The sequence below is a fragment of the Ovis canadensis genome, chromosome 2 (assembly GCF_042477335.2).
Source record: "Ovis canadensis isolate MfBH-ARS-UI-01 breed Bighorn chromosome 2, ARS-UI_OviCan_v2, whole genome shotgun sequence".
Classification (NCBI taxonomy): Eukaryota; Metazoa; Chordata; class Mammalia; order Artiodactyla; family Bovidae; genus Ovis; species Ovis canadensis.
Window position 1 is genome coordinate 137,944,451 of NC_091246.1, and position 258,241 is coordinate 138,202,691.

Genomic DNA, 258,241 nt, shown 5'->3' on the forward strand with positions numbered 1-258,241 from the left:
TATAACTAACTTATAAGGGCTATAATCTTGAAATGTATCAAGACCGGGTTTAACAGGTTCAATCCCTAGTTATTTCAGAGTCCACACAGCTCCAACCTTCCCTCCAGTGTGGGAACCACAGGCAGGGACAAATCAGCATCTGTTCACTGGTCATTCACTACTGGAGAGACTACTTACAGGAACAGCCTGTGTCATTCTGGGAGGATAGCATGAAGCTGTCAACAAAGATCAAATGAAATCAACAAGAACAAAGCAACAATTTCTGTAACAATGAGTGGTTTGGGTATTGTTTTATTATTTTTTCCCCAGCACATCTTAAAAATCACACATGGGCATTTACTTATAGAACAGTACAGTCTAGGAAAAGCAGTAAAAGGAGAATCCAAACATACACTGAAAGCACAGTAAACAGACTGTGTCGAGCCCTTTGAAAACAGTATGGCTCAGTATGAACTGACAAAGCTACACTGGAGTCCCTTAGCAATTTTCCTTCCCACTACATATCCACTTTGCAGACTATTAGTGTAAAGAGAAGAACTGTTTGTACGCATTAGTTACAGCAGTATAATGGCTTACATACAAGTGCTTACCCACGTGTAGTTCCCAAAAGGTGACTACAGTACTGGCAGGAAAGATGCACTGCCTTGGAGGAAGACTCGGGATAAGACATTATTCAAGTCAAGTTGTATCAGAGCCAAAGTATTTCACAGGCTTAGCAAGAAAAGGACAAAAATTAGGAAACACAACCTACACATATTTCTCATAAGATTTATCATTGTTCAGAAACAGAAATATTTATTACTCTGAAGGCACCATCACACAAAAAAGGACTGACACACAACGGAAGGAATGGGAACCCCAACCCCCCTCCCCCACTCCAGGCTCTGCTCCTCAGGGAGCTGTGCGAGCAAACAGCTAAAATGTGTAGTGGGCGTCTCCACGACACAGTGAGTATGCCACGTCCACCGAGCCACATCTTAGGGCGACTAAGTTGGGACAGTAGGAATGAAAATGCAAGAAAGTACATGTCAATCCCACTGACTGACTAGGTGTACTTAAGAGTACAGGTCTACCACACAATTAGTTAAATATGCAAGAATAGGTGATTGAAACCAACACTGTGGAAGGGGTCTTCCATGTTTCTACATACAACTACTTAATTCCTGATGTGTTTTCGAAGAGGAATAGCTTTGAACTGCTACACAAGCTCTGTCTTTAAAGACTAATCCTCTCCCACTCATTTTAAATAATGGCTATTTCATGGGAGGGGAAAAAAAAATCCCAACAAGGCACTGTACGCTTTGGGGGAATATTCTTTAAATAGCTCAAAAAATAATTATTTATAGAAACTGTATACCAGCACACGTATGCTTCATGTCTTTTTTGGATATGTGAACAGGACTGCTTTAGTGGTTAAACAACAGGTTTCATCATAGGGTGCTCACAAAAAACACTATCAACAATAAGATGCCTTAAAAACATGTACATATGCTACTCAGAAACCCACACTAAAACATTTGTTTCTTCTCTCTCTCTCTCTCTCATTTGGAAGTTCAGAGTATTTGAAAAATGTTTTTAATGATGCTTAATGTATTATCTTGTTCCTTGTGGGGAAAAAATGTATAAAGTAAACTCCTTAGGGAAGCAAAAAGAAATCTTTTCATGCTCACAGAATTAAAGTTACTTAATTCTATGATGGTTCTTTGGCTTCAGTGGTCCTTACTCACGTTTCTTAAGGAATTGTTGTGGTTAGAAGAGCACAAAAGTGCTCATTCTTTGAGGATCTTCCAAAGTTCAAATGGGAATGCTTCAGGTTCACAGGAAACTAAACACCTCCTAGGAATATAACATTGATTTAAAATAATTAGAAAGTAATAAAACCTAGCTAACAATATACTCAGCTATAAATCCAAAAGGATTTAGTTATATTTAGGTTGTACTTGATTATGCTTCATTAATAAAATTATAAAAATTTTCTTTCCAAATTAGTGGAAATATGAAGATGAAGAACTAAAATTGAAAGACAAACCCAGTTGCAAACAGAAGAACAAACACCTTCATACTCCCCTTGAAGAAAAAAATCTCTTAGACCCAGGTCCATTTTATTAATAATATAAGTTTCTATAATCTGGTGACATTACAGGTAGCTTTTATAGTTATATTTCATACTAAAGACAAACAGTTGGCTTAGGGAGAAGAAAGCTGAGTAACTTACATACTTTATGTCACACACTGTATTTCAATAGTTTAAAACAATCTTTTATACTTCCTGGATTTCAGCATCAATGCATATGAAATTAGTAGGGATTAAACACATATATTGACAGGTGGCTCATTTGGGAATGTGAAGACTTTAAGCTTCCAGAACTCGTTAAGCCAAAGGTGGTTCTGGATTCTTCAGAGCTAACCTGGCACTTCTTATTTTTGGCTTTTCACACACCATGAGCTAAACCCTAATTAAAACTAAAGTTGCTAAAGATTAAGTGGTAACAAAAAGTTATTAAAGCTGTCTTTAACTCCTGTCTTAGTGCTTCTGAAAATGTAGATATGCTTTCCACAGAATTCCACCTTGGTTGCTTCAAGCACCCACATATGTAGTTTATGCATCGATGCATAATAAATATTTGTGTCCTATGTTTACATAGAATAAATGCTCAACCAAACTCAGCCCATTGGAGCAGCTGAGGTTACAGGCTTCAGCCTGGGACCACAGGGCTTTGCTGATCAACTATAGTTAGGAAGTAGAAAATATAAAAGAATATGACAGCAGAAAATCACTGGAGCCAACATGCAAAAGTCATTTTAAAAAATGCAAGCTAGGACTTACTTAGCAGTTACTAAAGGGATATTCTGAAAGAGGTTTTCTTGTAACCATCTGTATCTGGTTTAATACACACACTGACAGAAGCTCATCCTTCACTGTATTTTTGTTTTCCGAAATACATCAACATAGCTATGTATACCAGAAGGCTTCCGCTTCATAATTAGCTTTTAGGTAAGATTACTATTTAAGAAGAAACTCCCAATTCCTCAACACAGGAAAGAAGTTAATCCTCTTTCTTTGTGGTAAAATGCTGGGCAAAATAAACATGTGGCTTTTGCAATTCTAACTAAAACTAAAAAAGCTCATGTTACTTAGTATAATAATCTCACTTATACATGGTAAAGTGCACCAAACATTAAGGCAACCATTTCTCTAAGGGTCAATAAAGCTTGTTCATACTGAGTCCTTAGTATTCAATGCCATTTCTTACTAGCAGCAATTCCTATTCCCACTAAAACGCCAACTCAAATGTGACATCATCAAATAAAATATTAGAAATAAGACTAGTTTTAGAAAGACAAATCAATGTTATACAATCCTGAAAACCAAACAGGCTACATAAATAAACTTATTCAAGCCTCACATAAGCAACATCCCCTGGCTTTAACTTTTATGAAGCCATTTTCAGATATTTCAGAAACAGGAGGCAAGGTTTTAAGTGCTTCTGTGTGTATGCAAGAACTCAGCTCTCTGCAGACACTAAGTATACGCTCAGGCGCCTCTCAGCAGCAGGAGTGTGGAAGCAGGGAAAGGCTTTCTGATTTACTAAATCAGAATGAAACAGTACTGACAAGTGTTCATATGTTCCAAACTCATCCCTGTAGAAATGATTCAAGCTACAAAATGCAGTCATCACTACAAAATCAAGGTTGGGGAGTCAGGCATGCATGGGAGAAGAAAAACAAAAGCATAAATCACTAATTTCCATACGGTTCATGTAGAATAGTGAACCAACAATTTCAGGTGTTACATTTCCTAATTCTGAGGTTGCTGAAACCTGACCTCCCTGGGAAAGAATGTTATAACAACCACGTGCAAAGGAATGGATCTGCTTATGAATCTATGTTTTATTGTAAAAATATTACTCAGAAACATGTATACACGTCAGTGAGATATTAGTACTGCATTAAATTTTACATTTTGATCACCAATTAGAGAAATTAGTTTCATGAATAGATGCATTTTCTAAAGCTGAGATTCTTATAACCCTAGAAGCAAGTGTTAATTTCTTCATCAGGTATCCAACTATTTCAAACATCAAGGGCTTGAAGTAAAGATCTGCTGGGAATTTTATAATTAAAAATAAATCACCAATGAAGAGAGGCAGCATTTAATAAATAAATATTTTGTTTTTGTTAAACTAATAGTTCAATTTTATTTGCTTACAGATTTTAAGTTTATTAGTTTGAGGCCAATTTTGTTAAAAATTATTTATCATCTTGAAGTCTTAAAAATATCACTTTGTCAATTTTAGATTTTCACTTTTCTGGTTAAGGCTACTTCAGATATAAAAGGTATCAAACTGCCCAAAAATACTTTGGAGCTGTTGCTACATAAACAGACAGCGTGTCCTTTTAAAGGACTGTCTGCATTTTGACTTACATTAGCTGATCAAATATTAATTTTAAAAAAATTATCAAAAGTTAGGTATCGCATTAATAAAAGAATCCATCCCAAAATGTGAATCATGAACCTTAACAGTGATTCAAAGTAACTATTTATTTTAATATGTAGGTTTGAATGTAAAAATGTTTGCTATATGTGGTTAATGTTCTATTATTTAAGAAATATGATATTTCAAACATTTTATTATGGCACATGTATTAATAACTACTGTTTTAAAAATTTAGGTTAAACCAGTAATTCAAAAAAGGCATTAAACCATTATTAAAAACTAAATTGAAACTTTACTTTTATATGGAAATTTTTCATGTTGTTTGGGCTAATGTTTTTACAAAAAGTTTTTTCTCATTGAAACTATTGAGGTTTTCGTATTTCAGTAGCTGAATGATGACTGCGTTTCTTTAGCCAAACAATTCTTTGAACTGGAGACACTCAGTGTACGGAGTCTTCCTCTTCTGCTCCTGTTGCAGCTTCTTCTGCATCTCAGCAACAAGAATGCGAAATGAGAAACATCAGTACTCTAAACTGAATAGAGGCATTCCTTTCATGGTAAACCTTTTCTTCACATACAATGAATGAGACATCGGCCTTCCTTATAAAACATATAAAGAATGGATTAGGATATAACCATGCGTTATCTCAGTGATACAAATTCAACTCATACCTCAGCAGAAACAGAAATATGGAGAACAAAAGATGTCCCCTGACAGAATAGATCATCCTAATGATTTAAGGTTTCATAACTGGATACTAATTTCAAATAAAAATGTAGGCCAAGCATGTTACAGAACTAGAGGCATCCTAAGTAAGAGGGTGCCTATACTCTTCCATGGGTATTCTCCCTTAATGGCCTACTCACACTAGTAACGCTCTCTTAAAAAAACATACATGTATATAACTGCTCAGTGGAATCCTTCCCTACATAGCTGCTTCCCAGAAAAATTCTTTTAAAAAGGGGGCTAGAGAAACAATAGATGACACCAAAATCTGCCTTTGTTCCCCAAGAAGAAACATCAATACATAACAGCTGGCAGCATCCTCCTCTGAAATAACAACTGGGAGCCAGCCTTGTGCTGCCTGACTGAAATTTGAAATGACAACCAGTTGGCTGTAAACTAATGCACCTACAATGAGAGAGATTTAGGAATACCATCTGTCAATCCATAGATGCAGAAACAAAACAAACCACAGAATGAAACAAACTTATTTTAAACCAACAAACAAATGCAGCTGAAATAAAGTCCATGATATATTTGATTACTGGTATAACCATAGTTAAAGACTTAAAATAAAAGTGACATTTTTCTTAGCAATAGTAATGGATTTATAAAAGGTTTCTGTTTCCAAAGATGTTATTGGGGTCCACATATTCCTTGACAGACTTCAGCATCCCAAAGCCGACATCAGAGATACTTTCCTTTAGCCACTGCTTCCGTAACTTGCCCACTGAAAAAACAAAATCAAAAATGCTTCAATATACACTATGAGGCTGGAAACCAATCAATCTTGCGACCATGAATGAACAAACACTGTGTGATAAATGCTTTTATTCAAAAATGAGAAATGTTTTGCTTTATTTGATTTATTGAGCCCACCAGACTATCAAGCTCATTAAGCCCAATGTATTCCCAGGGGAAGCCTGTGCTCCACAGTATCTCCTTTCTCTGCAGACTATAAAATGGAGATGGAGGAAGCTTGGACTGAGATTATGGCCCATTTTACAAATAACAAAATGAGAAAAACATGCGTTTCAAAAGAACCCACCTCTGGTCTTTACCAAAACATGCCAAAGTCTCAGAGAAAATAAAATTAACTAAAGAAAACACATCCAGATGATTTTGGGGGGGGGTATACTAGAGCAAAAATGACAAGATATATATATCCATAAAATATTCTGAGAAGGACAAAATCGTTTAAAAAATTGAAAAAATCTGAACTTTGGGCTTAAGAAAAAAAATCTGGTTATGAAGCTTTCCATTTGCATTTTCTTTCCATGTGACTTTATAATAAATTTGCATGTTCAAATAATGGTTATTTTTCTTCCTGTTGTTTTTCCAGAATTAGAGTTTTTTTAGTCACTGAATAAATCAAATACACTGAATAAATCAAAAATCATCTTAAATATAATTATCAGATTTTACATACTATATGTTTCCCTTCTTGTTTTCTAAGTCCTGCTAATTTATTCTGAGACTAACGAATATAACAGCAGCATAAATTATACTTTAGAAGGCATTCAATGAAAAACATAATCTTTTCTAAGTAGAACTTTTGTAAGAAAGGATATGTACTTAATCTATAAAAGAATTCTGAAACATCAACTTGCTGTGGCATTAAAAGGCAAAGCAAGATGTTGACTTATCCGTGGAAAAATGGATAAACCTTATTTATGGCTAGAATTATTTGTGGTCAGTACTTGTCAAATGTATTATTGCAATAATTGAATTCAAATGGTCATTTTCCACAAATGTTCATTAATGATCTAAGTCATCAACAATGATTTAATTGGCAAACTAAAATGGGAAAGCTTCTTTCATTAAAACATTCAGCCTGTCATTCTAAAATGCACTCCCATTTATCAGGCTGCAGTGATACAACATAGTATCTGCCTTTTGGAAATCTTAAATACCATTTTAAGCTCAAATCAAACCATCTTTTCTGTCTAGTTTCCCAGGAAACAATCAATTGTCATTAAAATAATAAATACCATGACATTCTCAGAAAGCAAAATATTCTGCTTGGCTTCTGGAAATAAAAAAGTACTGCTGGTATTAAGATGAGGGAAAATGCTCTACAGCAGGAGAAAAAAATCTTAAATTCAAAAGAAAAATTCTGTTTAAAAGAGTTTTAAAATCAGAAGCTGAACATACAAATTTCTACTCATGCAATCTCTGCCACCTGAAAGATGTCCTACCAGGTCCCCCTACTGTCTCCCTGAGAACTCATCACAATGCCTCAGCCTGAGTTTGCTCATCTGCAAAGGGATTAGAATCTACAAGATCTTTTCACCTCAAATATCCGATGATTTTAACACTTAAAGTTACAAATCAGTTATTTCTAGATTTGCTCCAGGGTATTAAAAAGAAAATAAACCTACTCTGTGAGTGGTAAAAGTGTCATTATTTTAAGCCACCGACACTGAAGCAACTCAGGAGAGTGGGGTGAAAAGCAGTCAATGCCAGTCTCCACTGTTATCTGTAATATAGTTTCACTGAATGTGTCCTGTGGTTATGGATGTAATTGTCCTGAAAAGACTGCAAACAACTGCTCCAACAAGATGGAGCACATTAGAACCTCAGCAGGATGCCCAACAGCTAGCTTGTCTGCCTGGCTTTACACCTCTAGTAATAATGCAATTCCACAAGGAACTGAACCATCGTCTGAGAAGCCACCCAACAGCCATTGCATATTTAATGAAGTCACTCACCAAGCGCTGGAAAACAGAAGGTGCTTGGAGTGCATCATTAGTTCTGTCAGAAGGATAATTTACACATCTATCTTGTCAAATTTTCTATGGTTTATACTTTTACAATAATCAATCTAACATACATTTGATTAGTGAACTAGAAAGTAAAAAAAAAAAAAAAAGAAAGAAAGAAAGAAAGAAAGAAAGGCAGTACAGGCAGCATGGCTGTGGCCCCTCATAAACATATCTGATAAAAGAATTTAACCCCCTGATGATCTGATGGCAGAGGTCTGTGAACTTCTTCTGTTAGTGGTAAGAAAATTTATACTGAAGTCAGAAATCACAATTTATGCAATTTAAGGGATGAGAAATCTTTTTGGTTTTGCTTAACAATTTAAGTCAACTACACTACAGGATAAATGTACAAATGGAAAATAGAGCTTAAGCAGAAATTATTAATGAGCATTTATGGTAAAGAGATTATTGGAAATAGTCTTCATAAAATTCTAGAGAACCTTCTTCTCTGGCTGCCTCAGATGAATTAATAAATTAAAACACAACAATGAAACATCAAAGGCCCTAATCCCAAAGGGGAGATCACACTTGAAAGTAGAAGACTTTTATTTTTTTAGAGCTAAACAACAGCAATAATAATGCCATTTTATTTTCATTGCTAGGAATTTTAGAAATTAGCTAGTTAGACTGATCTGGACATATGTAACACATTGTGTGTGCATAACTATACAGTAGCTACTTAAACATTTACAGACTCATTTTCAGAAAAGGTAGAAACAACACTCTGTCCTTTATGCAACATGCCATACCTAAAGGGGAGAATGGATGAATGAAAACAGCAAATAACAGACAGTCAAGACTATTTCAACATTTCCTGTATGAATAGCTATCCATGAAAAGGCCTGTGTATATTCATACTACATGAAGTTTATTCCTCTTTCTAGACCAAGATTATCTGATGTGTGGGGGTATTCATGACTACTGACTCAGATACATCCCTTTGACTTCTGATTCTCTAGAAGTATAAACCTAGCTTGAGAGCCAACAGCAGAGCTAGAAAAAGCCACGCCCACCATTTCTCAACATAAGAAAAAGACCCTGCATGCCACAATTCACATTTTTTCAACGTTCAGAATGCTCAAGTCAGGTATTGAAGAGTCTTAAATATATTTTTAAAGACACAAAAATCATAAGCCAGCCAAATAATAAACATTACAGAAAAATAACGGGAGGAAATTTGCTTAAGAGTGGAGTTCATTGTTTTAGAATTTCTCATACAGACAGAATAAAATAAATATTTTGTGTTTTTTCCACAATATACAGTACATATTAAAAATTATACTTTTGGAACAGAGAAAATAGAAGCTTTGGGGGATGATCTTTGAAATCATAGGCTCAACAGTCCCCTCTGGATGCTAATAGCTCCAAGAAGGAATACACTTTATGTGGAAATCAACAGAAAAGAATGAACTGACCTGTATACAAGGGAGACAGGTAATGGGAGTCCTGTGTGGAATATGTGGACACTGTGGCCAGTCTAGCCACCAAAAATTATTTGGAAGGGACTAAAGAATTAGCAGAAACTACCAAATAATCTCATCTTAAAAGGGACACATCTAGTGTCTGCTAGCCAGAATTCTTTTCAGCCAAATTAAAAACTTTTGAATTATGGAGTTGATTATAAGGTTGAAAAGATCTATTATACACTTATGTTTTAAATTATGAAACGGGCTGGACTTTTAGAAGATTACTGAAGCCAAAGCCTAGAATCAGAATTTAGCCAAAGTTAAAAGTACCTAACCATTATTTTAACAACTGTATTTTGAAAGCTCTGGTTTAAGCATCTTTTTAACACTATTCTATAGGTCATTTAAAGAAGAACCTCTAGATTTAGCTGCTTGTATGAGTGATCTAAGCACTGACTTTGTATAAGATTTCATTAATTCAACTAATCTACTAGTGGATTATGTAAGAAACTAGTGCTAAAGGGACACCGATCCCTTGTCAGATGAGGTTCTGGCCCCAAGAAACTTCCGGCTCTTTGGAGAATCTGGTGATTTGATGATGAGGATATTTCTTTGGGAGGCAGTGATGTGGGGTAGAAAAGAGGACTTAGCTGTCCATTTGCTTGTACTATAAGGCATTCCTGTGTGTGTGTGTGTGTGTGTTGGATTTTGGTACATGTTGAAAGTAAGTAACAGATCTCCAACTGAGGGATACTAACATCCAGCTTTTAAAGACACATGAGATAAGACTATGACTATCCACAATTCTAATTTAATGCTATGCTCAGTCATGTCTGACTCTTTGTAACCCCATGGACTGTAGCCTACCAAGTTCCTCTGGACTGTAGCCCACCAGGATCCTCTGTCCATGGGATTTTTCAGGCAAGAAAAATGATGAAATGGGCTCTTCAGTTAGAAATGGGTTACCATTTCCTCCTCCAGGGAGATTCCCAACCCAAAGACAGAACCTGCATCTCCTGCAATGGCAGGTGGATTCTCTACCACTGAGCTACCTGGGAAGCCCTGATTTAATGTTTCAGTTCAGTTCAGTTCAGTTGCTCAGTTGTGTCCGACTCTTTGCGACCCATGAATCGCAGCACGCCAGGCCTCCCTGTCCATCACCAACTTCCGGAGTTCACTCAGACTCGCGTCCATCGAGTCAGTGATGCCATCCAGCCATCTCATCCTTGGTCGTCCCCTTCTCCTCCTGCCCCCAATCCCTCCCAGCATCAGAGTCTTTTCCAATGAGTCAACTCTTCGCATCAGGTGGCCAGAGTACTGGAGTTTTAGCTTTAGCATCATTCCTTCCAAAGAAACCCCAGGGCTGATCTCCTTCAGAATGGACTGGTTGGAACTCCTTGCAGTCCAAGGGACTCTCAAGAGTCTTCTCCAACACCACAGTTCAAAAGCATCGATTCTTTGGCGCTCAGCTTTCTTCACAGTCCAGCTCTCACATCCATACATGACCACAGGAAAAACCATAGCCTTGACTAGACGGACCTTTGTTGGCAAACTAATGTCTCTGATTTAATGTTTAGTGGATACTTAAAGTCATGTTTGGTTTCTTTATTAAAGTCATCTGATTTATTTTCTACTACTAATGACACTTCTAATATTAAGATGAAAAATTCATAGATACCATGGACTTTTAACAAAGCAATTAAAAAATCTGGTATAAGATTCTTTTCTTGTTAAATATTTTTAAATGTCATTTTTCTCTATGCTAAGGTTTTATCTGTGCAGTTTCTAGAGCAGCTCTAAGATCTTACAGATCCTTGAATAGGTCTTTAGAGATTATGAAACAAGAAAATCTGAATGACTAAGATGATAGCAGAATACAAGAGCTGGATTCAATCTGTCTTCAGAACACAATCAAGTGTTAATTCTGCTGTGTCCCCAGAAGATGGATTGACAAGCTCAAAATTTAAACCAAGTGGCAATTAATGCCTATACAACCGAGCTGAAAGCAAGTAAGCAGACCAAATAACATGATAAGGGCAGAAAAGGACAGAAAACATCACATATTCCTTGAAGGGTCATGTTTTATTCATTTTTGTAGTCCTGTTCCGTAATACAGGGCTTCTCTGGTGGCTGAGACAGTGAAGAATCTGCTTGCAATGTGGAAGGCCCAGCTTCGATCCCTGAGTCAGAAAGATCCCCTGGAGAAGGGACTCCAGTACTTTTACCTGGAGAATTCCATGGATAGAGGAGCCTGGTGGGCTACAGTCCATGGGGTGGCAGAGTCAGACACAACTGAAGGTCTAACACTTTCACTTTCCATAATACAACGTATCCACACAGTAAGAATTTAAAAAAAAAAAAGTTAAACTATATTGAACCACAGTTACCTATAAGCCATTTTAGATAAAGAGTAGGGATGCAAATATCCAATCTGGATTTCTTTACTTTCCTTTGATTTTATCTGCCTTGCATTCTCTACATTCTGACATTATTTCTTAGATATACTCAGGAGTTCCTCTATGTTAGCTAAGACAGGAGAAGGAATGTCACAGAACCTCACTCTCTTCCTTCAAATCTCTAGGAGCCTTTGGACTATATCAACAGTTCTCAACAGAAACAATTTTGCAACCCAAGGGACATTTAGCAATGTCTATAGACATTTTTCAGAGAAGGCAATGGCACCCCACTCCAGCACTTTTGCCTGGAAAATCCCATGGACGGAGGAGCCTGGTGGGCTGCAGTCCATGGGGTCACTAAGAGTCGGACACGACTGAGCAACTTCTCTTTCACTTTTCACTTTCATGCATTGGAGAGGGAAATGGCAACCCACTCCAATGTTCTTGCCTAGAGAATCCCAGGGATGGGGAGCCTAGTGGGCTGCCATCTTTGGGGTCGCACAGAGTCGGACACAACTGAAGCGACTTAGCAGCAGCAGCAAAGTCACTTTTAACAGATCTTACATTTGAAAATACCTATTAGGATTCATTGCTAATCACCTGAAAAAATAGCTACGAAAAGCTAATGAGTCTATAACAATATAATAATATAGTAGAGGTATTCTGAGACTAGCTAACATCTAGTACTTAAAAGAGTACTATGCTCTGTGCTGTATTTAGTCGCTCAGTCGTGTCCGACTCTTAGCGATCCCACGGACTATAGCCCGCCAGGTTCCTCTGTCCATGGGAATTCTCCAGGCAAGAATACTGGACTGGGTTGCCACGGCCTCCTCCAGGGGATCTTCCCAACCCAGGGATTGAACCCAGGTCTCCTGCATTGCAGGCAGATTCTTTACCTTCTGAACCACCAGGGAAGCCCACTGAAGAGAATCTTGGTCATAAAAGTGCAAGGGACAGAGTGTTCTCTTTAGAGGTCCAAAGAGAATTGGTTATTATCCAAGCTACCTATTCCTTCCTAGTGGCTGAAAAAATACATCTGAAGCTGGAAGCTACTACAGGTATATATACAGCACAAGGTAAGAGGTGGCAAACACGATGTTGTCCCTGCCCTCTATCTGCGACTGAGCCTCTGTAGCTTGCATGGGGAGGAAGATGTAAGGATCAATACATTCTTACAATAGACTTTGTCAGCTCTCAAATCTGTCTGTACTGTGACATAGTTGAAATAGTTAAGTAGTTAAATGTTCAACTACATCATGAATTAAATTGGCTTTTAATCTAAGTCTGGTCTTAGAATCTCACTATTTACAACACTGCTTCAGTGGAAAAATATTATATTCAACTTTCAAGTTTTGTGAGAAAAAGCAAATCACAAGAAAGAAAGAGCAAAACAAACTTATGCTATCTTATGGTAATCTGATAAAGATTTGATACTGGAAAGGCTATATTCATCCAATAGCTATCAAAAGACCAAAATCACAATCAGCATATTGACACTGATATAGTCGAGATCCAGAACATTTCCATCCCCACAAGGAGCCCTGTGTTGCCTATTTATAGTCACCCCTGTCCTACAGCAACTCATGGAAACCACTGATGTGTTCTGTATTTCTCTAATTTCACTATTTCAAAAATGTTTTAGAAATACTATCACACAGTATCCAATTTGGGGGGACTGGCTTTTTTCAGTTAGGGTAAGTTCCTGGAGAGTCATCCAAGTTGCTGCATGTGTTTATGGTTCATTTTCTCTTACTGCTGAGTAGTATTCCATGGTACACACGTACCATAGTTTGATTAGCCATTTAATCGTGAAGGACATCTGAGCTGATTCGAGTTTGGGACTACCATGAGTAAATCTGCTGTAAATGTACATGTACAGGTTTATGCATGAACCTAAGTTTTCAATTCTGTGGTATAAGCATCCAAGAGCATAACTGTTGGGTTGAATGGTCGTTACAAGTTTGATTTGTATAAGAAACTGCAAACTGTTTTTATGTAATGATGTTACTACCCTACATTCCAAACAGTAATGCATGATTTATCTAGTTTCTTTACATCCTTGCCAGCATTTGACACTGCCACTATTTTCTAATTTTAGCTTTCTGATCCGTGTATAGTGGTTTCTCTTGTGGTTTTAATTTGCATTTCCATAATAGTTATTGTTTCCCTGGTGGCTCAGTGGTAAAGAATTCGTCTGCCAATGCAGGAGATGGGTTTGGTCCTTGGGTCAGAAGATTCCCTGAAGAAGGAAATGGCAACCCATTGTAGTATTCTTGCCTGGAAAATTCCACAGACAGGAGAAGCCTGTCAGGCTCTATTCCATGGGGTTGCAAAGAGTTGGACATGATTTAGCAACTAAACAACAACAATGGTTACTGATATTGAACATCTATTCATGTAATTATCTGTCATCTGTGCATCCTCTTCAGGGAAATGATTCTTCATGTCTTCTGCCCATTTTCTAATTGAACTGTTTGCATTTTACTATTGAGTTTTGAGAGTTCTTTATATTTTATAGACATAGATCTTTTGTTGGCTATATGGTTTGCACATATGAAAAGCCTAACTTTTCATCCACTTAACAGAGTCCTTCACAGAGCAATCATTTTTAATTTTGACAATATCCAATTTATCAAATTTTCCTTTAATGGACTGTACTTTTCGTGAACAGTCTAAGAACTCTCTGCCGAACTTTAGATCTTGAATATTTTCTCTTGCTTTTTGTTTCTTCTAGAAGTTTTGTTATTTTATGTTTTACATTTAAGTCTATTATCTATGTTGAGTCAATTTTAGTATAAAGTGTGAGGTTCAGGTCAAGGCTTTTTTTTTTAACCTATGAATTTCCATCCAATTGTTCCAGCACTATTTGTTGAAAAAGCTATATAGTTCCTTCACTGGTTGCTTTATATCTTTGTCAAAACTGGTTGGACACATTCATGTGGGTCTATTTCTCAGTTCTCTATTTTGTTCTATGGATCAATACTCCTCCAATACCACAGTCTTGATGACTATATTATTATAAGTCTTGAAATCTGATAAATTGATTCCCATGACCTTGCTGTTCTTTTTTCAGCTACTTATTTCCTTTATCTTAACATATAAATTTTAGAATAATCTCTTCCATATTTACTAAAAATATTTCCAAACTTTTGATAGGAATTGTATTAAATAGGTAGATCACTCTAGGGAGAACTGACATGCTTATACCATGTCCAGTGTTGTACCAGTCCATGAACATATCTCTCCATTTGTTTAGGCCTTTAATTTTTTCATCAGCATTCTGTAATTTTCAGAACATAGACCAGTATATATATTATTAGATTTATGCATAAGCATGTACATATTTTATTAGATTTAAATGCCTTCTTTGGAGCAAATATAAATGATACTACATTCTAAATCGCAGTTTCTATATGCCTGTTGTTAATATACAAAAATGGAACTGATCTTGGTGTGGGCTCTTATATTCTGCAATCTTGCTGATCTTGTTTCTGTATATATTTTTTTGCATTTTCTACAAAGACAATCATGTCATCTATAAATAGTGATAATCACCTTGTTAATCTGCATGTCTTTTATTTCACAGTATAGGTTTTTAACAAAGCTGATCTTTTGCTCATTACTTTGAGTAGTCTCCTTACTTTTAAAGTTTCTGACACTACTGGATTATGTCAAGACCACAAAAACTGCTATGAGCAGCTACCCCATAATTACTGTCTGAATAATAGGAAGTAAGTTTGGTTAGGTAAAGACATCAATATTTAAACTAAGACTAGTTATATTTAATCAAGATTTTTTTTTGTTTCCTGATAAGGACTTAGGTATAATTTTAGCAAATGAACAACTTAAAAACTTAAGTCATAAATTGAAATTAAATATATGGCTGACATAACCGCTGTTGTTTAAACTGACCAGCTCGTCAGTTAGAAAAACAAGCGCTATGAAGATTAAGTTAAGCAGGCTTTGTATTTCCTATAGCCTCCAGTTCCAGACTACATCTGTTTTCTTTGATACACAAAACCAGAGTTAAAATAGCTCCATTTATCACAGCATGATTGTAGGCAGACAAACCAGCCTGTCTGTTTCCAGATAGTGAAAGCGACTGTTATTAATCACAATTACAGGCCAAACTCTCTAAGAGAAATTGCATCAATATTCTCCCAACCCCCGGCCCTTCTACTCTTGAACTCAAAAATGCTACTAAGAATGTCAAGACACTGCCTGAAGGTCAGTAACTAAAGATGCTACTATGAGGCTGCCTTGAGTTTTAAGTTCAAGATACATATTAAGGAAAACCTTTTCCACATATGTAAAAGGCGATCTTTTAAGAACTCTATTATTGATTAACTTTAGAAGGATAATTAAACCCACTCTAAAATTTATATGGAAAGATTTCTGCTTGAAATGAAACTAGGAAACTACACTGAATAGCATGGGATATTTGAAATGTACAAATTAGATGATTAACTTTAAGCACAGAAGCATTTATGAAAATAGACATTTTTATAGCAAATTTTGCAGTCAACAGTGTGAAGAAAATTTATTGCTTTCATACAGATGGTAACAGAACCTCCTATAGAGTAAGACTAATCACAGGTTATAGATGAAAATGTTAAAATAACTGTTCAATCTTATTCCTTGATAAGGGTCTTTTTCAAACTGTGATCCTTTTTTCAATGGTTACAGTAGAGGTTTAAGTATACAAACCAGAGTTTGACTTGGTGCTGTCTACTTCTTTTATGTTTTTAAAAGGCTTATTGTTTTTTAAGCACCTACTATATATGCAAGACACTTTGATGTTTACATACATTATCACACTTAAGTCTTATAATAATCTGACGTAGGTACTATCCGATTTTGCAGATGAGAAAACTGCAGTTCAGAAAATTTATTTCTCTGAGGTGATACAGCTAGCTAAGTACAGAGCCAAAAGTCAAATACAGATTTGATTCTGAAGTCTATGTTCTTTCTCCTCTGTCTGTAAGCCTTTCAAACTTATGTTTGCTTTAAGACGAAGTTTAAATGGAATCTTACATACATAATGCATCTAAGAAAGGAAACTAAAATGGCTGGTTGGGCAGTTATACAGCAATGCATATTATTTTACCCTACTTTTCCACTAAATAACTGACTCTGCTAATATACATTCTCAGAAATAATGTTACAGAATAAACTGAGCCTTTCCGTGATTAAGCATGACCCTATATTCAAATAAGGCCTGCTTATTAAGCATTTGAAGCTAAATTAGCAAGGAGATTAATGCCATTCATGTTAATGAAAAATTCAGATGTTTGAGAATCTGCAAAACTGCCCAAAATTCTCTGAGTGCTTGACACTTAACTGGTCACATAACATATTCATTGATTACCTACTTCTATGTAGAATAGTCAGGCACTTTTCTAGGGGCTGGGGAACACAGTGACAGACAAGATACAGTCAGTAACCCCATTGAACTTACTCAAATGGGAAATGCATAAACTATACAAGAGAATAGGGAAGATGCCTCTAAGAAAGTGACATTTTTATCAGAGATCTAAATGATGGGGAAAGTGAACCATGCAAATATCTGGGGGAGGGGGCACAAGAGAAAGACCATCAGAAAGAGATGGAACAAATCGCAAAAGACTTTTAAGAGGAAGCGGGTTGACAGGTCTGAGAAACAGCAAGAAAGCCACTACTGCTATAGGGGAAAAGGAAGAGATGAAGAGACAGAGATAAACACACAATGTATACCCTTGAAGAACCCAATACAGACACTGGGTTTTATTTTGAATATGAGAAGACGACACTGAGTTTTAAAAAGATTAGCCGGACAGCAAGAGAAATATCAGCAGAGCAACAGGCATAGAGGTAGACAGACCAGTAAAGAGCCTACTGCAGCTGTCCCAGAAGGAAAAAAATAGTGATTTAATGAGGGTGGTTTTGGTGACGCCTTTCTGGTATTGGGAGTCATCAGCATAAGGACAGTGTTTTCAGTCCTGGGACTAAAGTAATCACTGAGGGAATGAGGGGCACACGGAGGAAGAAACTGGCTCTGGGCTGAACTCTGGAGCAAGCCTGTGTTTAAATAGTATAGAAAAAGGCAAGCTAGCAAAGGAAAAGCATCTTTTCACCTGGACACGCGAAAGATATTCTGTGTTCAGGCTTACTTAGTTTCTTTTTCTAAGCCACAGAGGAATCAAAGTGGTTTAGCATTTGTTCCACACATTCATATTTCTGACTGTATGGAAAAAAAAAAGAGAAATGAGACAGAAATAAAAGATTCCTTATTTAAATTAAGCAGAACCTCTCGATAAATTAATATGCAATCAAACCTTGCTACATTCAAGTTCAAGATAATAATTTCTATAATTAAACTATTTCATTGACCTTGGAGTCTTCAACAAATAAAGGCTTATAAACCTAGAACCTGAAAATACATATAAATTATACGGGAGCTTTATTGTAACATGATCTGACCTGCATTTGTTTTATTACCTGCTACTGACAACGCTAGAAACCTATAGTCAGGAATTACAAAAACAACCAGAAAGTCAAACTGACTTATGTGCAAGAACTTAGAAAACAATGAAATATTTATGATAAGGAAATTAAAATATTAATTCATCTCTGTTTTAACATCTAAAGCAGGACAAGCAACTCAACTTAGGGTCAAAATTAAACAGAGCTATTATTTTATTTTAAAAGAGAAACAGTGATGTTTCGTATTTCTTCTCACATACTTTTAAAATCATGTGCCTCTTTTCAAAGGCGTTCGATTTAAATTTTTTTAGCTTTTGATCTATTTTCACTATTTTGGGTTCTTAAGTCAGAGGACAAGGACACTGACATAGGAGGCCCTGAGTTCAAATTCAAATTCTAACAACTATTGCTCATACTTTGGTGTAAGCTACTGTACATTCAGAGCCTTAATATTTCTTCATCTGAAAGACAAGAACAGTATCTGTTCTACAGCATTCTGATCAGGATTAAAGGAGACTGTCAAGCAGAGAGCCTAGCAAATGCCTTATAAACGTTAATTCCTTTCCCTATTTTGTCTCCCTCCTCTTTGACGTTTTAACATCTACAGCATTCACATGTTTGTTAAAGTCATCTTCTAAGTGCTTTTCAAAGAAGAGGGGGACTCTTATCTTGGTTAAAATATGATGATATCATAATCCTACTAGTTTTGATCAGTGGCCTTTTGAAATGCTATCATATTTTACTTTATGGAACTGTAAGATCCTTCAAGAGAAGGACTACCATTCTTTGAAATCCTACTGTCTCGTGGACAAGTAATATTTATAATGTGGAAAGCATATTATACAACAATGTTAAAAAGCATTAGGCATATCTGGTATCAAAAATATGCCAGGAGCTATTTATATTTTTTGCTCTGGAATCAAGAATTGAATGATCATGATCTTTTGGTTAGTTAACATTTACATCTTTCCAACTATTTTTAAATTAATTTCTATTTGTGTTCATTGACTAAATAATAGATTATCAATAATAAATTAACAATAAATATAATAAATTAATAATAAAACAATTATTAACCATAGCTTTAGACAAATAATAAAGTCTGTCTCAAATAAATTTGTACTAGAATTATTGAACTCTTTACTATTTTAAATTTGTGTGTATTTTCTTTTTCTGTAATGACACCTTTGCACATACATTATTTGAAGTATGTTTACATAGGTTCTGTTAAAGCCTACTAAGAAACTCTCAGCGTCTAGGGGGTATCTGGGTAAGCACTGACAGCCATTCCACCATATTAGGCTTTCAGCATTTCAGACAGAGACACCACTGGCTGGACCTGAATATCCTCACAGATCCTAAAGGCATAAAGTGTCACTGGCGAGAGAGAAAAACCATTGGTTTGGTTTTCCTCTACAATGTTGCAGCTCATTTGGTCACTTCTAACTTCTGTAGAATTTATCACACTGTAAAACTTGAGTAAACAGAGACCATCCTCTCACAATGAAGGAAATTAGTTCATCTAACCTGATTATCTAACAATTAAGCCTCTATTTCTTTCTATTCAGTATAAGATTTGGCTATTTTTACCCTCTTGTAGAATTACACCTCTCTCATATTTACTATCACAAACAAGGATCCTACAGTTTCTTATCCCAAAGGAAAAAGCACACTTGTTGACTGCTGACATCTACCAAAAGGCAAAATTGGCTCTGGAAAGGAAAAAAAAGTTTTTCTTTACATAAGTAATTATAGTTAAATTATTTTACTTCCTCTCTCTATCCAATCAATTTAGAATTAAGAACATATTACTTCATGATACTATGTAAAATTACTATGTAATCTCCTTACATAGTAGTAATATAGAGGCATCCTAAAATAAAATATTTAAAAAATTTAGGTACTGTATATACTTTCTGAACATTTTGAAAAAAGGCACAAAAAAAAATCTAAGCACCTTTATGAAATACCTCATGTTTACATTTCCAAAATTAGGTTTAGACCTTTAGATTAGTCAAAAGCTTTTAATTCCATTTAAGAGGTTTCTAATATCCAGTTTCTTCCCTTCTTCATTTTCATCATTCTAATATTCATTAGAATCTCCATCAAAAGGTAATAAATAGGAAGAGAAGGGAAAGAACAATTCATTCACTTTAATGCTTATCAGTCAGCTAAGTTAGAAATTTATTTGTGAAGAGTAAGAAAAAGTAGGGGGAATATAATAGAGTAAATCGATACAGTGATGCTGGGAACTATTTTTCTACTTCATTCATCCACAGTAGCAATCTTCTGCAGGCCTGGCTGAATACAGATTTTCCACAGCTCACTGTTTTCTACCAAAATTCTTTCAATCTTCTTACACACATGTATGGAGAGCTGGCTGGGGCCAATACTATTCTGGTGCTGGGAGGAATGAAACAGAAGTCCCTACTGAGGATCCTACTTTCCAGTAGAAGGAGATAGCTAACTATAATGTTAGATAATGCTAAATGCATGATGGACATTTCAAACAGGAAAAGAGGGATATGGAGAACCCAGAGTAGGAGTTGAATTTTTCAAATCAGTGGTCATTTACCTTCATGCACTTCCCTAAAAAACTACACATACCTATTTTTCTAGGCACCAACTTATATATTAGAAACACTGCTAGTAACATAGACATATCATAATTTTTATTGGTGATATGATCAACTCTCCAGTAACTTCATATTATAATGATCAAAGAGGAATACTATAACAGCATTAAAATATTGAAAAAAGATTTTTTTCATATCCTGTCTTGATTAATCTGAATTTTGAGTGGCAGAACAGCTCTTCAATATATGGTACAACTGACTTTCAGCTACATTCCAACAGTGGCTGAGAAACAGTTATGTAGGTTTCTTTCCCCTTTAAGAACTTTGGCTATAATGGTCAGATACATTCCAGGCTGGCTGGGCTATCTTGGGCAACATGAAGTTCCTAAGAACTCAGAAGAATGACCAGGTTCTGTTACACAGACAGGCTTGTCAAATCAAGCTTCAGCTGGTTACTACCATAACACAGGTGACCTCAGTGATAGACACAAAAACTTCCAAGATGAGATCTCTAGTGCTATCAAATTCCTCATAGTCCCAGCATTTTATCAAACCAAATATTTTAAGCAGTAGGAATATTAGAAATTCTACCCCCAAAAAAGAATACCTCCATGGTGATGTGACAGGCTCCCTCCATTAGCGAGGATTTCTTCTCTAGCAGCTGCCTGTATTTGGAAACAAAACAACAAATAGATCATTTTGAAGTGAAAGAGTAAGACTCAACTCTCAAAGGAAGCACAAACGTTCTGGGTTAAATAATAAACGGGAAGTCTAATTTTCTTTTCTATTCAGTTCAGTTCAGTCGCTCAGTTGTGTCTGACTGTTTGTGACCCCATGAATTGCAGCACGCCAGGCCTCCCTGTCCATCACCAACTTCCTGAGTTCACCCAAACTCATGTGGATCAAGTCGGTGATGCCATCCAGCCATCTCATCCTCTGTCGTCCCCTCTTCCTCCTGCCCCCAATCCCTCCCAGCATCAGGGTCTTTTCCAATGAGTCAGCTCTTCACAAGAGGTGGCCAAAGTATTGGAGTTTCAGCTTTAGCATCAGTCCTTCCAATGAACACCCAGGACTGATCTCCTTTAGAATGGACTGGTTGGATCTCCTTGCAGTCCAAGAGGCTCCCAAGAGTCTTTTCTATTAGGCTAACTGTATTTTAAAAAGCAACTAAAATATGCAGCCTAGCTTTATAAGTTTTTTTCTAGTGAACAGTCACAAATTCTACAATTGTTACTTTAAGATTCTAGAAAAGAAAAAGGGGCAAAATGATGAATTCAGCAGCACTAAATGATTAAAAACAATTTTAAGAAGTTTTGTAAGGAGTCGGGTCCTACTCTGAAGTAAACATCTCATGATACCAACAAACATTTATTGACTGCTTATGGTATGTCCAGAAAAGTAAAAAGCAATTTACCTGCAATAATTCATTTATTTTCACTAAAGCCATATGGAATAATTACTTTTATTCCTATTTCACAGATAAAGAAAACAAAGCTTAGGTGGTTAAATTACTCACCTAATATCATACAGTGTACACAGACTCAAGATTACTTACAAAACTATCAGGGATTAATGATAAACTCTGATGGAGAACATCTGTTAGGTCAGTGTGTGCTCTGGCTCAGCTGCCTCCGGCTCTTTGAGACCCATGGACTGTAGCCACCAGGCTCCTCTGTCCATAGGCTTCTCTACGCAAGAACACTGGAGTGGGCTGCCATGTCCTCCTCCAGGGGATCTTCCCGACCCAGGGATGGAACTCATACCTCCGTGTCTCCTGCACTGGTAGGTGGATTTTTTACCACTAGCACCACCTGGGAAGTCCTTGCTTTGGGACAAATAACTTGTCAGGCTTCTGGATATCTAAATGTGTGTGTGGGGAGGTGGGGGGGGGGGGCAGCAGCGCACGGGCCCTTGTTTTATCCTCCTAACATGTTAGGCTCTAACTGGTCTCCTTATAAAGCAGGAAGGTTAGAAAGATAAAGACTTAAAGCAAAATACAGAATGGCTGAAGTACAGGGTGAAAAAAGGGTTACAGTAACTGGAATTACACTCAATTACTCATGAATGTGTAGCAGATATGAGGTTAAAATCCCTACAGTGAGTGCCTTGTACCTCTCAGAATCACCTGGATGTGTATAAGCCCTCAGAGTCAGGCCACAGTAGAGGCGGCCCTCCCTTCAGGACGGACATCTCATTGCGAAGCAACATATAAGAACCCTCATCACTTAGGATTTAGGGGTTTTCAAATGAATCATACCTACGCTCGCCCTACTCTAAGAGACTGTATCTTCTAACAAGTTATTTTAAGTAAAGCAATAATTACTTGAAACCAGGAGCACTTAGAGAATGACTGTTTGGCTTGGGAAAGAAGGAATACTTTCACTTCTATAGTATTAACACTATGGGGAAGTGGACTCTGAGTAGCCAGAGGGCAACACGAAGACACAAAAAGGCTAAAGGGATAGGAGAGGATTCGAACTTTTGAGGATGCTGGATATGCTCATTATTTTGATTGGGGTGATTTCATAGGTGCATACATATGTCAAAACCCGTGGAATTGTACACTTCACAGGCTGTTTACTATATTTCAATTATACCTCAGAAAAGCTGTTTTTTGTTTCGGTTTTTAAAAATGAGGCCTCAGAGGGAGCCAACCAAACCCTGCCTGTGGTTTGGGTCTAAAAGTGTGCCACTGAAAATCATCTTGTGGTACTGTCTTTGGCAGGCAGGATACAGTTAACGTGGCGACACCTGAGGTTTAACAAGCCCAGTCTCCTCCCACTTCCTCCATACTCTAGTCTGCTTCTTCCACTCTAGGCTTTCTTGTCATGAGAAACCTTGATTTTCAAACAGAAGGCTTGAAAACAATTAGAAGCTTGAGGCTTCTACATTTTAGAAATGTAATAGAAACTGCTAGCAAATGAACCTCAAAGCCCAACATATAACTTTAATTTTTAAATTAAAATCAATTAAAATATAAACTGAAATTATAGCAACATCGACCAAGAGTTTTAGGGCTGCTGACCTCTAAAACTGCTCAGTTTTAGAGCAGTCACCATCTAGAGCTGGGTGGGCTGCCAGAGTGATATCAATGATCCCTATAGTCTTCATTGGACTTCCCTGGTAGCTCAGACAGTACAATGCAGGAAATCTGGGTTCAGTCCCTGGATTGGGAAGATCTCCTGGAGAAGGAAATGGCAACCCGCTCCAGTATTCTTGCCTGGAAAATCCCAGACAGAGAAGCCTGGTAAGCTGCAGTCCACGGAGTCCCAAAGAGTCGGACACAACTGAGTGACTTCACTTTCACAGTCTTTATCATTTAATTTAATCAGGTATTATATAAGTAATAATGAAAGAATCACAGACCACAGAATGTTAATTTTAGAATACTGATTACAGTATGTGTAGGGAATATACACTTTAGACTTCTAATTCAGCATTCAATCCAGTGCAAAAATTATGTTTTTCATTTCTATGTGCTATCACCAAGGTAAACCACAAGTTATTAAAGAGAGTCAAACTAAAATCCATAAGTTGACAGTAAAGTTTATTTAAATTAATAAAAGAATATAAGAGCTATATTCATGTACACAAAATTACCTCGGTTTGTTCAAACACAGTCAGTGGGTCACTGATTCCCCTGTAGTTAAAGGCAAAGTAGAAATAGATACATGCGCCTGCATCGTAAGTCTGCGTCACCCTAAAAAACAAACAGACAGAAATCCCCAAAGGCTTTGAGTGAGATCAGATTCAGTATCTACAAACTTAAAGGCAGTATCGTCTGAATGATTTGCTTAATCCACAACCTCATTCTCAACCTACCCTCCTACTCCATGGAAGGAAAACAGACTTGCTAGATAAAGGATACCGATGAACTATTTGTACTATTTTCATAACTTTTTTGGTAAGTCTGTACTATCATCCCAAAAAGTTTTAAAATTTTAAGATGATGTAAATATTTCTCCAATTGGCCTGAAATAAACAAAAATTCCACTTCCTCAGAAAGGATTTTTTTTTTTTTTTACAAAGTATATTGCAGTTAAAGACAGCTCCAAAACAGACATCATGGAACTTGGTGATCCCTTAAAAGCCTTCTGAACTTCCTCAAAGTTAAGAGAAATAAATATGCGAACTTAAAACTAGAAAACAAGAAAAATGTTCAAATACCAAAAATGACTGGGTAAAATACAGCATCTTCACCAAGTTCACATTAATAAATTAGCATTGACTTTGAAAACAAACTGAATGACACAAAGCCTTAAGACAGTGCCTGTGAAGGGTTTATCCTCTAGGTCCCATATGTGAGGATGCTGTATGTGTGTTTGCAAAAGATATCAAGAATTTAGATTAATAAATCATATACATGATATATATTTGGGCTTTGCAAATGCAATTAGGTGAAGCATTTAAAAGGGAGCTAAGGTAATCACAGTCAGATCTCTGAAAGCAATTTACAGAGGTTCCCACAAAGAACTTAATTCAACAGAAGGAGCAAATATAGAGGAAATACTCTTTTTTACTACACAATACAAATAGAATCTAATCTAAAATTTTAATGGCCTTTTAGGCCAAATGTTAGGTGCCTGAGAACAGAAGAAATGTACTGTTTAACAATGCTACTGTCAATTTGCCATCTGTGTTTTTCTTCTAGTGTTAATTCACACCCATAAAAAAGATCTTTGAATGTTTACATTTTGAGTACCAGATTTACAAAGTTTAAGACAAACTGGAGAACTATGCTAACTACAAGGGCACCACCACTACAGATGACCATGTTTAAAGACTATAGAAGGAAATGAGTTTGCAGCAGTTAGAAAATATGTATCACTCACATGAGAATCATCAACATCAATACACAGAAAATATAATTGATATTAGAACACTGCCACCTTCCCACAAACCCAACATCTATATTACATAATTCAGTTTTCACTAGAGAGGTAGGCTTCTAAAATTATAGTAAAGCTTGATTGATCTGTATCTCAAACAAAGTAGAAATGACAACATTTTTTGAAAAACCTTAATTTGGGACCATTTCAGAAAATGACTTAGAACTAAAACCTATTAACAGCTCACTTCTATCACTTAAGACACTTAAATACTAATGTCTTCCAAAATCATCTGAAGAGAGATAGTGTTGTTGCCAAAGTTGTTACATTATTCTTTAATTTCTAAAAAAAAAAGTGTGCTATGTACTTTTCAAAGTACTATACTTATGTTAGACTCACTGGCTAGTAATTTCTTCCCACAAAATTTGTTCAGAAAATTTAGGGTTAGAATTCCAATACACAAAATAATTTTTAAAAGACATAAATGAAGTAAAATCAGTAAATGCATGCTACAGCTGAATTCTTTTCCTCAGAATCTTTGATTTCAATGAAATCTATAACTATTTTAAATTAATTTCAGAATAGCTTTTAAAAAAATGATTTAAAAAGTTCATCTCACACATTTAAGCATTTACACTCAACACAGAATAATCTCCTTAGCCACTGTTAATCAGCCCAAATCAAACTCAAGTAAAATTAAACTCTACTTAAATGTTAATCAAGTATGTGCTATTAAAACTATATCTAAAACTGCTATTTAGCAAAATACTCAATTAACTTAGACTTTGCACATTCTAAACTTTGGTTTTGTAAGATAATCATAGAGGCTAAAGCATTAGGCTTTCATCAGAAAATCCTTAAAAAAAAACAGCCACATAATAAATGCTGCTGCTGCTGCTAAGTCGCTTCAGTCATGTCTGACTCTGTGTGACCCCACAGACGGCAGCCCACCAGGCTCCCACCATCCCTGGGATTCTCCAGGCAAGAACACTGGAGTGGGTTGCCATTTCCTTCTCCAATGCATGAAAGTGAAAAGTGAAAGTGAAGTTGCTCAGTCGTGTCCGACTCTTAGCAACCCCATGGACTGCAGCCCACCAGGCTCCTCTGTCCATGGGATTTTCCAGGCAAGAGTACTGGAGTGGGAAGCCACTGCCTTCTCCACATAATAAATGACATATGATCAATTCAGAATATATATAACAATTATATCCACCTGCAGTACAATACATAATGAAGATCCTTAGGCCTTATGAGTACCATTTAAAGAACCTAGATTTAAGTGTTGTTACAGAAGGTGTCCTAAAGACAGAATATGTTACTTCCTAGTCACTTTCAGTAAGTAGTAGTTTATCACAATGGTAGTCTCATAATGGAAGGGGAGATCTCAAGAGATGCTGAACAGGGAAGAAGGGCAGAAGAAGGAAGAAAGGATATCTGTTAAGCTGAGGCTTGACATAACAAAAGAATAAAAAATCCTCAATTTGACAAGAATACACCCTATTATTTTAAATGCTTTAAGCTTTACTATTAATAAATGAGTTTTGGATTAGTGGGTCCGATTTGTTCTTGGTTTTATAAATATGTGGCTTGACAGACTAGACAGTCAGGCCTCTTATTCTGTGAGTTCACAGAGAAAATTAGTATTAAAAGACTGGACACAAAGTGCCCCTTATCAAGAAAACATCCTTTGGGTCTGCTGCTATTTAACTAAGAGGACAAGATTATTAGTTAACTGTGATCCAATATGGATCATAACTGTCCCATGTGGAAGACATTAGCCATATGTGGTACTGTAAATTTAAATTATTTGAATTAATGAAGTTTAAAATTCAGGTCCACAGTCATATCAGCCACACTGCAACAGCACAACAGCCACACGAGGCTTGTGGCTACCATACTGGATAGGACAGATACAGAACATTTCCCTTATCACAGAAAGATCCATTAGAAAGCAACGAGTTAATCTTCATTTGGATCTTCTGGCTCCTCTCATTCCTATATTCCATACCCAGTGATTTAATCAACAACTGACAAAGCGGTTAAAATGCTTTTTCTCTACTAAAGAAAGAGCTATATTGAATATGTTTGTAATTTACAGTTTCTTGACTACCTATGAAATTTATAGTTTCAGTGAATGAAGAGGTCCAGGAGTTCAGACATTTGACTCTCTATCATGGTGCTGTCCAGACAGGGCAGAAGGCTCACTTGTGGAAGGGTGTTCTACTTTTGTTGGGCTTAGAACCACTGTAAAAATCCTAGTTTAGCTGCACAGTCCTAATAAGTCACTAACATGGCAAGTGAAGTTTAGGAAAGCCTGCTAAGTGGAACAGACCGAAGCTTCTCCTCAGCTCACAAATTACACTTTTCCATTAATTTTAAAAAGTTTTTCAGAATAAGAAGTATAAGAACAACAAAAAAACTCACCTGCATGTAGAAAGAGGAGCAAACTGAACACCTTTCTCTTTGCATTCCCTTGTTATTCTTTCTTTTACATTTCTACAGAGATCTACAACCCTAGAAAACAAGAATGGAGTTCAATATTAAGTTTTCACATGTTTCAAAAATTCTAATAATTACTGGTTTATCAGCATACTTCAAGTCAGAAATTCTCTTAAACTTTTACGTTTATTCCTTCAAGAATGAACAAGAGTCATGAGTATTCAAACTGAGCCTTCCATTCAAAAATTTAAGGGAGCAAAGCCCTTGCCCTTTTTGTCACAGGAAAGACAGAAGTCAGAGGGGTATACTCAGGTCTCCTGAAGATAACTTTCCTACGCTAAGGAAAGTCCAATTTTGAAATAAATTTAACTGTAAGGTTTTAAAAACTTTTTAAAAAGTTCTAAGAAAATATTAATGATAATTCAATTCTGGGTTATAGGAATACCCCAATTGGTGCTAGTGGTAAAGAATCCGCCTGCCAATGCAAGAGACATGGGTTCGATCCCTCGGCTGGGAAAATCCCCTAGAGGAGGAAATGGCAACCCACTCCAGTATTCTTGCCTGGAAAATTCCATGGACATAGGAGCTGATGGGCTACAGTACGTGAGGTCACAAAGGGTCTAATATGACTGACCATGTGCGTGCACACGCACGTGCACACACCCCCCTCACACACTCACAATCCATACCCATGTCTAAGAAGTCTTCCTCAATTTAAAAAGAATTTCATTAGTAATCACACTACTATACCAAATGTTCAACAGATTATTTTCAAGCACTAGGCTAAAATCCAGCTCAACAAAGACTGACTGGATACAAACTATGTGTACAGTTATGCCAGATTATTTAATATTAGAAGTCAGTGAAAACAGAAAAGCAAGACAAATTCTTAAAGGGGAGGGAAGACTGGCAATATTTAACAATATTACTCTATTTTCTAATGTGAGTTGTAACATATTTTTATAACCATATATTTTGTTTCATCTGGAAAATAAGACTCAAAGTATACATAAGGCATTTTACTCTCCAATAAATATCGTGGCTACATATTGATGATGATTCTGTGTTTTAGACCTTGGTCCTTAGAATAGAAAAGATGACCAAACGTTACCTATACTTCCAATATGAATGAAGAATAAATAAAATAAATGTGAAAAAGGTTGTAGTGTTTTATTAGCATGTCAGTTTTATAAATATAGTGTCTAAAAATTCTATAAATTCTGACTTTTACAAAACAACATTGAAGTTAAATTCTGCTTTATTCTGCTTAAGGCAGATAAATAAAATCTGCTTAATCTTAGTATCTGTAGGAGTTAATGTGCATTACAAATTTATAAAGGTAATAAATTCTTTATTATGACTCTAGAAAATGGAATTTATGTACTACTTGAATAAAATACTTTCTAGAAATTATTTGTATAATTCTCACAAAGCTCATGCAAAGGTCAATACAGTCTATTTGGACCAATCACTATATATGAGGTAAACATAACTGTGTATACTTTTAAATTCTTACCTGACCTTATTAGCTAATTTAACACTACTGACCATTTCTTCATTGAAAAAAATTTCCCTTGGCTCCTCTCACAGCACTGACTTTCCTCCACATCGTCTAGACTGTATTCCTTCATTTCCTTTGTTAACTCTTATTTGGATGACTAAATGAATCCTTTGTTTGTATCCCTTCAATGTTGGGGTTCCCTGGAGTTCTTTCTCAGGCCTTCTTTCTTCCTTCATTCATTTACCTGAAAGTGTATCTGCTCCTGTGGTTTTAATCGCAAATCTCAAGCTGGTATCTCTAAAATCTTCTAATCTCCAACCTGGATCTCTTAAGCAGCTATTTTTATAGACTACATTCTTACTCTATTCCAGAGTTCATTCACAGGACTTGATACAGAATACACACTGAGCACCTAACAGGTGCAGTCACTGTGCTAAGGCCACGAGGAACACATAAAAACTAGTAAGACCAATAATCTCTTAAGAGATTTATGAACGAAAAGGCCAATCTAATGATGTGTGAGGGCTGAAGACTCCGATCCCATGGTCTGCTGCTAAATATGGTCTTTACCTAGCTAAAGGTTTAAGAGAAAGCAAGTTACTAAATGGTAACAAGTAAATCTTAAGTCAGGAATATAGCTGCTTTCCCTTAGTTTTATTTATTAATACTTTAGCTGAAGATATTGTTTTAAATGAAAACTAATCAAGTATGTAGCCCTGTATAAAACAGGTAATAGTGAGTTGAAAAAAATATGTCAGAATATACAAGGAAAGGATAAAGAAAAATGAAGAGAGAGTGCATGATCAGTTTCCACAGTTGGAAGAGTTTAAAGACAAAAGGGAAATCATCAGTTAGCAGGAATTGATGACAGGGAAATTCATAATACTGAAGAAGTAATACTACACTAACCCATTTTCCCCAGTAAGGCAAACTGTTAAAGACTAAAGTGGTCTCTGAGACAACTATGAACAGCTCCCAAACTATATCTGCTGTTCAAAAGTGTCAGATGTGGATGAGGTGATAATTCTTTTTATTTATGATTTATTCCCCCATTAAAATTTAGCATCCAAAACTGAATGCTATGAATTTAACAGACTGATACTCTAAATTTGATTACTATCTTATGGTGCATGGAGTATTAGCATCAATACACTGAAGTCAAAACTCACAGTAGATGAAGACAATGTGGAAAAGTAAAAAGTTTTCTGGGGGAGGGAAAAAAATGAGGTTAAGGTCGAACAAAGATGTTAAGGTAGGTAACACCTAACAGGTGCGTTCAGTGGGATCTGTTGGATCTTATATGCTTTATTACAGATTTAAAATAGTAAATTTTATAAAGAAAAAGTAAAATGTACCTAGAATAAAAATGTACTAACAATTTCAAGAATTTCCTATTACTGAATGAGTTAACTCACAGGTCTATTTTTAATAAAACCATTTCACATTTCCTAATCAGCTTTTACTATATTTCCCTAACCAATATTTGTATGTATACATGTATGTAATTTTAAAACAAATTATACAGTTTCTTAAAATTGGATTTCTTTCAGAAATCACTTAAATTTAAGCTAAGATCTTGCTTAATAGTACACATACAAATATCAAAAGCTAAATGATACAGTACAATAGGAGGTTGTATTTTGGGGAGACTTTCTAGAGAACATTTAAGCACATTAACCATTTAAGAATTTAAATCGAAGCTAAGTCAAACCACACAATGACATTTAGTGTTCAATAAAATTCTTTAAAATGTAAGTTTCAGTAATACCATCCTTTTATGGGGCATGGGCAAATCTAAAATTTTTTAAATGGCTTGCAAATGTGACATTCTGATGAAGACACTAATTTAAATAAAAGTGATTACCTTCTTTCAATGCTTCTTTACAAAATTTTAGAAGTTTACATATTCACACACAAAGATAAATTAGTTCAGCAACTTGTGTAGCATATTTTAATAATATCAGGCATTTTGTTTCATTTTACCTGTCCCAAGGAGCAGAAGTCTCAAAAGATTCTCCTAATACATAGTATTCCAAACCCAAATCCTGTTAAGACATATACACAAAAATCAAGGAATTATAACAGATGCAGAAGTCCAAAATATTAGTAGTATTTCTTGTTCACTAGTTAGTACTTCGTGTTTCTAATTTAACCTTCTGGACTCTTTACAATCTACCTCAAAAAAGTATGGGAAAGTGGTCCCAAGTCCGGGATACAACCTCCAGGAGGACAGAAACTTTGTCTTGTTTTCCTCTGTGCCCTTGGCACCAGGTGGAGTGCCTGCAACATGGTAGGCACTCAAATCTTTCTCTAATGAATGCAGTCTCTACCCAGGAACTGCCTGTGTGCACGCAGAGAACACTAGCAGGATAGATTTTAGTGGCCTAAATAAATAGTGAACTGACCAATACCAAAAAGTGATCATTAGGAACAAAGGAGCAGGGAGACAGGGAAGTCACAGGCAGAGGGGATTAGAGAAAGGAAAAGATATCTTCTTCAAATCAACTTTTCTTAAAAAATAAACTCAAGAATAGAGTGTTTCTCTTTGTAGTGACTAAACTGATAAAACATCTGGACCCATCTCAGCTAGGAAAATATGTTTTATAGCATATAAAATATATTGCTTATATAATAAGTAACTTATAATACTAAATTTTTTACCCAGAGTATAATTCTGTTCTAATATCAAAACTGGAAAGAGTCTAAGCTACCGCAGAAGGGCAAAGGTATGAAAGAAAACTTTATTAAGTAGAAAAATCATAGACTCATGTTAAATTACAATAGGTTAAAATTTAAGAAAATAAAGAAAATTTTATTCACTTAAGAAAATGTATTGTTTGCAACATAAAATGACAAGGGAAATATGAGATAACTTACTCGAATGTATGCAATGACATAGGTCAACAAATAACCTCTCTGTCCATTATCTTCCCCAGCTGCCAATCCCCTGGAATTAAAGAACAAACTGAATATATTTCAGATGAACTATTAAAAATAGATAATACTAACCAAACTGATCAATACCTCAAGATAACTGCTTATAAGATTAACACAGATTACATCTCACTTTAATTTCAATCTCATTTATCATAAAGGTATAAATGTGCTATCAAGAGAACAGGCTTGGACAAAAGAATTTTTAATGTTTAGTTTGGTAATTAATTTTAAACTTTTATAGCCACCAAACTAGTAAACCTGAGTGATACAAACTCAACCAATTCTATTCAGACTATAAAAAGAACAGAGACTCAGCCATGAGAAATAAGCTTAAATAATCTTCACAAGGACAAGATACTTAAAATACTCCTATTTTACTCATATTCTAATCTGTATATTCATGTATCATAGTCTTATTCATATATAAAGACTCACGATGGACTACTATCTTCTAACACCAAGAAGTTTCTTGAATACTTGAGCATATAGCATCTGGAATACTAGACATGGTGTTTACTTTATGGGACTTATCATTTAAAAGACAGACAAAACATACTTATACAGATATATTAAAATTTATGAAGCATCATACAGATAGGTATAAGACCAAATGTATGAACGTATCCATTTCAACTGGAAAGTAATTTTATACATAGAGGATGTATTTGGTGATCTAGTTAGAATTAATCCCATATAATGTATATTTCAGTCCAAGCATTCTATTTTTTAAAAGTCATTCTAATTTTAAAAGACTAGGAATGACTGATTTCCACTACCTTCAATACAGAGTCTTTGATTTTGCTTTTTTCCACCACTAGGCAGAAATTAAAATTTAAGTAGTTTTAGTCAATTAAATAAAACTTACCCCAAATTCTCAAAGCACCCACTAAAAATCCCTCATTAAAAATGAATGGAAAAATATCTTTTCTTGTGGCCTTCTTGGGCCATGACGGAGGGTTAACTTTCATGTCTCTCTTCTTAATACACTAGAAGATTCCCTGATGACTCAGATGATCAAGAATCCACCTGCAATGCAGGAGACCTGGGTTCGATCCCTGGGTTGGGAAGATCCCCTGGAGAAGGAATGGCTACCCATTCCAGTATTCTTGCCTGGAGAATTCCATGGACAGAGGAGCCTGGCGGGCTACACAGTCCATGGGGTCGCCAAGAATCAGATGCGACTGAAGCGACTTCCACTCTCAATACACTAACTGCACCTTCTTGGTCTCAGGATGCTGAGCCCTTAACTGAGGTATTGCTTAAGACTCAGGTTTTGAGCCTCTTCTCATTTCTCTTATGAATTCAATTCACACCTTACAGTTAAATCCTTTCTCCCCTTTAATGTTTTGCCTGACATCGGCAGTAGGCAGTAAGTAAATAATACAATGCATATATGTACCTTTGTTCTATACAAATGCGCAGGCGTGCATGCATGCTAAGTGGCTTCAGTCAAGTCTGACTTTTGTGAACCTATGGATTGTAGCCTGCCTGGCTCATCTGTCTATGGGAGTCTCCAGGCAAAAGCGCCAGTGTAGTAGCTCAGATGGTAAAGAATCTGCCTGCAATGTAGGAGACCTGGGTTCGACCCCTGGGTCAGGAAGATCCCCTGGAGAAGGAAATGGCAACCCACTCCAGCATGCCTGCCTGGAGAATCCCATGGACAGAGGAACCTGGAGGGCTACAGTCCATGAGTTCATAAAGAGTCCGACATGACTGAGCAATTAAGCACATATGCCTCCAGGAGATCTTCCCAACCTAGGGATCAAACCCACTTCTCCTGAGGAAATACTGTAAGGCAATTTTAAGCTAGGACATATTGGCTAGATCAGATATGCCAGTATTATAGCTGAATACACATAAATTAGTATCATCCAGAAGGAGCAGTAAAGACTTAATAGGAACACCTCTAGTCTAGAACTACATGGGAACAGGGTATAATGAAATGAAGGGGAGGTGTTTGTTAATAGAATGTTAAGGAGCAAGGAAAACAATTTACATCAGGCAGCTGAGACTGAAAAGTAAGGAGAAACAGAAGACAGTTCTGGGTTAGATGCGTATGGATACGAGGTTGGGGTAGGGAGTCAAATAAAGTTCCAAAACAAAAACGAAACTAGTCAGAAAATTGCTGTGGCAAGTGCTTGGAAAAAAACAGATGAACCCAAAGAAGGAAAAGGCAACCAACTCCAGTACTCTTGGCTGGGAAACCCCATGGATGGAGGAGCCTGGCAGGCTACAGTCCATGGAGTTGCAAAGAGTTGGACATGACTGAGCAACTAACACTTGAACAGTGCAGCCTATGTAACCAGGATCAAAAGAAATACAGAAGTAGATACCAATACATCTGTAAACTTACTACATGATAAGTTTCAACAACAAAAATCACTGGCAAAGAGAAAGATTAAGTGCTCCTTGGAAACTCACTCATTGAAATGATAATGATGGTGACCGTTAAAGAGCAGATTTTTAAGTGATTACTACTTTTTCTCTGCAATCTTCTCTGTTCATTTTTTAAACAATAAGCATATTTAAAATATCATGAAGTTATCAAAATTGTGGGGAAAATAACAGGATAAACAATATTCAAAATGTATACACATTTAATAAAATCATGACAAATTAAAAAAAAAAAGAAAACAGACGAACCCATACCTCAGGTAGATATGAACTGGAGTCAGACACTGACTCCAAGAGAGGAAAAACCCTATTGATAGAAGAAACAGACACAGTTCATGTAAAGGAGAGTGAAGACTAGGAAAGGGTACAAGAGACTACTGCTCGGAATCTTTGAGAAGCTGCATTCTGAGTACTTGGTGAGAAGTAACAGGTATAAACATTTAGCAGACCTGTCTATCATTTTAATACCCGGCCTACTGATATAAAATATAGCATCCATATATATCAAGATGAGAAAGAGTTCAACTTTGCAGCCCCAGGTCAAAGCTATTTTTCTTTAGATCCTCTTCTAAATCTGACAAAGGGAAAAAAGAATCTGTTTCACTTGGAATCTAGTACAACAAACTACAGAAATATGCTTTTTTAAAAAAAAAAATCTAAAACAGGAAAAAACTAGATGTCCATTCTAAATTCATAAACCCTTGCAAAGAAAAGCTGCTCTGGCTTTGCTTTTCTGAATCACAGGTTTCCCTACAAATTTAGCTTTTTGGAAGCTCTATTTTTTTTTTTAAAGGCTTTCAGAATTACTATAAGATAGAGTATCTTACCAGCCAGAATTACTTTAAGATACAATATGTAAACCATAGTAGGGCTTAGATTAAATGTTTGTAACTTGCCACTTTTGCAGCCATTTCAAAAAACTATACTTAATTTTACTGCCTTATGTTATCCATCCCCTACTTCTTACACCTCTACCACAAATTTTAAATATCAATTAACAAGGTTCTTAAATTTAAAGCTGTTTCATGAAGAAGGACTAGGAAGACTATTGAAATAGGAGTGAGACAATTTTTTTACATAAAAGAGCCATCTGGTGAACCTAATCACTCACGTTAAATTACATTAAACAACTTAAACACTTTAAAAGTAACACTTAAAGTATAACCCTTTAAAAATAGTAATATATTACCTTAAGACCTATGCTAAATGTCAACACATCTGTCACAGTTGGTGACAGGCAGTGTTTATTCTGCTTAGTTCTTAGAGAATTTAAAATATGTTACCAGCAAACATGGATAAACAACCAAGAGTACGATTATTCAACATTTGCTATTATATTCTGTTGGATCATATGTGTTCAAAAGTATTTAACAGTGTTTGGGTGGGAGTGGAAGACAAAAAGGTAAACTGCTAAGATAATATACAAAAACGTTCTAGACTGTGGTGGAAACAGAGGATAAAACAAAAGAACAGAAAACAAAGTACAGATTAACAATGCCCTAATTCAAACAGTGTCAGACTTTATTTTTGGGGGCTCCAGAATCACTGCAGATGGTGACTGCAGCCATGAAATTAAAAGATGCTTACTCCTTGGAAGGAAAGTTATAACCAACCTAGACAGCATATTCAAAAGCAGAGACATTACTTTGCCAACAAAGGTCCATCTAGTCAAGGCTATGGTTTTTCCAGTGGTCATGTATGGATGTGAGAGTTGGGACTGTGAAGAAAGCTGAGTGCCGAAGAATTGATGCTTTTGAACTGTGGTGTTGGAGAAGACTCTTGAGAGTCCCTTGGACTGCAAAGAGATCCAACCAGTCCATTCTAAAGGAGATCAGTCCTGGGTGTTCTTTGGAAGGACTGATGTTAAAGGAGAAACTCCAATACTTTGGCCACCTCATGCGAAGAGTTGACTCATTGGAAAAGACTCTGATGCTGGGACGGATTGTGGGCAGGAGGAGAAGGGGACGACAGAGGAGGAGATGGCTGGATAACATCACCGACTTGATGGACGTGAGTTTGAGTGAACTCCGGGAGGTGGTGATGGACAGGGAGGCCTGGTGTGCTGCGATTCATGGGGTCGCTAAGAGTCAGACGCGACTGAGCGACTGAACTGAATTCAAAATAAAATACATAAGCTAAACTAACTTATGAAAACTTCATTAGAGAGAAACTTAGTGATGCTTTCCTTCAGCTAATCATGTAGGAGAAATGATTGAGAAATAAGAGTTGGCAGGGTAGCATCTTACATAAAAATATCCTTGAATCTTCAGTGGCTGAAACAAAGAACTAGTGCCTAGAGAAAACTAGGGAAAAACCAGGACTTCTTCTAGAAAACCACATGAAGATAAAAGTATCAAAAAATCAGAAGAGCCCTAAGTCATCTGCCTAGAGATAGCAGAGAGTTGTTCAATACAGACTTCTTCATCCACATGAAGGGCACCAGATGAAAGGGTACTACAAAACTAATCATAAAAGATAATTAAGAAGTCACAAATGATAGTAACGAAAAAACCACACTGCCTTTACCATTGCTTTAAATAGATATCTCATTTACTATAATCTATTCTTAATGGATGAATTTGATACAAATTTTTTTTCAGTATAAACAAATTGCTGGAATTAAATCAATAGTTCTGGGTCTCACTATCAGTATCTAAAGAGAGCTGAATCATCTTAAGAGTCACTCTTACTTTTAACTTGTAAATGGCTGATGTTATATGAGAAAAACAGTACTGGCATTACATGGAAAGCCAGTTCACCACAGCTGGTAGTTCAAATTAAATAAAACTGACAAAACGGTTTAGATAAATACTTAACGATTAAAACACACTGTTTTAAGGGCAACATAGTAATCAGGCATAAATAAAGCAGTATAAAAGATGGCAGGGGAAAATAAAGTATTCTGGTTTCATTAATCCTTCCAGCAAATATTTAATCAAGCATTTAGTATATACCAGACATCAATGGTGATGCCCCAAGAGGCAGGTCATGCCCTATAAAAATTATGTGTGCATGAGGACAAAAAGGTCTTTTGTCACCATCCTATACCTAGTCTAACAGGAAATGTGCCATGTAACTAGTAAGGATTTGCTGGCTACTCTGAACTGAGACTAGAATTATAGATTCTACAAAGTGCAGTTTGTGTGTGTGTGCACAGAGGTGGGGGTGGGAAGTAGCAAGGTGAACGTAAGCAAATTTAACCTTACAAACAGTGAGTAAAACATTACGGCATCCATTTCCCTACAAATGACTCTGGAAATTTTTTGAAATCCCAAATAAATATTTAAACATATAAAGAAATAATTTTTTTAAGTTTCAATGTCTAATATCTAAGGCTAAGTAGATATATAATATTTGATTTAGATATAAAAGGTTTTCATTTGACTCTTAATTGTTTTTCACTAATATCATGAGTTTTAAGAAAAAAAGTTTTCAAATCAAATTGCATACGTACTCAACATAACTTGAAAACTAAAAAATATGTACATGTACATCTCAAAAAAAATTTCAGAATTAGCCTGATATCCAAGCCACCCAATCATTAAATGAGTCTTTATAGTACTCTTAACTAATTTGGTTAAAACATCAATAGTTCCCAAAAAGTACTAAGGAGAAGAAAAAGTGAAAGATTAATGAATTTCAGCTTTTACTAAAAAAAGTATAATTCCACTAGCCAATTTTAGAAGAGGGCAAAAATAAAACTAAAAGATAATTTTGCAATAATCAAGCACAATTCAAAGGTACACTAAAAATTAAGCCCGAGATCTTTTTCTCTTAAGAATGCTACACTTTAATACTAAGTTCAGAAAACCTTAAAGACAAAGGACTAAATATTATATATGAGGAAAGCACATTAAAGCGGAGCATTCTGAGATACATGGCTCCAAATTAAGTGTTCATTTGTTCTCATAAAGAACAGCAAAAACAAAAAAGGGGGGGGATAAAAGTAAATATTTACATAGAACCCAGATTAAAGATAATGTATATGATATATTTCAACCTCTGAAATTAGGAAGAACAAAAAAAGGACTGGTTTCCAGAAAACTGTCAGTTTATTATGTACTTAAAAATGAAAGGAAGGAAATGTAATCCTGATAAATGGCGTTTTCACTATAGTTCTCATCCATCAATCTTATAATCCATCAAACAGACAGACAGAAACCACCCAATCATTATTCAGTTGGTTATAAATGTGAAATGTTTTCTATTTCTTTATACTAGCACAAAACAGTAAGTGACAGGGGGTGGAGTACAGATAATTTATCAGTTTTGATTAAACACAATTTCCTTTTAAAAACATAGCATGTTTTATACATATACTATTACCACTAAATAGCAACATGACTGAGCTTTTTTCTACTTCACTTAGCACAACAAACAGCTATAAAATTATCATTACTGAGAAAATACAATAAAAGATTCACTATGTCATGTATAAGATTAGAATGGTCAGAGCAACATACCAATTTAGCTTCCTATAAACCAACACAATATTTGCAGTTGACTGTCATTTATGAACACAAATTTAATATTTAAAAGAGTACATTAACAACTGCTTGGAGATACCAGAATTTCAGTTTGACTTTCTCTTGGCATTATGAACTTAAAGCCATACCCAAATTTTGCAGCGATGTCATACACTTGTTTTTCATGCTGAAGAACCTTCTCACGGTCCCCCTCAAACAGTAATGTAGCGACACTTAGCTGATTTGGATCAAATCCTTTAAACTACAAAAGAATGTTATTATTAGTGATAAGTTTCAGCCTACAAAACAATAAATCAAAATACATTTTGCTCTTTTTTTCTTCTGATCTCAGCTCAAACATACCAGCTCTTCAAAATCTGAGCTTTGGAATTTTAAAAGTCAATCAAAAAGAACGCTTAATGTACCTATTTAGGTTATCACAATAGAATAGTATTATGGAAAACCGCTTCATTTCAAAGTATGCCGAGGTGTCAATTACAATGATATTTTGGTAAGGAAATACAAGAAATAACTTGCAAGAATTATAACTGTCCCAAAGAATCAAATAAAACTATCAAAATAATAGAACATAATAAAGTATTATTATATTGAGGACATTTGGTGGCAGGGAAGTAAAAAACCAACAGCATCCTTAAATACCACCAATAACTTCTAAGTAATATTTTCAAAGGAGATCTTATATCTTCAATTAAAAATACAAAATATCTAAGAATAATCTTAACAGGAAACAAATAACTTTGTTAGGAAAACACGTCTAAAAAGGTGAGAGAAGCATACATTCTCAGGCACATAAACTAAGTATTATAAATCAGTCAGTTCTTGCATAAATATATAAACTGCTGCTGCTGCAATTTTAATAAAAAATATCAATAAGCTTTCTAAAATTATGAAGAGTTTCTAAAATTTTTCTAGGATTATGAACAGGTAGATAATGGTGATAACAAGGAAAATTCTGAAAAATAAGAGGGAAAATTAGATCTACAAAATTAAATTCCCTTAATTTTTCAAGAACAAAAACTCATTAAAAAGAATCTAATACATTAGAATGTCATTTTCTTAGATAAGCATGTAATAAAATGTCTTAGACATGGCAAACCAACATAAGAAAACCAGGGATAGGTTAGTTAATGGTGTTATAACAACTAGTTAACAATCAAGGGAGTAGGAGATGATGGTTAATTTAGTTATCTCACACCATAAAATTGAAGTAAGTTCAAACACTAATAAAGATAATATTTCTTAAAATTCCTAATATAAAAATGTGAGAGAAGGAAATGGCCTTTATCATAATTCTGAAGGAAGGCAGGCTTTTTCTAAGCTTAAGAGTCATGAAACAATCACAAGAAAGATAAAAATTAGAAAATTTTGCACCAAAAAATAAAAAGAAACCTTATTAAAAAGAAGTCATCTGACTGGAAAAACTAATTATAACATTTATGAAAAAGGCATCTAATAATTTCATTATTCAAAAGACACACAGCAAAGCATTAAGCCATCTTCCCCTTAAACAAACAAAAACTCCAAAAATCTGCTACCCCTAGCAAAATAACCATATTCAACTAATTCACAAAAGAAATTATGTCTAGGAAATACAGGGATATGGTCAGTTTCACTGGAGTTTCAAGAAACAGCAACTAAAATAAAGTACTATCTTCCCTCTGGATTTACTAAATTTAAAACAAGAGAAAAAAATTCCACATGTGCAAGGATGCAACCAAAAAATGGCACATGTGCGCTGCCACTGGTCAGAAGTTTAAAAGAACTGCTCCTTTTAGTTCACTTCTAGATATATACTGTGAAGGAAAAAATTCAAACTGTAAAAAACACTGTATGCATAAAATATTCAATGCAATGTTATTTTCAGGAAGTTCAAATCTGAGAAAGATTTTATATTTCCTGAAATTGAACGTGTAATTGAGTTGCTTGATTAAATATTTATTACAACATAAAAAAGAACAATTATGAAATGCACACAGCAACATGGAAAAGCATAACAGGTGTGTGCAAGGAAGAGAATGTAAGAAACAAAATTAATCAATACCCTAAGCATTAAAAAATACCCTTACCTTTGTAATATAAAACTTTTTTAATCCATCCAAAAATGATGTAAAAATAGAGGAAACCTGAGGTTTAAGTGCATGACCTAATAAGAAAAAAGTTCATATTTTAAATTAATAGCAAATTAATTTATCTGTTTTTCATAACAGCAAGAGGCTACTTTAACTTAGCATCCTAAAAGAAAGTGAACGTTTTCATGACTTGAGGTTTTAAAATTTCCCTATGATATATATACAACATTGATATTGAGATCTACATCTTTTATCTGTGTCATTTCCTTCAGAAGTCACAAAGAACTTTTTGTTTACCAAACTCCTTCTTGGGTTTTTTAGAACTCAAATACTACATGTACTTAATACTACACATAGTTTATCTTTCAATGGTATAGTTTATACATAGTAAAATCACTTCATTAATTTTTATTTCATTAGGAACACCCAATAGTGGCTAGTGCTACTTTTGTTTTTTTTCAATCATGCAGAAACCATTCAGAACTATAACCAAATATGGAGTCGGTGCCAAGTTTAAGGTTGTTTCCTAATTAATTCTTAATTCATCCAGAATTCTTGCATATAACTAGTAGTTGTTTCCTTAATTACACCCAGAGAGCTAAAATTCCCCCAAAAACATAAATGGTGTCTCAGAGTCTGTTAAATGAACATCGTTGCCTCCGGAATAAGCTTAATCGAGTGAAAGTCTTTTACTGTTTTCTCACTGTTTTCAAAGTAGCAACTTCTTAACTCCCGTGACAGTTACATTTAAGAGTCACGCATCTGGCCTTGGCACTATGAGCTCAATTCAGAAAAATTTGGCATACCATTCACATAAAATTTTTATAAAGAATTTTAAAGCCTCTAGTAAATCTAAAATTATTTCCAATTTAAAAGTTTACTTTTAAAAAAAGGCTTTAAGATTCTGGGATTTTGTTTATTTTTAAAATGTGGATACCTTCTTTTAAAATAAGTGTAAACAACAAACTATCTTTTTTGAAGGAAAAAAAGGGAGAGGTGGAGAGAGATTTCTGAAGGAAAAGCTATCACTTGCTATCTTTGTTTTCCCATTCATCTAATTTTTTTAAAGTGAGAGTCTGAACCTGTAATACTTCTTACATTCTTATACATTATAATAAGAATTTATATTACATAAGAGACCAAGTAACATAAGTCTTAACCAGAAGCTAAGAATTATATATTAATGCTGTAATTGAACAAAGCAAAAAACAAAAAATGAAGGGCAGATTAGATACAGATCAACCTAGCAATCTTTTTGAGATACTGGATCACAAGAGGTTTGTTTGGGGATTTTTCTTTTATTGTAACCTACCAGAGATATTCTCTAGTATAATCAGCACTTTTAATAGATACCATTTCTAGCATGTATAAAGTTAAATGATATCAACAAAATGTGTCCCAAGTGAAATTTATCCTACTTTAACAGCAACTGGAAATGAATATATAAATGTGTGAGCATGTGTATCTCCTCCTAATACAAGACTTCTGGTCCACATACCTTTACATAATGTATGAAGATTCCAAACATTACTACTCTGGTATAGAATAATCCTTAAGGGTATATGCTCATCTTATCACACTGCAACTTAAATGCGTAACTTCTATTCATTAACACTAATATGAATTAGTCCCATATATCTCTAACAATGAATTGACATGATAGCTTTGAAGCATAATTATTATAAAAGTGATACTAACTTTTAAGTGGGCCAAGTATTACTATTAATTAAGAGGATATTATCTTTCACTTAAATTAATTTTGCCTATCAAATTAATTATATCCTAAATATATTCCAGCTATTTTATGTAAATAAATGAACTAGTTGCTAAATTTACTAGCTGGACAATTTTGATTAGTGAATTTTGTTATTGTTACAGTGTTAGTTAAATAGTTTTAAAGGATTCAATAAATCCCTGTTTCAAAGAAGTGCTCTGAAGCATCAGAAAAAGTCACGGGCTTTGGAGTCAGACAGATTTGGGTTCAATCCTAGCTCTACCACATGTAACTTGTGGACTATACTCAAAATATTTAGCTTTTGAATTGTTTATAAATTGGAAATACAGCTTTGAGGGATGGTTGTGTGCTACGGATAATGTGCTTAGTGAAAGTGAAAGTGTTAAGTCACTCAGTCATGTCTAACTCTTTATGACCCCACGGACTGCAGCCCACCAGGCTCCTCTGTCCATGGAATTCTCCAGGCAAGAATACTGAAATGGGTTGCCATTCCCTTCTCTAGGGATCTTCCTGACTCAAGATTGACCCAGGGAAAGAACCAGGGGTCTCCTGCATTGAGGGCTGATTCTTTACCATCTGAGCCACCAGAGAAGTCCTTGATAATGTGCTTTCGTGTGTGTGTGTATGTGCAAAGACACTTCAACCATGTCCGACTCTGTGTGACCCTGTAGACTGCAGCCTGCCAGGCTCCTATCCATGAGATTCTCTAGGCAAGAATACTGGAGGGGGTTGCCATTTCCTCCTCCAGGGATCTTCCTAAACCAGGGATGGAACCTGCGTCTCTTACGCCTCCTACAATGGCTGGCAGGTTCTTTACCAGCGAGCCACCAGGGAAGCCCCAATAATGCGCTTAGCACTACACTATATGCTAGTCAAGATTTGTTTACCTTCTTTGGCTAATTTGATGATTAAGTCAATCAACATGTAAGTGCCTGTTATGTGATAGATACAGGACACATATAAACGAACAAGAAACAGCTCCTAAATGTGACAAATGTTAGTTCACAGGGAAAATTTGTAGATAATTTCAGGGTACTCGATATGTATCATTTCAATATACTGAAAACATCATTTCAATATATTGAGTCATGTCAGGAGAACGGGTGATAATAAAAATATTAACAATTAATAGTAAGGTTTGTGCTCTGTTAACAACCTCAGATATGCAGATGACACCACCCTTATGGCAGAAAGTGAAGAGGAACTAAGAAGCCTCTTGATGAAAGTGAAAGAGGAGAGTGAAAAAGTTGGCTTAAAGCTCAACATTCAGAAAATGAAGATCATGGCATCTGGTCCCATCATTTCATGGGAAATAGATGGGGAAACAGTGGAAACAGTGTCAGACTTTATTTTTTGGGCTCCAAAATCACTGCAGATGGTGACTACAGCCATGAAATTAAAAGACGCTTACTCCTTGGAAGGAAAGTTATGACCAACCTAGATAGCATTTTCAAAAGCCAGACATTACTTTGTCAACAAAGGGCCATCTAGTCAAGGCTATGGTTTTTCCAGTGGTCATGTATGGTTGTGAGAGCTGGACTGTGAAGAAAGCTGAGCGCCAAAGAATTGATGCTTTTGAACTGTGGTGTTGGAGAAGACTCTTGAGAGTCCCTTGGACTGCAAGGAGATCCAACCAGTCCATTCTGAAGGAGATCACCCTTGGGTGTTCTTTGGAAGGAATGATGCTAAAGCTGAAACTCCAGTACTTTGGCCACCTTATGTGAAGAGCTGACTCATTGGAAAAGACTCTGATGCTGGGAGGGATTGGGGACAGGAGGAAAATGGGATGACAGAGGATGAGATGGCTGGATGGCATCACTGACTCGATGGACGTGAGTTTGAGTGAACTCCGGGAGTAGGTGATGGACAGGGAGGCCTAGCATGCTGCGATTCATGGGGTCGCAAATAGTCGAACACGGCTGAGCGACTGAACTGAACTGAACTGATAGGTCTCAGTTTATAAATAAAATCTGGCCACATAATTAATTTTACTACAGTCAATGTTCAAAACAGTTTACTACAATACTAGCATATAAATGGATAATACAGTCTTATCAATCAGACAGACACATGGTTCTCTTAATACCTAGGTCTCTGAATGCAAGCCAGACACACAGGTGGCTTAGTTTTCATTTAATTATTATACTAAATTTCATCATGTATAGGACACAGTTATCTTAAACTTTTATCAGTAGTACAGTTATTCTGAAAGAAATTTACTTAAAGAATTGAAAGTTGTGACTTAGGAAAGCGGATATACGTATACCTATGGCTGACTCATGCTGCTACATGGCAGAACCAATACAATATTGTAAAGCAATTATCCTCCAATTTATAGAAAAAAGAATGAAAGCTGTGACTTGTGATTTTAAAACAAATATTTTATATGTTATCAATCTGAATTCCTTAGTTCAATTTCTATATAATTACAATAATCATTCTTCCCTAAATAAAACTTTAAGCTACTCTTAGACCAAACAAAAACCTGCCTAACAGCCTCTAGTAATTATTATTGAGCAATCATTCTGGGACTATTTTGAGGGTAGTTAAATTCTATACACTTAAATCCCAAACTAAATTTCATAAATAAATAAATTGTATAAATAAACTATATTAGATTAAAAAAATAAATTTCAGCATACAGAAAGACTCAAAAGCAATAAAACTAAAATTGGTAAGATAAGTTAGAAAGTTTAAGACTTCAAGCAAAATAGGAAGAAAGAGAAACATGGTTAACTGTTACTGAATTCTCCACCCAAATATCCCATGGGCACCTTAAACACAACCCATTGTAATGTCTTTCCCCCATCATCATTTCTTCTTCTAGACTATTATTCAATGCATCCAATTAATCAATCAGTCAGACATCAGGAGTTGCCCTAAATGCTTCCCTTTATTTAACGTTCCACATCCAGTTGGCAAACTGTTCCTTGGAAAATCTGTCCCTTACTTTCCATCTCCATTGCTACCGCCTTAAACTAGGCTCAGCCCTCAATATTTGCCTCTTTAAACCTGTAAACTCCTCCTCCACGCTTGTACCATTCTAATCCATTCTGCATAATGCTAACAGAATGAGCTTTCTAAGATGTAAAGCTGATTTATTCTAATCCCTCTATAAAGATTTCCCTCTGTGGACAAAAGAAAACCCAAATCTATCCTGCAAAGCCCTGGTCTACCCATTCAGCTTTATCTCCTGTAGCCACGCTCACATTAGCCTCTTTGTGAGTCACACAGAATGATCTGAAGTTCAAACACAGCACTGAGGTTTATGATATCATATTTTTAGCTGACAAGTGAACAAAAATTTAGTAAGAAAGAAGAGATGGTCTCAGGCAAACTTCTATTCACCTTTTAAGATTTAAGCATGACTCCTTCAAGAAGATTTTCCCCACTCTCTGCCCCAATCTTATGCAAAATCAAGTAGCATCAGCCTACTTCATCTGCACCCCAAGGTATTCAGTGCAGCCTTCTTTCATATCATCTAATACTTCTGCACTAATTCATTTATATAATTATCTGTCCTCATTAGACTGAGAGCTTCCTGAAGACTAGGAGCTATGACACTTATTTTTCCAGCTCCGCACTCAGTCTTCCTTCTGGCACATAACTGGTGTTTCATAAATTTTTGTGGCTTAGTGAGCAGATTTTAAAAGCACCACTTCTTACTCACCAAACTGAAACTGCTGGTTGTCCATTAGGCGAATAGATGCAGGAGCACATCTCTGTTTTAAAAAGAAAAAAATGTGATACGAAGTTAATATGACAAAGAACCTAAACAGTTAGAAAATGAAAGTCACCTTTTTGTATTTGAGATCAAGAGCTTAATTCCTAAGGATACATATGGGGAAAAAAATCTTAACTTTTTCTATAATTTTATGACAACAAATAAAACATTAAATGCTTCCATAAAACATGTGGAGAGGAGAAATCTATGTATATAGTGCATACATACATACATACGTTGCCAGATCTTTATTTGCAACAACATCTGCTAAATGCTGAGCAAAGACCTGCGGAAACAGCTATACCTAACAGAAGAATTAGGCTTCCGAGTAGATTATTTTAAAACAAAGTAGAAAATTTATAAGACTAAAATCAAGCCTAGAGTATTACGCCATTTATGAACTATAATGTGTCATTAGACTCATATACTCTGTTAAAATGAGGAAGATGGCGGTGTTTATGTGAGGCAAACTACTTTAAAAATTTAACTGTGATGTCTTCATAGATAACTCTAGGACTTGTTCCTATTCATTTTAAATAGAAAAACTATCAATGTCCAGAATTCTTACAAAGTTACCTGGATGAAAACAGCAACAAAATCTGAAGCATAATATTATGTATCTAAGATATCTACACCAGTGTTATGTTAATCTAGACACACAGTGAAAGCTGCAGGAAAGAGAAATGACAAAGGAAATATTCATATAAATTCTGTGATGCTACGTTACCATACAAACATTAACAAGGTTTAAATTAGCTAGTTTTCCCACAGAATTAAAGTGAGCTTCACTCTAAACTTGATTTTTATATTCTATGCAACTTTTTAACATAGTTAAACTTCCACCAAGAAGCTGCCTTCAGGGACTTCCCTGGTAGTCCACTGGCTAAGACTCCATGCTCCCAGTGCCTGGGGCCTGGGTTTGATCCCTGGTCAGGGAACTAGGTCCTGCATGCCACATCTAAGACCCAGTGCAGACAAACAAATAGATACATGTTTTAAAAAATTATTTAAATGAAGCTGCTCTCAGACCACAGAATTTTGACTGACAGAGTTTTTAAACATTTATCTCCTGAATAACATTTATCAATAAATTTGTATTAACACAATGTTAAAATTTATGAGAATCACTCGAAAGAACAAAATATTTATACATTAACTGTGCTATGACATTTTTGCTATTATGTGCTTTTACCTGAACAAATACTTAATGTTATAAAACCATTCATAATATATATTTTATTTTACCCAACAAAATGGTTAGATTCTTATTTTGGACATTGTATAATTTATTTGGACTTCCCCGGTGGGTCAGATGGTGAAGAATCTGCCTACCAACGCATGAGACTTCCCCTACGGCTCAAGCAGTAAAGAATTTGCCAGCAATGCAGGAGAAACAGGAGATGCAGGTTTGATCCCTGGGTTGGGAAGATCTCCTGGAGGAGGAAATGGCAACCAAGTCCAGTATTCTTGCCTGGAAAATCCAATGGACTGAGGAGCCTGGTAATCTACAGTCCATGGGTCGCAAAGAGTTGGACACGATTGAGAATGCACGCACACATAATTTATTTACTCACCCTTGGTAATAAAGGGATAATACAATCTATATTTTTAAAAAGTCACTGCCAAATCTAACGAACAATACCAGGTACTTTTATATACTTAGCAGAACAATAACCTATTGCCTTACATTTTATAGAATCCTATTGTGTACAAGCCACTTTCATCTTTATTTGATATAAGAAACAAGAAATAACCTTGTCAAAGTAGCAGAACTTGTATTACCCCCATTTTACAGATGAGAACACAAGAACCACAGGGATTAAAGACTTGCCTGAGGTTAGATTATTGTAAAAGAGTAAGGCAGAACTAGGACCAAGATATTCTGACTGCTAGATGAATAATATTTCAAATAAACCACACAGCCTCAAAAAATAAAAAATCACGGGTACACACACTTTCACACACAGAGCTTTAAAGTCATATTTGAAACAAAAATTACATGAAAACCCATTTATTTGCTATTTTGTAGTGTTGTTAAAAGTATAATATTTATAAAATAAAAATCTACAATCTGAGTACTTTCAAATCTTGGTATAAAGGTATCTTTGTAGTTGAGTTAACGCTTCCGAAAACATTACCAGTTTAACTACTGAAGGAAAATCAATTTTCCTGAAATGTTTTTTTATTAAAACAGGCACATCAACTTTGAATAAAACATACAAAGCCTGAGAGACAAAATTTCTTTTCTTCATAAAAGAAACAGAATATTATTTAACATACATATTTATATGTTTGGGCTTAAGCACACCAGTAAAATGTAAAATGAACTCAGTTTTATTAGAAAAAAAAAAAAACTTTTAAATTCCTACCAATGACCTGTTAAGTTCTACCTCTTACTGCCACCCAGATTCTATTCCACCTGTATCTATAGCAGGTATTATTAATGAAAACACCCCACACAGGCACACATGTATCAGAAAATGAAAAAAGGATTAATATATTACATTTATAGTAAACTTCTAGTGGAATTCAATCTCAAACAACTAAACTATGATATGCAGGCCTTGATGAAATCTTAGTTTGAAAAGACTAACCACAAAATACACTTTGGGGACAACTGGAATAATTGACTATTGAATTAATACTAGATGGGATTAAGAAATTACTGCTGGATTCATAATAGAGAACAAATTAGTGGTTATCAGCTGGGAGGAGGTGAAACAGAGGTGGAGAAGTGGGAGGCACAAGCTACTGGGTAAGATACGTTCAAGGCTGCACAGTACAACATGGGAAATATAGTCAATGCTTTGTAATAGCTATAATTTAAAAATTATATAGAAATTAAAAAATTATATAGAAATTAAAAAATAAAAAATACAAGGAAAAAATTACTGCTGATTTTCTTAGACATGACAAAAGAACACCTTTATTTTCAGAAGACATGCTAAAGTATTTAGAAGCCAAATGTCATAATGCAACTTAATTTCAAATGGTCAGGGAAAAATACACAAGTATATAAAACAGAGCAAAAAGTTAGTAATTTTTGCATATATTAGATGAATATACAAGCGATCACTGCACTACTCTTTCAAAGTTTCTGTATGCTTAAAATTTTCAAATTAAAAAGTTGGAAAAAATAGTACGAAACTTGCTTCAGGGTACTCGCTACATACAGCAATGGTATTCAATTATACTAAACGTGATTTTCACTTGACAGCTGAGTCATATAAACTAGTCAGTAATCCACTGTTCCTATTCATACTGAAGCAAAGTGAATGGTTACAGACTGCTGCTGCTGCTGCTGCTGCGTCGCTTCAGTCATGTCCGACTCTGTATGAGCCCATAGACGGCAGCCCACCAGGCTCTCCCGTCCCTGGGATTCTCCAGGCAAGAACACTGGAGTGGGCTGCCATTTCCTTCTCCAATGCAGACTAATACTATCCAAAAGAATACAAAGCTAAAGAAAGCTTTTTGAATACAGATAATAAATACTAAATTCAAGTTTTTTTTTTAATTATCAAAATCAAACCAATAGCTTTATTAAATCTCATGTTTTAACAGTGGTAAATTTTTTAAAAGTCAGTAAATAGAGTTTTTCAGTTATTGTCACAAGTAAATTCTCAAAAGCAGAGACACTCAGATTAAAACAGCAAGACTACTTTAGATTCTCTGGCAATTGATAATTTGTAAATCACTATTCTAAAACTACAAAGGAAGAAAAGTTTCTTAGAATTTTAAATGAAAACATTTTAAACCATGATATCCTAATTAAATAGAAGTCCCTGTAATCAAAAGAGCAAAACAGTATTACTATTCTTAAAGAACAACATGCAAGTTGAGTTACTATATCTGTAGTTAAGACTGGTTTGTTTCAATCGCTATACAGCTACTTTGGTAAGTTGAGAAAAACTCAAAATATCTCCTTTAAAAGTTAAAGACATCATAAATTCTGAGAATTTGAGCTCTAAGTTCATACTCATGCTGTTCAATTACACTCTGCTAGAATATTCCATAGACAGGAAAGAAGAAAAGGGGTCCTTGAGTTAAAGTGACCCCTGGTGGTAGGTGATCAGAACTAACCTGAGAGGGAATATTTTCACCAAGTAACTTTAATGATGGGCAGCCCTGGGATTTCTTTGGAAGGAATGATGCTAAAGCTGAAACTCCAGGAGTTTGGCCACCTCATGCAAAGAGTTGACTCATTGGAAAAGATTCTGATGCTGGTAGGGATTAGGGGCAGGAGGAGAAGGGGACGACAGAGAGTGAGATGGCTGGATGGCATCACTGACCTGATGGATGTGAGTCTGAGTGAACGCCGGGAGTTGGTGATGGACAGGGAGGCTTGGCATGCTGCGATTCATGGGGTCGCAAAGAGTCGGACACGACTGAGCGACTGAACTGAACTGAATGATACATTCAGGGCATTTAAGGAACACTCAAACAAAAACTGATTACTTTGAGTGGAGTTAATGAAATAGCTGATTTTGTTTTCATTATGATAAATGCGCTCTGACTAAAATCTCTCATGACACCTGTTGTTGTTTTGTTCAGTCGCTAAGTTGTGTCCAGCTCTTTGTGACCCCCTAGACTGCATGCAGCATGCCAGGCTTCCCTGTCCTTCACTATCTCCTGGAGTTTGCTCAAACTCACGTCTATGACACCTGATCTGTATTTTATACTTAGTAAACAGTCTAAAAATATACAGGAAACCCAGTATGGACTAACAAAGAAATATCAATATCTTTGTTGTATATAAGCAAAGAAGAAATAAATTACCTGACTTCAAAGCATGGGTATAAGACTGACTAAGTCCAGGTGCTGGCAACTTCTTCCCTTTAATGATGCTACAACCAGGAATTTACTTAAATATATAACTTGAAAAACAAAAAAAACAACCACTCTCATCTTATTTAACAGAATTCCCAACAACTTAAAAAGCAAACTCTTTCTCAATCTTTGGAGAAGGAAATGGCAACGCACTCCAGTACTTTTGCCTGGAGAATTCCGTGGACTGAGAAGCCTGGTAGGCTACAACCCATGGGGTCGTGAAGAGTCAGACACGACTGAGCGACTACACTTTCTTTCTTCTCAATCTAACCATTTTTTCTGAAAAATAGTCCCTATAAGAAATACATCAAAAGTTTTCTGCAGATTTTGTTTTCAAGGAACTACGTCACATTTCTTCCTTGTCACAGGGAAAAACAGAACTTGCAGTTCAGATGAGACATTCTGTTAGAAGAGGTATCTTAGTTTACTAGTTACCAGCTAAAGATATTCAGTATTAACAAGCTTCATTTGTCTACATGATTTCTTCTAACTTCATAAACTATAAAATAAAGCACTGGTATCTAGGTTAAAAAATGAATCCTTTGAACTGAAAAGGTTTTTTCCTCCAAGGAGTAAATCAAACGTTCAGTATAGGCTCTGAAAGTGAAAATAAAGACGCTCAGTCATGTCTGACTCTTTGTGACCCCGTGGACTGTAGCCCTCCAGGCTCCTCCGTCCATGGGATTCTCCAGGCAAGAATAAGGGAGTGGGTTGCCGTTTCTTTCTCAAGGGGATCTTCCCAACCCAGGGACTGAACCCAGGTCTCCTGCATTGCAGGCAGACGCTTTAACCTCTGAGACACCAGGGAAGCCCAGTATAGACTCTAGAATGGCCCAAGTTCCTGAGCCTTAAAACTATTCTGGAGATAGTCTACTAATCCACGCTATATCAGAAGTTAATGCTTCAATACCAAACCCCTTGAACACAGTTACAGAAAAATTAAAGCACAGAAAATTTTATCAAATACAGAAAATTTTACCTTTGGTGACTATTACAAGACAGGAACTATGTGTGTTTAATTTACATAATGTCAACTGTACTGTGTCAGAAACTCTCTCAGAGAAAAACTCACAATAAAATAATTAATATCAACTTAAATAATATATTGGGAAGATTCCCTGGAAAAGGAAACGGCAATCCACTCCAGTATTCTTGCCTGAAGAATCCCATGGACAGAGGAAGCCGGTGGGCTACAGTCCATGGGTCACAAAGTCGGATATGACTGAACTGACTTCACATCAACATAATCTATACAGTAATTTTTGTAAGTTCAAACAAGGATATATAAAGAAGAGAATTCTCTTAAATACAAATTCCTAGGCATAAAAGCTTAAAATGTAGACAAAATTATCTCTTCCTCTGACTAATGTATCAGAATTGACACTACAGATGAAACCAAACAATATTTAAGGCTACTGGTAAACTGGTTAGTCCTGTCAGAAATGATATACAGGCTTACAGATAGGAGTCTACATTGTAAACAAGAACTCTTTTAACAGAATTATCTCCTGGTTTTAAAGAATGAAACAAATACATAATAGATAGATATTTCTGCAAGATAGATATTTCCTTCCACTTAATTAAGGGAAAGGCCAAAAGTTAATGCCAAACAGTCTCCTCAGTTCAGTTCAGTTGCTCAGCCATGTCCGACTCTTTGCGACCCCATGAACTGCAGCACACCAGGCCTCCCTGTCCATCACCAACTCCCAGAGTTCACTCAGACTCACGTCCATCGAGTCGGTGATGCCATCCAGCCATCTCATCCTCTGTCGTCCCCTTCTCCTACTGCACCCAATCCCTCCCAGCATCAGAGTCTTTTCCAATGAGTCAACTCTTCGCATGAGGTGGCCAAAGCACTGGAGTTTCAGCTTTAGCATTGGACTGGTTGGTTCTCCTTGCAGTCGAAGGGACTCTCAAGAGTCTTCTCCAACACCACAGTTCAAAAACATCAATTCTTTGGTGCTCAGCCTTCTTCACAGTCCAACTCTCACATCCATACATGACCACTGGAAAAACCATAGCCTTGACTCGACGGACCTTAGTCGGCAAAGTAATGTCTGCTTTTGAATATGCTATCTAGGTTGGTAATAACTTTTCTTCCAAGGAGTAAGCATCTTTTAATTTCATGGCTGCAGTCACCATCTGCAGTGATTTTGGAGCCCCAAAAAATAAAGTCTGACACTGTTTCCACTGTTTCCCCATCTATTTCCCATGAAGTGATGGGACTGGATGCCATGATCTTCGTTTTCTGAATCTTGAGCTTTAAGCCAACTTTTTCACTCTCCTCTTTCACTTTCATCAAGAGGCTTTTCAGTTCCTCTTCACTTTCTGCCATAAGGGTGGTGTCATCTGCATATCTGAGGTTATTGATATTTCTCCCAGCAATCCTGATTCTAACTTGTGTTTCTTCCAGTCCAGCATTTCTCATGATGTACTCTGCATCTAAGTTAAATAAGCAGGGTGACAATATACAGCCCTGACGCACTCCTTTTCCTATTTGGAACCTGTCTGTTGTTCCATGTCCAGTTCTAACTGTTGCTTCCTGACCTGCATACAGATTTTGGTAACTTTACATTTGCAGTTTAGCAACAGTGTAGTGATTACAGCATGTCTCATAACTATCCTCAAGTTTGATACATTTTGCTGGATCACACAGCAAAGACTCCAGTTAACCAAGCATTTTGCTAGGTTATTCGCTCTGCTTCAGAAGGACAAAAACATGACATCAAAAAAACGATTTAAAGTAACAATCTCATTTTCTATATGTAACTATCTTCCAAGAATTATCACTGAATATAAATAAGCTTTAAATGTTTTACAGTGTTAAGTGCTGAACCTAACACCTTTCAATTTATTTGAACTCCTACAGGATAAATCAAGTTGAAAACGGAACAATTCAGAATTTAACAGTCTGAAGTGTTAGAAAAGAAGGATGCATATCTTATGAAATTACAGTATAAATTCATTATAAAAAATACTATCAGTTTAAAATTGTTTAAAATAAAAGTGATGGTAGGTAGAAAATGCCACTCATCCTCAAAAGGAAAAAAAAAAAAAAGCTGCCTTTTAATCTGTAATTCTAAAAACCTAGTTCTGATACTGAGAAATACAGTTTTCAGACGAATTCGTACTAATCAATGCACACATACACAATGTTTCCTCATAATGAAACGAATTGGTCCTCTCTCAATACCATGAGGTATGCTTAAGATTTTACTGGCAGGGGATGGAGGCGAAGACCCCAAACTTTAAAAACTGCTTTTGAACTTGTTTCAACACTCAGTGTTCCCTTCACATCTTGTAAAAAAAAAAAAAAAAAAAAAAAACCCTGTCATTTTAAAACAATATTACATGACACTAATATTCTGATTAAAAAACACAACTTTCCCCCCTTGAGAGGCTACTGTAGAAATCTACTCTCTGAGAAAATCGTAAAAGCCACTTACCCATCTACTGAGTAAAGCTGGAGATTCTACTGGGCTGCCACTTATGAGGCAGAATCACATTAATCTTACACTAACTCTTCCTTTCTAGCTTCTCACAAGGCACTCAAGTACTGCAAGAGGGCAATTCCTCCCATGGACAAAGATCAGATGAGCCGACCTTAATAGAATCCTTCTGCTGCCAGTATAAAGTTGCTTAATTCATGTGATAAAAAATATACACAGAGCCCACTTTGCTATTTGTGAACAATCATGTCCACTCCTTCCCAAAAGAATTTCATCCAAAATAGTTTCCCATTTCAAATGCAACTTGCGTCTGCAAACAGTGCAGAAATGGAAATGCTATGAAATGACAGTGAGGAATTACAAGCAGCCAAGTCATTATTCAATCAAGAATTTGGCACAATCGTAAACCATGTACCATCTATTTTAATGGATCTTAGTTCTCTTGCTATCAACTGAACTTTCCAATCACAAACTGAACAACGACTAGTGCCAAAAGCTGATAATTTTCTCACTTTTTCTGTGTGAAAATACTGCTACAAGGCAGGACAGCATACAGTACTATTCTTGACACATGCAGTTCGCATACTCTATAAACTAATATAAAATGTGTGTAAACCATAATACATTTACTTATTTCCAGGAAAGGCAGATAGATATCAATGTCCCTCTATATGTGCAGTATAACAAGAGTAAAAATGCAGGTTCCCCAAACAGTGGAGTATCTCCAAATCCCATTGACTACTTTCAGCCAATGTTTCATTCATAAGAGCAATATTTGAGAATGAAATATCTATCTAGGCTTTTCAATCAGTTTCAAGTAAGGCAAGCTATCCAGTTACATAGTATTTTTGTCTCTAAAAATTGCTATTACTAATTATACAGAACAAAATTATTAAAACTTTAGAGTGGAAAGAACATTTCAATCAACCATCACCTTTATTTATCCCGAGATAGATATATATACATATATCCAATATAGTTTTCTGTAGTGAATTTAGATTATGGTCATATTGTGAATATCCAAGCAATTTTTTTTTAAGAGCAATTTTTATTGACTTACTCAGTTCAGTTCAGTCGCTCAGTCATGTCCTACTCTTTGCGATCCCAAAAATCGCAGCACGCCAGGCCTCCCTGTCCATCACCATCTCCCGGAGTTCACTCAGACTCACGTCCATCGAGTCAGTGATGCCATCCAGCCATCTCATCCTCTGTTGTTCCCTTCTCCTCCTGCCCCTAATCCCTCCCAGCATCAGAGTCTTTTCCAATGAGTCAACTCTTTGCATGAGGTGGCTGAAGTACTGGAGTTTCAGCTTTAGCATCATTTCTTCCAAAGAAATCCCAGGGCTGATCTCCTTCAGAATGGATTGGTTGGATCTCCTTGCAGTCCAAGGGACTCTCAAGAGTCTTCTCCAACACCACAGTTCAAAAGCGTCAATTCTTTGGCATTCAGCCTTCTTCACAGTCCAACTCTCACATCCATACATGACCACAGGATAAACCATAGCCTTGACTAGACAGACCTTAGTTGGCAAAGTAGTGTCTCTGCTTTTGATGAAGAAAAACCTCACCACCTGCCTTTTATTAGCCCAAATGGCTCTTATCTGTTACTTTCTATCAGGAGCATATTAAATTATAACAAAAACTGCATCAAGTGGCACCAACTATTTATGTTTAATTAACTTCCAATTTTAGTGAAATTAAAAGTTCAGGAATTTGACAAATTTGTACACCATTTCTCATTAATGAAACCTAAGACAGAATTACATTTGAGTATTTGTAATATGGAAAAGCAATAGAGCATTCAAGCATAAAATATATCTACTTGTATTCCAAAGATCATACAAGAACACTTCAAGTCTATTAAATCTGTGTTCTGCAGAGTGGAGACATTGTGAGGGGTGGAGCTGGCCAACATAGATGGAGTGTAACCTCATTAAAATCTTTTATTGAAAACACAAACAAATTTGACTAATTTCATAAATTCTATAATTATTTTAAAAAATCTAATTTGGCATTCATAGTTACTTTACTAAAAAAAATGGAGGCAACAGGCAACAATGGTCAGTTAAAAACGTATCACTGAAAATCTGAATGAGAGAGACAATATAAACTGTATCTTTAATAATAAAGCTCTTCTTGGAGAGTCAAGCTTGACTAAGATGAAAAGTAAATATAAATAAAAGTACTTAACACAAAGAATAAACTACCGTACAAAGTAAAAAATTAGAATCAAAAAAATCTCACTAAGGAAGATTTGAAATTAATCAGAAAATATAATCTATTTATGGAAAACATTTTATTTTATTTTGATTTTAAATGGTGAATTTATGGTTCTTTTCTTAAAAATAAAGAAAAAAAAAAAACCTCCTAGATTCCTATTCTTCTAGGTATGAATTCACAAGCAAAAAAACCATAAGGCTCTTTAAGTACTTCTTTTGCTTCTTAATACCTGCTGCTGCTGAGTCGCTTCAGTCATGTCCGACTCTGTGCGACCCCACAGATGGCAGCCCACCAGGCTCCCCCGTCCCTGCGATTCTCCAGGCAAGAACAGTGGAGTGGGTTGCCATTTCCTTCTCCAATGCATGAAAGTGAAAACTGAAAGTGAAGTCGCTCATTCATGTCCGACTCCTAGCGACCCCATGGACTGCAGCCTACCAGGCTCCTCTGTCCATGGGATTTTCCAGGCAAGAGTACTGGAGGGGGGTGCCATTGCCTTCTCCATCTTAATACCTGGGGTATCTTAAATTTAGATGGCCTTGGCCTTTAAGTGATGGAAGGTTTTAGTGACAAGTTATCACAACATAGAACTTTACTGCTCAGTGCTCAAATATTTATTCTTAAACTTGTTTCCACTCCTCTACTCGATAATTTCACTTATAATAAATATTATTGCCATCTCATTATTTTAGTAAACATAGCATAATATTTACATATTTTAGCTCTCTGACCACAACATAATATCCTTGAAGTCTGAATGAATTAGGAGCTCTTATGTAAGCATTTCAACAACATTCACCTCTGCGTTAACATCACCAAAGTAACCCACTACAAGTTCAAGAATGTTCACCCCAAGAGTACACACTTTTAAAACTCTCCTTTCACCTAAGGGTAAGACAACCAACATCAAGCGGCCTATGGCTAAATCTTGATGAGAGAAGAAGAAATCCAACGACAAGCAACTGAAGCTACCTGGGATTATAAAAATTACCCATGTCAACTGTTAGATTAGGTGATCACACTGTTGGACTTTTTAAAGTGGGAAATTCCAAGAATGACTGTCTTAGAAGGCATGATTGAGTGAATGGAAAAAGAACAGTGGCAATGGCAAATATGTGGGGAAATATAACATTTCTTAACTTATTTTACTTCTTTTAAACATTAATAGTGGTTTGGTTCTCTTGGGATGATAGGAAGGTAAGGCCCAGTACCATATGAAGTCCACAATGAATATGGAGCACTTGCTAGATACCACCCCTTGTCCTCATCAGATCCTCCCTCCAACCTATGTTGGATACCAGGAAGCTGACCTATATATATATCTCTCTCTCTCTCTCACATGAGAGCTCCCTTGCACTCAAAATTCAAGTGGGTATAGCTGATGGGAAGTATTAAAGAATTCTATGAGTTCAGAGAAAGCAAGAAGAGGCTGGACCTTCTCCCTGCTAGGAAATGTTGAAATAAAATTTTTTCACAAATCATTATAGCTCAAACCATTAACCAAATATCTAAAGAAATGCAAGAATTTCCAAAATAATACACACAACTAAACACAGAAATAAAATTACTTGGCATCATTTACTCTTTTTAAAACAATATATTCCTTGACAATATATTCCTTTTTTCAAAAAAGGAGAAAGTGGGAATTATTCTTAGTTTATATCTAAATATGTTATATTCCTATATACTATACTATGTTACTTAAGATACAGCTTAGGTAATATTATAAACAAGTAAGGCCTAGCAGCAGTACATTCTAAGAACTGATGCAGTTTAATTACTTATATTTAATTACTATATTTTGGGACCATTGATATTCAGCCATTTATTTTAATTTCAATAAATATCTTAATTTAAGAAAAATGCAACATTACTTCAATTAATCACAAAATATCTTACCCAAAAATACCCTGAGAAAATATTCAATAAAAGGCAGAATCATTTGAAGCTGTCAACCCAGGTACATACCTTACCTTGGCTTAAAATCAAATAGCATTCTTTACATAAAGAAATAGGTGTATAATTACTGAAAGAAATAGCAACTGAACTGAAAGGAATGATTTTACAACATCACCTTTCCATACAGAACTGGGTAAAAAACCACAAATATAACACCACTAAACATGAAGACTATATGTGACATATCAAAGTCAATTATGTAATAGAATTTATAAAATATAAATGTATATGAGTGGGGTTTTGTTTTTGTTTTTACCTGTTTTGCAATTTCTCTTAAACAGGCTACTCCTTGTTCAAAATTAGGGAAAGCTACTGAGCCATACTTTTGGTATTCAGGAATTGGTCTGATTTTTATTGTAGCTTCTGTTATCACACCAAGAGTTCCTGAAAAAGAAGGGGGAATATCCAATATATCACATGCCAATTTTCTAAATCATATTTAAAATTATTTTATCTATTTATTCTAATAATTTATTCTATTACTCATATTTAAATCTATTTAATCTATTCTATGTGGGGAATAATGGCTACTCAAGTCTTCCTAGAAAAACAACTAAGCAAACTTTATAATTTCTTAAAAGAGGTCTTGGAATACATTTTTCTTAGTTATGTATAAATATTTTAAAACATTTTAAGGCACCCTTTCTCCAAGAAGGTTAATTTTAAATAGTTTTTAAAGTATAACAACCTGTTAAATTTTTTTTTTTAATGTTAAAAGCAACAGGTCTGCATACCTCATATGCATTCAAACGAAGGTATATTTTGATATTTGAGCCTATTTTTATTATGACAATTTACTGGGGCAAAAAGAACCTAATTTGAGAATTTAAGATGACATTTTCTATGTCATTTAAGATAACAGAAGAAATTAGACTATCACACTTTGCCTTTTTTTCCTAAGAATTCATAAAAAGAAAAGACAAACACAGTATTCAGATGTCCTAAGAAGAAACAAACAAAAACCCAAATATTTCAGAGACAAAAGAGTTATCAGTTATCATAAATAGCTAGCACAAGAGGACCATTAATGAAACAGATGTCCTTTTCTCTATCACACAGAGGAGTGGAGGTCAAATCAGAGAGGAAAAAAACAAGTTAAATGGAACTATATGACTTAAACATCTATGCTAAAATATTTGAAGAACCATGGTTAAAAATAATGTATTCAAAAAGCCAAGCTTTTCAAATCAGTGCTTTCCAATGTACAAATGATATAAATTATTCCTAATAATATTAAGTAAATTCTCTGAGAATCATTAAACAAACAAAAGGGAAATCTGAAATTGTAGAACTTAATTATAACACTAGAAATGTTAAAAATATCACAAAAACAATGATTCCAATAAATTTATAATATACCTAAAATATCAATACGTAATACAAGATTAAAAACTACTATGAATCCACAGAAAGTAAACTATATTATACCACATTATGCTTGTCACACATACAAATGATTTCCTACTCAGACAGCAAATACAAACCTATTTTGATTTGTAAATCACAACAGCTCTGCAAGATTGGCCTGTTTAATACCTGAATTAAAAATAGATATGAGCTCACTTTTATGTGGAATCTAATAAAAATAAACAATAAACATACAGCAAACTTATAGAAAAAGATGTGAGATTTATGGTTACCAAGGGCAGAGGAAGGAAGAATTGAAGTGGTCAAAAGATACAAAGTTCCAGTTATAAGATAAATAAGTATCAGGGATGTAATGTACAACATAAGGACCACAGCTAACACTGCTGGAAAGTTGTTAAGAAAGTAGATCCTCAGAGTTATCACCAGGACAAGGTTTTTTTCCCCCTTTTCTTTTTATTGTATCTATATGGGATGATGGATGTTAACTAAACCTACTATGGTAATCATTTCACAGTACATGTAAATCAAACCATCATGCTGTGCACTTTAAACTTATACAGTGATACATGTCAATTACTGTTCAGTGAAACCAGGGGGAACAGTGGGAAGAACCTCTCCTAAGCTCAGAGAAAATCTCAAACACTAACCCTAGGAACTATCCCTTCTAAGGGATACATTTTAAATGGGTAAATTTTGTAAAATTTAAACGGGTAAAGTGTGTAAATTCTATCTCAATAAAACAAAGGAAACTTCAGAATTACTTTTTTAATCAAGGAGCTATGTACATGTAATTTCTTACTCAAAAAGTTTACACACACACATATAAAACATTAGCAAACTTTCTTTAAAATTCTAATTTTACATCAAAATTCTAAGGTATTAGGTAAGGAGTGACCATGCCCTAAATTTCTGTACAGCCGTATTGCCTAGTATGTATAGTAGGTACTCTAAAGCAGTAAAACCCACTGTAACACTAAGTAAGGCTAAAAAATAAAAATTAGTAAAATGAGACTTTGCACTGTTGCAAGATTAATGAAATGACCAAGGCACGTCTGTGCAACTATTTAGCTATGAGTTCTGCAGCAGGAGGTGGGGGTTGAGGGGGTCCCCACTTTAAAAGAAAACTCCATCCAAGTCCCAAATGCACTCTGACTCAGGGCAGTTCTTCCACACAGATCTATATTCAAATTAATCCAATCATAAAAGTTTATATATAAGTTCACTTCATCAAAAGGCTCATTTCTGTTAGGCTTATTGATTATTTTATTGAGCTTTATTATTTATTGATTCTTTTGCTCTGGGAATTTTATGTCAGTGGAGTGATATAAAACTATTTAAGATTATCTATCACTTGATTATTTGCACATTATACTAATATTTTATACCCACTTTATATAATTGTAAACAACTCCATAGCAAAGTGACATCATAGACGTCATTCACTTTTTTTTTCAATAAAAATATGCTACTGTAAATTTTAAGAATTTCCTGCTTTACTGTTTCAAATATAATGTTCTTAAGAAAACTGAAAGCTTCAACTACTATCTAATAAAAATGCAAGTATTTGCTTGAAGTAAATAAAATCTTTCATAATTTGAAAATATACCTTCAGATGACTTCAGGACTGAGAAAAATGGTAGTCATTTGATTCTGAATCTACTCCTCCCCACCATCAACATGAAAATCAATAAGGAAAACAAAGAAAACCACACAGGACAGACACTTTAGGATTAAAAGGAGACAAAATATACTATGACCTTCAAATTATTCATAAGTATAGATAAAAAGTAAAAATTCCAATAGACCTTTTACAATCTTCCAGCTGCTACAAGTAGAAAGTAAGGGGTAAGTAGTGGTAGTTGAGGAGGGCTAGAAGACTCAAGAAAGACTCCTTAAGAAAGACTCTTTAAGACTCCTTGAGAAACAATAAAAGCAGCAGAGGACTTAAAGGAGGCAGACACAAAATCAACCCCAGGAAGAAAAAGTGCAACAATAAACCCGAAATACTATATATATCTTGGTAATCTAATCCATAACCCCGGCTCTCCATAACCCTGGAGGGGTTTGAAGATGGAATCAGAACTGATACCCTTGGAGAAGTAGGGGAAGTATTTTCAATGAAGCATCAACCTAGAGTAGTGTAGTACTCCTTGGAGACAAGGTAGTGAAGAGAAAGACTAAAATTAGGAGAAAAATTAAAGATCTGAAAGAAATAAAAAACACAAGACATATCATGGCTCCCCCCACCAAAAACGCCACCATTCATGAAGCAAACAGCACAAAAGAGAGTATAAGTGACAGGACAGAACACTCTCAAACTAGGAACCCTTTCCAAGCAGTAAACAGAAACAGAAAAAAAGGAAACCAAATCCAAATAAAACTACTACAGAAGGTCAGAAAATGCAAATAAAAGCTTTTCCACTGATGAAAAGCACCCCCCCACCGTGCCCGACAAAACAAACAATGATCCTGGACAAAACCATAACACAACTTTTCAAACTCAATTCAATATTGTCAAACAAGCATTTGAGGATATGAAAAAAAAAAACTTGAATTAGAAATATAAACACGGGAGGGGGGTTCATGTTTGGGAATGCATGTAAGAATTAAAGATTTTAAAATTTAAAAAATAAAAAACAAAAAATTTAAAAAAAAATAGAAATATAAACACTAAAAACATGAATGGACAGAAAACAAGAAGAAATGAAATGAAAGATGACCAAACTCAGGGAAGAAACAGAACAACAACAAAAATGAAGACTTGGTTACAAGAAGGAAAAACAATAGATTCAAATGAAAACAGAGGGCATTGAAGAAAAGCAAGAAAATAATCAAGTGAATGCAAATGATATTAAGAAAGAAGTTGAGGGAAACAGTTTGAGAAATCATGGCTGAAATGGCAAACAAGCAAATAGACAAACATATAATTGGTATCCCTGCAAAAGAAAAATCAAAACAGTGCAGGGAAGGGGGAAATGTGCTCCAAAATCCTACTACTCAACACTACAGTCCCCAAAAAACCTTACAGAAATAAAAGAAGACCAGCATATACACACAGAAAGGGTCCCCTGGATACCAGAGCAAAAGTAAAATAAACTTTAATGGAAAAAAAAAAAAAAAACCATTCTCAGTGCCTCCAGGCAAAAATGGCAAGAGAATTGGCATCAGATTCCTCAAAACAGAACAGAAAACCAAAGCAACCGTGGTATAGTATTTAAACAAGGAAAGAATGCGTGACCCATGGAAGTCACTCAAGCTGCCTTGCAAGTATCAAGGCCATACAAAATAGTTCAGAACATTCCAGAACTCACGGGATATACAAACGTGCCTTTCCTGAGGAAATCTACTAAAAGATGAGCTTTATCTAACAAAAGATGAAGTAAAGTGACACAGAAGGACCGACAGAAAGCATTTCATCCATTTCATTTTAGAGCAAAGACTAAAACAAGGGTGGGCAATGAGTTAAAAAATAAAAATGTGCTTTTAAGCCATTTTTCAAATAAAAGAGCAAGTCATTATAAATTACTAGTAAATTCCATATATAGGAAAAGAATAAAAAACATTTCAAATGCTTTATTATATTTTTAATTATATTGATCAATTATGTAATATATAAAATGGGAGGAAGCTGCTTATCCAAAAAATCATTATGAAAAATTCATAACACAAAACAAGACAAAAACATTAACCTTAACTTGGTTAGTCCCATGTGGAACTTAGTAGGATGGGGGGAAATAGGTTGTTTATAGTAGTAATGCATTCAAGGTTGTCATCAAATGACTTCCCTCACGGCTCAGACTGCAAGGAATCTGCCTGCAATGTAGGAGACTGGTTTTGATCCCTGGGTTGGGAAGATCTGGAGAAGGGAATGACAATCCAATCCAGAATTCCTGCTTGGAGAGTTCCATGGACAGAGGAGCCTGGCAGGCCACAGTCCATGGGGTCGCAAAGAGTCAGATACAACTGAGCAACTAACATAAACATAATGCTTTCAAGGCTGTCATCAAAGGATTTAACTACAGCAAAAGAAAATGCTTTCTAAAGCTCAAGGAAAAGTGTATGATTCAAACTTAAGGCAGGAGGTTATTACATAGTTCAAAATAGCAGAAAAAAACAGTATTGTTAAAGAATATGATCTCACAGAAGTTTACCTTCTCAATCAAGCTGTCTCCTGGCCTAGAGTAAGATGACTCTATATTCACATATACACAGAAATGGTGACCAGGAACCACAAATATACTTACAAAGATCACTGATGCAAAAATAATGAACAGCCACAACAGTAATAAATTTAACATTTTCTGAGTACTTACTATCTGCTTATAAACTGTGTGGCATAATCTCATCTGACCCTCCCAAAAGGCTTATGAGTACTTTTATTATCCCATAGAGCTGAGGACATTGGGCATAGAGAATCACCTAATTTACACAGTCACAGAAATATAAGTGGTGAAACCAGGACTAAAATCCAAGTCTGAAAGATTTCACGGTTCATGCTCTTAAATCAGTATGGCATTCTGCATGGATCTTTATAATAAAATCTCACTTAAATACAGTAATGTACCCTAGTACATATGCTTTTTAAAAAGTAAGCAAAGATATACAGTTTATTATAATAAGTTTGCTCTCCTTAAATTCATACAATAATTTACTATTGAGGTATGAGGCAGCCCAGTGTTTTAGATAAAGTTCAAACTATTTTAAAAGGGATAAAAGACTAGATTATCTCTTCAGCCACCCTGTAATCCCTACCACTCCACCCCAATTTACAGTCCACTTCACCCTACAATTAAATCTTATGTTCCATTTTCTCACTTGTAAATCTACTCACATGCAGTTCTCTCTGCAGGGCAATTCCCTCCCCACCTATTCCTGCAACTGTCTAAAATTATTTCCTCCTTATCACCCTTGAAAGACCATTTTAGGCATGACCCCTCAAAGGAAATCTGCCTAAGCATGCACCTACATGATCTTTGTCTGTATTTCTCTTCTGTTTATGTCTATCATAGAATTTATCTTATTCTATTAATAATGGTCAATTATTACTTGTATCCTTGAGTGTTTCAGCACAGTACCTAGCAATCAGAAATTTTTAAATGCTAATTGATGGGAGAAAAAAATGTCTGATGTGGTTACTTGTGATTTATAGGGTTGACTCCAACTATCTATATACCAACAGTAAAACTAATAATTATCAGTTTTAATACCTATTATTCAATTTGATATTCAATGGGAGAAAGTTATATTTTTCTCAGTTAACTCTTAGATGATACCTTAATATGAGAAGTCCCAAGATTATACTTTTAGAGAACTCTGTTATTTTAAAGGAATTTAACATTTTGTTTTTCTCATCAAAACTGCAGTTCTGTTTTTCCATCAAACAGTACACTGACCTATTCACTAGAAAAAGAGTAAGAGAGTAAATTGGTGAAATACCTTGACAAAAGTTTGTCACTAATTATCATGAAAAATATCTAGGCTATTACCACTGGTCATCATAACTTAATAGGTGATTTCAGTACATTACTAAGACACATAATTTGTAATTTTTTCCTTGATGTTACCATCAAAAGTTAGAATTATGCCCTAAAAACGCTTATTATAAGTGCTCTTTTATCCATATATAGCTATATGTTTTGAAAATCTTTTTGACAACTTGTACTACCTTCTGACATTACTAATGAGTTCCTCTGGTAATGTAGAAACACTTTATTTCTCTAAACTTAAAGGATAACTATCCCCTTCTACCATTCTAAAACTGAAGAATATGCCTAGCTTCACCTTACCCATAAAATTCATAGTGCCTACATAACAGTTTGCAAACCAGAAGGAAGGTTAGTTTTTGGTTCTTTTTCTGATAGATACAGAAATTAACTGTTTTGCATAAAATGAAAAACTATATTCTAACCTACCTAGTATTAAGTAACCAAGCAAAGGACATGACTTAAGCAAAAATAAAAATAAAAGACCAAGAAGCTTGAAAAGATGCGAATTTTAAATTCCACTTCTTAAAACACCAAGTAGCAAATAACAAAAGACAAAATTATAGAAAGACAAAAGACAATAAGATAATACTCTATTAAACCCTTCTTCTTGATAATTCAGAGATTAGAAAATATCACACCGTAAAATATTAAACAAACCATTTTAAACCCTAACAACTACTCCTGCTAAAATTGATTCAAAAAGAAAAATATATTTCTAAAAGAAAAATAAAATAACACCAAAAGAACTAAGCTGGCTCTAAAACCATAAAAAAGCAAAATGCAGGAGAAAGTTTAATAAGATGTTCTCATAATAAAAATTTATGAAGTACTAAATTAAAGTAATAAAACTTAAAAAAACACCATTCTTTTAATATACAAAACATGTCTTTCTTTCAAAAATCTGATATCACAATATCACAAATTTTTACAAAGTTGAATCACTAACCTGTATTTTTTCATAATAAATTTGCAGTTATATTTACCTTCAGATCCCATGATGAAGTGATGGATATCAGGGCCTGTTGACATTCGAGGTCCTTGACAGCTTTTTTCTATTATACCTCTAGGTGTTACCATTTTTATATGAACCACCTGTTTAATACAATGCATGATGTAAATTCTAGATGTCTGTCAGTGAATGTTGTTTGTGTGGGTACACACACCCTATATATTTATATAAAACTATTTTTAAAATATTGGTTTAAGACAAACGGTGATTCCCTTCAGAATTCTAATACCTTTCAGTAATTTTTAGACTAAAAATAAATTTTATATAACTTTAAAAGAGGGAAAAAATATTCTAAGATTGTGAATATTCCTAAACCAATAATAGTCGTAAAAACTGAAAAACAATTTCTTTAAACCAAAGTTACTCTAGGGTTATCCATGTGGTAAAGAACTAAAGAACAGGAAAAATATGCAATGATCATATTTTAATGGGTTCATTCTTTCACTCATTTAACATTTATGAAGCACCATTATGCATGTCAAGCATTATTTACATGCTTAGAATTCTAAGAAAAGATTTATTCTTATCTTATTCCCACCTTCAACTTATCTACTTTACCCACACAGTAGAAAAGAATGAAGTATTCATTCTGATCATATCAAAATTGGGATGAAGAGGGAGCTGTGACTAAGTTAAAAAGAGGAGGAGAGATATGTGTGAAACATGTCTCTCACACATGTGAGAAAAACATTGTCGGGAGAGGGTCAATCAAAAAATGTTCCTCAGATCTGACTCAGAAATGGTTAGGTAAAACCCAACACATTCTTGGGTTGATGGTTTTTGATGGATAAATAAAAATAGAGTATGTATTATTGAAGGAAATGAACAAAGGATAAACAATTTACAAAATAAAAAGGAAAACTGCCAATAGGACAACTTTTAAATTTTAAAAGTTTACATTTACTAACAAGGAAATATAAAATTATATGACAAAACATAAATAAAAGGTCTAGTAAAATAAACATTCTCATAGCGCTAGTAAGAATGTCAAATGGCACAAGATTTCTAAAGAGCAACTTGGCTATAAGGGTCCAAAGACATAAAAACATGCTTGATCCAACAATTCAAACTCTAGGAACTTACCCAAAGAAAATGATCAAAGATGTATGCTAAAGAAATTACTACAAAGGATATTTTTCCCTTTATTTATTACCATAATTTTTAAATAAAAAATAACAAAATATTTTTTATAGGGAATTACTTTACTAAATCACAAATTATCAATGAAAGAATTATATGCAGTTTTTAAAACTAGTGATACAAATCTATGCTCATATACATGGTAATGTATTGATAATATAGTTTAAAGAGCAGATGAAACACAGTATGATGCTTTTTTATAATTAAAACTAGACATAAACATGTAAATAAGTATATTAAGATGTGTACTTATAATCTGTGGCCCTTAAGTAACTGTAAAAAGGATTAAAATAAATTACATGCTTTAGCAGTACTAAAGGTAGCAGTCTATCAAATATGCTTAACTTTGATAAAGCTTTTAATAATTTAATAGCAAAAGGATCAAATTCTGTCCTCTGAAACTGAATTTGTTATCTTAATTGCAAAATGTGATTTCTAAAATATCTTCAATTAAAAAAAGATAATGTAAATATTTTTAAAGTGTTCATTATAGAGACAAAGTCTTAAATTGTTGGGTGTTAACTACAAAGAACCAATATATTTTATCAATAATTTGATATTTCTATCAACACAGGCATGATAAAAATACTGTAATGCTGCTGCTGCTAAGTCCCTTCAGTCGTGTCTGACTCTGTGCGAGCCCAGAGATGGCAGCCCGCCAGGCTCCCCCGTCCCTGGGATTCTCCAAGCAAGAACACTGGAGTGGGTTGCCATTTCCTTCTCCAATGCATGAAAGTGAAAGTGAAGTCGCTCAGTCGTGTCCAACTCCTAGCGACCCCATGGACTTGAGCCTTCCAGGCTCCTCCGTCCATGGGATTTTCTAGGCAAGAGTACTGGAGTGGGGTGCCATTGCCTTCTCCAATTATAATGCTAGAGTTGAAAAACAAAGCTAAACAGCTCTAAGAATAATGTTAGGAACACCACATTAATAGTCTCAAAAATTATCTTTCAAATTGTTTTCAAAATATTGACGATAAAGGGAACTAACATGAATGAAGTACCTATTACATGCCAGGGATTCCACTACGAGTTTTCATTTTATGTCCTTTATTTCTCATAGCAATTCTATACAACAAATAACATCATTCTATTTTATACTGTAGGAAATTGAAGTTTAGAAAGGTGAAACAATTTGCATAAGGACACAAAATTAATCACTGTAAAAACTACAAATGGAACAAATGATACGGAATTCCTAGCTAGGATGCCTATCACACTAACTCTCAAGAGCAATAACACCAGGTCAGTGAAAACAAAGTGATGTGTACATAAAACATTACACTAACTAGAACATTTTCCACTGGGCTCTTTAATTCTACACAGAAACTTTCTTTCAGAAAAATAAGTATAATGTCTCATAAGGCCAAAGAATAGTAATGACAGACCACCTAATTAAATAGACTAAAATCTTGGTAGAGTTGAAGACTAAGGCTCTAAGTCTTGCAAAATAAAATTTATATGTATTTATAAGTCAGATAAAACATCTACAAAGCTTAGGTATTATTCACTCAAAAAGAAGCACTCTTAAATGACCACAGTTGTGTCTTTTAACTGTTTGGATTATAATGCATAGTCAATGTTATTATAATCAAAAGAGGTATACTTTTGAGGGGACTCTTCAACTCAATTTTTAATGGCTTAACAACTTTATAATAAAATCTATCGACCAATCAATTATTATATAGTAACTAGAAAAAATTTACCAAGTCCTCAATATTGCCATAAATATTCTTCTTCATGCCTGATGCTCGAGTAGATACCCATCCTCCCACAGTGCTGAATTCCAGGGAATCTGGTTCATGACCTGTACAATAACCACTTTCTTTAAGCTGAAAAACAAAAATGTAATATTTTACCAGTGAAAATGGCCCCATTTTCCACAGCACTCAACACATTAACTCTTTCCACATTAGAATTTCCATGTGTCTTTGCTATCTGGACTCATTAAAACCTAAATAGATAAAGAAATACTTTTATCATACTTGTCCAAAAATATTTTTAGCTTTTTCCTAGTGGAAAACTTCGCAAAACTGAAAACTATGAACCAAGAGGCAGCTGTATTTTCCACAGGCTCACCAGGCAATCATACTCCTTACATTCTTTCATTTAAAAGACAACTACCCTTCTTACTTCTTGTTCCAACAAAGAGACAATTTAAACACCTATAGACATCAGATTATACTTAAATAAGTGCCAGCTTCACCTGAACACTTTCAATAAATAAAGCACTTAATCTCTTATTTTCCCTATCCTAATATAATCTGCAGCAGGCCTGCAGAAAATCTGAGCAAATTGCCTGTACTTAAATCTCTCAAGGAGTCATGTGTTTTAATGTACAGCCATCTGGCTAGGTTTCCTGCATGTAATACCATCATTTATTTGTGATGCAGATCATGCATTCCTGTACATTAAATAGTCACTTGTTTCTCATTTTTCTATATTAGCTTGGCTTTGCCATCTGCACAGCACCTGAGGTTGAATGGATGCCCTTTACTGCAACAACACCAAAGCCATTCCACTAAAATCATTTTAAAGGCTCAGCCATCTCATGTCGAACGGTACAGACACCACCATCTGCATACCCACTGTCTACTGCACTCAAGCCCATCAATCTGTGTTGACCATTTTGATAGTCATCCAATTAAGCAACTGCTTCTGTTTTTCAAGTAAGCCATGCAGAGATGTAGAATATGTCAGCTGTGTTTACAACTGTGTATTTAAGTATCATATGCAAGTTATAATCCAAAATTTGAAAGTCGAGTAGACTAAATATAATTTGTTAGCTTCTGCAGATAAGCAATGCAAATTATTTATCATGTCTAATTCTGTTGCTGGAAAACAAGATTTAAAAAGACATTACTAAATAATGGAATTTTTCACTAAACATTCAATATGTTTATTTAATTTTAAGAGGTAAATAACCACCCATAAATAAGTAGCTTAAATACAAAACTGAACGTTAAAATCGAGATCATCAGACCAATATACTTCCCTAACTCCCCAACAATCTTTATTCATATCCCAACAATCTATATTCATACTGTGCTGTGCTCAGTCACATCTTGACTCTATGTGACTCCATAGACTGTAGCCTGCCAGTCTCCTCTACCCATGGAATATTTTATGTAAGAACACTGGAGTGGGATACCAGTTCCTACTCCATATTATTTACTCTCAAAAGACTACTGTCTTTCAACTTTTCTGAAGGTAAAAAATACACAAACACACACACACACACACAGAACTCTTGAAACTAAACAAGAAAAAATCCAATTAAACAATAGACCAAAGATCTTAACAGACATTTCACTGAAAATAGCAAATAATCATATGAAAAGATGTTCCACATCATATGTCATCAGAGAAATAACAATTAAAACAACAAGATACTACTACACCTCCAAATGAATGGCCCCAAACCAGAATACTGACAATACCAGATGCTGGAGAGGATATGTGGCAGCAGAAACTCTCCATGCTGGTGGGACTGCAAAATGGTACAGCTACTTTGGAAGACTGACAATTTCTTACAAAACTAAATATACTCTAGCAATCATACTCCATCTATTTAGTCAAGGAGTTGAAAACTTATGTCCTCATAAAAACCTGCACACAATGTTTAAAGCAGCTTTATTTATAAGTGCCAAAACTTGGAAGCAATGAGATCTCTTTCAGTAGGTGAATGGATAAACTATGGAACATTCAAATAACTGAATATTATTTACTGCTGAGAAGAAAAAAGCTATCAAGCCACGAAAAGACATGGAGGAAACGTATATTACTAAGTGAAAGAAGCCAATCTGAAAAGGCCACATATTCTATGATTCCAACTGTATGACATTCTGGAAAAGGCAAAACTACAGAAACAAGAAAATCAGTGGACGACTTCCCAGGTGGCTAAGACTCTGGGCTCCCAACGCAGGGCGGGTGGGTTCGATTCCTGGTCAGGGAACTAATTCCACATGCTGCATCCAAGAGTTCACATGCCGTAACTAAAGAAGCCACAAGGCTTAACAAATGAATACTGAACACCCCACGTGCTACAACTAAGCCCCGGCACAGCCAAAGAACTAAATAAATTTTTTTTTTTAAAAAGACCAATGGTTGCCAGAGGCGAGGGGTTGGGGGTGGAAAATAAATAGGGAGAGTACAGAGAATGCAGGGAAGTGAAAATACTCTGAGTGACATTATAATGATGGGTACTCAACTGAGCGACTTCACTTTCACTTTTCTCTTTCATGCACTGGAGAAGGAAATGGCAACCCACTCCAGCATTCTTGCCTGGAGAATCCCAAGGACAGAGGAGCCTGGTAAGCTGCCATCTACGGGGTCGCATAGAGTCGGACACGACTCAAGCGACTTAGCAGCAGCAGCAGCAGCAACAATTATTTAAACATTTGTCCAAACCCACAAATGAACAGCACCATGAGAGAACCCTAAAATAAACTAAGGACTTTCCGTAATGATGATGTGCCAATGTAGGATGTCATTGTATCATTTGTATGGGGAATCTAAAAAAGCTGAACTCAAAGAAACAGAGCACGGACTGGTGGTTATCATGGGATGAAAGGGTGGGGGAAATGTGACAATATTGGTCAAAAGGTACAAACTTCCAGTTACAACATGAATAAATTCTGAGAATTTATAAATAAATTCAAAAAAAAGAAATCTACCATTCTTGTGAGTGATGTTGATATTGGGGGAGGCTAGGCATGCATGCACAGGCATATAGGAAATCTCTGTACCTCCCTCTCAATTTTGTTTTAAACCTAAAATTGCTCTAAAAAAAAATAGACTATTTAAAAAAATGAAACAAAGATATTTTCAGACAAATGTAGAAAAATTCATCAACAGCAGACCCACACTAAAGATATAAATATTTAAAACAAGCTCTTCAAGCAGAAAGAAAATATCACCAGACTGAATTAAAGGCATCATAAAGGGTAACTAGGGACTTCCCTGGTGGCTCAGTGGTAAAGAACCCGCCTGCTAATGAAGGAGATGTGGGTTTGATCCCTGGATTGAGAAGATCCCCTGGAAAAGGAAATGGCAACTAACTCCAATGAGTTGCCTGGGAAAACCCATGGACAGAGCAGCCTGACAGTCCACGGGGTTGCAAGAGTTGGACATGACTAAGCGACAAAAAACAAAACAACTAGATGGGTAAATATAAAAGATGATTTCTTATTGTTTAAATATCTTTAGGTGATGACTTACTATTTCGGTAAAAATTATAAAATTATCAAAGTAGAACACGTGACAATGGCATAGAGATAAGAAACATAATATTTCATGTGTTTTATGCTAAATGCTAAATATTATATTACCACCTTAAAGTAGACTGTTTTAAGTTAAAGATATATACGATAAAACCTGAAACAATCCTTAAAATAACAAAAAAGATAAAATGGTATCATTATACAAAACTCAATCCAAAAAAAGGCAGTAAAAAGTGGAAAAGGAGAAAAAACAGGTAGGTAAGATAAAAAACAAATGGCAAGATGACAGACTTCAACTGAACCATATCAACAAACCACAATGACAGGAAATGGTCTAACCACTGCAATTAAAAGACAGAGACTGTCAGGTTAGATAAAAAGGAAAAAGCAACTGTTAGCTACTTACAAGAAAAGCACTGTAAATACAAAAATATAAATTAGTAAAAAGTTTAAAAATGGAAAAAGGAAAAATATATACCATGCCAGCAACAGTGAAAACAGGAATGGCTGTTTTAACATCAGATAAAGTAGACTTCAGAGCAAAAAATGCCATCAGAAAGAAGGAAAGTAATTTCATAATAACAAAACTGTTCACTAGTCGAGAAGCTATAACAATCCCAAGCATTTATTCTCCCAATAACAAAGCTTTAAAATATATGAAGTGAAACTGATAGAACTGCAAGAAAAAATAGATCTACAGTAATAACTGGAAGTTAAAATTTCCTTCTGTCAATAATTGATATAACAAGTAAACAAAAGAAAAAGTTTTTAATACAGAAGACCTAAACAACACTATAAATCAATTTGACTTTATAGACTACTCCAACCAACAGCAGCAGAAGACAAATTCTTTTCAAGTGTCCATGGTATACTTACAAGGTAGACCATGTTGTAGGCCATAAAACAAATATCAATTAATTTGATATGCTTTAGGTCATATAAAGAATGTTTTCTGAACACAAGAGAATTAACAGAGAAATCAGTAACAGAAAGATGTTTGAAAAAAAATCCCCCCAAAATTGCAAACTAAACAACAACATGTAAGTACCTACGGGTCAAAGAAAAAAAATCAAAAGGGAAGTAGACAATATTTTGAAATGAATGAAAATGAGAAGACATATCAAAATTTGTGGAACACCACTAAAGCAGTAGTTGGGAGAAATTTATAGTACTATAAAACCTATATTAAGAAGAAAGGCCTCAGGCTTCTCTGGTGGCACAGTGGATAAGAAGCTGCCTGCCAATGCAGGGGACACAGGTTCCATCTCTGGTTTGGGAAGATTCTATATGCCATGAGGCAATTAAGCCCAAGCGCCACAACTACTGAGCCCATGCTTCGGAACTGAGTCACAACTACAAAACCCATGTGCTGCAACTACTTAAGTTCGCTATGCTCTAGGGCCCGCGAGCTGCAACTACTGAGACTGTGTGCTGAAACTACTGAAGCCCACATGCCTGGAGCCTTTGCTCTGCAACAGGAAAAGTCACCACGACGAGAAGCTGGCACACCCTGACAAACAGTATCCCGCTTGCCACTAACCAGAGAAAGCTCATGCAAAGCAACAAAGACCCAACAAAGTCAAAAATAAATAAATAAAATAAAAATTTTAAATTATATATTAAAAAAAAAGAAAGGCCTGAAATCACCTCATCCTCCACTTCAAGAAATATAAAAAGCATTTGACAAAATCCAAAATCCACTCCTAATATAAAACACTCTATTTTCTGTTCTAGGTTCTTAGTATTTTCATATGGAATTTATAATCACCTTATCAATTTCTTAAAAAAAAAAAAAGTCTCTTGGGATTTTGATTGGGATTGCATCAATTCTAGACATCAATTTGGGGAGAACCAATAATAATACTGAAATCTTCTGACCCATGAACATGGTATAGCTTTAGGTTTATTTTAGGTCTGTTTATTTCTCTCAGCTGGGTCTTGTGGTTTTTAGTATTCAAGTATTTCGTATCTTTTAAAAAATGTTTAATGTATTTATTTGACCCCTCTGGGTCTTAGCTGCATCATGCCAGGTCTTCAGATCTTCACTGCAGCATGTGGAATCTACTTCTGTGACCAGGGATCGAATCCCAGCTCCCTGTATTGCGAGCATGGAGTTTAAATCACTGGACCACCAGAGAAGTCCCAGTATTTCATATTTTTAATAGATTTTTCCTAAGTATTATATATATATTTTATAATATAAGTGGTATTTTAAAATTTTCCAATTTCTGATTTTTTATTAGTATACAGAAATAAAACTGATTTGTGTATATAGCTTTTAAATCTAGCAATCTTACTAAATTTACTAACTAGCTCTAAAAGTTTTAGCTCCCATTAGATTTACTACACAGATAATCATGTCCTTTGTGAATGAGGACAATTTTTCTTCTTCCTTTCCAATCTGTATGCCTTTATTTCTTACTTTAAAAAATTTAAACAGTTCTATTGAGGTTTTTACACCCCACCCCTGGAAAAAAAATAGGATATGTGCTTTGATTTTAACAAAATTATAGGATATTTAAACAAACCTACAGTGACAAAAAGCATATCAGAGACTGACAGGGATATAGTAAAGATGAGATGGAGAGAAATATAAAGAGGCCAAAAGGAAACTTTTGGGGTTGGCTGGCGCGTGTGTTCTACATCTTGACTGCAGTAATGGTTTCATGCTTGTAGTCATATACCAAATCTCATCAAGTTGCACATTTTAAACCACTGCAATTTACTGTGTGACAAGTATATCTCAATGAAACTGTTATAAAACAAAATAAAAGAAAACGACTCAAGATTTTAGCTCAAGCTGCCCAAAGAATTGAACTATCACCAACTGGGATTGAGAAGGCCATAGAATAAGCAAATTGAGGAGGGAAAACTTAAATTCAATTTTTAAAATTTTGAGTTTAAAATGTCTATTACATATACAAGTAGAGATATCAACTAAGCAAGTGGATATGCAAGTCTAGAATTCAAGAAAGTCTGAGGTGATATAAATATTGGAGTCTGGCATACAGAAGGAATATTTAAAATCAGCTATCCTTGAATGAAGCAAACAGTACTCAGTAAAAATTAGTGAAATAAATAAAAGTTCTAAGCACTTTACATTATTAACTTATTTCATCTCAACAAAAACTTTATGAAACAGGAATCATTATTTCCATTTTATAAAGAAATTGAGGCATAGAGAAATGCATCCAGAGGTGGGGAAAATCATAAGTCATATATCCCTAGACTACTAACTAGTAAAATTAAGTAGCCAAAGAGTTAATAAACATAGAAACAAATTCCCAAAATCCATAACTGACATTTAGTGACCTCCCTTAAATTTCACACATATTAAAATCAATGTAATTTACAAGTTAAAAAGATGAAAATCTGCGCTACCCACCTACTATATTTGTGTCATTTAAAAACTTTTAGAATGAAAAAGCAGCAAGTTTTCAGTCAGTTACCTCAGCTGAAGAAGAAACTGAAGGATACAGAAGCATAAGTGAGGAAGAACCTGAACGAGGATCAATACAGCTGTAGAAACTATTTTAAAGTCTACCAGAGGCAAAAAGAAATGTTCTGTGTTGGCATTTAAGGAAATGAACTAGTAAGTAAAATATTAAAAGTTCCTAGTCTAGTAAAATGTCATTTAAATTTCAAGGAAATATGTTCCTTGAATTTTAATTCTAACCTTTACAAAAAATCTTGGAAAGGTTAAAATACTATATCAAATGCTGAAATAAAGGATATAAAATTATAGACATGAAAGGCCACCCTTTGTTAAAAAAAACCTGCTGTGTTGATAATGCCTCTCAGAGCAACAGAAGACTAAACAGGTCTTTTTACATTTTTCATTAAATGCTATTATTCAACCCATGAAGTTAATTATAAAGTATAATAATTAACAAATCTAATTACCTTGAATTTATAAAACCTTGACTTACTGAAGATCTTTAATGCCTCAATGAATACGTTCAATTTTATCTAGTTCTCTGTACCTTAGTGCATTAAATTTAAAAAAAGAAAGATAAAAGTTTAATACTTTTTTTCAAAGCCTTTCATCCATAATTGATCACTGGACAACCCACTCCAGTATTCTTACTGGGATAATCCCATGGAGAGAGGAGCCTGGCAGGCTACAGTCGATAGGGTCGCAAAGAGTCAAACACGACTGAAAGACAGCACGCGCACACATACACCCACCAACTGCCTTCAAGTCTTTACCATGAAATGAGGGAAAGACAATAAAGAGATCAACAAGCATGTCACATCGCTATGTTCCGTTAAGGAGGGGGTCTCTGTAATCCAAACTGAACAAAACATTCAGTTCATAGTTAGCAAATTGGACTTTTTAAATTTTGTTTGCAAAAGCTGAGTTACAATTATCTTGACCATATTTTAAAGGGCTGAAGGAACCAATACATTTTAATAATGACCTGCCTAGACTCCATGAAGAGAACCTCAAGTTTCCTAAAATTCATTAGGATCCCAAAAGTATATAAGGACTCTAACAGTTTCACTTATTCATGACATAAGCAGTTTTCAGTAAAATTAGTCACTGAAAATTTAAATGAATAGCAAATACCAACCAACTGATCAAATTTATTAATTTCTGAAAATTCTATGTCCAATTTACTCTATTTTGCTCCATTTTTACTACTTTATTTCAAGTCACTATCAGCCCTTGCCCAAATTACTGCAGCAGCCACTTTATCTGCCTTTATGTGTCCATCCATCCTCCACACAGTAGTATACAAGAACTATCTAAGTACAAAGGCAAAGTTCAAACTTTATGATCTAACCTCTTCGTATTGACCTGGCTTCATCCTCTACCACTACTAAATGTATGAAAGAAAGTGAAAGTCACTCAGTCGTGTCTGACTCTTTCCGACCCCATGGACTGTATAGTCCATGGAATTAATTCTCCAGTCCCAAATATTGGAGTAGGTAGCCTTTCCCTTCTCCAGGGGATCTTTCCAACCCAGGGATCAAACCCAGGTCTCCTGCATTGTAGGGAGATTCTTTACCAGCAGAACCACAAGGGAAGCCCAACTATATGTATACTCATCCAGAATACAAGCACAAAGAATGTGTATTCTCCATTACACACAGTCTAGGTCTCAGCCATACTCAGCTACCTGCAGACCCCCTCAAGAAACAGCTGCCTATAAAGCTTCCACACATGCTTCCTCTGACTGGATTGTTCTCTCCATCCCCATATTTCCTTCTCACTCTGATTTACCCTGAAGTTTCATTTTAAATGCCAAGCTCTCTATGATACCGTCTCCAACTCCCCTTTGAACCTCATTTGATGAGCCTTAACAGTCAGAACTGGACATGGAACAACAGACTGGTTCCAAATAGGAAAAGGAGGACATCAAGGCTGTATATTGTCACCCTGCTTATTTAACTTATATGCAGAGTACATCATGAGAAACGCTGGGCTGGAGGAAGCACAAGCTGGAATCAAGATTGCCGGGAGAAATATCAATAACCTCAGATATGCAAAGGACACCACCCTTATGGCAGAAAGTGAAGAAGGACTAAAAAGCCTCTTAATGTAAGTGAAAGAGGAGAGTGAAAAAGTTGGCTTAAAGCCAACGAAGATCATGACATCTGGTCCCATCACTTCATGGGAAATAGATGGGCAAACAGTGGAAACAGTGTCAGACTTCATTTCTGGGGGCTCCAAAATCACTGCAGATGGTGATTGCAGCCATGAAATTAAAAGACGCTTACTCCTTGGAAGAAAAGTTATGACTAACCTAGACAGCATATTTAAAAGCAGAGACATTACTTTGCCAACAAAGGTCCGTCTAGTCAAGGCTATGGTTTTTCCTGTGGTCATGTATGGATGAGAGTTGGACTGTGAAGAAAGCTGAGCACCGAAGAATTGATGCTTTTGAACTGTGGTGTTGGAGAAGACTCTTGAGAGTCCCTTGGACTGCAAGGAGATCCAACCAGCCCATCCTAAAGGAGATCATCCTCAGTGTTCATTGGAAGGATTGATGCTAAAGCTGAAAGCCAGTACTTTGGCCACCTCATGCAAAGAGTTGACTCATTGGAAAAGACCCTGATGCTGGGAGGGATTGAGGGCAGGAGGAAAAGGAGACGACAGAGGATGGGATGGCTGGATGGCATCACCGACTCGATGGACGTGAGTTTGGGTGAACTCCGGGAGATGGTGATGGACAAGGAGGTCTTGCGTGCTGTGATTCATGGGGTTGCAAAGAGTCAGACATGAATGAGTGACTGAACTGAACTGAACAGCCCATATTTAGCTGCCTTCTAGCAATTCTCATTGAGTTATATTGTCTGTTTACCTAATTTTCTGTCATAACATAAGCTTTCCAAAGTTAAGAGATGGGTGTCTTATTCACTATGGAGTTCACAGCATCCAGATCAATACCTGATCCACAACAAAAACTGAAAAATCTGAGTCAGCGAATATACTGTGAAAGGTACTTTTTTCATAGAGGAGGCACACAGCAGTTTTGAAAATCTTAAGTAACATACCTGTCTTTCCAATTCTTGTCCTGTTATGCCAGCCTCTACATGAGCTGTCAGATTGTTTTCATCAACCCAGAGGATACGATTCTGTTGCAAAAGAAGAAAAAGTCTCATCTCCATGAACAGACACTTTCTCAGGAAACACAACTTCCTAACTCTAAGCATCAAGTGACAAGACAGAAATTAAGTAGCAGTACCCACACTAGAAAGCGCCACTTGTCCCTGACTATACAACATCACAGAGTTAGTAACACAGGCAGTATACTGCACAGGAGTTGGTTTAAAACATAGACACTCATAAAAGGAGGAGGAAGGTCTCAGATTAAATGAGACTAAAAGAAACCACCACCAAAAGCTAACGTGGGCCTTGTCTGAATCCCTCTTCATACAATGAATTATAAAATAAAGACAGTTTTGAGATAACTGGAAAACGAACATGGACTGGATACTAAATGACATAAGGATTTACTTTTAATTTTCTCAGAAGTGATAACATAGTAAGAAAAAGTCCTTTTTAAAAGAAATACACAGAAATACTTGGTATAAAGTAGTATGCCATCAAGATTTGCTTTAAAAACATTAGAGGAAAAAAGATAAAGTCAATATGACAAATGTAAATAATTATTTAGGGACTAGAAATGTTATTCTCTCAACTTAAGTAGCACAAGGGCCAACTCAGACCATAATGAACCAAAATTTCAAGAAATAATCCTAAAATTAATAGTTCCTTTAAATGGCAATCCACTCCAGTATTCTTGCCTGGAAAATCCCATGGACGGAAGAGCCTTGTAGGCTACAGTCCATGGGGTTGCAAAGAGTCGGACACGACTGAGTGACTTCACTTCACTTTCCTAATTTTAATCTTAATTAGCCCCTCTGTCCTTCCAAAAGCAAAGTGCAATAGCATTAGTAAAAATTTGGGAAACAATTAAGTTTTGATGACTCGAATTAACATTGACTAATATTATTTGTTTTTTAATAATACAAATCAGGTCATCTATTGTATCACAATTTCAATTCATGCTTTTCAAATTATCAATTTCATATGTTAATTTGGTAGAATTCATCAAGGTATATGACTAAGAGTGACCTTAGCTTTTAGAGATCTGAAAACAAAGATAAAATGATGAAAAGAATTTTAAACAAAATGGACAATATACTTTTTAAAAAACAACTAAGATTGAGCCATAAAGAAAACTTTTAAACCCAAACACTATCTTCAAACACATCTTATGTTATCATATACCATTTGTGAAGTGTCTAAAGAAATAATTGTTCTTGTCTCATCTGCAGGACACATCAGGCCATATGAAACACTTGTTCCTCCTGCCAAAATAGAAGACAATAACTATGCTTAAATATTATTTTTTAGCTACATATCTAGGGCAAATCCCTAATACAAAGTATACAAATAGGCCCACTAGGAAAAATACCTATTTCTACTTTGCAAAATGTAATTGGCAAATACTAACACACTAAAAGTAAACTCACCTTTATTTTATGGTGCGTGCCAAAATGAAGAAATATTATGGAGCTGAAAGCAATGGGACATGGCTCCATCCCTTGGGCACACTCAAGTGAAGCCCCTAACAATTTGTGGAACTCCAAAAACATAATTAGAGAAGTTCTAAGCTAATGATTACTGTGGAGAGACAGCATAAAAGAAAAAAATACCCATTCTATACAACTAGAGACACCATTATCTCCTTTCTATTATATTTATGAGATTCAATTATCGTTTAAAATACTGTCTTATATTTCCATACAAAAAGACCTCAACAAATTAGAATATATTCCTTAACATTTGTTGTCAAAGGAAAAATGCTTTCTTGATAACAGTATAGAACAATATAGTATTCTCAATTCTTAACCAGATCTGTATAATCATATATCAGAATAAATCTTTAATAGGTACTTTCATATGTTTTGGACAGAATACACATGGAAGTCACCTTGACACAGGTAAGAATTATAGGGGGTGTTTACCTACAAGGTTCAACTTAATTTTTCAAGGTATGATAATATTAAGAACATGGCTATGACCAGTGACCACTATTTCTTGTCAAAGTCATTTGAAATCAGAAAACTATTTCATTAAAAGTGGCACTGTAATGCTTTTGTACAGGAATTCAACAGGAAGTACCAGCTGAAGAAGGTGTCTGGAACTTATGATGTGTAGGGGTCCCATTTCCATTCCATTAATGCCAATTCAGTCAGTGAAGGCAACCTCCTTTGGCTTGTGGAAGTTGTTAAAACAATATGGTTGATGGATGATCAAGAGAGATTAAATTTGCTTTAAAATGTAAAATAATGTTAATTTTAAGTATTAAAAGATACTATTCATTTGGTCATCACTGTCCTGGTTGATCTTTTACATATGCATATCCCTCCTCAAAGATTTATGTTGGGTATAGCTAGTCTTTGAAAAAATAATATTCTCTCCATTAAGATAAAGGTTAGAAAGTAATTACTAAAGAAGGCACATTTTCTTATTTAGGCAGTAAGTCAGAGCTTCAGTTAGAATCCATATGGGAAAGAAGCCACAAACTAGGGTAAATCATATCTCAAACGGTTTAGGTAGATCTACTGAGAACAGAAATGAGCAGCATAAGCCAATTTTTCAGGATAACCATATCATAACTATAAGAATACTTATTTTCAGTGGGAATGCACAAATATTTAAAATAGAACAACTTTACATCACAATAAAATTCAAAAGGCACAATACCTACCACCAATTGGTATGATACAAAGGTTATATTTGCACGCTAGATTCACAATCTTAACTACATCATCATGACATGCTGTTGAAAAAAGGGAAAATAAATTAATCCCGAACATGAAAAAACTCTGGGTAATATTGCAATACAAGGGTCTAAAGTGTAATAAACTTCTTCATTTATTCACTCATGAACACATTAAATCACTATTCTAAAACTATTTTTTATCTTTAACTTTTCATTTTTAAATAATTTTATACATTTTGCAGTTTAAATATCTACACAGCATACACACATACATAGTACATAGATATTCAAACTGCAAGATGAGAAACTCACCTCCACTGTAGGGAATACCACATTGTCTCAAATTGCCTTACTGTCTCAAAACTTGCCTTCTTGCAGAGAAAAATTTGAACCTTATTACCCAATGGAAATTTACATTAAAGTTTAACAAAGACCTCAGTGAAATGACAACATGTTGGGAAACAAACTTCCTGGAAACTTCCCAAGAAGTTCTTATACTGAAAGAGTCAACAGAACAAAACTTTGATTTAGGCACCAATACACTACTCAAACAGATCATTTTCTTCCTGTGTATGTCAACCTCCTTCCTATCACAGAATTAAAGCAGGACTTTTCCCTCAGATACTCCCTGAAAAGGAAAAAGATCACATCTAAGAACTAAAAGTTCATATATGAGGTAATTTTTCAAAAAATAAAATACTCTATATATTCCTTTTATGGAATCTGAAGAGAAAAATGGAAAAGAAGATTAGCAGAACTTCTTACAAGGTGATTATGGACAGTAAGACGCAATATACTTACTCTGCTTTAAAATTTCTTCTACAAGAGATGGATATAAAGATTATACATATAAATACAGGGCCTAGTCATCAGTAAGAGCTAAATAACAACAGAAAGCTCATCCACCTTCCATCTCAAGTCATATCCCTAAATAAAATTATTTTCTCAAAATTTAATTATTTATATCAAAGACAATACCTATATTAAACAACTTGCTTCATTATTTGAACACCATTAATTTTTACCCCACAAGTTGATATCAACAAAGTACTCATCAGTTTGCAGTAATCAATTATCTTAATAAAAGTTTCTATGCATCTGAATATATCATTGATCGATAATAATTTTATTAAGCTTTCAAATTAGCCAAAAATATATTTTTCTACTGACTTCTTAAAAGGATATATACATATTAAATGAAGATTTAGTCATCAACAACAAAATTAATCATTAAAACCATTCAGGATGATCATATTAAGAATTATATGACCTGCAGTGAACTCTAAAACTCAGCAGTGGCCACAGGACTGGAAAAGGTCAGTTTTCATTCCAATCGCAAAGAAAGGCAATGCCAAAGAATGCTCAAACTACTGCACAATTGTACTCATCTCACATGCTAGTAAACTAATGCTCAAAATTCTCCAAGTCAGGCTTCAGCAATACATGAACCGTGAACTTCCTGATGTTCAAGCTGTATTTAGAAAAGGCAGAGGAACCAGAGATCAAATTGCCAACATCTGCTGGATCATGGAAAAAGCAAGAGAGTTCCAGAAAAACATCTATTTCTGCTCTATTGACTATGCCAAAGCCTTTGACTGTGTGGATCACAGGAAACTGTGGAAAATTCTCCAAGAGATGGGAATACCAGACCACCTGACCTGCCTCTTGAGAAACCTTTATGCAGTTCAGGAAGCAACAGTTAGAACTGGACATGGAACACCAGACTGGTTCCAAATAGGAAAAGGAATATGTCAAGGCTGTATATTGTCACCCTGCTTATTTAACTTATACGCAGAGTACATCATGAGAAACGCTGGGCTGGATGAAGCACAAGCTGGAATCAAGATTGTCAGGAGAAATATCAATAACCTCAGATATGCAGATGACACCACCCTTATGGCAGAAAGTGAAGAAGAACTAAAGAGCCTCTTGATGAAAGTGAAAGAGGAGAGTGAAAAAGTTGGCTTAAAGCTCAACATTCAGAAAATGAAGATCATGGCATCTGGTCCCATCACTCCATGGGAAATAATGGAAACAGTGTCAGACTTAATTTTGGGGGGCTCCAAAATCACTGCAGATGGTGACTGCAGCCATGAAATTAAAAGACTCTCACTCCTTGGAAGAAAAGTTATGACCAACCTAGACAGCATATTCAAAAGCAGAGACATTACTTTGCCAACTAAGGTCCATCTAGTCAAGGCTATGGTTTTTCCAGTGGTCATGTATGGATGTGAGAGTTGGACTGTGAAGAAAGCTGAGCACTGAAGAATTGATGCCTTTGAACTGTGGTGTTGGAGAAGACTCTTGAGAGTCCCTTGGACTGCAAGGAGATCCAACCATTCCATCCTAAAGGAGATCAGTTCTAGGTGTTCATTGGAAGGACTGATGCTGAGGCTGAAACTCCAATACTTTGGCCACCTCATGCGAAGAGTTGACTCATTGGAAAAGACCCTGATGCTGGGAGGGACTGCGGGCAGGAGGAGAAGGGGATGACAGAGGATGAGATGGCTGGATGGCATCACCGACTCCATGCACTTGAGTTTGGGTAAACTCCGGGAGTTGGTGATGGACAGGGAGGCATGGCACGCTGCAATTCATGGGGTGGCAAAGAGTCAGTTGAACTGAACTGAACTGAAACTCTAAAAATATAGCTATCTATATTTTTTACAGCTCATATGTTTAAAAGTACCTATTTCCAATACTAAATTTACTTAAAGTTTAACAATACTAAATTAATAACACAAAGAAAAACAGGCACTTACTTGGCCATAAAACTATGTCAGGAATTCTCTGAAACATTCCTTCCCTGAGCAAAAATATCTCATGAAGACAATGACCTGTTTTGTGATTTAAAAAAGAAAATGTAAAAATATCTTAAAGGAAATTTTAAACTTAAAACTAAATAGGATTTATATGAAGTTGCTTACCATGAGCTCTAAATACTCGATCATCTGCTTCTTGTGAATATGAAATATTAGTTTCTTTAAGGTCATGAAGAAAATCTTCACTTACAATAGAAGGAGGTGTATCACTAGGATTTAAGGATGCCTAGAAAATAAAATTGTTTTTTTTTTACTTATTTCTAAAAAATAAAAATTTTAAATGTTACAGAGAAGTGACTATAAAACATGAATTTTTTTTTAAACATCTGAACTAGGACAGAAGCATAGAAAAATAATAAATAATACATATGGAAACCAACTCTGTGACAGTAACCAATTACAAATGGTCTTAAAAACTACATTCTGTAACATAAGTTATAACAGCCTTATGTTTTCTCTTTTGCTTCTATATCCTATCTTTTCATTATTTCTAAAGTCAACAATTAAGGAGACTTCCCCGGCAGTTCAGTGGTTAAGACTCCATGCTCTCACTGCAGGGGGCATAGGTTCAATCTTTGATCAGAGGGCTAATAAGTAAGATCCCCTATGCCACATGGTGTGGTCAAAAACAAATAAATATAATAAAAATAAAGATTACAATTAAGAAGATAGAAAAGTCTGAAATCTTCAATTTTAAACTAGAGAGACTGGGATATAGATAGTTAACTTCTGCATTATCTACATTTCATCTATAGATAAAATTTACCATTTCAGAATGAGCAGCAAAAAGCCTCCCAATAAGAAGTAAACCCATTTTTATAGGCCTGCTTTAAAACTCACAACATAAACTTGATACTTAATTTCAACTAACAAGTATTCAACTTTAAAGCTATGTGACACTGGCTCACCCAACTTCTTTGAGCCTTGGTTTCTTCAACTATTAAATGAGATTATCACCATCAAATGTATACAACTGCCATAAGGAAGGAGAGTTAAATGTGGTAATTTTTGTGAAAAGCACCTATTATCATGCCTACCATATAGGATGGAGAAGGCAATGGCACCCCACTCTAGTACTGTTGCCTGGAAAATCCCAGGGATGGAGGAGCCTGGTAGGCTGCAGTCCATGGGATTGCTAAGAAACGGACACAACTGGGCAACTTCACTTTCACTTTTCACTTTCATGCATTGGGGAAGGAAATGGCAACCCACTCCACTGTTCTTGCCTGGAGAATCCCAGGGACGGGGGAGCCTGGTAGGCTGCCATCTCTGGGGTTGCAGAGTCAGACACGACTGAAGCGACTTAGCAGCAGCAGCAGCATATAGGAAAAGTTGGCTAACCAAATCAAATCTGTTATGTTAAAAAAGCTATGGTATAGTATTTGGAAAAACTAAAATATAAGAATATGTAAAGAAAAATACTTACATAGCCTTAAATATCTTATTAATGTTCTATATTCAATATTCAGTTATATAATAAATATTTCTTGCACATGTGCTATAGGGCCCTGGTGATACAGCAGTGAGTTAAACCCAAAAAACTGACCTCATGGAATTAACCTATAGTGGAAAGAAATGACCAAAAGAATCTTGCTAAAACATACAGATTACTAATTTTGTTACGTTCCTGAAACCTGAAATGGCTTAAAACAGAAAAAAAGAAGTGCGTGTAAAACTGGTAAATTTTCTGGATATGACACATAGATGGTATCAGTGACAAAAAAAAAGTAAAACAAATAGTCAAAACACAGAAAGAGAAGATGGTTATTTTGAGACATTAGTCTGCCATCTTCTCAGCCAGCCAGCTCTCTTAATAAAGTCGCATTCCTTGCCTCAAAAAAAAAAAAAAAACACAGAAAAAATTAAGGAAGTAGAAGAGATTTTTTAAAGAAAGGTTAAAAGAATTTGCTTTGGGAGAGGTAGGAATTAGATGTTTAGTCTAATTAAGTACAAGAATAAAATGTAACTGTGGACTTATAAATAAACAAAATAAGCACTCACTGAATATCTACAGTCCTTAATAATATGTTGAATATAGTAGATAATATAGTATAAATCATAGCCTCTGCACTTATGGAAGTTATACACAAAGGGATATACAGAATACTATACCATAGTAAGTAATAAATAATAAACATTATAATTATATAAAGAAATGCTATTTCATTAGCTTAATACAGTTTAAAGGTTTTTAACCCCCCTTTCAGAAAAGTGATACAAGAGCAAACTAAAATTTTCTATCACTCATATCTTAAAATCAAAATTATATTTTTAACCTTTAAATATTTTAAATGTTTTGATAATAATATAATATTACATTTTTATTTTAAATTATTCTATGTAAATCCTAGATTACTGTCAGTTCATTACAAAATGTAAAAATAACAGCAACTTATATTTTGGTAATTAAGTGCTCTCACAAACTTAATTCATTTCAACTTCACTACTACTTGTGACACACAGAACTGACACTTATGACTCTCATTTCTCCTATTAAGGTAACTGAGGTTCACAGAGCTTAAAAGTTTGAGATAAATCTCAAGATAAATGTTGAGATTAGGCTCTACATCTGTGATGCTAAAAAACAAACAAACGAAAAACACCCCTAGAAACTCTAACAAGGCCAATCAAACTACCAAAAAGGACAAATATATTAAAGCAACTGTAACAAATTATAAAGATAAGTTTAATTAATGTGGCATTAACCACACATACATACATGCTCAATTAAGAATATTATTAATTGTTTTTATTCACTTACTTTAGAGGTAGTTTTATGCTCCACATTTACTCCAAGGGTATTCTGGATCCACTCTCTAAAAGTTGGCAATGACATGCCACTCAGAGGGTACCTAAGGTAAAAAGAAGTAAAACATTAGAGCAAAGTATCTTCATGTAAATTCAAACCTTAGATTCTGTTTCTAGCAGAGGTCAAGTAGTTGCTATCAAACCAACCCTCCCACATATAATGATAAGCTCTGGACAAAAAAAAAAAAAAACCTATTTGAGGACAGTATAGATAGTCCAATGATAGGCAAAAATAGGGGGTAAGAAGAAAACAGCACCACATATAAGTTTCCAGTTTCAGCAGGTTTCAGCTAAAAGGGAAAGCTCCAGCACACAGAGTACCACAGAAAGAATAAAGAATTCAAGAATGCAAAAACCCTATAGTATCCCTGGCTTAAAGAGCCATTGGATGGTGTTTGCAGTGAACACAGCATCTGGGAAGAGCACAGAAAAATCACGCAAATCCAGGAGTAGTTAGAGAGAGACTTGTATATAAACTCTGTCCAAATGTCTGGCTGACCTCGAATAACAAGTGTATGGAGCAGACTCGAAGCAGCCCAGTTAAGCTTAAAAGAACTGAATATAAAATTCAGCTGCTCACCATCACAGAAGTAAACCTGAGGTAAGTCAAGTTAATTGCTTGGTTTAAAAACAACAAAACAGCCTTTTCAGACAAATGTAACAGAATACAGACTTTCCTCAACACATCAGTATCAATGTCCAAGATACACTTCAAAATTATTAGACATAAACAACCAACAAATTGTTATCCATAATTAAGAGAAAAGGCAATCAATAAGAAACCCCAAGATGATCCAAAATATTGGAAATAGCACACAAGGATTTGAAAACAGCTGCTGCTGCTAAGACGCTCAGTCGTGTCCAACTCTTGGCGACCCCAGATGGCAGCCTACCAGGCTCCTCCATCCCTGGGATTTTCCAGGCAAGAGTACTGGAGTGGGATGCCATTTCCTTCTCCCTTGAAAACAGCTATAACCACACTAAAGGACAAAAGGGAAAATATGTTACCAGTGAATAAGAGAAAATAAATCTCAGCAGAGATAGAAATTATTTTTAAAAACAGAAATTCTATAATTAAAATTGAAATAAAAATTCATTGGAGGAACTCAAAAACAGACCAGAGATGTCAGTGAACTTACAGTCAGAGCAATAAAACATATATAATCTAAACAACAAAGAAAATAGAAAAAAATAAACAGGACCTGTGGAACAACAGAAAAACACTAACATACATATAAATGCAGACCCAAGAACAAGAGGAAAAGGAATTTTAAAAAAAAGTATTTGAAGAAATAATAACAGAAAGTTTCCAAATCTGATGAAAGATGTAAGTTTAGAAATTAAAGAAAGCCAGAGAACTCTAGAAGATAAATGCAGAGGCATGTGACAGTCAAATTGCAACTTAAAAAACGAAGCGAAAAAGAGAAAGACATTTTAAAAGCATCTAGAGAAAAATGACATACTACACATAATGTAATAACAAAGTTATGACTGACTTCTCATTAGAAAGTCCAGAAAAAAAAAAAAAAAGTCCAGAAAACTACTGAACAACATTTTTCAAGTGCTGAAAGGAAAAGAATGCCAACTTAGAATTGTATATCTGGTAAAAGGTATCCTTCAAGAACAAAAGTAAAACAAAGAGCTCTTCAGATGAAAACTAAGAGAAGGAAGAGCCAGCACACCTACACTATAAGCAATGCCAGAGGAACCTGCACAGGCTGAAGGCGAGTTCACACTGAATGCACTGTCTTCACAATGGAATAAGCAATGACTCAAAGAGTAAACATCTGAGCAAATATAACTATTCTTCTTGGTTTCTTTAAAATGTGTATCACTTTAAAAAATTATAATACTATATGATGAAGTGATAGAACTATAAATCATATCATGATGTGACAAGCATAAAAAGAACAGGGATTAGTAAATAAACCGGATTTGCAAGGTGCTTGTATTTCATAAAAAGTGCTACAAAACATTTAAAACGCACAAAAGAACTCTACAGAGCAGGAACAATATGAAAAAAAGTAGGTCTGCTACTCAAGTTTTGTTTCCTCTTATCTTCCAACCCAAATTCTATTTAAATAAGTTTATATGAATCACGAACATTATTTCATATACACAAGAAGTCCTAAACTGTATATATGTGAGACTGATGCAGAAAACTCAACTGCTTAGAGGGGGACCTTTTCAGTTTTAGAAATATTCATCAGAGATGGCAAAATATTAAGTGCTAGAAATAAAGAGATAAATATCCACCATCCAATCTCAGGGTTAGGTTTAGGTTTAGGTGTTAGTGGTTGGGGTTAGGATTAGGGTAGTAAAGAAGGTTGATATGCAAACAATAATATTCCAATGTGTTATAAAGAGGTAATAAATAACCCTCGGAACAAACCAAATTTCAAAATGTTTATTTTAAAATGGTCAAATTTTCATTTTAATAAACAAGTATTATCATGTGCCAGATATTGTTCTGTTTGTTATGTATATTAACTTATGATAATGTTATGAAGTTGATATTATTCCATTTTGTAAAAAAAAGACATTAAGGCACAGATGTTACATAACTTAAGAGGTTCAGTTCAGTTCAGTCGCTCAGTCATGTCCAACTTTTTGTGACCCCATGGACTGCAGCACGCCAGGCTCCCCTGTCAATCACCAACTCCTGGATCTTGCTAAAATTCATGTCCATCCAGTTGGTGATGCCATCCAACCTTCTCATCCTCTGTTTTCTCCTTATCCTCCTGCCTTTAATCTTTCCCAGCATCAGGGTCTTTAAATGAGTCAGTTCTTCGCATCACGTGGCTTAAGTATTGGAGTCTCAGCTTCAGCGTCAGTCCTTCCAATGAATATTCAGGATTAATTCCCTTTAGGATGGACTGGTTGGATCTCCTTGCAATCCAAGGGACTCTCAAGAGTCTTCTCCAACACCACAGTTCAAAAGCATCAATTCTTCAGTGTTCAGCCTTCTTTATAGTTCAACTCTCACATCCATACATGACTACTGGAAAATCCATAGCTTTAACTATACAGATCTTTTTCAGCAAAGTAATGTCTCTGCTTTTTAATATGCTATCTAGGTTGGTCATAGCTTTTCTTCCAAGGAGCAGGCATCTTATAATTTCATGGCTGCAGTCACCATCTGCAGTGATTTTAGAGCCCAAGAGAATAAAGCCTGTCACTGTTTCCATTGTTTCCCCATCTATCTGCCATGAAGTAATGGGACTAGATACCATGATCTTCGTTTTTTGGATGTTTAGTTTTAAGCCAGCTTTTTCACTCTCCTCTTTCACCTTCATCAAGAAGCTCTTTATTCAGTACCTCTTCACTTTCTGCCATAAAGGTGGTGTCATCTGCATATCTGAAGTTATTAATATTTCTCCTGGCAATCTTGATTCCAGCTTGTGCTTCATCCAGATTGGCATTTCACATGATGCACTCTACATATAAGTTAAATACACAAGGTGACAATATACAGCCTTGACAGACTCCTTTCTCAATTTGGAACCAGTCCGTTGTTCCATGTCTGGTTCTAACTGTTGATTCTTGACCTTCATACAGGTTTCTCAGGAAGTGGGCAAGGTGATCTGATATTCCCATCTCTTTAAGAATTTTCCACAGTTTGTTATGATCCACACAGTCAAAGGCTTTAGTGTAGTCAATGAAGCAGAAGTAGATGTTTTTCTAACTCTCTTGCTTTTTCTATGATCCAACAGATGTTGGCAACTTGATCTCTGGTTCCTCTGCCTTTTCTAAATACAGCTTGAACATCTGGAAGTTCTCAGTTCACATATTGTTGAAGCCTAACTTGGAGAATTTTGAGCATTACTTTGCTAGCATGTAAGATGAGTGCAATTGTGTGGTAGTTTGAGCATTCTTTGGCATTGCCTTTCTTTGGGATTGGAATGAAAACTGACCTTTTCCAGTTCTGTGGCGACTGCTGAGTTTTCCAAATTTGCTGGCATACTGAGTGCAGCACTTCAAAAGCATCATCTTTTAGGATCTGAAATAGTTCAGCTGAAACTCCATTACCTCCACTAGCATTATTCGTAGTCATGTTTCCTAAGGTCCACTTGATTTTGCACTCCAGGATATCTGGCTCTAGGTGAGTGATCACACCAACATGGTTATCTGGGTCATTATCTTTTTGGTATAGTTCTTCTGTGTATTCTTGCCACCTCTTCTTAATATCTTCTGCTTCTGTTAGGTCCATACCATTTCTGTCCTTTATTGTACCCATCTTTGCATGAAATATTCCCGTGGTATCTCTAATTCTCTTGAAGAGATCTCTAGTCTTCCCCATTCTATTATTTTCTCTATTTCTTTGCATTGATCACTTGGGAAGGCTTTCTTATCTCTCTTTGCTATTCTTTGAAACTCTGCATTCAGAATAGATCTTTACCATGACTGAAAATTGGTTTGAAAACTTTAAGAAATGGTTTTTGTTGTAAAACATAAGGTGAGATCAATTCACCACCTTTTCTTAAGATCCAAGTAGACTATATTATAGAAGATACAGAACCAGAGCAAACTTTCAAGACCAATGAAATCATTCTATAATGGAAAGAAAACTCTGTGGACATAAATATCCAAGAAGGAAGTGCACATCAAAATTTAACGTGACTACAGTGGTTTGAGACTTCATAATTCTCTCTACCATTTGACTTTCCCTCTGAGGCCTCTCACATGTGAATATTGAGCCCACAATCAACAGTGTTGTGTTTTCTTTTTTCTTCTACTCAAAGTTAAAACTGATCAAAGTTATTGGCTTTTTACTTTGCTAGAACAAACTATCTTATGTTTACATACTGGTTTAAATTGCTATTTATGTGCAAATTGTCAAAATGTAAATTAAATATAAATGTTCATGCTTTAGGGAAAAAAAGATTTAATGTGACTAAATACAAAGTAACTCTCACTCTGGGGCAGTGCACAGAAGCAGCAGAATATTAGCAGACGCAACCATCTATCCTGAGACCTAGAGTTCCGCAACTGCTAACCAATTTTAAAGCTTTTTATAATGAAATAAAACTTTAAAAATTATGCTACTGAAAATACAAAGTGCAGGAAACCCAAACAAATTCTCTCTATTTAATCATTAACTTATGCTTTGAAAGTTCCAATTAATGTATAACCACCTTTAAAGTCAAAGAATAATGACATCTTTCAGAGTTTTTAGTTTAAAGAAATCTATAGCATTAGCTCTCAAGTATTGCCTTCTGCTGCTTAAACTTAGGAGGACTTAATTCATCTATTTCTGGCAAGAATAAGAATGGCAAGATTATAAATCTACAAGATTATAAAATGTCAAATTACAAATCTGTTCAAAGAATAGATTGTGTTCAGGGAAAATCTTATTTTCCCCTGACATCTATGAAAGCTTATAATTGCCTCTAAATTAATGGCTGGGTTTGAAATACCAAAGTTAACCTCCCCAAAATATATACAGACAGCCAACCACATTTACTCATAAAATTTTTCTACCTTTTTAATGTTCTTTGGATCAGAAATAGGGGAATCCTATAAATTTTCATTGGGAGTCACTCAGTTTCTGGCACCTATGGATTTCCTTTTCTTCCTTTCCAGCTCTGTTTTCTTTCTTTCTTGTGGTATTTTATCCATGTTTTCTATCTGGTTATAGAAGGCAACCCACTCCAGTACTCTTGCCTGGAAAATTCCATGGACAGAGAGCCTGGTAGGCTACAGTCCATGGGGTCGCAAAGAGTTGGATACGACTGAGCGACTTCACTTACTTGTAGAAGGCAAAGGGTCAGTCCACTACAATGCCAGAATAAGTCTTCATAAAGAATTTTAAAAACTGGCCTTACAATGTAATATTATTAATACAAAATGGTGAATTGATACAGTTGATACTCAACCTTTCCAGTCAGAAATTTCATTTTCTCTTTTAAGTATATCACAACCTTCTTATGCGTCTGCCCTTTACCCTCCTCTGGAACAACAGGAACTTTAGTCATAGAATATCTTTTTACAATATGACTAACTTGACTGTAGCAGTGTATAGAGTGTAGAAGGCTCCTGTAAATTGATTCCAGAGACTGGAAAGAGAATAAAATCAATACAATGGATAGTATGATATCTTATTAGCACAAGAAACAGCACAAGAATGAACCTTAAAAGCACTTGAGTTTTAATCACAATTTCCTACTGCACAGGTGACCTCAAGTAAGGTGTTTAACCTCCCTCATCCTCAATCTCCTAATTATTTCTAAGAATACATCACCACCCACTTAGGGTTATTTTAGGATAACTCAGTAAGAACTCAATAAATAGCTATTGTTATCTTAAAGAACATTTGTAAGTGTTTTCTAATTTAAAAAAAAATTAACCATTATCCCTAGGAGACTAGACTAGAGAAAGCTATGATTCAGTTCAATCCTGTCTGTGCTAAAGTAATGGTGCACCAAAATGGGAATTGAGTATTATTCAGTTATTTGGTTTTAGGTATTAAATAATTTATGTAGCACATATTTAACCGTACAGCATTTAAGTCCCATCTTCATGTTCACAGAATTACCCTTTGGATAGTGGGTAACTCAGTGAGAAGCCAAGGTTACCTGTGCAGGCTCTGCCAGTCAGATGTACTCTTGTTTTCCTCCCTTCTCCCTCACTGGACTTGGACTCAGGAGTCAAGAGTGCAAAAGAAATGAAGCCTTTATGGAATGCATTCTGGTTGGAAGGGCAGCAGCACTCTTTCAAAATCCAAAGTCAACAGAAGAATTCTCTAATTCTACTACAAACTGACCAAAAATTTCTCTCATGATGATTGAATTCCCTCTGTTTTGAATTTATGCTCTCCAAATAATATATAAATTACAAATTTTGCTTTCTACATATCTTAATATCAGAAAGGGCAATAACAAGTGTTCTACAGCCCGAAAAAGAAATAATCTAATCATAAATGAATACACCAGGGCTCTAATTTTTTTCTAATATCTTATGAGTGTTACACATATGTTAGCCATCCACAATCTGATCCTTTCTGGAAAAACCAGCAAGTCAAGTGTCAGAACACCCAAAATAAAAGCCAGATTCTAAACCATGGGTATAAGGGTTCATACAGTAAGGTATAAATAGTTGTGACACTTTCTGTGATTAATCATTCACTTAACATACATACACGGCTAACATAAACCACTACAAAGCCACACTACTCCACAGAAGACAGTAGGTTTATGCTCTCAGTGGTGCTGGGCACAAAGTGCCTATCTGCCCCTCACACAGAGCAAAGATGCTATGCCTTCAACACTCAGAGACAGAGAAATGAAGGTAATATCTGAGAAGAGAGGAAGTTGGTTTTTCTAAGTTGACAAGATTCACTTTTTACCCACTGAAGATTTTGTAAAGCCATCTCTACATGACAAGTTTCTACTGTATTAGACATTTTCTACTGAAAATATAAAACACTCGATCTTTAGATCCTGATTCAAAATACCTATAAAATGACACTTTTGAGACAATTAGAGAAAAGGAATGTGAAATGGATAACCAGATATTATAAAATTTCTGTTACATTGAGGAGTATGATAATGGTGGTGGTTTAAACGCTAAGTCGTATCTGACTCTTTGCAAACCCATGGACTGTAGCCTAGCAGGTGCCTCTGTCCATGGGATTTTCCAGGCAAGAATACTGGAGTGGATTGCCATTTTCTTCTCCAGAGGATCTTCCCAACCCAGGAATCGAACTCAGGTCTCCTGCATTGCAGGCAGATTCTTTACCAACTGAGTTATGTTGATAATTGGTTTTACCAGGTCCCTTTAAGGGATATATATACAAATATTTAGAAGGGACATGACAATGTCAGAATTTGATACACAAAAGAAAAAGAAAAGCATTTATTACAAAATATTAGTCACTGTTAAATCTAGGGAGAAACCATTATATTATCTTCTCTACTTTTATATATGTCTATTATTTAATGTTATATTTGTTATTTATGTTTAAAATTTTTCATACAAAGATAAATAAAAGGAACAAAACAGAGAATAAACCAAAGTTACCTTTTCCCAGTCAACTCAATTTGTCCTTTCTTATTGAAGATGAACTTGGAATCATTATATCCCCATCCATTCCATTTCATAACTTCTTGCCTAATAAGCAGAAAAATATATGAGATCTATGCTAAACATCTCAAAACTGAACAGTGCATCATTGACTATTAACTTTCACAATCATTTAATAGAAGACCTTATTCTACTAATATTATGTTGCCTTAAATAAAACAAATATATTAAAAATGTCAGTGCATGAATATTTCTAAATATAGAATCACTGATGGGCAGCACCTGCTTCCTAAAGAGCTACAGCCACTAAATTTAATGCATAATAAGGAAAAAGGAAGAAAGAAGAACAATGGAAAAAAATTTTTAAGAGTACACATACACTTCATTTTGTACATGTTATTGAGTTTGCATTATATAATGGCCTATTATGTCATTTCCCATTCAAATTTCAACTGAAGAGGAAACAAATTTCTGCATAAATTAGAAAAATCACAATTATTAATCTTCTGTTACAATAAAAAATACCAATTTACAAAGTCATTTTCATCAAAATCAATGACTCACCCATCCAACTTTGCACATTACAAAAGAATTAGACAGGCCTGGACCCATGTAGAACACAATAAGCAACCACAATGAAGTACTGTATCAGCATTTAATATATATTTTAGCATGGTACTGTAGTATACTCGGGTCACTGAAATAAACTAATGGCGAATCTTCTTATTGCAAATTCAGTAATGCAGTCTATGATGAAAATAGCTGAAGAAAACTCTTCTCTATGAAAAAAGTTACTTGCCTCATTAAAATTTCAAAATATATCACAGGAAAAAAATCTGTGTGGTGATGAATGTTAACTAGATTTATTATGGTGATAAATACAGAATACACACAAATACTGAAACACTAAGGTGTACACCTAAAACCAGTACAATGTTAACATGTCAGTTTTACTTCAATTTTTTAATTTCAAAATAAAGATGTACTATGAAAGAGTATCCTAATTTTCCATAATTTTCAAGGAAGAAAATGGCAGCTGACAAGCAAACCTTTTATTATAATCATAATTCTTTTCCTGACTCAAAGGCTTTTCAAACAAGTAGAATGCTAACACAATACAACTGAACCAAAGACAGTCATTAATAGTGTAATGAAAGTCCTATCTAAACACAAAATTAAGAAAAGCTAGGAATGCTATCTTTAAAATTATAACTGCTATCAATAAAAACTATAGTCACTATACAAAAACAAACTGTTCAAAAATGTATGTTTTGTTTTTCAAAAACATCTTAAACAGTATCAAATCCAGATATTAGATTTGCAGCTATGCCTGTTATAAACTACCACTTAGTATTTTCTTCTTATTTCACAACTCTACCCCACTGTAGAGAGAGATTTTGCAAGAGAGCTTCTGGAAAAAAATCTCTACAGAAAGATCTCATGACTACTGTCATACGACTAACACACACTCGTTTCCTTAAATTTATACAACGTAAAAACAGATTAGGTAATCATCCACTTTGCCTTTTTTAATGATTGCATTCTCTTCACTTTTATGAATATAACTTAGCCAGTATTTTTATATTTCCATAAGAGAATAATATGGAGATTTTAGCTAATATCTTTACTTAATATTTTATAATGTATGCATGAATTTTTATATATGAAATGATTATTTTATTAGTGAATTTAAACATTTGCCAGGAAATCTGCACGCTATAAAATAGTAGTTTGCTATTACACAAAATAAATGCAAAAAGAGCAATATAGTCATTTTGCCTTGATATTACAATCACTAGCCATGGGAAATTATTTCACTACAGATGATGGATTTGGCATGTTTACACAGCTTAACAATGAACATCATTTTCCTTAAAAATTATACTTAGAATTAAAAAAAATTATCCCCAGATGGCCTCAAAGTAAAAAGCTAAATGTGATTACATGTGTTCACTCTTAACATTTCACAAGAAAAACGAATTGAGGTAAGCAGGAAATATCTGCTGAGGTAAGCAGGAAATATACTGAAAAATGAAGACATACTCAAGATTCTGGAACTGAAATTTTCAGTTGTGTAATATCCTAAAGAACTTCCAAGCTTTCAACTACAGGCTAAGGTACCTTTTTCTCTTTTTTCATTTTAATCAGAAATTCTACCTATGATATGCTGCTGCTGCTAAGTCACTTTAGTTGTGTCCAACTCTGTGCGACCCCATAGACAGCAGCCCACCAGGCTCCCCCGTCCCTGGGATTCTCCAAGTAAGAACACTGGAGTGGGCTGCCATTTCCTTCTCCAATGTATGCAAGTGAAAAGTGAAAGTAAAGTCACTCAGGCCTACCATATTCATACCAATTTTTGGAGGCTTCCCAGAAGTTGAAATAAAGGCATTTGTAATGCATTTGTGCCTTAAAAAAAAAAAATGCAAGCCTATGCTGCTTAAATACTATATAATTAAAATCTATGTTAGCTCAAAACCAATCTTCTATTATTTTTAAAGTATCCCACATGTTAAATAAAAAGTAGGCAAATTTCCTAGGCTTCTGGTTTTAAACTTTTACACATATGTCCTTTCAAATGATTAATATTTCCTAAGACACACACAACTATGTGATTACCTTAAACTTTAACTTCTTATATAGAAGAATGTAATGAGAACACTGAAGGGCATTACAGTATTAACATTTTAAAAATTAAAGTAAAACTTTACATAGTCATAGAATTCGAAAACCAAAAAGGTCCTTAGAAACTATCGAGTTCAACTGCCTATTTTTCAGATAAAGAAATGTGAGCCCCATGGAACATACTCCAGGATAGACAATATCCTGGGTCACAAATCAAGCTTTAGTAAATTTAAGAAAATTGAAATCATATCAAGCATCTTCTCTGACCACAACACTAGGCAACTAGATATTACAAGAAAAAACTGTAAGAAACACAAGCACATGAAGATTAAACAACACATTTCTAAATAACCAACAGGTTACTGAAGAGATCAAAAGGGAAATCAAAAAATTTCTAGAAACAAATGACCTACCTCAAGAAACAAGAAAAACATCAAATAGACAACCTAACTTTACACCTAAAACAACTGGAAAAAGAAGAACAAAAAACCCCAAAATTAGTAGAAGGAAAGAAATTATAAAGATTTGAGCAGAAATAAATGAAAAAAAAAATGAAAGAAACAATAGTAAAAATCAATAAAACTAAAAGCTGGTTCTTTGAGGAGATAAACAAAATTGACAAGCCTTTAGCCAGACTCACAAGAAAAAAAGAGAGAAGAATCAAATCAACAAAATTAGAAATGAAAAAGGGGAGGTTACAACGGACAATGCAGAAATACAAAGGGTTATAAGAGACTATTATGAACAACTATATGGCATTAAAATGGATAACCTGGAAGAAACGGACAGATTCTTAGAAAAGTTCACTCTTAGAGAAGTTAGAACTTGAACTTAGAAAAGTTCAAGACTGAAGCAGGAAGAAACAGAAATTATGAACAACCCAATTACAAGTACTAAAATTGAAGCTGTGATCAAAAATCTCAAAAACCAAAAGCCCAGGACCAGATGGCTTCACAGGAGAATTCTATCAAACATTTCAGTTCAGTTCAGTGACTCAGTCATGTCCGACTCTTTTGCGACCCCATGAATTGCAGCACGCCAGGCCTCCCTGTCCATCACCAACTCCCAGAGTTCACTCAGACTCAAGCCCATCGAGTCGGTGATGCCATCCAGCCATCTCATCCTCTGTTGTCCCCTTCTCCCCCTGCCCCCAATCACTCCGAGCATCAGAGTCTTTTCCAATGAGTCAACTCTTCACATCAGGTGACCAAAGTACTGGAGTTTTAGCTTTAGCATCATTCCCTCCAAAGAAATCCCAGGGTTGATCTCCTTGCAGTCGAAGGGACTCTCAAGAGTCTTCTCCAACACCACAGTTCAAAAGCATCAATTCTTCGGCGCTCTGCCTTCTTCACAGTCCAACTCTCACATCCATACATGACCAATGGAAAAACCATGGCCTTGACTAGACGGACCTTAGTCGGCAAAGCAATGTCTCTGCTTTTGAATATGCTGTCTAGGTTGGTCATAACTTTTCTTCCAAGGAGTAAGCATCTTTTAATTTCACGGCTGCAATCACCATCTGCAGCGATTTTGGAGCCCCCAAAAATAAAGTCTGACACTGTTTCCACTGTTTCCCCATCTATTTGACATGAAGTGATGGGACCGGATGCCATGATCTTCATTTTCTGAATGTTGAGCATTAACCCAACTTTTTCACTCTCCTCTTTCACTTTCATCAAGAGGCTCTTTAGTTCCTCTTCACTTTCTGCCATAAGGGTGGTATCATCTGCATATCTGAGGTTATTGATATTTCTCCTGGCAATCTTGATTCCAGCTTGTGCTTCTTCAAGTCCAGCGTTTCTCATGATGTACTCTGCATATAAGTTAAATAAGCAGGGTGACAATATATAGCCCTGATATACTCCTTTTCCTATTTGGAACCAGTCTGTTGTTCCATGTCCTGTTCTGTTGCTTCCTGACCTGCACACAGGTTTCTCAAGAGGCAGGTCAGGTGGTCTGGTATTCCCATCTCTTTCAGAATTTTCCACAGTTTATTGTGATCCACACAGTCAAAGGCTTTGGCATAGTCAATAAATATAGGAGACTGGAAGGCAAAAGTAAGAAGTCAAGAAACACCTGGAATATCGGGCAAATTTGGCCTTGGAATACAGAATGAAGCAGGTCAAAGACTAACAGAGTTTTGCCAAGAAAATGCACTGGTCATAGCAAACACCCTCTTCCAACAACACAAGAGAAAACTCTACACGTGGATATCACCAGACGGTCAACACCAAAATCAGACTGATTATATTCTTTGCAGCCAAAGATGGAGAAGCTCTATACAGTCAACAAAAACAAGACCAGGAGCTGACTGTGGCTCAGATCATGAACTACTTATTACCAAATTCAGACTTAAATTGAAGAAAGTAGGGAAAACCGCTAGACCATTGAGGTATGACCTAAATCAAATCAAACATTTAGAGAGAGCTAAAAAACATCTTTTTCTGCTTTATTGACTATGTCAAAGCCTACTGGATCCTATTGTGGATCACAATAAACTGTGGAAAATTCTGAAAGAGATGGGAATACCAGACCACCTGACCTGCCTCTTGAGAAACCTGTATGCAGGTCAGGAAGGAAGCAACAGTTAGAACTGGACATGGAACAACAGACTGGTTCCAAATAGGAAAAGGAGTATGTCAGGGCTGTATATTGTCACCCTGCTTATTTAACTTATATGCAGAGTACATCATGAGAAATGCTAGGCTGGAAGAAGCACAAGCTGGAATCAAGATTGCCGGGAGAAATATCAATAACCTCAGATATGCAGATGACACCACCCTTATGGCAGAAAGTGAAGAGGAACTAAAGAGCCTCTTGATGAAAGTGAAAGAGGAGAGTGAAAAAGTTGGGTTAATGCTCAACTTTCAGTAAACTAAGATCATGGCATCTGGTCCCATCACTTCATGGGAAATAGACGGGGAAACAGTGGAAACAGTGTCAGACTTCTTTTCTGGGGGCTCCAAAATCACTGCAGATGGTGACTGCAGCCATGAAATTAAAAGATGCTTACTCCTTGGAAGAAAAGTTATGACCAACCTAAACAGCATATTTAAAAGCAGAGACATTCCTTTGCCAACAAAGGTCCATCTAGTCAAGGCTATGGTTTTTCCAGTGGTCATGCATGGTTGTGAGAGTTGTACTGTGAAGAAAGCTGAGCACCAAAGCATTGATGCTTTTGAACTGTGGTGTTGGAGAAGACTCTTGAGAGTCCCTTGGAATGTAAGGAGATCTAACCAGCCAATCCTAAAGGAGAGCAGTCCTGGGTGTTCATTCAAAGGACTGATGCTGAGGCTGAAACTCCAATACGTTGGCCACCTCATGCAAAGAGCTGACTCAGTGGAAAAGACCCTGATCCTGGGAGGGGCTGGGGGCAGGAGAAGAAGGGGACGATAGAGGATGAGATGGCTGGATGGCATCACCAAGTCGATGGACATGCGTTCTGGTAAACTCCAGGAGTTCGTGATGGACAAGGAGGCCTGGCATGCTGCGATTCATGGGGTCACAGAGAGTCAGACACAGCTGAGCTAGTGAACTGAACTGAATGCCTATCCTTCTAAAACTCTTTCAAAAATTGCAGAGAAAGGAACACTTCCAAACTCATTCTACGAGGCCGCCATCACCCTGATGTCAAAATCAGACAAAGACAACACAAAAATAGAAAACTATAGGCCAACATCACTGATGAACATACATGCAAAAATCCTCAACAAAATTTTACCAAACAGAATTCAGCAACTCATCAGAAAGCTCATACGCCATGATCAAGCTGGGTTTACTCCAGGACTGCAAGGATTCTCAATATATGCAAATCAAGCAATATGATACACTATATTACCAAATTGAAAGATAAAAACTATATGATCATCTCATTAGATGTAGAAAAAGCCTTTGACAAAATTTAGCACCCATTTATCATTAAAATTCTTTAAAAAATGGGCATAGAAGGAACCTACCTCAACATAGTAAAGGCTCCATATGATAAGCCTACAGCAAACATTATTCTCAATGGTGAAAAACTGAAAGCATTCCCCCTAAGATCAGGAACAAGACAAGGGCGTCCACTTTTACCACCATTATTCAACACAGTTCTGGAAGTCCTAGCTACAGCAATCAGAGAAGAAAAAGAAATAAAAGGAATCCATATCAGAAAAGTAGAAGTAAAATTCTCACTGTTTGTAGATGACATGATACTGTACATAGAAAACCCTAAAGATAGTATCAGAAAATTACTAGAGCTAATCAGTGAATTTAGCAAAGTTGTGGGATACAAAATCAATACACAGAAATCACTTGCATTTCTATATAGTAACAATGAAAAATCAGAAAAAGAAATTAAGCAATCAATCCCATTCACCATTGCAACAAAAAGAAATATCTAGGAATAAACTTACCTAAGGAGACAAAAGAACTGTACAGAGAAAATTATAAGACACTAATGAAAGAAATCAAAGATGACATAAACAGATGTAGAAATATGCCATGTTCCTGGGTAGGAAGAATCAATGTTGTGAAAATGACTATACTACCAAAAGCAATCTACAGAATCAAGGTGATCCCTATCAAATTACCAATGGCATATTTCACAGAACTGGAACAAAAATTTTCACAATTCATATGGAAACACAAAAAACCCCGAATAGCCAAAGCAGTCTTGAGAAAGAAGAATGGAGCTAGAGGAATCAAGCTGCCTGACTTCAGATTATACTACAAAGCTACAGTCATCAAGAGAGTATGGTACTGGCACAAAAACAGAAATATAGACCAATGGGACAAGATAGAAAGCCCAGAAATGAACCCATGCACCTCTGGGTACCTTATTTTTAACAAAGGAGGCAAGAATATACAATGAGGCAAAGACGGCCTCTTCAACAAATGATGCTGGGAAAACTGGACAGCTACATGTAAAGGAATGAAATTAGAACATGTTCTAACACCAAACACAAAGATAAACTGAAAATGGATTAAAGATCTAAATGTGAGACCAGAAACTATAAAACTCTTCAGAAGAACACAGGCAGAATACTTGAAGACATAAATCAAAGCAAGATCCTGAATGACCCACCTCCTAGAGTAACAGAAATAAAATCAAAAGTAAACAAATGGGACCTGATTAAACTGAAAAGCTTTTGCACAGCAAAGGAAACTATAAGCAACCTGAAAAGACAGCCCTCAGAATGGGAGAAAATAAAAGCAAATGAATAACCGACAAAGGATTAATTTCCAAAATATACAAGCAGCTCATACAACTCAATGCCAGGAAAACAAACAACCCAATCAAAAAGTGGGGAAAAGACTTAGACCTTTTTTCAAAGACATGCAGATGGCTGCCTAACACATGAAAAGATGCTCAAGATCGCTCATTATTAGAGAAATGCAAATCAAAAGTACAATGGGATATCACCTCACAATGGTCAGAATGGCCCTCATTAAAAAATCCACAAACAATAAATGCTGGAGAGGGTGTGGAGGAAAGGGAACGCTCTTGCACTGTTGGTGGGAATGTAAACTGGTAAAGCCACTATGGAAGACAGTATGGAGATTCCTTTAAAAATTAGGAATAAAACCACCACATGACCCAGCAATCCCACTCCTAGGCATGTACCCTGAGGAAACCAAAACTGAAAAAGACACATGTATCCCATTGCTCATTGCAGCACTATATCCAATAGCTGGAACATGCAGGCAACCTAGATGTCCACTGACAGATGAATGGATAAAGAAGCCGTGGTATAGAAACACAATGGAATATTATTCAGCCATAAAAAGGACTGCATTTGATTCTGTTCTGATGAGGTTGATGAACCTAGAACCTATTATACAGAGTAAAGATAGTCAGAAAGAAAAGATAAATATATTCTAATGCAAATTATGGAATCTAGAAAAATGGTACTGAAGAACTTATTTACCAGGCAGCAATGGAGAAACAGATTTATGGATATGGGGAGAGGGTGAGATATATGGAAAGAGTAACGTAGAAACTTCCATTACCATATGTTAAATAGCCAACGGGAATTTGCTTTATGGCTTGGGAAACTCAAACAGGGGCTCTGTATCAATCTAGAGGGGTGGCATGGGGCGGGAGATGGGAGGGGGGTTCAAAAGGGAGGGGATAAATGCATGCCTATGGCTGATTCATCTTGAGGTTTGACAGAAAACAGCAAAATTCTGTAGAGCAATTATCCTTCAATAAAAAAATAAATTTAAAAATAATGCGTGCCCAGAGAAGAGCTCATGATTACACAGCTAAGTTAACTGTGAGCAGCAGAAAGTGAACTCTCAGTCTTGCCATTCTTCCTCTTCAGGCATGTAATATTTGAAAACTACTAAGTCATGCTCTCAGGTAACCAAAATGGTTTAAAGGAACCTCTTCTTCGTCACATTAACATTTTTCTAAATACTATTACCTGTTATTATTATAGTCATTCTTCTGCATTTGATCTAAAGGAAAACATTTTTTAAAAATCAAGGAATCTGGTTGTATTAGTACACCCAATGACTTATACTCTCTTTATCTACTGGATAATGAATTCTGCCATTCAGAATAATGACTCCAAAGCACTAAAAAACTGAAATGGAGAATGATCAAAGAATCTTCAATTTTCCATAAGATTCAAATAAAAGAATTCAATTCTCAACTAACCACAGAGATCAATTAATCAGACTGATCTCTCAGACTTGCCAATTTTTACAGCTAACTACAAATTTAATGTCTTCAAAATATAAGACCTCCCTCTTCTGCGAAGAAAAGCTGGATCGATTTTACTACACACACACACACACCCACACAAAGCCAATGTTTTACACGTTGATATATTGGACCATAGTGCTTCCCAGGGGGCGCAGTGGTAAAAAAACTGCCTGCCAATGCAAAAGATGTCAGAAACGAGGGTTTGATCCCTGGGTTGAGAAGATCCCCTGGAGGAGGAAATGGCAACCCACTTCAATATTCTTGCCTGGAAGACTGCATGGACAGATAAGGCTGGGGGGCTACAGTTCACGGGGTCGCACACAGTCGAAGATGACTGAGCACAAACACACACATCTGACCACGGTATCGAACAGTGAAAAAGCTCCTCGTATTAGCTGGCATAACAAAAGAAAAGGAGACATTAAAATACCATCACACATACACAAGGTGGCAGTATTCGCCCATGCTATACTTACTCAGTGGTCTGCATTTCCTAGTGCTGTTTTTGCAAAATTTTAAACTGAAATTTAGGGTTAGCATTATCTTTGTCAAAACCATACAATTCCTTCTTCATTCTCAAAATGGGAAGTTTTCATTTTTAAGTCTCTATATAAACATAGATTAATAGTAACAGTCAGATTACTATTTCCCTATTAGTGATTGAAAAAGATTGTATGATCTCAGTTTTTGGAAAATAAAAACTAAAGTATGAAACTTAAGCCCCAATGCTGAATTTCTAACTAACCAAGCTCAGGATCAGTTAAATTCAAATTAATTTCACATATATTATAATATTAAGAAGTTTAAAAAATTTTTTTAATCTTTCAAGGGTTTTTTTAGTACTAGTTAAAATCCTTATCTGGTAATGTGTTTTATTATTTTAAAACCCAAATAATCTAAAGAAAATTATGAAAGTGAAGTAAAAAGTAAGTGTTGAGAAAGATACCAAGATTTAATAAATATTTCCCTGAAAAGATATGCTACCAAAAAAACCTATAAGTGAAACATATTCCTACTAGTTTCTCTTTTTTTTAATAAAAATCTGAAGTTATTTCATTCATGCAAGTTCAGTACATGATACAATTGGTTGGTGAATATTCCTACTTTACACAGATCTATATTCGGTGTAGGTAATGATTATCTGTAACCTTTATTTTTTATTCCTAGTAGCTTTTATTTAAAAAAATTTGAAGCTGAGGTCCCATTAAAAATATAAAGGCCTAAAGAGAGGAGAAATCTGCAGGACACCATTTACTTGTAAATTTAATTTAAAATGTTTATGATTTAAAACATTTAAAATCATGTTAATATTTAGTCTACAAGTCCTACAAAATTATTTCTAAAAATTCAATAGCAAAACGCCCATACAACTATTTACAATGCTTACCGTCTCGATCTAAGAGTGCATCTAATCCCCTTTCAAATGCTGCTGCGGCTGCTAAGTCGCGTCAGTCGTGTCCGACTCTGTGCGACCCCGCAGATGGCAGCCCACCAGGCTCCTCTGACCCTAGGATTCTCCAGGCTAGAATACTGGATGGGTTGCCATTTCCTTCTCCGCCCTTTCAAATAGTTATTAATCTAAGTAGCTTAGCTATATGGAGAAGGAAATGGCAACCCACTCCAGTATTCTAGCCTGGAGAATCCCAGGGACACAGGAGCCTGGTGGCCTGCCATCTATGAGGTCGCAAGAGTCGGACACGACTGAAGCGACTTAGCAGCAGCAGTAGCTTAGCTATAAGTGTAACAATTTATGTACTACAAAAAGAAAGCCCCTTTACAAAAAAGGATTGTTAATTTGCTAAGTCATATTGATTCTTTGTGACCTCATGGACTGTAGACCCCCAGCTCCTCTGTCCATGGGATTTCCCAGGCAAGAACACTGGAGTGGGTTGCCATTTCTTTCTCCAGGGGACCTACCTCACCCAGGGATCGAACCCAGAGCTGCTGCATTGGCAGGAGGATTCTTTACCGCTGAGCCACCAGGAAAGTCCCCACAAAAAAGAACAGAAAAAATCAAATAGAAGACATACATAACCACCACTTAATTTACACTGCTACAAATCTCCCAGTTCTAAGACTGTTAAAAAAATTTAACTTAAAAAAAAAAAAAGAAGATAAATGCCATCAGGCTTTGAAAGCCTAACACTGTCAAATATCTGAATCACAGAATATTTCCTCTTGCCCTCATATAAAACTCATTAACTCTTCTAACTATACTTTTATATCCTACAGAGAAAAACTGGCCTACTGAAGTGGCCAGGGGGCTTGACAATTTTTTCATCGTGAGTTATCTACTGGCACTTCAACTTTTGGTCACTAGTGAAGGAAGTTAACACAAGTCAAACTGTCTAAGTCCAATTAATTCTGGGACCCTAAGAAGGTCAGGTTTCTGAACAGGTCAGTAAGATTACAGTGCATTCTCCTTGCAAAGCCTGGATATTACCATGCAACCCTTTGAACTTCAATATGAATTTCAGTCTTCCTACAATATCCCCTAAATTAAAACTACCTGCCGTAATAAAAATCTGGCCCTTCCATGTAATAAATCAGTTTTCTAACTTTAGCCTGTGTGACTGTGTAAATGGGATTATACATAAGATTTTGGACACAGGAAGTTGTCAGCAAGAACATGGAAAAGAGGAACCAGTAAGCATTACTGGCAAACCACTCCACAGAGCAATGGGGTGCTAACTTTTCGTATGTAGTGTCATTTCCATGGCTCAGCCCTACAACTCCCAGGTATACTTTGGGCAGGAATTCACACACAGTTCCATCAGGGATCTTGTGTGATATAGTCTCCAGAGCATTACTCGTAAGAATAGCTGGAGGCAACCACTGGCAAAATGAATGAGTAGGAAGGAAATGCCCTGAAATACTGAGTAGGCCAGCAAGTCTGTTTGGTTTTTCCTGTAAGACACTAATGGAAAAACCTGAACGAACCTTTTGGCCAACCCAATACTAGGCAGCAATCAGAAGCAGAGAGGTAGACAGATACACTCAATAGATACAGAAATATGAAGGTTTTTTTTTTTAACAGTAGTGAATGCAAAAGGGGAAACAATATGATCTATAGCATAACACCATTTAGGCAAATTAAAAATACACTAAATAATGCTACATATTTTATAAAACACATATACACATAATTAAGAATATTCAAGGGTACATTTGGAAAGGGGAGATGGGATTAGAAATCAGAGACTGAGGAAATAAAAATAAGAGTCCTCACATTTGTTCATAGGCAAACGCCATGAACTAAAAAGTGTGATTAGCACAACTCTGAACCTGACGCAAATACACAGCTCAACCCTTTGAGTCTCAGTGCAGTTCTCTATGTTCCAAGAAAACAATCCTTTCTTTGACATACATACAGAAATTCCATGATGGTTCATTATAAAGCCCACTGCTGGTTTACTCAGCAATCTCTGCAAATTGCTGGTTTCTTTTTAAATGACAGAATTCCATTACCAATGAGTCAGCATCAAATACATAGCAAATCAAATACATATTTAATTTCCTACAGTCAACTCTTTATAGCTTGCAAGACTCTGGTACTGTAAAGAAACTTTTTAAGACCTGAATTCAAAGGCTAAAAGTTATGTCCCTAATGTCCAATTCCTATTATACTCGATATAAATTAATGAATGGAGGAAAAAGGAATATTCAGGTGTGGGGGAAATCTTTAGAGGCACAAAGATGCCTGGGGTAAATAAAGTAAGGCCAGCGTCACCCCTCGAGAGGACAACCTGGACTCATTACTCATTGCAGTCTCCTTGGGTATGTTTCCTTACCCCCACACTTGTACCCTACCATATTCTACCAACTGGAAATTCATTATTGTTTGAATTGAATTGTTTCAATGCTGTTTGAATTGTTTCAATTTCCACACTGAAAATGGAAACACAGAGTATCAGTCATTCATACCTATGGTAGTATATATTCCAAGTATTTTGTGCTAGGGTGGAGGAGGGCCTGGCAACCCACTCCAGTACTCTTGCCTAGAGAATCCCATTGACAGAGGAGCCTCGTGGGCTACAGTCCGTAGGGCCACAGAGTCAGGACACGATTGAAGCGACTCATTAGCAGGAGCAGCAGTACACACACACACACGCAAACTTGCTATCTGAAGACCTGGAAAGGCACAATCATTCCACTGTTCACTCTCCATGTATCGGTCTATGTAACTGAGGAAAATAGCCCAAATCTGTATCAGGAAATTGTCTCAGCAAAAGACAAAGAACAAAGATATACTTCCCTTGACTATGTGTGCTCCCTGAACTATACTTCAAATTTGGTTTATCCACTGTCCATTTGTGATCCAATCAATGTGGCAATTTAGGTAATCAATTCCAGAATTTCTCTACACTGAGCTAGGAAAATGTCACTTAACTTTCATTGCTCTCTCCAGTTTGGCGGAAAATAGAAGAGGAACTTTATCACAAGCTTTTTATACTGACCAGCCTGTAAGGGACCAAAGGCCATTTATGCTACAGCCTTTCATTTTTGCAAAAACTATAAAACCAAACAAGACAGTATGAATGTCTCTAAAAATCTGTACGTCATTTTACCATGAAAACCAAGCCTCTGAGTTTCCTTTCTTAGCTGTCCTCCAGGGGACAACTCAATACCTTGACAAGACCCTAAAAAGGCCAAGACCGGAGTCCACATCTGCTTGATATACGTGGTATTCTAGCTGTAACAAGTTGTTTTATTTTTTAACTTAAAATAGTAACAATAATAAGCAGCAGCCCCTTCTACTTTAAACGACAAGTAGTTGGGATTGTTATCTTTGCTTCTGGCAAACCCACAAGAAAAAAAAAAAAAAAAGAACACCACAAAGTTTAGGGGCGAGAAAAGGAAATACTAAAATCTGGACACAATCACAACCACAGAGGTTCTCAAACTTCTTGGGAATATAAATATTACCTTGGGTGTTCATTTTAAAATCAGAGTCCTGACGTGGAGAAAAGGGAACCCTCATGCAGTGTTCTTGCCTGGAGAATCCCAGGGACAGGGCAGCCTGGTGGGCTGCCATCTGCGGGGTCACACAGAGTCGGACACGACTGACGTGACTTAGCAGCAGCAGCAGACACTGCTGGTAGGAATATACAGGGTGCGGCCACCATGGAAAACAGTGTGGAAGCTCCTCAAAAAAGTAAAAACAGAATTACCATATGCCCCTGGAATTCTACTCCTAAGGATTCACCCAAAGAAATAAAAACACTGTTTTGAAAAAAGATATGTTTCAATGCATTATTGTTTACAATAGCCAAAATTGTAGCCAACACCTAAAGAGACATGTCTGACATACACATAATGGAATATAATTCAGCCACAAAATAGAACGGAATCTTGCTATCTGCAACAACATGTACAGACCTAGAGGGTATTATCTTAGGTGAAATAAGTCAGAGAAAGACAAATACTGTATGAGTTCTCTTATATGTGGGAATCGAAAAGACTAAACAAATGAACAAAGTCACAGCAACAGAGTCATGCGTACAGAGAACAAACAGGTGGTTGTCAGAGGGGAGATGGATGGCGGGATGAGAAACAAGTGAGGGAGATTAAGAGGTACAGACTTCTAGCTACAAAATAAATGAGTCACAGGTGAAAAGTACAGTGTGGGGAATATAGCCAGTAATAATACAAATGATTTAAAAACCAAGCTGCTCTCACCCAAACTATCAACATCAGAAGAGACTGGAATTGAAGGAAAGGAGCAAAAGAGAAAAACCTTTAACTCACTGCATTATAGGAGAGGACTGACCTGAGAAGAGTTTTGTAACAAAATAGGGGTTGTATATTGTCACTCTGCTTATTTAACTTATATGCAGAGTACATCATGAGAAACTCTGGACTGGAAGAAACACAAGCTGGAATCAAGATTGCTGGGAGAAATATCAATAACTTCAGATATGCAGATGACACCACCCTTATGGCAGAAAGTGAAGAGGAGCTAAAAAGCCTCTTGATGAAAGTGAAAGAGGAGAGTGAAAAAGTTGGCTTAAAGCTCAACATTCAGAAAACGAAGATCATGGCATCTGGTCCCATCACTTCATGGGAAATAGATGGGGAAATAGTGGAAACAGTGTCAGACTTTATTTTGGGGTGCTCCAAAATCACTGCAGATGGTGACTGCAGCCATGAAATTAAAAGACGCTTACTCCTTGGAAGAAAAGTTATGACCAACCTAGACAGCATATTCAAAAGCAGAGACATTACTTTGCCGACTAAGGTCCATCTAGTCAAGGCTATGGTTGTTCCAGTAGTCATGTATGGATGTGAGAGTTGGACTGTGAAGAAGGCAGAGTGCCGAAGAATTGATGCTTTTGAACTGTGGTGTTGGAGAAGACTCTTGAGAGTCCCTTCGACTGCAAGGAGATCCAACCAGTCCGTTCTGAAGGAGATCAGCTCTGGGATTTCTTTGGAAGGAATGATGCTAAAGCTGAAACTCTAGTACTTTGGCCACCTGATGTGAAGAGTTGACTCAATGGAAAAGACTCTGATGCTAGGAGGGATTGGGGGCAGGAGAAGGGGACAACAGAGGATGAGATGGCTGGATGGCATCACTGACTCAATGGACGTGAGTCTGAGTGAACTCCGGGAGTTGGTGATGGACAGGGAGGCCTGGCGTGCTGCAATTCATGGGGTCGCAGAGTCGGACACGACTGAGTGACTGAACTGAACTGAACTGAAGGCAGCAAGAGGACAAAGTGGGGGCACTCCCTCTGTGGAAGACAGGAGAAGGGAGAACAGGAAACGGAGATTTGGTTACAGGACAGAGGAGGTGGACAGATTTATATCCAAGTTTTATAATGCGTTATGCTGGAAGGGGGAATGAAAGCTATACAGAGACAATATTTACTGATCCAAATTCTGCAAAGTTGATCTCTTATGGAAATTTTCCTAGTTAATACATATTAAAACGGTTACAAAGCATAAAAATTAAGACAATGATTTATCAGATAATTTGTCTTCAGGATAATAATACCTTTGTTTACATTCCAATATATTCCAAGGCCACATACCAAGTAGAAGCAGCAGGGCCACGACTCCTAAGAGCAATGGAAAAGAGCTGTGAAGTGAGAAAGAGCACAAGGGTGACCAACATGAGCAGGCCACTGACCAGCAGCTTCCCATGTAGCATGAGAAACTGCTGATGCTCTCTACTCTTCGGCTTCTTCCTTTCCTCTCTAATGCATCAGTCAGTTCCATAGCTCAACTGTGTCCTACTCTTTGTGACCCCATGGACTTGCAGCACGCCAGGCTTCCCTTTCCATCACCAATTCCCAGAGTTCACTCAAACTCATGTCCTTTTGTGTTGGTAATGCCATCCAACCATCTCATTCTCTGTCATCCCCTTCTCCTGCCTTCAAACTTTCCCAGCATCAGGGTCTTTTCAAATGAGTCAGCTCTTCACATCAGGTGGCCAAAGGATTGGAGTTTCAGCTTCAGCATCAGTCCTTCCAATGAATATTCAGAACTAATTTCCTTTAGGATTGACTGGCTGGATCTCCTTGCAGTTCAGGGGACTCTCAAGAGTCTTCTCCAACACCACAGTTCAAAAGCATCAATTCTCTGGTGCTCAGCTTTCTTTATACTCCAACTCTCTCATCCATACATGACCACCGGAAAAACCATAGCTTTGACTAGACGGACCTTTGTCGGCAAAGTAACGTCTCTGCTTTTTATATGCTGTCTAGGCTGGTCATAGCTTTTCTTCCAAGGAGCAGTCGTCTTTTAATTTCATGGCTGCAGTCACCGTCTGCAGTGATTTTGGAGCCCAGAAAATAAAGTGTCACTGTTTCCACCTCTAATGCATAAAGTGACATTTATCAGAATTCTGCTCTTGCTATTAAAATGCCATGATCTCCACTGAGGCCTTCCTACTGCTTGCTGTGCTTCCACCTTCAGAAACTACTTCAGCACAAGGTCCTATGACTCCTTTCTGTACAGTTCACTTCAGTAGTAACAGTACTGCATAATGCTGTAAAGCTAAACTTTCCCAATGATTATTTCATTTCCCTCTCACCTCAACCCAATGATGTAGGTGTCATTATCTCTACTTAAGTCATGAGAAAACAGGCTGAGAGTCAGTAAGTTTTCCACGAACACATAAACAGGACACTTCACAATGAGGACTTAAATCTTGGTCTTCTGACTCCAACACTCCTTAACTATCAAGCTATGATTTCAACTTTGCAGTATGTTTAAATTTTTTCAAAATAATATGTTGGGAGAAAAAGGAAACTGCTGACAGTATAATCCTTAAAGTGTATCTCCCCATATAGAGGGATTTGCACAAACAGTAAGTATGAGCTAACTGAGTAAGTATGGACTGAGCGACTAACACTTTCACTTCTTTTCATACAGTATCTACTGATAACAACAGGCAGTTTAAATTTGCACATCTAAGCCAGTTGCCTCACATCTCTCTCCCTCCTCATGACCTCAGAGAACCAGAGTTAAGAAAAGGTTCCTAGGCTTGCTAGGGTCATGTTTCGGTTTCTCCTTAGCAACCCAGGACAAAACATATAATTTCTTTTTATCTGAATTTCTAGAAAGTTGCTTTCTTAAATTATAAGATTGAAACAGCTCAAACATGACAGCACTCATTCTCCTAGGATTCAAATAATGTCCAATTCTTCATTTTTGGTCAAAGTAAAAGCTCCAGTGCTGGGAACCAGCACGGGAGATCCCACCCATGACAAGGTCATGCGGAGAGGCCTGATGGGCAAGGCGAGTCAGGCTTCAGGGGTTCCCCCTGGGTTTTTCTGAACATCTACCCCCAAAAACCAGAGTCTGCCTGCCTTATTGTACTGTGCTTTCCACACACCACCACCTTTCTCTGGAAAACGTTAACTTAAAGGTCCAATTAGTCTCCTGCATATGAAAAGGATGTTTCAGCTCAAACCCCTTTGATGGCTCTCTAACTTGCCTAACAGTTGGGGACTTTTACAAACTTGTGAATTGCTTACAGGCCCCCAACCGCGAGAGGCACGAAGCTTAAAGCATCTTAAAGATACGGAGCCTTTTCTAAAAAGCTAAAAATCATATTGGCGACGAGTTTCACTGCTGAGTCAATGACTGCTGCCAGGCCTCCATATTCTTTATCTTTTAGGCACCTGGAGGATATTAATCAATGTAATCGGGATGCAGAAATAGGAATATAGTAGTTTTGATGTTAGCAACACTAGACTTTTGAGTTAATTAACTTTCTCTTTGTTATAAATCACCTTACTTCTTTCATTGTTATAAACTGTTGCATCTTTGCTATGTAAGAATGTAACTTTACTTAGTGCTTTCTGGGAGGGGCACCAGACTTTGGGAAGAACAACACTGTTAAGGCAAATAAGTCTTCTGGTTGACAAACCCTTATCAGAAGAGGGCTGTAAAATGTTAACTGGCCTTCTGGCCAGAAGATGATGTAAATCACCTAAGACTTGTGTATACAACTAGGTATGCAGAGAGAAAGCCTGGTTTCTATAAGAGTCAGGGCCGCTGATGCTGCATAATTTTATATTATCCATTAATCTCTATGTACAAAAAAAGGTATAAAAGGCCTTTCTGGACAATAGAGGAGGGGCCAGTCACTGGAAAGACTGGTTTCCCCCATGTCTTCTTTTCTTACTCTATTTTCTGGCTGAATTCCCATCTGGGGCGTGGAGGCTCGCCATGTCTACTTACTTGCCCTGGCTTCTAAGATCCGTGAGAGAGGGAGCCCAAGGCAGGGCAACCTCCACTATTCAAACAGGTGCCAGTGGCCCAACGTAGATGGTGCAAACTTCTTGTCCTGAAGTTTTATTGGCTTTCCCTGTAAACCAAGTTATTCAGCATCTTTTCTCCACTAAATTTTCCTACTACACTATTTCTTCCTAACTTCTTTTTATATTTCTAAATAAATAGGTTTCTCCTCGCCACATTGTCCCCGCTTCGAATTACCCTGGATCCAGCGGGGCTGGACCCCGGCATTCCAGGACTACATGTTACATTGCGTGATACTTAACAGTATTTTTTTAGAGTTACTGTTCATATGAGAAATCATGGGGAAGAGGTAACAAACCCAGTGTGCCTTTTCCTCAATTCTCAAAAACAAAAAGAAAAGATCCCCAAAACAATGATCCTGAAGCCTAGTGTCAAATACACAAAGGTTTTCCAGAGAATGGTACGAGATGTGGAAGTCAGAAAATATACTGGGAGGAAGAGACCTTGCCTAAAACAAAAGAGACGGGAAAACGAGAAGTCGAGATTTTAAAGGTACAGACTTTAAGGAGCGGTTGGTGGCAGGATGTTGCTCGTGACGTGCCTGTAGCTGCACTGGTCTCAGTGTACTCTCCCAGTGGGGCACGTGCGCACCTCCCCTTAGGGTGTCTGCACACATCACTCTTCAGCCTGGGATGCTCATCTGACTAGATATGAACACAGTTAAATTCTGTCATCTTCAAATATCCGTTCAAATGCCATGTCCTCCAATAACATCCTATTAAAATCTGAACCCTACCTCCTAACTCTGCTCCACTTTTTTCTTTTTTCCACAGCACTTATCTTCTACAAGACTTCATAGTTTAACTAAACATAATGATTACCCATTTCACTCATTAAAGTGTAAACTTCATGAGGGCAAAAATTTTTGTCCATTTTGTTGACTGATGCAGCCCAAGGACCTAGAACACAAGTGACTGATAAATACTTGCTTAATGTGCAAAATGAGTGTGAGGAAGATTGTGAAGAAAAAATGAGCACAACTTGGTAGTATCAGTACAGAATCACGAAAAAAGCTCTAGATTCGAGAGAAAAGATCTGGACTCAAATCTAAGCTCTGCTCTTACTAGCTAACAAGTGACTATTTTCTGGCAAGTGTCTATGAGCTTCAGTTACTAATCTATAAAATGTGTGATTGTGAGGATCAGATGAGATAAACGTGTACAAAAGCAGCAGAGGAACCATAGAATTATTAATTTGAATAAATTAATTCAAAAGACAGTTTAATCTTAAAAGAGTGAAAAGAGTGGCATGGCCAAGACGGCAGAGTAGGAAGACCCTGAGCTAAGCTTCTCCCACAGGAATACCAAAATTACAACTATCTACAGAGCAACTATCTATGATGCAGAAACGGTTTCCTATAACTGTGGATATAAAGAAGGAACCATAAGATAGGTAAGCGGGGCAGAGGCATTTTATACTCAAGGGCCACAAGCCCAGACAGGCAATCCACAATCAGAAGGATAATGGAATCCACAGAGAGGTTCTCTTCAAGCACTGAGGGGTCTGAGGCCCACATTGGACCTCCCAGCCTGGGGTCCGGCACCGGGAAAACGAGTCCCCAGGATGGCTGGGTTTGAAAGCCAGTGGGACTTGCACATAGGACAGCTGGAGGGCTGTAGGAACAGAGACTCCACTCTCGAGGGGTGCATGCAAAATCTCACACACTCTTAGTGCCAGCACACAGGCAGAAATTTGAAAGGAGACTTGGGTTAGACCTGCTTGCTAATCTTGGCAAGCTTCCTGGGAGAGGCAGGAGCCAACTGGGACTTGCCCTGGGGACAGACACTGGTGAAGTACTTCGACAAGCTCATTCTACCATGAAAACAACAGCGCTTCAAAGCACCCTTCTGGATTCCTCCCTCTAGCATACTGGCACTTGGGGCTTACTTATCAACCAGTAGATAGGCACCAGCTCCAGGACTTCCCAAGCCAATACACAGCCAGCCACACAGGAATGAGGCAGAAAAAGGAAACGGAGACTATGTTCAAACAAAGTAACAAGTCGAAATCCCAGAAGAACTAAAACAAGTGGAGATAAGCAATCTACTCAATAAGGTTCAAGGTAATGATCATATAAATGCTCAACAAACTTAGAAGAATGAGCACAGTGAGAAGTTTAACAAAGAGAAAACAAAGAACCAGAAATAAAAACACACAATAACTAAAATTTTAAAGCACACTAGAATCAATACAGAGGAACAGATCAACAAACTAGAAGACAGACCAGTGGAAATCACCCAAGCTGAACAGAAAGAAGAGAAAAGAATTTTTTTTTAAAAAAAGGTGCAGTTTATTTAAGAGCTCTCTAGAACAATATCAAGGGTACTAACATCTCATTACAGCTGTCTCTGAAGACAGAAAGGGGCACAGAATATATTCAAAACTTCCCTAACCTGGGACAGGAAACAAACATTCAGGTTTAGGAAATGCAGACAGTCCCAAACACGATCAAACCAAAAACGACTATGCCAAGACACACTGTAGTTAAAATGGCAAAAATTAAAACTAAAGAAGAGAGAATTAAAAAAAAAAACAAAAAAACAGCAAGAGGAAAGCAATAAGTTACGGACAGAGGAACTCCCATAAACCTATCAGCTGACTTTTCAGTAAAAACTCTACAGGCTAGAAGGCAGTGGTATGACACATATTTAAAGCGATAGAAGGAGAAAATCTAGACCAAGAATACTCTCCCTGAAAAACCTTTCATTCAGATTTGAAAGAGAGACTACTAATAATTTTACAAACAAGCAAAGAGGTACAAGTTTAGCACCATGAACCCATCTTTGTAAGAAATGTTAAAGGAACTTCTCTACGCAGAAAATTAAAGGCCACAACTAGAAATATGAAAAGCACTGGGCCTGGCAGTCCAGCAGTTAAGATTCTGTGTTTCCACTGCAAGGTGGTAGGCTCAACTCCTGGCTGGGGAACTAAGATCCTGCATGCCATGTGGCATGGCCAGGAAAAAAAAAGAAAAGTATTCAATGTAAAAGGAAAAACCTCATTGGTAAAGGCAATTATACAAATGGATATAAAAGATAGTAGAGCAACCACTTATAAAGCTAACCAGAAGGTTAAAAGACAAAAGCAGCAAAAGTCATCTGTATCTACAAGAAGTGCGTATCCACAAAAAGAATGTTAACATATGATATCAAAATTAACAATGGGGGAAGCGGTAAAATCGCAGAACTGTTAAAATACATCTGAAATTCAGAGACCAGCAACTTAAAAATCACCAAGTATAAATGATTGCTATATATGTGTCTCATGGGGGATTTCCCTGGTGGTCCAGTGATTAAGAATGTGCCTTCTAAGAAGAGGGCGTAGGTTCAATCTCTTGCTGGGGAACTAAGATTCCACATGCCCCAGGGTACCTAGGCCCATGCACCACACCCAGAGAAGCCCAGGGTAACTGCTGACCATGCACACTTCAGAGCCCACGTGCCACAACTACTGAGGCCCTGTGCCCTAAGCAGAGAGGCTGAGTGCACCGACTAGAAAAGCCTGTGAGCAGCGACTAGGGAAGCCTGCACACCACAGTGAGGAGCCCGCGCTGCAACAAAGACCCAGTACAACCAAAAACATGAATGGATCTCACAGGAACCTCAAACCAAAAACCTGTAACAGATACACACACACAAGAGAAAGGAATCTGAAGTAACACTAAAGACAATCATCAAGTCACAAGAGAGGAGAGCAAAAAGAAAGGAAAAACAAACTACCAAAAACACCCCCAAAACAACTGACAAAATGGTAATAAGTACATTGCTGTTGTTGTTTAGTCACTAAGTTGTCTTTTGACTCCTTTGTGACACCCTAGACTGTAGCCACCATACTCCTCTGTCCATGGGATTCTCCAGGCAAGAATACTGGAGCGGACTGCGTGTCCTTCTCCAGCGGGTCTCCCTGTAGCATTATTGACAAAACCCAAGGTATGGAAGTGTCCATCAATAGATGAAGAGGTGATAAAATATATGAGGACTTCCCTGGTGGTCCACTGGTTAAGAAGCCGCCTTTTGACGGTGGGGATGTGGGTGGGTTCAATCGCTGGTTGCGGAACTAAGATCCCACACGCCCCTGAGCAACTAAGACCACGCCCTGCAACTACTGAGCCTGCGCGCTCCAGGGCGCTCCAGGGTCCGAGTGCCCCAACCACTGGGCCCGCGCACCACAAACAGGGAGTCCGGGCGCCACAACAAAGAGCCAGTGTGCTGAAACCAAGACACGATACAACCAATAAGGAAATAAAATACGAAGAAGAAGAAAGGAAAATGCATGGCATACGTGCAATGGACTATTACTGGCATATTTGGCCATTAAAAAAGGAATGAAGTCTTGCCATTTGTGACAACATGGATGAACCTAGAGGGAATCATGCTATGTGAAATAAGACTGAGAAAGACAAATACTGTATGATTTCACTTGTATGTGGGATCTAAAAATAAAACAAATGAACAAACATAGAACAGAAACAAATGAGACTCATTCATACAGAGAACTAACTGGTAACGGCTGCCAAGGGGAAGGGGGTTGGGGAGATAAGCGAAGTAGGTGAGGGAGATTAAGAAGTGCAAACTTCCAGTTATAAAAAGAAATAAGTTATAGAGATGTCAGGTACAGTTAACGATTATAAGTCAATGATATTGTAATAACTTTCCATGGTAACAGAGGGCTTCCCTGGTGGCTCAGTAGCAAAGAATCCACCTGCCTATGCAGGAGACAATAGTTCGATCCCTGGGTCTGGAAGATCCCCTGGAGAAGGAAATGACCACCCACACCAGTATTCTTGCCTGGGAAATCTCATGGTCAGAGGAGCCTGGCGGGCTACAGTCCATGGGGTCCCAAAGAGTCGCACACGACTTAGTGGCCAGCCAACAACGACGGCAACAAGGAAGCAGGCACACCGTGGTGGAACGTTTTGCAACGTATGAAAAGACCAAATCACTATGTTGTACACCTGAAGCTGACGTAACATTGTTCAATCAATCATCCTTCAATTTTTAAAAGTCGGCGGGGGGGGGGGGGGGGAATGGGAAGAAGTTCAAGACTAAGGCTAACGCTTAGAGAAATAGGAGAACTCAGAACAGTAACTTCATCTGGGAACAAGAAAGGACAGGTAATGAGTTAAGTTTCAAAATATAGCTGTGCTAATGTATCACTAGCTATATGTGCCTATTTAAATTTAAATGAATTAAAAGCATAAGAAATTTAAAACTTGGCTCCTCAGTCACATTAGCTGCATCTCAAGTGCTCAATGGCCACATGTGCTGAGTGGCTACCACACTGAAGAGTGCAGACCACAGAGCATCCACGCCGTCACAGAAAGCTCTAGTGCAGAGTAATTTACAAAATCCCAGTTGACAGCAGAATAGAATTCAAGTGGGTGTCATTTTAATATCCCTGATGCTAGAAAGTTCAAACATCTTCAGAAGAAATTCAAAATGCAACCGCATAATCAGTCTGAGTGGGAGTCGTAAACTGTGAATATAAAAATTAAATAATTTCTATTACTTGGTTACAAGATCCTGAGATATACGAATACTCCCCACTTGATGGCATGAGGTGGCTGACATGGCAAGTATAAATAGTTTGGAGAGTCCCAGTACAGTTATTACCAAGAACCTGGTCACCATCCTGGCCCAAATATCTGGTTAGTAACTTGAGATAGACTGGCAAGGCCAAATATTATATACAATACAGTATGTTTCTTAGTCAGCATGAAGATGATCTCACTCAAGAAGCAACACTCCCTTCTCAAAAGTGACTGCAGGTACTTAGAACTGCAACAGCTTTCCTTAATGAGTAGTTCAGTTCAGTTCAGTTGCTCAGTCGTGTCTGACTCTTTGTGACCACGTGAACTGTAGCACGCCAGGGCTCCCTGTCCATCACCAACTCCCGGAGTTCACTCAGACTCACGTCCATCGAGTCCGTGATGCCATCCAGCCATCTCATCCTCAGTCGTCCCCTTCTCCTCCTGCCCCCAATCCCTCCCAGCATCAAAGTCTTTTCCAATGAGTCAACTCTTCGCATGAGGTGGCCAAAGTACTGGAGTTTCAGCTTTAGCATCAGTCCTTCCAGAGAAATCCCAGGGCTGATCTCCTTCAGAAAGGATTGGTTATCCCTACGTTGGTCATAACTTTTCTTCCAAGGAGTAAGCATCTTTTAATTTCATAGCTGCAGTCACCATCTGCAGTGATTTTGGAGCCCCAAAAATAAAGTCTGACATTGTTTCCACTGTTTCCCCATCTATTTCCCATGAAGTGATGGGACCAGATGCCATGATCTTCCTTTTCTGAATGTTGAGCTTTAAGCCAACTTTTTCACTCTCCTCTTTCACTTTCATCAAGAGGCTTTTTAGCTCCTCTTCACTTTGTGCCATAAGGGTGGTGTCATCTGCATATCTGAGGTTATTGGTATTTCTCCCGGCAATCTTGATTCCAGCTTGTGTTTCTTCTAGTCCAGCGTTTCTCATGATATACTCTGCATCTAAGTTAAATAAGCAGGGTGACAATATACAGCCTTGACGTACACCTTTTCCTATTTGAAACCAGTAAGCATACTTCAACTACAGAGAGACCTAGAAGTAATACAGGGATGCTTAAGAGAATCAAAGTCAGATGTTAATAATTGTAAGAAAGCTGAACAAAAACCGATCTTTTACATAGTTACAAAATTTAACAGCACCTAGCCTGCAAGGAGATCCAACCGGTCCATTCTGAAGATCAGCCTTGGGATTTCTTTGGAAGGAATGATGCTAAAGCTGAAGCTCCAGTACTTTGGCCACCTCATGCAAAGAGTTGACTCATTGGAAAAGACTCTGATGCTGGGAGGGATTGGGGGCAGGAGGAGAAGGGGATGACAGAGGATGAGATGGCTGGATGGCATCACGGACTCGATGGACGTGAGTCTGAGTGAACTCCGGGAGTTGGTGATGGACAGGGAGGCCTGGCGTGCTGCGATTCATGGGTCGCAAAGAGTCGGACACGACTGAGCGACTGAACTGAACTGAACTGAGCCTGTAAGAATGACTGACTTGTAACAAATTTAAAATCTGTAACTGAGTCACAGACTTAGACTTACAGTTTTAAGTGGAAATCTTTTAAGTTCATAATTAAGTTTATTTGAACACTGCAAAGACTTTAAGGTCACTGTGTTTACAAATTCAATTTGTTTCCCTGGTGGCTCAGAGGTTAAAGCGTCTGCCTCCAATGCGGGAGACCCGGGTTCAATCCCTGGGTCAGGAAGATCCCCTGGAGAAGGAAATGGCAATCCAGTCCAGTATTCTTGCCTGGAGAATCCCATGGACGGAGAAGCCTAGTAGGTTACAGTCCATGGGGTCGCAAAGAGTCGGACACGACTGAGCGACTTCACCTTACCTTACCTCACCTTAAGCATGATTTAGTACCTAGGCTCATTTTGTTTATTACCACAGACAATTGATGTACTTAAGAAAATTGAATATATTAAATACTATTTTAATTACTTTAGCCTATTTTTATATAGTAACAGGAATAAAAACTAGTTTGACTTGTACTTCATATTGTAAAGTATTATAAATAAATAACCACTCAAACCTAAAAGTAGCAAGCACTCCATCAATAACAGAGCAAATATCCACTCAGTGAAATACTATTCAGTAATGAAGATGAACAAAATACAAGCAGAAGCATCAACGTGTATGAATATATTAAAGGAAAAAGCCAGACAGAAAGCAGTACATATGTGATTCCATTATATTATTAATACTTCATTAAGTCCAAAACAAGCAAATCCAAGCCACTGTGTTAAAAGTCAAGGTACTTTTTTTTTCGCAACGGGTTTGCCGCCAGGACACAGGTGTCGTGAAAACCACCGTTAAACCTAGGCCAAAATGGGAAAGGAGAAGACCCACATCAACATCGTTGTCATTGGGCACGTAGATTCAGGGAAGTCTACCACGACTGGCCATCTGATCTACAAATGTGGCGGGATCGACAAGAGAACAATTGAAAAGTTCGAGAAGGAGGCTGCCGAGATGGGAAAGGGCTCCTTCAAATATGCCTGGGTCTTGGACAAACTGAAAGCTGAACGTGAGCGTGGTATTACCATTGATATCTCCCTGTGGAAGTTTGAGACCAGCAAGTACTATGTTACCATCATTGATGCCCCAGGACACAGAGACTTCATCAAAAACATGATTACAGGCACATCCCAGGCTGACTGTGCTGTCCTGATTGTTGCTGCTGGTGTTGGTGAATTTGAAGCCGGTATCTCCAAGAACGGGCAGACCCGTGAGCATGCCCTTCTGGCTTACACCCTGGGTGTGAAACAACTAATTGTTGGCGTTAACAAAATGGATTCTACTGAGCCACCCTATAGCCAGAAGAGATACGAGGAAATTGTTAAGGAAGTCAGCACCTACATTAAGAAAATTGGCTACAACCCCGACACAGTAGCATTTGTGCCAATTTCTGGCTGGAATGGTGACAACATGCTGGAGCCAAGTGCTAATATGCCATGGTTCAAGGGATGGAAAGTCACCCGTAAGGACGGCAATGCCAGTGGAACCACCCTGCTTGAAGCTCTGGATTGCATCCTGCCACCAACTCGCCCAACTGACAAACCCTTGCGTTTGCCTCTCCAGGATGTCTATAAAATTGGTGGTATTGGTACTGTACCTGTGGGTCGTGTGGAGACTGGTGTTCTCAAACCTGGCATGGTGGTCACCTTTGCTCCAGTCAATGTAACAACTGAGGTGAAGTCTGTAGAAATGCACCATGAAGCATTGAGTGAAGCCCTTCCTGGGGACAATGTGGGCTTCAATGTCAAGAACGTGTCTGTCAAAGATGTCCGTCGTGGCAATGTGGCTGGTGATAGCAAAAATGATCCACCCATGGAAGCTGCTGGCTTCACAGCTCAGGTGATTATTTTGAACCATCCAGGCCAAATCAGTGCTGGATATGCACCTGTGCTGGATTGTCACACAGCTCACATTGCTTGCAAGTTTGCTGAGCTGAAGGAGAAGATTGATCGTCGTTCTGGGAAAAAGCTGGAAGATGGCCCTAAATTCTTGAAATCTGGTGACGCTGCCATCGTTGATATGGTTCCTGGCAAGCCTATGTGTGTCGAGAGCTTTTCTGATTATCCTCCCCTGGGCCGTTTTGCTGTGCGTGACATGAGACAGACAGTTGCTGTGGGTGTCATCAAAGCAGTGGACAAGAAGGCAGCTGGAGCTGGCAAGGTCACCAAGTCTGCCCAGAAAGCTCAGAAGGCTAAATGAATATTATCCCCAATACCTGCCACCCCAGTCTTAATCAGTGGTGGAAGAACGGTCTCAGAACTGTTTGTCTCAATTGGCCATTTAAGTTTAATAGTAAAAGACTGGTTAATGATAACAATGCATCGTAAAACCTTCAGAAGGAAAGGAGAATGTTTTTGTGGACCATATGTTTTGTGTGTGGCAGTTTAAGTTATTAGTTTTTAAAATCAGTACTTTTTAATGAAAACAACTTGACCAAAAATCTGTCACAGAATTTGAGACCCATTAAAAAAAGTTTAATGAAAAAAAAAAAAAAATAAAAGTCAAGGTAGTGGTTATCCTGGGGGGTAGGTGGCACTGGAAACGAACATGAAGAAGGCTTCTGGGGTACAGGTAATAAAATAAGTTTATACCACCCCCAAATTATCTCAGAACCATCAGTGCTATTTATACTATACTTGGAGACACACTAACATATCAAAGAAACAAAAGGGAAAGGGAAGACCACATTTTGGGAACAGCAATAATTCTGGTATGCAGCTAGAATACACAGTAGGTATCAGGAAATAAAAGATAGCCTGGAAAGGCTGATTTAGACAGATCCTTCTGGAGAACCCAAACTGCCCTACCAAGGACACGATAACATATTCAGGAGGCAATGGGGATAACAAGCAAATGATGCAGGTGGAAGACTTTTATTTACCAAAAAGTTTTCAGCCCTTTCTCTCAATTTCTCCAAAAACATTCTAGCAAAATCTCTATTCTTCAGCCTCCAGCTTCCAATGTGGAGGAACTTCAGAAAAGTAACAGTCCTGTCCTCTCCCTAGCCCTCATATATTCACTCTTTCTCATGGGAAGAATGACTTTTGCGGTCAGTTGCTTCTGAAAAGAGGCAGTAGGAACCTAGGGTCAGCCCTTTCTCTGCCTCTGCAATACATCCGCTAGGGAGAGGTTATGCTCGAGTCTTTCAGTGCCCTGTACGAGGCTTACCAGAGCTGGCTCTGCCCTTCCGTGGTCCAGCGTGACCTGTGACTGAGCACAACTAACGAAGGGCAAATGTTAGGCAGCCCTGACCTAAGCCATATGCTCCCGCCAGCTTTACTGGTAATAAAGCAGACATTTTCAAGCCATCTGTCTATGTTCTGAATCTTACTTCTCAATTCATTCTGAACTCAGATGAGGGACAGAGGTATACCTAAATATTACTCCAAAGCTCAACAAATAGAGTAAACTCTACTCAGAATCCTTTGGTTTGGTTTGGATTTGAAACCAACATACCAATCCGATAAAGATTAGTTTATTATTAATATCTTATTTCAAGAGTAAGAAAATAAAAGCAAAAGGAGTTGCTTAGCATTTGCTTTTAAAGCATTCCATGAAGTATCTCATCTGACTACGACAGAACTCCATTTTTCTGCAGCCTAAAAGAAGATCACTTAATTTACTACTGCTGCTGCTGCTGCTAAGTCACTTCAGTCGTGTCTGACTCTGTGCGACCCCATAGACAGCAGCCCACCAGGCTCCCCCGTTCCTGGGATTCTCCAGGCAAGAACCTGGAGTGGGTTGCCATTTCCTTCTCCAGTGCATGAAAGTGAAAAGTGAAAGTGAACTCGCTCAGTGGTGTCCGACTCTTAGCAACCCCACGGACCTCAGCCCACCAGGCTCCTCCGTCCATGGGAGTCTCCAGGCAAGAGCACTGGAGTGGGTGCCACTGCCTTCTCCAATGCATGAAAGTGAAAAGTGAGAGTGAACTCGCTCAGCCGTGTCCGACTCTTTGCGACCCCACGGACCTCAGCCTACCACGCTCCTCCGTCCATGGGAGTCTCCAGGCAAGAGCACTGGAGGGGGTGCCACTGCCTTCTCCAAATTTACTACTAGATATGTTTATTAAGTGGCCGGAAGTGATAGCTCTACAGTAGAAACTTCCTGACATAAGAGGAAGTCTATTTACAGAAGATGGGGTCTATCTCAAAATGATACTTCCAATCTAAGAGAAGTATCATACCAAATAACCATGGAGGTTAAGTATTCAGGGTTTCTTATTCACTTATAGAGGAGAAGGAAATGGCAACCCACTCCAGTATCCTTGCTTGGAAAATCCCATGAACAGAAGAGGCTGGAGGGCTACAGTCATAGGGTCGCAAAGAGTCAGACATGACTGAGCGACTAACACACATACACACAGTCGCTTACAGTCCAAAGATAGTTAATTTACACCCAGGCAGTAAATCCACTATTACTTCTTCTCTTCTCCTTTCTCCTCCAATCTGGGGTCATCCACAGTCCTCCTTTCTCTTTTATCCTGGACATCATCTTCTTTCCCAAGTCAAACAACAAAATTCACTTGCAAAAGGAAACAGGTTGGTCTATGTTTTTAAACAATGTATCACATTTTCTTAAATTATGAATTTCACTTTGATAGGATAAAAATGAAATTTATATTTTATAATATATAAAAATATATAAAATACAATATAAACTAATTTATATAATACAATATAAACTAATATAAACTAATGCTCTCTTAATTATGACACTGTATATGATCATGATCTATTCAATCACAAAAGATTTGAAACTTAGATGACAAAGAAAATAACTTGATGATTACCAAGTAGGTAGCTTCCCCCTAGAGCACAACGTCAGTGCAGTAATACTGCATAGGTGAGAAACGCAGCCTGTGGAGTAAGACAGAGCAGAGTTGAATTGCTGTCTCTTTTATTTTGTAGTTGTGTGACTTTAGACAAGTCAACTACTCTAAGTCTCTCCTTCTTCATTTGTAACATACAGATAGTATCACCTCTTTTTCAGAGCTATTGTGAAAATTAAATGAGATAATGTACACGCCTCAGCAGGATACCCAGTACATTAGGACTTAAGCAAATTAAAACTTCTATTACTACTACTACTAGAATTCCTAGTTAGGAACTCAAAGTAGGCTAAATATTTCATTCAGCATAACTACTAAAATAAGCTCTAAGTTTGTCAAATGACAGTAAATTTTAAGTCAGGTCACTTGTGTAAATAACCTTGTTACAGAAATGCATCAGCCCTTACAAGCTTCAAGATGCCCTTCTGGGAAATATGTACAAGAAGTTAACTCACATCTTTCCTTCTGGAAAATATCTACCAAGGTTCTTGTAGATGTTAAATAATACACTATTTTTTAAAGAATGGTGTATATAAATGACACTATGAGCAAGTAAATTACATAATTAACAGCTTTCTTAATCAGATATTCTTTTGATCTGAACTATAAGAGTTTACAACTGCTATAAAAATTGCCACAGAACAGTTTTGACTAATGCAAAACCGCAAAGAGGCTGGAGTCAAAATTACAACTGAGGAAGTGGTTATTGGTAATGGAGGGACAGATGTGAACAAGGGTTCTTTTCCTCCTTTTTCATAGTGCTATAATAACTTTTAAAAAATTGGAAAAAAAATCAAAGCCAAGGCATAAAAACGTCATATATTTGGCTGACATTTACTATGATTTTTAGGAACCTAAAACTGCATTCAGAACCAAGTGCAGAAAGAAACTGTTCATGGAGTAATGAGGCACTCACAGGAAAACAGAAGTCCAAAAGTAAACCATCATCCTCAAAACTCTACTCCACAACTTCAAATAGAGAAGATATATGTTCTTGGATAGAAGAAATTAAAATCTACTCATAAGAGACCATGTGACAAGTGCAACAGGTTTTAAATACCAACTAATGCACCAGCTTTCAAAATGCAAATCCATCTGCTTCTCTGTTCTCACTGCAATCATCTTGAATTAATCCTTCATTATTTCTCCCGTAATTTGCTTTAAAAACATCTATTTCTGCTTTATTGACTATGCCAAAGCCTTTGACTGTTGGATCACAATCAACTGTGGAAAATTCTGAAAGAGATGGTGCCGGGAGCCACCATGGGAGATCCCAGCCATGACAGGGTTATGTGGAAGAGAACTGTTAAGCAAGGCTTCAGAACTCAAGGGGCTCCCTAGGCTTTCTCGAGCATCTACCCCAAAACCAGAATCTGTCTGTTTTACTGTTTCATGACTTTCCCCAACTCCTCTGACATTAACAGGGGGCTAACCCTGACCATCTTTCTCTGGACAAAATCAACGTAGGGCTATAGCTAATAAGTCTACTGGACATGAGAGGAATATTTCACACCAAACCCCCTCTATTAGCATTCTAGCTTGCTTGGCAGGTTATCCTGACTCCTGCAGCTATGTATGCAATTATTTACAGCCTCCCAACTGTGAGAAGCATGGAAAGCCTAAAACATAGAGCCTTTGAAAGAGTTAAAAGTTATTAGAGTAGTGCTAGTGCTGATGTAGGATTTCATTATTGGGCCAATGCTTGTTGCTAAGTTCCCATATCTCTTATCCACTGTGCACCTGGGAGTGCATTAGTTAACATAGTGAGAATGCTAGAAAAACAAGTGTAGCCTTGAATTTAACCATATCACACTTTTGAGCTACTTGGTTCTTTCTTGTAACTCACTGCACCATTGCTCTGTGAAAAACATAACTCTGTTTGGCATTTTCTGAGGCTAACATAGATTAGAAATACGAAGAAAAAACACTTTGAGGGAAAATAAGTTTTCTGGTTGAACAGCCTTTATCAAAAGAGGGTCATAAAATGTTCACAGGCCTCCAAGGCCAGAAGATACTGTACACAACATCTCTTGTGGGAAAGGTATGCAGAAAAATCCTGGTTTCAATAAGGGCAAAACTGCTGGAATGTTTGGGCTGACTCTGTATGACCTTGCATCTTTCATTTCCCTCTATGTATAAGGCAAGGTATATAAGTACCTTTTGAAAAATAAAGCTTTTGGGCCTCGCAGAAGCTTGGTCACCCCATGTTTTTTCTTCTTTCTTTCTTTCTTTCTCTCTCTCTCTCTCTCTCCTTCTTCCTCTCTTTTTCAGGCTGATCCCTTGGAGCATGGGGGCTCCCTGCATTCACTTATCTGCCCGGGTTTCTAAGACCTGAACGGGAAGACGTTCTGCGTCTTCACTTCCTCAAGAGACCGGGAGGGCACCTGTGGCCTCCGTGAACAGGGCAAACTTCTTGTTTTGAAGTTTTATTGGTTCTCTATGTAAACCAAGGAATATCAGCCTCTTTCTCTCCTCTATTTTCTTATCTACAACATTCTTATCTATCTCTCTATATATATATTAATCGCAATCGTCGATGCCATTTCTCCTTCAGGTTTCCCTGGATCCTGCGGGGGCTGGACCCCGGCGAGATGGGAATTCCAGACCACCTAACCTGCCTCTTGAGAAATCTGTATGCAGGTCAGGAAGCAACAGTTAGAATTGGACATGGAACAACAGACTGGTTCCAAACAGGAAAAGGAGTACGTCAAGGCTGTATATTGTCACCCTGCTTATTTAACTTAGATGCAGAGTATATCATGAGAAACGCTGGACTAGAAGAAACACAAGCTGGAATCAAGATTGTCAGGAGAAAAATCAATAACCTCAGATATGCAGATGACACCACCCTTATGGCAGAAAGTGAATAGGAGCTAAAAAGCCTCTTGATGAACGTGAAAGAGGAGAGCAAAAAAGTTGGCTTAAAGCTCAACATTCAGAAAACGAAGATCATGGCATCCGGTCCCATCACTTCAGGGCAAATAGATGGGGAAACAGTGGAAACAGTGTCAGACTTTATTTTGGGGGGCTTCAAAATCACTGCAGATGGTAACTGCAGCCAGGAAATCAAAAGACGCTTACTCCTTGGAAGAAAAGTTATGACCAACCTAGATAGTATATTCAAAAGTAGAGACATTACTTTGCCGACTAAGGTCCATCTAGTCAAGGCTATGGTTTTTCCAGTGGTCATGTATGGATGTGAGAGTTGGACTGTGAAGAAGGCTGAGTGCCGAAGAATTGATGCTTTTGAACTGTGGTGTTGAAGAAGACTCTTGAGAGTCCCCTGGACTGCAAGGAGATCCAACCAGTCCATTCTGAAGGAGATCAGCCCTGGGATTTCTTTGGAAGGAATGATGCTAAAGCTGAAGCTCCAGTACTTTGGCCACCTCATTGGAAAAGACTGATGCTGGGACGGATTGGGGGCAGGAGGAGAAGGGGACGACAGAGGATGAGATGGCTGGATGGCATCACGGACTCGATGGATGTGAGTCTGAGTGAACTCTGGGAGTTGGTGATGGACAGGGAGGCCTGGTGTGATGCAATTCATGGGGTCGCAAAGAGTCGGACACGACTGAGCGACTGAACTGAACTGAACTGAACTGAACTGAATTTGCTTTGACAGTCTCCTTGAATGGATCTTCCCACATCCATCCTCATCCTTCCCCAATCCATTCTTAACCTTGCAGCTGCAGTGATTGCTCTCCAACCCAAATCCAATCTGGTCACATCCCTTCTCAGAGAGCTCAATTCCTTTAAGGGCTCTCCATCACCACGCCGCCTGCGCTGCTTTTTTTCTTTTCATTATACGTCACATGATGACCTGACGTACTGTATTACTTGTCTGTTACACTATCTCCATTCCAAATAGAATGTAAGTCTACAAGGGTAGAGTTTTTGTTCACTGTTCTAGGCTGCATAGTAAGCACTCAAACATTCACACATGTATGAGCGAAAGAATGAAAGGATTGATGACCTACAGGCCAAAGGCCTCCATGACCGGCTCAAGCCCTCCTCTTTTAACTTACTCCCACCTCTACCAATACTGAATTGTCTAATTACCTAAATGCAAGGTGCACTTTCCCACCCTCCTGCTTTGCCATATGCTATGACTTCTGTCTGGAATACCAGCGCTCCTCACCACCAAAACAACCTGCCACACTGTCGTCGATATTTTAAAGTCATCTTCAGAAAGCTTCTTCTGAGGCCCTAGACAGAATACATCACTCTCTTTCCTCTGTGCCACGTCTGTATCTACCCTGGCTCTACTCAAAATGTGCTGGAATGTGCGCCTCCCTTGCTAGACTGAATTTCTTGAGGCCAAGGACTATTCTCTCTTTACTTTCAGTACCTAAGACAACATCTATCATAAAGCAACTACTCTATAAATGTTAAGTAAATTGACATATACATGACTACCCTGTAAGAGGAACGAAACCATGAAGTTTCAAGAAGTTACTCCTCCAATTCCAAGATGATAACCAGCCATGAAATAAAAGAATTTCAACCAATGACATCATCCCAGGTAATAAAAGAAAGGGAGTTATACAAATAACATACATGACCAAATCCTTCCAAAATAATGATATACAGTCACATTTACACTTCACTAGAAATACACACTGGTTGCTTCCTGCTCCATCACTTGCCTTCCCTTTTGGCTCTGCTCTGGTGCTGGTAAACTGAGATCCAACTAAGCAGTAGAAGTAGAAGGGACACCTGCTGCTACTGCCAAGTCGCTTCAGTCGTGTCCGACTCTGTGCGACCCCATAGACGGCAGCCCACCGGCTCCCCCATCCCTGGGATTCTCCAGGCAAGAACACTTGAGTGGGTTGCCATTTCCTTCTCCAATGCACGAAAGTAAAGAGTGAAAGTGAAGTCGCTCAGTCGACTCTTAGCAACCCCATGGACCTCAGCCTACCAGGTTCCTCCATTCATGGGATTTTCCAGGCAAGAGTACTGGAGTGGGGTGCCTTGCCTTCTCCAACCCAGAAGGGACACCTGGGTCCCCATGAAAAACACATTAAGCAGATCACTCTTGTGAAGGAGCTTTTGATACGATAGTTCATGTAATACAAGTTTTGTGTTCCCTCACCTACTATTCAAACTTTAACATAGTTGTACAGGATTGGATTTTACCACATCTAATCCTGAAGGAAACACCAGGGCCGTTAATGGCATAGATTACACGCAGCTGGGCCTTCAGTCCACAGAGCAGCTACAGAAGGCCTCCCAGACCAGTCACCCTCAGCTGTGGGAAGCCTCATCCATTACCCCATTGTGCCTTCCAAACATTACTATTTTTCTCTGAATGCTGTAAATAAAGGCCCTAAGTCCAACTTTAAGGGATACTTGCCCTCTCTACTTAGTTCAAGAGTATGAACCTGCATATAAATGTACAATCTCACACATGCACACAAAAGAATGGACATAAATGTACATTAAACCGTTAGAGAACTTTAAAGTTTTAAATCCAATCACAGCTAATATAACTTCAAATGAAGCCAGAAGCCAGAATGTGATCCTTGATTCCTTCCTCCCTCACCACTCACCACTCATCAAGTTATGGAAAATTTGCCTCCTAATACTTTTTCAAATAGATTGCCCACTCCCAGCATTATGCCCGAGTTCAGAATCACAGCATTTCTCATTGGGATATTAGCCTTCTAAATAAATGGTTTATTCTTTTAAATATCTTGGACTCAATCAAAACTGCATCTCCCATTTGTTGAAGGGTTATGAAATCAGCATTGCACTAAGCACTTGATCACTTTACATTATTCAATTCTCACAGCAACAATGCAAAGCAGGACTTACTGTCCTCATTTTCACAGATGAGGGGTCTAAAGCTCTGAGAGAGACTAAGTAACTTGCCCAAGGTCATGCAGCTGGAACTGTGGAGTGCAAATTCAAACTCTAATCTATGTTCCCCAAAACCATATGCTCAACTGCTTAAACCTTCAACTCAATCCCTAGTGTGACCTTTCTAAAGGTAAATGTAATCATATTTTACTGTACATAAAATCTTGTAAACAAGACCAGCCTATCCCGCTCCTCATCCCAAGCTATTCTCACCTCTTCCTGCAACACTTAACTCTTAGCAGTTCAACCTCTCACTGCTTTACCTGTGAATACAGCTTTTTCACTAAGAATGCTTTTCTCCATTAGCAGGTTACTTCCAGAACAACCTTCGAGATTTACTCAGGCAATCCCTACCCTGGAAAGCCTTTGCCCTAATAAATAAATACCCAAAACTGGGTTAAGTGACTATTTGCTATGGTTATCAGCTAACTTTCTTATCATACTGTATTATAACTTTATCTTCTTAGGTTATCCGTTCCTAGGGAGTAAATACTGCATTTTAAAATCTCTACATTCTTAGTACAGTGACTATGTAGTAGGACTAATGAATACTGAATTAATGGATGAATTCATCAGAAACAGTACAGTTTAAGAATTTGGCCCTAAAGTCAACTTGGCCAGATTTCGAAAACTAACCTGCCACACAGTGAACCTGCCAAGCCTAGAGCAGGCTTCTAAATCTTGTTTATTCCTTCATCTATAAAATGAAAGATAACTGCACCTACCTCACAGTTTGGAGAGGAGTAAAAGAAATTAGATCTAGCACAATCTCTGACATTGAAAGGACACATTAAACATTAACAACTTTTTTTTCACTTTCAAAGTTTATCCGCGCTGACAAAGCCATATCTCAAATAACAGCTTTTCCTAGTGGCTTGCATCAGAGCTTAACAGTCCTCCAAAAAGTCTTAAGATATCTTACAAACAACCTCACCCATAAACAAGGATCTTTCAGCTTTTGGTTACACCAGAGCTCAGTAGCTACCACCTACACCCTAAGTCACTAGCAGTGTCTTCTATTTATTGCTTCTTCCCATCCCTGGATTTCCTCCTCCCTCAAAGATCATGCCCCTAAGCAGGCAGAAATCCACCCCAGAAACCAGCAGCAGCACCTTCTTCCAGGAACCGCCAACTCACACCCAAGCTAGAGCGAATTTGAAGAGATATCATTTGGTACAAACTTAAATTTCCTTGGAGGATCATAATTAAGCCCCTTCTATGTATTCGAAGACGCTGGCTTCCTAAGTATTAATTCAAGACAGACAATGAATTTCTGGCATTATGAATCCAAGAAAAAAGGTCCCCTGAAAGCCTTCCCCAGTAAGAGTTCTTCAGGTTTATTACTCTCAAATAGTGACCCAAACCCATTTCATCCTGCTTGTCATCTACGCTCTCTTAAAAGAGATGGTCCGCACTTTCAGGGACCGGAATGCCTTCCCCCCTCCCGTGTCACCTCCCTTCCCACCTCCCCCGTGCCCTCCCGCAGCACAGGCCCGGCCTGGTCCCTCACCAGAGGCTGGCTCAACAGAGACATCACTCACCGCTTCTTGGGGATGGTGCCCGACTCCTGCGCGGCGGGAGTGGCAGTGGGCGCCGCCGTGGCGGTCGCCGCGGTTCTCCGCGCTTTGCAATCATTGGTACTCAGAGCTTCCTGAGGCCGGCCCAGCAGATGGCCTGAAAGAACCCGCAGCCTCCGCCCGGCGCGGTCTCGCTCCGGATCCCGGTCCCGGTCCGCTGCGGACCCGGAGCCCGCGCCCGCGCCCGCGGCCGTCCCGCCCGCCGCAGCCGCCGCCTCCGCCATGGCTTCCGCCTTGTGCCGCCGCCCGGGGCCGCTGGGCTCGGGTGAAAGGTTACTCAGAGCGGCGCCCGGCGCGACCATTCGCTGCGGCGCATCCCGGCAGCCACCGCGGCGACTGGGCGGCTGGTGCCATGCGCCTGGATCTACTTATTCTCAGCTCCCGCCCACCGCGGCCGCTCGCCTCCACGGTCACGCCCCAGGCCGCTGACACCTGTCAAGCAGGTGAGTTCGAGCCATCCCGGGATTGGCCCGGCCTGAATCATGCTAGATAACTGGAGCCAAACCGCAAACTCTCCCCGAGGTGACCTAGTGCGCTGGGTGGTCTTCTCGGGTGAGGCCTGAGCCTCCAGAGTAGCTCTCAGGACCAGACGCCTCGGACCATCTGGGGACCTGACGAGCGAACCAAGGCCATCATTTCCTGGGCCCACCTCTGCTCTCCTTCGCTGCGGGGGTCACTAAAAGTAACTCAGAACTGATTGGTTGCCTATAACCATCAAAGCAAATTCCTATCATTTTCTCATCACCTACTTCGAGCCTGGCACTGTGCGCAATGCTAGATCTCAGGTAAGTAAGCTTTGAAAAAACTGAAATGAGAAAACAGACTCGGAGACACTTAAGTTGCCCAAAGGCGTGCACCTAGTAAACACTAATGCTGAGTTGCAACCTAGGTTCTCTTTCTGTGGTTACTGGGTGTTGCGCCCTTCTTTTTCTTCATTTTCCTAATAGTGCCAAAGTTTTCTGGTGCTAGAGATAAAACTGTTATTGTTTGGTCGCTAAACTCCTGTCCAACTCTTTTGCAGCTCCGTGGACTGTAGCCCTCCAGGCTCCGCTGTCCATGGGATTTCCCAGGCGAAAATGCGTAGTGAATTGCCATTTCCTTCTCCAGAGGATCTTCCTGACACAGGGATCAACCCTGCATCTCCTGCATTTGCAGGCGGATTCCTTACCACTGAGTCACCTGGGAAACCCAAAGCTGAAATTACCCAACAACTGTTCTCAAGACGTCTCAGTCATCTACAAAGTGGCTTCATTTCTGGAGAGTGGCACTTCGTGAAATTGGAGTTGTGTCAGTAGGACTGTGCTCCACAACCGTTTTCAGCCGGTTAACCAGATAGACTTTTATAAGCCACCTTGCAGACCTCAACCATCAGAAATTAAGAGTTCCTTTTCGCATAAGGTGCAATTTAAAAGTAAGTCTTGGGAATGGTAAGAGAAGGCGTTACCATAAGCTTTCTGAGTCCAATGAGTTCACCTCCTTTCTGAATACCCACCTTCTTGCTAACACAGTCTTCTGCAAAAGAGTTAAGATATTCCAGAAGTTATTTGACCAATACGAAAGAACCATTTAATTATTTGGAGAAAATTCAGGTAAACAGTGAAGAGGACTTGATGTGTATGCCTGATCACCAAATTTTAAAGAGAGAGTTCAGCATTAAACATCCAGTCTAGCTACAGAATCACTGAGTCCCACTCCTGTTTAGCTGCTGCTTCTAACCACTGTCTCTTTGAGATAGACTAGGGGCAGCAGGAGTAAATTGCTGTGAATGATCTAAGGAAAAAGACTCCTTATATTTGAGAATTCAGCAACTCTAGTCTTTGAGCTTCTCACACCCTTCTAGATGTTTCTAGAACAGTATTGAAACACCAAGTAGCATGTTTGCTTGCAGTCACGAAAAAGTCTTAGTGAAAGTGAAGTCACTCAGTTGTGTCCGACTCTTTGTGACCCTGTGGACAGTAGCTCGCCAGGCTCCTCCATCCATGGGATTTTCCAGGCAAGAGTACTGGAGTGGGTTGCCATATCCTTCTCCAAAAGTCTTAGATTTCTTGCCAGAATGCTGTATAAGCAACAACTCCCTCAGAATCTTTTTGGAATAGCACAGGTCTATTAATTTTTGCTTGAGTCCCAGAGAGCTCAATCTAATACTAATTGTCATGCCTTAAATGTAAATGTAGTTAACTGACTACCACAGTCTTTTCCATGTGGAAGTTGAACATGCTTCTTGCCAACTCTCAGGAGACAACATTTATAAATTTTGCCAATATCAACAATAAAAAACCTTACCTCCTGGTGATGGAAAATTTATATAAACCAAAATTATAGTTTTGGTGTAAACTATTATAGCATTAGAAAAACTGATTATATATATTTCAAATATGTGCACAGTAATGAAACACATGTAGGCAGTAAAAACACTTGGTGAGAGCCTATAACATAACTAATTCATGTGCTATGAGATACAAAAGCGTTTAAGCCTATGCTTCATCTACATGGTAAAATTAGCTAGTTAGGAATTGGGATATATGTGGGGAAGAAACTGTGATACTATTAAGTGAAATAAGTGTGATGTAGGTTACATCGGTGAAGGATTTCCTAACCCCTCTCCTTACAAGAGCAAAGCTCAAGCAGAGTGCCTTGTTACTTATTTCATCCTTCCTAAGAGAAACAGATATTTCACATGAGGCATGGTCCATTGAGTTTGAGCAAACTCAGAGATAGTGGACAGGGAAGCATGGCATGTTGCAGTCCACGGGGTCACAAAGAGTCAGAAACGACTGAGTGACTGAACAACAATGGTCCATTGAGATTCCCTCCAAAGGCAAAACCTCAGTGATAATCACATTCAGCAGGGCCATCTCCACAAACTTATTCCTTTTGAGTCCTGGAACATGTGGCCATTAATAACCTAGATCCCCATGGAGTGTGTCCTTTATTTGCGTTTACAACATCTCTTCTAATATGAAGCACAAAAAGGTGAAATTAACTCCTGAAACATGCACCAAATTTCTTTATTACACTGACTTTCATTGCTTATCTTCAGAGTTGATTAGTGATACTCGAGTGAAGGAATTCTTGAATTGTATACATTTTTATTAGGAAATGAGAAAAAGTAAACCAAAGTATAATTTATCATAGATCAAAAACCCATGTAACTTCCATCTAGATTGAAAAATAGAGGGTTGCCAGCACCCCAGAAGTCCCTCTTATGCCCTCTCCCAATCAGTTCACACTCTCTACCTGTCAAAGGTAACCACTGTCCTGAGTTTTATGATACACATTTCCTTGGTTTTTTATGTTTGTCAATAAAGCATGCATATGTTTCCTGTTTTTTTCCATTTATATGAATAGTATGATATAGTATGTTCTTTTGTGTCTGCTTTCATTCACTCAACATTATGAGATTCATTCATATTGTTGCATGTAGTTGCAATACATTCATTTTCCTTGCTGTATAGTATCCCATTGAATGTGTATACCAGGGTTTTTTCTACAATTAATGGGGTTGTTTCCAGTTTGTTTTTTGTTGTGGATATGGCTGCTATAAATATTCTTGCATGTCTCTAGGTGGACATATAGATGAATTTCTGTAACATACCCATCTAAGAGTGGAATTTCTAGGTCATCAAATATGCATACGTTTAATAGATAATGAAATACTAGACTTTTCCAAAGGGATTGTACAAAATCTATTCCAGCTTCATAGGATACTTGCCATATTTATTCATTTAAAACTAAATAGACTGACAATAACATGTCAGAACTCTCATATGGGAACTCTCCTAAGCTGCTAGAATAGATTTTATACAATTCCTTTGGCTTCCCTGGTGGCACAGTAGTGAAGAATCTGCCTGTAATGCAGAAGACCCAGGTTTGATCCTGGGTTGGGAATATCCCCTGGAGAAGGGAATGGCTACCTACTCCAGTATTCTTGCCTGGAAAATCCCATGGACAGAGGAGTCTGGCAGGGCTGCAGTCCATGGTGTCACAGAGAGCAGGACACGAATGAGCAATGAACCCTTTCACTTTTCATAATACTTTTGGAAAAGCCTGGCATTTTATTATCTATTAAATATATGCATACTTGAGGACTTAGAAATTCCACTCTTAGATGAGTACGTTATAGAAATTCATCTACATGTCCACCTAGAGACATTTTATAGCAATCTTACCCAAAACAGTCCCAAACTGGAAACAACTCTACTAATTGTAGAATAAACTCTGGTATACAATTATATACTGTTGGGCTTCCCCAGTGACTCGGTGGTAAAGAATCTACCTGCAGCATGGAAGATACAGGTTCAATCCCTGGGTCAGGAAGATCCCCTGGAGAAGGAAATGGCAACCCACTCCAGTATTTTTGCCTGGGAAATCCCATGGACAGAGAAGTCTGGTAGGCTACAGTCCATGGAGTCATAAGAGTCAGACTTGACTTAGTGACTAAAGGACAACAATAAAGATCGATCTCCTGTATTACTTTCTAGAAGCCTTAGAGTTTTTCCATTCACATTTATAATAACAGGTTACCTGGAATTGATTTTTACTTATGGTATGGAGATCGGGTTTCTTTTTTTTTTCCCAGTATGAGTATTCAGTTGTTTCAGCACTACTTGTTGAAAATACCTTGTTCTACATTCCCACCTCTGTCATAAATCAACTGTTGACATAACATTAGTCTGTTTCTAGGCTCTGTATTATGTTCCATCGGTCTGTTTATCTACCTTATGCCAGTATCACACTGGCTTAGCTACTCTTTATTTTTTTCCATCTTCTACATAGAATCATATAATTTGTGAATAGTTACAGTTGATTTTTCCTTTCCATCCTTCTTTTTCTTGTTTTAGTCAACTGGCTAGAACCTCCAGTACAATGTTCAAGAGAAGTTGTGGTAGTGGCACGTTTATCTTGTTCCTGATTTCAAAGGGAAATCTTTCAACACTTCACCAGTGTTTCAACAGGGTTGCTGAGTTTTTGTTTCATTTTGTTTTTTAACAAACCTTTGAGCAGATTAAGGAATTCCCCTTCTAATCCTAACTCTCTTGCTGAGAGTTTTTATCATGATTGGAAATGAGTCTTATCAGATTTTTTTCTGTACCTGTTGAGATGATCATAGGATTTTTCTCTTTTGTTCTGTTCGTGTGGTAAATTACATGGATTGGTTTTCCACTCTTCAGCCAACCTTGCAATGCTGGCATGAACCCAACCTGATCATGACATACTGGCCTTTTTATACATCATTGAATATATTAAATTTTTGTTTAATATTTTGTGTTATGTTTACAAGTAAGGTTGGTCTGTTATTTTCCTTCTTTTAATAGAAACATGTCAGATTTTGCTGGTCTCATGAAACAAGCTAGTGAGTACTTCTTTGTTTTCTAGGCTCAAGAAGAGTTTGTGTAAGACTGATCATTATTTCTTCCTTAAATGTTTGCTACAATTCACCAAAGAAACAATCTGAACCTAGATTTTTCTTTATGGGAAGGTCTTTTTATTAAAAGACTAAATAGTTTAATGCTACTCAGATTTTCTGTATCTGCTTGCTTCGCTTTTTAACAGTTTTTTTAGCACATTGTCTGCTTCATTTACATTTTCAAATTTAATGACATAAAGTTTTTCATAGTATCTTCTATTATCACTTAATGTCTATAGAATCTTTGTTAATGTCCTACTTTTTTATTCCCAATACTGGTTATTTTGCTATCTCTCTATTTTTAAATCAACTTACCAGACATTTAGCAATTCTATTACTTTTTTAAAAGACCGAATTTTGACTTTGTTGATCCAATTATATGTATGTTTTTTAAATTAATTTCTGCTAATATTATTTCCTATCTTCCAGTTTTTTTCCTAATTTTTTTAAATGAATGCTTAGCTCATTGGTTTCTCAGCCTTTTGTTGTATTTCTATTCTGATATTTACATTTAGAGCTATAAATTTCTCTATAAGCAATTAACTTCAAGTTTTGATAACATTATTTTCATGACTATTCAGTTCCAAATAGTTTCCACGTGTATTTGAAAAGAATGACTTGTATTCTCTCTTGTTTAGGAGTACAGTGTTCCTCAGATACAAATTTGATCTAATGATTGTATTGTTCAAGTATTGTTTTATATTCAGGTATTCAAGCTCATGTATTGTTTTATATATTGTATTGTTTTATATCCCAACTGATATTTTGTTTACTTACTTTATCAGTTATTGAAGTATGTTAAGATCTCCCACTATCGTTACGGATTTATCTCTTTTTCTTTCTACTGCTAATCTTTGCTTTCAATACTTTGAACCTGTATATTAAATGTCAAAATTATTATATTTTCTTGATGATTTAAACCTTTTGTAATTATCAAATATCCCTCTTGCTTTCTAATAATGATTTTTGTCCTAAAGTTTACCTATGGCAGTTTGTATGTGAGTGTGGAGAGTAGGGGGGTGGCCTTATCCTATGACTTACAATCTTTTTGTATTCATATGTTTTAGATGTGTCTCTAGTAAATAGCGTTTAGTTGTTTTCTTTAGAAAGTTTTAGCACAAAATCTTGGATCATTTAACCTATTTAAATTTAATTCATTTACTGATATATATGGTGTAATGGCTAACAGCATTACCCTCATTCCCAGACAGACATAGGTTTGAATATTGGCTCCACCATTGATCAGAAAGATGTGTTGTCTCAAGCTTGTCATATTAATATCTTTGGGCTCAGCTCCTTGTCTATAAAGTTGGGATAGTAATAACAACTTCCCAGGGGTATTAAAAGATTAATGAGTGAGAATATAGTAAACTCCAACTGCTATTATGGAAGTGAGAGTGAGGTTGGTATAAGGATGACAGCCCTCCTACATAAGATAATGCACACTAGAGGGAAAAGAAATGAGGTTGAATGAGAACTGTGAAGCCAAATCTGAGGAGCATTGAAAACTTAGCAGAAGAGTGAACATTGATCTGGTGGAAGTTATTTTAAGTTCTTGAGCAGAGAATTAGCATGACAATCAGGGAAGACCAGTACTCTGGAATTCATTCTCAGACGAAGTCGCCTATCAGGTATACCTGCGAAGCTGTCCCTAGTTATAAAAAGAAGCTCTACCAGCAAATGATGAAGACAAAAAAAACTCCTACAAAAAAGTCTATAGGAGTTAGCAACGTTTTTGAATGACAGGAAAGCATTTACCTGTGCTTGGCTGTCTGTTCCAGTAAAGGGCACTGAGTTAGCCTGAGAATGAAGATGTTTAATGGGATAGTGGCTGCAGGCTATGTTCTGCCGCAATATCATTTTAGTATTTTCCATGTCACAGTCACCCCATATAGGGAAAGGAGGAGGAAATGCGTTAGTTAGCCAAATTATCCCGTTAGAGTTGAAAGTACTGTATGTTCTATAAACCTTATGTTCTTTATGTTCTATAGCTGCTCTGCTACTAACTTACTCTTCAGTCTAAAACTCTGTTTCTTGATTTCTTCTGTTTCTTTAGATAAGAATCAGTTCTGACCTGCCTACCTGTCAGATTTATTGCAAAATGATAAATATGCAAGGATTTTGAAAACCAAAGTCAAAAATTACTTTTAAAAAATTATTTTCTTTAGAACAGATTAAAATCAAGATTTGCTATTTATCAGTTAGTACTTTAAGCCAGTAAACATTTAAAGTTTTGCTTTTAGGTAAACGTAAGCTCTTTGGACTCTAAGACTTCTTTATAAATCTTAAAAATCGAGAGCCCCCCCAACAGAGAGCTTTTGTTTATGTTTATATCTACCTACATAACTACCTATACCATATAATAAATTAAAATTTTTAAATATTTAAAATAATTCTTTACAATTTATTTTTAAAATAATGATGATCAACCAATACATATTTATATAAGTAAAATATTTTACTAAAAATAACTATATTTGGGGGGAACATGAGAAAAATGGCTTTCCTTTACATTTTCTCAAACTGATGTTTTGCTTAATAGAAGACAGTTTAATTCTCATATCTGCTTCTGAAATCAGTCAGTTGAAATATCACATGCCATGCAACTACCGAAAACCTCCATGTTACACCTATGAGAGAATCAGAGTGAAAAAGATAAATAATGCCTTAGTCTGTTTTGAAAATAGTTTTGACCTTGATCACTCCCTGAAAGGGTTTGGAAGACCCAACAAAGATTCCCAGATTGCATTTAAGAATGGCTACTCTAAAGTATTTCTGTAGATACATACTAAAACATTTGCTGGGTAAGCTCTAAACAACTGAATGCTAAAAGTGGTTAACACTCTTGCCACAAAGTAGTATGAAATGCCCACTATTCATAAACCAAAGGTGTTAAAAATATTTAAAGAATAATTTCACATTTTGATACATTCTATATGAAATACGTAGTTTTAAATTTCATACAGTCACATTTGAAAGTGATTCCTGCACTTTAAAATCAGATTTCCAAATCCAATTCACATATGAATAGAAACTTAATTCTTATAAATGAGGTATCTAAATTTAGTGTGACTTTTGTGTTGTAACATGATAGCTTAAGCTGTCTTATAAAATCAGGCTCACTCCTATGTTAGTCTTACAATATTATTTATATTGGTGCATTTAAATCAGTGGTAAAGAGTTTAAAGGATGTTCCCAAGGGTCATTTTTTAATGCTGTGGAGATGATAGCTTGGCAAAACTCTTTATTCACTAATCCTAGCATTTGAACTTTTTGTATCTCCAGGTTTCTTAGCCCTCCTCATCAGTGCTTTCATGTGTGTGGCCAACAATGATGGAGCACCCAGGAACAAGTGATATTCTCAAAGGCAAGTCTTTTCCGTGCTAATTCATTCCCATCAGAATTGTTTTGTTTTGTTTTGTTTTCCCATAGTTCAAAAGTATTCTTTGGGGAGTAGGGAAAGGAGTGTCTTTGAATTCACTGAGACTCTTCCAGAGCACCAGAGACAGCCAGGTTTGAGGATATTGTAGCATAAATCTCCAAGGTCCTAGACTCAGCTCTGGCAAATCTGCTTTAGGACAGCAGACGCTTTTAGGAATTCCTACTCCATATTCAGGAAAATTTAATGAGGAAGTAATTTGCTGCTTAACCCTCCCAGGTGGCATAATCTCTACTCACCATTTCCCATTATTTTTTTTTTTTTTTTGAAAGAACTGACTTCTGAAAGGGGACACTACTGATTTGGGTTATAGGATTATAGTATGAGAAGCTCCTGTGAGTGTATTTGGAGTACACACACCTCTAACGGTCACTCTGTCATTATCCTTTTACATAGAATCAAATTTTCTCCTTAGTCCAGCTGAACCGTGGCACTGCTTCTCACTACCCCAACAATCACATATCGAAGCCTGAGGAAGTATATAAGCTACTTTGAACTAGGTGATTTGTGTTTGTTTTGTTTTGTTCATACCATGCGGGATATGATCTTAGTTCCCAGACCCAGGATCAAACCCATGATCCCCTGAAGTGTAGGTGCAGAATCTCACCCACTGAACCACCAAGAAAGTCCCTGAATTGGGTTTTTAAAATGATCTATTAACCACCAATGAGTTTCCTGGGTGGAGCAGTAGTAAAGAGTCCACCTGTCAAGCAGCAGAGGCAGGTTTGATCTCTGGGTTGGGAAGATCCCCTGGAGAAGGAAATGGCAACCCACTCCAGTATTCTTGCCTGGGAAATTACATGGACAGAGGAGCCTGTTAAGCCACAGTTCATGGGATCGCAAAGAGGCAGACACAACTTAGCAACTAAACAACAACATTAACCACCAAGGCAGTGTTTCTACTGTAGCCCTATAGCTACCATTTAAAGTAGCAATATCTGGTTTTGCAATCTACTTTTTAAATGTTAACTTATTAAATTACTTTTTCATGCAAGATATATGGTAGCTTTTTCATGTTCTTCTTACCCTTTTTCCTTATTTTTAACACCCCTCCTTCTTATTTTTTCTTTCTTTTAAACCTCTTTCTCTTCTGTTTTTTCTACAAGGGTCAGTATAATGCAGGACTAGAGAAAGGTGAAGAAATAAAGTCTTCAGGGTCATGAAATGAGCAATAAAATTGATCCATGAGCCAAGAGACAAAGTCACGGGAAGACAGCCAAGGCTAATGCCAGGAGGTCCGCATAGAGGAAGACAAAGCAGGAAACACATCCCAAAGTAGCGGCCTGTATAGAACAACCGACAGCCAGACGGCAAGGCAGGAATGCGAAGATGGTCTAAATGGAAGCCAACTAATTCTGTTAAAGGGGTCCTTTTCTAAAATATGCTCTTTAAAGACATTGTCTGACCCTCTTTAAAGACAGTCTTCAAAATAGATCCTTGATCCAGCTTACTTTAAACTTGTCTGGAAAATAGTTGTGTGTTTAAAGTGTCAGACAACTTTTCATTTCTGTTTCAAAGGCATTCAAATACCAGTACTAACAGCACATTCATTTCTTTTAAAAAAAAAAAAAAGCCAAACCTACTGGATCCAAAGTAATATTCTGATTTGGTTGTATGTGGTAGGAGGAGGACAGAGTTGAAATTCACATAACTGGAATTTTAATTATAGTCAGTTCTAACACTATTTTTGTGGTGAGCCATAACCAATTTTTAAACCCATCCATTTAATCACAATTCAGGTTAGAAGCAGACGTTGTCTATATAGAGTAGGGTCATAGGATGATTCTCCAGAGAGCAGGCAGGAGGCTCGTAGAGGGGTGAACGTCAAGACGCCTCCCCAGGGAAGCAGTGCACCAGCCAGAAAAACAGGACACTAGATGCAATAATAATCAAGAAGAGGTCTAGGCCCTACTGCAGCCAGGGTTCTTCAAAAGGGAGTGGAAGATATTTGAGTGAACGGGCCACTTCTCATGCTAGTTCTGAGTGTTTCTTATAAAGCACTAGGGGTCAGTAAAATTATCCTTTGTTGACTATGCACTGGCCTACCTTTTGTGCCTTAGCTACAAGTACATTGAAGTCAGGGTAAGTACCATCCCAAGTTCTAACTATAGTTTTCTGAAACTCCATCACTGAAGGAGTTTGTTTATTATAACTAAACTACACATCTTCCAGCTTCCCAGCAGATCATAAAATGTCAGAGAAAAAAATTGCATAAATGTAGAATTCAGCATATGAATATGTGAAATCCCCACAAAAATGTGTAAAAATTAAGTTTTATTAATACCTTATACCTTTGAATAAATAATATAGTGCAGGAAGATGACCAGTTATGCAACTTGCCTACAATAAAAACATATTTCTGCTAAATAACATTTTCTTTAAAACCAATCCGTGAGAACAACAGGTAAACTTCTGCTTCCCAGATTTGAAATAAGATTATTAAAACTACCTTGTCTTATGGGAGAAGACATATCAGTGGGAGAAGACAATGTCTTCAATTTGCATCCAAATAACCCAATGCAGATGATAAGCAAAGGAGACATTAGGTGTTTGGAGAATAGGTCAGACAAAATTGGTCATGTTAAAGCTGGGTGATGGCACATATATACTCCCTATTTCTGTATATGTTTCAAATTTTCCATAATTAAAACTTTATATTTAAATTTTTTTAATTTATCTCTTAAATTACGATTTCAAATATAGTCAATGCTGATTGCAAAAAATCTAGACAGGATAGTAGTGTGAAGGAAAAGGGGGAAAATATTTTAGCATGCATAACCTTTCCCAGTATTCAAATATCAAATAAGATGAGAATTGTTTAGTTGCTCAGTCAGGTCCAACTTTGTTGCGACCCCATGGACTGCAGCATGCCAGGCTTCCCTGTCCTTCACCATCTCCCGGAGCTTGCTCAAACTCATGTCCATTGAAATGCCATCCAACCATCTCATCCTCTGTCATTCACTTCTCCTCCTGCCATCAGTCTTTCCCAGCATCAGGGTCTTTTCTAATGAGTCAGCCCTTCACATCAGGTGTCCAAAGTATTGGAGCTTTAGCTTCAGCATCAGTCCTTCCAATGAATATTCAGGATTGATTTCCTTTAGAATTGACTGGTTTGATCTTCCAGTCCCAGGGACTCTCAAGAGTCTTCTCCAATACCACAGTTCAAAAGCATCAATTCTTTGGCTCTCAGCCTTCTTTATGGTCCAGCTCTCACATCCATTCGTGACTACTGGAAAAACCATGACTCTGACTATACAGACCTTTGTCAGCAATGTTATGTCTCTGCTTTTTAATATGCTTTCTAGGTTGGTCATAGCTTTTCTTCCAAGGAGCAAGTGTCTTTTAATTTCATGGCTGCAGTCACCATCTGCAGTGATTTTGGAGCCCAAGAGAATAAAGTCTGTCACTGTTTCCACTGTTTCCCCATCTATTTGTCATGAAGTGATGAGACCAGATGCCATCATCTTCATTTTTTGAAGGCTGAGTTTTAAGCCAGCCTTTCACTCTCCTTTTTCACTTTCATCGAGAGGCTCTTTAGTTCCTTTTCACATTCTGCCATAAGGATGGTGTCATCTGCATATCTGAGGTTATTGATGTTTCTCCAAGCAATCTTGATTCCAGCTTGTGCTTCATCCAGCCCAGCATTTCGCAAGGTTTATTCTGTATAAACTGAAGCTGTATTCTGTGTAAGACTGAAACAACTTCCCTTTCGCTTTTCACTTTCATGCACTGGAGAAGGAAATGGCAACCCACTCCAGCGTTCTTGCCTTGAGAATCCCAGGGACGGGGGAGCCTGGTGGGCTGCCGCCTATGGGGTTGCACAGAGTCGGATACGACTGAAGTGACTTAGCAGTAGTAGTATTCTGTATATAAGTTAAATAAGCAAGGTGACAATATACAGCCTTGATGTGTTCCTTTCCTGATTTGGAACCAGTCTGTGGTTCCATGTCCAATTCTAACTGTTGCAAGTAACGCACCATCATTTCTGCCTCCTTCAGTTGGTCAGACAGACCACCGCTAGTACTAAGTGAAAGAGGAAACACAGGAGACAAGGATCACTGAGGACCATATTGGAGGCTGGCTACTACATGGAAGATAGAAATACCCTTAAATATTAGAGATAAGATATATAAAAATGGACTTGCAGAGGTTGTCTTTAAGTGAAATATATTTGGACCCTAATCCATCCGGGATGGTTATATTACCAAAGAGGGAGCCAAATGATAACTTCCAGTTATTTAAAACTTTCAAGATACCTAATGCTATATAATTGGAGAAGGAAATGGCAACTCACTCCAGCATTCTTGCCTGAGAAATCTCATGGAGGAGCCTGGCAGGCTACAGTTCCTGGGGTCGCAACAATCAGACACAACTTAGAGACTAAATGACAACATGATGAAGCTAGTGCTGGCTCAGACACACCTTAGGTAGTAGCCCTTTTGTGGCGAGCCACGTAATTTGATTGGTTTTACATGGCTGGAGTCAGTTCTAGGAAGCAAGACGAGGAAAACTGGAGACATATGAGATTTGCAAGATAGTAGGTATAGGTTTCGGAGAAGGCAGTGGCACCCCACTCCAGTACTCTTGCCTGGAAAATCCCATGGACGGAGGAGCCTGGTAGACTGAAGTGCATGGAGCTGCTAACGACTGAGCGACTTCACTTTCACTTTTCACTTTCATGCATTGGAGAAGGAAATGGCAACCCACTCCAGTGTTCTTGCCTGGAGAATCCCAGGGACGGGGGAGCCTGGTGGGCTGCCGTCTCTGGGGTAGCACAGAGTCGGAGACGACTGAAGCAACTTAGCAGCAGTAACAATGCTATAAATTCCCATGTACAAAAGCAAACTACCCTATGAAGAAATCTAGAGGATTGCTGATTTTATCTTCCTTCAAAACTGAAGGGAACACCAATGGCAAGTTCTGTTAAAGTCTTTTTATCACCACCTTTCTTTGTGGCTCAGCTGGTAAAGAATTCGCCTGCAATGCGGGAGACCTGAGTTTGATCCCTGGGTTGGGAAGAGCCCTTAGAGAAGGGAAAGGCTACCCACTCTAGTATTCTGGCCTGGAGAATTCCATGGACTGTATAGTCAATGGGGTCGCAGAGTCAGACACAACTGAGCAAATTTCACATTATATACATTCCCAAATAGGGTTATGGATGCCTCTGCCAAAGATCAGTTCCTAGTTTATAGCTGCATTCCTGGTGGATTTCAGTCTGTCTTGGCACAAGTGTTCTAGCCTGGCTTTTTGTTCTTAGTCTTAACAATCCCAACCAAAGAATAATGATGGAAGGGAGAGAAAATACAGCAGTGGGTTTTGCCCTTAACTTAAAATCTCAGCAAGGGAAGAAAATAATGACCATATTCACAACTAGAAATCTTGAAGAAAACATGAGAAACTTTATAAACTGACAGTCCTAACTATCCTTAGACCTAGGTTTATATATACCAAATTAAAGTTATACTTCAGTCTCTTTCTCTGTATTCATCTCTATATCCACACTTACATATTGATTTCTAGCACCAGTAGTTTTTAAAAATAGTGGTTTAGGATTTCCTACCACACTTTCATGGTGTGATCACTCATACCATGATCTTGGAGTACAAAGACAAGTGGGCCTTAGGAAGCATCACTACAAACGAAGCTAGTGGAGGTGATAGAATTCCAACTGAGCTATTTTAAATCCTAAAAGATAATGCTGTGAAAGTGCTGCACTCAATATGCCAGCAAATTTGGAAAACTCAGCAGTGGCCACAGGACTGCAAAAGGTCAGTTTTCATTCCAATCCCATAGAAAGGCAATGCCAAAGAATGCTCAAACTACTGCACAATTGCGCTCATCTCACACGCTAGTAAAGTGATACTCAAAATTCTCCAAGCCAGGCTTCAGCACTACGTGAACCGCGAACTTCCAGATGTTCAAGCTGGTTTTAGAAAAGGCAGAGGGACCAGAGATCAAAAATACTAAAGTGAAGTGAAGTGAAGTGAAGTCACGTCACTCAGTCGTGTCCGACTCTTTGTGACCCCATGGACTGTAGCCTACCAGGCTCCTCTGTCCTTGGGATTTTCCAGGCAAGAATACTGGAGTGGGTTGCCATTTCCTCCTCCAGGGGATCTTCCCGACCCAGGGATCGAACCCAGGTCTCCTGCATTGTAGACAGACGCTTAACCGTCTGAGCCACCAGGGAACTAAAACAAATCAATAAAATAATATTATTAGTTCTTTAGGAAAGTACCAATCCCTGGCCCAGATTAATATGGTTATATGGTTAATTAATATGGTTAATATGGTTTCTTAGAATCGATACTAAACACATTTATAATATAATAGCAGACAATCCACATAAGGAAAAAATAACAGGTAAGTCTACTTCAAGTCACAATTAAAATGCCCACAAATATTTAATATGATTGGAGAAAAACTAATGAAACTTTCACTTTGTTTCACATTCCATTTCTCATTCTATGACTTAATAATTAATTGCTTATTGGTTTAGGTAAAACTTATGCCCTAGCCTTGAACTGGAATGTTGGGGTATCTAGAGTAATAAATGGGAAATTAAATATAAAATATTTTTTAATTTGATGTTTTAGTACAGTTGTAAAGTATGTACACACACATACTCTCTCTTTCTCTCTCACACACACATACCAAAAACAAATGTAACATGATAGGAGGAACTGTTTACATTTAAGGTCAGGATTCTTACATTCTACCCTAGAACTTGTTTGGTGACCAGGTTGGTAGCTGTACATCTGGTTCTGATACTCTATCTGCTGCTGCTGCTGCTGCTGCTAAGTCACTTCAGTCATGTCTGACTCTGTGCGACCCCATAGATGGCAGCCCACCAGGCTCCTCTGACCCTGGGATTCTCCAGGCTAGAATACTGGAGTGGGTTGCCATTTCCTTCTCCAATGCATGAAAGTGAAAGTGAAGTCACTCAGTCGTGTCTGACTCTTAGCGACCCCATAGACTGCAGCCTACCAGGCTCCTCCATCCATGGGATTTTCCAGGCAAGAGTACTGGAGTAGGGTGCCACTGTCTTCTCCAGATACTCTATCTAGAGTTGGTCTAACCCCAAAGTTCAACTGGGCACTTTCCAAAAAATGGGATATTCTGCAATTTTCCCTTGGGAAGGAGAGAAAAGAAGAATATGGATTGCAGGAATCTGCCACTTTGGAAATTAACTAATCCGGTGTTCTCCAGCATAAATGATGTATGGTGCTAGAGCTTCTGGGTGGAGAAGGCAATGGCATCCCACTCCAGTATTCTTACCTGGAAAATCCCATGGATGGAGGAGCCTGGTAGGCTGCAGTCCATGGGGTCGCTAAGAGTCGGACACGACTGAGCAACTTCACTTTCACTTTTCACTTTCATGCATTGGAGAAGGAAATGGCAACCTGGTGGGCTGCCATCTATGGGGTCGCACAGAGTCAGACCCAACTGAAGCGACTTAGCAGCAGCAGCAGCAGCAGTTCTGGGTACAGGGCACATTTCTGTGGTTCTTCCATCATAAATTTGGAAAATATTTCCCACTATAACTCTGCCCCATTGAAGTCACATTACCTATTAGCTTATAAAGGATCTGAAAATTCTTTGTAATAGAATGTTTACCCACAGAATGGTTTTCCCCCTAACACCTATTTATATCTCTTTGGGATGCACTGGCTTTAATTATAAGGTCCTACAGAGCAAGTGCTCAAGATATGAATAGCCAAGGCCAGTGTCCAAAGGACTATGATCATTGATCAGTCATTTTGTGAATGGTTGGCCAAAGCTGTCAGTCCAAAATTTAAATTACAGATGTCCTAAATGACAGTCATGGAAGCATATTTTTAACATTTGAAGATGATACTAAAGTCTAAATCTATGTAATGAAAATTTTTTTCTTAGCTGTAAGGTTAAGTCGGGCAGAACTGAGCCTGATAGACAAACCTGAAAAGTTATTGCACACACACAGACTCACATGTATGCATATAAATGCCGTGTTTTTGTACATGGAAGCCATAATCGAGATGGGTGACCAAGGTCTGTGAGATTGCTCATTTCCTGGGTGAAAGAAGAAGAGTTCAAGATAATATTGAAACATTCAACAAATGGTAGTATAGAAGAACCAAGGAGTCCATTTCTTAGTTACAATGAAGGGAGAGGTGCAGGTTTAGAAAAATATTGTAAAAAGAAAAGAAAGGCATTTAATAGTATCTCAACGCAGAATCATAATCCTTCCAAATGTATTCCTGTGTTTCTTACTTGAGAGGATGATTTTGCTGGGATAGAGTTATATATGGGGAGGGACAGGATTAGCAGCTATGTCTTTGATATTCAAGTTGAATTAACAACAGCATTATAAACAGAGGGGGGTTCAGAAAAAGTTTCATGTTTTTATGAAATGGACAGATTATCTCCTACCCTAAATCCCATGAATAATCCTCATTATCCTCTTTCAGCTTTTTTATCCAGAAAAAGAAAAGAATCATCTTTGTGCATTTATCCATTTGTTTAGAAAGTGACCTTCTAGGACTGCGTCTTTGGCATGTTGTGGGTGGCTGTAAGCATCCTGGGGGTGTTCAGCAAATGATGATAAAGAAGTTTAGATGAAGAGCACAAAGTCAGACAGAGAGTTAATAAGGTCCAACTCAGGGCTTTTAATGCCCAAGTTTATAGCAAAACCAGCTCTCACTTACATCACTTTTAAACTGTGTCTGGGTTTTAAAGCATATTAATTTTGTTTCCTTTTGGTAATTTACTCAAGTAGTTCTGTTAAGTGTTGATTTGCAATGCCAGCAAATCCTATGCTGCATTATCATGGAAATACCAAATATTTTGAAGACATGTACAGTCAAAGACATGTTTTGTTCTATTATCTTTCCCTTGGCTGGGGGAAAAGAGGACTTGCTGTAGAATAGCAGGATTAGTAGACTGCAAAATGAATTAGTCCTCATTCATGTGAAATCATGAACTTCTAGTTACTGTTTTCATAGTCTGTCATGCATAACATTTTTACCAAACCTAGCCTGAAATTTATGCAAGTTATTAGTCATTATCACCAGCAATACAGGCCTTCTCAAGTCAATGATATCAGCTCTCCTGTTGGATATATTCTTTAAATTTCCAATCAAAGTCTGTAACTCACAAGGTGATTAGTTCACAGTCTTCCCAATATGTTTTAGAGTTGCAGCTTCCAAGAGTTTATACTGGTGGCACCGCTAATAACTGTTATTGTCCTTTTGTCACCAAGTCATGTCTGACTCTTTTGCAGCCCCATGAACTGTAGCCCAGTGGTCTCCTCTGTCCATATGATTTCCCAGGCAAGAATACTGGAGTGGGTCACCATTGCCTTCCCCAGGGGATCTTCCTGACCCAGGGATAGAACCTGAGTCTCCTGCATTGGCAAGGCGGGTTCTTTACCACTGAGCCACCCGAGAAGCCCATTAATAACTAATTTTTTCAAATTGACTGGTGCTACCACTGTTCTCTACTAAAGAAACCTGAAAGCTCTCCTTGATTTATCTGCTGTCCTTCCCCTTCTATCGCAACCATCACCAACTTACACCAGAAAAGGAATTGCCTTTTCCTCACTATTCTTACTGCCATGGCCTATGCCAGGCCACATCTCCTGACTCCTGACCAACCTAACTTCTCCAGGTTCCCACTTTTGAAATTTTCTTACATACATTTTTGCCAGAATAGTCTTAGTCAAGTACCATTTTATTACCCTGTAGTAAATCTGACTACTCCAGACCATGGTAACCTCAGGGTACCCATAGTACTTACATATAGCTCAATGCTTAATTAAGTATTCCCAGGTGATTTCATTTGAATTCATTTTATCTTCCTTGAGGAGAGTGTGTTTCATGTTTTGTTTTGTTTTTTTTCATTCAGCTGCTGTAGCCCTCACATAAGACTTGTTTAAGATCAACCCTTATGGTCAAATCCTAGCCCATTATTAACACTTTAAATGTGCCATAGAATATTCTGTGCTATGCTAGAAAGAGGCTGGTTCCCATACCTTTCTGTAGTCATTCACTCATCAGATATTACCAAGCAATCTCTGTATACCAAGTACCTTGCACTTGCAAGAGATGTAATCTTTACCTTGAAGGAACTTGTAGGAGCGTCAGTGTTCTGAGGACTTGGAATTTAAGTATGTGTGGGTGGGTGCTTTGGGGCAGCCAGAGGAAACAAAACTAAATTAGACTGGGAGTAGTAAGGAGTGGAACTTCATTGTCCAAATTGTGTTTCCCAGCTCACTAGTCCTGAAAAATTCTCCATGAAAAAACAAACAAGATGCTATGGTCAAATAAATGTGGGAAACCCTGGCCCCTGTCACTTCCTTTCCCAAAGAGTCCGTCACAAAGCCTATTAGCACACTAACTGTCTAAAGAAACCTGTGGGAAACCCCAGGCATGAAATACAGATTCCCCAGTTATTGAGAGAGAAGTGGTGATTGAAACCTCCTGAATGGGTAAGGTCACGAGGGACTGAAGACGAACAGAGGACTGGGGCCAAGGATAAGGAGAATACCAACACTGAAGCGCAGCGTGGCCCACAGGGAGGTCAAGATGAACTGGCCGGAGATGTGGAGATATCCCAAAACAACGTGGAGAACCAGGGGCAGAGGGAGAGGAGAGAGTTTCAAGGGAGAGTTGACCAGAAACATCAGAGCCTACATGAAGACATGAGAGTGTCCCCTGGGTTCAGCAATCAAGTGTTTACTAGGGACCTTGGCAAGACTGTCATCAAGGGAATGTTGGACGGAAGGGGGTTACAGTGGCCTGGGGCTGCGCGGAAGGAGAGTAAGTGTAGATTAGACTTCTGAGAAATTTGGCTGTAAAGGGTTGGGATTAATACAGGAAGAGAATAAGAATGTTGCTGCTTCTGCTGCTGCTAAGTCGCTTCAGTCGTGTCCGACTCTGTGCGACCCCATAGTCAGCAGCCCACCAGGCTCCTCTGACCCTGGGATTCTCCAGGCAAGAACACTGGAGTGGGTTGCCATTTCCTTCTCCAATGCATAAAAGTGAAAAGTGAAAGTGAGGTCGCTCAGTTGTGTCCGACTCTTATCGACCCCATGGACTGCAGCCTACCAGGCTCCTCCATCCATGGGATTTTCCAGGCAAGAGTACTGGAGTGGGGTGCCATTGCCTTCTCCTAAGAATGTTGAAGGAGGGTTATTTTACAGTGAGGAAATTTGAACCCTTTTATATGCTAAGGGAAAAAAGCCAAGTAGGAAAGGTTAAGATACAGGGGAATTGGAGTGAAAGGTGCTTGGTAAGGCTAGATAACTGAGAAATGGAGAAGGAGGGAATCACAGATGAGGCCGCATTAGCCACTACATAAAAGAGCTACCTTTTCTACTGGGCAAAAAAGACAGGCTGAAAGAAAAAGTTATTAATAACATTAATATTCTTTGAGGACCTACTCTGTGTCGAGTGTAAGTGGCTTACATAAATTACCTCATTTAATTCTTACAATAACCCTTCAGCATAAGCACTAGTGTTATCCCAACTTTGCAGATGAAGAAACTGCAATGTGGAAAGAGAGTAGTATCTTGTCATGTAGTAGAGTCAGGATGTAAAGTCAGGTTAAAAAAAAAGGGAGTCTCTTGCCTAAGGAAAACTTTCTAGGAAGGAAATTCTCCCTTCAATGTTCTCAACTTTTCAGAATTAAGTAGAAGACATGGCTATTTCTTGAGAGTGAGCCAGAGTAGTGGCAAGGTAAGGGAGATGAGGAATGGGACACCCATTGAAATAGCTGTGAAGAAGGGTCATGTCAGCAAGTGACGCTAAAGCTGAGACGCATGCTGTATTAGACTTCAGTTCCTGTGGTTTGTGACACCCCACCCCCACCTGCTGTGCCACGACGGTGGTTTCTCTCCTATAGATATGAACCAAAGGCTGACAGGGTACAGAAGGATTTGCTCTGATGGAGGAAACTAGAGATATCTGAGGGCACTGGGAAAATTTAAACTAGATCTTGCTGTATAAAACTGAGCAAATTTCAAGCCTAGTCCATCAAGAAATGAATTGACATAGCACAAAACGAAGAGCAAGCTTGGGGGAAAACTGTACATTCAGTTTTCAGATGTGTTGATTTTGAGATGCCTAGAGTTTCACCTGGAGAAGGCAATGGCACCCCACCCCAGTACTCTTGCCTGGAAAATCCCATGGACAGAGGAGCCTGGTAGGCTTCAGTCCGTGGGGTCTCTGAGAGACGGGCACGACTGAGCGAGTTCACTTTCACTTTTCACTTTCATGCATTGGAGAAGGAAATGGCAACCCACTCCAGTGTTCTTGCCTGGAGAATCCCAGGGACGGGGGAGCCTGGTGGGCTGCCGTCTATGGGGTCGTACAGAGTCGGACACAACTGAATCGGCTTAGCAGCAGTGGCAACAGCAGCAGCCACAGAGTTTCACCACATGGGAATATCTGGGCTTGGGTGTTATCACCTAAAGGTAACAGTTCAAGATTTCACACAAGTTGCTGGCTCACAGAGACAGTGAAAAAGTATCACAAACACATCCCAATTTCATCATAAAAAAAGAATAGAAAGATAATATGGCCTCCTAATTATGATCAGAGTAATAGAATGATACTGCCAAGCACCAGAGCAGAGTTCTCTGGCAATGAGACCAAGATGGAAGAGGAAATAAAGAACCTTGGTTACTTGTAGGACATGGAGTTGGGTAGAGTCACTGACATGGCCCTTTAAAGCGAATAAGAGATTGCATAAGGGGTATATGGAAGGTTTAAAGTTATAAACAGGGAAGTAGCACCTGAAGCAATTGCAAAGGCAAAGTTCACGTTTTTCTCAAGGTTGCCTTGACCTAGCCTTGCAGGGAATCGGAGCAAAAGTATTCCGCGCTCGATGGCTAGGGCAAGATGATTGGGGAAGTCGCTTGGCACCAATGCTATTTTCTTTTTTACATGATGTCTTCTGCTACTGTCTTTGTATTTGACATACAATGCTCTCCCAGTCTCACTGACACACTGCCTCACATATCCCTCTTGACCCTGAAAGTCTATTTTAAATGTAAAGAAACGTAAAAGTAACAAATTTGTAAAAGAAAATAATTTCACTGTTTTGTAATAAGTTTCAAACCTGTCTGTTTGTTCTGACCAAATCTTGAGCTTGCAACTTTAAATTCAGATGTGTGGCAGCAACCACCAAGAATGCTTCAGGAATAGTCCTTGGAAGTCAGACTAGATAAAAGCCCCCTCAGTCACATCTGCAAAGTGTGCACTATAACACATTGCTGGTTCAGTTCAGTTTGGTCACTCAGTCGTGTCCGACTCTTTGCGACCCCATGGACTGCAGCACACCAGGCTTCCCTGTCCATCACCAACTCCCAGAGCTTGCTCAAACTCATGTCCATCAAGTCGGTGATGCCATCCTTTGCTGGTTAGGCGTCTTTATCTTACATTAGTACTTATCCTTGAGCACAAACCTTGAGAAAGAATTTATTTTCACACAGTCTCATGGCATAATCCCCAAGGGTTGTGAACTAGGATCTTAATGAGTATTAAAAGGCCCATCCATCTGGTACATCACTAAGTTCAGTAATGGGCAAGGAGAAAGACAGGGAGAAAAAGTGGTAAAAAGAAAAGGAGGGACTGGGGAGGGAAAGGATGAGGAGGAAGAAGAGAGAGAAGAAAGATGGAAGACAGAGCAGGCGGAGAGAAAGGGGCAAAGAGAAGCCAGAGAAATAGGGAGAATGAGAAGGAAGGCCTTTCTTTGGCCTCTTAGTAATCAGAGTTACTTAAACGTGGTTTTCAGAAGGGATTTTTCCATAAGAGGTCTTTGAAGTCATGACCTACCAATCTATTGTGTTTTGGGTACATTCTGGTCTTCCACATGGCCCCTGAAGAAAGAAATACCAAAGAGGGCAGTTTTGATGGTAAGAAATAAAAATCTTTTAAATGAACAAGGGAAATAATCTGGCTCAGTGTGAGTCCCTATCTTGCCCGAGACCCAGTCTGAGGAAAAATGTTTATGGTTGCATTTTTTCAGACTCTAAATGAAATCAGTTAAGTCACTCAGTTGGGTCCGACTCTTTGTGACTCCATGGACTGCAGCACGGCAGGCTTCCCTGTCCATCACCAACTCCTGAAGCTTGCTCAAACTCGTGGGGCAAATGTGTGTTTTACAATATGTATTACCTATCTATTAGATTTTAAAATGTCAGTGAGCAATTGGCACAGCTTCTTGGGACTTTAATTGCTAATATTTGGGCAAAGCTGAAAAGTAACAAAGCAGATGCTGTTGATGGATTTCTTATTTTGATTGGCAGCATAGAACTGATATGGTGAGGGTAGTTGGGGTTCAGAAAAGGGCAAGAGGGGAGAGAAACGTATGCATCAAATAGGTATTGAAAGATTAAAATTTTCCGTATTTCCTCTGTTTGGAAGAAACTCAGAGTTTAAGTTTTCTGAGATTTCATAGGTTTTTTTTGGTGGTGGTGGTGGTGGTGGATCTGAAAAACGACTTAAAAAATATATATCCAGGCTGACTCATAGAGGAAAAAGATCCCATTCCTTCTCTCTGTCTCTCACAAACACACACACACACTCACATCATTAATAGTTTCTGAAGCAAGGAAACAATCTGGCTGAGTGTGAGCCCCTATCTTGCATGAGACCCAGCTTGGGGGAAAAATGTTTACAGTTGCATTTTTCTTGTTTCTCACATACAAAAGGCTTATACGTCTCCTTTTTGTGTGTTATGATAAAAGGATTAGGTACGCTATTAAGAAAGTTAAATTAATAACCTTTTATCTGTCGAGTGAAGTAAAAAAATCTACCCCTGGGATTAATAATTTACACATTTTTCTTAGCTTAAATCATGTAAGTGAGCAAAAAGACACTCTCTATATATGAAAATTAATAGATTGGTAAGAATGAAGCAAAGCTACCCTTTATAGAGAACTAAAACACTTGGAAAAAAAATAAAAAGGGGACTGAGCTGGTTTCAGCTGAAAGATTAGCAGTCATTTCAGATAGCAGCTGAAAATATGGAAAATGAGGTGGCACAAATAAGTGTTCTCCTTTATTGTCCCAAATATCCGGAGAATAATTAATGTACCCCTCACCTTGCTTCATAGGAGCCCACTGCTCCGCTCTATTTAAATGAAGGCAGGATCCTTTCATACAGTGGAAATAGGGTGAGAAAGAGGTGGTTTATATATAAATATGTTTGTGCATGCTCAGATGCTCACTTGTGTCTGATTCTTTGCGACACTATGCACTGCAGCCCTCCAGGCACCTCTGTCCATGGGATTCTCCAGGTAAGAAAACTGAAGTTCATTGCCATTTCCTCCTCCAAAGGGTCTTCCAGGAATTGAACCTGCAGCTCCTGCACTGGCATTCTTTACCACTGAGCCACCTGGGAAACCCATTTATATGTGTGTGTGTGTGTGTGCGTAGTGTTCTTTTCTGATTATAAAGTAACTATGAGAAATTTTTTATATATTTTTAAAATTTTACTTTATTTTAATTTACAATATTGTATTGATTTTGCCATAAATTTAATTAATGCTTATTGTAGAAAAATTGAAATGTACCAAGAAAAATAAGGCATAGCCAGAAAAATGTGCTGATCGTTTTTTCTTATATAATTTCTTCCTAGTGTGTTTTTTGTTTTCCTTTAATGCTAGACTGTCTTTGCTTAGTACAAGAAAAATACTTCCATTTGATGCTTTCAGCACTGGTGGACAAGAAATGAATAAAAAACACAAAAATAGAGGAGAAACAATAATGGCATCTAGTTGAACTGTGGGAAGCTGTACCAGCCTCCAGAACCAAGTATTCAAGAAAGAAGGCAGTTGTGAGAAATCAGCAGAGTGCAGTGCAAAGAGCACACAGAAGTTCTGTCCTAGTCCTGTCTGACAGTCACCTCACTCTGTGGCCCTGGGAAAAGCGTTTTCCTTCTCTAGCCTTCATTTCCTTCATCTTTAAAGTCAGGCCTTGTAGCTCAGCAGTTCTGGAAACTACGTAAGGTGTTTTGCCGTATGCTGCAGACCGGAGACAGCAGGCAGGAAGCTTTTAATCTAGTGCAGTTTGCAACTTTGAATGAAATTCAGGTAAATTTTCACTATATCTCTCACATGCACCCCTGAAATTTAAAGGAAAATAGTTTGCAATTTCTCAATTTAGTGGAATGGACCAGATGCTCCTCAAAGTTCCTCAGGCTCTGAAATTCTGTAATATAGCATCCCCAAAAGTCAAGCATATCTTTAAAATCCCAGCCTAAACCAATTCTGACCATTCTTACCCTAAGAACAATCAGTAAATTTATTGAGAGTCTAGAGGAACCCTACTTTCTAAGCAAATGGAAACCAGAGCTAAATATTTTGTCAATTTAATTGTTATTGCATATTCCCTAAATATCAAAGGCCAAGCTTTCACAAAATAGGGTAGTAAAAATCTACCTTTATTCCAAACCTGTCTCCTCTGATCCTTCTCTCCTCAGTTCCACCTCAGTCTAGGAATTCAGCAACCTGAAATTTTCATTTCCTATGAAAACTTATTGGAAAGTGGTAGATATGAGTCATTTACAACTTAGCATGTTTCTTCCAAGGATATTTGTACTAAATCTTTATATGTAATTGCTTAATAAGAGGTTTTTCTTTCTGTTGAAGGAATTTCCTATATCAATGATTATGTGGAGAAGGTATATTTAGAGGCAAGACAGAAGGACCTTCTTCAGTTCCCTAAATTTATACCAAATATGGAAAGGCTTTGTCCAAGAGTCTTTCAAATTCGGGAACAATGTGGATTATGTCTTTCATATGATCAGTCCTCCAAATTCACTAATAAGGACCTTTTCTTCCCCCAGCCCCACTTGAAGCTCCACTTAAACATAGTGTTAACTTTTTAACAGCTTATAGAAAGACTACCCAATTATGACAAGCCTTAAAAGAAATATAATATCAAATATTTTTTTCAAGAGGTAGAAAGAAGACTGGTCACTCTTTTTCTCCTTTTGCAGTGAGGCTGAAAGAATTTAGGGAGATGTCTCAATTTAAATGAATTAGAAATTGAATTGGTAATTGATATATTTATAAATAAATGACTCTTCTAAATCAGTGTTTTCCATCAGAACTTCTATGATGATGGAAATGCTGTAGAATTGTACTGTCTAATAAGTAGCCATTGGCCCAGTGTGGTTATTGAATGCTTGAAATATGGCACTTGAGATTCAGAAACTGAATTTTTAATTTTTATTAATTTACATTTAAATAGCCTCATGTGGCTAGTGGGTATCATTTGAGACAGAACAGCTCTAAATGATTCTTTATGGAAGCTGTTTGGTGCCAAATACCCTATTCTGAACCTGACAAGGGAACGTCATCCAAATAAAGTGAATGTCTTTAGAACTTCAGGTTAATTCTAATTACATTGGTTGCCAGGCAAAGGCAGTGGTAAATGAGAAGCAAGAACATCCACAGGACTGCCACGGAAACCCTATTAGAGAAACACAGGACAAGCTAGTATATTGCAGTTCAGCTAGACCCAGATAGGCCTGAGCCAGTCCCTGAGGGGGATCCAAATAATGCCGACCCAATGCTTTTTAAAAATTTTCTTAAATTTGTGTCTCCTGGAAGTTTTTTATATTTCTATGTTGACCCTTGTAACAGGATACCTTGAAAAGATCTATGACCAAAGATTGCCTTAAATCACAATTTTTTCTGACCAATGGAATTAAGAGACTGTGACTGCTGTCTGTTGTTCTTAAGCATGAACTTTGTGGCCCTTTGAGGAAGTAGCTTGAATATCTGTTATGAGGAAGAATTATAGTGTCTAAAGGCTCTTTGTTGACGTTTTGTTCATTGATAATTATGTTGTATCTAAAGGCTCTTTGTCAAAAATTCCTTTTTGAGAATATGCTTGCTCACTGCTGTGATATGAGTTTCTATTTGCACAAGATAAAGAAAAAGCTTGCCCATCAGTATTTCAAATAAATTTTGATAGGATGTTACCACCAGTCTTTAATTTCTATCCTGATTAAAATATTAAGGGAGTCCGGCCATTGCCCCTACGCCTTTTGGAACAATTAAGCTTGGCAGGGTCTCAGTTACCTGTGACTTGTAGCACCAAAGACAGTGAGCTCCACAAGCTGCAGAGGTCACTGTTTGCAAAGAGTAAATAGGCATAGAGATCCCAGGCAGCCTCGCCATACCTACCCTCATTGTCGCAGGGAGAGAATTGAATTCATTAGAGGTTATAAAGTTATATTTATTTCTAGGGTTTAAAAAATAACTTTTTCCTTAGCTATGAAAGGTTAAGGGTCCTGGAAAGGAAACCTGAGGCTTAGCTACCCTAGGTAAGGGTCCTAGGAGGCTGGGCTGAAGAATCTTAAATGAAACCAAGGCTTTGGCAAGGCTGCAGGGCTTCCTATGTTGTAAAGAAAGTTACGGGGAAACTGAGGACTTTAGCGAATGGAGAATATTTCTTTTAGACAATAATAGCTGCTGGTGTGAATAAAAACAGATGACAAGAATCACTTCCTACTTAGAAGCCCAGAGAGAAGAATACACATTTGGATCCTGTCTTAATTTAAAATTGAAATTCATGTCAATGTATGGCAAAACCAATACAGTATTGTAAAGTAAAATAAAGTAAAAATAAAAATTTAAAAAAAAATAAGAGAAATGAGCAGAATACAAAAAAAAGGAAAAAAAGAATATTAGAAAGGGCTACTTATTATGGTCAATATTTCTGGAAGATTCTAAATATAAGCGTTATCATATATGATATTTTCTTTCTCTATTTTACTTTACTAAGTAAGACAATATATAACCAATAAGAACTTACTGTATAGCACTGGGAACTCTACTCAATACTCTGTAATGTCCTATATGGGAAAAGAAACTGAAAATGAGTGGATATATATATGTATAATTGACTCACTTTGTTCTACACCTGAAACTAACACATTTTAAATCAACTATACTCCAATAAAAATTAATTTAAAAAAAATAAATAAATAAATAAAATTGAAACAGAGCAGAGAAGCCTCCGTAGTTGCCTTCAGTAACTGATTTGTTCTCTCTTCTTTCTCCACCCAGATCTATATAAGATTTTGGGCTTTATTGCCCATACAACATTAGACTAAAAATTACACTTGGAGCCCATGCTAAATTATCCCCTTACTTTAAAACAAAACCAAGACAGATGTTTCAAGGGTCAACCAGTTACTACTAGAACTCTTGGCCCGGAACTTACTTCATAGGCCACAAATTTCCTCTTTCCACAGCAGTATCCAAGCCCCTATCTGTTCCCTATTTCTTTCTCCTTTCCATAATGAAAGCACAGGAGTTGGAGACTAAATTATGCTGAGAATCTATAGCCCTGAGGATCTTGGGACAACCTGTTTTAACTTTGTTATGCTTCAATTCAACAAATATTAACTGAGTGACTGAAAGCCTCAAGCCCTAGTAATAAGTGTTGTTACAGCAGTTAAGAGCTTCAGACTAAAGAGTGATTTTATTGTCACCCGAAACAGGAAGGCCTGGGGAACTTGTCTAATATATTTTTCTGACTCGGTACAGTTAACTCATATTTACTCATCTTCCTTTTCTTTCTAGCTGATTACCGATTTCCTCATTCCCCTTACAGCGTCCTAGCATCCTTCCCTGTAATCTTTGTTTAGAGTTGAGGTTCTAGAAAGGGAGTGTGGAAGCTGAGGGTGTAACCCACAAGCCAGATCTTGACAAGTTTCTGTGTATGCGGATTAGGAAAAGGATGACTGATTCTTGACGTTCTGGTCTGACTTTGCGCCTGGCTTGGGAATGTGGAGATTCTGGCATGAAGGAAAAGAGAGTATAACTAAAACTCTGCAGAATTGTTACTATAACATCCAGTTCCTGCTTACAGTGATGATCTGACCCCTCTCGCTGCTATGGAACACGCGCATGTAGGCGCACATGTGATCTTGTGAACCCAGGCTCTCTTCAAAGTGTGCCCTCCCACTCCCAGCCTTTCTTCTGGACTCTCTCCAGTCCCACCGTCTCCACCCTAGTGCAAGTCACCCTCATTTCTTTGCCCAGACTCTAGGCAGGCCTGTAGCCTGCTGACTGGCCTTTCCACACCTATATTTGTCTCACTTTGATCCTTTCTCCATTGTGCCCTCAGAATGACAATGTGTTGCTTCCTGGCATGCAAGGGTAATGACCCAAATTATGAATAAGGCCTACAGGGTCACGCATGAAGAGGCTTTCGCTCAGCCTTTTCACTCTTTGTGAGGCACCTACCCTGGTGCTACCCTCAGCCTTGTTACTTCTGCCTTCAATCCTAACCCCAGACCCGGCACCCCTGCTTTTCCTTCAAAACTCAACTCAAATATCACTTGTTGAGGGTCAGTTTACCTAATGCGCCAGACTAAGCCAGGGTCCCTGTCAGAAGTTCCCCTAGCATCTTACACTTCTCTTTCACACTGCTTATTACCATTGTGATTACATAGTTAGTTATTGCTTAAAGGACCATGGCTGCCTTGTCCACTGCTTTATCCCCCAGCATCTATCACCATGCCCAGCACAAAGCAGTGGCGGTAGGGGGCGAAGTTGTTAAATATGTGTTGAGTGGCAATACCTGTCTTCTAAAGACCACACGGCCACTTCCCTGACACACTGGTGTCTGCAGCATAGAGAAGCCATCCTGTTCTCATTGTATCCTGTACTGCTATTCTTTTCACTTTGATCTGGCTTGATTATTTCTTGTCCTCTATGCTTTTACACTTTATTTCCAAAAGATGAGAAGAAACTCTTGAGTAGGTCTGCAGCTGGCAGTTACAGCCACACCAGTGTTTTCAGAATACACAATATCCTTACCCATTTCCTTTATAAACTGAAACCACCGACAGTTTCGTGTGACATGTCTTCCACCCTTTTTCTCGTCAGCTGAAGTAATGTCCTTCAGGGCCTAAACGCATGCCACCCACTTTCCCTCTGAAAGCCTGCCTGTTCTTAGAGTTTCTCTCCTCTTGCCAAAGCATTTTGCTTTTACCCATTTGGCATTTGTTTTGGCTTTCTGTAACAGTTGTTGATACTCAGCTATCTAACCTAAACTCTCTCAAGACACAGATTGCACTGATATATTATCTGAATCATCTTTATATCTCAGCATCTAACCCAATGTTAAACACTCATTAAATTAGATTTTTTTTTCCCCCATAGATACAGTGCCAGAGTGACTAGAGCAAAGTCCTTTAGTCCTATCAGATCCAGGGCTTGATACCTGGGTAGGGAAGATCCCCTGGAGGAAGGCATGGCAACCTACTCCAGTATTCTTGCCTGGAGAAGCCCATGGACAGAGGAACGTGGTGGGTACAGTCCAGGGCTTCACAAAGAGGTGGACACGACTGAAGTGACTTAGCATGCATTGTCTCCTATTTCCATGAAGAAGTACAGAGAATAGAAACACCCTGGCCTCTTCTCCCTTCCTGTGAAAGTTTTCCAAAATTCTGGAAGAAGAATGGAGAGGCTTATAAAAATATACACAGGACTTCCCTGGTGGCCAGTGCAGAAAACATGGGTTCGATCCTGATCTGGGAAGATCCCACATGCTGTGGAGCAGCTAAGCCCACGCACCGCAACTGCCGAGCCTGCGCTCTAGAGCCCAGGAGCCACAACTACTGAGGCGCGCATCCCTAGAGCCTGTCTCTGCAGTAAGAGGAGCCACTGCCAAGAAACATGCATACCTCAACTAGAGACAAGCTTGCACAGCAACCAAGACCCACACAGAGAAGGAATAAATAAACAAATAACTTTAAATATACATGTATACACAAACTAAGTAATGCCAATAAATTCATATAAGGGTATCAGTTCAGTTGCTCAGTCATGTCTGACTCTTTGCGCCCCCATGGACTGCAGCACACCAGGCTTTCCTGTCCATCACCAGCTCCCAGAGCTTGCTCAAATTCATGTCCATCGAGTCGGTGATGCCATCCAACCATCTCATCCCCTGTCATCCCCTTCTCCTCCTGCCTTCAATCTTTCCCAGCATCAGGGTCTTTTCCAATGAGTCAACTCTTCCTATCAGGTGGCCAAAGTATTGGAGTTTTGGCTTCATATATAAGGGTATAGTGTATGTTTAAAACCTCACTGCTCTTCCTCCATCAGCGATTCACATAAGAAGTTAAAAATGCCAGGGGCATGAAACTGATATCTAAAAAAAAAAAAAAAAAGGAAAAAAAAGTCTGCTGATAAATCAAACATGCTGAATTGTTGATTCTGTTGGGGGACGAAAAAAATTCCCTCTACCCTTTCTAGGTTTTTCTGAATGGTTTAAGAATTAAATTGAAATGAGACAGATTAAGAAGGGAAAATCAAATGCAGTTACTTATGTATGGGGGCCCCATGAGAAAAATGAGACCCCGAGACAAGTTAGACAATTGAGGCTTATATGTCATCTAAGAAAAGGAGAAGAGGGTAGGTAGGGGTCTGGGACTTCAGAGGGGAGGAAGAAAATTGACAGAGAAATAGAAAAACAAACATTTGGTAAACAAATGCCCTTATAGGCTCATTTCATCTCCGTTGTTGGAAATTTTTAATGAATCTCACATTGAACTTATAAACGCCTCCTAAGGCTAAAAAAACCAAACCAAGAACATGCTATCAGGCTTGTTTGCAATACTTATAGATTTGAGAAATTTCTTTCTTCTCAAGGTCACCTAAATAATCCTAAGGTTTCTTATACCTGCTAGGAAGTGACCTTCATTACTTCATGAAGGTTGTTGGGAACCCTGTAAGCAACATATCAGGTGTTTGTTTTTGTTGTTGTTTAAGGGGCTTTATTGGCTCCATAAAGTCAGTCTCTAGTTCCTTAAAGCTATCTGATCAAATGTGAGACTATGCATGACTTTCTCAAATATGGTGTTCCTTGGTAATATAGTCGCTCAGTCCTGTCCAACTCTTTGCAAGCCCATGGACGGTAGCCCACCAGGCTCCTCTGTCCACGGGATTCTCCAGGCAAGAATACTGGAGTGGGTTGCCATTTCCTTCTCCAGTGGATCTTACCCACCGAGGGATCAAAGCTGGGTCTCCTGCATTTCAGGCAGATTCTTTACTGTCTGAGCCACCTGGGAAGCCCTTGGTAATATAACCAGTTTCCAAATGTATTCTGCTGCAAGTAGAATAGATTCCCATTGAACTTGTGCAGATGGCTAAATTGCCATGAAAATAATAATACTTAATGAGAGTTTCTGAATCCTGAAGGGCTCAAGTTGAGAGAAGAAAAAAAAAAGTCTCATCTGTGTTCACAAATGCATCTTACAAATTGCTGATAGATTTAGATAAAAGAGACAATGATTTCCTTATATCTGAAAAGTCAAAACATTTTGTAAAAAATCAGTAATGTTTCAAACAAAAAACTCATAAAGAATTATAATCATCTTCATCAGTTTATTCATTCCTGTGTAATTAATTCTTGTGACTCTTCATCTTTTGTTAGAAATTTATGAAGCCATCAGTTTCTGCATTAGGGTTCTATAAATTCTTGTATAAGACTCTTCATTTCCAACTCTTTTGTGACCCCATGGACTGTAGCCTGGTCAGGGTCCTCTGTTCATGGGATTTCCCAGGCAAGAATACTGGAGTGGGTTGCCATTTCCTTCTCCAAGTGATCTTCTTGACCCAGGGATTGAAACTGCACCTCCCCCATTGGCAGATGGATTCTTTATAGTTGTAAGTAAAACTCAATTCTTGTAATATTAATAAGATTCTATTTTAAGCAATCAAAGACCTGATGGAGATAGTGTGAAGCACAGTTGGTAAGACCTAAAGTCTCTGCTTTCTAGGCAAAAAGTTTTCATAAAATCTTATCAGGAGCAGACCAGTAGACAAAAAAATTTTCATTTTTTGGGCAGAAAGAAATAAGGTTTTACTCAACATCACTCATTATCAGAGAAATGCAAATCAAAGCTGCAGTGAGGTACCATCTCACGCTGGTCAGAATGGCTGCTATCAAAAAGTCTGCAAGCAAAGGAATCCTCTTACACTGTTGGTGGGAATGCAAACTAGTACAGCCTCTATGGAGAACAGTGTGGAGATTCCTTAAAAAGCTGGAAATAGAACTGTCATATGACCCAGGAATCCCACTGCTAGGCATACACACCAAGGAAACCAGAATTGAAAAAGACACATGTACCCCAGTGTTCGTCGCAGCACTGTTTACAATAGCCAGGACATGGAAGCAACCTAGATGTCCATCAGCAGACGAATGGATAAGAAAGCTGTGGTACATACACACAATGGAATACTACTCAGCTATTAAAAAGAATGCATTTGAATCAGTTCTAGTGAGGTGGATGAAATTGGAGCCTATTGTACAGAGTGAAGTAAGTCAGAAAGAAAAACACCAATACAGTATATTAACACATGTATTTGGAATTTAGAAAGATGGTAACAACCCCATACATGAGACAGCAAAAGAGACACAGATGTAAAGAACAGACTTTTGGACTCTGAGAGAAGGCAAGGGCAGGATGATTTGAGAGAATAGCATCGAAACATGTATATTACCATATGAGAAATAGATCACCAGTCCAAGTTCGAGGCATGAAACAGGGCACACAAAGCCAGTGTCCTGGGACAACTCAGAGGAATGGGATGGGGAGGGAGGGGGGAGGAGGATTCAGGACTGGGGGGCACACGTACACCTGTGGCTGATTCATGTCAATGTATGGCAAAACCCACCACAAAATTGTAATTAGCCTCCAATTAAAATAAATGAATAAATTAAAAAAAAAAGAAATTAGGTTTTAGTTTTACATAAATACTCTATTGATGTTAAACCTTATTTCTGAAATCCTTATAATAAATCCATTCAATCTTATCCAGCACGAACATACACAAAATTCCTTTCCCGCAATTTATTTTTCGTAAAACTTTTATAATTTTCTATGTCCAGAGTGTGTCCTTTATTTTCCTCTTTTTCATTCTGGAATACTGGCTATATTTTAGGACACTTTGTTTTCCCTTAATAAAAATGCATCTCCTTACTTCATAAATTTTCTTACCCAAAAGTGCATTTCATTTTCCTTGCATGCAGAATTGTTTCCCTTATTATATTTAGTAACTTTAATTACATATAGTAACTAGAATTTTTAATCTTAGAAACTTTAATTTTTAATGAAAACTAAGTAAGCAATTGTGAACTTTTACATTAGCATTTTTGTGAATTGGCAGGCTAATAAATATTTTTTATAATTTCCATAACATGTGTTTCTTATACTGTTTTTCAAAGCACAAGACTTGCTAACTAACAAACACAAATTTTTCTTTTAGTTCCCTTGTAATAAGAAGTCAGAAGGAGATAAACCTATGTTCAATAATTAATGAAAAATATTTTATCTTATTTGGAAATGATCTAGTTATTCAATAAATTTACATCCTTTAATTTAACTTAGCAAACCTCTAAAGTTTCAAGTTACCAAATGATTTTGGAAGCTCTTTTTAAGTATACCTACAATAAAACAGAATTATTCTACTTATTTAATGTATTTGTTTTCAACAATTGTGATATGAAAATTTTGTCATGCCACATTTTCTTTGCTAGCAAATTTTGTAGTAAGGGGAAATTTGGTGCTGAAAACTCAGCCTCTGTGACCAGTGCCAAACTGAATCTCGGAGATAGAGTTTCAGGTGAAGCATAAAAGAATAGCTTTATTTCTTTGTCAGTCAAAGAGGGACACAGTGGCCTCCTGCCCCAAACAACTGTGGGTCCCAACCTGGGGGGAACTGGTGAGGAGTTTTTATAGTAATAGTTCAAGGATGGGTTGCTGAGAAGATTGAAATGTGTGCAGGAATACTTAGTTTATGTGTTTAATTCTAAAACAATTTAACATAGCTCTTTTAAAATTAATTTTGGTAGCAAAATTAATTGGGTAAAATTTTGTTACCCCCAAACTGGATTTGCCTCTTGGTGGGTGTTGAGCTAAAAGATAACCAAGTCAAAGATCAGAAGAATGAAGAATCTATTACTTGCAACAAGTAAAGGGAAGACTGGGATCTTTCCCAAAGTGGCATCTCCCTACAGAGCAAAATTGGGGAAGTTTTAAGTGAAGGGTATATGCACATTCATGAAGAGGCTGAAACAGAGGATAATTCAGCATAAAATTAGGGCAAAGGTTGACACAGTCCCAGATTTAGTTGACTGAAGTCATGAATGTTAAAGAAAAGTTCAACACCATCATTCTATCCTCCACCTGGATTGGACCCTTAGTTCCTACAGAACTCAAAGATGCGTATCAGATTGTTATCTATATCCCTTGTGGAGGAACTAGACCTCTTCCATCACTGTACTATTGTTTCTTGAGTGCTTTTCCTTTGTTCCTGCATTCCCTCATTTCCCATAAGATCATCAATTACTGAGACCCACTTCAACTGCAAACATTGTGGCCAGGCTTAGATCACAAAATGGCATAAGCCAAAATGGTGGCTTCCCTTAAATATGTATTCATTCTTTTATGGCTGAATAGTATTCCGTTTATATATATACCACATCTTCTTCATCCATTCATCTGCTGATGGGCTTTTAGGTTGCTTTCATGTCTTGGTTATTGTGAATAGTACTGCTGTGAACGTAGCAGGAGACACAGGCTCAATCCCCTGGGCTGAGAACCCCTGGAGGAGGAACTGGCAACCCACTCCAGTATTCTTGCCTGGGAAATCCCATGGACAGAGGAGCCTGGCAGGCTACAGTCAGTGGGGTCACAAAAAGTCAGATACAACTGAGTAACTAACAAGACAAAAAAGCCTTTTTTACTAACATTTGTAGATGAGATTTTTAAGCCATGTATATACATATATATAATTTTAATTATTTAGCTGTGCTGGGTCTTGTCTTGCTGCACAGGCTATTCTCTAGTTGCAGTGCACAGGCTTCTCACTGCAGTGGTTTTTCTTGTTGCCAAGCACAAGCTCTAGGGTGTGTGGTCTCAGTAGTTGTGGTTTCCGGGCTCCAGAGCATTAGATTAGCAAGTAGATTCTTTACCACTGAGCCACCAGGGAGGTGCTCCCTCCCAACATTTTTAAGTGAAGTATAGTTGATGCTGTACAGGAAAGTGATTCAGTTATACATGTATCTACATATTCTTTTTTTTATATTCTTTTTCATTATGGTTTATCACAGGATAGTGAGTATAGGTCCCTGTGCTATACAGAAGAACCTTGTTGTTTATCCATTCTCTGTATAACAGTCTGCATCTACTAACTCAAGACTCTCACTCTATCCCTCCCCCACCTACCCTGTCCCTTGGCAACCACAAGTCTGTTCTCAGTGTCTGTGAGTCTATTTCTTTTTTATAGATAAGTTCATTTGTATCACTGTGTTTTAGATCTCACATATGTGATATTATGTGGCATTTGTTTTTTTCTTTCTGAATTACTTTACTTAGTATGATAATCTCTAGTTCCATCTATGTTGTTGCAAATGGCATTATTTCATGCTTTTTTATGGGCTGAATAGTATTCCATTGTATATATGTATCATATCTTCTTTATCCATTCACTGTTGATGGACTTTTAGGTTGCTTTCATGTCTTGGTTGTTGTGAATAGTGCTGCTGTGAACGTATGAGTACGTGTTTCTTTTGAATTACAGTTTTGTCTGGATACATGGCCAGGAGTGGGATTGCTGAGTAATATGGCATCTCTAGTTTTAGTTTTTTTGATAAACCTCCATACTGCTTTCCATACTGACTGCACCAATTTATATTCCCACCAACAGTATTGGAAGGTTCCCTTTTCTCATCACCCTCTGCAGCATTTGTTATTTTGTAGACTTTTTTTAAATGATGGCTATTCTGGCCTGTGTGAAGTGGTACCTCAGTGTAGTTTTGATTTGCATTTCTCTAATAGCGATGTTTTTAAATATGCTAACTAGGTTGGTCATAGCTTTTCTTCCAAGGAGTAAGCGTCTTTTAATATCATGGCTGCAGTCACCATCTGCAGTGATTTTGGAGCCCCCAAAAATAGTCTGACACTGTTTCCTCTGTTTCCCCATCTATTTGCCATGAAGTGTTGGGACCAGATGCCATGATCTTCGTTTTCTGAATGTTGAGCTTTAAGCCAACTTTTTTGCTCTCCACTTTCACTTTCATGAAGAGGCTTTTTAGTTCCTCTTCACTTTCTATCATAAGGGTGGTGTCATCTGCATATCTGAGGTTATTGATATTTCTCCTGGCAATCTTGATTCCAGCTTGTGTTTCTTCCAGTCCAGCATTTCTCATGATGTACTCTGCATAAAAGTTAAATAAGCAGGGTGACAATATACAGCCTTGACGTATTACTTCTCCAATTTGGAACCAGTCTGTTGTTCCATGTCCAGTTCTAACTGTTGCTTCCTGACCTGCATATAGGCATATTTAAAAGCAGAGACATTGCTTTGCCAACAAAGGTCCGTCTAGTCAAGGCTATGGTTTTTCCAGTGGTCATGTATGGATGCGAGAGTTGGACTGTGAAGAATGCTGAGTGCCGAAGAATTGATGCTTTTGAACTGTGGTGTTGGAGAAGACTCTTTAGAGTCCCTTGGACTGCAAGGAGATCCCACCAGTCCATTCTGAAGGAGATCAACCCTGGGATTTCTTTGGAAGGAATGATGCTAAAGCTGAAACTCCAGTACTTTGGCCACCTCATGCGAAGAGTTGACTCATTGGAAAAGACTCTGATGCTGGGAGGGATTGGTGGCAGGAGGAGAAGGGGACGACCGAGAATGAAATGGCTGGATGGCATCACTGACTCGATGGACGTGAGTTTGGGTGAACTCTGGGAGTTGGTGATGGACAGGGAGGCCTCAGTTCAGTTCAGTTCAGTCACTCAGTTGTGTCCGACTCTTTGCGACCCCACGAATCGCAGCACGCCAGGCCTCCCTGTCCATCACCAACTCCCAGAGTTCACTCAGACTCACGTCCATCGAGTCCGTGATGCCATCCAGCCATCTCATCCTCTGTCGTCCCCTTCTCCTCCTGCCCCCAATCCCTCCCAGCATCAGAGTCTATTCCAATGAGTCAGCTCTTCACATGAGGTGGCCAAAGTACTGGAGTTTCAGTTTTAGCATCAGTCCTTCCAAAGAAATCCCAGGGCTGATCTCCTTTAGAATGGACTGGTTGGATCTCCTTGCAGTCCAAGGGACTCTCAAGAGTCTTCTCCAACACCACAGTTCAAAAACATCAATTCTTCGGCACTCAGCCTTCTTCACAGTCCAACTCTCACATCCATACATGACCACAGGAAAAACCATAGCCTTGACTAGACAGACCTTTGTTGGCAAAGTAATGTCTCTGCTTTTGAATATGCTATCTAGGTTGGTCATAACTTTTCTTCCAAGGAGTAAGTGTCTTTTAATTTCATGGCTGCAGTCACCATCTGCAGTGATTTTGGAGCCCCCAAAAATAAAGTCTGACACTGTTTCCACTGTTTCCCCATCTATTTCCCATGAAGTGATGGGAATGGATACCATGATCTTCGTTTTCTGAATGTTGAGATTTAAGCCAACTTTTTCACTCTCCTCTGTCACTTTCATCAAGAGGCTTTTTAGTTCCTCTTCACTTTCTGCCATAAGGGTGGTGTCATCTGCATATCTGAGGTTATTGATATTTCTCCCGGCAATCTTGATTCCAGCTTGTGTTTCTTCCAGTCCAGCGTTTCTCATGATGTACTCTGCATATAAGTTAAATAAACAGGGTGACTGTATACAGCCTTAATGTACTCCTTTTCCTATTTGGAACCAGTCTGTTGTTCCGTGTCCAGTTCTAACTGTTGCTTCCTGGCCTGCATACAGATTTCTCAAGAGGCAGGTTAGGTGGTCTGGTATTCCCATCTGCTGCAATTCATGGGGTCGCAAAGAGTCAGACACGACTGAGCGACTGAACTGAACTGAATAGCGATGTTAAGCATCTTTTCATGTTCCTGTTTGCCATCTGTCTTCTCTGGAGAAATGTCTGCTTAGTTCTTCTTCCCATTTTTTGATAGGGTTGTTTGGGTATTTTTATTGTTGAGTTGTATAAGCTGTTTATATACTTTGGAAGTTAAACCCTTGTAGGTTGTATCACTTGCAAATGTTTTCTGCAGTTCCGTAAGTTATCTATTTGTTTGTTATGGTTTCCTTTGCTATGCAAAAAGCTTGTAAGCTTGATTAGGTTCCATTTGTATATTTTTGCTTTTATCTGTATTGCCTTGAGAGACTGACCTCAGGAAACACTGGTTTAATTTATGTCAGAGAATGTTTTTCCTATGTTTGCTCCTGGGAGTATTATGGGGTCATGCCTTATGTTTAAGTCTTTAAGCCACAGAATGGTTTCTCTTATGTCAAGATATCCATGGTTGATTCTCTTTCTCTGGGGATCCCATACCCTATCTGTTTACAATGCCATCTGATGGTAGAAAAATATCACACATCTACAACATATATATACAGATACACACAAACATATGGACAGATGCGGAGATCTTATAGCTCTCATTTTTAGAAAATTTGTAAGAGAGGTACGGTAGTACAAAACTCACTAGTTTATAAAAGAATGGTTGGATTCAAATTTTGTTTTGAAACAGCTCCCTAAAGTTTGCATTTCAAAGAATGGCTCTTAGGCCCTAAAGATGATGCGGGTAGAAAGTCTATATCACAAAGGCACAATTTTGTATCCTAGTAACTATAAACAGTTTGAGACGAATAAGGGAGGTTTGAAAGTGAAACTGTTAGTCTCTCAGTCTTCCTGATCCAGGGATGGAACCCAGATCTCCTGCATTGCAAGTAGATTCTTTACCGCCTGAGCCACCAAAGGGACTCAAAGAGAGGTTTGGGTTTTGCCAAAAGGGCAGGTGAACTTTGAACCACTTTCTAGAGACACACCTCTGGCCCTGTAGTGATTTCCAAGGCAAAGACAGTTGTTTCTGGTTTTCTGAAGAACTGGGTCTCAGCCTGAATGATAGAGACTGACCTGCCCTTCTGACTATATTTTTTCCAATTTGCTTCTTTCCTCTGTACTTTCTTCTAAAGTACATAGTTTCACTTTAGCTTAGGGGAGAAAGCCTAAAAATTATTCCCATCAGGCTGTGAGTGTCAGCTGTGGTCATTCGTCCTAAAGTGTTTTTCACATCTGGATTTGATTGTATTCCCATGGCATCAGTTAACATGTTTTTCTGTTCTTTTTAATCACCTACAAGCTTCTAGTTAGATCTAGAGGTTCGATCTGATTCATGTTTGGTTCCTTTTCTTTTTACAAAAATATTTCATAAGTTGTAATAAGCTATTCCATCAGGAGATAGTGATGTCTAGTGTCTTTCTTTTTATGTTAACAGTCCTCAATGGTAATTGCTATTTCCATTAGGGGTTTGCAAAATGGTGATATTCTATTTTTCTTCTTCATTTATTATCTTCACTATTTCTATAATATCTATTTCAATAATTTCCCTGACCTCAATTATTTAACTCCCAGAAGGTAAAGCTCATAAGAGAAAGGCAGGCTAAATGCTTGATTCTTACCCTTTACTTACCAATTTTCAGACTAGTGAGTTGGTTTACCATCATCCTCCAAAGGTGACCAATGAAATTCTTTTAAAAATGTTATTGTGATTTCATGGATTTTTAACACACCTGATGTGTTTAATCAATTGCAGTTATTCTTACTGATTCTCAAACTGTGGGAACCTTTTCAAGCTGGTTCCTCAGTCTTTTCTAGGCTGGCATAGTATTTATTTTTCTGAGGTTGTTCACTGTTTCTGGGCCTTTTCAGTGACTAGAACTGGGAACTAGAAGTTTAAAGATAAAAATGCATTACAAGTTCACACTCATATTGTCAATACAAACTTAAAAGTACAGAGTTTTACTTCTTTGGTTTTGTAGTTGTATTTCTTTTCTTTTTGCTAAAAATCTTGGTTTCTTCTTTTAGGGTACTTTAATACTTACAAAATATTTACTGACAATTCAGAGATCAAAGATGGTCCTAAGGGTGTATCCTACTAGGAATCAAATTACATAAATTGTTGCATTAATGTCACTGATATTCAAAATACTAACCAGTTGGAACTGTAATTTCCTCAATTCTGTCTCACTGCAACAAAAATTTGAAGTGACGGACAGATTGATGTTACAGCTCAGTTTTGTTTGGCAAGCAAAGGAAAATACATCCTCAAGGTGTGAGGGCAGTCAGACCCAAAAGAAGCGAAGAGAAGAGAAGCCAGAGTCCCAATTTTGGCTCCTCTTTTTATACACTTTTTCTCCTCCTCCTGAGCCTGACCTATGTAAATTGGGCTAGCCAGGAGGGCTGTTTGTTTTACCTGAGGTTCTCACTTTGGTCCTTTGACTTTTCCTTTGTCCTATTTTTCGTGAGCTTTTTCCCTTCTTTGTCTTTTAGCCACCGCTATTCTGGACGCCTTTTTCCTATTCTAACTACCTAACAGAACCAATCAACCCCTCTATGCCATGATCTAACAATTTTAGGTGTTTAACTGTGGAGACGAGGAGGAAGGGTAGTATCTCAGGGCAGCCCCAGTTCACCAACCCATTTACAATTGCTCCAATATTTTAAAAACTGGGAATGCCATACTCTGTTATAAGCCCCTGTTATAAGCTTGTTTTATAAGCCTTTCTATTGTTGAGTTCTTATCTAGCTGCAACAGAAACCTAGACAGATACCCTTTTCCTACTTCCTTACCCTGCTAGGTTTTATTTATACAGTTATCCAAAAATTTCACAGTTATACAAATGATTATTTTATATAATTCTTGACGTTCTGGCCAATAAATTACGCAAATACAGAAATATGAGTTATGGCTATTAGGAAATTAAATTAACAATATTTGGAACCAGTTATCATTATGGACTTCCCTGGTGGCTCAGACGGTAAAGCATCTGTCTACAATGCTGGAGACCTGGGTTTGATCCCTGGGTCGGGAAGATCCGCTGGAGAAGGAAATGGCAATCCACTCCAGTACTATTGCCTGGAAAATCCCATAGACAGAGGGGCCTGGTAGGCTACAGTCTATGGGGTTGCAAAGAGTCGCACACAACTGAGCGATTATCATTAGACAAAACAAAATGAGCAAGAAAACCTTAGGTAGAATAAGCAAAGTATGAGCAGAAATTTGTAGGCCACACAAATCTATTATAGTGGCACCAGCTATCGTGTTAGCAGGCCTGGATCAATTAGTAATTAAAATTGAAGTTAAATATAATTGATTACACAGTTTTCTGATGTTTTTATTTAATATCATTAAAATTATTTTTAATAATTACTAGAGTGATTGTCTGTGATACTGCCTTCCCCCAAAGCTCTCTTTCCTAAGAACTGGTGTTCCCGTCCCTCTCTACCGTCCATGTGGTTGTAGGCAGAACTTTCCTTGCTTGTATGACCCCACTCCCCTGACCGCACCTGCGGGGTTCAGGGGTAGGCATCTGGCCTAACACAGGACTATCAGAGGCTTTCCTCTGAATTTTTCAAGCTGGAATCAAGAAAGAAAGTAAGCTACATGGTTGTTAAAGAACACTGACCCAAAGAACTGTTATTATCCTTGTTTCATACTTTGTGGGGAAATCCTCTCTGCAGTGAGAACAGATGTAGGTGACTTGCAGAGGGGAGCTGAGCCATCTGTCAAAAGGAATTGTGATGGTAGCAGAGTTCCTGCAGTCTGTGCCTAAGGCCCGGCTACAGCCCTACCCATCTCTTAGGCTGGTCTTTTTTTAACACTTTCTTGCAATCCATAAGCCAATAATTTCTAATTTTGCCAAAGCTAATTCAAATTATGGTTTTGTCATGCTGGTGTGTATTGGTCTAATATAATATGTTGTATATACCAGATAGCTAATATATATATTTTATTTCTTTATTGGTTTGATTTCATGAATATTGTTAAAAGAGTAATCATAACCAACCTAAAATTTTATGTATCAAAAAGAATATCATCAGCTCAATGTCATTGTAGAGAAATTAAAATTTTATAATGAGATAAAATTGGAAAGAATATGATAAAGTGATATAAGACTCATATTTTCAAAATAAAGCTTTCCATATTCGAAGCAACTAACTATAGGCCCCTTTTTACTGTACTTTCCCCAGGGATTTAAATTGCTCTTGTCCACCTGATTTCCAAAGCAAAATTACCAAATGCTGTCAATGTAACTTGTTCTGTGTTAAAAGCAGAATTAGACAGTCCTGCCATCCTTACTGCCATTCCAGTGTTTTCTGAAAAATGCAAAATCCCAATTTGTGGATGGTGGTTTTGTCACAAGTAAAAGTTCAGCAGCTTATAGACTTGTGAAATAATTGATGTCTTTAAATTTTTAACAGTTCTAATGAGCTGCAGGGAACTTTGGCCAAATTCCTTTCAATTTGATTTAGTTTTCTTACATCAGCACTGAATCAGGAAAATACAAAGCAAACTACAAATGTAATTTTACACTTTCTGTTAGCCATACTAAGAGTTTTTAAAAATGTGAAATTAATTTTAATAATGTTTTATTTAACTAAAATTTTCCAGAATGTTATTACTTTAACATATAGTCAATATTTTAAAATTTCTGATGAAATATGTTACATTATTTTTTCATACTATCTTCAAAGTCTAATGTGTATTTTATACTTACAACACATCTTACTTTAGAATAGCCAGATTTCAAGTGCTCAGAAGCCTCATGTGGACAATGCAGCCTTAGATAAAAATCACAGCTGGAGACAGTAACATTTTTTAGAGACTTATGCTGCCTTCCCCTTAAATTAAACAATGAATACAACATTCTTAACAGTGTTTACTGCCTATAACTAGAAGGCCATTCCAAGTCTGAGGGGAAAATGTTGTATGATACAGATTGTAAAGATGCATTCAAATATTTAAAATTTTTATTCTAGTGTCTATCCTTCAACTCTCTTTTCCACATTTTGAAAAATAGAAAATGGTGTCACTTTTGTGGCATTAGGATTTTGGGATTAGATAACAAGGAAGAGTGGAATTGCCATTAAATGGCATTTATTCCCACTTTCAGAAGTAATATGCTGTTCTGGACAGGGCGCTAGCTTAAGAGACCGACATGAGTTTTCATCCTGGCTATGCCATTAACAGGATGGCTTGCAACAGGTCAAGTCAATTCTTTGAACATTGTCTCATCTCTAAAATGAGGTTGAATGACATTAGTAGCTTTAATCATACTCTGAGTCACCTAGGGATTTGTAAGGGAAGAGTGAGATGGAAATAGGTGGAATTTTTGCCACACATACACACACTCCACCAGAATCAACCACTGCAGGATCAGGTTTGTTTGTTTTATAAATTAATCTTCAGTGTAAACCCCCAAACTAATTAAATATTATAACCAGGGAATTTAATCATCTCCACTCTTCAATAATATATAAAATATGATATGGTATTTGCATCTTCTGGCCCATACCTAAAGGTCCTTTCACATACCTAGGTATTTTATCTTTCTTGATATGATTTTGAATGAGATTTCTTTCTTTCTGTTTGTGATAATTCATTATTACTGTATAGAAAAGTCAAGATTTCTGTATATGGATCTTGTATCCTGCAACTTAACTGAATTCACTTATTGGTTCCAATAGTTTTTTGGTGGAGATGTTAGGCTTTTCTGTATACAGTATCATGTCATCTGCAAATAATGACAGCTTTACTTCTCCTCTTCCAATTTGGATGCCTTTTATTTTTTCTTGTCTGATTCCTGTGATTAGTACTTCTAATAATATATTCATTAGAAGTGGTAAAAGTAGGCATTCTTGTCTTGTTCCTGATTTTAGAGAAAAAGCTTCAGCTTTTCACTGTTAAGTATGATGTTAGCTATGAGTTTCTCTCGTATGGTCTTAATTATGTTGAGATATGTTCCCTCTGTCAGAGAAGGTGATGGCAACCCACTCCAGTGTTCTTGCCTGGAGAATCCCAGGGATGGCGGAGCCTGGTGGGCTGCCGTCTATGGTGTCACACAGAGTCGGACACGACTGAAGTGATGAGAGTTTTTATCATGAATGGATGCTAAATTTTGTCAGATGATTTTTCTGCATCTATTGAAATGATAGTATAATTTGTATCCTTCCTTTTGTTAATGTGGTGTATCACATTTGATTGATTTGCAGATACTGAAGCATCCTTGCTTCCCTGGAATAAATCCCACTTGATCATAGTGTATGGTCCTTCTTAATATATTGTTGAATTTGGTTTGCTATTATTTTGTTGAGGATTTTGCATCTATATTCATCAAAGATATTGTCCTGTAACTTTCTTTTTTTGCATTATCTTTGGTTTTGGTATCAGGATAATAATGGCAGCCTCATGGAATAAATTTAGGAATGTTCCTTCCTCTTCATTTTTTTGGAGTTTGAGAAGGATAAATATTAGCTCTTCATTATATATTGAGTAGAATTCCCTGGTGAAGCCAACCAGTCCTGGACTTCTGTTTGATGGAAATTTTTGGTTACTGATTCAATTTCACTACTAGTGATCAGACTGTTCAGATTATCTATTTTCTCCTGATTTAGTATTTGAAGACTGTATTTTTCGACAAATCTATCGTTTCTTCTAGGGTGTCCAGTTTATGGGCATATAGCTATTCATAGCAGGTCCCAAGGTGCTGTGCAGAAGCCCCGAGGTTAACGTCTGAACTGGTTCTGTCCGCTCTGAGTGTGAGCTCTCACCCCTTCCAGCACGGTCACCTTTGCCCCAAAGGAGAGCAGCACTGAAGCAAGAGGAGCTGGCGCTGGTGCCTAGTATAGGCTGAGGTGCTTGTCAGGTGATGCCAGTCACCAGGCAGTGAGGTCCAGACTACTCCTAAAATGCTGTCTCTGTGAGTGCCAGCAATGGCTTTCCATACCCTGTTCAGATGCGTGCCAGGTTTAAGTTGACTCTGTCCCCACCCATGTACCCTCTCCTTGGCAATGGCAATGGCAACCTTCCCTCTAGAGGGGAGATGCCCCAGAACAAGAGGGGACAGTGTGGGTGCTTGATGTGGGCCAGAACGTGAACTGGGACAGTCTTGACACACCAATCAAGAGTTTCAGATGGCTCCCAATCTGCTGACTCTGTGAGTGACAGTAATGGCACCATCATCTCATTCAGCAGCAGTGCCAGGTCTAAGCCAGCTCTGTTCCCCACAGCTGCACAGGCTCCTTGGCAGTGGCAATCTTCGCCTAGTGGGGAGCTGGACTAGAGCTAGAGGACCCAGGCTGCGTGCTTGGCATAGGCTTGGGGCATATGCTGGGGCAGTCAAGGGAAATCAGCCAGAATTCCAGAAAGTTTCGATCTGTTTCCTCCACCTTCCCAAGAGTAAGCAAGTTTGTGTGGCTTCTCGCTAGTGGAGTCTAGGTTTCTTACTGCCCTCCTGTTAGTCCCCCTGGTTCAAACCAGCTAAAGGGACTCATCTTCCCAGTGCTGGGCTTCAGCGCTAGGGTGCTTAATATGTGGTTCAAACCACTCACTCTTGTAGAAGGATCTCTGAGCCCATGATACTCCTGTCCTCTTCCGTGTCCCCTCCTAGAGTTACAGATCCTGACCTGGTCACTTCTCTTCCTTTCCTACCTGACTCGTGTGGATCTTTTTTTACAGCTGTGGTTGTATAAGTCTTTCTGCCAGTCTCCAGTTGGTTTTCAGTGATAATTACTCCACACATGGATGTGTTTTTGATGTGTTCATTGATGGGAGGTGAGGGCCACATCCTCCTTCTCCACCATCTTGATCTCTGTAACTGTAACTCTATCTGGATTAGCATCTCAACATATGTTCGTGTAAGACCCCAAATAAGGAGGTGAATTTAACTGGTTTGCAAGTCAGCAATCAACAAAATCAAATGCTGGTTTACAGCTATCTCAGTCCTAGGGCTAAAAGAGTTTCCTTTAACAATTTCACAGTTTGGGTTTCAGTTCATGTTTTAAAATGAGAATCTAGAGATTTCTTCCTGTTGATCTCATCAACTGAAGCAGCCAACCTCAGCACACAGCTCTTGATTCTTCATACCCTTCATCTTGTTCTATGGCAATGACAGGTCCTCCAGGAGCTTGTCCTCGATGCCCACCATAGTCCTAATGTTAAGAGGCATTAGTTTTTTTAGCTGTTTCACTGTAACAGGCCATGGGCTTCCAGTATCCCATCTCTGAATATTAATTGGGTTTTTATTATCTTCAAGGATAATGAGTCTCCAGGACTTCCCTGGTGGTCCAGTGATTAAGACTTTGCCTTCCAAGCAGTTTCAGTCCCTGGTCAGGGAGCTGTAATCCCACACGCCTCACATCCAGACAATCAAAACATAAACAACAGAAGCAACATTGTAACAGATTCAATAAAGACTTTAAGAAAACATAGTGAGTCTGGATAATTATAGCTTCCTCCTTTCCATAAGACTCTACTGTCTATAATCAACTCCTCATTAACAACTTCTATACATGTCAGGAGTCACAACTGCAAACTGCCAATGCTAGGTAGCTTAAACAGACTGAAATTTGTTGGAAGGATGCTAGGTAGCTCCCAAGATAAGGTTAAAAACCAAGCTCAAGCAACAGATAGCTCAGGCGAGGTAGCTAGTGACACTGATACCACCAGGCATTCTCTTCTCCCGGGTTGTTGACATCACCACAGTCTCTGTATCACTCCCTCTGGATTCAGTGGCAGAATCTCACCGGATAAACTTCAGTTAAATGCTGATGCCCTTGACATTTAGAAGAAGGAAGATCTGCCCTGCATCATCCATATGCTAGGTAATACGCCGCTGCTGCTGAGTCGCTTCAGTCGTGTCCGACTCTGTGTGACCCCATAGACGGCAGCCCACCAGGCTCCCCCGTCCCTGGGATTCTCTAGGCAAGAACAATGGAGTGGGTTGCCATTTCCTTCTCCAGTGCATGAAAGTGATAAGTGAAAGTGAAGTCGCTCAGTCGTGTCCGACTTTTCGAGACCCCATGGACTGCAGCCCATCAGGCTCCTCCGCCCGTGGGATTTTCCAGGCGAGAGTACTGGAGTGGGGTGCCATTGCCTTCTCCGAGGTAATATGCATACATATCCAAACATACTCCCGTGCATACACACATCGAGGCCACCATACTTACGTTTATTTCTGGACTTCATATTTTATTTTACTGGTCTGTTAGTGGTCTGTTGCTACTATGATATTGTTTCAATTTCAGTCATTTTATATTTCTTTTAAAGTCTGATAACTCAAATTCCCTTCCCTCTGAAAAGATTAAAATTTTTTTGCTTGGTTCTTCTTAGCTTCATTTTTCTTGGTGAATTTCAGAACTCTTTTATCAAGATTCTAAGAATATGTGATTAGAATTTTGATTGGAATTTTATCATATTTGTTAATACTTTGAGGGAATAATTTTAAAGTTTACAATGTTGATTCTTCTTATCCAAGAACATGGTATACCCCTCTATTTAAGCCTTCTTTTATTCTCTTGGTTAGTTATATAGTTGTCTGCATATAGATTTGACACATTTCTTAAATTTATGTTTTTGTTGTTAGGGTAGATGGAATTTGTTCCATCTTGTTTTCCTTTAAAAGAATGTCAAGTCCGTCTTTTTGTCCAACTAAAATCTTAACATCTTATAACTTTATTATGCAAATAGTTCTGTGATTCTGATTCTCTACTAAGCTGTATTAACCATTGAGCTAAATTCTTGTTATGTTTATCCAGCTTCCACTATAGAATTAAATCTTATACTTTGTAGTATAAATCTGAGTTTGAAAATTAAAAGTAAGGAATGCTTTTCAGAGGAGTAAATTAAGGAAAACAAAATCAGAATTGAATAAATTTGAAGACAGTGGCCACTGTACTAATACTACAGTACCCCCTAGTGGACACAAAGAAACATGGTCTCGTTTATACCAAGAATGACCCCAGCTCTTGCACAGGCATTTAGAACCTGGAGGGGGCTTTGTGATCAAGTAGGTCGACATCCCTAGCTCCAGATAAGGAAACTGAGGAACAAAAAATAAATGATTGGTCCAAATTTACATAACCAACCTAAGGCTAAAGTCCAAGATTCTAAACTCTCATTTCTCTTCCTTGCCCCTCCCTTTCTTTCTTTCTTCCTTCTTTTTCAACATGTACCATGCACCTATTATGAAGCAGGGTGCTAAGAGTACAAACATACAAAATAGTCTTTGCCTTCAAGTTTTCTTTCAAGGCTAGTTTCTTTTAACACATTTCAGGAAATGAATCTGCAAAATGACCAAACAACTGTGTAAGCAAAGGTTCTCGATCATCCACAAGTTGACTCACAATGTGATTAATTCTTGAACCTGGCCTGGAAAATACATTTGCAAATGTAGAAAATGACCTTGACCAGGTTCAGACCATTTCATTAAGAGAAAAGACTTTATAGATTTATAATTGAATTCTATTGCCAAAAAAAAAAAAAATGGCAATAGCCTATTGAAGATGTTTAAGTGTGCCCACAACCTAATCACAAACATGATCATTGGGATATACTTGATTGAACATATCGTTATTGAGGACCTACATGCAGGGCATATACTAAACACTGGATTAGTGTAAAAAAGAAAGCAGATATGGTCCCATGGTTTCTGCTCTCATAGAGCTCACAGTCACCTGTGTGTGTGCGCGTGCACATGGGTAATTCTCTAAATCCCAGGAGAACCGATTTCCCCATTTCACTTTGGCAAGTCTTATTTTGATATTATGGAAATCAGGTAGTACGCAAATATTTTCTAAGATTACTCTGTCCCCACCGTAAGGGAAATGAATAATAAAGGTCTGGAATCAGACAGAACTGGAATTGAAACCCAGTTCCACCATTTATAACTACCAGACAAACTGATTCACTTCTCTAGGCCCCAGTTGCTTCTACAAAATGAAAATGATATGTATCCTTTGTGAGGGATGATTTTTGTCATTATCCTTATTAATTTATAAATAGAGACATTACTTCTTGAGTCAAAAGCATGAATTATATATTCTTTTTCCTGAAGTGCAGATTAAAAAATCAAAAGAGAAACATCTTTATAATTCACACAGTTTCACAAAGAATGTCATTTTCCAGAATTAATATAGAAGATATTCATGATCATTGACATTTTAATTAAAAAAAAAAAGGTAAAATCCTCCAACAATGGATGCTACTACAAAAGCATTTCTTTAAGGCAGTTTTCTTCCATGGATGAACATGGCCTTGTTCCAGAGGAGCAAAGCTTATTATTTAAGTTATGATGAATAAAACTAGTATAATTATTGTTTAAGGGATCTTTTCATCAGTTCAGTTCAGTTCAGTTGCTCAGTCGTGTCTGACTCTTTGCAACCCCATGAACCACAGCACTCCAGGCCTCCCTGTCCATCACCGATGCCTGGAGTTCACCGAAACCCATGTCCATTGAGTCGGGGATGCCATCCAACCATCTCATCCTCTGTCGTCCCCTTCTCCTCCTGCCCTCAGTCTTTCCCAGCATCAGGGTCTTATCAAATGAGTCACCTCTTCTCATGAGGTGGCCAAAGTACTGGAGTTTCCGCTTCAGCATCAGTCCTTCCAATGAATATTCAGGACTGATTTCCTATCAGATGGACTGGTTGGATCTCCTTGCAGTCCAAGGGACTCTCAAGAGTCTTCTCCAACACCACAGTTCAAAAGCATCAATTTTTCAGCACTAAGCTTTCTTTATAGTCCAACTCTCACATCCATACATGACCACTGGAAAAACCATAGCCTTGACTAGATGGATCTTTGTTGACAAAGTAATGTCTCTGCTTTTCAATATGCTGTCTAGGTTGGTCATAACTTTCCTTCCAAGGAGGAAGCGTCTTTTAATTTCATGGCTGCAGTCACCATCTGCAGTGATTTGGGAGCCCAGAAAAATAGTCAGCCACTGTTTCCACTGTTTTCCCATCTATTTGCCCTGAAGTGATGGGACCGGATGCCATGATCTTAGTTTTCTGAATGTTGAGCTTTAAGCCAACTTTTTCACTCTCCTCTTTCACCTTCATCAAACATACATTGTATCTAAACTTATCACTGCACCTGTTTAATGGTTTAGAAAGGCAGGAATCATGTTTTACTTTCACTGTTCTCCCTGTACCTTGCAAAGATGTGAAAAAAGACAATGAAAGTCACTCAGTCATGTCCAACTCTTTGTGACACCATAGACTGTAGCCTGCCAGGCTCCTCTGTCTATGGAATTCTCCAGGCAAGAATGCTGGAGTGGGTGGTGGTGGTGGTGGCTTAGTTGCTCAGTCATGTCCAACTCTTGCAGCCCCATGGACTGTAGCCTGCCAGCCTCCTCTACCCATGGGATTCTCCAGGCAAGAATACTGGAGTGGGTTGCCATTTCCTTCTCCAGGGGATCTTCCCAACCCAGGAATTGAACCCAGGTCTCCTGCACTGCAGGCAGATTCTTTACTGATTGAGCTATGAAGAAAACCCCTTCTCCAGGGGATCTTCCCATCCAAGGGATTGAACCCAGGTCTCCCGGATTACAGGCAGATTCTTTACCATCTGAACCACCAGTACCTTGCAAAGATATAGAGCATGCTAAATGAGTGCTGAGTATAAAGACCACATCTTATTTCCTATTTATAAGTAAGCTGAGAGAGAAAATCTGGCCTACGTTATAGGTACACTTACTCTGTTGCATGCATATAGCAATTATCAAATTCCATTCCTGTAATAGTCCTTCTAGAGGGATGGAGGACTATTATGAATGCATATGGGTTGCATGCAGCAGGCCAGCTTCCCTTCCCTGATGTATTATTTCCTAAGCTTACTCCACGTAACACTGGTCCTATGAAAAGCTCAGGGTTTCCCTGGTGGCTTATTGGTAAAGAATCTGCCTGCAATGCAGGAGCTGCAGGTGCGATCCCTGGGTCAGGAGGATCCCCTGGAGGAGGGCATGGCAACCCACTCCAGTGTTCCTGCCTGGAGAATCCCGAGGACAGAGGAGCCCGTCAGGCTACAGTCCATAGGGTTGCAAAGAGTCCGAGGACTGAAGTGGCTTAGCATGACCAGACCAGGGTTTCAAGAGCAAATGAGTTTGGGAATTTTAACTCAGCAGTTTCCTCTCTTACAAGTTCACAAAGCACATTGGCAAATTGAAGACTATTAGAAGTCCTGGCTTTAATAAAGAAAACTGCTTAAAATGGTTTTACCTAGCATTCTGCACATTTATTTGACCAGTGTTTCACCTGTAAACATCCTTCAGAACTGGTAGCTTCTGTAGAACACACTGACTTCAGGAAACTGCCTCTCAGTCTTCAAAGGAGACCGCTTTATGTTGTTAACATACCGACCCCTCCCCCAACCCCCCACAAAAGGCTGCCATTTTATCTCCAAATCTAGCAGGACTGAGAATATGAGTATTTCCAGCAACATCTTACCTATGTAAAAGTTACACCACTTCAGAGGTCCCACAAAGTTAACACATTTAATGAAATGTGTTACATTTATTTATGTAAGATGAGTTCAGTTTGAATCCAGGAAATGATTCCACAGGAATGCCTGCCATAAAAACCAATAATAGGTATCTATTTTCTGTTTTGTATCTGGGAAGGATAGGGGGGCGAGACATAAATTTATCATAAAAAAACATAAAATTATCACCAAAAAAATTCCCTGATGTTTCTTAGATCTCTACAAATCAGCATACAGTGTCCAGTCCAGTTCAGTTCAGTCACTCAGTCATATCCAACTCTTTGCGACCCCATGAACTACAGCACTACTCCCTGTCCAGCACCAACTCCCAGAGTTTACACAAACTCATGTCCATTGAGTCGGTGATGCCATCCAACCATCTCATCCCCTATCGTCCCCTTCTCTTCCTGCCTTCAATCTTTCCCAGCATCAGGGTCTTTTCAAATGAGTACTGGAGTTTCAGCCTCAACATCAGTCCTTCCAATGAACACCCAGGACTGATTTCCTATCAGATGGACTGGTTGGATCTCCTTGCAGTCCAGGGGACTCTCAAGAGTCTTCTCCAACACCACAGTTCAAAAGCATCAATTTTTCAGCACTCAGCTTTCTTTATAGTCCAATTCTCACAACCATACATGACCACTGGAAAAACCATAGCCTTGACTAGACAGCACTTTGTTGGCAAAGTAATGTGTCTGCTTTTAATATAGGTTGGTCATAACTTTCCTTCCAAGGAGGAAGCGTCTTTTAATTTCATGGCTGCAATCACCATCTGCAGTGATTTAGGAGCCCAGAAAAATAAAGTCAGCCACTGTTTCCCCATCTATTTCCCATGAAGTGATGGGTCCAGATGCCATGATCTTCGTTTTCTGAATGTTGAGATTTAAGCCAACTTTTTCACTCTCCACTTTCACTTTCATCAAGAGGCTTTTTAGTTCCTCTTCACTTTCTGCCATAAGGGTGGTGTCATCTGCATATCTGAGGTTATTGATATTTCTCCCAGCAATCTTGATTCCAGCTTGTGCTTCTTCCAGCCCAGCATTTCTCATGATGTACTCTGCATAGAAGTTAAATAAGCAGGGTGACAATATACAGCCTTGACGTACTCCTTTTCCTATTTGGAACCAGTCTGTTGTTCCATGTCCAGTTCTAACTGTTGCTTCCTGAACTGCATACAGATTTCTCGAGAGGCAGGTCAGGTGGTCTGGTATTCCCATCTCTTGGAGAATTTTCCACAGTTTATTGTGATCCACACAGTCAAAGGCTTTGGCATAGTCAATAAAGCAGACATAGATGTTTTTCTGGAACTCTCTTGCTTGAGGATGGAAAGAATGCATAACAAACTGTTATCAGTGAGTGAGAAAACTGACTGCCGAGCAGTGTCTCTCCCATTCTGGTTGTTCTCTGTATCTTAAAGATAACATCATCCATGTTGCTCCATCATGCAGGTCATGCATCCTACTATGTAAGCGTATAAAATTACCCTGGGCATCTGATACAAGCCAACTCCAAGCCACTTCAGTTCTGTTCAGTTGCTCAGTTGTGTCCGACTCTTTGCGACCCTACGGACTGCAGCACACTGGGCCTCCCTGTCCATCACCAACTCCTGGAGCATACTCAAACTCATGTTCATTGAGTTGTTGATGCCATCCAACCATCTCATCCTCAGTCATCCCCTTCTCCTCCTGCCTTCAATTTTTCCCAGCATCAGGGTCTTTTCTAATGAGTCAGCTCTTCACATCAGGTGACCAAAGTATTGGAGCCTCAGCTTCAGCGTCAGTCCTTCCAATTAATAGTCAGACTGATTTCCTTTAGAATGGACTAGTTGGATCTCCTTGCAGTCCAAAGGACTGTCAAGAGTCTTCTCCAACACCACAGTTCAAAATCATCAATTCTTTGGCACTCAGCCTTATATATGGTCCAACTCTCACATCCATACTGGATGTGAGACTACTGGAAAAATCATACCTTTGACTAGAAGGACCTTTGTTGGCAAAGTAATGTCTCTGCTTTCTAATATGCTGTCTAAGTTGGTCATAACTTTCCTGCCAAGGAGTAAGTGTCTTTTAATTTCATGGCTGAAATCACCATGTGCAGTGATTTTGGAGCCCCCCCCCCAAATAAAGTCAGTCACTGTTTCCACTGTTTCCCCATCTATTTACCATGAAGTGACAGGACCAGATGCCATGATCTTCTCAAGAGTCAGGTCAGGTGGTCTGTTATTCCCATCTCTTTCAGAATTTTCTACAGTTTACTGTGATCCACACAGTCAAAGGCTTTGGCATAGTCAATAAAGCAGAAACAGATGTTTTTCTGGAACTCCCTTGCTTTTTCAATGATCCAGCGAATGTTGGCAATTTGATCTCTAGTTTCTCTGCCTTTTCTAAAACCAGCTTGAATATCTGGAAGTTCATGATTCACGTATTGCTGAAGCCTGTCTTGGAGAATTTTGAGCATTACTTTACTAACATGTGAGATGACTGCAATTGTGCGGTAGTTTGAGCATTCTTTGGCATTGCCTTTCTTTGGGATTGGAATGAAAACTGACCTTTTCCAGTCCTGTGGCCACGGCTGAGTTTTCCGTCTAGTCAAGGCTATGGTTTTTCCAGTAGTCATGTATGATTGTGAGAGTTGGACTATAAAGAAAGCTGAGTGCTGAAAACTTGATGCTTTTAAACTATAGTGTTGGAGAAGACTCTTGAGAGTCCCTTGGACTGCAAGGAGATCCAACCAGTCCATCAGATAGGAAATCAGTCCTGGGTGTTCATTGGAAGGACTGGTGTTGAAGCTGAAACTCCAATATTTTGGCTACCTGATGTGAAGAGCTGACTCATTTGAAAGACCCTGATGTTGGGAAAGATTGAAGGCAGGAGGAGAAGGGGGATGACAGAGGATGAGATGATTGGATGGCATCACCAACTCAATGGACATGAGTTTGTGTAAACTCTAGGAGTTGGTGTTGGACAGGGAGGCCTGGTGTGCTGCGGTTCATGGGGTCGCAAAGAGTTGGACTTGACTAAGCAACTGAACTGAACTGAACTGAATTAGGTTGGTCATAGCTTTTCTTCCAAGGAGCAAGCGTCTTTTAACTTCATGGCTGCAATCACCATCTGCAGTGATTTTGGAGCCCCCCCAAAAATAAAGTCTGTCACTGTTTCCATTGTTTCCCCATCTATTTGCCATGAAGTGATGGGTCCAGATGCCATGATCTTCGTTTCCTGAATGTTGAACTTTAAGCCAACTTTTTCACTCTCCACTTTCACTTTCATCAAGAGGCTTTTTAGTTCCTCTTCACTTTCTGCCATAAGAGTGGTGTCATCTGCATATCTGAGGTTATTATTTCTCCCAACAATCTTGATTCCAGCTTGTGTTTCTTCCAGTCCAGTGTTTCTCATGATGTACTCTGCATAGAAGTTAAATAAGCAGGGTGACAATATACAGCCTTGACATACTCCTTTTCCTATTTTGGAACCAGTCTGTTGTTCCATGTCCAGTTCTTACTGTTGCTTCCTGAACTGCATACAGATTTCTCGAGAGGCAGGTCAGGTGGTCTGGTATTCCCATCTCTTGGAGAATTTTCCACAGTTTATTGTGATCCACACAGTCAGAGGCTTTGGCATAGTCAACAAAGCAGAAATAGATATTATTCTGGAACTCTCTTGCTTTTTCGATGATCAAGCGGATGTTGGCAATTTGATCTCTGGTTCCTCTGCCTTTTCTAAAACCAGCTTGAACATCAGGAAGTTCACAGTTCACGTATTGCTGAACTTCAAAGAATACTAAATTGTTCTTCTGTCATGAACTGGACAGACTCTAAAATGTGACCTGTGACTTTTAAGCAAACAAAAAATCTCACCATGGAGAGTGAAAATAAATATGGTGTGTAAGTAAACCAACCTGAGGCCAAGTGGACCGAGGTTCATATTTAAGAAAAAATCAATTTGCAGTGATCAGAGTCCTTTATAAATTTTCTCTCTCTCTCTCTCTTTAACTGAAAACAAAAGTAGTAGGAAACTAAACACTGCATCTTTCCTTGAAGGAGGACCCTTTGATATTCCTTGGTTGAAATTAGTTAATCCTATGATGACTCAGGGTGTTTTTTCTAAAACATCTCCTGGTGCTCTGAGGTTGCTGAATGTTTTTCCCTGGGCTCTAAGTTTAGAAACAAAAGCAAGCCCTAAAGTGAACAGGCAGAGAGGCACTGAGATAGTGCAGGATATGAGGGAATGAAGGAAGCTGGGATGTTGAGAATCACGCAGCCACCAGCTTACATATGTCCCCAGGGTCATACAGTGTCACCCCATCCTGCCGATCAGCAGCCCTCAACTATAACCTTTTCCTGGAGTCAACAGCCAGCTCGTTTCTTCCTGAGGTGTGACACACCCAGGAGAAGGCTGACTCCTGAGAGGCCTGACTCTGACTGCTCCTGCCTCAAGGCAGCTGCCGGACCACCATCCCTCAGGCCCCTGATATCCCTGATATACGCCGAGAGAGGCCCTTCCAATGAGTTATCCTCGTAGGAACGCTCATCCTCATACCCTACTCAGGTCCCACTTCTCCGTCTGCTCCTACGTTTTCCCTCTGTGACCCCAGGAATCCCATTCCATTGTCAACAAAGCCCCTGATACCCCCAGCCTCTCCCCTGAGAAACCTGGTTTTCCCCCCAGACACACTGCTTTCTCTGCAGCGCTGGCAAGTGGAAGCTGCCAGGCCAGGTTCTTTCTGCCATACACCACCATTTCCATGGTGTTCGTTCTGCGCCCTCTGAGGCCCAGGCACCGTAGCCATTATGTCACACTCTCTCCTCCGGCCGTCATCTGCTGACCGCCTGGTCTTGCCCTTTATTTATGGAAGTAACTGGCACCAGGCCCAGAGTATTCCTTTTCATTCCAAATTCTGCCAACAAGCTGGCCCGTTTGGTATGTCTGTGAGATTTTCTTGACCTCTCAGTTCCTTGATTCCATCTCCAGTTACCTTTTCCATTCTGCTTCAATCTCTCAGTCCCATGGTCACTCAGACTTTGTCATCAAGAAACCACAGCGCTGGGAATACTCTGGCAATCCAGTAGTTGGGACCTGAACTTTGACGGCTGTGGCCTAAGCTTGATCCCTGGCTGGGAAACTGAGATCCCCTGAGCCATGTGGCAGAGTGAACAAAACAAAGAAAGAAGAAAAAAAACCATAGCACCTCTGAACCCACCACTTTCTATTCCTCCAACACTTCTCACTTGCTTATTTTCACTTTATCAGTTGTCCAAAGTGATAATCTTTCTGTTTTCTTCTGTCTCCTTATTTATCATCTTTCTGTCTCCTTTTCCTTCTCACCCGGGAAGGATTCCATACTGCATACATAAGCTTTTGACCAGAGTCCTCAAATCCATTGCAGCGTTACACTTCTGTTTCATCTGCCTGACAAGACTTAGAACACATACCTCAAATCCAGTTGTCTGCTTTGACCATTCTTTTACCTGAGCTGCTGGACACTGCTGGAGAAAGCCACATGGTCACATGGACGCTCATGGTCAGCAACATTAAGAAGGCCTTCACTGTGGCCCGGAGTCCTGTCACATTCCCCTTGTCTGCATAAGCTTTCTGAGTCCCCAGAGGGGATATTTCAAGAATTCTCCTCTCTCTCCAAACCTCCATGCCTGCCCTCTCTGCCTTCTCTGTGATTTTATTTTCCACTCATTAAGGGAAGGGGAAATAAAAGTTATGAGGTGTGAGCAGCCTCAGTTTTCCTTGACAACCTATACATTACTTGCATTTTTACCCATCTTACCCCTTACTATAAAAGAGGTTCTCCTCGCCCATCTTAAGGCCAGTCTCTTGACCTGTGCTCTGGATTCCGTCTCCTCCTGACATCGCAGTGACCTCACTCTGAGTTATTCTTTCTCACTCCTATCTTTATAGTCTGCCTCTTCCTCTGTACTGGCTCCACATTTCTCAGGTTAAAACAAAGCCACATTCTTCTCCACCCACAGCCCCATCTTCCTCTTGCCAGCTAAACTTCTTATAGAAGTTGTCTCTACTCACTTTTTTTTTTTTTTAATATTTACTTATTTATTTGGTTGGTTGCACCTGGTCTTAGTTGCAGCAGGCAGGATCTTCAGTCTTCATCATGACAAGTGGGATCTTTACACATGCCAAGTCTTAGTTGCAGCATGGGGGATCTAGTTCCCTCTCCAGAGATCGAACCTAGCCGCCTAACGCCCTGCACTGGAAGTGCAGAGTCTTAGCCATTGGACCACCAGGGAAGCCCCTTCAGGCATCTTCAGTTCAGTTCAGTTTAGTTGCTCAGTCGTGTCCAATTCTTTGCAACCCCATGGACTGTAGCACACCAGGCTTCCCTGTCCATCACCAACTCCCAGAGCATACTCAAACTCATGTCCATTGAGTTGCTGATGCCATCCAACCATCTCATCCTTTGTTGTCCCCTTTTCCTCCTGCCTTTAATCTTTTCCAGCTTCAGGATCTTTTCAAATGAGTTAGTTCTTTGCATCAGGTGGCCAGAGTATTGGAGTTTCAGCTTCAGCATCAGTCCTTCCAATGAATATTCAGGACTGATTTCAAATTAAGATGGACTGGTTGAATCTCCTTGCTGTCCAAAGGACTCTCAAGAGTCTTCTCCAACACCACGGTTCAAAAGCATCAATTCCTTGGCACTCAGCTTTCTTTCTAGTCCAATTCTCACATCCATACATGACCACTGGAAAAACCAAAGCTTTGACTAGAAGGACCTTTGTTGGCAAGGTAATGTCTCTGCTTTTGAATATGCTATCTAGATTGGTCATAACTTTTCTTCCAAGGAGTAAGCATCTTTTGATTTCATGGTTGCAATCACCATCTGCAGTGATTTAGGAGCCCAGAAAAATAAAGTCAGCCACTGTTTCCACTGTTTCCCCATCTATTGGTTATGAAGTGACGGGAACAGATGCCATGATCTTAGTTTTCTAAATGTTGAGCTTTAAGCCAACTTTTTCACTCTCCACTTTCACTTTCATCAAGAGGCTCTTTAATTCTTCCCTTTCTGCCATAAGGGTGGTATCATCTGCATATCTGAGGTTATTGATGTTTCTCCTGGCAATCTTGATTTCAGTTTGTGCTTCATCCAGTCCAGCATTTCTTATGCTGTACTCTGCATCTAAGTTAAATAAGCAGGGTGACAGTATACAGCCTTGACATACTCCTTTCCTGATTTGGAACCAGTCTGTTGTTCCATGTCCAGTTCTAACTGTTGCTTCTTGACTTGCATACAGATTTCTCAAGAGGCAGGTAAAGTGGTCTGGTATTCCCATCCCTTTAAGACTTTTCCACACTTTGAACTAATTTCCTCCTCAAACTGGTATCCCTTCGATTTCCCTTTTGAGTGGCAAGAACTACTGTGTGCTCACTGACGCCGCCAGAAATTTGTGTTTGATTCCTGACTGCTTTCTTTTTTCTTTTTTTTGAGTTTTTTATTTTTTAATTTTAAAATCTTTAATTCTTACAGGCGTTCCCAAACATGAACCCCCCTCCCACCTCCCTCCCCACTGACTGCTTTCTTTCTAGAGTCTCTCTTATCCATCTGCTTTACCATGAGCTCTTGATTCTGTTTCTCTTATCATTTTACTTATCTCCTTCCTCTCTATCACCATCACATCTCACCTAACCCCGGTCTCTCTTTCTTTGTTTTTTCTTTTTGTGGACCATTTTAAATTTTATTGAATTTATTGCCTCTGTTGTTTATGTTCCGCTTTTTTTGGCCATGAGGCATGTCAAATCTTAGCTCCCTGACCAGGGATTGAACTCACACTCCTTGCATTGGAAGGCAAAGTCTTAGCTACTGGATGGCCAGGGAAGTCTCTCTGTTTCTGTTCTTCCTCTCAGATCATTCCCCACATAGTAAACATGTGATTGTTATAAGCAAGGAATTTCAAAGATACAAAGTATGCAAAAACAAAACATTGTTTCCTAGAGTAAATTTAATATTGGAATCTGAACCGGCAGATATTGGAATCTGAACCGGCAGCCTCTTCCTGGCAGACAACTTAATCTAGATTCTCTCAAGTAGATTCAGTATTTGATAGAATCTGAGATTTTTCAAGTATTTCAGTTTAGACTTATTTCAGACTTTCTTTCCCTTCTTCCTGCCCATTACTCAGGAGTCTCCTTGGGCTGACTACCCAAGGGAAGTGGAGAAGGGGATGGTGGTTTATGTCTGATTGGCTGCATATGGCAATGGAGTGAGAACTACCCATTTCCTCTCTTCTGGGGTTGATCCTCATGCTAGCACCAGCCCGCTGCCAACACTGCCATTATCTGACCTCTTCACACGGCAAGGCCCGGTGTCTCCTCTAGGTCTTGGACCCTGCTGGCTCTGATGGTGGTGACAGGCTGGCATGCACATCCACTTCCCATGTAGCTTCACCTCTCAAAGGGGCAGCCAGACTCCTGCAATCCCAAAGAGCAATCCAGGAACATTTCTTCCTTTGGCCCATCATATCCCCTTTCCAGGTCAGGTCATTTCTTCTCCCCTTCCAGCACAGAAGGGGAAAAAAAAAATCAATTCACATTTATGCATTTGTGTGAATTGTTTAATCTCATTAGTTTAATCTCTGAGTTAAAGTGCAGAACCCTTTGAATTATGTAGCACAGTCTAGGTCTCTCTCAGCAGTAGACTGCCTCCTCAGTAATCAGTGTGCTTTTCACTCTACTAACAAAGAAGTCTGATGGAGTGTGTGTGCATGTGTGTCTGTGTGTGTCTTGGTGAGCTGGCAGGGTGCAGGTTGGTAGCTCAGAGTCCAAGGAGAGAGATGAACAGATAAAGTACATTCCATTAATACTTCACATATCATCCTGTCACATGTTCTCTCAAAATCATAAATCTGATCAAGTCATTCACCCACTAAAAGACCGTCTGTAGCTTCCCATTACCTTTAGGATACAGTGTAAACTTTTAAACTTGACTTACAAGTTAAGATCTGTCCCAGTTTACCTATACTACCTTATTTTCCACAATTGTCCCTCTTCTTTCAGTTCCTTGGGCTCACCATCCCTCTTTTGGCTCTGAACTTTCTTCACCTTCCTAGATTTTCTCCATCCTTTCCCTACACCTGGCTAATACCTGTACATTCCCGTGATCTCCAGTTAAATGCCAGCTCCCTCGGGAAGTCCCCTTAGACTCCCTCCCACCCTTGGCTTTGATGTGTCCCTTCCAAGCACTCCCATAAACTTCTCATGGCATTGCCCTTACCACATCTTAGTTTATTTGTCTTCTCTCCCACTAGACTATAAATTCTTTTAAGGCAAAATTGTCTGTCTGGATCACCTTCCAGCATGTGCCTGACATGTGGTAGGAGCTCTGTAAATATTTGTTAAGTAAGAAATAAGTGAATGAATGAAGAATAATTGAACACACAGGCCAGATGTTAGCTGGCTTCATGTGTACAGTCTTTGCCTTACGGCAGGACTCAGTACTTGATTATATTTCTCTACAAGCAAGTCAACTCCACAAAGAAGAGGTAAGCAACATAGGTCTGACTGAAATTTTTATCAAGAGACAGAAGAGAGGGTTTAAATGCAAGCATTTCTATTCTCCCTTCAGTGTCCTTCTTTGACTTCCACACTTTGGGTCTCTCTCTCTCCTTTGAGTCTTCCTTCCTCCCCCACCCCAACCCACCCTTCCTTTCCCTAAGAAACTATCCCTCTGAGAAGACTATTCACTAGGAATTGGAGAGAGATACGGCTAGAATCAGTGAATGCCATTTAGGAGACAGTTCAAAAAGGCCAGGTAGAGACAGTGAAAGCCTGAATTAAGGAAAATGACAAAATAAAGAGGAGAGGATGAGTTTAGGAAATGTTTTAGAGGGAAGATCAACCGGATGTGGTTACTGGTTAGACTGGGGTAGGAGAGAGAAGAAAGAAGAATATAAGGCACATCCAAGGTATTAATGAATATGAAAGAAAGAGGAAGGAAGGAAATGATTGGCAAATAGGGAGATAATGAGTGAAAGGGTAGAAATGAGAATGCCAAAGATTAGATTTATCACCAAGAGAAGTAGGAGAGAGGCTTAAACGAGGGAGGACAGCTAGAATTCCTGCCTCTTGCGAGTGTGACCGAAGTAAGAGACCAAAGTTGCAGCTGGCGCTAGTCCACATAACTGCGTGATTTTCTTTAATAGTTTGGATTATTAAGTAAGAGCTGAGAAAATTGGTGGTAGACTGACCCAAGACTTGGAATTTTCTGGGATGATCTGCTGGGGCAGAAAGACAAGGGGCAAAGGGATGGATTATGCTATAGAATAAATGCTCAAGGTGATGAACAATGGCTCAGTAGTGATAAAAGTGAGCCAGAAAGGCACCGATAGACTGGGGAGGGGGGATGGTGGAGAAGAGACGGAAGAGGAGCCGAGGCATGGGATGCTTTGATGTAGTGAAGAGTAAGTAAGAAAGCTGGCATACTGAGAAACAGATGTAGAACAGAGAAGAGGCCCCATGTGAATCCGTGGACTCTGGGACTCAAGAAGGAAACAGACCTAGAGAAGAGAGGGTTACCTTCTTCCTCTGAGATGAGAGGGAAGGAGAAAAGGAAATACCTTGTTTCAATATTTCTCAGCAGAGAAGCAGCAGAAAGAGGAGGCTGACATTGTAAAATCTTGATCTCTTCCATCATGGAAGATGAGAGTGATACACAGGAAGTGGGATTGTAGGAAAGATCAAGAAAATACAGTGGGAAAGCACCTATCTTGACTGAGAAATCAGACAATTGCCTCTTGGTAGCAAGGGCTCAGCGGAAACAGTCGGTTGATATTGTCTTGGATCTGATTTCTCAGTTTTCCCCAGCAACATCTTCTGTTTTAGAGCAGAAATAGAAAGTACGTGGTAGATTTCACTTTGGGTGGGGAGTACAAAAAATAGGACTGAATGGAGGACCAAAGGGTAAAGGGCACTTATGAAGATGATTCCTGAAACTATCAACACTGGTAACAAGCTGAGAAGAAGACAGCAGGGCTGATGGGTCCTTGGTGCCATGAGAACAGTGGTGGATGAGTTAGCAGGGGTCACAATGAAGAGGACGAACAGAAAGTTCAATGGCCCTGATAAAAATCACACCAGAATCTTCCAGTCCAGTCTCCAGATAAATTAAAAAGGTGAATGCCCCTTTAAATCATTAACTAAACTAGCATTCAGATTTGGCAGACTCTTCCAGCCTGGGCTGTTCTGCTTTGCCAGGAATCAATAAGCTTCTGTGAACCCTCCAGGGCAAGTGAGGCATGATCCATCTCTCCTGTCTGGACAAGCTTGATCTGGCCTCCCTCCTCCTGCTAAAGCAGGCCTGAAGTATGTGCCGGATTCTGTGTCTCAGATTAATTATCACATTCCAGAATGTTTCAGGATCCTGCTGATAGAGCCTTTCAGCTTTTAAAGGGCTCTGTTCTAACCCTCCCTGGCTGTGCCCCTCACCACTGGATGAGGAGACTGGGGCCAAGAGGATGCACCCACTCAGAACCCGCATTGATTCTCTCTAGACCAGGGGTCCCCAACCACCAGGATCTAATGCCCAATGATCCGAGGTGGAGCTGACGTAATAGTAATTAAAATAAAGCTCACAATAAAAGTAATGGACTTGAATCATCCCAAAACCATCCCTTCCCACCCCAATCTGTGAATTGTCTTCCACGAACCGATCCCTGGTGCCAAAAAGATTGGGGACCACTGCCTCTAGACCAGACTCTGGGTACCTTGAACCATCCCGGAATTCCCTGCCCAAACATCAGGCTCACTTTCCAGGCCAGCCTATACTTCCTCCCCAGTCCCATCCTCTCAAGGGCAGACCATGCCACTAGTACACTCACTCCTCAGCCTGAAGGTCCCCAGGGGAGGTACACACAGCGTGGATGTGTGGGCCAGGGTATCCACGCTCCTGCAGGAGAGGCCCTTCTCTGTCAGAGCCAGGGATGGGACAAGAAGAGCGGCGGCCTCAGCCTGGGATCCAGCTCACCCCACGCCTCCATGTCCTACCTCAGGACTCCAAGGGGTTCAAGAATCAACCATTCAAACTTGGTCTTGAGATCATGAGGGAGCTAAAGTTACTAAGTTAAAAAAACAAAACATATTTTATTTGTACCATTTCTACAGTTAGACATGGGATGTGTATGAGTTCAGTTGCTCAGTCATGTCTAACTTTCTGTGACCTCTATTGACTGTAGTCCCAGACTCCTGTGTCCATAGGATTTTCCAGGCAAGGATACTGAAGTGGGTTGTCATTTCTATCTCCAGGGGATCCTCCTGACTCAGGAATTGAAAGCATGTCTCCTGCCTCTCCTGTATTGGCAGGCAGATTCTTTACCACTGAGCCGCCTGGCAAGTCCTTAGACACAAGATGCAGACCTCTGTTCTGCACTCTCCCTTGGTCTCACAAATGTCAGGGCCAGTCCTGGCTCCTGCAGTGTTTTATTTGCCAGTTGTACAGAATAGCTCTTCAGAATTATTATTTTAAGTCTATTTGACATACAGTTAGGTCCAAATTTTATCCCAAGATGGTGAAAAACAGACATCCATTTAAAATCCTCTCAGGGTTTCTAAAAAGTTTTGGCAACCTAAGCTCTCCCCTAATTTTTGATATCATTTTTTGTCACTTGATAGAGTGTGTTCCCCTGTTTTACTAATGTCTGTATTTAAGCTGAATTTCCTGAAAGAATCTGTGAACGTTTCTATCCTACTGGATCATTCAAGGTACATAGCTTGGCCTTGAGTATAATCCCCATCCAATAAACACTGGGCTTCCCTTGTGGCTCAGCTGATAAAGAATCTTTCTGCAATGTGGTAGACCTGGGTTTGATCCTTGGGTTGGGAAGATCCCCCAGAGAAGGGAATGGCTACCCACTCCAGTATTCTGGCAGGGAGAATTCTATGGACTGTATAGTCTATAGGGTCCCAAAGAGTTGGACACAACTGAGCTACTTTCACCATAAATATCAGAATATATCTTTGGTATATATCCCTTCTGCTTTTGAAGATGTTGTTTATTATATCTTTTTCATATGTTCCAGATGCCTACTGTTATATTCAATCTGACTAATGCTAAATTTGAGACCTGTCCTGCAAATCCATGCCTTGTATCTTCTTTCCTTCATGATCAGGTCTTAATTAAAGGAAGAGAATCAGGTAAAGCTGAAAATGTTTGGTCTTTAAGAGAAGGGAGGGGAAGTGACCTCTGGATTGCCTCACAGGGCCTACTGTTCTCATTCCACTCGCACTCCACATCTTGACTCTCAGAATGGAATGTGACCTCTTGGGAGAGCCTGTGCTTGGACCTTCTAGTAGTTTACAACCAGTCAACAAATCTCAAAGCTTTATTTGGAGGATATCAGTTCAAGAATTTGGGAGACTTGGTTTCAAAAAGAGTCAAAAGAGCATTGATCTCGGCTTGAGAAGACCCAAGTTCTTAACTCAAAACTACGATTAAGTCATTGCTTAAGTGACACAAGACACTGTTTTACATCTTCTCACTATAAAATGTGTGAGGAGGGGCAGAAGGGGTGAGAGAATTCATTTAGCTTTCTGTTTTCCACACTTGCTAAACCGTGTAACCCTTTTCTTTTGCAGCAGTGGGTGAAATTAATATTCTAAGGAACACTCTTTTGGAAATGTTAGAGTAAGTCACTTGTTCTCCGCAGGCAGGGGAAGTGGGGATTTTGTGCCCTCACCCAAGGACATGTGACAAGGTCTAAAGATATTCACAACTGAGGCAGCCAGGAATCCTGCTAAGTATCCTACAATGTATAGGACAGCACCCTCCCCTCGCCCTGGCCCTGGCCAACACCCAACTAAGAATTATCCTATCCAAAATTTCAGTACTAAGGAGTTGAAAAACCCTGGGCTAGATGAACTATCTCTAAATCTTCTTTTAACACTATATCCAAATGAAGTGTGATTTTTTAAAAAACACAAAATTTTATTTCTCTTTTACTCAGAGTCAGCTGTGGGTCTGGGTGAATCTCTAGAACAATTTCCTTTCATGTGTTGGCTCCATATTTAAGCTGCTTTGATTTTATAGCTCTTTCCTATCAATACATGCTTCTAAGATTGCCTTGGCAGAGAAAGAGAAAGCAAAATCATGCAGAGTCTTAGTTAAATGCTTTTATTTGGATGTGACAAATTCTCTCCTGCTTCTATAAAAAATAAGCAGCTTTGCTGAGACATAGTTCATATATCTGACAGTTCACCCATTTAAAGTGTGAAATTCAGTGATTTTTAGTATATTAACTGGTATGTGCATTCATCACCACAGTCAATTTTAGAGAAATTTCATCACACCCAGAAGAAACCCTGTACCTATTAGCAGTTACTCCCAATTTTCCTCCAACATCCCTGCCCCAGCCCTAGGCAACCACTATCTATTTCCTATCTATAGATTTGTCTATTGCAGAAACATTACTATAAACAAAATCATACAATATGTGGTCCTTTGTGACTGGCATTTTTTACTTTGCTTAATGTTTTCGAGGTTCATTTGTGTTTCAGTGTGTATCAGCTTTCTTTTATTGCTGAATAATATTCCATTGTATGGATATAACATACTTCATTTATTCATTTTTCAGTTGATGGAATTTGAGCTCTTTCTACTTTCTAGATGTTACAAATAGTGCTGCTATGAACATTTCTATACAAGTTTTCTTGTGGACATACGATTTCATTTACTTTGGGTTGTATACCTAAAAAGGGAATTGCTGGGTCACAGGGTAGCCCTTTGTCTAGCCTTTTGAGAAAACCAGACTGTTTTCCTAAATGGCTGCACCATTTTACAGTTACATCAGCAATGTATGAAAGTTCGATTTTCTCCAGTCCCTCACCAACAGTCGTTATTATCTGTCTTTGGTATGCCAGTCATCCTAGTGGGTATGAAGGAAACCATCATGATTACGATTGCCCTTTTCCTGAAGGCTAACGATGTTATGGATCTTTTCATATGTTTATCAGCCATTTGTGTAGCTTCTTTAGAGAAATGTGCATTCAGATCTTTTGCCCATTCTTAAACTGGGTTGTCTTTTTATTGTAGAGTTGTAATTTTTTTAATGTATTCTAGATACAGATCTCATGCCAGATATCTAATTTGCAAATCTTTCCTCACCTTCTACAAGTTTTTTACTGGTGTCCTTTGAAACACTAAGGTTTTAATTTTGATGAAGTCAAATGTACCTGTTTTCTTTCGTTGCTTCTGCTTCTGGTGTTAATATCTAACCAGTCACTGACTAAAGTCACATATTTATGCTTATATATTTTCTTCTAAACTTTATAGGTTTAGCTCTTACATTTCAGTCTTTGCTTTGATGGAGCTAATTGTTGTATTAGGTAAAGGTCTAATTATATCCTTTTGCATGTGCTAACGAGTTGTCCCAAATGTTTTGTTGAAAAGACTATTCTTTCCTCATTTATTATCTTGGAACCCTTGTCAAAAACCCACTGACCATAAAAACAAACAAACAAAAAAACAACTAGACCATAGTGTGAGGGTATAAGAGTTTTTAAAATACTTTTTTTTTTTCCCTAATATCTATAGTTTCTTTGCTAAAAGGATAAGTAATAGGTTGCATCTCAGGTTACTGTGACACATTTAAATCAAAAATTTCAGAATAGGGCTTCCCTGGTGGCTCAGTGGTAAAGAGTCTCCCTGCTAATGTAGGATTCATGCAGAGACATGCAGCTACTGCACCCTGAGTGCCCTGGAGCTGCTGCTCCACAGCAAGGGAAGCCACCACAGTGAGAGGCCTGAGCACGCAGCTGCAGAGGAGTCCCTGCTCACCGCAACTAGAGGAAAGCCCCCTGCAGCAACAAAGACCCCGCACACCCAAAGTAAATAATTTAAAAACTTAAAAAAAAATTATATTTGCAGCTGAAAGCATTCTTTCCTGTTAGAGGTATTTTGCCCAGACAGGAATTGTTGTTGTTCAGTCACTAAGTGGGGCTTCCCAGGTGGCGCTAGTGGTAAAGAACCCACCTGCCAAGGCAGCAGACTTAAGAGAGAAGAGGAGGGTTTGATCCCTGGGTCAGGAAGAGCCCTTGGATAAGAGTATGGCAATCAACTCCAGTATTCCTGCCTGAAGAATCCCATGGACAGAGGGGCCTGGTGGGCTACAGTCCATGGGGTCACAGAGTCAGACGCGACTGAAGTGACTGAGCTCACAGTCGTTAAGTTGTATACAACTCTTTGCAACCCCACGGGCTGCAGTGCACCAGGCTCCTCTGCCTTCCACTATCTCTTGGAGTTCACTCAAATTCCTGTCTGTTCAGTTGGTGATGCTTTCTAACCATCTCATCCTCTGCTGTCCCCTTCTCCTTTTGCCTTCAATCTTTCCCAGCATCAGGGTAACAGAAAGCTAAATAAACTGGTGAACTGAGATCACACAAAGGATCATCTTAATCGTTAAGTCTGTGTTCTAATTTCCCCCTTCTGTCCTCACTTTTTCTTTTATCCAGAAGAGTAACTTTTTAATAAAATTTATGAGATCAGTCATCTGTCTAATGTTTGGGCCCAGAATGTGTTTCTTGGCTAAAAGATCTCGTCACCCCACTTCCACACATGGAAAGAAATAAAACATGAGTCTCTAATCTCGTAAATGAGGAACAAGGCTTGTTTCCTCAAATGAGACAAGGATTTAAGATGAGAACATGTTTTGAGTTGAGTTTAGGTTTTCCTAAATCCTATCTAGGTTTATTTTATTGTTTACTGTATTTTGTTCCCATTCATACTAATGAATAATAGATTTAATTGTGTTCTATCATTTACATCATAAATATTTCCTCTAGGTTTGAGTGCTGTGATGTGTTCCTTTAAACTTGAATGGGAATTAAACTTGGCAGTGATTTAAGGTAATTAATTCATATGTCAGTTGTTAGCAAGGTCCAGTAATTAAATTCTACTTTACAGTAAGTTATTAATTCTCCAATTAAAAAAAAAAGCTCTTTATCAACTTATCAGTTTTAGCTATTTATTCTGGTTGACAGATGAGATAGGGAAGTTCTTGATTGTACAAAATGACCTCTGTACTTTCACCACTGAGCATTGAGGTCAAATAGAAGTCTAGGTTCTTCAAGGTCATATTTTAAATATAGAATAAAACAGTTCAGGTCATTGTGGTGGGGGAAGGTGCCCTTGGATCTTGTTACCTTTGTAACAGTCTCCTAAAATTTTGCAAAGAAAGTCTGATTTTGCTCTGTTCAAAATTTTTAAACTTCCGAAGTAAAAACAGCCTAGACCAAGTATTTCATATTGAGGTCAGATATTAAACTGCTTTACAGTTCATGTTTTTTCCTAATATTACCTGTCGTCACCATGCTGTACATTTTACATCCCCACAACTAATGGAAGTTTGTATACTCTCTTTGTACAACACTTTTTAAAAAGCTAACAATATTAAAAACCAATATAGTGTTATGTGCCAGTTATATCTCGATTTTTTAATAACATTGTTTATCTTTGGCTGCCCTGGGTGTTTGTTGCAGCACTCGAGCTCTCTGGCTGTGAAGCAGGGCTGCGCGTCACCGCGGCCGTCCCTGGGCTTCTCTCGTTGCAGAGCACGGGCTCCGGGGTGCTCAGGCCTCGGCAGTGTGGTGCGTGGTTTAGTAGCTGTGCTGCACAGGCTTAGTTGCCCAGAGGCATAGGAAATGTTCCCAGAGCAGGGGTGGAACCTGTGTCCACTGCATTGTCATGTGGATTCTTAACCAATGGACTACCAGGGAAGTCCTCAATTTTTTAAAGAGGAAAAATGAAGAAATGTTTAGAATCCTTAGATGCTCTCCTTGTGAGCAGGCCAGGGGGATGAACTCTAGTTGAGTGTTAATACGTGGGACACATCAGTGCAGACCTTTTATTTGCAGGCCTAAACTAGCCACGTTTTTCCATCTCCTGATAGCAAGTTTCCTTTCATTCCACTTTGTTTCTTGACCTGATATTTCGTTTGATTTATTTAGTTTGAGGACAACCATAATGGGCCCTTTGCTTTCCCCTGTTCGAGTTGTGGATGAACTGCTACCAAGGTCAGCTCAAGCCCGACTTTTTATCTGGTCAGCATGACTACACTAGTGGTTCCCAAGCCCAGCTGATCTTCAGAATTACCTGGACTGGTTTAAACAGCTTTTGGGCCTCACCCCAAATGTACTGAAACTGAGTCTCTAGGGTAGAAAAGGGAATCTGTATGTTTAAAATCTTCCCAAAGTATTTCTGGTGTTCAGCCAAGTTGTTTGGGACATGTATAGGACCTCCTCCAGGTAATCAGAGATCCCTTGGGTGTGGCCTTAAGGTGTTAACTCTGAGAAAATGCCATTTATAATACTTACCAGAAGACTCTGAAAAGACCAGAGGTTCCTATCTTCAGTCTGCCCTCAATGACTGTCTGCTACCTTGGCAAAGAAGTCGGTGCCCTTTCTCTATCACTCCCACTCCCTCAGGCTGTCCTTGTGACTTATTTACCCTTTCAAGTGGTCAAGCAGTGGTAAGATAGACTTTGGTCTTATAGACCTCACATGGCCTCTTGGCTCAGCCTACTCTATGGGTACCTTTTGCCTTTTCTATACAATGGAGATAATATTGTCCTCCCAAGTGTGATATGAAGACCAGAAGAATGTGTTTATATTACATCCTGAACTGGGCATTATAACTTGTTTGATTTTACTTGTCCACGTCTATACGTTGGATAAATGAAGCTTGGTCATCAATTTTCCCTGACTGTAGCCCCTGGATTGCTCTGGGCAGTGTTTCCCAAAGTAAGGAACATAGATCACCTGCATCTGAATAGGAAAGAGATAGGATAGAAATCTGCTCTTATGCAGCTCCAACTTTCTCTACTTTTGAATTTTTATTGCAGTGTATCATACACATAGGAAAGTATATATTTTTTATAAGTGAAAGCTCATAAATGAAAACACTCATGAAACCAACACCCAGATCAAGAAATAAAGCATGACTGGCACCCTGGAAGCATGAGAACTTTGAGAACCAGAGTCATAGGAAGAGCCCAGCTGTGGAGCTCTCCTTTGCCACAGTCCCACTCTTGTCTCACAAGCCAAATCTGTGGGCCATGTGAACCCTCCCCAATCTGAGAGGCTGGGCCTGTGGCCTCACATGAACCCTTAATAGTGACGAGGCTTCCTTTGTGAGAAGGGTCACAAAGGGTGTCTCCGTCATTTATATTCCTAGCATACACCCTAAACTGCTTAACACGAATGAATCCAGGTCCTAGCCAACAAGGAGTGGAGATCACTCATTGCCCGACAGCATTGCTTATTACAACACTACAGCATTTTCTCACGGAAGGGTGAATGAGGTGGATCTAGTGTAATTACCTTTGTGTAATTGAAAACTAAATCACCAAGGACTGCATAGTCTAAATATCCATTTAAATACTTCCATTTTATAGCACTTATTTTTGCAGGACATGCTACTACCAAATAGGCTATTAATTTCTCTAGCAGATTAAAATCTGCATGGGTACATTAAAAACTAGCACAACTCAAACAGATGCCCTCTATTTTTTTTTTCAGAAATCATTAGAGAAAGCTTGTCTTTTCCTTTAATCCAGCTATTCAAATAATCTATTAGACAAAGACCTATAATAACACAGGTCTTGTCCAAAAGATTTCAGGTTTTTCTATGCAATATAATTTAGGCAAGATTTTAAACAGAAGCACAAGAGCCTGTGGTGCCTTTGCCTCAGTTCAGTTCAGTTCAGTTCAGTCACTCAGTCAAGTGTGACTCTTTGCAACCCATGAATTGCAGCACGCCAGGCCTCCCTGTCCATCAGCAACTCCCGGAGTGCACTCAAACTCATGTCCATCAAGTCAGTGATGCCATCCAGCCATCTCATCCTCTGTCGTCCCCTTCTCCTCCTGCCCCCAATCCCTCCCAGCATCAGGGTGTTTTCCAATGAGTCAACTCTTCGCGTGAGGTGGCCAAAGTATTGGAGTTTCAGCTTCAGCATCAGTCCTTCCAAAGAATACCCAGGACTGATCTCCTTCAGAATGGACTGGTTGGATCTCCTTGCAGTCCAAGGGACTCTCAAGAGTCTTCTTCAACACCACAGTTCAAAAGCATCAATTCTTCGGTGTTCAGCTTTCTTCACATACATGACTGCTGGAAAAACCATAGCCTTGACTAGACAGACCTTTGTTGGCAAAGTAATGTCTTTACTTTTTAATATGCTGTCTCAGTTGGTCATAACTTTCCTTCCAAGGAGTAAGCATCTTTTAATTTCATGGCTGCAGTCACCATCTGCAGTGATTTGGGAGCCCCCGAAAATAAGTCTGACACTGTTTCCCCATCTATTTCCCAAGAAGTGATGGGACCAGATGCCATGATCTTCGTTTTCTGAATGTTGAGCTTTAAGCCAAATTTTTCACTCTCCTCTTTCATTTTCATCAAGAGGCTCTTTAGTTCCTCATCACTTTCTGCCATAAGGGTGGTGTCATCTGCATATCTGAGGTTATTGATATTTCTCCCGGCAATCTTAACTCCAGCTTGTGCTTCTTCCAGCCCAGCGTTTCTCATGATGTACTCTGCATAGAAGTTAAATAAGCAGGGTGACACTATACAGCCTTGACATACTCCTTTTCCTATTTGGAACCAGTCTGTTGTTCCATGCCCAGTTCTAACTGTTGCTTCCTGACCTGCATACAGGCTTCTCAAGAGATAGGTCAGGTGGTCTGGTATTCCCATCTCTTGGAGAATTTTCCACAGTTTATTGTGATCCACACAGTCAAAGGCTTTGGCATAGTCAATAAAGCAGAAATAGATGTTTTTCTGGAACTCTCTTGCTTTTTCCATGATCCAGTGGATGTTGGCAATTTTATCTCTGGTTCCTCTGCCTTTTCTAAAACCAGCTTGAACATCTGGAAGTTCACGGTTCATGTACTGCTGAAGCCTAGCTTGGAGAATTTTGAGCATTACTTTACTAGCATGTGAGATGAGTGCAATTGTGCGGTAGCTTGAGCATTCTTTGGCATTGCCTTTCTTTGCGATTGGAATGAAAACTGACCTTTTCCAGTCCTGTGGCCACTGCTGAGTTTTCCAAACTTGCTGGCATATTGAATGCAGCACTTTCACAGCATCATCTTTCAGGATTTGAAATAGCTCAACTGGAATTCCATCACCTCCACTAGCTTTGTTTGTAGTGATGCTTTCTAAGGCCCACTTGACTTCACATTCCAGGATGTCTGGCTCTAGGTGAATGATCACACCATTGTGATTATCTTGGTTGTGAAGCTCTCTTTTGTACAGTTCTCCTGTGTATTCTTGCCACCTCTTCTTAATATCTTCTGCTTCTGTTAGGTCCATACCATTTCTGTTCTTTATTGAGCCCATCTTTGCATGCACTGTTCTCTTGGTATCCCTAATTTTCTTGAAGAGATCTCTAGTCTTTCCCATTCTGTTGTTTTCCTCTATTTCTTTGCTTTGATCGCTAAGGAAGGCTTTCTTATCTCTCCTTGCTATTCTTTGGAACTCTGCATTCAGATGCTTATATCTTTCCTTTTCTCCTTTGTTTTTCACTTCTCTTCTTTTCACAGCTGTTTGTGAGGCCTCCTCAGACAGCCATTTTGCTTTTTTGCATTTCTTTTCCATGGGGATGGTCTTGATCCCTGCCTCCTGTACAATGTCACGAACCTCCGTCCATGGTTCATCAGGCACTCTGTCTATCAGATCTAATCCCTTAAATCTATTTCTCACTTCCACTGTATAATCATAAGGGATTTGATTTAGGTCATACCTGAATGGTCTAGTGATTTCCCCTATTTTCTTCAATGTAAGTCTGAATTTGGCACTAAGGAGTTCATGATCTGAGCCACAGTCAGCTCCTGGTCTTGTTTTTGCTGACTCTATAGAGCTTCTCCATCTTTGGCTGCAAAGAATATAATCAATCTGATATCAGTGTTGACCATCTGGTGATGTCCATGTGTAGAGTCTTCTCTTGTGTTGTTGGAAGAGGGTGTTTGCTATGACCAGTGTGTTCTCTTGGCAGAACTCTATTAGCCTTTGCCCTGCTTCATTCCACATTCCAAGGCCAAATTTGCCTGTTATTCCAAGTGTTTCTTGACTTCCTACTTTTGCATTCCAGTCCGCTATAATGAAAAGGACATCTTTTTGGGGTGTTGGTTCTAAAAGGTCTTGGAGGTCTTCATAGAACTGTTCAACTTCAGCTTCTTCAGTGTTACTGGTTGGGGCATAGGCTTGGATTACTGTGATATTGAATGGTTTGCCTTGGAAAACCAAGAGACCATTCTGTCGTTTTTGAGATTGCATCCAAGTACTGCATTTCGGACTCTTTTGTTGACCATGATGGCTACTCCATGTCTTCTAAGGGATTCCTGCCCACAGTAGTAGATATAATGGTCATCTGAGTTAAATTCACCCATTCCAGTCCATTTTAGTTCGCTGATTCCTAGAATGTCGACGTTCACTCTTGCCATCTCCTATTTGACCACTTCCAATTTGCCTTGATTCATGGACCTGACATTCCAGGTTCTTATGCAATATTGCTCTTTACAGCATTGGACCTTGCTTCTATCACCAGTCACATCCACAACTGGGTATTGTTTTTGCTTTGGCTCCATCCCTTCATTTTTTCTGGAGTTATTTCTCCACTGATCTCCAGTAGCATATTGGGCACCTACCGACCTGGGGAGTTTCTCTTTCAGTATCCTATCATTTTGCCTTTTCATACTGACAGAATGTGGTTCACTGGAGAAGGGAATGGCAAACCACTTCAGTATTCTTGCCTTGAGAACCCCATGAACAGTATGAAAAGGCCTTTGCCTATATCTCCTCAAATTTTAATATCTATACAGATCACTTGGTGGGTGGGGGGGGGGCGGCATTGTTAAAATGCTGATTCTGACATTATGGGAGCTTCTGCATTTCTTTTTTTCTTTTTTCTTTTTTATTTATTTTTTAATTATTATTATTTTTTTATTATTATTTTTACTTTATTTTACTTTACAATACTGTATTGGTTTTGCCATACATTGACATGAATCCACCATGGGTGTACATGCGTTCCCAAACATGAAACCCCCTCCCACCTCCCAGTTTCCCAGGTGCAGTTGCTGCTGGTCTGAGGACCACACCTTGAGGAACAAGAGTACTCAGAATAAGCTCTGACTGGAAGCCTGGGTGCAGATCTGAACTTCATTTCCTGGCTTATACAGACTATTTCTAAATCTCTTCCTACTGTACAATTCCACTATTCAATAATTCCTCTATGCTTGTTAGCTCATTTCTCTTTAGGCTTCTGATTCTCATTGTTATAAGCTGTTGTATTAGATATTGTCGTGTTTGGGAGGGCCAGGTAAAAACTCTTACTTATGGCTGAAAAGTTTTGTTTTTCAATCTTCTGCAATTCTGCCCCAATCCATGGGTATTTTGGCTAATAATAACATAATTCTGGGCTTGGACCATAAACTAAGCTTGAGTCAGCAGTGTAAGGCTTTGGTTAGATAAGCAAGTGTGAGCCTGGGAGTGTGACAAAAAGAAAAGGGCAGTGAATCCTACTAGTATAGGCAGTCCTTACATGAATACTTTACTCAAACATCCACAACCAGGAAGAGCTGCAGAGCATGTAAAGAAAATTTCAAAGAACTGGCATTATGTCGCTTGTGAAGAGAGAACAAAGGATGCCTTAAGAATCCTTTTTGAATGACACCTGAAACCAGGAATCCTCTGAAGTAAATGGCTTTGCAGTGCAATAGAATAGATTTAGGTAGCTCTAAAGCAGACTTTCTCACGAGAATGATGATCCTAGGTAGTAAGATTGCCAATGATAATTTTTTTTTCCCAAAGACTTAAAACCAATCCTAACTACATTGCCCATCAGTTGTAGTAATAGCTGATATATTGACTGGGGTTCTGTGCAGACACTGCTCTATGTATTGAATACGAAGAATTAAATATGATCACAAAACTGTCAGGAGGTCTGTCCTCGAACTTCAGGCCAGACCACACAGCAACAGCCTAGAGGTCAGAAAGCTATGGAGACCACTGCCAGCACCACAGCGACTTCTCACCAGTGGAGGTGGCGGCAGTGCTGAGGCAGAAAAAGTCGAGCCATTGAAAATTATTTCTAATATCTTATGAACACTAACACCTTGGATGGGAAACTAACAGGTAGGGAAAATGGCATCCATCTTCCTTTACCTTCCAAATCTCACTTCATGGTGTCTGCTTGGCAAAATCTAGTTTATATTAAACTATAATGTTTTAAAACTGTAAGTCAGTATTTATTGAAGTGTAACATACACATAGAAAAAGGCACAAATCACGATCAGTCAGCTTGATGAACTTTCCTAGGTGAACATTCCCATGTAATCAGCACCCAGATTGGGAGATGGAAATTTCTAGCACCTAGAAGTACCCCTTATGTTCTTTTCTAGTCATTGTCCCCCTTGAAGGATTGTTTCTAACATGATAGAACAATTCTGCCTATTTTTGATCTTATACATACTGGAATGATATACTACGTACTCTTTTATGACTGGATCTTCTCAGTCAGTATTTTTGTGAGATTTGTCCATGTATTGCTGTATGTTATTGCACTGGATGAATATAACAAAATCTATGTATTCTATTGCAGATGGACATTTGGATTGTTTCCAGTTTGTTTATTACAAATAGTGCTGCTATGAAAATAACATGTATGCATTTCAGCTACATTTAAAAGAATGGAATTTCTGCATACACCCCGAGGAAACCAGAATTGAAAGAGACACAGATACCCCAATGTTCATTGCAGCACTCTTTACAACAGCTAGGACATGGAAGCAACCTAGATGTCCATGGGTAGATGAATGGATAAGGAAGTTGCGGTGCATATACACAATGGAATATTACTCAGCTATAAAAAGGAACACATTTGAGTCAGCTCTAATGAGGTGGATGAAACTGACGCCTATTATACAGAGTGAAGTAAGTCAGAAAAAGATAGACAAATACTGTATATTAATACATATATATGGAATTCAGAAAGATGGTAACAACAATCTTACATATGGAGTGGGAAAGGAGACACAGGTGCAAAGAAAGACTTTTGGACTCAGTGGAAGAAGGCAAAGGTGGGATGATTTGAGAGAATAGCATTGACACATATACTGCCATATGTAAATCCAGTGCAAATTCGATGCATGAAGCAGGGCACCCAAAGTCAACCAGGAAGAACCCAGAGGGATAGGGTGGGGAGGGAGGTGGGAGCAGGGTTCAGGACTGGGGGGGGCACATGTATATCTGTGGCCAATTCATGCTGGTATATGGCAAAATCTTGACTGTGTGGATCACAATAAACTGTGGAAAATTCTGAAAGAGAAGGGAATACCAGACCACCTGACCTGCCTCTTGAGAAACCTATATGCAGGTCAGGAAGCAACAGTTAGAACTGGGCATGGAACAACAGACTGGTTCCAAATAGGAAAAGGAGTACGTCAAGGCTGTGTATTGTCACCCTGCTTATTTAACTTAGATGCAGAGTACATCATGAGAAACGCTAGGCTGGAAGAAGCACAAGCTGGAATCAAGATTGCCGGGAGAAATATCAATAACCTCAGATATGCAGATGACACCACCCTTATGGCAGAAAGTGATGAGGAACTAAAGAGCCTCTTGATGAAAATGAAAGAGGAGAGTGAAAAAGTTGGCTTAAATCTCAACATTCAGAAAACGAAGATCATGGCATCTGGTCCCATCACTTCTTGGGAAATAGATGGGGAAACAGTGTCAGACTTATTTTGGGGGGCTCCAGAATCACTGTAGATGGTGACTGCAGCCATGAAATTAAAAGACGCTTCCTCCTTGGAAGGAAAGTTATGACCAACCTAGATAGCACATTCAAAAGCAGAGACATTCCTTTGCCAACAAAGGTCCGTCTAGTCAAGGCTATGGTTTTTCCAGCGGTCATGTATGGATGTGAGAGTTGAACTGTGAAGAAAGCTGAACACCGAAGAATTGGTGCTTTTGAACTGTGGTGTTGGAGAAGGCTCTTGAGAGTCCCTTGGACTGCAAGGAGATCCAACCAGTCCATCCTTAAGGAGATCAGTCCTGGGATTTCTTTGGAAGGAATGATGCTAAAGCTGAAACTCCAATACTTTGGCCACCTCACATGAAGAGTTGACTCATTGGAAAAGACTCTGATGCTGGGAGGGATTGGGGGCAGGAGAAGAAGGGGATGACAGAGGATGAGATGGCTGGATGGCATCACCGACTCAATGGACACGAGTTTGAGTAAACTCTCGGAGTTGGTAATGGACAGGGAGGCCTGGCATGCTGCAATTCATGGGGTTGTGAAGAGTCAGACACAACTGAGCGACTGAACTGAGCACAATATTGTAAACTAATTATCCTCCAATTAAAATAAATAAATTCTTTTAAAAAGTGAAATTTCTGGGTTATAGGAAATGCACACGCTTAGCTCAAGTGGATATTGGCAGACAATTTTCCAAAGTAATGAAAGTGCCTCATCCTTATCAAAATTCATATCTTCCATCTTTTACATTTGAGCCATTCTGTTGAAAGACTAATGCAATATATTGAAATCCTACTGTGGTTTTAATTTTTATTTACCTTGATGTCTAACAAGTAAAGCACCATTTTGTATGTTTGTTGGCCACTTGAATATTCTCTTCCATGAAGTGCCTGTCCAACTCTCTCACCCAATTTTCTATTAGCTTATCTGATTTTTCTTGTTCCTTATGGTTCTTTATTCTGAGTATGTGGAGAAGGAGATGGCAACCTACTGCAGTATTCTTACCTGGAAAATTCCATACCCTGAAGGGCTACAGTCCATGGGGTCACATGAGTCAGACATGACTTAGTAACTAAACCACCGCCACCACTATTCTGAATACGAGTCTTTTGTTGGATACTGTTGTTATTGTTGAGTTGGTAAGTCTTGTCTGACATTTTTGTGACCCTATGGATTGTAGCCCACCAAGACCCTCTGTTCATGGGATTTTCCAGGCACGAATACTGGCATGGATTGCCATTTCCTTCTCCGGGGGATGTTCCCGACCAAGGGATCGAACCTGTGTTCCTTGCATTGGCAGGCTAATTCTTTACCACTGTTTGCTTGGTATATGTATCAGGAACACCTTTTGCCTCTCTGTGGCTTGTTTTTTTTCACTCCTTTAATAATATCTTTTGATGAAGATGTTCATAATTTTGATGTAGTTCAGTTTATCAGAGATTTTCCTTTATGGTCCATTTATATTGTGAGCATCTGGTTTAAGACTGCTGACTCCAAGGTCATAAATGTTTTCTCCTATGTCTTCTTGTGAAAGCTTGCTTTACTGTTGACATTGCAATTGATAATTCATCTGATACTGATTTTTGTTCATGATGAAAAGGAGGAAATATAGTTTTGAGCCTTCCAATTCCTATAATACTGTGCAGGGGGGATGGGATATCTATAGAAGTTGGTGAAAATGAAGCTGAGTGCCAAGAGACCATATCTAATCCTGTTAACCTAGGCAAGTTTTTACACTGTAAAACATGGAGCGCCAAACTGGATTTTCCTGAACCTTTTTCAGTATGACTTTCTGTGATAGCGATTTCCAGATTCCACACCTCCCTAATGGCCACAGTCCATCTTGGGCAGTTGCTTTGCTTCTTCTCCTTATCTTGCCTCTTGGAAGGTCATCACTGTTGCAAGAGCACTGTGTTCTTTTTCAAAAGTTACAGCAAGAATTGATCTGCTTTCAGACAAGTGAAAAGAAATCCAAGGTTAGACTTGGTGAGTAAATGTGAATGTTAGAATACTTTGAAAGATTTGTAGTTTGGTTTCTCAATTTAAGAAAGTGCAGGTAAGTATGAGACATTGCTCTAAAAGGCTTGAGGGCTTGGAAACAATGTCAGGGTCCATCAGTGGATGAATGGATAAAGAAATTTGAGATATATAATACTCCACTATGTATATTCAGCCATAAAAAAGAAGAAACCCTGCCATTTTCAGTAACATGGATGGACCTTGAAGGCACTGTGCTGAGTGATATATGTGAAAGAGAGAGACACAACTGTATGATCTCACTTGTCTATAGAATCTTTAAAAAAAAAAAAAAAACAACTCATAGCAAAAGAAATCAGACGTGGTTTTCAGAGGGGTTTGGGCTAAGGGAGGAGAAATTTAAGGAAAGTAGTCAAAAAGAACTAACTTTCAGTTATAAGATAAATAAATAATGTACAACATGATGGTTACAGTTGACATTGCTGTATGATATATAGGAAAATCGTTAATAAGAGTAAATCCCAAGAGTTCTCATCACAAGGGAAAAAAAATTTTTTTTTCTTTTTCCTTTGGTTGTATCTATATGCAATGATGCATGCTGACTAAACATTGCAGTGATCATGTCACAACATATGTAAGTCAAACTATCATGCTAAACACCTTAAACTTGTGCAGATGTATGTCATTGTATCTCAGTAAAACTAGAAAAAAATAAATAAAAGGCTTGAGGAAAAAGTGAGTTCTCCTAAGTGGGGTTCATCACCCTTTCTCTCCCCACTTCCAGGAACAACCACCCCTGGCATTTTTTTCTTCAGGTACAACAACTGATGTCTCGATCTGATGTAAGGTGTTATACAAAGAAAGTTTTGAAACAAGCTCCCCACAACCAGACTTCTCCCCGTAAGATCCTGCTCAAGAAATTACAGGGTGATCCTTGGAACAACAAAATGTATCTGGAGCAAAATATATGAACAGCCATTGTTGTGTCTGATGGCTTTTTCCTCCCCCAGAAGTAGCATACATTGACTCTACTACTGAACCCTGAAGGGCCCACCTCCACCCACAGTCTCTCAGGGTTCAGTGGGTCTTAAATTGCAGTTTCCCAGTGTTCACTCAGGCTTCCATGGGGATTAGGATAAGGATGGAATCTTGGGAAATTGAAATGCAGTTTTAGACTCAATATAGTTTTGATAGGTTTTGTGTATGAACCTGATAATACCTAATCACTAAATGAAAGGTTTTATGGGAAAATATGTACATGTCCCCCAAAAAACAATTTTGGAAACTAATCTGGCTATGCTCCTTGATTATTAACCATGTTGCATTCTTTGCATTTCTTGGGTACTTTAACTTGTAAACCTGACTATTTTAAGTGGAACTTCTGGTGTTTATTTTCTCTTTGAGGTAGATGTCTCTGTTATGATGCCAGTTCTCAACTTGAGCAAATTAATGCATCTGGAAAACAGATCCCTCTGATAAGGATCATTTAAGACTTTACAGCAGTGTTTTGCAGATTTCTAATTACCTTTATTTATCTGAAATCTCCTGAAAATTAATCCCAAATTAGCTGAATGTAAGATGACCTACCATGAAAGCTAGTTTTACTAGTACATCTCCTCCTAGATTTCTATGACCATGATTTTAGCCCTAGAGAAAAGTAAATTGACACCGTTTTCCCCATCTCATCACGAAGTCATGGTACAGGAGCCTGATCAAACGGTCCAAGATTTCTGATAGAGAAAGCAGAATGTCAGGGCTTCATAAGAAGAAGCATAAAATCCCTAATGCAGACAGTGATCTCATTGCTTAGTCCTTAGATTAGGAGCAGTTTCAGTAGGATGAAATCCCTGGGCATAACACCTGCAAAGAATGAGAGAGGATTGGCATGGGTGATAACCCCAAAGCTTTATCTTGAGCCATTTTTTAAATTCCATCCATCTCAATTTTGCTATTTGTGAGATGGGGCCTTAAAACTATTTAATAGGAGAATTATAAGATCATATCAGATGTGTGAAAGTGCTTTGTGTTTAAAGTAGTATGTGCCACTAGAGATTTTGAAAATTCATTTTTTATGTTTCATTTTTTAACCTAGAAAGTGCCCTGATAAGTCGTAATGACCACATTACACATTTTAAAACCACTGCTGGACTTTGGTGGTATGATAATAGCAATAGCAAGCAAACAGGAAGACGAATGTGGATAGGTAGTGAGGTATATCTGTGTGTGCATGACCAGAGGCTGAGTTTTCTTCATGTTCCAAAAAGTTCCATGAAAGCCATCTAGTGTTCAAATGGAAAGGAACACAAATCAGCTAGGAAATCTACCCAAATGTCAGAGTATCCACCTTAATCTTACTGACAAAATAACTGTCCATCACAAGTACATGTCATTACTTTTCAAAAAATAGTAACCATTTTTATCAATAATAGTTTCAAAGACTTGTATAGATTTTTTACTTTGTTACATTGGTTAAGATTTTTAAAGTTACCTCTTAAGATATTAATAATAGCTTATCTTAAGATCGCTCTATTTAAGGGAGCTAATCTGGAAGCAAGAATGACCTAGGACAAAAAAAAAAAAAAAAAGAATGACCTAGGACAGATGCTGTTTTGTTAATTCCACTCCAATGTATCCCTTAGGCTGGATTCCACCTCTTAAAAAAAAAAGGCAGGGATATGTAGGGACTCAGTAAGGGTGGAGAAAGGAAAGCTGATAGTGACTCACTGCAGTTTATAGAAGGAGGGGATTATGCTTCCACCCCCGTAAGTCTGATGCTGGGAACTCCCAGGTAGGAAGGTGAGGCAGATCTTGACATGAAAGCAGTTTGAAGTAGTGTTCCACCCTAGAAAACAAGCTAAATTCATTGTTAATTCCTAGACTACACAGTTAAAATGTAAGAACAGCAAGTGTCCCATACACTCAAAAATGCACATATCTTTTGGTGAACAATTTCAATTTTAGAATTTTGTCTATCCTTAGGAAGTAATTAAGCATGTATGCAAAGATGGAGTTACTGAGCAGATCATCTAAGCTACGTTCACCATACAGAAATAGTAAAAGCAACCTAAGGCAGCCAACAATGAATTTAGTTAAATAAATACCTCCATATAAAGTATACTATTTATATTTAAAGTAATGTCATAGATAAACATTTATTCATATGATAAGATTCTAAAGTGTATTAAGGACAAAGGTGACCAACCAACAGATTTCAATTTTGTAAAATGAATACGTGTGTGAAAGTAAGTGTGGTTTTAAAAGCCCTTAAAGGGCTTCTGACTCCAAATGGTAGACCGAACACATTTATTTGATCTCCTCTTGCTCCCCACATCCCACTAAAATGATTTTAAACCAGACACACTACAAAAGACAGTGTGTAAATATGCAAAAAGAAACGCCCCCTGCTCTTACCCTCAGCCCAGCTCTGGGTCTCACCTACCTCTTTTCAAGTGGAAAGAAAGCTGAGGAAGGAGACAAGAGAATGGAAAGAGAAGATTTTTACTTTTTATCTTATACTTTCTATACTACTTGAATTTTAATTAGTATGTATGTATTTTTGTACCTTTAGAAGGGCTGAGATGCCCCACACTCTGTCTGCAGAGTGTGTTTCTAAATCAACCCACTTCCAAAGTGTTGTGCACTTCTTACCTTAAAAAATTAATTAAAAAAATAAAAGTTATTGCAGGAAAGGTACAAATGTGTTAATAAGTAGCATCACAACATTTTGCGTTTAGCTTGAAGAGGATTCACCTAAATTTGGTAAAGGAAGAAGGCAAAAGGGGAAGAAGAAAGGCAAGAGGGAAAGGGAAGGAGAGGCATGCCGTTGGAGGGTGGTGGTGAGAAAGAGAAGATGTTTTAAGCGATGTGATGATTTCCTCCTGACCTGCCTTTAACTGAGCTTGAACTTAACCTGAGGTTAATCCAAAAGGGATAATTTTGATGTAAATTTGATACATTTCCGGTCCCATGTACTTTTCATATTTGTAGTATCTGGCCACAGTGAATATTATTCTAGTGTTAACAGATAGATCCTCTTGTTTTTATTTGATTTTTGAGACTTAAATAACATGGCTTATTAACACAACAGCTTCATAAGGGATCAACTGAGGAAGCAATATTCTATTCTGGCACTGAGTAATCGAAGGTATTTTCAAGGATAATTCTCATTTCTCCCTAGATTTAGAAGTTAATTCCCCAACCTAGGGAAAGACAGTGCAGACATTAGTAATCAATGACTAGTGGTATTAAGGTATTTTTTGTTCTCTTCCCCTCTCTCTTTAGTCAGATTTTCTAGTTGAAATGAGAGGAAGTGTTCCTTTCGTAATAAGAAAACTGTATTTTAAAAAAATTCTAACAGAATGTGTGGCCCTCACTCTACCTTCACCTGGCTGGTGGGCCCCCAGGAGCTGCTGTCTTTTACAAAGGCAACCAGATTTCATGACTGTCTTGAGACCCATCTCATTTCCTCCTGCTGCCCCAAATGGAGCACTTTTGAGGGATCAGATGCCATGGCATCATAAGTTTTCACCCTGCCAAAATCACACAATCCCAGTCTGTGTCAAATGCTATTCATAACCAGCGGCTTGGTTGTTTTTCTTTTGTAAAGTGCTTCATGAAATTTTAAGAAACTCAAATATATATTCATCAGTAAAAAAAAAAAAAATCAGAATTTGAAATACACTTAGAAAATGCCATTTGTAGAAGGAACATTAACTAGGTTACCACTTTATTATATAAATTAAAACGCCATCCAAGAAACTTCAGATAGCGTAAAAAAGGAACTCACATGCTGATGATTAATCTGTGTTTCTGGCTGCAAACATTGAGTAATCAAGTTTGGGCTGTCCCTGGAGAACAACTTCGAAATCCTGAAAGGATAATCAAGCATTTATCTCAGAGGCCTGTGGAATGACCAAATCCTTTGGTTACTTAAAAGGCAGAGAATAAGAAGCAGCTGAGAGCTTCCTGCTCTCCCGGAAGGGCTAGCCTTGTGGAAATGAGCCCCAAACTGGTAGCCTGGCCAGGTTGCATTTAATGGTTCTCATGTGTGGGAAGTGAGATTTCACAAGATCGTGGGTTCTCTATGGAGGATAGGTGCTTGAATAGATACCTAATTACATGTTAGCAGTTCAGGGTTAATACCTTAGTGTATCATGCAGAACAATGGTTGACTCCTTTATGTTAATCTCCTGGGATCCTTTAGTTTTATAGATTTAAAATGGGAATCATACTCTTTGTTTAATCTGCAAATTCAATGATAGGTACTCTTTGGGTGTACAGTGCTGAGTCCTAAGGTATAAGAATAAGATTTCAAACATGTATTAAGAAAGAAAAAAGACTAAAACACACCCTATCTACGGCAGAATTGTTGGGCTGTTGAGTGTGGGAAATGGCAGAGAAGCAGTTCCTGATGAGCCCAGTGGGAAGCCTGGAGACATCTTTATGTTTCCCTTCAGCATTCTGTAACTTGTTCACTTGTTAAATTAATACCTTGGCAATGAGAATTGCATTTTTCGTGCCTTAGATCCATCTCTAAGAAAATGCACACCTGGAGGCTGTCAACAACAATAGGCTGGTCAAGTTAGATGAGCCCACTGACAGGGCTGGCACAGATCAGACTTAATCCCTTTCTCAGGGCACTGAAGCCAAGGACACAGGAGAGCAGCTGTCAGGAGTTTTCAGGTGAATCCCATTCCACCTGACCATCCACCCGAGGCCTGCACCACAGCCTCCTCCCCTGCCATCTGACCAGCAAGTCTGCTGATGTGCTTCACAGATGGCGAAGACATATTTTCTGCTCTTTCTTCTTTTTAATTCCTCCTTCCTTCCCTACTGCCAAGATGGGAACTGAATGAGTGGTGGTTTAATCACCAAGTCGTGTCCGACTCTTGTAATCCCATTGGCTGTAGCCCACTAGGCTCCTCTGTCCATAGGCTTTTCCAGGCAAGAATACTGAAGTGGGTTGCCATTTCCTTCTCCAGGGGATCTTCCCGACCCAGGAATTGAACCCGGATCTCCTGCATTGCAGGCAGATTCTTTACTGACTAAGCTACCAGGGAAGTACACAGGGAGTGAATGGAGGGTACCAAATTGACCTGGACAGCATAAACTAGACGTGCATAGATTATAGAGCCTGGCTTCTCCAGTCTAACCATGGGATCCAATTTTAAGCTTTAAGTATCTGTTATTAAAACAAGTGGCAAAACCAATACAGTATTGTAGCAAAACCAATACAGTATTGTAAAGTAAAATAAAGTAAAAATAAAAATCTTAAAAATAAATAAATAAATTTGGAATCCCCCCAAAAAAAATTAAAAAAAAAAATAAAACAAGTGTGCTAAGTTGCTTCAGTTGTGTCCAACTCTTCACAACCCTATCGACTGTAACCCGCCAGCAAGAACAGTAATGAAAATACCAACCTTCTTGTGAGAGCAAGATCAAATGAGGTAATAAATATAAAAGCGTGTTGCCAACTGTAAACTATTTCAAACAAATAAATCATGTTAACAATTATTGTAGTGGTTCTCTTCAAAGGGAAGCAGCCAAGACCTTGAGTGGGTGGAGAAGTCACTCCATCCCCCAGCCCCTGCTTCTTCTCCCTGGTCCAGCGCCCATTGCCTTCTATCAGACCCAAACCTCCCTCTCCCTTTCCCTCCTGCCAGATCTCCTCACACCCCCCAGTGCCAGTGGACACTTCTCAATGAGCTGCTGATCTCAGTATCAGATTATAGAAATTTCACAAGAAGGCATAAATGGGGATTAACTCTTCTGGAATATATTTACATGTTAAAAGAGTTTGGTAATCGAAAGAATTTTATCTTGATGGAATGGTTTGTAGAGAAAAAAGGGAAACTGATTTTGTCATGTAGTTTAGGTTTATTTTTTTCAGATTTTAGATTAATACATGTGATAACTGGCAGAAACTTTTTCACCAAAAAACATGCACAAAAACAGTCACGACAACACTATTTCTAATAGCCCCAAACAACCTGAAAGCCCATAGATAAACTGTAATCTATTCACATAAGGGAACTACACAGCAGTGAGAATGAGGGAACTAAAATTTTATGCAACGACAGGGATGAATCTTATGAACATGGTGACGTGTAAAGGAAGCCAGGCACAAATGTGTACACACCATGTGATTTTTATCTACATAAAGTTAAATAGGGAATTCCCTGGCAGTCCAGTGGTTAGGACTCAGCGCTCTCACTTCTGGGGTCCCAGGTTCAATTCCCGGTCAGGGAAATAAGATCCTACAAGCCACATGGTGTAGCCAAAAGTTAAACAGACAAAATGAATCTCTGATGTTATAAGTCAGGTCTGTTTTGGTGGGGAAGTATTAGTGACTAGGAGGGAGGCATAAGAGCAACTTCTGGGGTAACAATAGTATTCCATCCCTTGATCTGAAGACTGGTTACATAGGTGTATTGATTTTGTGAGAATTAGTTGAGCTATAAATTTATGTATGTATGCATAGTTGATTAAAACATACATGGTTAAATTTTGTATGCATGCATAATGTACTTAAATTTAAAGTTTACTAAAAATTTGACAACACATGTTAATTTCAAAAATATCTAGACTACAGGAAATATATAGTGTTAGGGGATAGCTTTCAAAAAAGATAAAATTGTGACTTATGTAAATATCAAATTGACACACATTAAAGATTTTATTTAACTCATTAATTAGTGAAGAAACAGTAAGATATTATAGACAGTTCAAATGAATTTGATTTACAGAGATTTTTAAATTATTTATTTTAATTGGAGGCTAATTACTTTACAATATTGTAGTGGCTTTGCCGTACATTGACATGAATCAGCCATGGATGTACACATGTTCCCCATCCTGAACCCCCCTCCCACCTCCCTCCCCATCCCATGCCTCTGGATCATCCCAGTGCACCAGCTCTGAGCACCCTGTCTCATGCATCAAACCTGGACTGGCGATCTGTTTCACATATGATAATATACGTGTTTCAATGTTATACCCTCAAATCATCCCACACTTTGCCTTCTCCCACAGAATCCGAGTCTGTTCTTTACATCTGTGACTCTTCTGCTGTCTTGCATATAGGATCATCATTACCATCTTCCTAAATTCCATATATATATACATTAATATACTGTATTGGTGTTTTTCTTTCTGACTTACTTTACTGTGTATAACAGGCTCCAGTTTCATCCACCTCATTAAAACTGATTGAAATGCATTCTTTTTAATGGCTGAATAATATTCCATTGTGTATATGTATCACAGCTTTCTTATCCATTCGTCTGCCGATGGACACGTTTATATGGGCTTCCCAGGTGGTGCTAGTGGTAAGGAATCTGCTTGCCAATGCAGGAGACACGTGAGACACGGGTTTGGTCCATGAGTTGGGAAGATCCCCTGAAGTAGAAAATGGTGACCCACGCCAGTATTCTTGCTTGGAAAACACTGTGGACAAAGAAGCCTGGCGGCTACACCCCATGGAGGTCACAAAGAGTCAACACAGCTGAGTGACTGAACACACACGTATTATCTACCAGCAAAATTTATTTACATAGTATTAATAGGAATCATTTATATAGCTATGGATAGGAAACATTTTCATGTTACATGTTAACCCTCTTTCTCTACTGAATTGGAAAATAGTCTAGTCAAAGACAATGAAAGCAGAAGTAACCAGAATTGATGAGCTAAATTCCATCCACTAAATTTCAAAGACTTTCTTACACTAGAGTAAAATCAAAACAACTTGTAATTTTCCTAGTCAGGGATAACCTACATACACACATTTTGTGCCATACTTTTTAATATTGTATGAGAATTATCTTAAATCTGTAGGAAAACTTGACTGCTTCCATGTTGAGTATAGAATGATTTCCCTTTGTACCAGGAAGCACTGCTCGCATTCCTGATTATTTCCTTAGCATACTTTCTTAGAAGAAATACTAGATCAAAAGATACGGCCATTTTAAGATTCTTTATACATGTTGCCAAGTGCTATAGGAATACTTTGAAGCACATAGCTGGGTAGGGAAAGGGAGAAAGGAAAAACCTTTCTAGATTACCTGCCCACAGACTTCAGGGGTAAAATGTATGTTTGCAGTTTTCAACTACCCACTGTCTGCCTTCTTCTTCTTTTTTTTTTTTTTGCTTTTGGACTTCATCAGGATTGAGCAAAAACTCAGTCATTGACTGAGGCAAAAGTGTGGGTTGGTACAGCAAACCACAAAAATCTCCAGTTTAAACGCAAATCCAAGCTTACAAGAGATCTCCCTGCACTGATGGCTTCATCTGTGTTAGGTTATAAATCCCTTGAGGGAGTTTCCAGAACTCAAACCCCACTTCCTCCATATGACTTCCTGTGTTCACATGTGTTTTCTGATCTGTTTTGCCAGTCAGGATTTAAAATATTCTCTAAGATACATGAGTACTAAATTATTCAATTATTCAATAGTGTTTATCAATTGCCTTCTAATTGATGTGCTAGTTCTGAGGTAAGTAGTAAGCAAAACAGACTTATTCCTGCCCTGTGAGTACCCAAAATATGTTTGTGCTATGCTGTGCTAAGTTGCTTCAGATATGTCCAACTCTTTACAAACTTAAGGATTGTAGCCCTCCAGATTCCTCTGTCCATGGTATTCTCCAGGCAAGAATACTGGAGTGGGTTGCCATGTTCTCCCCAGGATCTTCCTGACCCAGGGATCGAACCCATGTCTCTAACATCTCCTGCATTGGAAGGCGGGTTCTTTACTACTGGTGCCACAGCCAGTATGTAATAAGTAAAATATAGCCACATACATGGAATGAACATCATGAGTTCTCAGTTCAGTCGCTCAGTCGTGTCCAACTCTTTGTGACCCCATGGACTGCAGCACATCAGGCCTCCCTGTCCATCACCAACTCCCAAAGTTTACTCAAACTCATATCCACTGAGTTGGTGATGCCATCCAGCCATCTCATCCTCTGTTGTCCCCTTCTCCTCCCACCTTTAATCTTTCCCAACATCAGGGTCTTTTCAAATAAGTCAGTTCTTCACATCAGGTGGCCAAACTATTGGAGTTTTAGCTTCAGCACCAGTCCTTCCAATGAATATTCAGGACTGATTTCCTTTAGGATGGACTGGTTTGATCTCCTTGCTGTCCAAGGAACTCTCAAGAGTCTTCTCTAACACCACAGTTCAAAAGCATCAATACTTTCTTTATAGTCCAACTCTCACATCCATACATAACCACTGGAAAAACCATAGCTTTGACTAGATGGGCCTTTGTTGACAAAGTAATATCCCTGCTTTTTAATATGCTATCTAGGTTGGTCATAACTTTTCTCCCAAGGAGTAAGCGTCTTTTAATTTCATGGCTGCAGTCACCATCTGCAGTGATTTTGGAGCCCCCAAAAATAAAGTCTGTCACTGTTTCCACTGTTTCCCCATCATGCATTTTAATGTCAGGCTATTTATTGTTTGGTGTTGTATTTGTTGACTACTCCCTAGAGATAGATCTTCTCTATCCAACTAGATAAGATGCTCCTTGAAGATAGGGCTATGTCTTCACTTCCCTAACATCTTCCAAATTATTGTGCACTTAATAGGCACCTAGTAGAGTGCAACTCCAGTAGAGAGCAAGCTCCAGGAGATGGTAAAGGACAGGGAAGCCTGGCATGCTGCAGTCCATGGGGTTGCAAAGAGTCGGACACAACTGAGCAACTGAACAATGGAGAGCAGCTAAAGTGGGCTTCATGTCTGCATGGACCAAGCAAGCTATTCCTTCCAGCTCCTCAATTATTCTTATAATCTCTGTGGGGATAAATAACAAATGACTGGGAGACAGGATGTAACCTATTACGAAAGTGTTGTTTTACATTTTATCTTTGCCAATAGGTGGCATCATCAATTTTGAAATTACATTTTCTATTTTGTAACCCCAAATTCTAAGTATGCAGTTCATTGGATAAATGCTTATTGGGCATCTTCTATGTGGAAGCTGCCCTGCTGGCTACCACTAACAGAATGAGAAATAAAAATACTACAGATAAGCTTTAACCTATTCCCTTCCTAGTATACACTAAAGGACATTCCACTTTCAGATTTCATTCTTGTTTTACAAAATAACATCTAAATCTGTGATAACAACTCAAAAATGACAATTTTACCTGTGTGTGTGTATTTTCAACTCAACCTAATATCTTATTTTAAATGGAGGAGAGGGATGTTAATTTAAATAAAATGTAAACCAGAAAAATATGGATTAGGTGTGGGAGTGAGGGGGTCAATCCTCAGAATTTAATCCAAGCTGACTTTTTAAATAACACAATTTACGACTCCTCAGTGAAAGGAACTTTATTTCCTTTTGGAAGATAAGAGAAGCATGATTCAGGCATAACAGAACTATTTCTACAGCTTCCAAGGCTGCATAGTCCCATCTGGAGATAATAAAAGATCCCATTCCTCTGTGTTTATTTCAAAAGATTCATTCTCTGGAATGATCTGAGGTTGCAAACTGTAGAGCATTTGCCAGCTAAAAAGGGCTGCTGCCTTCATGTTACTCAGGAGTGTCCAGTCCCCAGGAAAGTGGGGACTTTCTAAACTCTCCTTAGAGTGGAAAGAAGCCCCTCTGCCCTTCCCGACAATATTGCCTTCTCGACAGTCTGGGGGAAGAAAAGGAGAAGGAGAAACAGGGAAGAGGAACAGTGGGGAAATGAGATTTCAGTGTTTGCATTAAACACCATGTACCAGTCACTAATTCATCCACCTTCTGATGAGAGGAAAGTGATATTTGACCAAATGTGTGCTTCTTTTTACTGAGCATCTTTAAAGGGCAATGAATGTCATTAGGTACTTTGGGAGGTGCAAAGATGGAGCATAGAAAGATTTTGCCACCCAGAAGCTCCCAGTCTAACCACAATACTGTCTTGTGTAGTAGTGGTTAGAAGTATGGGCTTTTGGCTTTATTCATTTGAACCCTGACTCCACCATGTACATATTCTTGCATAAATTATTTAACCTCTTCATGTTTCAGTTTCTTAACCCGTAAAATGGGGATAAAATAAATTAGGAATATAAAATGGAATTAGCAATATAAAAAAATGCATTAAGTTTATAATAAAGGATGTTTGTTGTTACTGATACCAGTAACTTTAATACACAAAGGAAATGTTCAGTGTCATAAGAGAGGTCTATGTAAAGAGCTATGAAAACTCAGGAGCTAAGGCAGCAACTTCTTAGAAGGGCTGCTGCTGCTGCTAAGTCGCCCCAGTCGTGTCCGACTCTGTGCGACCCCATAGATGGCAGCCCACCAGGCTCCTCCATCCCTGGGATTCTCCAGGCAGGAATACTGGAGTGAGTTGCCATCTCCTTCTCCAATGCATGAAAGTGAAAAGTGAAAGTGAAGTCACTGAGTCGTATCCGACTCTTAGCAACCCCATGGACTGCAGCCTACCAGACTCCTCCATCCATGGGATTTTCCAGGCAAGAGTACTGGAGTGGGGTGCCATGCAGGGCAGAGCAAAACACACACTGTTAGTGAGAAAAAAAAAAAAAAAGACCCCAAATGGAATCACTTGTGTTAAGCCATGTCACAGATCAAGACTTAATATATAACCTAATTGCAGTCTCAACCTCCCCCAGGAATATAGTCTAAACTGTTCAGTCTGGAATTTCCTGGTCAGCACTAGTGAGGTAATCTGCCTTAGAGACCCCTTCCATCCTCTAAGAGAAAGATAAGGTAATCTGATCTTTCCTTGTTGTGCCCACTTCTGCTTATAAAAGCCCTTCATTGTGTATAGCACCTTTATATATGCTACATAGGATGCTACCAATTCATGGATCATTGAACAAAGTCAGTAAGACCTATAAAACTTACTCAGTTGAATTTTGTCTTTTAACAGATTTGGTGGCAGCAGTGGAATCTGAAGTGAACTTCCAATGGCTTCAGGAACAACAGGGACAGAGGCATGGTACTCCAAAAACCCACTGAGTTTTCTATCTTCTTCGTCATTTCTGAAGGTCATTGGTAAGTTCCTCTTGGTTGCTTTCACTTTCTTTGGATAAAGCTCCTGATTTAATAGACTTTCCAGTCCGGGGCAGGTCAGTTTAAGCTAGCAGACAGTTCCACCCAGAACTAACCCCTCGGCCTTGGTTCAGTTTTCAACTCCTCATTTGTGTGGGAGTCTTAGCCCTTGGTTCTGTGACCACATTCCACGCTGGGAACTGTTGGCAGTTTAATTTGCAGTTTCCCATTTCTTTGAAATCACTTTGCAATGCCCATTCTTTGAGGTCTTTTGTTTCAATTCTCTTCCCAACCCAGCTCCACATTGAGAATGGCTGGCTGTGTGCACAGGGCCTTCTGCTGGCCCATCTGCGGTAACATTTCTTTGGTTACTGCTTGGTACATTAAGGGGCACACATTTGTTTTGTTTTATATGAAAGGCTATTGCTGATAAAGATTTTGAAAGCAGAAAAGCCACAATAATTGGTGAGCATGGATTGAACACTTAAAGGCTGTTAGAGCACTTCTCACCAAACTCTAAGTCTCCTGTTTGAGAATAAGTTCACCACAGACTGGGTAGACAGACATTAGGTCACCAGCCAACCTCAAGAACATTGTCATGCAATGAAGTACACCGTAAAACACCATACAATTTTCTCCTAAGCGGCACATCCCTTTTTAGTATTATTTTGACTCCAAAATCTAGCTCAATAAATATGTAAATAAATAAAGTAATAATTATTTTTTTAAAATAATAAAATTAAAAGTTAATTACTAACTCAAATTCTAAAGCATTAAGCACACCACCTTTCAGCACACCTGCTTGTCTCATGGCTAAGAACTATGGACCTGGAAGCTGTAGATATTTACAAAAATGGCAAAATCTTACCAAAAACAAGCTAGGATTCCAGTGGCCATAATGGGGAATGTTCCAGTTAGATAAGATCATTCATTTAAGAATACACTTGAAAGCTAGGATTCCCAAATTAAACAAAATGAGATACTTATTTTAACTGGTATGCAGGGCCCTCCAAAAGCCTGCACGATTCCAAAGTAGCTTCATTGAAAGATTCACAGGAAAGGCCAATAAAAAATAAAAGACACAAGAGGTCCTAAAATAAAAGATAGTATGAGTAACATGGCTCCTACTGCTCCTTTCTACCTTCGTTTACCTGAATATTCGCATTCCACTAATTCTCTATCCTGAACTGCCTTTCCACTCTTTTTTTCCTTTTTTTGAGGATAATTGTTTTACAGTGTTGTGTTGGTTAATGCTGTACAACAGTGTGAGTCATATATCCCCTCCCTCTTGAGCCACCCCAACCCCACCCCCAGCCTTTCCATTCTGAAGAGGTTATTAAGCAGTTTAAAATAAAACTGCCCAGGGTTGTAGGCAAATCCTTCTCATGTATCTTTCACATCTTAGTCAAAGACTGAATCAAGGGCGGTACTTAAAGAATTTCCTAAACCCAGAAAGGATATTAAAAAAAAACCACTTCAGAAGTCTTGAAGAATTTAGAGTCCTATAGAGCCTATGACCCTAGTCTGACAGATCTTGATCAGCCTGTGCATATGCTGGTAGAGTCTGATGAAGCACAAAAATGAAGGAAGCAAAATGCAAACCCCTGAGGATGATAACTTGAGATCCTCAATCTTCAGCGTGGTCTCCAGTGGAGCAGAAAATGCTCTCAAAGTAGAAACTGATCTTTTGAGAGCCAATCCTAGAGTCTTCCCTCCTCTATTATTCAAACATGCAACCAAAAAAAAAAAAGATGAGTCTGTGGCTGACTTTAGAGCTCATCTGGAAGCTCTCCTCCTACAGGTTTCTGGGTTTCATTCAAGAGATGAAGTCACCCAACCTGCTCTAGCTACACTATTTGTAAATAGTTTATGTCCTAGAAGTTAGTAGATTAATAAAAAGACCAAAACAAACAAACAAAAAAATGGGATGGGAGGCTACCTGTTTGACCACTGTAGCTGAACACTTTAAAAGGACTTTGGAACAAGATTGTAAACAAAAATCCACCAAGCTGTTGGTTTTAAAGTCATAAGGGCTCCAAGGTCAGTCACCTGAAATAATGTCAGTCCCCTGAAATAATGCCTGGGCCCCTACATCACAGTCTTTTTGGAGTCCATCATTAAAATGCTAACTCATGGCTAGATGTCTCAGTGGTAAGCAACTGGGACTCTGGAAAAGAAAATGCCCTCAAACAAGCCTCTGCATAATATTCAGCTGATTTGTAGATATGAATGTCCTTATATCGACCCTCAAAGGAGGGTCCCTGTATGAGTTCCTCCCAGAGTTGATGAGGCTCTGAGGGCTTTTCTGGTAAACTATTACGTTATTCCCTTAAACAGCCAAGGAAAACTAAAATTAATGGAAAACCTTGCCAAATTCTTTTAGATACTGAAGCTACACTCTCTACTTTAAACCCCTCTCAGAGCCTGCAGATGTGGTCCTGAAAAGACATACAATCGAGCTAAGGGTGAGAATTCTAACCAGAGTCAGCTCTCCCAGATATGTCTACAGTGCCCAATAAAGAGAAAAATAAAATGTCTTTCGCATTTTCTTTGGAGGTAACAAAGGAGTTGTTCAGCACTTCTAGAAGTATTTACTGTTTGTCCTGGCTGAAAACGGATAAGACATTTAGAAGGATTTTTAAGTAGCTCTGTGGTCAGAAATTGGCCAGGCTGAAAGCTGAATTCAGACCCTGATAGGAATTTTTCTAGGCCTCCTCCACTAAGCTAAAATGAAACTGTGCACACAAAGTAAAAGAGAAACCTTCTAAAAATGGGTAGAGTGACCTATGATGTCATTTGAGTTGAAACCCAATTCCTTTAGGAGTTCAAAACAACTGTCATTTTCTTATGAATCTTGGCAAAACCAGAAATGCTCCAGGAACTCTTAGAGCATTTCTTTAAGATAGCAACTTCAGGGAAGTAATTCTCATGAAAACAGACAACAAAAAACAAGTGGAAGAGGTGGTCATTTTGAACTTAGACAAACGAAAAATCTTTTACATGTCTTCTCCACAAATATTAGTAAACAGCTCTCGCCATCTGAACAGATAAGCTTAGCTTATTTCATCTACTGGAAAACATTGATCCAACTGCTTTTATAACTAGTAAGTTCTGTCTTCTAGTGTTTCATGGCAGTAATTTTAAAACAGAAGCTATAAGATCTCTGTTTTCATCTGTTTATATGTTTGTGTGTGTGTATAATAAATGTGTAGTATTTTCTATCTTTGGATGGTAGAACCAAAATTAATTTGTAAAAGCACTGTACTTGGCTTGACGAGAATTAAGCACTTATATGAATTAAGAAATCCTAAACGCTCAAAAATATGGTGGAAACGAACCCAAATGCTTTTCAAGTTCACATGATCTGAGATAATCTTTGGTAAATAAAAATTAGTTCACGTTTGTTGGGTTAATTAAAATAGATATGTCTTCAGCATTAAAATAATGCAGACATACTTTATTCCATTAAAGTTGGAACTTTTTGGCCAATCCTATACTCGGATTTCGTGGTCAAATAATTTCATGTAGTCTTTCTTACACAATCTGTCAGCGAGAAAAATAACTTGGGATGATAGCTGACTTTGTCTAATGTCTCATGAAATTTTTGTGGGTAGTCTAAACATAATTACTGAAAATAAGTGAATTTAATAGATATAAACAGGATAAAAGTTTTTAGGTGAACTTTTAAACTAGTTTCCACAAACCTTTTTGGTTTACTGAAACCTTAAAGTTTTGCTAAATTGAATTAAATGATGGACAGTCATTGTGTACCTAGATCATTCCCAAATGATATAAAATACTGAAACATTAATTACTAAACACAGGCCGTTTTACTTTTGCTTCCTTTCCCAGAGGAACTAAAAATACTTGGATTTATTAGTAAACACGTTTCATGTCACAATGAAAAATTTACTGTGAGAAAGCATATGTTTCTAGAAATCATAAAAAAGTATCCATAAATTTGTCAAAGCACAGAATGCTAATATAACAGTTCACAATTTGTGTGTGTGTGTGTGTGTGTGTGTGTGTGTGCTAAATCACTTCAGCACAACCCTAAGGACTGCAGCCTGCCAGACTCCTCTGTCCGTGGGATTCTACAGGCAAGAGTACTGGAATGGTTTGCCGTGCCCTCTTCCAGGGGATCTTCCCGACCCAGAGATTGAACCTGCATCTCTTATGTCTCCTGCATTGGCAGGCGGGTTCTTTACCACTAGCACCACCTGGGAAGCCTATATATACAATTAAAGCTACTAGTGACAGATTTTATTTTCTTGAGCTCCAAAATCACTGTAGATAAGACACTTGCTCCTTGGAAGAAAAGCTATGACAAACCTAGACAGCATATTAAAAAACAGCCGCATCACTTTGCCAACAAATGTCCATATAGTCAAAGCTATGGTTTTTCCAGTAGTTATGTACAGACATGGGAGTTGGACAATAAAGAAAGTTGAGACCCAAAGAACTGATGCTTTCAAACTGTGGTGCTGGAGAAGACTCTTCGGAGTCCCTCAGACAAGCAAGGAGATCAAACCAGTCAATCCTAAAGGAAATCAACCCTGAATATTCACTGAAAGGACTGATGCTGAAGTTGAAGCTCCAATACTTTGGCCACCTGACACAAAGAGCCAACTTAGTGGAAAAGACCTTGATGCTAGGAAAGATTGAAAGCAAAAGGAGAAGAAAGTGGCAGAGGATGAGATAGTTAGATAGCATCACCAATTCAATGGACATAAGTCTGAGCCAACTCTGAGAGACAGTGTAGGACAGAGGAGCCTGGAGTGCTGCAGTCCATAGGGTTGCAAAGAGTCAGACATGACTTAGCAGTTGAATGATAACAATAAAAGCTACTAAAGATAATAAGGGAAACATCTTCATATGCAAGTGAAGTAGGAAACATGTTTTCTATAAAAGAAGGTTTAAGGAATGGAGGTGCATTTATGTTGAGGGAAAAGAAAGGAACTTTGTCCTGATTAGAGACTAGTTATTTCATAATGGGAAAGAGAAAAAAACACAGGACAAATTGTAGGTTTGTGGAAAAAGAATCTTGGGAAAAGAATTTTACATGTGGTCAGGCTGGCTAAGATCAAAATGAATTTATTTAAGTCAATGAGTTTTAAGATCAAAGGTAAGCTGGTACAATAGTAAAATTTGGTTTTCTCACTGTTGAAAGGACAAGTTGTTTGGGATTGTTAGTCTGCTCTTAGTAAGACATTGTAAACAAAACTGTTTCTTTACCTTTTAAGTGGTCTGCCTAGAAAACAAAGATTCTATGTTTTATCAAAATAATTTCCTGTGTTGTTTTTATCAGGTCTTTGATTACTTGAGTAAACCTAGTCTTCTTGCTATTAAAAAAGCAAAGTTTTGCTCAGAACTATGTACCCTCTTGTATTTGCCTTCAAAGTCTTTGTAGCTATGGTAAAATGGCTTATTTCATCATAGTGACCTATGATCCTTTTATGACCGATTGTTTTAAAATCTTTTTATATTTGTTTATAAACTTCCCCAAGTCAAATTCTAAATAAAATGTTTTGATTTATAACTAACTTTAGGATTTCCCGGGGAGGGGGGTCTCTGGGACTCTTTGTGACCCTGTGCTGTGCTGTGCACAGTGGCCCAGTTGTTCCCACTCTTTGTGACCCCATGGACTGTAGCCAACCAGGCTCCTCTGTCCATGGGGATTCCCCAGGCAAGAATTCTGGAGTGGGCTGCCATGCCCTCCTCCAGGGGCTCTTTCCAACGCAGTGACCAAACCCAGGTCTCCTGCATTGCAGGCACATTCTTTACCGTCTGAGTCTCCAGGGAGGCCCAAGAGTACTGGAGTAGGTAGCCTATCCCTTCTCCAGGGCAACTTCCCAACCCAGGAATCAAACCAGGGGCACTGCAGGTGGATTCTTTACCAGATGAGCTACCAGGAAAGCCCTGTGACCTCCATAAGTTAAACTAATTAGGCTTATTTGATATGTTTAATTACATGGGAGAGTGAAAGTGTTAGTCATTCAGTTGTGTCCAGCTCTTTGCGACCCCATGGACTGTAGCTCACCAGATTCCTCTGTCCATGGGGTTTTCCAGGCAAGAATATTGGAGTGGGTTACCAGTTCCTTCTCCAGGGGATCTTCCCTACCAAGGGATTAAACCTGGGTCTCCTGCATTGCAGACAGTTTCTTTACTGTCTGAGCCATCAGGTAAGCCCAATTACATAGGAAGCATTGTCAAATAAGAAGTAATATTAAACGTTCTTGATATTGTATTTCTATATGTTTATATGCGTTCCTGAAATTGAGCCAAATTCCTAGAAATCTAAGTTCTGGTCTAATGTAATCAGTCACAGTTGTATCTTAAAATGTATATGTCACAGAAATAACTGAATTTCCTTGTCAGTAACATTGTAATGAATTCTCATCAGATCTTTCTATCTTTTTTTTAAATGATTTTTAACCATGCCCTTTTTGAAGTCCTTCATCATGTACAGAGTTATGGTTTTACTGTGATGCTTTTGCAAAAATGTTCTTGCAAAAGTGCTTCATCTTAAAGGAGATTGATGAAAAGGATTTTGACAAGTATAGGTTTCTACTAACTTGAAGATCATAAAACTGAACCGAGTGAGAACTCCAGAACTAATGGAAAAACTGGATTCAAGCAAAACAAGTGTTAATTACATGGAACTGAATGAACTGAGGAAGATGATTATAATTTTTTATGACTTTTTGTTTGAAACATTGGTTCCTTAATGTTTCATTTTCCCAAATATAAGGAAACCTTTCCTCTTCATCTGAACATGACATGCAGCAATTTGGTAAAAGATACCTTTGTAAACACAGATGAAACATTTACTTTTTCTCCCTATCTGATCCCTTCCATAGTTAGAAAATCCTTGAGTATTCTTCCTCGGCAATAGAGTTCGTTATTTGCAAAAGTTCAGTATGAATCTGTTCTCCTGGTAACAGGACACAATTGGAAACATTGGCTATATTACCAAGGCCTTGACTGCAATGTCATATTTGAGAGAGATATACATGGACTCAGATTTGACCAAAGCTTATATGGTCAGTCATTGTTTTCACTGCACTTACAGGCCAAGTTTAATGCAAACAAATTAGTTTTACTGTGATTATCTGTTTTTAATGGGGGAAATTGTAGAGAGAAAAATTATGTTTGTAACTATTAGATGTAGCTATTAGATTCTAGTTCTGTTAACTGTCTTTAGGCATATAAACTAGTCTGGATTCTAAACTCTTGTAGTTACCTCAAGTATCTTGCTACATTTCCAATTTTCTTCCCCTTTTGTAATTTGGAATCACTGAGGATATAGAATGCTCTTGAATCTCCTTGGAAGAGGCTATACCAGATCTTCCTAACTATAGCCAGACTTCAGGGATTTGAACCTTAGGAAGGCATCTCACTGCTGAAGAAGTCTTCAGCTGTGAGATCTTTAAGTCAGATTGACTGGGAAGAGAGGTAGCCAGCATAGCAGTAGCTTGATTCCTCTCAAGGTGCTTGAGCAAGATCTCATGCCTTAACATGAAACTCTTTCTTCTTCTTTTCCTTGTGCTGGCGTTTGCCTGGAAAGACAACACGGTGGTCCACATCTCCTAGGCCATGGCTAAGAAGGGTATATAGAATTTGGAACCACTTTTATTTCAGATTGCCTTGAGAACCCCATGAACAGTATGAAAAGGCAAAATGATAGGATACTGAAAGAGGAACTCCCCAGGTCAGTAGGTGCCCAATATGCTACTGGAGATCAGTGGAGAAATAACTCCAGAAAGAATGAAGGGATGGAGCCAAAGCAAAAACAATACCCAGCTGTGGATGTGACTGGTGATAGAAGCAAGGTCCAATGCTGTAAAGAGCAATATTGCATAAGAACCTGGAATGTCAGGTCCATGAATCAAGGCAAATTGGAAGTGGTCAAATAGGAGATGGCAAGAGTGAACATTGACATTCTAGGAATCAGCGAACTAAAATGGACTGGAATGGGTGAATTTAACTCAGATGACCATTATATCTACTACTGTGGGCAGGAATCCCTTAGAAGACATGGAGTAGCCATCATGGTCAACAAAAGAGTCCGAAATGCAGTACTTGGATGCAATCTCAAAAACGACAGAATGGTCTCTTGGTTTTCCAAGGCAAACCATTCAAAATTATAGTAACCCAAGTCTATGCCCCAACCAATAACACTGAAGAAGCTGAAGTTGAACAGTTCTATGAAGACCTACAAGACCTTTTAGAACTAACACCCAAAAAAGATGTCCTTTTCATTATAAGGGACTGCAATGCAAAAGTAGGAAGGCAAGAAACACCTGGAATAACAGGCAAATTTGGCCTTGGAATACAGAATGAAGCAGGGCAAAGGCTAATAGAGTTCTGCCAAGAGAACGCACTGGTCATAGCAAACACCCTTTTCCAACAACACAAGAGATGACTCTACACATGGACATCACCAGATGGTCAACACCGAAATCAGATTGATTATATTCTTTGCAGCCAAAGATGGAGAAGCTCTATAGAGTCAGCAAAAACAAGACCAGGAGCTGACTGTGGCTCAGATCATGAACTCCTTAGTGCCAAATTCAGACTTACATTGAAGAAAGTAGGGAAAACCACTAGACCATTCAGGTATGACCTAAATCAAATCCCTTATGATTATACAGTGGAAGTGAGAAATAGATTTAAGGGACTAGATCTGACAGACAGAGTGCCTGATGAACCATGGACAGAGGTTCGTGACATTGTACAGGAGACAGGGATCAAGACCATCCCCATGGGAAAGAAATGCAAAAAAGCAAAATGGCTGTCTGGGGAGGCCTTAGAAATAGCTGTGAAAAGAAGAGAAGCGAAAAGCAAAGGAGAAAAGGAAAGATATAAGCATCTGAATGCAGAGTTCCAAAGAATAGCAAGAAGAGATAAGAAAGCCTTCTTCAGCGATCAGTGCAAAGAAATAGAGGAAAACAACAGAATGGGAAAGACTAGAGATCTCTTCAAGAAAATTAGAGATACCAAGGGAACATTTCGTGCAAAGATGGGCTCAATAAAGGACAGAAATGGTATGGACCTAACAGAAGCAGAAGATATTAAGAAGAGGTGGCAAGAATACACAGAAGAACTGTACAAAAAAGATCTTCACGACCCAGATAATCACGATGGTGTGATCACTCATCTAGAGCCAGATATCCTGGAATGTGAAGTCAAGTGGGCCTTAAAAAGCATCACTATGAACAAAGCTAGTGGAGGTGATGGAATTCCAGTTGAGCTATTTCAAATCCTGAAAGATGATGCTGTGAAAGTGCTGCATTCAATATGCCAGCAAATTTGGAAAACTCAGCAGTGGCCACAGGACTGGAAACGGTCCGTTTTCATTCCAATCGCAAAGAAAGGCAAGGCCAAAGAATGCTCAAACTACCACACAATTGCACTCATCTGACATGCTAGTAAAGTAATGCTCAAAATTCTCCAAGCCAGGCTTCAGCAATATGTGAACCGGGAAATTCCTGATGTTCAAGCTGGTTTTAGAAAAGGCAGAGGAACCAGAGATCAAATTGCCAACATCCACTGAATCATGGAAAACGCAAGAGAGTCCCCTACATTAGCGGGTGGATTCTTTACCACTGAGCCACCTGGGAAGCCCGAGGTTATCTAACCGTTCCTCTGACTGTCCACAATTAAACTGAGACACCTCACCAGTCAACTCCCCTGAATTTTACATTCTCAAGTTAGAAGGACCTACGAGGCATTTTTTGTGATTCAGAATTCTCTTCCTTTGGCAGGTCCCTACTACCCTAGTTAACAGTAGATGTAAATGAGGCCATGATCAGGAATCTCTCCTTAACTCTTGAGAGTATTGTGGAGTCTACTGCTAAAGAAATAGCTCCCCAACAACAGTCCTTAGACTTTCTTTCTGAAGTTGCTCTTGATAACAGGATAGCCTTTGTTTATCTTTTAGCTGGACAAGGAGGTATCTGTTCTGTGACCAATACCACCTGCTGCACCTGAATTAACACTTCTGGGGAAGTTGAAACTCATTTACACACAAACACTAAGCAAGCCAGTTGGCTGAAAGGGTGACTCCTTCATCCTGTCCTTTCTTTGAGTTACTTGATTTTCACTGGTTTAGTCTTGGGAATTATGGCTCTGAGGTACACTCCAGACATTGGGAATTATCCTACTAACAATAGTCACGGTAGTCTATCATGTCATACTGTTTCAAAACTCTGAAATGCATGTTTGTAGCCATTAACCACTAAGTAAATGGAGATAAGACTGGAATGCCAGAAAATGAATGAAGAAAGTGACCAACTAAAAAATTGTGAGCCTGAAGTCATGACCTATTGGATACCACAGAGGTTCAGCCAAAAAAAAAAATCATGAGCTGTGAATACCACACAGAGGATCAATAAAAGCTGCAAGAACTATGGAGCAGTAGCCAAGAGTAGCACTAATGCCTTACATATTTTTTGGTCACATCCCTTGCAGATACAAGGTATTGGCTGGTTAAAATTCACTGAGTTTGACTTGTGTTATGTATGGAAGGCGAGGAGGGGCTCTCTGGCTTGGGTGAGTGGGAAGATAAAAGTAAGGACCTCGCAGGTCTCGGGGGAGAGCCTCAGTGAGTTCATTCATTGACATATGGAATTTAAAGTAGTGAGACGATTGGATAGTGATGTCCAGGAGGCAACTAGAGATGTAGACCTTGAGAGAAAAGCTCAGAACTGGGAAGATTTTCAGATGACCTGTGACGTTATACCAGTAGATGGAGAAACCGGAGACTGAATTACGTTACCAAGAGAGAGTAGAAAGAGGGTCAAAAGACCCTCAAGGGTGAATCCTTGGGGCTTATATTGGGAAAAGGGAGAGAATGACTCTGCAACAGAAGCAATTCATTAAACTATACTATCACCTTAACAACTGTAGATAGGAGCTAAAAAATTAGATAGTATGTCCCAGCTAGAGTTGAGACCAGCAGGATTGGCTGCAGTGGGAAGGTAGGAATGATGGAACCGGGGGTGCTGGCCAAAGCTTTGCTGGAATGTCTCCCTATGGATTGCAGGCTTAGAAAGGGCTTTCCAGGGTTGGTTTTATAGGGATTCCATAACTAAGTACCACAAGCTGGGTGGTTTAAGACAATAAGAAATGAATGCTCCTCCAGTTCTGGAGGTTAGAAGTCAAGGTGTTTGCAAGGTTGGTTCCTTCTAAGGACCGTGTGCCTCTTTCCTAGCTTCCGGTGATGGTTGACGTTCCTAAGTGTTCTTAGCTGTCGATACAGCTCTCCAATCTCTGCCTCCATTTTCACATGGTGTTCTCCATGTTCCTCTGTGTGTTGGCATGGCCTTCTTCTTGTAAGAACACCAGTCATGTTGGATTAATGGCCTTATCTTAATTGGTTACTCCCGCAATGACCCTGTTTATGGATAAGGACACATTCAGGGGTACTACGGGTTAAGACTTTACCATTTCTCTTTGAGGGGACACAATTCAACCAGTGAAAGGCCTGATGACGAGAAAGAAAGTGGTGTAGGTAGGGGGAGGAGGAGAGAGATGGGATCTGGTCAGCGTGGCAGAGATGCAAGTGGAATTTTTGAACACAGGGGAATGGTGGAAATGCTTTTTACCGCAAATGAGTCTGAGTTTGGGATAACTATTGGTTTGAACACATTTAATTACACCTCTACCTTTAGAATAGCACTTTTTTTTCCGTCGGGAATTGGCTTGGATATGTGAATTAGGTGATTTACTAAAGCTCTAGTGTAGATGGACCCAGTCCTCTGCAGAGACTTGGGGTGATAATCTTGTTGGAAGTGCAAGGCTAAGGGACTTGCCCTAAGCCAGTGTTTATGGCAAGCCCATCATGTTTATATGGTCTGTTGTTATTTGGGATGACCTCCCAAATAGGGAAACTGTTGAAGGTAAGGGAGGTCAGACTCCTAACCAACTTTTGGACATCCATCCATCTCTGGTTTATCCTTTCATCCTGCTGACCTTCCCAGATCTGTTGTAACTATAGTAACCCAAATGTGTTAGCTGGAAATGGAACGGAGACTACAGGATTTCCATGCTCTCAGACTCACTTACTGGCTCATGCTTATCAGCAGAGAGAGCAGCAGTGGTGGTGGTGGTTTAGTTGCTAAGTCATGTCTGACTCTTGCGACCCAATGGACTGTAGCCTGCCAGGCTCCTCTGTCCATGGGATTCTCCAGACAAGAATACTGGAGTGGGTTGCCATGCCTTCCTCCAGGGGATCTTCCAGACCCAGGAATCAAACCCTGGTCTCCTGCACTGCAGGCAGATTCTTTACCAACTGAGCTACGAGGGAAGCCCAGAGAGAGCAGAGTCTAAGTTAACTTTTCTAGTATGGCAGTTCAAGCATTTGGGGCAGCCTCTAGAGGCAGCAATCTTACACAATGATGGCACAAGCTTTTACTGCCCTTGCTGCTAAGTCGCTTCAGTCGTGTCCGACTCTGTGCGACCCCATAGACGGCAGCCCACCAGGCTCCCTCGTCCCTGGGATTCTCTAGGCAAGAACACTGGAGTGGGTTGCCATTTCCTTCTCCATTGCATGAAAGTGAAAAGTCAAAGTGAAATTGCTCAGTCGTGTCCGACTCTTCACGGCCCCATGGACTGCAGCCCACCAGGCTCCTCCGTCCATGGGATTGTCCAGGCAAGAGTACTGGAGTGGGGTGCCATTGCCTTCTCCTTACTGCCCTTACAAGAGTAAATAAGAAGCTGCACATGACATAACACAACCTGTGTTACAAGAAAGATTTTGCAACAACTCACAGAAACAAGGTATATATTAAGTATAGTAGAATGGTTGCTTCTAAGAAAAGGGAGGAGGGTGGGAAGAGGCCCAAACGAAATGAGAGGATTGACTGACTGATTGATAAAACCAGAGAGGGCCATTAGAGAGACCGATGAGGAGAGCAAACTATAGATTAAGGAGTGCAATTAATATAACCTCCTGCACCAGAAGTTTTAAAAAACAAGCAAAAAAGCCCCAGAATATGTGGGTCAGAACAGCGACTCCACCATTCACTAGCTTTTTGGAGGTTAACTAATCTCTCTCTCCTTCAGTCCATCATCTGTAAAATGGAGATAGGATTAGTACCTACCTCAGGAGATTGTCCTGACAATGATGTGAATCTGAATATATAAAGTGCTTAGAAGAGCAACTGGCACAGAGTGCACACTCAACCCTATGGCTGAGTAAATTATACAAAATAATCCATATAAAGTGCTTAGCACAGCACCTCGCCCACAGGATTCAGTTCATGTTAGTTAACTGCTATTGTCACAGGCATCGTCGCTATCACCATTTTTTTTTACATGGCCAACACCATGCCTTAAATGAGAACCAGGCAAGGGGGCGAGAGGACTGTTGTGCACAATTGAAAGACAATGCTTTCTACTATGCCGGCTCCACCTGCATCATTCTTTTTGCGTAATCTTAAACAAGTCGCTTCACTTCCTGCAGGGTCGGTTTCCTCAAGTAAGCCTCCTACACCTGTCGTCAGCATTAAATCTCACTCTTGGCACATCATTCCTTTGGAAGCTCTAGTTTTGGAACCCAGCACTTTGTCTGTGTTAGCTGCTGTGACAGGACCCAAAGCAATGGCAGGGGCCTGATCCTCAGGGAAATCACATAGTTCCTGTGACATTGCCCTGACCCACTAGGCATGCCACACCCTCTAACACAAGTCCCATCAGTGCAACCTACTTGTGCCCCAAATGTGGGCTCATTGGGAACTTCTGGTGCCCCGTAGAAGCAGAAGCCCAACCAAAATGGGGTAATCTGTGTTACGCATCATTGTCTCAGGGACTCTACTTGTCTTGTTCTGACTTTTCAAAAAAAAATTTTATTTTTGGCCGCAGTGGGTCTTTGTTGCTTGCTCTAGTTGCTCTAGTGCTTTCTCTAGTTGCAGCAAGCAGGGGCTACTCTTCCTTGCGGTGCACAGGTTTCTCATTGCAGTGGCTTTCTTGTTGTGGACCAAAGGCTCTAGGCACATGGGCCTTAGTAGCTGCAGTTCACAGTCTCGGTAGCTGTGGCTCATGGTGCTCCGAGGCATGTGGAATCTTCCCAGATCAGGGATTGAACATGTGTCCCCAGGCGGATTTTTATCCACTGCACCACCAGGGAAGTCCCTGCTGTGACTTTTTATCTTCTGTTTTGTGTCAGAGTTACCAAGAACTTGCTTTGTTGTGCTATTTCACAGCTATTCTCTCGTTTAGTCCTTGTAACAGCCCTGTGAGGGAAGAACTGCTCCCCTCATAGTTCTGGGAATGAGGAAACGGAGGCACAGGGGTGTAGAGTCATTTGCCCCAGGTTACATAAGGAGTAAATGTCTAAGCCAGTGACTGAATACGTGCAGCCTGACAGCAGAACTTTTGCTGCTAAGCCAGCTCTTGGATATTCCCAGGGAGTTTGGCAGTTTGGATCAAAAGGAAAATTGGATATACTCTTGATCTCAAAATTTTGCCCTAATGAACTTATCTGATAGATCTGTTTGACTGGCTGTTTGAATGATTATGATGGCCAAAAAAAAAAAAAAAGACAACTAAACGTCCATTTATAGAAAACTGGTTAAGTAATTTACAGTACATAGTTGCAGTGGGATGACACAGTCTCATGAAAAAGAATAATGCAGATTTATATTATAGATTTATATTTCATGTGAACTTCAGGAGTTGGTGATGGACAGGGAGGCTTGGCTTGCTGCGTGCGATTCATGGGGTCGCAAAGAGTCGGACACGACTGAGCGACTGAACTGAACTGAACTGAACTGAACATGAAACTAGCCCCAAAATAGGGCTTCCCTCATGGCTGAGTCAATAAAGAATCTGCCTACAATTCAGCAGACCCAGGTTGGTTCCTGGATCGGGAATATCCCCTGGAGAAGGAAATGGCAACCTACTTCAGTATTCTTGCCTGGAGAATCCCACGTAGAGAGGAACCTGGCAGGCTACAGTCCACGGGGTCGCAAGAGTTGGACGAGACTGAGTGACTAAATCACCACCACCATCCCCAAGATACAGTCTTAAGTAAAAAAAGTTTGCATGAGTATGTATATTTAAAAAAGATTGTAGAAACAGTGTGTATAGCATGCTATCATTAATACTTTTTAAAAAGAGATGGACACACACACTGACATAGTTTTGTCTACAAAAAAGATGCCTCTAGAGGTTTATAAAAGAAAGTTGAACTAGTGCTTATCTCTGATGGGCAGAACAGGAGAACTGGAGATCTGGGAGAGGCAAAATTACTTCTCATCCTTTTGCACAACTCTGTATTTTAAATCATAAGTGTGTATTGCCTTTTCAAAAAATATTTTTAAAGAGATGGAGTAAGAAAGGAAGAAAGACTTGTGGGAGGCATGGAGGTTTCAGACCCTCCTCCAATGTTCCAGTTCACCCCTGGGTTTCTGGGGAGCGATGGTTTAGCACTGCAGGTTAGCGTTGCTTGAGTGCTTCCTTGTGGCCACTTTCAAACTAAGGGCTTGGTATAATACCTTATTTCACTTACACCTCACAATTGTCTACCAGGCCCTGCTATTTCACCTCTTTCTTATAGAGATTCCTCACAGATCCAACCCAACTGCATCCTCCAGAGGTAACAAACATCTAGAAAAGGCCTCCCTGCCACTAGCCCATCGCCATTCCATTAGGCTATTCCGAATGCTGAGGGTCTCCTAGACCAGCGGTTCACAAAATGTTGTCTCCAAGTGGCAGCATCATTATCATCTGGGAACTTGTTAGAAATACAGATTCTCAGGCCACACCGCAGGCCAACTGAATCACAAATTCTGTGAGGGGAACCCAGTGGATATGGTTTAATAAGTCTTCCAGGTGATTCTGATACATGTTTAAATTTTAGAACTGTGGTCCTAGGCCAGTGTCTTTGCCTGGGAAACATTAAACATTTAAATATTAAACACTAAAAATATCAGTGTCTGAATCTCACCTCACCTTGGAGATTCTGATTTAATTGCTTTTGGATGAGGCCTGGGCACAAGTGTCTCAGTGCTCCCCAGGCGATTGACCTAGACCTTTGGTAACAGCCATTTGCTTCTGGGAATGACGAATGGCCCACTGACAGCATGAAATCAAGCTGCAGGGACTAACACATATGTAAGAGTGTCACAATGTCCCAATTTTAAGTCCTGTCCCCTTCCTGCACCTAAGCCAGGAGGCAGAACCATGGAGGAGCAATGCTCCTTGTCTAAGCAGGTATGAGCTTATCAGGTTGAGCACTTTAGTAGTGTGACTTAGTTTAAGCCTACAAATTCCGTGAACATTGAGAAGAAGCAGGAGAGAAAATATTATATTATCTGCAAAATAATTTAATAGAGAAAATGAGATCTGTAGATGGCACAGTGTCTGGGGCTTAAATATTCTGTACTGAAGATCACATCATATCACATAGCACATCTCTGACAAAATAGGGGTCCAATCAGCATTTGTCTAGTCAGTGAATCCACTAATCAGTAAATGAATGAATGGATGTCACTGAAGGAGAAGCCGATTCTGTCTTTGGCATCCACGGCCCACCTTATTACCAACTGCTATTCTTGGAGTGAAGTGTGGGGAGGGAGAATCCATTGACAATAACTGTGCTAAGGCAGGTGCTAGAGCTGAATGTCACTCTAAGCAGACTGGAAACCCCAGTGGGGGTGAGAAGGGTGAAGCAGGCGTGGTGGTCATTAGAGCTGGCAAGTAAATATTTCCAGGTTTCCTCCCCAGAATGCAGTAGAATGGCACTACTCGACCCCTCAGAGTTCTCTATGGCCATGTGACTTGATTGCCTCACTGAAGCAGAAGTTTTGCATTTTGCTTCCACACAAAAGTTTTAAGAGCCAGTGTGAGATTTGTCCTCCTTCTCTGTAGGATGACCAGCCTTCCTGGTTGCCTGAGATTGAGGAGTTTTCCAAGGAGTTGGATTTTCAGTGCTAAAACTGGGACACCTCCAGGCATCAATGTTTCAAGTAGTGATCATTCCATCAGCTTGAGTCCAGGAATGAGGTCAGTCCATCAAACAAGAGACTCAGAGCATTGAAATAACTTGCCTGGGGACACAGTGAGATCAGAGATGGATTACAGACCTTGTCTGTCTGACTTCAGAAACCACAGTCATACACCACCTGGGTGTAGATAGTCTTTATTACATGTATCTTTTTATTTTTAAATCCCTGGGTCAGGAAAATCCCCTGGAGAAAATAATGGCAACCCACTCCAGTATTCTTACCTGGAGAATTCCACAGACAGAAGAGCCTGGTGGGCTACAGTCCTTGGGCTCACAAAGAGTCAGACACGACTGAGCAGCTAACATACACACGCATACACATAGTTGCTTTATAATATTGTGTTAGTTTCTGCTGTGCAAAGAAGTGAATCAGCTACATGTATACAGAAATCCCCTCCCTCTTGGAACTTTCTCCCACCCCTTCTCAAATCCCATCTCTCTAGGTCTCTGCAGAGTACTGAGCTGAGCTCCCTGTGATACACAGCAGCTTCCCACTAGCTACCTATTTTACACATGGTAGTACTTTTCACTTTCCTGCATTGGAGAAGGAAATGGCAGCCCACTCCAGTGTTCTTGCCTGGAGAATCCCAGGGACGGGGGTGCCTGGTGGGCTGCCGTCTATGGAGTCGCACAGAGTCAGACACGACTGAAGCGACTTAGCAGCAGCAGCAGCAGCAGCAGTGTATATATGTCAGCCCCAATCTCCCACGTGTATCCATCCCCACCCCATGTCCACACATCTGTTCTCTATGACTGTCTCTATTCCTGCCCTGCAAATAGGTTCATCTGTACCATTTTTCCAGATTCCACATGTATAAGTATACAATATATATTTTTATCTTTCTAACTTACATCACTCTGTATGACAGTCTCTTAGGCCCACCCACATCTCTACAAATGACCCAGTTTCACTCTTTTTAACAGCTGGGTAATATTCCACTGTATATATGCACCACATTTTCTTTATTCATTCATCCGTTGATGGACATTTAGGTTGCTTCTATGTGCTGGCTGTTGTAAATAGTGCTGCAGTGAGCATTGGGGTGCACGTGTCTTTTTGAATTATGGTTTTCTCAGGGTGTCTACCCAGTAGTGGGATTGCTGGGTCATGATAGTACTTCTATTTTTAGTGTTTTAAGGAACCTCCATACTGTTCTCCATAGTGGCTGTATCAACTTATATTCCCACCACCAGTGTAGGAGGGTTCCCTTTTCTCTTCACCCTCTGCATGATTTATTGTTTGTTGCTTTCTTGATGATGGCCATTCTGACTGGTGTGAAGTGATACCTCATTGTAGTTTTGATTTGCATTTCTCTAATAACTAGTGAAACAACAAAGGATTACTCTCCAAAATAATAGAAACAGCTTGTGTAGCTCAGTGTCAAAAAACAAAAAACCCAATCAAATAATGAGCAGAAGACCTAAACAGGTATTTCTTCAAGGGAGACATACAGATAGCCAAGAGGCACATGAAAAGATGCTCAACAGTGAAAGTGAAGTCGCTCCGTCATGTCCAACTCTTTGTGACCCCATGGACTGTAGCCTACCAGGCTTCTCTGTCCATGGAATTTTCCAGGCAAGAGTACTGGAGTGGGTTGCCATTGCCTTCTCCCAGGGGATCTTCCCGACCCAGGGATCGAACCCGGGTCTCCCACATTGTAGGCAGATGCTTTACCCTCTGAACCATCAGGGAAGCCCAATAACTAGTGAGTTGAGCATCTTTTCATGTGCCTCTTGGCTATCTGTATGTCTCCCTTGAAGAAATACTTGTTTAGGTCTTCTGGTCATTATTTGATTGGGTTGTTGGGTTTTTGACACTGAGCTGCACAAGCTGTTTCTATTATTTTGGAGATTAATCCTTTGTTGTTTCATTTGTAAATCTCTTCTCTCATTCTGAGGGCTGTCTTTTCATCTTGTATATGGTTTCCTTTGCTATGCAAAATCTTTAAAGCTTAATTAGGTCCCAGTTGTTTATTTTTGCTTTCATTTTCATACTCTAGGAAGTGGGTCAAAAAAGCTCTTGCTGTGATTTATGCCAAAGAGTGTTGTTCTTATGTTTTCCTCTAAGAGTTTATAGTGTCCAGTCTTACATTTAGGTCTTTAATCCAGTTTGAGTTTATTTTTGTGTATGGTCTTAGGGAGTGTTGTAATTTCATTCTTTTACATGTAGCTGTCCAGTTTTCCGAGCACCATTTATTGAAAAGACTGTTTTTTTCTCCATTGTGTATTCTTGCCTCCTTTGTCATAGACTAGGAGACCATAGGTGTGTGGGTTTATCTCTGGGTTTTCTTTTTTATTTTGTTTACAACTGTGGAAACTCTGGTCTACAAAAGTAAGTGAGAACACCAATTTACCCAAATTCATTGAATGACACTCATTCTACAAACATTTATTGTATTGTATGAGATTAAAGGCCCTGGGATGAGATGTTATGGGTTACACAAAGATGAAGAAATGCTGTCTATGATTTCTTCCCTCAAGAAATATACAGTGTTGGAAGGAGATAGACATGTACATAACTCACTATATCCCAAGGCAGATGCTGAGAGATGTTATTAAAACATTTCGTATACCTTTCTGTATTTAACAAATTTACCACCAGAAGTGCATATTATTTTTTTAAGTGTTTATTATAGAAAGCAAAAATTAAAAATAGTTAAAATATCTTTGGGGCTTCCCAGATGCCACTATTGTGCCTGCCAATGCAGGAGACATAAGAGATGCGGGTTTGATCCCTGGGTTGGGAAGATCTCCTGGAGGAGGGCATGGCAACCCTCTCCAGTATTCTTGCCGGGAGAATCCCAGGACAGAGGGGCCTGGCGGGCTATGGTCCAAAGCGTCGCAAAGAGTCCAACACAACTGAAGTGACTTAGCTCGCATGCATGCAAAGTATCTTTACTCTTCAGGTTACCAATTCGTAGTTGATCAGTAATAATAACAATAATACCTAGAAAAAGTGTATTAATGCTTTCTTTTTCTGAAGATCAGTACCATGTATTCAAAGATGATGATACAGCTGCACTTACCTCCCTTCAACAGGACAGGAGCTTTGAGATTTCCTTCAATTATGCTGACTAATTTCCCATTGTATTCATGGTTCCTCATTCACCCTGTATGACCAATGGCCCAAGTCTACATGCCCACTGGGCAGAATTTTCTGACATGGGTCAAAGCCAACTAACTGGTCCAAAGGATTATAGTCTTTGTTAAGGAATGCAGGACCCAGCCCTCCCTAAAGATCCTTCCCACTGGTAAAAGGCATTAGAAGAAAGCCTTATCAAAAATGGAGGTGGCAGTCAGGCCTGAGACAGAGGAAATTTGGAGCCCAGGACCTTCCAAGATAACGGGGCTCTCTTGTCAGCCCTGGACAAAGAGAGTGTGGTTTCTGGGGAAAGTATCACTGTCCCACTGTCTACTGTGGGACATTCTCCAGGGCTGCAGTGAAATTTTAGTCTCTGAGTACAGTTAATAGTACCTCCTGCTTTGGTGACTTGAGCACCAAAGTCACCAAAGTTAAGTTAAGCTGCAAATGTGTGCATGCTAGGAGTGTTTGGAGAATGGAGATAACAATAAGCAAACAAATAAAACCTACTGCTTTGAGATGTTTTGTAACAGCTGTGCTCCCTATAGGACAGATTTCCTCCTTGTCTGGATCCAAGAGCATCTCCTGGGTCCTCCTGGTTAGAATGCTAAATGTCCTTTCATCTTAAAAAGCCATCAGCTTTGACATTTGGCCTCAACAGTTGCCCCCAAGGGAGAAGAGAGTGCGTTAAAGATTGTCACTAGGTCTACAAGCACTGGCCACGACTTCTGTCACATCCTACTGGCAGAATCTAACCACAGGGTCCCATCCTAACTGCAGGGGAGCCGGGAAACATTGTCTTTTGTGTGCCAGAAAGAGAAGATGAAATTGATGACTATCTAGCCAGTCTTTCCTGCAAGTTTCTCCAAGTTGGGTTATATACTATTTTTCTTCTAATTGTGCTTTGCATGTGATACCATTTAGTCTGCCTCCTTGCTTGGCACTGTATGCTATGACACCTCTAGGCAGCATCCTGTTTCTCACAATGGCACTGTGAGTGGTCAGGACAGGTGTTATTATACATGTTTTATAGACTGAGGACCTCAAGAGCCAGAATAGTCACATGACTTGTCCAAAGTATATACTACTTGAGGACAGAAGGGGAAGAGGGTGACAGAGGATGAAATGGTTGGATGGCATCGTCAACTCAATGGACATGAGTTTGAGTAAGCTCCAGGAGATAGTGAAGGACAGGGAAGCCTGGCATGCTACAGTCCACGTGGTCGCAAAGGGTTAGATACGACTGAGGGACTGAACAACACCGGGGACAGAGCTCGCTCTCAGGTCAGCAGTCTCTCCTCTACACCATCCCATCTACCCCAGCAGCTCACACTAGATGAGGCACAGGATTAAGTGGGCAGAAAATACATTTTAATTTTACTATAAATCAGCCTAATTTATTCTTTAAGCCCCTGCTCTCTCTTGGAAGGTGTCAGCAATGAGTCCCATCATTTTAGTATCTCTCCATCTTTGAAGGCGTGTCTAGGTTTGGGTTGGGACGTGACGGGGTGCAGGGGTTAGTGCCAAGGTACTGGGGGATCTATTTGCTCCTCAAGTCAGCTACAGTTCCTGCTAGTCTCCCTACTAATAAAGAAGCATCTGTGCCTCCTTCCTGTCCACACAGCTCATGCATGCCCAGCAGCTCCCTGCTACTTTGGGGTCACTCCAGGATCTGGGAAGCTTTGTAAGCCCACACCCCATAGCTGATATCTCCCCAGGCTTGTGCCTTTCTGAGGAAAGAGGGGAAGGGAGGAGGGAAGGACCCACCAGGCCTTTGCTGTCTCACTTTTCATCCATCTCTCCTCCCACCCAGCGAAGGGAAGTGTTTCTCATCTTCCAGAGAAACCCCACTCTCCCCAGGCCTTTTTCTTCTGAATCACTTTGGCTGCACGCCTGATCCTCTCCAGCCCTCTGAGGGCTTTTATAACACAAAGCATAACTCAGAGAAGTTTTCCATCCTTATTTTGCTTTTTATGCTGTCACATCATGCTCTTACCTTGAGGCAATGAAACAAAGGGCCTGCTGTCCAAGCCATGAGGTGGGGACAGGGGAATACCAAGAAAGAAACCACTTCACTATCACATGTGTATCACGTGTAACTTCACCAGGTCCTTGTGAGGTGAAGTCTCTGTGTCATTTTCCTGAAACTAACAGTGAGGGGAAGAGGCACTGATGAAAGCTGTTACATTTGGGAACTAGCAGGTTAAACCCCTTCCTGCCCCATTGGTCTTTAAATGTACCATTTCCCTTCCTCTACCTCATCCCCTACGAATCCACCCTCAAAAGATTGATCCAGCGATCTTAGTGATCAAGTTTTCACTTAAGAATTGAGGACCTGGTCTTCTCAGAGTAAGACCTACAGCTGGGTTGTCTAGATGATTCTCTAGCCTTCTAAGTGTGGAAAAGGTGATGCGTTTCTCTGTGTGTTTAAATGTTTATCACTTCACTTCCCCTACCTCAGTTATGAGCACGCACCCTAGAGTAAATCTGTCCTCCTCTAGGGAGGACATTTCACTGTACAGTATGTCCAGTATGATGAAGCGAAAGGAAGCATGAAGATGACTTAAGCGGAAGGATCACTTGTAAGAGCTGCAAAAGTCAGATCAACTGGCAGGCAAAGAAATGCTGCCTGAAAGCAAAGCATCATTTGAAAAAAAAAATCTGACTTGTACCAAATCTTATTTGCAAAGTGGATTTTAAAATCATTTCAAAACACACGAGGCTTTCAAAAGATGTTTGTTTTAGAGTACACTTGGCCTCTGGTCAAAAGCTGAAGTTTCGGTGATGCACAGGAACAATTGTAGTATAATTACTGGCTACAGGATACCAGGTGCCCGGCCAAGCCTTTTCTACCCACTTAAGAGAGCTACGCCAAGCCAAAATGCCCTGCCAAGCCATACCCAGAAGCTCCAGAGCTCAGCCTTTGTCACCAAGAAACAATTAATTCACAGAGCAAAGCCATTATTGGGCACAACCAGGTGTTCTGGTGTGAACACCTTTTGTTAACACATGTTGAGAATTTGAACTTTCTCACAGTTAAGAGGCCTGCTTGAGAGAGAATTTAAACCAAGCCAGGCACAAGGTTGTTTTGTGTTTTAGATTTGTGATTTTGTGTCTATGGGATCAAGACAGTAGGGAAATGCTGGCTTTGGAAGCCAGAGTCTCCCCCAGCTGTCATTTGACCTCAGGATTGTAGTGTTCTTTATTCTTGTGTGAAGAGATTGCTTTACATCAAGGGAATGAACTCGGAAAAAAAAAAAAAAAATCAGATAAAACACAGGAGTGGTATAGGGAAGGAACATATTAAGAGACCTAGGGATGCACTTCCTCATTATATGTAAGGAAGCTATTTCCTAGGTTCCTGAAGCTATAAAAAGCCAAATGAATTTGCTTAAGTTAATAAATTTTATTTAATTATGAGGACAATACCACAGCAAAATGTTTTATGTTTCCTCTCTTTTTATTGCTTCCTGTTAGTTACTGAGAGAAGAAATTCAGTGTGACTTTTTTTGTACTCTGATAATGATGAGACTATTTCATTTGTTTCGCATATGCTTCCCAACGTCTGCGTTATGTGCGTATATAACTAAATTGAATAGGATGGCTGCCTTCTGTGGTTGCTGTAAACACAGATGTAAGACTAAAGGTGGGGCCGAGTTTTATTACAGCAAAACCCCATCATGGAAGCCCTTTGCTAGGCTTTGGAACTGATTGTTCTGTAGTGAGAGAAAAAGCAAAACCTTCAGTTCTTGGAATGACCTGAGAAGTCTGTGGTATGAAGCTTATTTTTCTTTCTGAACCCTGGGATGAGAATAAGTTTTACACTCAGCTTCAGTGATCAGTCTGCTTTGGTTTGTTGGTGTCCGGTGTCCTGGAAGCAGGCTGGGTCTCCCAGGGTTCAGCTGACGGGCCTTGCGAGCTTTTTCACCAGTAGTAGCAGAGGTGGAGGTGGTGAAGCCACGAAGTGGACATCACTAGGACGGGGGTGTGAGCCAGGGGCTGTCTGAACACCTCCCTGTCTTCTCTCCGCAATCCCTCAAGGTTGGTGCCTCTGCATTTCACACACGAGGAAAAGAGATAATAAGTTATTACCTGAACCACATGGAATCCCTGTTTTTGCAGATCAAAAAAGGTCTAATATCAGCAACTTCATATGATTCAGCCTAATACTTGCCTAGTTAGTGGGCTGTGATCCCAGAGTTTGAACTCTTACCTACCCCCCAAATTATAGCTGCATATCTGTATTTCAGATGGCAGAACAGGACTCTGAGCAGATGCATTCAAAAGCAGTCAATCAGTAGACTATTGCCTTTCTTCTCTGGTCTGCGGTCTCAACTACTAACTGTATTCATGTCGTAGTGTGAAAGTTAGCTGGAGACAGACCAGACTGGCCTGCCTGTGACTATTGTTCTTACTGTGAAGCTGAAATCAGCCTGTCAGACCAACTCTTGTCAGGCCAGTGCCTCCAAACTACCTGCCTAAATATATCTTCCTCTCAGGATGGCACAGAGCCGGAGATCCCATTTCCCAAGCTGAACTCCCACCTTTAGAACCACTCAGCTCCGACCATATGCCTTCCTCCTTGAGCCGTTGTCAGATTCTGCTCAAGCCCTCCTGTTAACACACTGATGACTAGTTTATCTTCAGATTACAAGAACTCAGGGTTTGGATCAAGTAACTTTTGTTTGGCGCTGATGGGTAAGGTCAGGAGCCTGAGGGTGAATCATGGACTATTAGATGCAACGGAAACATTAGAAGCTGTATTGGCCGACCCCAGCCTTTTGCAGCCATGGTAACTGATATACAGGTACCCACGCTTTGGCTGTCTTGACTGCAGAATGACCACATTTTGCCTCAGACTGAGGGGTTTCCTGGAGTGTGAGACTTGCTGTGCTTAAACAGGGCAAGTCCTGGACAAACTGTGATGAGATGGGCCACCCTACTCACTTGGAAGCCCCAAACTCTTCAGCTTCTCTGGGCAAGTCAGGTGTGCACAGGGCCATACAGCGAGGGTTCCACAGTTGCCTGGTCCAGCTCAAAAACCCTGGGGCAGGGGGTAATGACTGCCAACACAGACTTACAGGGCTCAGTCTAACCCAGGCTGGCTCCCCGGCCGCCATGAGCTTGGACACCACGTGGAAGCAGCCCTGAGGGGTACGGAGGTGTCTGCCTCATGACTGACTGCACTCTTAACCTCCTGGGCCACGGCATTTGGGAAGGCCGGCCGGGTTGAGTCAGTCCCAGGAAATAAGGCTGCGGTCCAGTTTACCGACTTCATAGCGAGGGCCTCTGGGTCAGCCTCAGTCTCGCGGGGCACAGCGCCTGCAGGGAGAGGGCCACTGGGTTTCGTCTCTGCTCTGTGTGCTGGCTGGAGGGTGGGATGCAGAAGTGCTCGGGGACGGGAGATGGGTCAGCAGGGTGCCCCGTGCTGCCACCGCTTCCTCTTTCAGAAGTTTTGTCACTCAGAGGTTTTGAATCCTGCAATAAGCAGTTATTCTTGGCTAACTTTGGACTTTTCCCTTAAATGTCAAGCCCCTAATTTTTAAATATTTCTTGGTTTTACTTCTCCTGGCCTATTTTGCCCCCAGCCCTTGGTTGCTTGCTAGCTCTTTCCTTTACCAGGCCTCCTGCTTTCTATTCTGCAGGCACACAGCTCAGCCCTGCACGTGAGGATGTGAGTGAAAGTCGCTCAGTCCTGTCCGACGCTTTGTGACCCCATGGACTGTAGCCCACCCAGGCTCCTCTGTCATGGGATTCTCCAGGCAAGAGTGCTGGAAGAGGAGGGGAAGCACAAGTGGAGGTTTAGCTGTGATGAGAGTTGCCAGATTTAGTAGAGCAAAATGCAGGGCGCCCAGCTGAGTCTGAATTTCACATAAACAGAGAATAATTTTTCAGTACAAGGACTTCCCTTGTGATATTTCTGATATAATAAAAATTATTCACTGTTTATCTGAAATTCAAATTTAACTGGGTGCCTTGTCTAGTATCTGGCAACCATTTGAGCCACAAAGTCTCCTGAACACGCAGCCTGTGCAGTAGGAGGCCAGGATTGCTGCAGAGTTTGGAACAGTCTCCAAACGTCTGGCAGAAGGGAAGCAGCCTGTCAGAGAGGGCATCATGTGGCACAGTCAGGTGAAATTGCTGCCCCCAATGCCAGGCCTGCTGATGTGTGGGGCATCTGAGGTAGGCCTGAACGGAATAGCCCTGGAGACTGGCCAAGGTGCCGGTAATAAAAGGGCGTGTTCTGCTGGGTCCTTCCCAGAAGATACAGTGTCTGGTTCCGGTGCTGACAACTGACCCATCTGATCCCCATCACACTAGAATATTATTTTTAGATCTGGGGAAGGAGTGACAAGGTTTTAAAAATAAGGTACTAGATATAGGGGGGAACTGCATTCAAGAAGCTCAATCCTAAAAGTAAATGTGAAAAAAAGAAAAAAGAGAAACTCAATGAGTTCCGACAATGAAATGCAGACCTTGGGCTTGCTAATGTTAGATCTAGAAAAGGTTAGTACCAGCAGCTTTCCACGTAAAATTGCCCAAGACTGAGACCTCCACCCTTTTTGTTTTAGGCTGTGCCATGTGGCATGTGGGATCTTAGTTCCCTGACCAGGGATCAAACCCAGGCCCCCTCCATTGGGAGCACAGAGTTTAGCCACTGGTCCACCAGGGAAGTCCCCTTTCACTTTTTTAATAAGCAAAGATGATGCTACTAGCTTCAAGAAAATTGCTTTAGCCACCTATAAACATCTTCAGTTAATGAAGAGAGAGGCTGTTTTGTTATCCGCTATTGGTTTCTGTACAGGATATACCCTGTCTGATCTTCTAGACCTAACCTCAATCCTTTTTCTCTGCCCTGCTCTGTGGTCTCGGAAGCTGACCCTGAGGACTCCCTCCCCTTCTGTCTTCTTTTAGGACTGGCCAAGAGGAAGACATCAGCAGGAGATTGAAGGTCGAAGGATAGATGGTCAGAAGAATAGCTTTTTTGTAGTTAGGGTTTATTAAAATGCTCATGATTTCAACCACTTGATAAAAAGTGCTTGAAATAAGAGATGAATATTTATTAATATGATAGAATATATCTATGTCATTCCCAAGATAAGCATTCTACTTTATAGGGAAATGCTAGAGGTAGGAATAAGACAGAAGTGCTTGCTACAACCATTATTAGTTAAAAATTTCCATAAGATACTAGCAATCATAGACAAAGTAAAGACTTCAAATATAAAAAACTGGGAAAGAAAAAAAAATACTCGCTATGTGCAGATGATAAGATTTTATCTTGATAAGCCCAATAAAAACTATTATAAATAATAAGATAATTCAGTATATTAGAAGGATGCAAAATTAATATATAGAAACCAACTGATCTCACATATACAAACAATAACCTATTAGAAGATAGCAGTATAAAGGACATTATTTAAAATAGCAACAAAAAAGAGAAAATACTTAGAAATAAATTTAACAAATATGCACAAGACCTATATGTAGAAAACTTAAAAGGAAAAAAGGGGAGAGGGGAGACTCCAAAAAAAAAAAGATTTGAACAAGTAGAAGATATAACTGGATAGGAAAATAAAAAATTGTTACAGTGTTATTTATCTCAGAGCTACTTTAAAATTTTAACACAATTCCAATAAAATGCCAATCTTTTTTCCTTTTGAAGTTGACAAAATAATCTTCAAATTTATATTGGAGACAGGGGTAGAATAACCAGGAAAATTCTGAAAAGAAGAGAAATATGTATATCTGTGTGTGAGAAAAGGTCAGATATTAAAACACATTATAAAGCCTCAGTAATTAAAACAATGAGGGACTAGTCCATAAGCGAATATACAGATGAATGGAAAAGAGGAGAGTGTTCTGCATGCCTGCATGCTAAGTTGCTTCAGTAGTGTCCGACCCTGTATGACGCTATGGCCTGTAGCCCACCAGGCTCCTCTGTCCATGGGGATGGTCTAGGCAAGAATACTGGAGTGGGTTGCCATGACCTCCTCCAGTGGATCTTCCTGATCCAAGGATCAAATCCACGTCTCTTATGTCTCCTGCCTTGATAGGTGGGTTCTTTACGACTAGTGCCATCTGAGAAGCCCCAAGAGTGTTCTGATACTGACCCAGATAGATAAAGGAATTAGTATATGATAAACCATCAGGAAAAAGAGCAACTGTTCAATAAATGGTATTGGTATAACTGAATAGTCATCTGGAATAAAACTAGATCCATACTTCATACTGTACAATAAAATGTAAAGAAATCATATATTTCAGTATAAAAAAATCATACTAAAATTACTAAAACTGTGAAAGAATTTCTTTATAACCTTGGAAGTTCTTTATAAATGTGACTCAAAATCCAGAAGCCATTTAAAAATTTATAAATTCAATTATGTAAAAAATTTTTTAAAATTCTGTGTGGATATATATACATATACCACCATAATTAAACCAGGAAAAAGTATTTTCAAGTCATATTACAAAATACTAATATCCTTTATTTACAGAGCACTACTAGAAATAAATAAGAACAAAAAAAAGACAACCCAATGGAAACATGGGGAATGGAAATCAATAAATAACTAAAGAGTTCTGGTATCAATTCCAATGTGTGTGTGTTTGTGTGTGTGCAGGGGGCAGATTCTTATATCAACAAACTGACTGTCCTACAATTCAGCTCAGTTCTGGCACTACCTACCCAGAGGTAACATTAGATCTGGCTGGTTAAGGGTTTAATCCAAGACGGTCCGTTTTCCACTTCAGAGATCAGTAGCAAGTCCAAGTTGTCACTTGTGCTTCTAAAGAAGGGCTATAGATTGGAATTTCCAATGCTCCCCTCTTTGGATTTGATTCATTTGGTAGAGTAGCTTACAGAATTCAGATAAATTGGACTACTTATTGGATTACTGGTTTACCGTAAAAGAAGATAACCCAGGAACAGCCAGATGGAAGAGATGCATAAGATAAAGTATGGGGAAAGGTTGAGGAGTTTCCTAGCCCTCTCCAGGCTCACTACTCTCCCTAAATCTCCATGTGTCACCAGTCCCAAAAGATCTCGGAATCTCTTCTTTTGGTTTTGTATGGAGACTTCATTACATGGACATGATCGACTAAATTCTTTTTCATTGGTGATAGAACTCGATCTCCAGCCCCTTTCCCCTCCCAGGACGTGGAGAAACAAGTTCCAGCCCTCTAATCACATCACTGGCTCCCCTGTCAACCAGCCCTCAATCTTAGGTGCTTTCTAAAAGTTGTCTTGTTAACATAACATGATACATGTTTACTGCTTACACCACTTAGGGAATTCTAAGGGTTTTAGGAGCTCTGTGCCAGAAAAACAAATATATATTTCTCATTATAAATCACAATATCATAACTCATAGAGAAGTTCATAAATATATGAAAAGATATTCAAATTCTTACATAAGATAAATGTGAATTAAAGCTATGCTGATATATAATTTTTCACATATCAGATTTTCAAAAATCTAAGTCTGATTGTCTTTGTATGATTATAAATTGTAACAAGACCATGGAGGTTAATTTAGCAAGATCAACCAGTCTTACAAGCACATATACCCTTGGACTCAACAATCCCTTCTAACTGAATATATTTTATGAATAGATTTGACACCTAAAATAATGTAGGTACAGGTTATTAATTGAAGCATTACTTGTAATATCAAGATTAGAAACAGTCCAGTGACCATCAATACAATACCTGTTAAATAAATCATGATGCATTCATATCTTGAGTTGGCAAAAAATTTTGCTCAGTTTTCTTTCCATAAGATGTTGTAGGAAAATCTGAATGAACTTTTTGACCACCCAGTGGTACTAGTGGTAAAGAGCCCACCTGCCAATATAGGAGACTCAAGTTCAATCCCTGGGTCAGGAAGTTCTCCTGGAGAAGGAAATGGCAACCCACTCCAATATTTTTGCCTGGGAAAGCCCATGGACAGAAGAGCCTGGCGGGCTACAATCCATGGGATCATAAAGAGTCGGACTTGGCTGAAGCAACTTAGCACTCAGTATATAAAGTGACTTCCTGGTAGCAGCTGGTAAAGAATCCACCTGCAATGCAGGAGACCCTGGTTCAGTTTCTGGGTCAGGAAGAGCTCCTGGAGAAGGGATAGGCTACCTACTCCAGGCTTCTTGGGCTTCCCTGGTGGCTCAGATGGTAAAGAATCCACCTGCAGTGCGGTAGACCTGGGTTCGATCTCTGGGTTGGGAAGATCCCCTGGAGGAGGGCATGGCCACTCACTCCAGAATTTTTGCCTGGAGAATCCCCATGGACAGAGGAACCTAGTGGGCTACAGTCCATGGGGTCACAAAGAGTCAGACACGACTGAGCAATTAAGCACACCATATTAATGGAAA

General features: G+C 38.7%; 2 protein-coding genes and 1 long non-coding RNA gene across 3 annotated transcripts; 2 read left to right on the plus strand and 1 right to left on the minus strand.

Annotated features, from left to right (window-relative positions):
- Positions 1-275: 275 nt before the first annotated feature.
- AGPS (alkylglycerone phosphate synthase) lies at positions 276-135,267 on the minus strand. Its single transcript, XM_069577108.1, has 20 exons — positions 134,818-135,267; positions 96,449-96,538; positions 88,383-88,473; positions 85,727-85,847; positions 85,562-85,636; positions 82,785-82,856; positions 81,299-81,378; positions 80,059-80,139; positions 70,042-70,167; positions 67,173-67,281; positions 59,592-59,719; positions 46,830-46,881; positions 41,422-41,498; positions 39,484-39,596; positions 32,415-32,484; positions 31,521-31,582; positions 28,022-28,111; positions 24,369-24,468; positions 21,376-21,433; positions 276-5,893 (listed from the first exon to the last, which is right to left on the minus strand). Exons 1-20 carry the CDS (start codon positions 135,153-135,155, stop codon positions 5,772-5,774), a joined length of 2,055 nt encoding a protein of 684 aa, XP_069433209.1. The 5' UTR covers positions 135,156-135,267; the 3' UTR covers positions 276-5,771.
- Positions 123,335-125,089, plus strand: LOC138433814 (elongation factor 1-alpha 1). The gene has a single exon (XM_069577064.1). It carries the CDS (start codon positions 123,400-123,402, stop codon positions 124,786-124,788), a length of 1,389 nt encoding a protein of 462 aa, XP_069433165.1. The 5' UTR covers positions 123,335-123,399; the 3' UTR covers positions 124,789-125,089.
- On the plus strand, positions 135,176-146,362 carry LOC138433835 (uncharacterized). Its single transcript, XR_011254482.1, has 4 exons — positions 135,176-135,638; positions 135,875-136,264; positions 143,546-143,627; positions 144,806-146,362. It is a non-coding gene; the product is annotated as an uncharacterized lncRNA (long non-coding RNA).
- Positions 146,363-258,241: the final 111,879 nt, after the last annotated feature.

Coding starts and splice junctions, on each gene's coding strand:
- AGPS (XM_069577108.1), bottom strand. CDS start 135,155: ATGGTCGCGCCGGGCGCCGCTCTGAGTAACCTTTCACCCGAGCCCAGC. Junction 88,474..96,448: donor ATTGAGTTGACTGGGAAAAG/GTAACTTTGGTT, acceptor TTTTTACCTTAG/GTACCCTCTGAGTGGCATGT. Junction 80,140..81,298: donor CTTTAGACACTTCACAAATG/GTATATGATAAC, acceptor CTTTTGCAACAG/AATCGTATCCTCTGGGTTGA.
- LOC138433814 (XM_069577064.1), top strand. CDS start 123,400: ATGGGAAAGGAGAAGACCCACATCAACATCGTTGTCATTGGGCACGTA.